The sequence below is a fragment of the Ammospiza caudacuta genome, chromosome 14, assembly GCF_027887145.1.
Source record: "Ammospiza caudacuta isolate bAmmCau1 chromosome 14, bAmmCau1.pri, whole genome shotgun sequence".
In the NCBI taxonomy this organism is placed as follows: domain Eukaryota; kingdom Metazoa; phylum Chordata; class Aves; order Passeriformes; family Passerellidae; genus Ammospiza; species Ammospiza caudacuta.
In genome coordinates this window covers 14,730,656-15,008,409 of record NC_080606.1, presented here as the reverse complement: position 1 = coordinate 15,008,409, position 277,754 = coordinate 14,730,656, and the positions used below count along the sequence as shown (strand labels likewise).

Below are 277,754 nucleotides of genomic sequence, written 5' to 3'. Positions count from 1 at the left end.
GTGCTTTCAGCCTGCAGGACGGGGCAGAGGGAGGTGTGGGAGCAGCTCAAGGTCAGGACAGGCAGTGTTTGCTCGTGGGCTCTGCCCCATAACGAGTGAAGGAATCATAAACCAGGTGTTCCCCAGCACTGAACTTCATCCCTGGCCACCTCCAGCAGCCATAAACACCAGCAGTGTTTGTTGTGGGCTGCAGAGGGCTTTTGGTTGGGTTTTTATGGTGACTTTGTGCCAGCAGAGTTGGGGATTCAGGGCTGATGTTCAGAGGGATTTTATGGGAGCAGGTTTGTACCAGGACTCCTGGTCTGGAGTGAAGGTTCTTGAGGGGTTCTGGGTCCTGCTTGGAGAAAGAAGCACAGACAGCAAAATGTGGTGTCCGCCTGCATTGCCATCCCCTGCCAGGCTTCCCTGCCTTCCATGCTGGCCTGTCCATACTGATACAAACACCTGCATTTTCTTTTTCATACATCTCTTTTTTTGCTATAAGGCACCACCAGAACTCAACCAGAACTGAAAACCACTGAGAGGGCAGGGAGTTCTAAAAATACTACTGAACCCAGAAGAAAATCTCCAAACTTGGTGTAGTTTTTTCAATTAAAATGACTCCATTTTAGTGACTGGTCACCACCCTGTGCCTCTGCCAGTGTCACCTGTTTGTTTAGTGGGTGTTCAATAACCCTAAAGTGTTTCTGCTGGTGTTGATTTGCTTCTGTGGTTCAACATCAAAGAAACAGCACTTGGATGGGGCTTGGAACAGCCTGTGATAGTGGAAGGTGTCCCTGCATTGGCAGGGGGTGGAACTGGATGGGTTTTAAGGTCCCTTCCCACCCAAACCATCCCGTGATTCTGCGATTCCATGGAACTGGGATGAGGGCACCCACAGAGGAGCAGGTGTGTGACCCTTGAGGAAAACCCCTTCTCCTGATGCTCTCCAGGCCTTTCCCATTGTGCTGCCCCCCAAACCCCCAGCCCAGGTTTGCTCCCTGAGGAGCAGATCCCCCAGCTGGAGAGAACACTGGTGTGGAGGGAGCGGTGCCAGCGCACACGGCCGCAGGATCCGCTGCAGCCCCGCTGTTTGCTCCTGCACATCCCAGCACAGCTCCCTGCAAGGTGCTGCTCCAGGGGAGTTTGTTTGCCAGGCTGTGCTCCCCGCTCCCTCCTGGAGTGCAGGCAGCAGGGTTTGTGTGGAGCCAGGGAAAGCCAAGGGAATGGTTCCAATTCCGAGCCTGCAGCTCCCAGCGAAGGCAGGAGAGGGGAGGCTTTGCTGGACACGAGTTCAAACAACCAGAGTCGTTATTATTGCAGTCCAAGGATGGAAAAACAAACATTTTTATTATGGGCTGGAGCTGAAACTCCAGGATGGCTGCTAATCCCCCTGATAAGTGGGGTGTTGGCGTGGAGGGGGGTGTGCATCCAGGTTTTTGTTATTCAAGCTCCCCAACCCGCCTTCAGACTGGGATATGCTGTAACTGCAATATTCCTCTTATCTTTCTTTTCCCCCCTCTCTGTCAAAGGCTTTTCTTTCTCATTTCTTTAATATTTTTCTTTTCCCCTGCCCCTTTATTTTTATTAACTCACCTAGGGCAGTTGAATCAGCAGATTAAAAAAATGAAATTGCAATTCCAAATTTTCTAGTGGAAGAATGAGCATGCTTTTGGCACTGCCTCATGCCATTGTTTTGTTAAGACAGACTCTCCTCAATTCCCCTCTTTTCCATGTTTTTTTTCCATTTCAGAGCCTGCCCTTCCTTTATAAGCTCAGATTTCTTCCCATTTCTCCTCTCTTTCCTCCCTCCTGACTCATTTCCACTTCCCATTTCTTTTCTCTTTCCCTCTCCTTTTGCCAAGTGTTCTTTGATGTTATATTCTGCTATTTTTAAGTGCTCTTTCCCAGGCCTGGATCCACCCCTAACCCAGTGCCCTCTGCCTCTCCAGACTGAAAGGACAATCTGGGCAAAAATGTCCTCAAAATCCAACTTTTCCCCATCCAGCTCTGTGTGTGGAACCCGCTGTCCTCACACGGTCCTTGTGGCTCTCCAGGAATTTCAAACTAGAGTCAAAGCTGCCCTCAGCCTTGTTCCACGTAATTCCTGACCCATTGGATCAGACCTTCCTCCCGGGCAGTTTGGTCACCGCGCTCCTCACGCCAAATATTCCTCCCGTGCGGCTTTTCCGTCTGGAACATCCCGCCTCTCCCTTCCCAGCCCAGCTGTAAAAAAAACAGCTTTTCCCTCGCTGTCATGCTGGGTGTAGGCAGCAAACATTGGGTCATTTCTTTTCCATGGAGTGGGAAAAGCTGTGGCACTTGGAGTTTGAAAGGAGCCTGGAGCCTGTGGGCAGTTTTGGGATTTTTCATCCCAAGTCTCGCTGGGAACAAGTTGTGACCCCAGAATTTTCTCCACCACTTTGTTGGAATGAGATTGTTAGGATATAAGATCCATTTTAAATGGATATTTAAGGAGAAAATATTGATTTAAGGGAAAAGGATTTTTCTGCACTGCATTATTACCTACAAAGGAATTCTTGTCCTTATCAAAGCTGGGGGGTAGTCCAGGAGCTTTCAGAGCAAAGAATGCTCAGCATTCCCTCCCAAGGACCTCCTTTATTCTGGATATCAGGCACAGGACATCACCACGGGGGATCACAGCCACCTCTAGTCACAACTTGTGAGGTTTAGCTGGCAGTGCATAAATACCGAGCCTGGGAAGTCAAAACAGTCCTTGAGCCTCTGCTTTCAGCAGCAAAGTTCATTCGGTGCAGAGTGCTTCAGATCTCCAAATCCCATCTGGTGGGTCACTCTCAGGAGATCTCCCAAAAATTAAGCCCAAATATTTCACTTCAGAGTGAAATCCCCAGGGCACTGCAGATTAGGTAGAGCCTGTGGAGTTCTGAGATTCCTGAGATGGAGTGCTGAGGATTCCAGGAATTCTCTCAAAGGTGAAAATATTAACCAACTTTTTGTTCCCAAAGCAGGGCTGCACTCACTGAATCCTGTGCTGGTCTGGTCTTCCACCCTTCCCAAGGTGTTCCCAGACTTGAATGGGAGCTGGAATTAAAGAATTCCATTTGGGGCCATCAGTGAAATTCAGTTTAATATCAGGACAAAAGCATGGTGAGACTCAAAACAAAGGAGCAGAATATTTTTCCCCTAAATCTTTGTCTGAAGGTTTCAATCTAGTTTAAAGGCAAATTTATAGTTTCTTATCAACCATAATAAAACATGAGATGTGCTGATCCAGACTATTCCACAGGGATGAGAATTAGGCCAGGAGTCACACGTGTGCAGGAAAACTTGTGGAAGGGGTAGAAAGGAGAGGGATTTCAGTGCAGAGATTTGTACCAATTCTCTTGTTAAGAGGAAAAGGTTTCTCCTGCCTTTTCCACCTGGAATTTGCCATGGGTTCAGCTCTAAAATTTTGCTTTTCAGATGCAACAGATTTTATGCTCTTTTAACATTTGCTCCCAATTAGAAGGGAATATATTCATCATTTTATGGGCCTATATGAGTAAAATTAATGGTAAAGTTACTCTGAGAGTTGTTTTGACCTTTATTTAGCAAGGTAACCTATTAATTGCTTAAAAATTCAGCAGCCACCACCTCTTCTGGGCTTTGTAACCAGGACCCAATTGTTTAAAAAGATGGATGGGAATTTATTTTAGTCCTGTCCAGCACAGGGTGTTCGTTCTGGCAGATCAGCCCCTTCCAGAGAGAAATTCTCTGACATTAAGGAACAATTTCTTCTATTCATCATAACATTTTTTATATTCATTATGAACACATCTAAGATCAATCTGGGGGTAAACACAAGCCCATTAATTTTAAAAGGTTAGTCTTTCTATGTCCATTATATAGATTATATATACACATTTATTATATTGCATATAAATGTCAAGTGTGACCTTTTTCTGCTGTGATCCAGAGTTTAGTGGGGCTTGTATGAAAGCACAGCTGTCACATTTATTTTACATCCACATGGAGCTGAATTCCACACAGAATATCTCTGAAATCGCTGCTTCAAGCAAGTTTGAGGCACATTTTTTAAAACACATTAATGGAAATATATTAGTGTAAACTGCCTGGTGGAAATAAGGTGTAGAGTATAAGATTAATTGGTACATGATTTGCCATGAAAATAAATGGAAGTGCCAGAGGGGCTCTGCAGCCCAGGAGGGATTTTTTGATCCCCTTTGCAGCAGAGCTTGGGATGCTCCAAGGCTGAACATGGGAATGGAGCTGCCTGTCAGGAGACACAGGATCATGGAATAACAGGAATATTCAGCTTGAAAGGACCTTCATGGAGTCCAACCATTCCCCAGCACTGCCAAAGCCACCACTAACCCATGTCCCCAAGTGTCACATCCACAGGGATCTAAATCCCTGCAGGGATGGGGTCTCTGTGCAGGATGGGTGTCCTGGACAGGCCGTGCCAGTGCTGGACAATGATTCCCATGAGGAAATTGTCCTTAATATCCAACTAAACCTCCCCTGGGACAGCCCGTGATGGAACCTGTCCTTCCTCCTCTCTTTGCCCGCTCAGTCAGGATTGTCCCCTCACTTTCATGCTGTCACCCTTAAAGGTTTTGGTGTTGTGACAGTTTTAGGGTTCAGTTCCCAGTTTTAGGGTCAGGGACACGCTGTGACCCCCCAAATTGTGGGGTGCAATGTGCAAAGTGGGAAACCTCCCGCTCATCCGGGAGATGGAGACTGGAGATCCCTGAGGGGGACGGGACAGGTTCGGTGACACAGGGGGAGCACAGGGGTGACAAACAGTGCCTGGGGGTGACAATGGCCAAGGGGGACAGACAGTGACATGGGGACAGTGCCCAGAGGTGCCGAGCAGTGCCCGGGGGTGGCGGCGGTGTCCGGCAGAGACAGACAGTGCCCAGACATGTCACCCACCCCAGGTGCCACCAGCCCGGCCCGCCGGGGCCGCCCCCCCGCGCAGCTTTCGGCGGGCACGGTGTCCGGCAGCCGCGGAGCCGCGCGGGCTGTGCTTGGCGCGCCCGCCCGCCCCCGGCCGGCGGCGGCGCAGGCGCGGTGCGCGCATTCCATGATGGCGGCGCGGGCGGGCGGCGGGCGCTGAAGCGGCGGAGCCCGCGGGGCACACGGTCAGTGCCGGGGGCAGTGCACGGGCACCGCCGCCGCCCGCTCCCCGGGGCTCCTTCCCCGGGCTCCGCTGCTCCCCGGGGCGGCGCAGAGCGGCGGTGCCCAGCCGGGGCGCGGTGGGCAGTGCCGGGAGCGGAGCCCCGCGGAGCGGAGGGCGGGAGGCGGCGCGGAGCCGGGCGGGGGCGGCCGGAGGGACAGGCGGGACCCTGGGGACGGGGTTCTGAGGCGGGGGACAGCCCGGCCTGTGGGACACGTTCGGGGTGGACGTGGCGCAAGGGGCAGGTGGGGGCAGGATCCGGGAGATCCGGTGTCCCGGGACGTGGGGTGGGATGGGGTGAGCGGGATGGGATGGGGTGCCTGCGATGGAATGGAGTGGGATGGAATAGAATGGAATGGGATGGGGTGCCTGGTATATGATGGGGTGCCCGGGGTGCGGAACAGGCAGGGTTCAGGGTGTTCGGGATCTGTCCGGGTGCGCTGCCCTCCGGAGCGCGGGCATCCCCCCAGGGGACCCGGCGGGTTCGGGGACAGCGGTTCTGGGGAGCCGCTCCTAAAGGGACTCCCGGTGCTCGGGGGCCGGACCGTGCCGGGCCGAGCGGGGGCTCCCGGCTGAGCCCGTCCGGATGGGGTTAATGCCAGCCCGTACCGCGGGTCGCGCTTCCCCCAGCCCGCTCCCGCTCCGCTCCCCACGCTCGGATTCTCCGTCTCCTTCTTTCCCTTTCCCCTCCTTGTGCTGCTGCTCCGCGGGGCCGGAGGGGCTGCGATGTGCCGTCGTCCCCCCCAGGTCCCCCCTGGCCGCCCCCCCGTGCTCCCTCCCCGGCAGCCGCTGCCTGCGAATGCCACGTAGCCTTGTAGTTGTTCCCCTTGGCTGCTCCGCAGCTCCGGTCCCAGACACCTCCCCCGCGTCCTCCTGGGCTGGGGCAGGGGGAGGTCACTGCTGTCAGCCCCTGCCTGCCTGCTGACCATCTTCTGCCCTCCCCTTCCCGCTGTGTCCCCCTGTCCGCCCTGGGGCAGCGGCAGTGCGGACCCCGCTGGGGTCACGCTGCTGTTTGTGTGTCTCACTAAGGGCTGGGGACTCCAGCAGCGGGTGCTTCCCTTCGGGGACAGTCCCCAGGGATTCTGTGCCCCCAAACTCAGCAGCCCCTCTACCACCTCAAATCTGAAGTGTTTTGTGTGATAATCTCTGAAAACAGGGCAATAATGCATTGCTGGCAGGTGTATTTGCTCCCTTCAGCAGCTTGCCCAGCTGGTTCCTGAGTTTCATTTCTGTTTAAAACTTGGTTGGAATGATGGAAATTTTCTGTAATTAATAATTGAGGTGTCAGTTTCTGTCCATTCTGCTGCTACTTTGTCTTCTCTCTGTCCCGTGCTAGTTAATTTTTTTCACATTGGCAGCCCTTCCTTGGCTTTCCCTGCTGCCTGATTGGGAATATTGACACACAGATAAGTTCCCCGGCAGCCCGCTGCACGTATGTGATTCCTGATGTTTTCCTAATGTATTTATCTTTACAGCACTGCCTTCAATAGGGAAATACTGTCTCAGTCACAGATGGAAAGACTGAGGCACCGAAATATTTATGGCCCAAGGTCGCACAGGATGTGGTGAGGCAGGGAATTGAATCTAGATTTCCTGAGCCTCAGATTAGCATTTGAACCAGGGAAGCATCCTCTCTGTGTTTTAAGCCAATAAATTGACCTTGGAGTTAAGATGCAGTGTAGAAGAAAGTACTTTGTGTTTGGTTCAGTATCTGTGTAAGTAAGCACAGCCCGAGTTGCTTCCCACACTCACATTCCTTCCCTTGGTTTATTTAATTTGTGAAAGAGGATAAGGTGGTAAAATAGGAAAGATGTTGACTTTCTCAGGGCTCAGTGTGTGATCATGGGTGTTGAAAAGCAGCCAGCTATTACACTCTCCTCTCTCTTCGGGCTTTTTACCTTCCTGTTTCCAAATCTTGGAAAGTTTTGGAGCACTGTTGTTGTCTGGGAATCTTTTGTTCTCAGCTGGGATCAAATAAATCTCATTTTCTAGAGAGCTGAACTGATTCACTGGATCCCAGATCTCAGTTTGGGATCCTTCACGGGGCTGTGGATAAACAGGGCTGGGACTGATGGCTCACACAGCTCCTGGAGCAAGCTCTTACAAGTTACTCACTCAGCTGTAGCTCAGGATTGTTGCAGCAAGTTTTTGGAAAACTTGGCTTCATCTGGAATGGAGCAGCACTTTGACAATGCAGTGGAATAATTTCAGCTCCTTGTGCACAAATCCCACCTTGCCCTGCTCTTCTCTTGGGACAGCTGATTTTTGGTGGTAATTTGGTTTGGTTGTTCATTTTCTTCAGTGGTTTTGAGGAATTGGATGTTAGAATGGTTTAAAACAATAACTCCTGGTGGATTCACCTTGAGAGGGAATAAAGATAACTTTGTCTACACAAATCCATTTCCTGCCACAAGCCTTGATCACAAAATGCATCTCTCTTTGATGTTGCACTGACACCAAATCTGGATATAAATGTTCTGTATAACTCTTTTCATGACCTTTTGATTGTCATTTTTGGAGGCTGGCATTGGCATCCTGTTAACTGTGGGGCTTGTCCCACCCCTGCCAACAATTGTCATCTTTTATGGTTATTTTTAGGAAAGGTTTGGTGAGTCCTTAAAAAAACAAATATTTCATATGGACTGTGCAGACAGGAAAAATTCCAGTGTTCTGCTCCCGTTCTGCCTGGCCTTGGGTGAATTTCATGCAAGTTAAAATTTATCTTTTAAGCTTGAAAGAGCAGCATTTTTATTTGGTGACTTGCTATTTCCACAATTGGGAAACTTGTCAGATTTAGAAGGAAATACGTGCCTGGGAAGACATTCTTATAATATTGTTCATCAAAGTCAGGGGCTGCTATGAAATGTTGTAAGAATTCTTTCCCTGCTTCCATATTTTCTTAATTTCCTGTCATGATTTCATTGAATCAGAGAAGAATTTTAAAATTATCTCTGAAAGCAGATGAGAAAACCTCATTATTAGTAATCCTACAAGAGGCTTGAGGGAAAAAAATAACATTTCTCACTTCTAATTTTGTTCTGTCTGAAAGCATCAGGGCTGAACTCTCAGTATTTAAACCTGGGCTTGCTCAAGGCTCTGGTCTCAAGGCTGGGGGATGTGGAAGCAGGAACCTGTGCATTTTTTCACCTGTTTTTAGCACATTGTCATGAAGCTTCCCAAGGTCAAGATGGTTGGTTTTCAGCTGTTATCTTTGCTGCAAGCCAGACCTTCACTGAAAAGTTTTGGATTCCTGAGTGAGGAGCACACACTGAACTCTTTATTGCATTCTTGAAGAGCTTATTGTAAAAGCAGCGATAATTTATTCTTTCAGTGGTGCTAACACAATCCTGTCTGTGTATTGACCAGCACAGACAGACCACTGGCTCCCAGCCCTTGGGCCCTTTCAATCCTAATGTAAATCTCCCCTTGTTCCCAGGATCTTGATTGATGTGGAAAATGCCTCCCTTTGCCCAAGATTCACTCTGGGCCCTGATGCTTTATATTCAATATTTTTCCAGTGTATCACTTAAAGTAGCTCAGGAGGAACATTTGTTAGGTTGTGACTTCAGAAGCGTCTTCAGGTGATGTCATCAGTGTGACCTGAAGACAGTGTCACCTTTTTGGTGACAATGACAATGGATTGCTGTGTGGGAGCTCCAGTAAAACTGCAGAACACTCTGCACCTGCCTGGGCCTTATCTTTAGAGATTCAGCAGGAATTTCTCCATGGAAAGGGTGGCCAGGCATTGGAAGGGAATGCCAGGGAGGGTTGGAGTCCCCATCCCTGGAGGTGTCCAGGGCAGGACAAGGTGGCACTCAGAGCTCTGGGCTGTGACAAAGTGGGGTCTGGCACAGGTTGGAATTGATGATCTCGGAGACCTTTTCCAACCTAAATAGTTCTGTGAAGAACAACACTGGGGATTGACTGATCCCTGCAAAACCTTCCTGTGTCTGGAGGACCGAAAGAGGGCTCAGTGTGCAGATATTTTAGGAAGTGTTTTAGTGCTGGCTGCACCTTGAGAAAGGTGATGATTTTTACATTATTAAATACAACATCTGAGGTGGTTTAACGACTCCTGGAGCTTTTAGTTTCCTTCTGCTGGAGCATCTTTAGTGGAGCAGTTTTTAGATTAAAGCTGTGCTGCCCTGTAACAGCAACTGGGATTGTATTTCCAGCTTTGTGTACATTTTATGTCTTTTTATGTCCTGTAACAGAAGGGAAATGTGTGCATGACAATTTAAATTTGGGGATGTTTGGAATTTTTCTGTCTCTATTGCCATGCAGAGGAGTAGAACAGGTATATTGTAGGTAACCAAATAAATCCAGTTACATCCAAAGAACTCCTCAGTGGAGTCACCACTGCTTGCCCCTCCTGGATCCTGCTCTTTCCATGGATCTCTGGTGTTCCCTGCAGCTTGTTTTTCTTTGCATTTCATGTTTGCCAAGGCACTAACATGAAAATGTGGGTTTTTTTGCCTGCAGAAAGAAGCCTGAGGACAGCACACATTGCTCACTCTGCAGCAGGCACTGGAACACTCACCAGGAGGAATTCCAAGTCAGGAGAGTGACAACGGTAATTACACAGAATTTAGGATTCTCCCAGGTTTTATGAAGTGTTTATTTTCTCATTAAGTCTCTAAGTAACACTTTAAGTTGAAATGAATGTATTTGACAGACCTCTAAACTTAGGACTCTTTTTTTTTCTGGAAGAAAGTTCTGGACAAGTTCTTATCAAGTGGAAAAAATGAATTAGGGAAGGAAGAACTGATTGAGTTCTTGAGGTAAGAAAGGTTTCAGGTTCCACAGAAACATTATTGATTTTGTAAGGTGGCAGCCTTATCTCTATTTTCACATTTCTTACTATTTCTTCTCCCTTCACCCACTTAGCTGGAAGTTTTCTCTTGGAGAGAATTGCATAATTAGCTTTGGATAAAGAAAGTAAATTCTGTTTTTAGCCAAGTGCATTTCCTGTGTAGAGAACAGCTGGAGTGGGTGATAGCATTCTGGTAGTGCCTTGCTCAGATCCTTTGGTTTTAATTGGAGATCATGGAACTGAGTTCCTTCTCATGGAACTGCTCAGGTCAGGGAACTGATCTGCTGGAAAAGCAGAAGGGAATCTGTCAAAACCTTGGGGATGAGTGCTGGAAAGCAAAACACAATCAGCAGATGGATTTCATATAAGAGATAAAGAAAGAAGTGATAATCCTGCTGCATTCCCTGGATCTGTACAGGTGTTTTGGGAGGGAAAGCATTTAACCAGGTTAAATCGGGTTTATAAATTCAGATGAAGTTTTCTCATCTGCTCTTCCATGCCCTTTATTAAATAACTTCAGCATTAATATCTCTTCCTTGGGAATAATTTGCTTTCAGTTCTGCTGAGTGAGGTATTAAAGTGCCCGTTGGTGTCACTTGGGTTTGTCATCTCCAGTCAGGAGTGAAGGCAGTTTAATGTTTGCACGGGAGGAGTTTTATGCTCCTGAAGGACTTGTAAGATGTTCATGTCAGTTTTAAGCAGATTCTGCTTAAAAAAAAGTTTTTATCATGTCAACCAGGTGTGTATTTTTGTCCATTTCAGTGTGAGGGGTGAGAATTATTTAGAGGAACTATTCAGATTTGGAAGATATTATGAAAACAGATTTTTGGTGTATTATAAATTGTCATTTTCCTTTTTAATGCCAGCATTTCTTAAAATATAAACTTGATAAAAACTCACATAAACTAATATCCCTAGGTTCTTCAAAATTGATAATTTCTACTTAGGCAGTTCCATAAAAATGTGATTCAATCTCCAAACTTCCAGCAGGTTCATTGGTTTGCAAATCAATATTCAAAGCTCAGGTACAGAAAGGAATGATTTCAGCGTGCTCCCTGCCATCAGCTGAGCTGTGGCAGTGATTCTGTGCTGGTCCTGGCACTCACCCAGGCTGGGGGAAATGTTCCTGCTCCAGCCTCATGGGGATGATCTCACACTTGCATTTTTCCCTTGCATTTTCCATGAACTAAAGAAATGCACATGGTCTGATGCCACGAGACTGCTCAGCTGTGGTAATTGCAGCCATTTGTTGGTGTGTTTTAGCCCTGGGTTTAAGCATAACCTGTTCTAACCAGCCTAATTTGACCCAGTGCTGAGCTAAAGTGTTACAGCCCCAACCTCTGGTGTTGTGCAAGGAAAAGTCTGCGGCTGCTGTATCAAAATAATTCCTCCTTGCTCAGAGTTTGCTCAATCTGCTCCAGTTTGAAGAAATCCTTTGCTTTTGCTGGGGTTTTCTGCTTGGTTTTGAAGTCCTGGTTTAAGAGAGTTGTTAAATGAGAGAGGCCTGTTTGTGCTGCATCCAGCACTGGTGATTTGCAGAGCAGAGCTGCAGAAACCTGGGAGCAAATCCTGTTTGTTCCACCTGTGAAATGCTGATTTTCCTCCTGTTTTGTTGGATTAGGCAGCAGGTGACTGCTCTGAGCTGTCTCATGGTAGGAGCCTCTCCTGGAAACGTTTCCATAATCTGCATCATTGCCCTCCCTGAGCTGAGTTTAAAGTAAATAAATCAGTGGAGATGGGGAATTCAAGCATTTGGGAAAGAGCTTTTGGATCACCTCTGTCTCATACCAGCAGTGTGTGTCTGCCATCCCATAATGCTCCCAAATTCATGGAGGTATCACCCAGCTCTGGCACTAAAATGGGCTCAGTTTTGGTGCTTTCCTGGAGGTTTCATCCAGGTTTGGACACACATGGCACAGGACAAAGCAGAGCAGCCAAGCTCTGGGTGCTCCTAAATCCCTCACTTTTCCTGGTTCTGAATGGAAGATTCTAAAAAAAGCTTTTAAAATACTTTAATATTTCTTCCTTGCCATGAGCTGGGTGTTGCTGGCCGGAGGGAGGGACTGGCATGAACAAGGTGCTGTGGAATGATGTGTTCCTGTTGGAGGGAACGTGTCTGCACACACAGCAGCCATTCCTCTGGGTTGCTTCCAGACTTTTCCACAACTTTTCCCCTGGAGTCTGGTAAATGGGCAGAACTTTTTTTATTTTCAAGGAAAAAAATGATCATAAAATGCCTTCAATTTTACCTTCCACTACAAAACAAATGTGTCCCATGGACAGCAGCTGTGCTCAGTTATGCAGATCCTTCTCCTGGTTTCAGAGCCTTGGGAGAGGGTGCAGCTCCCTGTAGGAACTTGCAGTTCCCAGCTGGCAAACCTTGGCACACTTGGAAACTCTTTGTTTCATCTGCCCAGCTCTGTGGTACTTCCAGGTGGGAATTCCAGCTGCCTTTTTGCTGACCAGTTCAGGCCCCAGAGAGAATTCCAGGCACACACAAGGGCTTGTTCTCTGTCTTGTGCCTCTGGGCAGAAGTTTTTTGGATTTCTTTTCCATGGACTGTGGTGTCTGTTGCTTCCACAGCTTCCAAGTGATTTAGAGAACCATTTGGATATAGAATTTCCATAGTATATGGTTAATGTGTAAATAAACTGGTTTGCTTCAAGGCCTAAAAAAACCAGAATAATATTTTAAATTCACAGTTTTACACTTGGAAAATCATATTTTATACAAGCCTATTGTTAAATTGCATTTAATAAAGGCTTTTTTATCTAAGCTTGAAAGTTTTTGTTTCATGTAGCATTAAGATGTTAAAATTAGCACCTTAGTTTATTCTAGTAAATGTCACCTTCCTAACAGGTGGAAAAAAAGATATTTTATGTTTAATTATTTTTATTATTTTCTCTCTTTTTTTTTATTTTTGTAGCAACATTTTTGCAGCTAGAAAATTCACAATCCCTTTATTTTTTAAGCTGAAATAAGAATGAAGCACCTTAATGGCTCAGTCCTTTGAGGTGCACCATTCTCTGAATATTTGTAGAAGCAGGATTGGGATTAGGACAGGAATGGGACCTTTCAGGAACTCCTGGATTTTGGTTTATGGGACTGCTCACTTAGGAAGCACACACAAGTGCTCAGGATTCAACTCTGCTTTTCTGGCAATAACAGAAAAGCCATAAAAGAACTAAAACAACAAAGGAAAATATTTATCTAAAAGTCATGTCATGTTTGCATTCTAGAAACTGTTCTTGCCAATTTTACAGGCCTCCTAAATGAATGATTCTGAGGGCAAGCATAGCCTTAACGTGAGCATAATATTAGATAACAGCTGAAATCAAATTAATGCACTCTGGGCACCGACAGAGCTTTTCTGCCCAGTTTCCTTTGGGAAGAGCAGCAGGGAGCCTGGAAAAACGTGGGTGTAAGGCTGGAGGGTGGGCACAGGAATGCTGAGGGATGGAGTTTCAAGCTGGAAAACAATCCTGGAGTGCAGGGGACAATTGTGTGTGATGGTTTTCCTGGCACACTCCCCAGGAACCCGATCCACGGCCAGGGTGAGCCGGGGTGAAAGTCGATCACATCCCTGGGGCAGAGCTCCTGTGGCCTGCCTGGGTTGGAGCTGCTGGTCCTGGGTGTTTTAGGGGTTTTGGTGTCTGGGAAATGAGGGATTCCATCCCAGTCTTAGCCCTCCTCCAGGGAGAGTTTTAGAAGAGTTGACATCTCTGGCCTGAGAGATGAGTGTTAATAGTAAATTAAAAATCCTCCTGTAATCCAAACAAAGGCTTGGAGCAGAGTGTGGGAGCCTTGTCCTAGTGTCTGGAATTTTGGTGAGGTCCAATATGGGATCTGTGACCCCATATTAAAATGTTTTCCTATTATATTAAAAATATCTCTCCAGAAAGATTTCACACTGACTTTAAATGGGAAGAACACTGCACATAGGCATGGATCAGCTTTATTCCACTCTCCAGAGAAGAAACCAAACAGATTTCATAAACAATTGAAAAACAAGTTTATAACCTCAGAGAGAAGCTGTCCCAAAGGCTGGATTTTCATTACAGTAAGTGCTGGATTTAAGATGAGAAAGTTCCTATTCCAAGAAGCTTTTCTGCGGTCACAGACCTCACCTGGGTCAAAGCCACCCCTGGATCAGGCTCTGAATAGACAAAATATTTGATCCCATTTCTTGGATAAGTCATTGAAGGACATTTCAGGTGAGCTCCCACTATTCAGAATATTTGAGCCCATTTCTTGAGTAACTCATAATGGACATTTTCAGACAGGCATTCAATATTCAGAATATTTGAACCCAGTTCTTGGGTAAATCATGAGGAATATTTTCAGGCAGGCTCTGTCAATATTTAGAATATTTGAGCCCGTTTCTTGAGTAACTCATAATGGACATTTTCAGACAGGCATTCAATATTCAGAATATTTGAGCCCAGTTCTTGGGTAAATCATGAGGAATATTTTCAGGCAGGCTCTGTCAATATTCAGAATATTTGAGCCCGTTTCTTGAGTAACTCATAATGGACATTTTCAGGCTCAAGGCTGTGTTGCCCTCCTGGCTGGAAGCCAAACTTCCCACAAGATGCTGTGGCCCAATTCCCTTGGGGGCCGTTAGAAATGATTTCCAGGATTTTAATCAAAACATGGATTTAGTGGGGAACAGATGACTTATGGAGCAGGGGTGGTCCCTGCAGAGCTCAGGTTGTAACTGAGCTTCTGTTAAATCTCTCCTTGCCTTAATCTTGCCCAAAGTAAAGCCAGTCCATCCTGCAGGTCTCACGTGTGGTCCTGGGGCACAAACTATTTTAGGAGTGGGATGGTACCTTCAACACCTTGTTAATTCTGTTTATTGGAAAAGTTTGGGTGGGAGAGGGCTGCTTGGGTCTTATTTCCCCAGGTTTTTCTGCTGTAGAATTGCATGGGGCGTATCTGGGTTTTTTAGGAATCATAATTAAGGTTGGATTTTTTTGACAAGGTTATTCCTTAGCCTGAGGTTGGGGATGGCTTTGGGATGGCTCTGTGGTTGTTCTTTTTAACAGCCTTTGGAGATGAGTGATGGAAAATTGAGCTGACAGTGGAGTGTAAAATACTCAGAACTTCAGTTTGTAGGAGATCTGGATTTTAAGGCATGACAGTAATAAATAATATTCTTTATCAGAGAACATGGGGTTTTCCCCCTGCTCAGAGAAAATATAGTTGCTATACTTTTATGTGTTATATAATATTTATAATACTAATTAGTGATTCTGTCAGTATAAAAAGGTGTAAGTCAAGCTTTAGCTCTTTATACAATTCTGCTTTTAGTAAAGAGCAATGTTAGTGTAGTTTACTTCCTGCAATAAGTGAAAATTTAGGATCAGGCTGGCAGGTTGCATAAGGCACTGAACCTGGAAATCAGGAAGTCTCTGCTGAATTTCAGGCTCTTCTTCCTGGACACATTGTTCTTTCTAACTCAGGCATGCTGTATTTAAAAAAGAAAAAAAAATAAAGTCTCTATTTAAGTAATAAGCTCCTTAGAATAGGAACTTTCTCATCTTAAATCCAGCACTTACTGTAATGAGAATCCAGCCTTTGGGACAGCTTCTGTCTGGGTTTATAAACTTATTTTTCACTGTTTATATGAAATCTGTTTGGTTTCTTCTCTGGACAGTGGAATAAAGCTGATCCATGCCTGTGTGCAGTGTTCCCCCCATTTAAAGTCAGAGATCTTTCTGGAGAGAGATTTTTAATACAATAGGAAAATACTTTAATGTGAGACAACAGGAACTCTGAAACTCACTAAATCTGTAATACTGCTACACATTTGCACAAGAGATAATCTCACAGCAGATAACATGACTAAAGGATACAATTCCAGTGATTTTTTTTTTTCAGTTTATTAAATTTTTCTTATATCTTTTATATCACCATTAAGAAATACACAACCTTTTTGTTCTTCCATGTCTGCAGTAAATACTGGCAAATTCATTGTCAGTGCCTAAAGAGAAACATGTCTGTAAATTGGAGATTGTAAATGAGTGCTGACTGCTCCAAAAACTCTTGATAAAACAGGAGTGATGTGTTTGTCCAGGAAGATTCTTCTGGCCAGAACCTTTCTCCAGATATTGCTGTGACAGTTTTGAAGTTGCCTCTCCTGTGTCATTGAAGTGGAAGTGACAGAGCTGATGGTGCCTCCTCCTGAGCTGCCTGTTGGAAATGGCTAAAGAGGCTCAGGGATGCTGGGAGCTCTTCCCAGGGGTTTACAAAACATTTATGGAGTCATAATGGCTGGAAAAGACCTCTGAGATCCCCAACTGCAATAATTTATCTGTAACTGCCCCCATGCCCTGGAATTACTCATTATTCCACCTGGGACCCAACTATCAGAGGCAGTTGGGTTGGAGACAAGGGCATGGGGTGGACTCAGTGATCTTTAAGGTCTCTCCCAACCTGGTCATTGTGGGAATTCTGTGAATTTTAACATTTCCAGCTGTCTGCTGTGAACCCCTGATGTTTTCCAGACTTAAGGTTGGATGATCCCATATCAGCCAGCCCTCGGGAGCAACCAGGGAGCTGCAGAGGCTTTTCCATGGAATCTGAGCTGGAATCAGTGAGCACTGAGTGTTCCTTGGGGGCTGGCCAGGCTCCAGGGGCTGTTCTGGGCTGGAACTGGGGGGAGGTTGATGCTGGAGCCTTGCAGAGCTCAGCTGGAGTTTGGGCTGGACCCAAGGGAGGTGATGCTGGAGCCTTGCAGAGCTCAGCTGGAATTTAGGCTGGACCCAAAGGAGGTGATGCTGGAGCTTTGCAAAGCTCAGCTGGAGTTTGGGCTGGACCCAAGGGAGGTGATGCTGGAGCCTTGCAGAGCTCAGCTGGAATTTAGGCTGGACCCAAAGGAGGTGATGCTGGAGCCTTGCAGAGCTCAGCTGGAATTTTTGCTGCAGCAGGAAGTGAGGTCAGGCCCAGCTCTGGGGACAGGAATTGTTTGCTGCAAGGGCAGTCCTGGAGATTTTCTGTTTTTCTTAGAAGCTTTTGGAGGAGTGTCCCTGGAAAATGTTGCCTTCTTTTGAATATGGGAACAGGACTATGTTACATGAGATTGTTGAATTAGTCCAGAACACATCTCAGGGGCTGTTCTTACAATATGTATTTGATGTATTTATTTTAAAATATGTTAAATATGTTTTATGGTGAATAATTACTGTGTTTCTGCTTTTTAGATAATCTTTGAAAACAAAATAATAAGTGAATAATCTCTGAAAACAAAAGCTATTTAACTTAACTAACTCAAGCTATTTAACTTAGAAATGTGTTACCCACTGTCACTTCTTCCAGCTCCAGGTTTGTTGCTGAGATGATTAATGCAATTTTTTTTTTTTTTTTTTTTTTTTTTTTTTTTTTTTTTTTTTTTTTTTTTTTTTTTTTGTGGCTCTGTGGGCTGAATTCATCTCTCAGCTCAGCCCAGGTTTGGGAGTGACCTTTAGCTGATGTGTAATAGAAACCACTGCAAAAAAAGTGAATCAGGCCAGAAGTGCCCTTGCAGAATGTAACCTTTCTAAAATGTAATCTGTTGAATTCCATACTGACTCAGAAATCTTCAGGACAGGGTGACAAAGCTGTAGAGACACCTCTACAAGTTCTGCTATTGATTCATATTTAATGAGTCACTAAACTTCAGTTTTTTCCTATAAATTACAAAATTTGCCTGGTCTTTAATGCTTCCAGATGGGATTTTTCTTGCTTATTTTTAGTCTAGAATGTAAGATTTAGTGTGTTAGCTCATCTTTAATGGCAGTGCAGCCTGTGAATTCCCAGGACTGTACTTTTTTCCTTTTTCTTTTTTTTTTTCCTTGACCACTTGAATAGTTCCTGGGGATGATGAATCCCTCACTGCCAAGAGCAGACCACAGCAAAAGCACTTTGAGCTGCTCTTCCTGAGATTTGCTGGAATAAAGTGGCTTTGGGGACCCAGCAGCTCTTTGATGCAGATCTCCCTGTGGGTGAACAACCCCCCCCAGCACCATTTGCCTCTCCAACCTGACTTGGTTTGGGGTAAATCCAAGGGTTCAGAGGAGGCCTGGAACCACTGACAGACTTTTGGGGATGATGTGAAACTTGGGAATGTCGGTGGAGGAGAGGCTGGAACTGCCCTGGCCCCCAGAACCCCCTGATTCCAGAGCTGTTCCCAGCATGGCAGGAGGAACTGGGGAATTCTGCCCTGCTCAGGTGAGACCCCACCTGCAGAGCTGCCCCCAGCACAGGAAGGAGCTGGAGCTGCTGCAGAGAGTCCTGAGGAGGCCACAGAGCTGCTCCAAGGGTGGAGCCCCTCTGGAGCCAGGCTGGGAGAGCTGGGGGTGCTCACCTGGAGAGGAGAAGGCTCCAAAGTGACCCCAGAGCCCCTTCCAGAGCCTAAAGGGGCTCCAGGAGAGCTGGAGAGGGACTGGCAACAAGGGATGGAGGGACAGGACACAGGGAATGGCTCCCATTGCCAGAGGGCAGGGATGGATGGGATATTGGGAGGGAATTCCTGGCTGTGAGGGTGGGCAGGCCCTGGCACAGGGTGCCCAGAGCAGCTGTGGCTGCCCCTGGATCCCTGGGAGTGTCCAAGGCCAGGCTGGACAGGGCTGGGAGCAGCCTGGGACAGGGGAAGGTGTCAGTGGACAGTGGAAGGGACGCCTTCCCCCATCCCAGGGTGCTCCAAGCCCTGTCCAGCCTGGCCTTGGACACTCCCAGGGATCCAGGGGTGACATTGGATGGGCTTTAAGGTCCCTTTTAACCCAAACCATGCTGGATTCTGTGATGCCTCAGTGTGTATAGAGGTGGGTTCAGGACCCTGCAGTCTCCTCTCTGCCCCTGTGCTGGTTGTCTCCACCTTTCCCTGGGAGCAGCCTTGCCCTGCAGGGAGGGCAGGACTGGATTCCCTGCTCCAGGCCAGCCCTGGGAGGGTGTTGGGAAATGGCTTTTCAAGATAGAGCTCTGTCTTTGTTTTGTTGTGCAGGAAATTGTGCTGAGTATGTAATAACTTTTTAGGAATTCTCTATTTACCCAAATACCACCTACTTCCTTGAGTGGAATGGAGACTTTGGATTTATTTCCCTGGAAAAATTTTACCTGTTGAAGTGGGGGGGGGTTGAGTCCCACATTCATTGACTGTGTTCCCTTGGAGGGCAGGGTGGTTTTGCTGCTCTTATCAGTGTTTTCAGGGAATTAAGCAGTGCTCAAAACCCAAAATAACTTGGTGTTTTTCAATTTGTCAGGATGTCCCTCTTTGTCCTCAGATTTCTGCTCCTTGCAGCCACCCCAGCCCAGCTGCACAGGGAAATATCAACGTTTTAAGCCAGGTGAAACTGCCCCAAAACCTCTTCAGATGGGTTTGTTCCTGTCAATACTTCTGTTTTCTCTGCCCATATGGCCATTGCTACAAAGACACAAAATTGGCTGGTTTGGAGTTTATCATTAAGAGTTTAAAACCAATTCTTTCCTGATACTCCAAATATTAAATTCTTCCTCAGAGAAATGAAGTTCCAGCACTAAGCAAGCAGAAAGTGTTTGGAGGTGTCCATGTAAATTAAATCCTCCCTGTGTCATTAGGTAGGAGAAGAAGCCTTCTAAAAACCACAGGGATGTTGGGGCTCTGCTCTCTAATTTGTCCTAAAGAAAGAATTAAATTCAGCCCAGGCAGGGGAAGAGCACAGAAACTCTGAACCTTTATTTGAAGTTGTAGAGAATGAGCACAGAAACTCTGAACCTTTATTTGAAGTTGCAGAGAATGAACACAGAAACTCTGAACTTTTATTTAAAGTTGCAGAGGATGAACACAAAAAACTCAGAACCTTTATTTAAAGTTGCAGAGAATGAACACAGAAACTCTGAACTTTTATTTAAAGTTGCAGGTGCCTTTGGGACCTGTTTCAGAACATGTTTTTCTGCAGCTGTTTGTTTGGGGTAGTTGAATTTGAGTGCAGAAGGAGTTGCCCTTTGGTAAAGGGTTTCCCCCTTTATTTCAACTACTAATTTCTGTTTTCTTTGAGATTCAAGAAATTTTTATGCATATATAAAATAAAGAATTTTCATTTTACCTGTGTACAGTGAATTCCTGTTATGGCTCTTAAGGCTTAAATCCGACCTCAAAAAATGGGAGAGGTGTAGAGGAAGAAATCTTTGCCTGAATTTTATTGTTCCAGGCAGGGGGTTTTAAGTGGAATAGTTAAAATTTGCATCCTTGGCAGAGGCAATTCCAAACCTGACAAAAAGGAGATTATTTTATTCAGGAAATAAATCCCCTGCTCAGGCAGTTCAGTGTATTTATTAAGTGTATTTAGGCCAAAGCTGATGCAGATTTGATCTTTGAGGTCCTGTCCAGCCCTTGCACCTTGCAGTGGTGTTTGGCTCCCTAAAGCTGTTACTGGAGCAGCCCTGGAAAAGAATTTCCTTGTGAAAGGAGCTGGGTTCTGGGAAGTCTTGAGGAGTTTGTTGTGCTGCATTTTGTGGCTGTGTGATTGCATTTCTGATTTGGAGCTGCTTTTGCTAAGGAGGAGTGGGGTTTTATCAGTGGATTCCACCAGCTCCTTTGCCTTGTCTTGGTAACACAGGAAAAACCTTTGTAATCTCAGCTTTCTTACAGATTTTTCTGTGCAAAATCAGTTAAAACCAGAAGAAGTTATGTTAATTATGTCATATTTCTCCTACTGTTGCTAATCTGCTGGAAATACAGTCCCACAGGTACAGAATTATTCAGTTTTTGTCCTTTTTCTTCCCCAAAAATTGCCCTTTCCTTGCTGCTTGTGGAGAACTGAAGAAAGATTTGACACTTTGAAGCAACCTGACTTGTTTCATGCACAGATTTAAGGAGGTGTTTTGTGGTTTGCTTTTTATTTTTAAGCAATTGGACCCTCCTAACCACATTTTGCCTTCTGGTTTATGGGAGGTAATGGGAAAGGAGCAGGAAGTGTCAGCATTTCCTGTATCCTGTTATCTTGTGCTTTTTATGGATGCTGCTATACTCTGAAAACTCCCTGCCATTGGGGGCTTGCAGCTTGATTTGCTCTAATTACTATAATTAATTTGTATCGTGTGTATTTTGACTTGCTCTAATTACAGATTATTCCTGGAAGCTCCCAACTCTGCAGGCACTTTCCCATTCACATTCCCCGTGGTTGTCAGTCAAAAATTTGGGGACAAAGCAGGATTTTGTGTTGTCTCAAGCTTTGTTTTCACCCTGGCAGATTTTGTATTGGAGAAATTGCATGGTTTAGGGTTTTTTTGATCACCACTAAAATGTAAATGGGGTGTGTGCATTATGTAGCCTAAAGCTTGGGGTCTGGAGTGGAAGCAGTTTAGGAATTTGAAGTGCAAATTTAAGAATAAATTGCAGTATAAATGTAAATTCCTTTACTGTGTAATTGCTGCACTGAGGTACCAATTCCAGCACTCATGGCTGACTATTCCTGATAATTAAAGGGGAGAATTTTGGGGAAAGGACATTTATTGCTTACATGAAAGAAGATAAAAGTGCTAACACTGAAGTGTTTGGGTGCACTTGCATTTGGCAGAGCTGAGTTTGTCAAACAAACAGGGAATGATTTAAGGAAGGGAGAGCTGGATCTGACCCCATCCCTGTTTTTCCTTGGAGCAGGTGGCTGAGGTGAGCAGGTGTCCATGAGTGATCCCAAGAAATGATGGCTGAGCAGCCGCCCCCCCTGGAAGCCACCCCTCTGCTGAATGAAGTGCCACTTCTACCTCACATGGTCAACGGGGACAGCATCCAGCAGGCAAGTCAGCCCTCAACTGGGAGCACTGGGAGCAACTGGGATGGTGGCTCCACAAAAACCAGCTCTGAGAGCTGGGCAAGGATCAGCCAGTGAGCACTGACATCAGGAGTTAAGCAGAAATGGAGAGAGGAAAAAAAAATCATTCAGCTCCCTGGCAGTGGACAGGTGTGGAAAAAAAAGGCTTTAAAATGGAGCTGCAAACTCCAAAAATCAAAGGAAAAATTAGGGGGTTAATAAAGGTTTTGAAACTCCTGTGAAGTGATGAATAAAGATTAGCAAGGGATTGCAGAGGAAATCTATGACAGGAAAATGAAAAAAGACCTTGGCTTCCTGGGTTTGAGTGTCTTCATTAATAATTACAGTGCAGTGGTGAAACCTGAATGTATTTAGTTGAAACTTTAGAGCTTTATAGGGCACAACCCTTCAGAAGTCCCTGGTAGGATTAGAAATACAGGTAAAAAGTGGCAGCAGAACAATTCTGAAGCCCAAGTCTGTGTAAATTGTCAGTAGATGTGAATTTAGTGTTCAGCAGAAAGAGCTGAGTGCTTTGTACTACAAAAACTGGGAGCTCTTCCCATCCTTTGAGGTCTGGCAGGCCATAAATGCTGAAAGTTTGCATGAGATCTCTAATTTGTCATTGCTGTGGATAAGATGGAGAAATCTGCCTTGTTTCAGTTGTATACTTGGAAAAATTGTCTTTTTTAAATAAAAAGTCCTTTTCCCTTTTTGCCTCAGACCCTGGAGGTGGAAGTACAATGAGTATGTCTGGAAATGAGCAAAGTCTCTGAGATATTTCCGAAGTTCTGGCAGTAGAAGGTGAAATTTCAGCCCTGCCCAGCTGGGAGGTGGCTCAGGTGGTTCAGGTTTCATGAGGAAGGGAGATCAGGTAGATTTAGTTGGCTCCTGTCCCCAGAGCTCTGTGTGTGGGACATGGAGGTGACAGTCACTGATATTTTTAGGACCTAGAGGAGACTTTGCAATCAGATGAGATTAAAAAAAAATTAGGATTGTATTGTGGAGATGCATTTGAAGAGTAGATTTGAAGTTTGAATAGAATCTTTTTATTAAAGAGAGTATTGACTTATAATCTTTATTAATGCAGAGAATTTTTAAATTATTTCTCTGCCAGTGCTGTGGAGGACACTGCTAATACTTAATTATTGTAGAGAGATTTGTTTCCAGAAACCAAATCTGTGTGTTTGGCCAGTGAATCCATTAGCTCCATTTCACTTGAAGAAGCAAAAGTTGGGAGTTTTCTGGAAGGGTTTCTGGATCAGAAAATGTGTGAATGGGCTGAAAGCAGAGCTGTGGGCAGAGCAGATGCCACCAGCCCTGCAGAGGAGCTCAGGACCCCTGGAGGCTTTGGCAGCTCCTGGGCTCAGCTCTCCCCTGTCTCTCCTGGCTCAGATCCACCTCTCAGCCCTGCTTCAGCTTCCTGGACATGTTCCTTGTTGGAAGGTGCCTGGGACTGCATTTTCTTCATGAATCCCAGTGAGTCAGTGCTCTGAGGCAGGGCCTGAGCATTCCTGGCATTCCAGGCTCCGCTGCTGGGATTGCAGCACTGCTGGGATCCCTCCCTCTGCTCTGAGAGCTGCAGCTCGTGGATCTGTGCTGAGGATGTGCCACCTCAGAGGCTCTGAATCTCTCAAACATTCCCTTTCTTGCTTCTGAGTTTTGCCCTCAAAGATGAGCCTTTTCCTGAGGTCACTCCCTGCCTGTGCAATCCTGGATCCACAGCAAATCTTTTTCCTGTTTCTTGTGCTCTGGCAAATCCCCAGCCCATTATTGTCAGTTTTCTTTAAACAATTGACACCACTTCTCTCCCTTTACCCCAAGAAATGTATTAGCATTGAAGTCATGCATTTACTTGCATTCTGAAGTGACAAATCTGCATAAATTTAATTATTAATGCAAATTATGCCACGTTTAAAGGCATTCTTTGCCATCTCTCACTCTCCTGGAACCATAATAAATATTGCTGAGTGTCTAAATGGCCTTTTCAGGGATTTTGGTGGCTTCCTTACATCCAGAAATAAATCACCCACCCAAAGTAAAATTCTCCTGTACAAGGAGCATCAATTCTCCCCTACAAGGGAGGTTATGAAAAATAAAATCAAAGATTTATACACCAATATGCAGAAGCTGCAAAACCAGTGTTATAATAGCATTTATCATTTATCCCTGGAGTCTGTAGTGATGAGAACAGTGAAACTGGTCCCTGGGGAGTTCAGGGAGCTCCAGCACAGAAAAATTCATTCATTATTGTCATGTGTAGCTCATTTTACCAGGGATTAAATGGCCAGGTGATTTCTTCAGGTTCCATCTACCTGCTACAAATGTCACTCCATGAATAGTGCAAAAATACTTTATAAAAATTGAATGGAAGAAAATTACACTGATTTTCACAGCTGCTTTGACAAACACATTTTATTTCAATTTTTACATCAGTGCCAGCTGTCACCAGGGTGGAATTTGAATTGTGTGCCTGCAGTTCTTACCTGGCCAAACCCCTTTTATTAAAGGATTAACTGTGGAGTATTATAGGTGTTACAATAAAGTGCAGCTGCCAAAATTCCCCCAAGGCTGGGGCAGGATGAGGGGAAGGTTTGGGATCCCAGCAGTGCCTGAGAGTGATCCTGGCCCAGCTCCAGGTGGATCTGTGTGCCAGGGGACCAGAGGGACCTGCAGGATGTCACTGGGTTCCTCCCACAGGGAAAACTCACCTGGGCTCACAGGAGCTGCAGGCAGAGCTGGTGGGAAAAGCCTGGGATGCAATGTGAATCTCAGGTCATCATTGCCTCAGAAAAAGCAGAAAAATCAGTGTGAAATGTGAAATTAAAAGCTTATTTCATGTATATCAAGTGAGGCACTTCTGGGAGTAACCAGAGGAAAAATACAAGGATTTTATGTCAAAGTAGGAGGAAATATTTTCATTCTACCCATCATTTTCCTATGTTACTCCAAGGTTGCCAAAGCTCTGATGTTGTTTGTCTCTAAAGAAAAGGGGTTTTCCCCCAGAGAATGTCTAAAATTCAAAAAGCCCCCAACCCCTCTTTTGTGTTTTGTTTCCTGCAGGTCATTCTTGTGCAGGTAAACCCAGGTGAAACATTTACAATTACAACTGAAGATGGACACATTCAGTGCATTCAAGGTAAAGGGAGCCTCAAGTGCTGAATCCAAATATTTTGGTTCTAAGGTTATTCCACTGGGTTTTTTTCTGTGATGTCAGATGTGTTTTCTGCACTGGAATAAATCAGATTTTTCAGTTTGTGTCCAAGCACAAATGAGGCAGCACTGGGAAGCTGCCAGGATTCCCTGAATCCTGCAAATTTTCAGTCCCAAAAGATGGATTTGCAGTGATCCTTGACTGTCTTCCCAGGATCCTAACACATGATTTCTGTGGTATTTATTACAATAAGTTAAAGAACTTTAAGGGGCACTGGGACCTCCCTGTGCTGTGAGGTGGGGGAGTCATTGCTCCACTCTGTGCCTGTAAATTCCTTTTTACCTTCTTGGTGAGTGACAGAAAACCCCAGTCAGGGCAAAATATCTCCTGTAAGTCAAGTTGAATTTAGCAATATTTCCATTTTTGGAGTATTTGTCACAATTTTACATGATATTACATAAAATGTGTCCGTTGTGCTTTCATCAAATCCCCTACAGAAATACGTCCCTTGAGCTTAATACAAAAAATAATGTATTTAAAATTAATTTTTAAATTCCTACATCAACTTTACCCCAATACTTGCATTTCCCTTCAGTACTACAGACTTTTACCTGTCACAAATTAAGAGCTGAAAATATTTATACAGATTAAAATCATTTATACAGATTTTTGTGCAATTACAAAGACACTGCTGGCCAAAGCGTGGTGGCTGGAATAAAGCCAATAATCAAACAGAGAATGGGATGCAATCCCTGATGTTTCAGGCTCCGGGGTGGGCTCCCATCTTTGGCAAAAGGTGTCTCCAGATGGGAAAAGCCTTGTTTGTTAAGAAGTGTCCCCTTGTCCTTGCCAGGTCCAGCACATGTCCCTATGATGTCACCAAACGGTTCCATGCCGCCGATTTTTGTGCCTCCCGGTTACGTATCTCAGGTACCTTCATTTCTCCTTCTCTTATGGGTGTTTTTTTTGGGAAATTTAAATAATATTTTTATTATTTATTGGTGGTTTTAGCTGTGAAAAAAGCCATTTTTTTTTCCATTGAACTTACCAACTGTTTCACTTTATTGTGGGCTCTGTCCTTTCTGTTACTGAGTAATGTCTGATCCAGGTTCCAGGAATTTTTAATCCTGCTCCCAGCAGTTAAAAACACTTTTAGCAACAAGGAGAGCTCTGAATTGACTGTCTGAGCTCCATGAACAGGATCCACATGTTTATATTTCATCAGTCCTGTTTGCAGGGTGAAGCTGGGTCATGTGAACAGTCCCAACTGGCTGCAGGTTTTCTATTTAATATAAAAAATTATCCAAATTTTCAGTGCTCCTTTCTTGTCCAGCCCTGATCTCCTGAAATTCCAGCAAAGCAGCACTGCTGGAGCAGAGTGTGGTGGTGATGCAAACACTGATTCTAGTGATGTGTCTGGGAAATGAGCAGGGCTCTGGGCTCTCCCAGCTTTGCTTTTCCACTCCCTGGTGTTGTTCAGGTCAGACCTGCATGTTGTTACCAGAGATACTCCCAGTTTGATTTATTTCTAAATTAATGTGTTTTAAAAGGAAATAATCAAAACCAAATGTGGAAACAGACCTTGTGTTGTAGTAATGTTGAAAATCAGGAGTGTTGTGAGTAGGTTTGAAAGCTGTAACTGTGAGTTCTTGGGTTCTCCAGGCAGTTTCTTTTTGCACACAATGGAATTTTGGGCTTCTGCTGTTCTTCAGCGCTGCAGACTTTGAGCAAAGCATCCCCCAGACAATTTCTGATCCCTGTGAAATGGATCCCTCAGTGCAAACAGTGGGCAAAGCCCTGGCAGCACTGAGCTGTTAGCCTGAAAACCACATTTATTTTTTCTGTGTTTGCTGTCACCTGAAACCAGCAGGGTTGGGTTGTTTTCCCTTGGTTGTTGTGACAGGGGTTGACAAGTTGGAAAGCAGCTTTAAATCAGAGCTTGAGTTACCTGGGCTGCTCTTGTCAGATGAGGTGATAACTTTGTGTTCCCAGTGTCTGGAGGAGCCCAGGGCTGGTTCTCTTGGATTCTGCCAAAGTGGAGTGAAATAATTCAGGAGTGAGCAGGTTGTGGACTCCCAGCCCTGGAAGTGTTCCAGGACAGGCTGGATGGGGCTTGGAGCAGCCTGTTCTGTGCAAGGGTCCCTGGGGTGGGATGAGGTGAAGTTTGAGGTCTTTTCCTACCTGAACCACCCTGGGATTCTGTGACTGTTCAGACTGACTGCCTCAAACTCCACTTCATCCCAGCAGTACCTGCCTGGTTTCCACTGGAATCCATTCTGGTGTGCAAACCCTGCCTGTCAGGCTCTGGAAATGAACCAGAGCAGGGCAGTCAATCCCCTGTTGGCTGTACAATATTTGATGGGATTCTCTCTGACCTCGCACTTGCTTTCTCCCGTTTCCCCGCAGGTGGTGGAAGAAAACGGAGTTCGGCGAGTGGTGGTGGTGCCCCACTCGGGGGAATTCCATCCTTCCATGCATCCCCCCCCTCCTCCCCCTCCCCCCCACGTGCCCCATTACATGCACCACCCCCATGCCCTGCTGCCACCCCCCCCTCACCCCGTGTTCCCCACGGTGCCCGGCACAGGAGAGCTCCCGCCTCAGTTCATGCACCAGCCCCCGCCACCACACGTGTTCCAGGAGCAAGGTGAGAGCCCCGAGTGTCCCCAGGCCCTGGGGACAGCTGGCCCTGCCTCCCCACACATCCCCAGGGGTTGTGTTATTAACTTAGAGCACCCCTGTGGGTCAGGGACTCACCCGAGTCCAAAGAGCGAGTCCCTGAGTGTGCAAAGTGTGGTTGCGAATCCTCTGATTCTTCTGTTTGCATCCTCTGTTTTCAAGGAATTGTGCAAATTTGTACCTGAGAAATGTTGTATTTTCCAATCATGCATCCCTGCTTTTGCCACTGCAAATACCACAGCAGTGACTCCTAAAACTCCCTTCCCTAAAACTCTGTCCTCTGAGTTTTGTCACAGCCTTGGTGTGAAGTTTATTGAAAGTGAACTTCATTTGATACATGAATGATGAATGTATTTGTTTTAGTCCAAATATGGCTGAAAAGTGAACAAAAACAACCCAAAAAAGGTTGTTATCCATAGTGGAGGGTGAAGTGCAGACCCACTCTAAAAACTGAGTGAAGCACTAAATCAGTAAAGGATTAGGGTTATGTTGAATTAATCCAAGCTCTAATCCTTATTTTATTATCAAGACTTAAAAGAGAAATTAGACTTAGTAAGACTATTCATTGTCTCTCAAGTTTAAATTGAGTAATCAGATATTTTGACTCACTCTAGGCTAAAACATTCAGGATGTGTTGGAAAAACTCAGTTTGAGTCCTGAATTTGCTTAATTTTTTGTAAATGTGTCTGTAGCAGGGAAGAGAGGCAACTGTAAAGCAGGATCTGCAGCAGCTGACAGGAGAAAGGCCCAAACAATTCAATTTAAAAAGACCCCAAACTCCAAAATCCCTGCACTTCCAGACTGACAAAGCACAGGGAAGTTCCAGGGGTGGATTTTAGTGATTTTCCAGCTTGTAGATTCAGATGTCAAATGAATAATTCAGAATAATGAAGTCATTTCTCCCTTGTTTGCAGAACCTCGTTCCCATGGGAGGACAAACTTCATCCAGAGGGACGAGAGGAGTCTCAAAATGCAGGAGCACCTCAAGAAGAGGCTAAAGGACAGACAAGCCAGTGGGCACACCAACAATAAACTGAACAGCCCTCCCTCGTCACCACATAAAGTCCTTAATTCTTCCAATGCCACAATTCCCAATGGGAATGGGAAGGGCCAGCAAGGGGCAGTTGGAGCACTAAAGCAGAAGCAGATAGGAAAAACAAAGGGCAGTCCAGAGGCAGAGATGGGAGGTAGGTGCCATGGACAGGGGAAATCTCAGTTATTTTCTGTAAACTCATTGCAAAACAGGTTCTGAAAAAGCTGAATTTATGAATTTGTTTGGCTGTTCAGGATTAGAGGAAGCCTGAAATCCATTATGGAATCCATTAGATTTTTTTTTTTTTTTCTCTAGGAATCATTGGAATATCAATTTTTTTCATTTGGTATTTAGCAAATAAGGTCTTCAAAAATATTTAATCTTAAACCTTTTTACTTCCCTGCCATTTCTGAGCCAGTGATCAATATTCCCAGTGAGGGTGACCTGTAGGTACTTCCAGAGCTCCTGGTGTCACTGTTTGTGGTACTTTTTGATTAACCAGGAGCCATTTAACCTTCAAGAAATATGAAAATATGAGCAGTTGTAGAATTGCTGTTTAATTAGTTCTAATTTCAGTTTTTTAATACCTTTTGGCTACTAAAAACCTTGTGCAGTGTCTTTGAGACAGTGTCAGGCTTCTTCCAAACTGGGAATGTTTTGCCGTAGAAATTCCAGGAAAACAAATCAGGCAGAGATAAGATCTTATTATCATTTTTTTTAACACCTCTCATTTTTGGAGGAATGTTTTTGTGTTGTCAAAGAAAACCTATTTCTGCTCCATTAGGAAAAGATCCCCTTTGTACAGGATGTACTAAAAGGGTTTTTGTACCACTGTTGGTTTTGGATAGTTGGTGTTTCTGCCCCTCACACAGCCAAAACAAACAGGGGAAATGAACTTTGCACAATAAGAACCATTGTTCAAGTCCTAATGAGGCCAACTCCATCTCGTGGTGGCCTTTTGGTAACAGCCTGGGTTGCTCTCAGGCTTTGGGATAATCTGGTTTGTGTTTAAATTGCAGAATCTGACACAGAATCCAGGAAATGTGATACTCACTTGAGCATTGGCAAGCCAGTTGTAAGTATTAGCCTTAAAATCCCATTATTTTCTGGGCCTGTGCTTCCTAGAAAATAACTTGTGTTTTATCAATCCCTTTTCCTTTGTTCCTAATGGTTTGATTTTTTTAATAGAGAAGATAAATACAGTTTAGTTGTCAGAGTTTATAGGTGGGAAAGGGCAGCCATGCTGGAAATTCACTATTTCTCAGTTTGTCAGCCTGTAATCCCAGAATATTCCACTGTTGCAGTTTTCCAGTGATTGTGAGGGCTTTACCTTGCAAACCAGGGGCCTGCTAAACTCTTGGAAGTTTTTCCACTCTTGGAACCATCCTTTGCTCAGCAGAGAGGATTTAGGAGTGTTAAGGATAAAATTACACAAATAGATCCTCTTTTGATGTTATATTGAGAAACTGGAGCAAATATTTGAGTATTTAGGGACTTATTTAGAAAGGTGGAGTCTGGTGAGGGTAATTAAAATGTCTGTGTTTGATATTGAGCAAGTTTAATGAGCTCTTCTCTGCTTTATCCACACAGCAAACAGGGGTTGTGTTCCTTTGCACCAGCTTTTGAGGGTTTTTTTGGTCCTTTTTCCCTGCTGCTTCTGACATCTGTACTTTGAGCTACCCCAGGGCTGTGTTGCCTTGGGCAGAGAGAATTTGGAGTGTGGGAATGAAGCAGCAAAAACAAAAAATCAGACAAGAAATGTTGAGTTTTGCAAACAGAGCCTGTGCTGTCCTTAGGATCAGTGGCTGAATATCGTGTGAGGGAATGTCAGAAATGACAATAAGGTGTCTGTGCCTAAATCTGCTCTGGGGTCCTGCCCAAGACTCCCCAGCTGCACATTTGCTCCAAGTGAATGATGGAAACCTTGATGCAGGAATTTTCTCTTCCTGCCCCACTGTGGTGTGGGTTTGGTGTTGGAAGGGAAAGCCTTTAGAAATGAAAAGAGGAAATCATTGCAATCCAAAGAATGCCTCTATATTCCCACTCCAAAGGGAAAGAATTCCTCCAGTGAGGAGCTTCCTAGGCCAATTAGCGACGCCATGTTATTGACTAATTAACCTTTTCTTGCAGAAAGCAAACTTACTTGCATTATTTATGCTTTTAATAGGTTTCTGATATACAAGCAAGATCAGCCGTTCTGTCCTGGAATCTCCCAGTTAGTTCACAGAATGGAGAGAGCCATAGTCATAGTCCAGCAGCATTTACATTTGAAGTAGCAATATCCAACAGTGGTAAAAATGGAAAATTTAAATCTGTCTATGTGTAAGTTTAGTTTCTTCCTTTAAGCACAATGTTTAAACCATTAACCAATCAGCAATCTCTCTATCAGGAGCTGTTTGTTGACTTGCAGACCTTCCTACTACACATGAAATAAATTTTAAGTAATGTCACTAAAGAGTTATACATGGACAGTGGGAAACTTAAATGTGCACTACGTGGTTTTGCTTTTCAATGAGCTTTGAGCCCTGAGGTTTAAGGAAGAGCTGTAACTCTGCTTTCTGTTTGTTTTTGCCTTTTCACAGTGGGGAAGAATTAACAATTACACTTCCTGATCTCAGACCAGCCACTGATTATCATGCCAGGTATGCTGCTGGGAAGGAAATAAAGCTTTGGGGGATATATGGGCATTGCAGGGTTATTAAAGGGGTGGTACAAACAGTTCAGGAATACTCTGAAATAATACCATGCTGTGGACACTGGGTTTGCTATCTAAGTTCCCATTTGTCTTCTAACTTAATTAAAATACCACCTCATTTCCTTCCCTACCACCTTCTCTGTCTCCTCAGATTTCTCAGTTACAAACTTTAAGTTATTCTCTGCTGATATTTTTTTAGAACAACACTCTGTAGATTGTTGTGGGCTGAAGTCAGTGGGAAATGAAATAATTTAGCCTTGAAATTGGATCTGAAATCTGGCTTGTCAGTTTGATTTCAGAAATGCTTGTCTGACCTGCAGCAGTGCAAGCAGAGAAGTGGGAATGGGCTCAGTGGGAAGTGGGGTGGGATGATCAGGAGTAAATAAATGATCCTGACTGGAGGTGCTGGGCTGGCCAGGGAGGGAGCAGCTGCTGAACAAACCAGGGGAACCAGAGTCACACTCAGTGCTGGGGCACTGGAGCAGATGAGATTAAAAATTCCCTGCAGCAAAGTCCTGCTCTGAAACTGGAACAGTTCTGGGTGTGGGAAGTGCTGGGCGCAGCTCCACCTGCACAGTGCTGTGCTTTACACAGAAAGAGGCAGGACTGCTGAAAACATGAAACAATTCCTATGAAAATTATGATTTTATGATTTGGCCTGTTTAGTCCCCATACTCCTGCACAAGTGCTGGCTGTATTTGAATTTAAGGTGTTTTTAGCAAAAGCCTCATTTCCAGTTAGGTATCCTGTTGCCATTTTGGAACACCTGGCATAGTTTTCATCCCCTACCCCACAGGTTTTTCAGCACTAAAATATCTCCACTGTGACAGAGAGTAATGGTAGAGTAAATGAAGGGTGAGAAATGGGGGTCTGGGGTCAGCAGGTGAACTGGGTGCCCCCCACCCTGCAGCCTCTGCTTGGGATTAAACCCCTGAAGCTGCCAGCTCTGCCCTTACATTTGCAGGTGCCAGTGCAGCAGCCACATCATTAATTACCCTTTGTTTAGAGTTTCAGCAACCAGCAGTTCCATCAAAGAAACCATTTCAGAGCTGGTGAGCTTCACCACAGAGAGCTGTGAGCCAGACTGTCCAGCTGCCCCAAAACTGATTAACAGAACCAAAAACAGCCTGAGCTTGCAGTGGAAGGTAAGAGCCACACCTGGGGCTGAGGGAAGGGCAGCAGAGCTCTCTGCTGGATTCCTGGGCAGAGGATTGAAATCAGCTTTGACAGGAATTCAGTGTGTGCTGTAGGTGGTGCCTTTTAAGTTGCTCAGTGAAGATTGATAATGAAATAATAATTACCTTTCTTTTTTTTTTTCAATGTTTGCTGAGTTTCTTGCCTGCAGCTTCAGTGTGACAGAGTTGGTAGCAGGGCTCTTCCATTCTGAACTGGCAGAGAGGAAAAATGGATTTTAATTTATTTTTATCTTTTCTTGAGGTCCTGGATGATAAATAGATATGACTTAATGTTCTTTTAGTTACTCTGACTCATTCAGACTAAATTTCTTTGGATGGTTCTATAGATTCTCATTTTTGATCTGACTTTTGAATATAACCACTATCTGTCAAGGCTTGTTGGTAGCTGTGTTTACTTGGGTTTTGATGTTTTTCTTATGAGCATGCTGAAAAATGGTTCCAGCTAAATTACTTTAGTGAAATTATTTGTAGTATCTGTGCTTAGAAAATGGAGAAGTTCCAATTTCATGTGTCAGATGTTGCTTGTGTGACCGGCACAGGCAGGTGGTGAGCACACAGTGCAAGGCACCAGGAAAAGAGCTCCAAGAATGTAATTTGCTTCATTTATAAAATCAAACAGTTTATAAATTTATATTCTAAACTATCAGAATTAAAAGAAGTAGCACAGCAGCCTTGTATTAAAAGGCAGTTGGAGTTTATTCAATGTGTAAAAATATTTATAAAACACATTTACAACCACTTGATTTTAACTCTTTTTCCCATCGTTTCTTTATTTTCAGTCCTCAAATGACAATGGTTCCAAAATAACTAATTTTCTTTTAGAATGGGATGAGGTAAGAACTTTTCTAGTACCAAAAAAATCATAATGACATCTGTAGAGCAATTACACTTAAAAATACCCTTTGCTTAGGTACAGCAGCTATTTTGGTGCAACTGTCTTGACAGTTTTAAAGAGACAAATGATCAGTGGGAGGGGACAGTGTAAAAGTGCCTCATTTGTCATCCAGAGCATCAGTCATTCCTGTGTTCTCTTTAGATGCAGGAGCATTTGGCATCTTTAGGTTGTGTCACAAATCTCCCTCAGCTCTTGAGCATCTTGCTGAGATGTAATGCAAAGGGATAAAAAACTTCCAGAATGTGTTTTGTTTTCAGCTCAATGGTTTATCACCATTTTGTCAAATCCCCAGTACCAAAAGTAATGAGATATCTCAGTCCTAATGTGGTTTATTATCAGGACTGCTCAGGGTGAACATCTGCAGACTCAGGATTACCATGATGCATTAAATTTTGCATTCTTGAGGCTCAGTAATTTCTTTTTTAATTACTGTTAAATGACTGAAATGACATTTCTCATGGAAGGTCTCCCTGCCCTTAGAAAGAGATGAGCTTTAAGGTTTCTCCTGACCCAAACCAGTCTGAGATTTTGGGATTTAGGAAGATGTAGAGTGAGGAGGGTGACCTTGGCAGGGATCAGGGATGACTCTGGATCTCCCTGTTTTCCAGGGGAAGAATGGCCCCTTCAAGGAATGTTACTATGGACACCTGAAGCAGTACAAGCTCACCAAACTTGCTCCCTCCACAAGATACTCCCTGAGGCTGGCTGCTAAAAACGACATTGGAATGAGGTAACCAGGAGCCCAGGGGTACCAAATGCTGCATTTCCCCCTGCATTCCATCAGCTGCTGCTCACCCTTGTTCAAATTCTCCTCCCCAGTGGGTTCAGTGAGACGGTGACGTTCGGCACGGCCGGGGTGGTGCCACCGGCCCCAGCACCACCCACGCTGCTGGAAGCAGGAGTGACCTGGATGGCCCTGGGATGGAGCCCTCCTGCAGGAGGGGCCTTGGATGATGCCCTCACCTACAGCCTGGACATGGAGGAGGAAGGTTCTGTAAGTGCTGGGCTTTGTGTGGAAATTTCCTTCATAGTTCTGAAATAAAAATGAACTTTTTTTGATCTTCCGATAAATGGTCAGCAAGTATTGCATGGAATTCATGGCAGAGAGAGACAGCATTGCATGGAATTCATGGCAGAGATAAAGCATTGCATGGAATTGATGGCAGAGAGAAAGCATTGCATGGAATTGATGGCAGAGAGAAAGCATTGCATGGAATTGATGGCAGAGAGAGAAAGCATTGCATGGAATTCATGGCAGAGAGAAAAAGCATTGCATGGAATTCATGGCAGAGAGAGAAAGCATTGCATGGAATCCATGGCAGAGATAAAGCATTGTGTGCAGTTCATGGCACAAAGTATTGTGTCCAATCCATGGCACAGAAATGAAGTTCAGGATTTAAAAAATGTGATTTACCCGCTCTGGGTTTTGTTTCACCCTAAAAATCAGTGACTGTGTTCATCCTTCTTTTCCCTCCTTGCCAGGGCTATGGATTCCAGCCCCAGTACAATGGAGATGAGCTCTCATGCACTTTAAGAAACCTGAGGAGGAGTACATCCTATAAGTTCAGGGTTTGTACCATAGTTTGTTCCTAATTTCATGTGCTTTCGTGGGCTTTGTTATTTTCCAGCAAGTTTTTCAACTTTGTATGGAGACAGCAGGAATTCGCCTGTTGTCCCCACAATTACCTTTTGTTAGAGCAGATTTTGGTGAAGTAATAATATAAACCATTTTTTTTTTTGCACCAGATAATTTTGCTATAAATGGTTGTCTTTATTTTGGTTGTGTTTTTAATAGATTTTTTTAATCACCAGCATGTTTATCCTCATGTATTATCAACATATATTACTGTCATTAAATAAACCATTTATTCTCTATCCTGTTCCCTCCTCCAACAGCTCTTTGCCTACAACAGTGAAGGAAAAAGCAGCCCCAGTGAGGTGGTGGAACACAGCACCAAACCTGACAGACCTGGAGCTCCCAGCAAACCTGCTGTAAAGGGCAAGATCCATCCCCACAGTGTGAGAGTCACGTGGGGTAGGTGCCTTGGGGTGTCCCAGTGCTGCTGGGGTGTGGGCAGCCTCCCTCTGATTAAATGAGAGGGAACTCAGGCTGGTTATTTATCTGCAGGTATTGTTATTGCAGGAGAAATACTCAACCTTACCCCAGAATGATTTATTTTGGGGCTGTGGGACCACACTGGTGTTCAGTCATTTCTGAGAAGCACTCACTGCTGTCCTAAACCCCCCTGAGGGTTTACTGTGATGTTTAAATAATTCCTATGTTCACTTAAAAACTAAGAGCTGATACCTGAAATTGGGAGTGTTTTCCCAGTTATTCTTCCTGGCATAATCATGATTAATAATAGGAGGAAAATTGCTCAGAAAAATGTATTGTGAATAATTAAATACACTGATTTCTCTTGCTGGTTGACTTTTCTGTTTGAATGAATATGAATGTGTTCACTGGAAAAGCTGATAACAAAATGCTGCCTTGATATTAAATCTTCTGTAACTTAAGGTGTTGATTTCTTTCAGAACCCCCCAAGGATAATGGAGGATCAGACATCTCTAAATACTTTCTGGAAATCTCTGAGGCATCAGTTGGTAAGGAATCACCTCTGGGTACTGATACAGTACTCAGTCTCCATCCCTAGAGATACTTAATTCACATTTAGATGTGGGACATGGTTTAGACTTGGATTTTGGAGATGTTTTCCAACTGAAATGATGCTTTACTCCAGCAGTCACTTCTGATTTCGCATATGTGTGTGTTGTACATGTTCTCTGTATAATTAATCATTTCAAATTGATTCTCTGGCTTGACCACCTTAATAATTGCATGAGAGAATTTCCAGGTGTGATTTTAGCAAGGTTTGGAAGGGTAAAGTGCTTTTCCTTCCCCAGGAGGGAGGTGGGAGCCCATTTACAGCGGAGCCCAGCGGGAGCACGTCTGCGACCACCTCAGGCCTGGCACCTCCTACAGGCTGCGGGTGTCCTGTGCCAGCAAAGGTGGGGAGAGCCAGGTGAGCAGCACGAGGGGAAAGGTGCTTCTGGAAACTATTTCTGTTCATCTTTTAGCAAACTTTCTGTCTGTGCTCTGCAATGTCTGTGTCCCTGGCAGGTCTCTGATGTCACGACTGTCACCACAGCAGCCGTTCCCCCTGGGCCCTGTCCTGCCCCAGCCCTGGTGGGCAAAGCCAAGCCTAAGGAAATCACTTTGCAGTGGGGTAAGCACCAGAGTTGGAGTAAAACACTGCTCTGATTTCAGTCTTCCAAATCAAAAATCTATAAAACTGTTCAGGTAAAAAAAAAATGTAAAAATAAAAATATAGAGATGCTGTCCGTGGCCTTAGAGGTTTTTTTGGGTTTGATGTGGGGTTTTTGGTTTGTTTTGTGGGATTTTTATAAAAAGACCAAAGATTCTGTCCACCTCTGGTACGATGATACAGTGAGACTTAAGCAGACATAAATATTTTCCAGTGAGAAAGTTTCCTGTCTGCCCTGGCAGACAATTGACACCTGCTTGGCAATTTAAAAATCAGCTCTTGTTTTCTTACTGTTATCTCAGTAAAGGAGATAAGCAAAAATTAATGAAGATAAACACTGTTTAGTGAAGAAAACAGGGAAAATACATGAAAAAAAAATGATGAAGGCCATCTTAAACTAATTATCAGTACCTGGGGAGGGAAGCAAGCTTCATGAAGTATTTCTGCTCAGACACATATCGAGAGTCTGCCCTACCTTAGGGAATTTAGAAACTAATAGGAGAATGCAATCTGTTTTTGTTTGGCAGGCCCCCCAGCTGTGGATGGAGGCTCTGAGGTCACAGAGTACCTCCTGGAGATGGCCAGCTCAGAGCAGGACGAGCGCAGGGTGCTCTACCAGGGCCCAGCAGCCGAGTTTGCAGTGACCAACCTGCTCCCAGGGAGGAGCTACAGCTTCTGGCTGAGGGCAGGGAACAGAGTCGGGGTGAGCACTGCCCTCACCACATCCCTGCCACCACCCAGGGGACACAGGGATGCTGCTGAGGGCTCCTGCAGCCTGAGTGGTGGGAACCTCTGGGTGTTTGTGCCTTTGGAGCTGTTGGATGTGTTACCCCAAGCTCTGCAGATGTGGTGGGAGCAGCATTGTGTGGAGGGGGGTGGGTGCCAGCCAGGCCAGGCTGGGAGAAGTGTGGGATGAATGTTGATGGCATAAAAGTGTTTGTGAAACTGTGCCCAGCTGCTGCTGGAAGGCAGATCCTGCCTGGGGCAGGGAGGAGTTACAAAACCCTGGCTGTGGGAATGGGGCCAGCTTCAAGTACCTGCAAGGAATCTGAAACTGAGCCCTGAGCTCTGCTGTTTACTTCCCTCTAAAGTTAAAAATAGTTTGTTTGCTTCACTTGCACATCAGTTCTTGCCCTGGTGCTGTTGCTGTGTTCATGCAGTGTTGTTTTCCTGCAGTTTGGCCCCCACTCTGAGAAGGCAGAGCTTTGCACTGCTCCAGGACCCCCTGAGCAGTGCTGCAAACCCCTGATAACCTGCAAAAGTGCAACTTGTGCTGTGGTTTCGTGGGAGGTAGGTGTTGATGGCTTCCAGCACCACCCAAATTAGTGTTTGGCTTTTAGAATTGTAGTGACACATTTATGATACACAAAAATTAGAGAAATAGCATGTGTAGAGGAGGAATATTTTAAGCCCATTTCTTTATAGATGTCTGTGTTGGGTTTGTAAACTTTGGGAGTTATTAATTACAGTCTTAACTGGACAAATTAATCCTCCTCATGGTGTGGTAATTAATATATAGTGAATTAATTCTTTTAAGTGGTAAGAGATTGTGGAACATTCAAAATTCTGGTGTGAACTGTGGCGGTGTTACAGCCACATTTCACATTTTAACTTAAAATCCCTTGGAACAGACCTCAAGTTTCAACCCCAGTGTTTCCAAAGGTTGGGTTTGATGATCTTGGAGGTGTTTTCCAACCTGTTCTGTGACTCTCACGCAGTGTCTCAGTGTGACAGAGCTCCCCCCAGGTGCTGGGGGTGTGTAAGTGCCAGGGCTGAGCAGAATTTCTCCCTCACCCACAGAGCCCAGTGTGCAACGGAGCAGAAATCACCGAGTACAGGCTGGACTGGGGCCAGGTGGAGGGCTCCATGCACATCATCTACACTGGCCCCTGCCAGAGCTATGAGGTCAAGGGGCTCACACCTGCAACCACCTATTACTGCAGAGTCCAGGTAGGAAAAGCCTTTTGGTGCCACTGGGCACTTGCAGTCTGGGGCCAAACTCCAGCTAGAGAGGAGTAAAGTCATGTGCTGTCACCTGCTCATGCAGTAGAGAAGGTAATTGGGAAAAACACTTCCCTTGTCCCCCAGTCCCTCCTCATTCCCTGAATCTGGAAGAGTTTAGATCCAGTGTGCTGTGAAATACCAGCTTTACAGATGCTTTGCCCTGTTGCCAAATTATTCAGGAGATTTTCCACTCTCTTTTACGTTGCTGTTAAGGACACACAGAAGGCTGTGAGAGCTGTGCCTGCCTGCTTGGAAAACAGGGATGTGGTAACTCGTGTGTGGTGTCTTTCAGGCTGTGAACGTGGCTGGGGCGGGGCTCTTTGGGGACACGGGCGTGGTCACCACGCCCCCCTCGGTGCCCGCAGCCGTGGCCGTGCTCCACTTACTTGAAGAGGATCAGGTGGAAATTTCCCCTCCTTTCTCCACGTGCCTTGCAATCCAGTGGGAAGAGCCCTGCTGCCACGGGGCAGAGATCACAGGCTACAACATCGAGTATGGGGAGAAGCAGCTGGTCACTGTGGGCAGAAACACAACCCATGTCCTTGAGAATCTGCTGCCTGACACCCTGTACAGGTAAGAGTTATTCTGAAATCACATTTGTAGGATTAAAAGTCCTTTGAGAGGGTAGTGTTTTAAATTTTTAGAGCAATATTTCCTGCAGCTTACAGACTATTTGCCTATTTCATCCTGCAGCTCCAAAAAAACTAAAATTGTCATATCCGGAGTCCAACCATGACTGGCAGGAGTGAGGTTGTGGTTGGTGTTAAGGTTCACATTCTGTCTCAAAGCCAAGACTTTAAGGTTTTTGGGTTTAGAATTTTTCATTGGGATGCTTGGGTGTGTGGTGAGGAGAAGATGGATGGAGAGGTAAGAGCAGAGCAGAGGATCCTGTGACCTCAGTCTTGGTTGAAGCTGAGTTCAGATCTAATTTCTAAGTGCATCTTAATCGCTTTACTGTTTGGTGTTACCCTCTGTACACCTTTTAACTCTTGCTTTGTTACCCAGCACTTTTTGTGACCATGTGGCTGCTCTCTCCCATCCCAGGATCAGGGTACAGGCCATCAACAGCTTGGGAGTTGGTCCTTTCAGTCATTCCATGAAAGCCAAAACCAAACCACTACCTCCTGACCCTCCCCACCTGGAATGTGTTGTCTTCAGCTACCAGAGCCTTAAACTGAAATGGGGAGAAGGGCCCAGCAGAGCTTTAATTCCCAACCCTACTCAGTTCAACCTGCAGATGGAGGACAGGTTTGGCAGGTGAGACCATTAAGGATCTTGTGGTTTTACCACTTCATGTCAAGTTTTTAAGGTATTTTATGTTATTCTCTCTTCTGTTTGCACCACTGAGTCATTTGGGCATTCCAGAATTTGCCCTTTTGCAGTTTTGCATCCCATCTTTCAACCAGAAATTATGTCAACAACTTGCACTTCTGCTGCCTGTAAACAGTAAATACTATCTAAAGAATAAATACCTTACCACCATCCTGTGCTGGCAGGGTTATTTTTGGACATTGAAGAACAAAGTTGGGCTTGCATATAAGAAACAGGAGTTGACCAGCTGTTCTTTAACTGGAAATTTCAATTTATTTAGGATATTCAAGGGTTGTTCTCTTGATTCAGAGGAGTTGGGCTCTGCAGCCTCAGTGGGAAGAAAGCTGGGACACCCGGAATGCAGCATCACTTCTTTGTCCTTAAATCTGAGTGTTTCTGGTCTGATACTGCTCTAAATATTCATGATTGCTGGGTAACTGTGTGTGTTGTGTGTCCCCCAGGTTTGTGACAGTCTACAATGGTCCCTGTCACACCTACAAGGTGCAGAGGCTCAGTGAATCCACCACGTACCATTTCCGCATCCAGGCCTACAACGACGCTGGGGAAGGAGCCTTCTCGGAGGTCTGTGCTTTCACCACCACCAAGTCTCCACCTGCACCTCTCAAAGGTGAGCTGGCACTGCCCTGGCAACTGCTGCAAGCCACTGGTGGGCAGGGTTGGATCCTACAAGCTGGCCCTCAGCCAGCCTTTGCAGGGACAGAGACACAAACTCACTCTGAGGGGCTTTGGGTGTGAAAAGGGCTCTTCTGTTGTCATCACCTTCCACCCCTGAACTGAGCATTCCTACCTTTGCTCAGCTGGAAAGGCATTTTGCAGGGTTATCCATCAAAGTTACAGCAGTGTGTAGGCACATGAGGGCACAGTTAATTCCTCTGATCTGCACTTTTTAACATGGACATTAAAGGTCATCATTAAAGTCAACTGTGAAGGTCAGAGTGCTGAGTGCCTGAAGCAAAATTGATTGGCCCATGGTTAGAACATAATTTCAGCTTTGCACATGGACAGAAATGCTGAGTTCTGTAGTGACTTGAAAGTTTCTCTTTATAAACATGGGCTCACCCTGGCAGCTCAAAAAGACCAACAAGTATAACCTGCACATAGTGATGATCATTTTTGAGCTCGTGTCATCAAATAGAAGAAAAAGAAAGAATCAAACAAATCTTAATCACTTTAAGTTATTGCAGTGAGTTGCCTGTAAGCATGACAGCTGTAAATTTGTAGAGACCATTGTTCTTCTTCTAAAACACCAACAAATCACTCTATTTTCCAGCACCCAAAGTGATTCAGCTGGAAGAAAACACTTTTGAAATCACATGGGAGCCTCTACCGCCGATGAAAGGAGATTCCATTGTTTACATCCTTCAGCTTGCTGCTGGCAGAGAGTTTGATCAGGTACCTTTTATACAGCTTCAGGAATGTGAGGGGTTTTTCCTGGGAAAAATCATTACCAAAGAAAAGCGTGCAAATTTCTTGTGGAAGGTATCCCTGCCTATGGCAGAGGGTGGAATGAGATGGTCTTTAAGGTCTGTTCCAACCGAAACCATGCTGTGATTCCATGATTTGAAGGTTGAAATTCTGTCAGGGGACATGACAGGGAGACTTTTCAGTAAGTGTGAAGTGGGTGAGCACTGGTTTATCCTGTTCTCCCAACAGTTCCTTTGGCTCTTGATTATTAATCCTGATGGTCTGTTGTACCACTACCTCTCTTAATCAGAGAGTCCACTTTGCTGGAGGAGCTTTAGGGAAGAAAATGCAGGATGATTTTTCTTCTCCTTTCTGAGCCTCCCAGCCCAGGTGAGGCCTCAGTGTGGGGGTGTGGCAGGAAACTTCAGTGAATTGTGAATTGTCAGGAGAGGATTTTACAAAGCTGGGGAGAGGAGAACAACTCCAGGCTGTGCCCAGCAGCACCCACACCCCTGGAGCAGCACAGGCAGTTCCAGGTGCTGGTGCTGAGTGCTCTGCTCCCCACTGAAGCAGCTCTGTCTCCTGCCAGGTGTACAAGGGCCCCGAGCCGTGCTTCCGGCTGCCGGCCGCGCAGACGAACTGTGAGTACCGCGCGCGCGTCTGCGCCGGCCGCCAGTGCCACGACGTGCCGGGCTGCCCGGAGCTCTGCGGGCCCTACAGCCCCAGCACCGTGTTCAGCTGCCAGCGCCGGGAGCCGGGCCCTGCTGCCGCCCCCGCGGGCACGGAGCTGGCGCAGAGCGGGAAGCGGCTGCGCGAGGAGCGCGCCATCGCCATCGCGCTGCTCTGCGGCTTCGCCGTGGTCGCCATCCTCTTCGCCGTGGTCATCCAGTACTTTGTGATCAAGTAGGGCAGAGCTGGCCCCGCTCAGCTGTCTGTACAGAGCTCTCTGGGGTATTTATGGGTAGTTCAGTGAGATCCTAGCCGGGAACCCCTCGCTCCGTGCGTTCCCGCTCCTGCTGCTGGCTGGAGGCTGGCTCGGCAGATCCTTTCCAAATGCTGGACACAGATTTCCTGTAGAAAGGGTGATCCCGGGGCCTCTGCAATCAGGGTGAGCTGTTGGAGAACAGCAATCAGCTGCCTTACGGTGCACACTGGAGGGGTGTGTGCACGCTCCTCCTCTCTCCCCATCCCAGCCAGTTGGAGAGGAAAGGCATTGCTAGGACAGTCCTCTGCCAGCAGCACCAGAGCAGCGGGAGGCGATGGCTGTTCCATCGAGTTTCGCTGTAGTTTGATATCCATGAAATCCAGCAGCACAAGTGCTTTGAGCTTAGAGCAGAACTGCAGAGCCTACTAGAGCATACCACATTTACTAGACTGTAGAAGGAAAGCAGAATATTGACTTAGTGATATTACTACTTTACAGTTATTTTAATACTTGGGATTCAGTAATAATCATTTCAAGTGTTGGAGTAGAGAGTGCCAGGGTTTTTTAGGGTTTTAATCCAAACCAATGCCAGCAGGACGTGGCGCTTGGCCAGGATGCCCAGGAAAGGCTCTGCCCGGAATGTTCCTGCTGTCCTGAGCAGCTTTGGCCCAATCCACATTTCACTCTCAGTGCCTGAGAGAAAAGTAATTCCCTGTGCAGCGTGCTCAGAACAGCACAGGAGTTGTCTTTAAGGAGAAAGAGTGCATTTATGATAAATGTTACACTATTTGGCTCAAACTGAGCAAATGTTTTTGTACTATTATTAACCTAAAAAATAAAAAGTTCAGCCTGCTTTGGGTGCCCTTCTAACTTAACCCCAATGAGCAAATTGTACGTGAGAGAACTCTTTTTAGATAACGTTTATACAATGTTTTAAACTTGCTATCCCAGTGGTAGCAGCTTCACATTCCATGGTTTTCCTGTTGGGAATGTTCAGCCTGCTATGAACTTGTCTGAAACTCGTCCTGGTTGGCTGGGGGATATTTTTGTGGACACTGTGCACTACATTTGACTGTTGTGTTCCATCTGCTTGTGAATCCCTGAGGAGGAGCCTGGCAGCCCCTGGCTCCGTTAGATCAAAGCTTTTGAAAGCTGGAACTCACAAATTTCCAATGTTTCAGGATGGGTCTTGCCAACAGCATTTGGAACATGCCACAGAATGGTAGATTTTAGGGTATTTTGCAAAGTCTGTGGCTCCACTTGAGCCATCAGAACGATGCACTTGTGGGTGGGAGGGTGGATGTGACAGAGCTACAGGCGATGTGTTTCCAGTAATTAATTATCACTTTTAAGGGTCTTTCTCCTACAGCAGTTGAGGAATAACGTTGTGTTAGAGTTTGAGGCATTGTGTTGTATTTCAGATGTGGAAAACCTAAATTATGACCTAGTATCACTTAATCCTCTTCACAGTAGATCGATGGTGCAATCTGAAATTAATCTTTTCAAAACGTACTATTCATTTTTGTACTCTATTTATTTTGATTAAAAGTCCTGGAAAGAAAAAAAAATGTATGTTTGAATGTATTGTTCTACTTGTAGCAGAACTTTAAGTTAATCATTTATTATATCATAGAAATCTCTCCCTCCAGTGTCAGAGTTTTATACAGATATTAGTCTCTAGTTTGCAGAAGAGTTTACAATCTGTCTGTTTTCCTCATAGTCTCCCTTTAGCAGATAAACTGCCTGCAGCAAATCTCCGTTGCCAAAGGGTTCTTTTTTAACTCCTTAGAACCAACTTGTAGAGGTTTATTTGGCAATAATATTCCTGAAATTAGGATTGCAGAGTAAATACTAACAAGTCACCACTGCTAAAAAATGAAATCGAATCCTTTTGTGATTGCCACAAAATGCTCGTGTTTCCAGAAAATATCTGGGATTTCTACTGCAATAGGGATTTTCCATCAGCTGTTGTCCATTCCAGAAGGATGTACCCTCGTGGCATTAATGTATTTTAGGTATCTTTGGTTTTCTTGTATTGTCATTTTTGAGGTATCTCAAACGTATGTTAAAGCTGCCATGCATTGTATTACTAAATTGTAACTATCAAATAGATAATATATTTAATACAGCCAATAAATAATACAAATGTATTCAAATTTGACTCCGAGCTCCTGTGGTTTTATGGGATTTAGTGTCACTTGTGTCATGTGTAATTTAAGGGAAGGGAACATGCTCAGTGTCATTAAGAGCTGAATTAACTTTGGACCCTTGGACTTCCATTCCTCCTCGCACTGCAGGAAGGACCTGCAGTTCCCAGGTGAGGTAGAACAGTTCTGTGATACTGGAAATTGAATTGTTTAGGGCTGATTGCCAATTTTCCATCATTTTGTGTTGACTCAGGGCTTTTCCCCCTTGAGCTCTTCTCCAGCATTTGCTGCTGATTGTGGAATTTTGTCTGACAGTGCCTTAATGATCCAATGAAGATAAGACGGGAAAGGCTTTATTTGAGCATCATTCCCAAAGAGACAGCTGGACACTCAGCCTGGGTAAACTTTCCACTTGAGGAACTATAAGGGGTGAGGAGCTGGAAAATGTGGAGGAGGCAAGGGGAGTGGGGGCCAGCGTGAGGGAATCCCAGGAAAAGGCTCTGGGGAACTGGAAGCACAGGGCCAGAGGGAGCAGGGACACCCAGCAGCAGGATGTGTCCTCACAGTCTTCAGAATTCCTCCAGAACCCAGGAATGGGGCTCTATCAGAAATGAGAGAGGCATCAGCTACAAAACAAACCTCTTCCTCCTTGGAGCTTGGCTCTTTGCAGCTTTTCTGCTCCCAAGCACTGCTCAAATGCCAGTTTTGTGGAGCCAAATAGTGTGGGATTAGTGCTGGAAAGGTCAGAGCTGAGCACAGGCACTGCATTGTCCAGCAAATCCCAGATCTGACGTTAGGGAGATTCCTGCTGCCCTTTCCAAGAGGCAGAAGCTCTGGCTGGGGTTGTTCTTGCAGATTTGGACACCTCCCAACAAGAAAAGCTGTCCTTGTGCCTGGGCCCTGTATGGCTGCACACTGAACACCTCAACAAATCCTGTCTGGGAAGAAATTCCCAGTGAAATTCCATAGAGTGATGGAGTGGGATGGGTTGGGAGGGACCTTAAAGTTCATCTTGTTCCCCTCCAAGCCAGACAGGGACACCTTCCCCTATCCCAGGTTGCTCCAAGCCCTATCCACCCTGGCCTTGAACACTTCCAGGGATTTCACATGTATGGGATGTAACTCCTGCCCCCTGAGCAGAGCCAGGTGCCCAGGCTGTGCTCTGGTTTCTCAGCAGATGATCCCAGCTGGCTGCAGCTGCCCAGGATGAATGACCCGTGGCAGAAGAGGCGTCGGCGCCGGGCCAGGACACACCGTGACCCCATTTCCTGTTTTCCAGCCCTGAAAACAGCCCCAGAGCCTGAGCAGAGGGGAAGGGTGGCTGCTCTTCATTGGGCCAGCGTGTGGTGCCCATGGAATGTGTCATTGTGTGTTTATCCTGCAGAAAAGGAGGCTCAGGAGGGACCTTGTGGCTCGGCACAGCTCCCTGACAGGAGGAGACAGCCATGAGAGGAAATGGCCTCAAGCTGTGCCAGGGGAGGGTCAGGTTGGACAGCAGCAGGAATTTCTTCATGGAAAAGGTTGTTAAACATCAGAACTGCCCCAGGAGGTGGTGGAGTCCCCATCCCTGGAGGTGGCACTCAGTGCTCTGGGCTGGTGACAAGGTGAGGACCAGGCACACCTTGGACTTGATGGTCATGGAGGGCTTTTCCAGCCCCATGATTCCCAGCATGGCTGTGCCCCACAGGGGTGTCCATGGGGAGAAGCACCCATGGCCAGAAAGGTGTTTGTGGCCTGGGGACAGGTGGCTGCCCTGGGGGAACTGCCTCTCCCTGCCTTCTCCTGCTGCTTTCCTCGCAGAAATCCTGCAAGGAGCTCCTGGTTGTGCTTCCCAGTGTGGAAAGTCACCTGTGGTGAGGGGAGGAGGTGGCACAGAGGGAGCAGAAGAGTCCTGCGCTGGGTTTAAAGATAAATCCCAAGCCCCACAGAAGTGCAAACCATCATTTTCTTTCCTGCCTCAGGAATGTGTGGCAGCCCAGCTCTATGTGCTGAGCTCCAGCCTGATCCCAGCCTGTGGAAGAGCTGCTCTCCCCCCCTCTTTCCTAAAATGAGGAAAGAAAATTGGATTTAGTTTGTTGTCGAAGGTCAGTGTCTGGAATTCCTCCTCCCTCCCCCCTCCCAGGATGTTTTTGTGTAACACACTCTGACTCATGGAAGTCAAATGACTTGGCCTGGGAGCTGCCTCAGCACAGGATTCTGGCACAGGCATCCCGTGCTTGCCCCTCGTGCTGGGTGAGAGTTTTCCAGCTCCTCCAGGGCTGCTGGAGCTGTGGGGCTGCTCCTGCTCCCCCAGGCTGGTCCCAAACCCCGGGCAGGGCTGGGATGTGTCTCTGATCCAGGTGCTGAAAGCCTGCCTGGGTGTGCATGGGGAGCACCAGAGCACAGGGCAGATCAGAGGGAGCAGCTCCTGGTTTGTCCTCTTGGTTTGTCCCTGTCTCTGAGGAGCTGGGATGGGAGTCCCCAGCCCATCCTCTTCCTCCAGACCTGGCTGCAGTCCAACCATCCCGGCTTACAACACATTGCAACTGCTTCTGTAACACTGGTGATTGCCTGCCCAACAAAATCACAACAAAACTTTATTTTTGGTTCTGTTTTGCCTCAGAAAGTGAGAAACTTTGACAAAGCTCATATGGAATGTGCTCTAAGTGGTTTCCAAGTCCAGTCAGCTGCTAAGAAAACCAGCTTTAAAAAGCTTTTAAATTTGCTTCCAAAGTGGAACCTGTTATTTTCCGAACAGCAGGAACACACTGTCATTTTTAGTTAATCCTGGGATTGCTGGCATTTTAAAAAGTGACTTCAGAGCTATTAATGAAATAACAAAACACCCCCTCCTGCATCACCACAGGGCAAATGGGAGGCACTGGTCTGTCTGCAGCAGGGGAAGTGGGAAAACAGTCACTTGAATCCAGCAGATTTGGTCTGTGCATGTTTGTCCTCATGAATATTTATAGAAAAGTGAATTTCTGACCTGCAAGGCCGCATTTCCACGGCAACCCCGCTAGGCCGCGTCTCCATAGCAACCCCGCTAGGCCGCGTCTCCATAGCAACCTCGCTAGGCCGCGTCTCCATAGCAACGCCGCCCTCTGGATTGCCGTGGCCGCGCCCTTTGTGTCACATGACCGGAAACGATGGAGGCGGCCAAGATGGCGTCTCCCAAGAGCGCCCCTAAAGACGCGCAGGTACCGCGGGGCGCGGGGGGATCCCGACGGGACCAGGGGGCACCGCGGGCTCGGGGGGCTGAGCGGTGCCTGTGTCCGCCCCGCAGGTGATGGCGCAGATCCTCAAGGACATGGGCATCACCGAGTACGAGCCGCGCGTCATCAACCAGATGCTGGAGTTCGCCTACAGTAAGCGGGGCCGGGCGGGAAGTGCGCGGGGAAGCCGCGGGTAGGGCAGGGAAGCGGTGTGTGGGGCAGGGAAGCGGTGTGTGGGGCAGGGAAGCGGTGTGTGGGGCAGGGAAGCGCTGTGTGGGGCAGGGAAGTGTTTTGTGGGGCAAGGAAGGGTTGTCTGGAGCAGGGAAGCGCTGTGTGGGGCAGGGAGTGCTCTGTGAGTCCGTGTTTCCGCGGGGGCTCCCCTGTCAGACCCGGAGATCTTTTCCAGCTGTAATTCTGTGACTCTTTAATCACAGAATCACAAACCCAGCATGGTTTGGGCAGGGGCACTCTCCTCTATCCCAGGGTGCTCCAAGCCGTGTCCAGCCTAGCCTTCGACACTTCCAGGGATGCCGGGGCAGTCACAGCTGCTCTGGGCCCCTGTGCCAGGGCCTGGCAGAGAAGAATTCCTTCCCTTTATCCCGTTATCCCGTCAGTGCTGCCCCGGGCGCTCTGAGCAGTACCCGCAGAGGTTCCAGTGCCAGCCAGGACAGAGCAGGGTGGGGCTGGGGAGTGTTTCATGAATCTCAGAGCCCGTTTCCCCCAGGATACGTCACCACCATCCTGGAGGACGCCAAGATCTACTCGAGCCACGCCAAGAAGTCGAGCGTGGACGCAGACGACGTGCGGCTGGCGATCCAGTGCCGCACCGACCAGTCCTTCACATCGCCCCCGCCCCGCGACGTGAGCGGCTGCCATGGGCGGGGACACACGGGTGGCACAGGGACATGGGGATGACACAGGGCTGGGGGTGGCAGCAGGACATGGGGCTGGCGCAGGACACGAGGATGTGGCCGGGACACAGGGATGTCATTGGGATACGCGGATGTCAGCGGGACACGGGTGTCACTGGGACACGAGGCTGGCACAGGACACAGGGATGAGGCCGGTACATAGGGAAGTCACTGGGATACAGGGATGTGTCCAGGACACAGGGATGTGGCTGGGACACGGAGATGAGGCCAGGACATGGGGATGTGGCTAGGAAACAGGGATGAGGCCAAGACATAGAGGTGTCACTGGGACATAGGGATATAACCAGACACAGGGATGAGGCCAGGGATGTGGCTGGGACACTGGGATATCACTGGGACACTGGACTGTGTCCAGGACACGGGGATGTGGCCTGGACATGGGGATATCACCAGGACACAGGGATGAGGCAGGGACACAGGGATCTCACGAGACAGAGGGATGTAACTGAGACACAAGGATATCGCTGGGACACAGGGATGTCAGGGGGACACTGGAATGTCATTGGGACATAGGGATGTCACCAGGACATGGGGATGTGACTGGACACAGGGATGTGACTGGGACACTGGGATATCACTGGGACATGGGGATGAGGAAGGGACACGGGGTTGTCACCAGGATACTGGGATGTGCCCAGACACAGGGGTGTCAGTGGGACACAGGGGTGTCACCAGGACACAGGGGTGTGCCCAGACCCGGGGCTGTGGCCGTGTCTCTGCAGTTCCTGCTGGACATTGCCCGCCAGAAGAACCAGACGCCGCTGCCGCTGATCAAGCCGTACTCGGGCCCGCGGCTGCCGCCCGACAGGTACTGCCTGACTGCCCCCAACTACCGCCTGAAATCCCTGCAGAAGAAGGTGAGGATGGCTCAGGGACTGGGGATGCACCCCTGGGGGGGTGGGAGTGGTGTTAAATTGCAGTTTTCCACAGCTGTGAAAGGTGGGGGTGAATATTGGCCTGTGCACGCCAGCTTGGAGGTCTCCAGGCTGGGTTTGCAATTTGTTGTTGGTTGATTTTAAATGGAAGTTTTGAAATGTGGGAAATTTTAAAATGTGGGAAAATTTAAAGTTTGGGAGTATGGTAGTGTTAAAGAAATACTGCAAAATCCCAGAATCACTGAGGCTGGAAAGGCTCTCCAGGATCATCAAATCCAACCTGTGCCCAGTCCCCACCAGAGCACTGAGTGCCACATCCAGTCATTCCCTGGGCACCTACAGGGATGGGGACTCCCAACACCTCCCTGGGCAGCCCCTTCCAGTGCCTGCCCACCCTTTCCCTGAAGAAATTCCTCCTCATGTCCAGGATAAACTGTCAGGTTTAATGTCAGGTTGTCAGAGGCACAAGTCAGGCTTTGGTGTAGATATTAAAGAGTATTTTTGACATCCACCTCAGTTGTTTCTGCTTTAGAGGGAAAATATTTCCTTTGCTGGGAAGCCCTGAATGCCTCACTCTGGGGGGACTTTCCTGTTTATTCCAGGCCATTCCCTGATTCCCTGGCTCTCTCCCTACAGGTCTCCTCCACAGCAGGCAGGATCACAGTCCCTCGCCTGAGCGTGGGCGCCGTGAGCAGCAGGCCCAGCACTCCCACTCTGGGTAGGGAACAGCTCCACAGGGGATTCCCACCTTCCTTTTAGTTAGGAAAAATAAAGAGGAATAATTTAAAACACTTTCCAGCCTCTGAGGGAATGTCAGGGATTGCCTGACCTTATATTGTTTGACAGCATCAGAAAGTTAATTTCATAAATTGATCTTTATTATTACAATAATATTTAAGTGTAAATGCATTACAGGTGTTCTGTATTTGTGATAAAGTCTTTATTTAACAGATTATTCAAGAACTTCACTAAAATTTAGGCTTAGTTTCCTCAGTGTCAGTATGATGCTGAATTAAATAGCAGTGGGGAAATATCCATTTTTAAAAGGATCTTAAAATTTACAGCCATGCCCTAAAAGTTAGTGTGTTTATAGTCTGGAATTCTGTAGGGCTGGGATAAATGCAGGAAAATGAACAAATGTGCAGCTCTGATGGAAATGGAAATCTGTTCCTTAAATCTGGTGTGTTTGTGTTCCTGTGCATTCCCACTGTGTCTAATAATTATTAATATTGTTAATAATAATATCATTAACATAATAATTAATACAATAATAACAATTAATAATATGTTAGCAATGTAATAATAACAACATTAATAATAATATGATGGTAATAATAAATAATAATATAGTTACTATTAATAATATTAATAATTATTCCATTTGGGAGGGAGTTGTAGGAGTGTTTCTGGATTTATTTTGATTTATTTTGGTGGTTTGTGTGAAACCCAGGCACCCCCTCAGCCCAGACCGTGTCGGTGTCAGCCAAGGTGGGCGCGCCGGTGTCGCTGGCGGGGCAGCGCTTCACGGTCCAGATCCCGTCCTCACAGCCTGCTGGGAAATCAGGTACTGCTGGGGTTCCTGGGGCTGGAACAGGGGTAACCACACAGCCACAGCCTGCTTGGGCTGCCAGGGAGAAGCTCATCCATCCCACCCCCTGCCGTGTTCAGAGAGAGCTTCCATGCTGGCCTGGAACACTTCCAGGGATGGGGCAGCCATGGCTGCTCTGGCCAAGTTGATGTGGGAATTTCTCCCCCTGTCCCTCATTGCAGGAACTTCCAGTGTTAATTCCCATTCCCAGCACAGCAGTGGCAGCCAGAACATCCCCATCCTGGGCAGCTCCTCCCTCCCTGGCTCCTGTTTCCCTCTCCCCCTCGTGTCCTCACCCCTCCCTCCAACATTTCCCCATCCTCCCTCTTGGGATGAGCCTGGAATAACTCAGGGATTGCTCCAAGCTTTCAGTGACCCCTTTCCATGATTCCCACAGCCACTCCCACCACACCCACAGTGCAGAACGTCCTGATCAACCCCTCCCTGATTGGCCCCAAGAACATCCTGATCACCACCAACATGGTCCCGCCCGGCGCCGCCGACCCCAACCCGCTCAAGAGGAAACACGAGGAGGACGACGACTACGACGCCTTGTGAGGGCCCTCAGCCCTTCCCTGGGATTCAGGGAGCCTTTCCTGTGGGATTCATGGAGCCTTTCCTGTGGGATTCATGGAGCTTTTCCTGGGGGATTCAGGGAGCCCTTCCATGGGATTTACACAGACTCCAGGGGGTGGGAATGGGCAGGAAGGCCCCGTTTGGGCCTTGGGAGTGTGGAAATAAAGTACAGAGTGTTTGTAACCTGGTCTTGGTGTCTTGTGCACACCTAGGGGAGGGAGCAGGGGCTTTTATATATATATTTATATATATTTTCCATATTTTTAATGTACTTTTATATTACTTTCTATATACACACATATATATATTGTTTATATATATATATATGTGTGTTTCGTGTATATATGTTATATATTTATCATATACACACACATGTAATTGCCTTGTACACTCAAAAGTCTCCCAGACACTTTTTAATATATGTACATTTGTCTATCCACATACATATTTATATATTAATGTATATATGTATGTGTGCACACATACATAAAATATATATAGTGTGTAGAGAGAATACAGAGTAGTTAATTATGCATACAAACACTTCATATATAAATTGTATTTCATGAATTAAGTACACATTCTAAAATAAATGACAAAATCCTGTGCTATATAATGTGAAACATATATATTTTATATAATAATATATAATATTGTTATACAAAATATATATATAATATTATTACATAATATTATTGGGACAATCTTCTGTTAGGGCCTAAGCCCTCAGAACTTCCAAGTTCATTTAAATCACTGGGAAATACTTTACAGCTCTCAAGGCCTTCAGACTTGGAAAGCAGAGTGAGGGGGATTTTGGGAAGGAATTCTTCCCTGTGAGAGTAGTAAAGCCCTAGCAGAGGATGTCCAGAGAAGCTGTGTTTGTCCCATTCCTGGAAGTGTCCAAGGCCAGTTTGGACAGGGCTTGGAGCAGCCTGGGATGGTGGAAGTGGATGATCCTTAAGGCCCCTTCCAACCCAAACCATCCTGGGATTCCCTAAATTGGCAAAGCCCTCATCCAACAGGTAAATAAAGAGAATTCTCAAGTCAGGGAAACTGCTGCCCAAATCCCACATCCCTGTACATGTCTCAGGGAGGGGCTGGGTCACACCCATTGGCAAGAGGGAAAAAATAAATTTAACAAATTTCCATTTATCAACTTCTCTTCCTGCTGACATTCATAACTTAGGGCTGAGGGCAAGGAAAAGCAGCAGGAACTTGTTTGGGGTGTCTGGACAGAAAGACCTGAGCAGGTCCCAGTGACAGCAACTACTGGACTGGTTTTAAGACAAAAGTTAAGCACAGAGAGCCCAGGGGAGGCTTGGGGGGTGTTGCGCACAATAATTCCAACTCCAAGTCAGGTTTATTTAGTAACTCCTTTATTGAAATCACAAACCAGAGTTAAAATTCCTACATTATTCACATAGGTCAGGTTTCTAAGTTCATTGAATAAACACAGTCCAGCAGCTAAAGGGGCCAGAAAAACCAGCAGCTCTGAACTGCTCAGGCTAAGACTTCAGTCAGGGCCTTCTCACTCCATGGCTCCCCCAGGGCAGCTGGACAAGTTCCTTCAGGCTCATGGGAAGAGGCAGGAGCAGAGCTCCAGTGCAGAGACAAAGCTCTCCAGATTTCAGGTGAAACCGTACCCAGCGTTCACAGCTCAGCAGGAGGGAGGGAGCTGGGAACACCCACCTGGAAAATCACCTCCATTCACTCCAGGAATTTCAGAGGAAAAATTCTTAACCCCCACCTGGCCCCAACACACAAATATTTACAGAGACATAACAAAGAAAGAAGTTTGGCTCCCTTGCTGAGGGCAGGAGCTGCTGCTCCAGCAGGAGAATCCAACTCCCTCAAAAATCACCAGGAATGTGGCCTAAAGGGATGGGAAAAGCTCCAGGACAGGTAAACTACTCCTTGATGGGGGTGCAGCCTGAGAAGAAGCTGATGTTGCTGCTCAGCATCCTCTTCTTCCTCCTCCCAAAGGGGTTCTGGTTCTCCTGGGACTCCTCATCCCTCCCAAGCAGGGAGGCAGCAGTGCTGGGAATCTTCAGGAGCACCTCCTGTTCTGTGAGGTCCTGCAGGACCTGGGGGAAAGCAAGGGACAATCTTTGGAGTTAGTCACAGCTGGGGTGACCCACCAGAGGCAGCAGGACACCAAGTGCCAGGCCAACTTCAAGAGTTGCTTTTTTTACTCAAGTCAGGAAAAAGACAAAATTTTTCACAAAATATCAAGATGCAGGAGGCAGAGATAGCAGTTGGAATAGTGGGCTCCCATGGAATAAGAGAACTTGTTTAGCTGAGGTGAAATGAGATGTGCCAGGTCAGAGAGGTCACTGTGAATGTGGACAGACAGGATTTTATCCTGCAAGCTCCTCACTTCCCCTCTCTCCTTGCTGAAGGTGCTGCAGGGAAACGTGGCAAGCTCATGGCATCATTTCAGTGTGGGAACTGAGGAATTCAGCACACTCTCAGCTTCCACACGAGCTGCCTGGAGCTGTGCAGAGTTTTCCAGCAGCAGCTTCTCCTCTGGGGTGATTTCCCTCCAAGACCCTGACTCAGCAGCTCTGCTCTCCCCTGGGAGTACCTTGTTGGTTGGAGTGACACACACAGGCTGGAAGAAGGTCTCTTCTGCTTTCACCTCCGTGGGGTCTTCCAGCTTCAAGGACCCCTCTGAGTCCCTTTTGTGCTCCTCACATGTTGTGGTCTCCTGAGGGGCAGCAGAGGGTGAAGCTCTTACAGAACATCCTTCCCTTCCCACCACAGCCCCCTGCTCTCCAGCTGGGAAGTTTTCCACAGCACAGGATGCTGCAGCTCAGACTAGGCACTAATATTTAGAGCACTATGGGATGTCCCTGCTCCACATCTCAAAATTCCCACTAGGAACATCAGTTTCTCATGGACCTTCCTGCTGCTACAACCCCCTCCCCCAAACCATCCCTTCCATTCTTAAAAAGAAATCTGGGAATGAGTCAGGGTTTGGTGTTGTCTGAAGCCAAAGACAAAACTTTAATTTATTTAGTCAAAAAGGAAAAAGGAAACTTTTTATCCTTAGATTTGAGGAAGAGAAGTGGGAACACGAAAATCTTTGCTGTGAATCTCCAAAATTCTGTCCTGATAGGCAGAGTCTGGTCCTGCAGTGGAAAATTTTCCTCAGTTACCAGAGAGGCACTAATTAGTGACATTGACAGAGTTTCAGCAAAGTGCACTTGCTCTGCCTGGACAAACTATGCTTGTGTGGGAATTATCCCTTCCTCCAGCTTTGCCCCTGCCCACATGCAGCCCCTGTGCCCCTCAGAGGCAGCAGCACTCACCAGGCCCCGCTCCCTGTTCCTGCACGTGGCCGCGGCGCAGCTGCAGCCGTCGGTGCATCCCAACTTCTGCCTCCTGCAGCCACACTGCCTGTTCCCACAGCGGCCCTTGCACGAGCACTGTCAGGGAGGGAGGGGGGATCCAATGGCCAGGATGCTCCTGGAATGCTCCAGGTCCTGCCAGCTGTGGCATCTCAAGGACAGCGACAGCCCCAAGCTGCCCCTTGTGCCATTTCACTGCATTTTGCTACATCCCAGAATAATTTTCCTCCTAATATCCAGAACAAAATCCTTCTACCTACAGATCCATCTTCAGGATCTACAGGAGAAGTACCTTCAGTTACCCAGTGCCTGACTTGAGGTTATGCCAAAGGATCCCAGTCTCTGGGCCACACTTCCACAAGAAGAGGGAGTCCCCACCCCAAAAGCCTCAGGAATTTTTTGAGTCACAGGCTGAAGCTCCAGACTGACACAGACAGATGGAAGCTGAGGCTCTGTCAGGACTGCAAGCTGCAGGTTCCCAAAGGAAGCAAGGATCCACAGCAGGCCATCCATTTTTTTGTTTGTTTTCCCCCCTAAAATTGGCTCCCTGGATGGATGTGGCTGCTGTTGGGGCTGTTCCTAAAGCAGAGGCCAGCTCAGACACAGGCAGCAGGACAGAACATGGGAGAAAGTGACTTGGACAGGGAAAACCTGTCCAGGAAAGTCTTGCTGACTGCAGACAACCTTTGCTGTGTCTGTGGCAATGTCCCAAGTATCCCCAGGCACCCAAAAAACCCATTCCTGCCACTTAGAGAGCAGTGGGGACACCACACCTCACAGCTCCATTCCAACCCCTGCACACAGCAAGTGATTCCCTAACAGACACTGGATCAAGGGCAGCTGGATCTTACCCCCATGAGGTTTTTCCTGGTTCCTCTGCCTGCTTTCCCAGGAAGCCAGTCAGAATCCTCCAGCTCCCCAGGGTCAGAGAGCAGATCCTCCACATCCACCTCAGGGCTGGGCGCTCGGGGCTTGGCTGTCGTCTGCCGGCGGCACTTGGGCTGCAACACAGGAGCACCAGGGGTTAGGCCACCAAAAACCAGCTCTGTTTCATTAATAATATTAATAATGATTACATTTTAATAGGGTTTTATTAGGGTTTTCAGAGTCCCTCACAGCCAAGAAGGTTGTGGGGTGAAGGAAGGAAAAAAAAGATCCAGTTATCCAGATTGAAATTTAAACTACTGATGACAAATCCTTGGAAGTCTGAGTTGTTGACACATCACATGACAAAAAACAAATGTCACACTCCTGTCCAAAGAGTTTTTAATAATTTCTTCCTCCCAGCACTAAGATTTGGCTCCATGCAAAGCAGCAAAGTTGGCTGTGAAACACGTGCCTTGCTCCATAATTTAAAGACTGGGCATGTTACGGAAAAACAATCTAGATTGTGAAGGAGGATACAGAGTCAGAACTACAATGAGGTTTGGGGGTTTGTTTGCCTTTTTTTTTTTTTCTTTTAATAAAAAAAACTAATGCAAGGTATTTGAGTCTGCTGGAAAGGACTGAATTAAATGAGCAGAATTTCAATTAGAGAACAAGTGCTTGGTAAAAGCAGCTTAGGAGAATGAAAACCACATTATCAACAGCCAAGATGAACTCTGGCAAAGAATTCAGGTGCAAAACAATCTGTGCAGCCTCTTACTTTGGGTGGAACATAATCAAAAGAAGAGTCTGGAGACTCAGGTGGCCTTTGCTGGATGTGCTGGATCTTCTGGCCACTGGCAACTTGGAGGAGCAGCAGTTTCTGTCAAAAGGGACAAGAATTAGCTCTGCAAAATCATCAAACCCAGCTGCCATGAGGCTCTGGTGTCTGTACAAGGCTCTACCTGTTTCAGAGTGTCATTTTCCCGGAGGAGTTCCTGGTTCTTCTCACAGATCTCTCTCATTTTTTTCAGCTCTTCCTCCTGTTTGCAGGACAAGAGGAAATTTGTTTCATTGCAGATAAAGAAGAGAAAATCCCCAGGGTTATTCCAGCCTGCACAGCAACCACCTCATGCAGGCTTCTGCAAAGGGAACACAGAATCCTTCTCCTAATTCCACACAATCCTTCTCCTAATCCCAAAGGATCCCAGCCTCCCCCAGCCCCTGCACCTGGAACCGCAGTCGCTCCTGCAGTTGTTTCTCCTGCTCATTCAGGGAATCTTCCAACCTCTTCTCTGCTGCTTCTTTCTGCTGGAATTGGCTGAGCAGGTACAGAACCTAAAGATAAACAGGGAATAAACAGGGGTGAATTCCTGAAAGGAGCACTTGGCATCAAAGTCCAGGCTCAGGGAAATTTCCTGCCACTTCCAGCACAATTCCACCCTGATCTATTTGAAAAGTGATTTTGTGCTCAGGTGTAACCTCCTCATTTAAAGCAGGAGGAAAGTTACTGAATAAACCAATTTACTCAGGATAAATACAGAGATTTTGTTGGCTTTGATTGAACCATCTGCAAAAATCCAACAGAATTTGAGCTGATATTCAGCACCAGCTTCATTTCAGCATATCCTCCTTTGCCCTTCCCTCTGAGCAGACCTGGAGATCAGACTCCAAATTTCCATGAGCTGTGATTCACCTTTTCCTGGTGTTGCTGTTCCTGCACCAAAATCTGATTTTGGAGCTCTGCCTCCACCTCTGCCATGTGGTTTCTCTCTTCCATGAGCATCTTCTGCACATCAGAGCAGCTGGCCTGGCTCTGCTGCAGGCCACTCTGCAGTTTGCTCTCCCGCACTTTGGAGGAGACCAGCTGGAAAACAAGAGCAAGGCATGGCTTGGGACAGGGATAAACCAGGGAGCTGAGGGTCTTGTTCACTGTTCTGAATTCACCTCCCTTCCTGCAGCACTTGGAATATTTTCCTTTTCACCCTTCTCCTTTGATTTCCAAGCACCAGGGAACAAGAGGTAATTTTGTCCTTCAGTTGCTCTTTCCCAGATCCCACAATACTCCAATTTTTCTTTTTTCCATCTCAATACCAATTCCACTGCTTCCCTGCTTGTTCAGAAAGTATTTTAGATACTTTTTCTTCTCTTCCACTTTCGAAATTTGCCTTTTCCCTTTCCTATGCAAGCATCCAGACCCTCATCTATTCCATCCCCCTCTTCCCTGCTTTTCAGATTTCACTCCCCCATGCAGGTTACTTTAATCCAAACTTGAGAAGGGAACAAACCTCATCCATTACAAGAAGGCTCCACTCAAATTCCTTTGGTCACTTCCTGTTATTTGTGGCTAAGCAGACTTACAGCCTTTGTTTTCAGGGATAAAAGAGAAGAGCCCAGGGTTTACCTCTGCCAGGAGATACTTCAGAGCACATTTGGCCTCCAGGAGGGTGGCAATGCTGTCCCAGTGCTGCTTGGCCCGATCTCCATTGTCTGCATCCAGGAGTTTCTGCTGCAAATCTGCTATCTGGGCACTCCTGGGGAAGAATCCATGGATTTGGGGTTATAACACAGGAAAAAACCAGGGCTGGTTTCTGGGCTTATGTGACTGTTCCCAGAATATTAAATAAAACAGTATAAATTGAGATTTTTGCTGCTCAGTGGAGCACCTGGAGCCTGCATTGCTTCCCTGGGGAGTTCTGCCTCCACTCCACATTCCCAAGTTAAAAGTGGAGGTTTTTCCCCCGGAGGTGCTAACTAACAGCTCAAAACACTCAGTCCAAGTGCCTGAGCATTTTCCCCACATTCTGGAAAAATTCCAGACAGGAAAACCCACTGAAAGGGGTTTGGGCGTTTCACCCCCTAAAAAGCCATTTTCAACTTATTTGGCCTCTTTGCCAGTAGATACTTGGCCAAAAACCATTCCTCCATGTCTTCCACCATTTGTTATAAATCCCTCTGATGGATGGGGTGTTGGGACCAAATTTCCTTCCTGAAACATCCTATGAACCCCAAGAATAGGAAATTCTTGGTTCTGTAAAAATGGATTTTTGCATCAAATTTGGCATTTTGGGCTTGAACAAAACAAAGACAAAACTTCAGATGTCACTCCCTATCACCCTGTGTATAAAGATGTGGATTTTTGGTGTAATTATATCTCAGTTCTGTTTTCAGTTACAATTTACCATGGGGGATGTTTTTCATCTGTGGAGACACATCTTGGCCACCCATTCCACCAAACACCAAAGGTGCTCCAGGTAGCATTGGAAGGCTTTCCTTGCTGACACCCAGTGTAAATATGATTAAAGACCACAGATGCAGAGCAAAAAGGGTTGTCCATCAGTATTAATCAGACTGTAAAGATGATCTTGAAACTTGGAGTTTTGGAAAAAGATTTTCAGCACCTGTATTTTCACCCCAATTTGATTGGCAGTGGCTCTAAAACAATTAGATGGGTTAGGGTGCTGGTTAAGCAAGCACAGCAATGCAACTTCTCTTGTACTGGGTGAAAAGGCTTTCCCTCATCATTGCAGTGTCAGCCTGTGTGGATGAGCACTGGGGCAGTGCCTTACCTGAGCTCCATCTCTGTTTGCAGGCTCTCAATCTGCTTGGAGACAGAGACATCCGTGTCCAGAGCCTGCAGCTCAGCCAGGCAGTACGTGCGCCTCTGCAAGCACAGCACACAGGGATGCAGGGCAGCAACAGGGGAGGAAATCACACTTTTACAGATATTCCAGCCAGGAAAGCCTCCAGGCATCTCCCCACAGCTTCAGTTCCATTGTTCCTCCCCAAAAGCCTGTGCTAAGGGGAGTGAGCCACTCACATCCCTCAGAATCCTTGAGGTTGGAAAAGCTCTCCCAGAGCGTTGAGTCCAACCATTCACCCAACACTGACGGGTCACCCATGTCCCCAGGTGCCACATCCAGATGGTTTTTGGACACTTCCAGGGATGGTGATTCCACCACTTTCCCTGGACAGCCTGTTCCAAAGCCTGACTGCCTTTTCAGGGAAAAAAATTTCCCAAATTCCTTGAAGTAACAAGTTCCTTCAGCACCTCTTGTTCCTGACATTCAGAGGATGAAAACATTAACCCTTTCTCCCAGAAAGGGTGGGATCCATCCCCACCTTCTGAGGGAACAGGCCAAGTAGGAGAGAGAAGAATGAATCCAGTATTGCAGAACAGCCAGAGGAGTGGGGTGGGAGAAGAGGAATTTCCCTCTTACCCGCAGCTTTGGAGGGGGGTTTTCTCCAGCATCTTTCTTCTCTTTCAGCTGAAGGAGCTCTTTTGCAAGGATTTTCCTGTCCTCCAGCAGGTCTGCCAGGTGTCTTCGAGCTTCCTCAGTGCTGACAAGAACCTCGACTTCGTTTGCAAGCCAGCTCTGGAAAAACAACCCCCAAAACCCAGTGGCTGAGCTCAGCTCCAGGACTGAACCCTTCTGAAAAATCCCACTGCAATTCCCACCAAGGCCAGCAGCACCCACCCCAAATCCCAGTTTGCCCAGTGTAGGGATGCAAAACCACTGTTACCCACCTTAATTCGTGTAGCAATTCCTTCCATGCCCCGATTTTGGGTCTCCTTCCGTTTATCTGCCACCTCCTTCTGCCTCTGCAGAGCATCCTTGAGGCGTTTGTTGGCAGCTGCTGCCTGGAAAAGATTCCACAAGGAGCTGAACAGGGACTGCAAATCATCTGCTACAGCTGGAAACACCAGGGATTCCCAGCCCAGGGCAAACACTGGGACAGTGACAGCACAAGGTTAATAAATCTCAAGTTATCCTGGTTTAACTCAAGGATTCCTGCTCTTAATTTATTTCCTTTGCTGCCATTCCTTCTTTAAAAGAAAAGCTCCTCCTGTGCCTGAAGATAGAAGAAAACACCCAAAATAAGAGGTTGAAGATGAATTTCTTTTACAAAGCCATCCTGAAAGGATTCTGAACTGCAACCTTGTAGATCCACCACCCAAACTCATTCCCCACTTCCAACCTTGGGCATGGATTTGCCACCTGGCCACCCAGAGCCACTTGGTTTTTAAGGAGCAAATTTAACTGGGATCCCTCCAAAGCAGAAATGGGGATTTCTCTGCAGTGAGAATATTTTTTTCCCAGCCTCTAAACTTCCTTTCACAGGTTTCTGTGTATCCTGATCCTTCCTCCAGCCCCACTTGGCAGACTTTAGGGATTGGTTGGGATGTCCAGGAGATGTTGGCTCCTCACCTCCTCTGTTTTGCGCCGAAGGACATTGGCCTGCTTCTGGAAATCCCTCTCCAGCTTGAGGAGCTCATATTGTCTCTTACGGTCCTGCAAGGAGAAACAGCTGCTAAAGTCACATTTTCCACGACAAAGGAAAGGTTGCAGCCGCAAAATTCCAGCCTGAGCACCCCAGGGCAGCAATTGCTGTGACACTCCAGGTGTTTTCTGGCCATTGCACTCAGCAGCTGGATTTTATTGACCTGCATTATCCATCCATATGTCTTTGGAAGTTTAAAAACCTCCCATGCTGAGGCCAAACCCTACAATTGTAAATCCTTCAAATATTGACTAATTTTACTGTCTGCTTTAGAGCAGAGTCACAGCTGTGGCAAGAGCTTGAAGATCTCCAGCCACAAACAAGTCCAGTGGTGAAAAGTGGCAGCCACACAAGCCAAGCTTCTCTTCAGAGCATTCCTAGTCCTTCCAAGATACTTCCCAGTTAAAGAAACCTTCAGGCATCCCTTTGGAGGGTGGAATAAACTGAGGGGCTTGTTTGCTCACCTTTTCCTTCAGCTGGATCACCTCCTTGTCCTTCTGCTGCTTCCACTGCCTGAATTTCTCAGTGTCCTCTTTCATCTGACGCATCAGCTGTACCCTTTGCTGCTTCATTTCCTGAAAGACACCAGGGGCTTGAAGAAATTTCCATGATTTACATCCTAAAGAGCTTCAACCTCCATTCCCCCTGTGCCTGCCAGGTGTGGGGAGTGGCAGGTGGGAAATCTTGCTGTGCCCCCACTCAGGACACTCTCAAAATGCTAAAATACAGGGGTTTTTGTGGCAAAAGTAGAGGTGGCCTTTGAGTCATAAGTAAAATACATGATATTGTACTTAAATATTTGTATAATTGTTAATCCTAAGCAGAATATGTAAAAATGTCTATTTGAACATGTTTCTTTAATTAAAAGGGGGAAATATAGGTGGCCTTTGAGTCATAAGTAAAAGATATGTATTGTATAGGTGGCCTTGCCCTGATAAGTCCCAGTTGTTCTAACTGGGCTGCAGCTGTGACTAATGAAGATAACTGGGATAAAAGGGGTGGGTTGGCCAGCCAGGGAAAGCCTTCTGGATGAAGACCTTTGAGGAGGGAGAGGAATCTGCAGAAGAAGAAAGTGCTGTGAAGAGGCTGCCCACAAGAAATCACTGAGAAGGTATGGGACTTTTGAAATATGATGGCAACACATAGGAGAAAAACCAACACAGACACAATTTAGGGAAATCAAAGAGAAATCAAATTATTTGACTGAGGCAATAAATTAGAAATGTCAGAAGATACTTTGGACTTATTTTCCTTCCAAATCTCAGTAGCCACCTGCCTACTGTAGTCATGTAGCCACAGGAATCTTGCCAAAAACTGCTATTTTCAGTCTGACTAAACAGAAAGGGGATTCCTGTCAGGGTTTTCTGGGATTCCTGTCTGGGATCTGCTTTGCCCACACTGGCTCAAGTCAGAGGTGCCTGTTGGTTACCCTGATCTCCTGGTTCAGTTTGGACACTGTGTGCTCTGTGGATTCCTTCAGCTTCAAGAGCTTGGATTGCTCATTCAGCTTCTTCTTGAGCTCAGTAATTTGTGCTTCCAGCTCCTGGAGCCTTTTTCGGCGCCGCTCGCTCAGCCTGGAGAGGAACAACAACAAACCCAAATGTCACCCCTGTCACCTCTGCTGCTGCTGAAAGCCCACAGGAGGCTTCTCTGCAGCTCCTGGCACATTAAAGGGACATTTTTACACCAAAAAAGAGCTTTTTACAGATCATAGAAGTGCAAGACATTGGATTTTCAGACACATTGACAGCCCCCAGAGCTGCAGGCAGAGCTGTCTTACTTGGCCTGGTTGATGTCTTTCTTTGCCATTTGCAGAGCAAGGATCAGTTCCTCCTTTTCCTTCTGCAAGTTGCTGACCTCCAATTCCAGATCCCTGATATTGGTCTAGAAAGGACAAGAAGAATAAATCTCCAAATAAAAACCTTGGAAAGAGACCCTGAGACAAAGCTTTAAGATTGAGAAACCTTGAAAAACCCAATTCCTTCACAGCAGGCTGCTAAACCACCAAATCCCAGAGCAGTGTGAGGGTCACAGGGGCTGGCCCAGCACACTCTGGAGCTTTGGTGGGCACAGAGTCACTGGGGCCATGTCCTGACTGAATTATTTCAGAGATGGGAGATCCCAGCACAGCAGGTAAAACTGTCCAAGGGAGCAGGGACCCAGCTCATGGAATAAGCTCAGATCAGAACAGGCACCTGAGGACAGATCTCCCTTCCCTCCCCAGCAGGAATTGGGGAAAACAAACTGACCAAGGAGGATTTCAGCCTTACCTCATACTGAGACTGAATGGGCCCCAGCTGAGTATCATTTTGAGACATCTTTTTGGCTAGGGCCTCTTTCAGAGTCAGGGCTTTGTTGAGCTCCAGCAGCTCCCTGGAGAGCTGTGCCTGGCGCAGGGCGTGTTGGGTGCTGAAGTCAGAGGCTCTCTTGGATTCCTGGGCCACTTCTGCTCCCTGCAGGAGACACAGCCATGAGGAGAGGCCAATCCAAAGCTCCTGAATTATTTCCACAGAGCACTTTAGATTCATTTTTATGTAAAAAAATTAGATATTCAGAAATGAGAACAGGTTCTTGACTGTGAACACATTGAGTTTGAAAGAGCACAGACAAGGGTGATGATTTATCAAGCATCTGGGTTAGAAAATGAGCAGGAGGGAGCTATAGGTGGCCTTGCCCTGATAAGTCCCAGTTGTTCTAATTACCAAAGAAGAAGAAGAACAGCCTTGCCTTTAATGGGCTGCAGCTGTGACTAATAAAAATAACTGGGATAAAAGGGCTGGGTTGGCCAGTCAGGGAAAGCCTTGAGGAGGCAGAGGAGCCCTGAGAAAGAAGGAACAATCTGCAGAAGGAGTCAGTGCTGTGGAGAGCTGCCCACAAGAAATCACTGGGAAGGTAAGGGACTTTTAAAATATGATGACAACAGGGAGCAGATAAAAGTGATGAGGAGATAAAACCATGCCCCAGTGAGGTGTGCACTGCTGAGCCCCTCACTTACACCTGGAGAATCCTGTTCAGAGTTTGGCAGCTCTGCAGCAGCTTCTGTGGCAGCAGCACTTTCACTCTGGTGGACAGAGAAAGAGAAAGTTTGGGTGAAAAGAGAAATATGAAATCAAATTAGGGAAATAAGAGTCTGTTGGCACACTATGGCAAAGCACAATGTGATCCTCTTCTGGCCAGAACCTCTCTGGAAAGAGGAGACCATCATCCTCCCCCTCAAGGAATATGGGGAAACTCCTCCATGTCTAGTTGGAAAAAACATTCCTTGAAATCTTCCCTGAACTCCAGCACTGAGATAACAGTAAGAGGAGGAGGTGAGAACAGAGGAATGTCCCATGAGGGAGAACTGAAATTCCTCCATTAGACAAAAGCATGGAAGTGTCTATTTAACAATCTCAGACCTCTGCAATTTGCATTGTCCATAAAAATCACCAAGTTTGGAACACTCCATCTAATTTAGGGACTGTAAATCCATGCCAAGCTCCTGTGTCAGGTTTTTCCATGTAAACTCCTCCTTCCCTTCACCCTAGGAGCAGCACAAGTGGCCTTTCTGCAGCATTACAGCACAACAGGACATTCTGAAGTGGATCTCAAGAGTCATTTCACATTTAAATTGCTGGGCTCCTTGAGGGAAGCTGTTGGAGTGGAATCCCAGATTTCCTGGGATTGTTGTCACAGCTCCCTGGGTTCAGCCTTACCTGCAGCTCAGCCAGCACCTGCTGCAGGTTCCTGATCACCTCCACATTTTCCTTGAACTCTTCATCTTCCACGGTCTCCACCATCTTCTGCAGATCCAACTTGCACCTGGAAACAGGGGAACAAGTCCATGCTGAGTTTGTGCCAGGGAAGAACAACTTTCCCCACTCAACCTCTGGATTAATTCTGGATGAACAAACTCCAGCTGGTTGGATCCAGTTTATCCCACTGAAAACACTGAATTCCCAAGGACATTATCCCAGGAGAAGGGTGTGGGGACACTTACACAGCATGGTGCTGGAGCTGCTCTAGTTTTGCATACATCTTCTCATTTTCTTGCTCTGTCTAGAGAAATCAGAATTGTAGAAGGTAAGAAGCCAGAAATCAGCTGATAATTTTCAGTAAAAGATTGGCAGTGTGAAAATCAATGCACTGAAAGATCTTTCATGGTCAGGGCCACCAGTCTGGATTTCACAGCATTTTTTCAGGGATAGACACTGCAGGCAATAGGAAAAAAGCAGAGTGGGGAAGGGAGAGCACAAGTGTGCAAGTGCTATTTAAAATATTAAAACAAAATATTTAAAGTCTTAAAAATGCTGAAAGATTCAGGTCTCCTTTTTCCAAAAGGAAACTAAAGGCCAACAGACTCAGGCACGTTTTTGGTTCTGACTGGTTTGGAATCAACATGAAAGGACCATTTAAGAGAGATTCTCAATATGTCATAAATACTGGAGCTGCTGTTGATTCACTCCCAGCAATTTAGAACTCTCCTGGGATAACTGAACTTACCAGGATGATCCTCTCCAGCATCTGTGCTGTTTGCCCAGCAGCCTCACTCAGCCCCTGGCTCAGCTTCTGGATCTCCTCTTGCAGGGATTGGTTCTTCTCCATCAGGGATTGGAGGCTCTCTGAGGGGGCCAAACCACTGCAACAACAAGGAGCAGTGGCTGTGAGTTTGGGCTTTGATACAGCATTGAAGTTACCTCCAAAATTATTATTATAATTCCTTAAATAATTTAAAATAAATACTCCAGAATGGCTTGGGAGGGAAGGATCTTAAAGCTGATGCAGCCCCACCCCTGCCATGGGCAGAACACTTCCCACAGACCAGGCTGCTCCAGGGTCTGTCCAAGCCTTGGACACTTCCAGTATGCAGGAAAAACCTCCAAACAGAGGTTGTGAACTCCATGTCCTTGGGTTTGGAACATGCCCAGAACACAGCACCTGCACAGCCCAACTCTGTCCCAGATCTTGTGTTTTAAGGGTAATGGAGGTGGAACTGCCCCCCATTTAGGGGTAGAGGGGTGAGGAGAGCAGAGATGGATGGGTGTCAGAGACAGGAATTAATTCAGGAGGTGTTTCCTGCTTCCTCTTTTACTTCCTGCAACAGATTTTTGCAATCATGAGGTGTTTGCTACAAAACTAAATATCCCATGGAATTCCAGTAAGGATGCCAAAAAGAGGAGGGAAAAAGCAACCAATTTATTCCCCCCTCACTCCACAGCACTGCCCAGAGCTAAGAGATCCAGAGACTTCTCTGGAGTGTGATAAATACACATCCAGAGGACATTAAATAATAAATCTTACTTGAGAGCCACAGGCAGGGTCCCTCCATGGGCCTGGAGCAGCAACACCTGGAGCTGCTGGACCTGCAAAGACAAATAATCATTGTTTGTGAATGTAACAGCTCCATGGATCCTTGGTATTCCTGACTTCCCTGCTCCATAATTCCCCTTTTACCACTGCCTGTGCAATGTGGTGTTGTTACAGTACTCCAAGTTATTTATTCCTCAAAAGGTTCTTCACTTCCCTCTGGGATCACCCCAGGGAAAACCCTTCCCCTCCCCTCGTGCTGGGCACAGGCAGGAGATGTCAGGAAGGCACCAAACCATCTCTGTATTTCTGACTGTGCCTGTAGCTCACCAGGCAATGGTTTATTGGGTGTTCACCACTTTTCTCTGGCTGCAGAAAAACTCCAAGAAATATCCTCACATCCCCTTCCCACAGAGACAGAGCAATGCACATGAGGGATGTTTTGCATTTTTTGTGAGGCTGTGCCTTCCTCTGGGGTTTGCTGAGGGGTTCCCCCAGTACCTGCTGCTTCAGCTGGTGCAGCTCAGCTGCCTGGGGGTCCACGTTGACAATGGGTTTGTTTTTGATCTTCCTGGCCCTGTCAGCATAACGCAGAGTGTTCAGGGTCTCCTCCAGGTTGGAATCTGCTGGGCTCACACAGGCAATCATCAGAGTGTGGCTGTTCCCACCCAAGGAGTCTGGGAAGGAGAAGAAACAATGTCAAAGCTGTCAGAGCAACAAGGACAGTGAAATGCCATGAGTGCATCCCCAAAATGCAGATTAAACAGCTGGATTTTGGTGCCACTTTACTTTCTCCTCTGCACACTCAGGACTGTTTTAAAGTGGGTTTTTAAAAGCCAAAGTCAGGGTTTGAAATCAAAGGTTTCACCCCAGAAGCCCCAGTTGTTGCCCTGATAAATAATTTCTTTATACCATTTCAGGCTTGGTTCTTTCAGGTTTGCCGCTCCCTAATAACAAGACCTCCATGAATATCCAGAATTTTCTCCAATTTAAGGAATTATTGGCAAAGAACAGATCACAAAGCTGCATGGAACTTCATCCTTTGGTTTTATACAAATGGGCTCTTAAAGCTACTGATCATTAAAAAAAAGGGGCCCCACATCCAGCCTAATCCAGGTTTTAATTAGGTACTTTCAGACATGGAAAATACTGAAGAGCTTTTGCAGCAAATTATGTAATTACCATCAAAATCCCAGTAATTTCATTACTAAAGCTGTGCCCAAATTAAAGGGTAACTTAAATAAAATGCATTGAAAGACAAATCCCAGCTACTGAAAAATAAAGACCGGATCTTCAGACTAAGAAAACAAATCCCAGGGAAGGCACAGACAGCTGGAGCTTCATTCTGGCTGTGACATCACCCAGGGAGTTGCTATAATTAGGGTACAATAATAGATCTCTGCTCCCAGACTTCTCCTCCTCCTTCTCCCCTGTGGGAACACAGTTGCAAAAGAAGAGATTTTGGTGCAAACAGAAGGGGGAGATGTGGGAACTCAGACCATCCCTCTGGATGTCCAGAGTTGCCCAGAACCCTCTTGGGGGCTTGATTTTGATCCTTCTAAGGAAGTGCCACCTGTGTATGAGGACATGAGAGCCACACAAGTTAGAATGGTGTGAGAATGAAGTGTTCACAGGGTGAAAATGTAGATTTTAGGATTTTTGGCATAGGGGTTATAAAGACAAGATGAAGGAATGAGAGTCTATCTCATCCTTCTTTCTTCTTCATGTTCTCCATTTTCTGCTGTGATGTTGGCACTTTGGGATTGGTTCAGAGTAGAAGTGCACTGTCTAACATAGGTGATAGGCATTGGGAATTAAAAGTAAATATGTTATATGTAGTTTGTAGTATAAAAGATGACACCTCCTCGGGGCAGGCAGAGTGCCTCAGACTGTCTTGCTAAGCTGACCTTGGCAGGGCAGGAGAAAATTTTTTACAGATAAGATAAAATAAACAATCTTGAGACTGAGAAATGAAGAGCCCTGACTCCTTCTTCAAGTGCCAGGCTGGGAAAAGAGACTTTCCAACTCTTCTCAGGGTCACTCTGACAAGCTAATGATCCCAACACTCCCCACCAAAAAATAAGCCCTGATTTTGTCTTGTTTCCTCCTGTCACACAAAGTGCGGGAGAGCAGGACTTGTTTTGAGCTCATCTCACTGCATTTGCAACCTAAAATAAGAGTCCAGGAAAGGCCTGGCTTCAGTGAGAAATTAAACAAACAAATCTCTTTGCAGCAGCAGCTCTGAGCTGGGGGTTTTCTCCTGCTTTATTTCAAAAGCACCTGTAAGTTTAGGCTTTGTCATCATCTTCTCTCACCTTGCAGCAGCCTGGTCAGCTTGGAGTCTCTGTAGGGGACAAAGCCTCCCTTTTTATTCTCCTCTCCCAGAGCACTGATGACATTCCCCAGGCACAGGAGGCCTCTGTTGATGTTGATTCCTGCAGAAAAAGCTCACAGTGAGCACAGCCACCTCAACAGCTCCAAACTCATTTCCTTCCCTTATTAAAAATTTAACAAGGTTAAAAAAAGCAGATTAAAGGATTAAAGAAGTGCTTTGCTCTTTTATTAACTCCCAAGTGAAAAGAAACCCAAACTCCACCAATCCCAGCCCAGAGACCTTCTTTGAGTCTGTCTCCCTCAGCCTTGGTCTTCTTCTGTCTCTCAGAGCCAGCAAGGTCTACCAGGTGTAACTTGCAGTGAAAACTGCAATTCCTAGGGCAGAAAGAAACTGTTTTACTCTCCCAGGTGGAAAAGGAGCAGCCCAGGAGCTGAAAATTCAGGGAGCCAAAACCTGAACTGCCTTGAGAAGCACAGCTCAGGACCAGGATGAGGAAAATTTGGGAAAGTAACTCTCATCAGCTGCACAGTGACACTCACTTGTCATTTTTCTTCTTTTGGTCAATGAAGATGGTGAAGATGGCATGGGATCTGGAGGACTGGGAATTCATGGCTGTGGATCCCACAGTTCTGCAGTTGTTCCCCTGCTCCAGGCAGGACACAGTCTCTTGGGCACAGGTGACATTTCTTTCTGTCAACCCCACAATCTGTAGCCAGGAAGGAAACATTGTTTATCCTCTGCTTCCTCTTCATCCCACCTGGGATCAGAAAAATCTCCCTGCACCTCAGGCAGTGCCAGCCCATTCCCAGGGGCCTGGAATGAAAACTCCCAGGAAAAACTGATTGTGAATATTTCATTTCAGGAACATGGAATCACGTCCTGATGCTGTTCCTAAACACTCCCCAGGTTTCCTCTGCCTGCTCCAGATCCAGCTGGGCTCTGGGATAGAGCCAGAGCTCCTCAGGGCTCCAGGGACAAATCCATGGATATCCCAGGCCAAGTTGGGGGCTGAGAGCTGTGCCAGCCACAGGAAGGGGCTGATGGGGAGGGGATTTGTGTGAATAAAATATTGCAGAGGCAGCTCCCAGGGGATGAGCAGGAGAGACTGGATGTGCTCCTTGGCAAGCTGTGCTTTCCCTGAGCATCCAACCCCCTGGATCTCTGTGTGCTGCTCCCACCACATGGATGATCCCCATCCCACTGTTTTGGGGATGACAGAAACTCCCACATGGGCCCCTCCTTCAGCCCCCAGCCCTGCAGACCTTGATGCCTTCCTTGGGGTCCTCCCGGATGCTGATGGGGGAGCGCTCTCGGGAGGGGCACAGCAGGTCCAGGATGTCCTCGTTGTAAATCTGGAGGCAGCAGAGGAGCAGATCAGAGTTACCAGCCAGGCTGAAATTAGGGCTAATTTAGCATCACATTTTATTAATTTCACCTTCAGGGAAAGACAGAAAGAACAAACAAAACCTCCTGGAGTTTTAGGGGTTGATTTAATCAATATCTGTTACCTGAAGGAGGTGACCTCAAAGCTCCCTTTATTCCTGACTTGATAAAAACCAAACTTTTACCTCCAAATAAGAAACTTTGAGGACGAAGTCCCAATCGTGCCTTTGCTGTTTCTCCTCAAAGAGCAGCTTGATGACCCTGGGGATGACCCCCACGCTGGGCTCATGCTCCTGGTTGGCAGTGTAGGTGCCTCCCATGGAATAGGTTTTCCCTGACCCCGTCTGTCCGTAGGCCAAGACAGTGGCATTGTATCCTGAGGGGACAAAGGACAGCCGGGTGAGTCACATGGAGACTGAAAGCTGCATTTCTGAAAACCACCCTTGCAGAAAATCATCAGCTTACACCAGCTTTAAGCATACATCACAGTCAGGAACATTGAAGGAAAAAAAAAAGGGCAATGAAAACTTCATAAAGCACAGAGAAAATTATTATTTCAGCTCTTTTTTAAGACTGGATGTTTTATTAGAGCTAAACAGCAACACAGCACAAATTCTCTGCCATCCCAGCTCCATTGCAGCATCCTGGAACAGGATGTTTATCAATTCATTGTGTTATTCTTAAGGAGGGAGAGGGACTTTTTATAATGGCTCGGAGTCACAGGACAAGGGGAATGGCTTCCCATTGCCAGAGGAATATTGGGAAGGAATTGTTCCCTGTGAGGGGAGGAGGCCCAGAGAAGCTGTGGCTGCCCCTGGATCGCTGGAAGCATCCAAGGCCAGGCTGGACAGGGGAAGATGTCCCTGCACATGGCAGGGGTAGCACTGGATGGGTTTAAGCTCCTTTCCGACCCAAACCCCTCTGGCATTCCATGAAAACTGCCTCAGAGCACATCCCCACCTCGTTCTGCAGAGAGGAACGGGCTCCAAACGGGCAAAACCCGGGACAAACCTTTGAAGATGCCACGGACCAGAGGCGACACCGCGGTGTTGAAAACCTCCTCCTGCTCCACGGACGGGTCGAACACGTAGTCGTAGGTGAAGGCTTTGTCATTGCCCACCACGACCTGCGGGCGAGAGGGACGGGGCAGCGCTGGTAGCGGCTCCCGGTAACTGCGGGACCCCCGGGATGGCCCCGCGGCTCACCTGAGGCTCGCCGGGCACGAAGGACAGGCACGTCTGGCAGCCCTCGCTGGTCTCCTTGGGCACCAGCGGCCGGCAGCGCAGCGCCACGCGCACCGGGATGCCCTTCTCGTCCTCTCGCATCATCACCAGCCTGCGGGACACGAGCGCCGTGAGCGGGCCGGGGCACGGAGCGGGGCTGGCCGCGGCCCTGCCCGGCCGGAGGGTGGAGCGGGCGGGAAGCGGCCTCAGCGGGGCTCTGGGGAGGAGGGGGCGGGGGGTGCAGCGGGCCTGCCAGGGCTCTGGGATGGAGCGGAGGCCCCGGGCCGGGAGCGGGGCTGGAGCGGGGGCGGAGCGGGCCCGGCCTGGCCCTGCCCGGTGTCGCGGGGCGGCCGCGGGACTGACCTGGAACCGCCGCTGCCGTTCCAATGGCGGCACCGCAACGGCCGCCGTTCAAACCGGGCCGCGCGCCGCCATGGCCAATCACAGACAGGTACCGCAAGCGGGGCGGCTCCGTAGCCAATCGCGGGGCTGTGCGTCAACGAGGGGCGGGACTCCAGCCAATCGCAGAGCGGTGCGTCACTCAGGGGCGGAGCCAACCGAGGGTGGGGATGGGACCGCGCGAGGGGCGGGGCGGAGCCAATCGCGTGCGGGTGCGTCAGGCAGGGGGCGGAGCCAGGAGCGGGTCTCGGCCAATCGCAGCGCCGTGCGTCGCTCTCGGGGCGCGTCCCGGGCGCGGCGGAGCGGCAGCATGGAGGGCCGGGTGCCCTACGACGACTTCCCGGTGGTTTTCTTGCCGCCCTACGAGAGCCCGCCCGCCTGGGTGCCGCCGCACGAGGTCAGCCCGGGGCGGGGGGAGCGGGGACACGGCCCGGGAGGGGCAGCTGCGGCCGCGGGGCCCCGCCGGGCAGGGGAGCCCGGCCCGGCCCCGGCTGAGCCGCCGCGCGTCCCCCGCAGCGCGTTTATCACCCCGACTACAACAACGAGCTCACGCAGTTCCTGCCCCGCACCATCGTCCTCAAGAAGCCGCCCGGGGCGCAGGTGAGGCGGGCGACGCCGGCCCGGCGTTCCTGGGCGAGGTGTCGCGTTCCCGGAGCGTTTCCCGACAATAAAAGACGCTGAGATCGCGATATTCCCGACCGGCAGCGTCCTGGTACAGGGAACTGCTGTGACAGGCGTGGGGCGGGCAGGGTGGCAGATGCCAGGCTGGTGGCCAGGGGGAGAGGTTGTTCCTGATGTGGTATCTTGGGACGTGGAGCTCTGGAGGATGGGAGCGGGGTCCCCTGAGGTGTTCCCGGTGGCAGGAATGAGGAGAGAGGACCTGGCTGAGCACCGCAGCACCCACGCCTTGGATCCCTCCGGGAGGCAGGGCAGAGAGAGCAGTCCTGGGGAACTGGAAGGGCCTTGGACAGGGAGAAGAGTCCTGGGGAATGGAAAGAGAACTGGGCCAAGGAAAGGGTCCTGGTGACTGCATTTCCCTGCTGGCTTTTCCCACAGCTGGGCTTCAACATCCGGGGAGGAAAAGCCTCGCAGTTGGGAATCTTCATCTCCAAGGTGTGTCCGTCCTTGTGCCCTTCCTTCCCAGATCCTGCCTGTGCTGGTGGGAGCAGCTGAGCCCCAGGGAGGCTCTGGCTGTCTCAGAACATCCTGCACCTCTCCCTGCTCTCCTCCCAGCCCCTGGAATTGCTCCCAGGGCAGTGTGGGAGGGGAGCTGTGGGACATCCCCTGCTGCCATCCCTGCCCTCCCTTCCCAGGTGATTCCCGACTCGGATGCTCACAGGGCCGGGCTGCAGGAGGGGGACCAGGTGCTCTCAGTGAACGATGTGGATTTCCAGGACATTGAGCACAGCAAGGTGAGTGCTGGGATGGGGAATCCACCTTCCTGCAGCCTCTGAGCCCAGCACAGAACCCATGCAATGCTCTGTGCTCGTTTTCCAGGCCGTGGAGATCCTGAAGACGGCGCGGGAGATCACGATGCGCGTGCGGTACTTCCCCTACAGTACGTGCCCAGTCCTGGGAGGCTCCTTGGGAAGCAAATGCCATCAATGCCTGCCCATTCCAGCCCAGTTTAGCAGCCCAAGGTCACCAATTGTTGATTTAGGATCAGGCACCACATCAGGATAATGAGGCTTGGCTTTCCATGTAGGAAACTCGGAGAGCAGGAAGGTGGGACGGCTGGGAATGGAAAAGTTAATTTAAAGCTCAGCACTTCCAGCTGATTATCCTTGAATAACAGGGGAACGAGGTCTGGCACAAGTGCAAATGGTGGATTTCCCTTGGATTCCCTAAGGATGTTTGAATTGTGAGTGAAGGGAAGGACTGGGTTAACTCCCAGTTTCTGCACCTATAAAGTTCCAAGATTTAAGGGATAAAAAAGGGAAAAGTCAAACCAAACAAGGATTCTTCATAGAATGGAAAGTGGCCATTAAGAAGAAAAAGAAAAAGGAGTAGGGGAAGAAGGGGTTTTAAATTTCATAAAAAGCATTTTGTTCTGAATGCCCTAAAATCACTGGCGGAGGTGCACTTTTAAAGCCAGAAGGTTTCCAACACTGCCTCCACTTGGGAATGTGTGTTTTCCTGAACATTTTGGGTGATTCCCCCTGGCCATGCTCTCCTTGTCCCTTCCTCCCAGATTACCAGCGGCAGAAGGAACGGACAGTTCACTAACAGGGAGCTCCATCCTGCCAGAACCTCTCCACTCCTTCTTCCCAACGTCTGAGATGACTCCTCACGGTTCAGCTTTCACTGGAGGCACCCCTGGCCTGCACAGGATCAGCTCTTTCCCACGTGGGGAGATGCCAAGGGGCTCATTTGGCTGGAAGGTGGCTGGGGATTGAGGCTGTGCTCCTGGGAATGGGTGTTGGGAAAAGCTGGTGGGAAGTGAGGCCTGGGGGGCAGCTGCTCCAGCAGGATCCAGGTTTTAGCAAGACTTAAATTAGGTGAGTTCTGGGCTGGTTGTGGATCCCTTGATCCTGGATCCCTGGTTGTTGAGCATTCCTGAGCAGAGCACAGGCATTGTCCTCCAGGAAATTCACTTGTTTCACTCTCTTGTGCCATGGAATTCTTTCCTTCTCCTCTCTCCCACTTCTGCTCTGCATTGCTGGGTTTGCTGGCAACTCCAGGAGTAAAATCCAGCCCCAGTCCATGCACAGCTCTGGCTGTTTGTGCCTCTTTGCTGATAACACCCCCACAATATAGGACTGGGATGTTTGGAAATGTAAATTACCAAGGAAATTATCAGCAAATGCCTGGTGGGATCACATTGTAATGGCTTCGGGACAGCCCTGGCTCTGACTTCTCTTCTATGTGGTGTTTTCCACTTTTTCCGTAAAAACAATCAATAAATCAAGTACAGCAGCCTGACTTCAGCTTCTTCCCACTCAGAAAGTCTGTGTGGAGGTTGGGATGTACCCACCATGAGCACCATTCCAAGGAAATGCTGGGACAAGGCTCAGCCCCAGTCACCCTTGCAGCCTGCAGGAGAACATTGGGATCTGCAGCTGTTTCAGGGGCTTTTTCCACTGACTCTGCTGGAAATCAGCCCCTAATGAGCTTGGAGTGTTCCAGCACTGCTGTGAAGGAGCAGGGCAGGACTGTGGCTGTGGTGGCACCAGCACAGCTCCAGGAGCTGGGCAGGGAACAAGGAAAATACACGGGAAAAGAGATTTTCACTAAGAATTAAAAATCAGCTTTTCCACCAGGGGAACGAACATCCTGGAAGCCCCTGCAACAAGGGAAGGAGACCTCTTCTATCCCCTCTCTGATTTCCCACAATCTGTATGTTCCATATGGAAGGAGGAGCTGCAGATCCAATTCCAAGGTTGGATTTGTCCCTCCTGCTTCGGAGCATTCCCTGGCAGGAGCCCCAGAAGGTCTCCCCTGCCCCAGGCAGCTCCTCCCAGGGAATGACTCAGGTGTTTTCCTGCTGACCTGGCTGACAGGAAAGAGTGGATTCTTTCTGAAGGCACATTCATGTTTTGGGTATGTTAATTAGCAAAGCTTCAAGGCCACCAGAGTCCATTTCATCCTCCAGAAATTGAGCAGTTGCTGATTCCTGGTGGGAAAACAACAGCTCCAGCAACACTGGAATTTTTTTTAGTGACATAAAACCGGGCTGAGAGGCACAAATTTATAAAATCATGGACTGGTTTGGGTGGGAAGGATCATCCAGTGCCTGGATAGGGAGGGCAGGGACTATCCCAGGTTGCTCCAAGCCCTGTCCAGCCTGGCCTTGGACACTTGCAGGGATGAAGGGAGCACTGCCAGGGGTTCAGGCTGTAGGGAAGCAGCACTGGCAGAGTCCTGCAGGTCTTGCTGGAGCAGCAGGATCAGTCCCAGGTGTTTTGCAGGGCAGGACTCACCTGAGGGCTCCATTCAGAGTCACGTTTGCATGCACAGGGTCCTGTTGTTATCCCAAAATTGAGAGAGATCCTTCTTCCCAAGCTTTGGTAACCTCCCCCAGGGCTGAGATCATTCAAGCATGTCCAGCCCTAACCCTCAATGAGGCAATTCCACCCACAACAGCTTCCAACACCTGGACATCACTTCCAGCTCATTACCTGCTCAATTTCTTGGATTAAATCTCAATTTTTGCTGATCAGGCTTGAAAGTAATAAAGATCAAAGAACAGACCTCCTGAGAACATTGTTACATATTCCACATTTTGCAACAACATCAGAAAAGTCCTTTCTCCTTCCCTCCTCTGTCATTCCTTCTCCATTCCTCCACCTCTGTCCCTTCTCCTCCTATCCTTCATCCTCATTCATCCTTCCTCCTCGATCCCTCCTCCTTCTCCTTCATGCTGCCCGCTCCATCCTTCCTCCTCCTCTTCCTCCATTTCTCCTCATCTTTCTCCTTCTCCTCCATCCTTCCTCCTCCATCCAGCTCAGGACAGCAATGTCACAGCTCAGAGCAAACCCCTCTTTTCCCCCAGCCTGCCGTGGCAGCAGGAGAGCTGGGTGTTGGTGAAATAACTTTATTTATTTAGTGATACACTGTGGCTGTGTCACACAGTCCTTACTCAGAGTTACAGTCACACTTACTCGCTACAGCTACAAGACAGCGGGGCCGGACACACGGCAGGAACACATCCAGAAAAACAGTGGGAAGGGAACTATGGGATTCACTAATTACCCCCCGCCCCTAATTGGGGTCTCCCCCCTCCCGCCCCGGTCCGTGACTCGAACAACACGAAGGGACAGCAGAGCTGCCAGGGAGGGACAGGGACAGCAGAGCTGCCTGGGCAGGGACAGCAACACCTGTTCTACAGACACGGACACTGACACCAGCAACTCCCACAGGGGCTATGTACAGGGAATGGGATCAGCTTCCCGAGGGGTGGGACAGGACTCACATCCCAGCTTCCTCCTGCGGCCAGCTGCCCCAGGGGAGGGGACTCTGGGGACCTCAGTGAGCTGCTGCCAGGCCAGGGCTGCCACATCCCAGCACAGGGCTGTCCCTTCCCCTCCTCGGGTGTCAGGGATTGAGGGACACCCTGCCAAGGGAGGGCAGGGAGTGCCACTGACCCCCCCACCGTGGTCACACTGTGCTCACTGTCCTACCACAGCTTGCTCCGTGTCACACAGGCCAGGTGGGGAAAGGACAGCGGAATTCTCCTCTCTGCCAACTTTTTGTGGACCCAAAACCCCAGGAAATCTCTGAAAAGTTCTATGAATTAATTCACAACTAGGGGCTGAGGGAAAGGAGGCAGCTCCCAACCTCCAAGGTTGGGGAGTGACACCAGAACTCCCTTCAGCAGCATCACATCCTCCAATTCTCCACCCACTGTGACAGGAATTCCCTGCCACTGCTCCCCTTAGCTTTGGCAAAGGTTAAAACTCCCCCAGGAGTGAATTGGCTGCTGGTCCCACCCCAGAGCTCTGCTCCAAGGGCAGAGGCAATGGGAATGATTCCATCAAGCAGCAACTGGGAATGAGACTGGAATGTTGCCCTTCCCTCTGCTGTGGCTCTCCTGCTCCGCATGAAGCAGCTCCCATGACAGAGAACAGGAGACTGGAGATCAGGGAAGGAGCCCAAGGAGCATCCATGACTCCCAGGGCAGGTACTGCCCCTGCAGTGATGGATTCCAGGTCACTGTTTGCTTCCAGAATCCCTGAGGATCTCTCCCCACCCAGCCTCGGGCTGCAAAGCCTGTGGCCCCTCGTGCAGCCAACACTCACCAACATCGTCTGGATGGGAAGAGATTCCAGCAGGCTCTGGGATGTCCCTGCCACACAAATGGGAGCAACAAGGCCAAAGCTCTCAGAGTCTGGGGCTTTCCAGGGCCTGTGTGACTCGAGGGGCAAAACTGGGAAGTGGTGAGCAAGAGTTAGCTAGGGTCATCCACAGAAAGGAGAAACCAGAGAGCTCATGGGCTGTGTGCCCTGCGGGAAGCAAAGCCTGGGAACCTGCAGAGTCCAAAAAGGCAAGTCCAAGTGACTGGTTTAAGTTTAAGGAGCAGCCTTTCACCAGAGGAAGTGGGGATGCAGGACAGGGGGCTGGAGAAGGCAGGGGGAGGATGCAAGGCAGGAGGGAAGGCAGAGAACCCACCCCCCAAAGCTTCATTTTTGTCTTCCCTAACTCGGCAGCTTTTCCATGGCATTCACAAGATACATCTGAGCAGGGAGGCTCCAGGTGGGAAAAGGGGGAGAAAGGGAGGGAGGAAGAGAGAGAGAGAAAGAGAGAGAGAGAGAAAGTGTGAAGGGCACCGTGGTGCCAAAGTGCAACAACATAAAAAAATAAACTCAAAAGACAGGACACTCATTCTGCACTCAGGGCTCAAACCATGCAGTGAGAGGGGAGCTGGGGCTGCTCCCCACCAGTACCCAGGGGTTCATTGCTCGCTTGGGGATGGTTTGGCAGCCCCGGGGGCGATGAGCGCGATGTTCTCCAGCCCGGCCGCCGGGGCTGCCGCTGCCGCAGGGCCGTTAGCAGGAGCAGCCGCTCTCCGTCACTGGCTGCTCGGGGGGCTTCTCTAGTTTGATGTCAATCACTGCAGGCACAGTCAAGGAATCACCCAGGACAGGATTTGGAAGGGTTGTTTGGGGTCTCTGCACAGGCAAAGCCAGGAACGTGGTGAGACGTCTCAGAGGATGGGCAAAATGAGTAACGAAGTCTGGTGTTCTAAAGGTGTGGAAATTCCAGCCCCAGTTCCAGTGGAGAAGCAGAACTCATGCTGGCTATTAGTTGTGTACATTTATATCCGGCCCACAAACAGGGTCATAGAATGCCAAGGAGGTTTGGGTTGGAGGAGACCCTAAAGATCACTCAGTGCCACCCCCTGCCATGGGCAGCGACACCTTCCACTAGCCCAGCTTGCTCCAAGCCTCATCCAACCTGGCCCTGGACACTTCCACGGATCCAGGGCAGCGACAGCTTCTCTGGGTAACCTGGTCCTCCCCACCCTCACAGGGAAGGATTCCTTCCCAATATCCCATCTAACCCTGCCCTGTGGCAGTGGGAAGCCATTCCCCCTTGTCCTGTCATCCCAAGCCATTGTAAATATCCCCTTTCCATTTTTCTTTTTGGCTTCTTAAGGTTCTGATGGCCCAAATTAGGTCACCCCAAAGCTTCTCTTCTCCAGCTTGAACAATCCCAATTGTCCCAACCTTTCCTCATGGCAGAGCTGCTCCATCCCTCTGCTCACAGTCCAACAGCTCCGTGTCCTGCAAACCCCAGCAAGGCCCATCCCCACAATGTGCCCAAAGAAAGTCAGTAAGCCAAATTTAACACCAGATAATTGCCTAATTCCAAGGAAAACAAGGATACTGTCTTCTTTGCTCTTCTCTGGTGTGCTGTCCATCCCAGGTAAGGCAGCAGCCACACGGCGGAAAAGCTGGAAAGCAGCAAGGGAGAAGCTCAAGGTTTGTCAGAAACAAGTTCCTGTTAAAAACCTTGTTTTACAGCAGGACTCTGAGCTGTACAAACTCTTTAAGTGGGTACTTTAACAGGCAGAGCAGTAATCAAAAATGCCATGAGAATTTTATGCAGGATATTTAACAGGTTTTAAAGAACTTATATTAAAGAACTTATTCAATGCCTACAAAAAAACCCAGTTTTATTTTACCTGTTCCTGCTTGAAGAGAACGTGGAATTAATTAGTAACATTCTTCCAGGGATTCATGGAACTCCCTCCTGCACTTACTAAACATCATTTAACATGTTCAGCCTCTGCTTGTGCACAAAGGGTGCAGATTTGGGGATTTCTGATCACTCAGCTGGCACTGAATATTCCTCTGTGGAACAACAGAGCTTTCAGAGCCCAGCCCTTCAGATCAGCCCTGCTGCCAAAGAGCCGTTCCTCAGCAGAACTGCTGGTTCCAGGGAGCTGCACTTACACTGGGAAGGGCTCTGCTACCCCCAGAAAACCTGGAAAATGGGTTTGCAGCATTCCTCAGTCAATGTTTGGAGCACAGACACTGCCAGGCTGCTGAACTCTCTGCATCAAACCCAGAGCAATCCCTGCTGCTCTGATTTCCCTCTCAGCCATCCCTCAAAGGGTTCCTTGCAGAACCAAGGTCCCAGTGAGGTGCTGGGGTTTGCAGCTTCACATCCCAGCTCTCCTCACAAACACCCACTGGGCAAAGAAAGCAACAGGAGTCAAAATCCACCACTAAAGTGGGTTCAACCCAGAACAGCCACAAAAACTGAGCCCAAAGCCTCCCAGTCCCACTGTGGGGCTGTACCAAGCTGCTGGTGTGCAGCAAACCCCTGAGGATGTTTCCCAATCTCCTCCAGAGCCCACAGCTCCTTATTCCAAGCTCTGGGATATCCAGAACAATCCCTGAACCAGTGGAGAGGGGAATCACAAGCAAGAATCAAAGGGCACAAGCAGAAATCTGAGAAATTCTGCTTAAAATGAAAACGTAGAGGTTGTTTTGCTGTTTGGTTGATCAAACACTGGCACTGGACAGTTTCTATCCTTTGAGATACTCCAAACAGCTGGAGTCAGCTCTGGGCAGCCTGCTCTGAGCAGGAGGGCTGGAAGGGGTGATTTCCAGAGATCCCTTCCAATCTCAATTCCCCTAAAATATTTCAAGATTCTCTGGCTGGCAAACAGAAGGTGGAACTTCTACTCCAGTGCATCAGCAGAAACAATTCTCCCACTGATGTCAGCAGTGATTTCAGCAAGCAGTGCATTGACTGTGAACCAAACCAAACAAAGTTCCAGCTGACTGGCTGCACAAAACAATGATTTTCCCCCTTTCCCATCCCTCAGCACATTCTGGAGTGAGTCCTCCTTTGTTTCAAGGTTTAGCTTTGACAGGGAATCATTAACTCAACAGGAAAGGAGCTTGCACTACACAAACCAAGAAACATCTCAGGGGCTGGCATTAAACACAAGGAAATTCCTGCAGGATCCCAAATCCACCCTGGAGCAGACCCAGAGCAGTGAATTCCTGACTGAGAACACAGCCTGCATGTTTTACCTGTTTCACATTGTAGCCAGTCTTTGCACTGGTCTCAATGAACATCACATTCAGCTCTTTGGCTCTCTGTTCCCCTTCCTCTGTGGTGATTTGCCTGCACAAAGGTGGAAAGGAGACAAAAGGAACAGAAGGAAAAGTCAGAGATGGCTGGCAGTGAGCTGCTGCTCCCTTTCCAAGAGGGTTCAGCCCACCTCAGGACCCTGGAGGCTTCTCCAGCCCCAAGTCTTCCAGCTGGGAGTGAAAACACCTCAGGGAAACTCCCCAGGAATCCCTGGAGTTGTGGCAGATGAGCAGCACAGGATGAAGCCTGTGCACAACATCTGATCCTCATCCACAGCACTCCAGGCCAGGAAAAATCCCCACACTGAGACAGGGATTTTCCAAATCTGACAGAGGGAATGCTGTGAGGTGACACAAAGGCTCCAGCAGCAGGGACATTGCAGCAGCTTGGGGACAAGCACCTGGAACTGCCCCTCTGTGTCCCTTTAAGTCCTGCTTTAGCACTGCTCTCAACACACAGCACATTCAGCTCCTGGGCTTTTCTCTCTCCCTCCTCTACAGAAACCTGTCTCCAGTAATGAGAACAAATCACAGAGCACAAAAACCAAACCAAAGCAAAAGAGTCCAAAAATGAGAGGGAAAAAAAAAACTGCAGGGAGAAAGAAAAAATCAACAAAGAAAAAAAAACAGCCACCAACTGAAGCAACATTGAGTGGAATGAAAAACTTACCAGGCTGCACTGAACAAGAACAGGGCTATTTTTAGTGCTGCTTTTTGGCCTCAGAATCTGCCTCATCCCTGGTTTTTATCAGAGGATGAATGGCTTCCCTGTATTCTGCCTCAAAAAACAATATGTCACCTCTGTGACACCAAAGGTGGCTTTGTCCAGCCTTTACAGGCCCAGAATTTCAGCCTCACAAAACCCCAAGGTCCTTTGAAAAGAAAGGCAAGGCAGCTCCTGTTACTGACACCTGGATATTTCCTTCCCCATCATTCCAAATTCCAGCCCACACCAGGACTCCTGTCACATTCAGCTGCCAAAATGAGAATTTCCAGTGCTGCAGGAACTTCAGCTGTAGCAGCTTCAAACAATTTTTGTGGTATTTTTAATTCTTCCAGCAGTGCTGGGCCAGCTGTTGTGCACCATCAGGAAATACTCCAAGGCTGAAATGATCCCACTGGCCTTTCCAGCTTCATATGAAACTGGATTTTGGGAGGAATTAGAAATGCCAGGTTATTCAGTCAGGCAGCTGCAGTCATTCCCAGCTGCCAGGAGGGCTTGGGAGAAGCTCAGTGGTCAAAATCTAGAGCTGGCTCAGACACAACATCTTGGATTTTGTTTTTGTGAATGATTTCAGGGACAGATCATGAGTTCATCACACATGGAATCTTATGCAAAATGAATTGTACATGTTTTTATTGTATTCCTGTATTGTAAGCAGCAAGTTTTAGGAATATTTTCAAAGTGCAAGGCATGGGACAGCTCAAAATGCTTCCCAGTGAAGTGGGAAAAGCCAAATGGAATTATCCCTGCTTTTCCTGCTGGGCATGAAAACTAAAAACCTGCAGGGCAAAGAGCCTGGGATATTGGGACATAAAACCACCAGAATGACATGAGAAAATCCACATCACAACACACCCTGAAGGAATGTGTAACTGCAGGAGTGAGCAAAGCAGTGGTTAGAATTAAAAATGTGGGAATGCCCCACAATGGAACACTCAGATCACTCTGCCCATCATCCCAAGAAACAGAGTAAACTGATCTTCAAATAAAAGCCAACATTTTGTTGAGAAAACATTAATTTCATCCATAAATTGTTCTCCTTTGATCAGGACAATTTTGTTAACAGCCAAAGGACAAGAACTTGATATTTTAAGGCTTTATTTCGCCATGAGATCCAGGTGTTTCTCAGTTCTACCTTCCTGAGGTGATTTTCTGTGCATCAGATCAAAATCCCCCTGTGGCTTCAAGCCCTCACACATCCCCTGACAGCCAAAGCCCACATTTCTGGGATGTTGAGGATGTTTCATTTGGAAGGGTTGGAACTGCCTGGTTCACTCCACCTTCCCTTTGCCAACTGCCTCTGGCACCATCCATTAAAATAAAAACCTTCCCTTATCTACACTGATACCTTCTCCTGATACTTTCCTAAGGAACAAAAATCTCTGGAAATATTCAACAAAATAATTGTTAAATCAACAATCCAGAGAAGGATTTGAAATAGGAACACAAAGTAAAGCCTGTGCTCTTCTAAGACCCCACTACATTGGTTATTTTGGTTGATGTGCTGTAGAATTAAGAGTTTTAAAGTAAAATGCTTTATGGCACCTCCCAAAACATTAATCTGTGTCATTTTAGGAGTCTAATCAAATTCTTGGGTCTGTCTTTTGGGGAAGTTTGGGATTTGCTGATTTGATTTCCTCTCACACATCCACAAGCTCAGTGTGTGTTATGTATGACATGAAATTTATACTCAGAGAAATTCATACTTTTAGATCAATCCTACAAAACTTTGTGCTGCTTCTTAATGAGGAGAAATTGTGCCATGAACTTCCAGCTGCATGTGCAGAGAGAGTGGGGATAATTAGTGGAAAACAGTGAAAATCAGCTGATTTCCTTGCTTTTACAGGCAGCTTTTAGCCTTTACCTCAGTGTGAGAAGGAAAATCAGACAAAATACCCCACTGAGATAATGGTGCAGAACCACTTCAGCAATTTTTTTCGGTGAGTTTGTTTTAAACTACTTGTTGGACAGCAAAGGGAATAACTTTTGCTGAAAGCAGAAATGAGAATTTCCTGACAAGCAAACAATGTTGTGTTTAAAACTAAGCCTTGTTTATAGCCCAGCCTGGCCCCAGTAGTCCCTGGTGGCTCTGGGCAGGACAGCAGGGCCCAGGGTGCCCCGTTACCTCTTGTCTGCCAGGTCGGTTTTGTTCCCCACCAACATGATGATGACGTCACTGCCTCGCTCTGTCCTGACGTCATCGATCCACTTGGAGGTTTGCTGGAAAGAATTCAAGTCTGCAGGGAAGAATGAAATAGCAAAGCTGAGAATAAAACTCCTTTATGACAGGGAAAATGCTTCACTTGTACTCAGGTGTGTTATAGTGGTTTTTTTTGAGTTAGGTCTAATAAGCTTTTGGATGTCTATAACACACTTAAGATAGCTCAGCTACTTTTGGAGGCAGGATGGCTTCTGTTGCAGTGTTGGAAACAAAAAGGTTTATTAAAAGGCAAAATAACAAACAGAGAAAAACTGAGCTAGGTGCAGGAGATCTTTGCTTTTGGCAAAACACTTCACAAAAGTGATTAGTTTCTTTGTTCACTTCTTTTTCTACTAAATTGCTTAGGTGGGACTTTTTGATAGATTAGATAATCCAATCTAATTAGCTATCATTAAGGTTGAGGTGAAGTCCTTTAGACTTATGAGGTGGCTTTTTCACCTAATCGAGGAGAGAAACTTCTTTCCTTTTTGAGGGGACAAAGGAGAATTTTGTCACTCTATCAACACGGGGCACATTCCTACAGAGGTGCTTCTCCAAACCTCCCCACCCCACAGCAATTATTTCCCACCCAGACAGAAAACCAAGGAAGGCGTGAAAACATCTCTGATTTTAATGATGTTTTTGCAGAACTCGTGGCTGTAACTTCTCAGTTCTGCTGGTGTGGGGTGTTTCTAAAGGACCCAGCAGAGCTGCCAGCACTCACTTGTGATGTCATAGACCACGACGGCGATGGTGGAGTCGCGGATGTAGCTGGGGATGAGGCTGCGGAACCGCTCCTGCCCCGCCGTGTCCCAGAGCTGCAGCCGCACCTGCTGGGGCCAGCCCGGCCCACCAAGGAGGAGAGAGAGCAGGAAAACCCTTTAGGGAAAAGGACACTTCCATCCCCAACCTCAGCAGCTGAGCTGAGCTTGCCATCTCGCCCCAAATCCAACCCCAGCAGAGCTGTTTCCAGGATCTGTTTGTGAAGTGCTTTAATTCCCTCCTCTGCCTGCCCAGAGATTCTGCTATTCCCAAACATCTCCAGGATTTGGATCCCACCTCATTACTGGGGGTAGCCAACAGTCCAGCACTGATCTCCCAGGATTATGGATGGGATCTCCAGGACTCATAGCCTGGAGCATCTCTGATCAAAGCTTTTGGGGCAATTCCCCCAGGACAGACACCAGGCAGGGGAACAACATCCAACCTCCAGCATGGAGCATCCATGTGGTGGCAGTGGGGATTTTCATGGGTTATTGATGCAATGATAACAAAATCCAGCAGAAATGAAAGTGAGTGTTACACACTGCAGGGTTCAGGTGGTGCAAAGGGCACTGGGTTCTCCCTCTCAGAGCAGTGCAAGAGTCACAAAAATGCTGGAAGAGTTTGACTCCAAACACAAACTGTTGTTATTATATATATTATTATATATGACAGCTCCAAGGTCTGGGACCTGCCTGGCTGAACCAGCACTGCTCAAAAACTCCCCAAACACCCCAAACAAAAAGCTTTCCACATGGAAGTCCTTTTCCTTCACCCCACAGTGCCTGAAAACAGGATTGCTCCTCCTCCCCAACAGCTTTCTGGAGGCACCCACTGGTTCCCAGTTTACAGCCACAAATAATCCCAGCTGGGAGGCAGAGCACTGGTTAATGAAGCAGCTCATCAAGGAAAAAGCAGCTTCTCCAGGACCAATCACTGCTTGTTTAGGAGAGGAAGAGAAGCTGATAGAGCACAGGCCTGCAGTCAGATTCAAAACAACATCTTATCTCCATCAGGGAATGTCGAGCTGATGCCCTGGGGCTTAAGGAAGATTAGGGTTTATAGTTAAAGCTATTAGCTCTTGCTTCATTTTGACGGCAGACTTGATTACAGGAGCAGAAGTCAGGGCTCTTCCCTATGCCAGGAAACTCAGGGTGACAAAGTGGGAACACCTGGGCAGTGTCACAGCAGAGCTGGAAGATCAGGCTGATCCCTTCCACACCCTTCCTGGACACTGCTGCTACATTGGAATATTCCCCATGAACATTCACCCAGGTGGTGACTGAACCACCCCAAACCTTCAGACTCACAGCCAAAGGCAACTGGAGAAAGCATCACAGAGCTGGCCCAGGTAATTAAATTTGTTAAATATATTTAATTTTATAAATTTGTTTAATTTGTGATTTGTGCAGGGTAAAGTTATTTGAGGGAAGGTCTCCAGTGACCAGGTACCACACAGACACTCCCCTGAAGTGACCCAGGTTTGCTGCATTTCTACAAGTCCAGGTTTGTGTGCACCCATTTTAGAAGGGAAAACACAAATAACCTCTGTGGGACACCAGGAATGAGCCCAGCCTTCCTTAGGAACAACCTTCAGGAGGGGCCTGAGCTGAGTATGGACTCCCCTAATGGATGTCTCCACCTGCATTTTGGGATGTCCAGCACAGCAACAATAGCTAAACAATTTCATTGTGCCCCCACAAGTACCTGGGCATGTCCCTTCTGCAACACAAGAAAACTTTAAACCTCTCAGTCACTAAGAACTGTGAAAAAATGAAATTATCTGCAAAGATCAGTCTGTTACTGAAGAATTATGAGATCAGCTGTCACCTAATTTCTTCAGACATGGCTGGGAGCTGTTAAGAACATCCTGGACTGGCAAAATGTTTCCAGCTGCTTGGACAAACAGCATCCTGTACCTGCACAGTGGGAAAAATGATGGCAAGCTGTGCATCCTGCCCCCCTGCCTCAGCACAGGCCACCACTTGTACATCTCTGTGCTCTCCAAACAGGCCAGTCTGACACCATTTGCACCAAATCAGGAATTCCCCCAGAATTCTCTCCAGGACTGGAGAAATATCAAGAAATTATTTGCCCTGAACACTGAGGGTAAATCACAGCCTATTACTTGTTAAGCACTTCAGCCTAGCAGAGCAAAACAAACACCTCACTCTAAACTTGTTTGTAACAGAATAAAGCTGGGCCAGAGCTTTTATTTTTTCCACCTGTGCTGTCTTCTTTACTGAAATTCATGTAAATCCTGATATTGTAGATTAACAAACCCCCCCACCAGATCAAGTGGAATCAGTAACAAGGAGTTACAATGAAATAATTCTCTTCATAACTCCCTATCTTGTATTAAAACAGTCATGTCAAGAGTTACAGAGAATTTCCCTCTAAGCTTGTTTGTTCTTTAGAAATTGTGGTTGTTGCATCTCTCCTCTTTCAAAAGCTCTCTTGTGAGTCTCCAGGTCTCTTTTCCAACAAAATGGGAATCTTGAATCTTCCTAAGTCACTCCACAGCTTCTGTTTAAAAGGGTTCTGTTTTGTTTTACCTACTCTAACAACGTTCCTTTGCTTGGCACCTGAAGCTGTTACTTGTATAATCTCTCTCCTTACCCAGAAATGAAAAAGAAAAATAATTTGGAAGTTAGAAAAATAAAATAAAAATAAAATAAAAATAAAAAAAAAAAACACAGAAAAACAGCAAAGCTTTGCAAAGGCTACCAACAACCAGCACAGACAAGGAACTCCCAATCCCTGCAACACCCACAGGAGGCTGATGGGCTATTTTAGCTCTTTTTGGGTACCACCACCACTTCAGGAGTAAGAAATGAGTTAAAAGCAAGGTCCCTGCAGAGCCTGGGCTCCATACCTACTTGTGATGTCAAAGACAATGAGAGCCACAGCAGAGTCACGGATGGAGCTGGGAATGAGGAACCTCTCCTGGCCGGCTGTGTCCCACAGCTGCAGCCTGATCTGGGAAATGGAAAAGTGCAGGGCAAGGGGAAGGGGAACAGCAGGAAAATGGAGAACAAAACCAAAACTCAAGTGAAATCAAAATAAATAAAGAAAAATAAGTTGCAAAGCGAAACTAAGGCAACAAAAGGAAAGTTCAAATGGAACAGAAATGTGAAAAGAGGCAGTGGCACTTCCCAAGGTCTGGGAACATCCCTCCCTCCACACACCCAGGAATATCTCACACATTCCAACACCAGAAACTGGGAGAGTCCTAAATCCTCCTCATGGCACCAGCTAACAAGGGAAATGCACAGCCAGGCCTCAGGGACCCTGCCAGAACAGCCCCACAAGCAGCTGGCCAGATGTGGGACTCCTGCCCCTAAGGACCCCCTCAGCCCAGCCTGGATGATCCCACTGGAAAAGCAGAGGTGGTGGAAGCCCCAAGAGCAACCACCCTGCAGGCTGGCTTCTCCTGCACTGCACTCCCACAAGGCTGGGAGGATATGGACACACAGAGGAGGAGGAACTGCTCAGTGTGTCGGAATGAGGAGAACTGCACATGGAGGTGGCTCCTGACAGCCAGGACTGAGGATGGGGCTTCAGGTGGCTCCAGCTCACTGAATGCCTCACATCCCAATGCTGGCAATGGCACACAGCTGCCCTTCCTGGGAGATGGTTTTGGAGAACCAAATTCCACATGAGTTTCATGAAATGCCAGAATGGTTTGGGTTGGATGGGATTTTAAAGCTCATCTCAATCCACCCCTGCCACGGGCAGGGACACTTCCACTGTCCCAGCTTGGTTCAAACTCTGTCCAACCCAGCCTTGGACCCTTCCAGGGATGAGGATTCCTTCTGCTGGCTTTTGCTGCAAGGCTACATCAAATCCACCAAAGCACACATCCCAGCTGGAGGCTCAGCATTCCTCATTTCCAGCCCAGAAATCAAAGCCTGTTGCAAAATCCAGCGTTAACCACATCTGAGAAACTATTCCAGTGCCTGAATTTTCTCGGCTTGTTTGCTTGTATCTGTCCCTCCTCTTATCTACACTCCACACCTCTGTCATCTGAACAGGCTTTGCGGGCTCTGTGAACGACTTACATAACCAAGAAAGCTCACAGCATTCCAACACTGGGAGGAAAATGGGATTTTCTGGATAGCAGAGCAGCAGGTGAATGACATCCTGACTTACACAACCATGAGAAACCCACACCACTATAACAGCACACAGACATCCACAGGTGTCCAGCAGCATTCCCAGGATCTTTGCCTTAAACCAATATTAAAAAAGGGCTTTTCTAAGAGAGAATCATTGCTAAAATGGCAGAGAAATTCTCAGGAAATTCAGCACACACAATAGGAAGAGACTTCTTTGGAAGCAGCAGGCCCAAAGCTTCACACAGGAGTGTTCCCTGCTCCCCACAGCTCTGTCACACTCCTCACACAGCAGGAAAACGGGAAAAAGGCAAACACTGGCAAATCATGAGCAAACCCACAAATACTGAGAGGAAATCCAGAAGAAGGGAGTGAGAGGTCTCTGTGCAAACAGGAATCTCACGCAGGCTAAATCCCTTGCTTTATTGCAGGTGCTCAGAGCTGTGTTACCACAAGAACTTCCTAGGAGGAGGAATGAGGTCTAATCATGAAGGACATCAAGACTTGGAACACCAACTCCTTCCTTGGCTTTTTATTGGCTTCGGGAGCTGCATGAGCCACGTGGGTCCTTTCCAGCTCAGCATATTCTGTGCTACCTGAGGTCTGCTCAGCCCTTTTCATCCTGACAATCCCAGAGGCAGAGCTGCAAATTCAGGGAGCAAACTGCACCCAAAGCAGGTGCACACAGGAGGCAGCACATTCCCTGGGATGTGGCCATTATCCAGCCCAAATTTTCCATGGAAGATTTGGACTTCCTGATAGAGGTATCAGATCTTGTACCAGTGATGGGATTCAGCCCAGGCTGGTTCTCTGGAGGCTGCTGGAGGATTCCAGCAGCTGCTGGAGGAAGGGCCAGGGGAAAGAGCCCTCCCAGCCACCCCAGCCCTGCCCCACTCACCGTGCGGTCCTCCAGGTACATTGTTTTGGACAGGAAATCAATTCCAATGGTTGCCTGGAAAGAGGAGAAGCATTAGGAGCTGTGACTTGCCTTCCAGCATCCCCTTGCTGCAAAAACTCTCACAAATGTTCACAAACTTGTTATGAAGCTGGTGAAGAGATTTGCCTTCAATTGCCTTCAACTGAGGTGATGAAAACAAAGCAATCTGGGGATCTGCACCAGCTGCTTTTCACAGCATTCCTCAACACTTCTCAGCTCCACAAGAACCTCTGAGTCTGGATTTTAACCTCAGACATTCCTGCATCTCCACACAGATTGTATCTGAGCTGGCAGCTCCTTCTGGCCTGCCCCAATTCAGTCTGGTAAGAATTATCTTGGTAGAAATACCCAAAAGGTAGAACAAACGGGATCTATAAAATATGGGCAGCTGAAAGCTAAAAAGCCATTTTTATCCAGGCCTTTCCACTTCAGAATGTGCTTCCCTTCCAGTGACATTCAGCAGCTTCATTTCCCAGGCAGGTCTGCATCCACTCCCATTCCCACTGCTACAGCAATTCCAGCACAAAGGCATTTAAAACAAAGCACTAAGTTAGGTGCACTCCCAGGCACTTCAATCAAGGAGCTGTCCCAGCTCATCAGAACCCCAGGAAAGAGGAGAGAGCTCCTGATGTACCAGATTTGAGAGTTTTAGGCAGATTATCCCCATTCTTAACACTCACAGCTGAATGTGTACCATTGAATAATTGTAAAGAGCAACACAGTCAGTTTTGGGAGGGAGAATTTATTTCTGGGAGGTCAATTTTCCAACCAGGCCATGGTTTATAACAACTACAACAAGTAATAAATAAATCTATGAGAGCATCTTACAAGAGTCAGGAAAAGAAAGGGAGCACAGGAAAGAAAAAACACAGGAAGCACAAGAGGATTCAGTTCCAGTGAGTGACTTGTCTTTGACTTCCAATCATCCCAATCTAACCCAGTAACTCTTCCAGGCTGAATTAAAAGATAAAGCCCTAATCTCATCTGCTTTACAGGTATTTGATATTCCCATGAAATATTTCTGAGTGCCTTTGATGCAATTAATTCTTCCCCAAACCTTCAGGCCTCTTACACATCTTCTGCTTTTCATCTGCAGCCTCTTCATCCCCACCCCCCTCTTTGCCTGCCAAGACTTCCCTGGCTTTTCCTATCTTTAGTCCTTTAGTCAAAAAATAGTAATAAAAAAATTGAGAGACAAAATATACCAAGCTGACTTCTGGCAGATCCATCTACACACTCCAGACTCAACTCTTCTGAAATGGAAGCTCTAAAGATAACAGAGACTAAGAATGTCAGAAGATGTTGGGTTTTTATTCATTCTCCATTTCCTGAGGCTCCCATATCCAGCACCAGAAATCCTGACCATAAAACAACATTCTCCCCATTTTCCTCAAGGCTTCTCACAGGATCTATCCCACATCCAAAGGGGATCTAAACCTTGCTCCCTTTCTGGACACTGCACTTCCTGACATCACACTGGATGCTTTGATTTATCATTTCACAGCACATTTTAACCCATTATGTGATCTTGAACTGACATCTCATGGAGGAATGGGCTCCCAGGCATCAATTTGAACAGCAGGGCATGGATTAATTAATATAAATATATTAAAAAATCAAATAAATACTATCACATACCTGGTAAGTATTGTCAAAACTGTCATACATAAACCTGGTGATCAGGGAGGTCTTCCCAACTACAAGAGAAGAGAAAAATTACTTTCAAGCAGCAGTGGGGGAAAAAAACCAGCACTGCTTTGGGAGTGGCACTGATGTGAGAGCAGCTGCCAATCTCAGGCCATTCCAGCTACACCTCCCTGGGAAACAGCCAGCTGGAAATTTCAGCCCCAAAATGACAGAGGCAGATCAATCTCTGCAGGTCCAAACTTAATCGTGGAGATAACCTGGCCCTCAAATCAGGTGTGTTGATAACAAAGAACCCGTTGTTGGCTTTGGGCAAGCAATAAATCTGCTTTGTTACCCTGTTCTGCTCCTTATGTAATCCCCAAGTCTGGGACATAAACATCAAAACAAAGCAGGTGATATCCCAGATGCTGTTCTGCTGCCGCTGGCTGCGTGGAAAAGCAATATTCCACACTCCCATCTCTCCTTTGTAACAACATTTTAGATACAGAGCAGACTGGTGGTTTGTTTCAAAACTTTAAATTTACATCTCCCAATATCATCACAAGATAACGTGCAGAACTGATAAGAAGTGAAAAACAAAGATAAAGCTCCAATTCTGGTTCAGGAAGCTGGAGGAAGCCAAGAAAAAATCAAAGAACATGGATAGAAGAGGAAAGAGGAGTAAATTGCCTAAAAAGGTTGTGAAATTAGGAACACCGGAGAGGGTTAAAACCAGATTAGACAAACGTCTATCAGCAGCAATGTCAATCCTACATTGGAAAGGCTGAGAAATCAGAAAACTTCTGGAAATCCCTCCAAGACCTCCAGTTCCAGGCTCGAGGAGAAGGTGAGGAGCAATAACCCCACGATGATTTGGGTTGGAAGGGACCTCAAAGCTCACCCAGTCCCACCCGTGCCGTGGGCAGGGCCACCTTCCACAGCCCTGTCCAACGGGCCTTGGACACTCCCAGCGAGAACCCACCACGATCCCAGGGAAAACACACAACTCATCCACCCTCTCCCGGGGAAGGGGCACAAAAGGGAGGCCCTTCGAGGCAAAACAAAACCCCGGACCGCGAGGGAAGGAGGGAGAGAAGGAGGCCGCGGCCAGGGGGGCAGCGCAGCCGCCGGGAGCCCCCGCAGCTCTGGAGCCGCCTCCCCGCCCGGGCTGCGGGCGCACTGCGGGCCCGGGAGGGCGGAACGAAGCCCCGGGCGAAGGGAAGGGCCGGGAACGCAGCCCCGGCTGATGGGAAGGGCCGGGAACGGAGCCCCGGGTGATGGGAAGGGCCGGGAACGCAGCCCCGGGTGATGGGAAGGGCCGGGAACGGAGCCCCGGGTGATGGGAAGGGCCGGGAACGGAGCCCCGGGTGATGGGAAGGGCCGGGAACGGAGCCCCGGGCTCCGCCCGCCGAGGCCTCAGGCCGGGCCGCCCCTCCCCGGAGCGCGTCCCCCACCCCGGGCACGGCGCGGCCTCGGCCCCGGGCGCTGCCCCCGCCCCGCACGGCCCCTCCCGGTTCCGCCCGGGCCCGGCCCGGCGCTCACCGCTCTGCTCGCCCAGGAAGACGAGCTTGAACTTCCTGAGCGGGTTCCCGAAGTCGCCGCCGCTGCCGGGCGCGGACATGGCGGCGCGGGGGGGCCGTGCGGGAGCCGTGATGGGGACAAGGAGACAGCGCCGAGCGCCCCGGTACCACCGCCCCGCGCGTCACCTCCGCCGCGTCACCGCCGGCCCGCCCCGGGGAGGCGCCTCGGGAGCCACGGCCGCCGGAGGAGGGACGCGGCCATGGCAACGGCGAGGGCGGGGGCCGGGCTGCCGGGGAGGGCGGTTGCCATGGCGACCGGAGGGGGTTGCCATGGTGATGGGGAGGGCGGTTGCCATGGCGACCGGGCGGTCTCCGGGGTGAGGATGCTGCGGCGTGGAGCGGGATGCGCCCGGGCGGGGGTGTTTCAGCAGAGCCGGGTGTAGCGGCACGGATCCGGCTGGAGCTGGGCTGGAGCGCTCTGGCTGTAGCAGAATGGGGCTGCCTGTACCGGCGGGGTTGTAGATCCTGCGGCTGTAGCAGGACGCATCCAGCCCTACCTTGGATGGCTCGGCTGTACCTGGGATGGGCCCGGCCGGGAGTGGCCGCACCAGATCCTGCAGCACCTCGTCCTCCCCTCCCCTGCATGAAGGCAGCGTCTGCTCCCCCCCCAGCACAACACGGAGCCTGCACCGGGCCACCGGGTGGGTTTATTGGTATCAATGTCACAGAGCTGTGCACAACATGTCACGGGCAGGTGACAGCCACGCTGGTGAGGCGCTCGGCCGGGGCCATTGCACTCTGTCCCTGTCCCTGTGCTGGCACCCGTGGGAACAGGGAGCACCGTGGGGCTTTGCAGCGTGGCAGGCCCGGGAGGAGCTGCAGCAGCTCTCACCACCACTACCAGGGCTTGGAGTGGGTGAGGAGGGGGCACCTATGGGGACTGTGGGGGCTGTGCCAGGTGTGGCACAGTGGGGACACTACAGGTGGCTGTGTCCCAAACTGGGGCGTAGGGGGCCGGCAGCTTAGCTCTCCTCTTTCTCAGCTTCCTCCTTCTCATCTTCATCATCCTTCTCCCCCTTGAGCTTCTGGCGAGCAAATTCCTCGATGACAATGTCCTCCTCGCTGGAAGGGAGAGCAGAGCACAGTGAGCCCACAGGAGGAGGGGAAATCCCTGCTGAGCCCAAACCCTGCTCCTGATGGGGACAGCACAGTGGTCACCCCGGCCCTGTCACCCCACAAAGAACACTCAGGTCACTGTGAGGCACAGTCTGGCCCCAGCACACAAACCCAGGCCCCATCACTGCATGACCCAAGAAGTTGAACCTGCAGCTTCTGATGCTTTTTCACACAATATTTTGCATTTCCAAGGGAAAACAAAGAAAGGAAAACAAAGAGCTGAGTTACCTCCTTGAGAAAGGTGAGCAGCGAGTGACAGCAAGGGAGAGCGCAAAGTGAAAAGTGGAGGAGAAAACAGAAAAAAAAAAAAGAGTCAGCAAAAGAAATTCCAAAAGCTTGGGAATGTGAAATGATTTGGCAAAACCTACATGGAGCCGTGGTGGATACAGACCAAGAGATTTCCTCTTTGGAAGTTTAAATGTTCTCACTGAGCCGGGAAAGGGATAAGTGTGAAAGTCTGGAGTTACATCCTGGTTTCCCAGGCCCCACATCCCAGTGTTCACATCCTGCTGCAGGGTGTAACCAGACACAAAACCTTTGGTGGGGCCATGGTGCCAGGAATGGATTTGGCACTGCAGCTTCCCAGAGGGAAGAAGTCCCAGCTGTAGCTTCAGCTGGAAGAAGCTGATTTGGGAGGAGAAGCCTCTTGTGCTGGGTAATGTGCAGAGGCACAGAGATGTGACTTCCAGCAGCCCAGGGAAATCTGTGTGGGGACCAAAATCATGGAGACATCTTCTCCAGTGATGGCACTTGTGGCTGGAAGACACTGCCAGCTGCTTCTGAGGGACAGGGCAAGGCCTGGCCTTGCAGCTGCTGTGGCTGCAGCAAAGAGAATTGTCAAATAAGCCCTGGGAGTTTGCAGAACACATCCCAATCTCGGGATCTGGGAGAGTGGCTGCTGTGGCACAGGCTCAGGGCTTTGAGACCTGGGTGGTTTAATCCAAAGTTCAATGGATGTGACCTCAAGCTGGGATGTCACATCCATCTGTTGTGGATCTGTGTGGTTTGTGTGTTAGAAGGAACACCTATTTACCTTGGCTTAGCTGTATTCCAGTGATAAGCACAGGGAGAAAGGGACGGGGAAGAGAAAAGATGTGCAGGTTAATACAGAAAGGACATTTCAACTGACAGCTCTCCTCAATGCTTGGGTGCTTTCCTGGAGAGAGGGACAGTGGGAAGGGTGCTATGGGGAGGACATCTCCCACCCTGCTCCAGGACATCTGGACAGCTGTGCCCATCCCACAGAGGGCACAGCAGGGCCCTTGGCACTGGGGCAGCTGCACTGAGTTGTTTTCACCAGCTCCCCCTGAAGCAGAAGTGCCTCTTTCCCTCTGATTTTTTGGCAGCATCCCACACAGGACTCACAGTCATCAGGCTTTGGGTGCATGAGGATGACGGGCATCTCCACCCCAACATCACTGGAAGGAAAAGCATCTCTGTCAAGGATCCTGCCCAGCACAGCCCCACTCCCAGCCCCACAGGCAGCTCCCCTTACCTGGCAGTGAGATCCCCCAGGATGCTGTAGCAGCAGGAGAGAAGGGACAGAAATGAGCCAAGGCAGAGAAGGGGAGGTGTTAGGCTGTGCTTTATACTGAGGTGGAAGATGGTTGATAATAGGGGTGGTGGGGTGGAGGGTCAGAGAGCAGCCCAGGGGAGCAGGGCAGGGATGAGGGGGCCCATGGTGAGTGCCCTCTCATTTCCCCAGGGTACAAACCCCCCCAGCACAGCCTGAGCTGATGGCCCCAGACTCCCCTGCCCACAGAGCCTCACCCTCCTCGGGACACCACCAGGTTGACCTTCACTTTGTAGGACACCAGGATGCCCAGCACCTCCTTGTCCATGCCAGGTCTCAGGCTAGGAAAAAGGCAGAGGGGGACAGTGAGAGGGCAGTGCTGCCTGCAGGCCCCATCCACCCCCACCATGGCAGTGCCAGGGTTTGTCTGTGTCCTGCAACATGTGGGTTTAGCGGGGGAGGAAAGCAGGAGAAGAGAGGGGAGGACACTTGGGGGAAGCCACAGAGAAGCTTCTGGAAGCCCCTTTGAGCTCTGGAGAGGGATTCAGGAGCTTTGAACAGCATTGGAACTGGGAAGGTGTATCTCTCCTACAGGATGGAGAGGACACAATGTCACAAAATCTCTATATTTTCCAGCTGGATGGGGAGGGCTCAGGGGCTCTTGGTGGGAGCCCAGAGCAGAGGGAAGTGGGGGAAGGCATGGTGGGGAGCAGGGGGAGCCCATGCAGTCCTCACATGGTGGTGGAGGCCAGGTTGGTGTCCTCGTGCTTGAGTTTGCCATCGAGAGCGAGGCCTCGCTTCTGGCGGTTCGAGGAGAGCAGGGGGGTCACCGAGTACGTTTTGGAGAAGGTGGAATTGGCAGCCACAGTCTCACTGGAAGGGTGAGAGAGAAGAGCTCAGAGCCAGCCCCAGCCTGGGGGTGCTCAGCATCACTGCAGGCACCTGTGCAGGGCCAGCCCTGCCCTCCCCATGCAGCTGCTGAGCCATTTCCTCCTTTCATTCCCTCCTCGCTTTCCCCTCTACAACCACTTCTTTTTTCTCTGCACCACCTTTGCTCCCTCCCTCCTCGTTCTCAGGGTGGCAGAGGCTGTGTCTGGCCTCAAAAATGCAAAGTGAGGAGATTAAGAAGCCTGGGAGCAGCTGTGCACCTTCCCCAGGGACCTTCCCAGCCACCACCAGCCTGTGCTGGTGGGATGTGGTCCACGGCCTTCCCTGTTCTCTGCTTCCTCTGCACCTGCTCATCTAACCCAGACATTTTTGCTGCTTGGTGTAAAACTGTCACATCCTCTGTCCCATCCTCCTCCTCTTCCTCATTTCTCTTCCTCCCTCCCAGAAATGCCACTTCACCTCCAGCCCCCATCCCTTACTTTATCTCCTCGGAGCACACAGTCTTCGTGTATTTATCCAGGGAATACAGGACCACGTCTGTGATCTGATCCACTGGGGACAGACAAGGGGGAGCCATGTTGGTGACATGGCAGGGGCTCACAGTCCCCATCTCTTTCAGTGATGGGTGCTGGGACATGTCCCTTCTGCCCCTCTCTCACCTGAGATCTTTATCTTTTTCACAACCTTGTTAGTGGTGTTGTTGATGTTGACGGTCACGTTGATGGGGTCTCCGTGGTAATAGATCTGCAAGGGGAAGAGGCTCAGTGATGTGACCAGAAATCCTGGTGCCCATCCCTGGCAGAGGGGACAGTGTCCTTACTGACCTCCCTGTCCAGGGAAGCTTCGAGGTGCAGAGGTTTGTCTGACATCATGAACTGCCGGGTGGTCTCGGCTCGCGGGGCCGGCCCCGTCTGCGCCGGGGCGAACTGCACCTTGCGGATGATGAGGCGCACCGAGTTCCTGTGGGGACACAGGTGGCACCCCCAGTGTCCCCCACAGCATCACAGGGACTCTCTGGGGACTTCACAGTGTCTCCAGCCAAAGGGTGAATGTTTCACCTGGCTCTGACACAGGGATCACTGCCCCAGTTTCTGGCAGAGTTCCCCATCCAAGCATGGCACAGGCTGACAGAGGAGCTTCAGCCTGACCCCTAAGCTGGTCACCCCAAAAAGATCCTGTGGTTTAGTTTTAGGGCTAAAAAGGGGAAAAGGGATCCCCTGAAAATACCTCTTGTGGATTTTCTCCTCCAGATTTTCAGCACAAAATCCTTTGACCTCGAAGTCCACGCCACAGGCCTGGGGAAAGGTATGTGGTCACTGAGCAGGGGGGGCTCAGAGCTGCCTTGTTCCTTGTGTTCCTTCCTTCCTCCTCTGCATTCCCAGAGATCCTGGCTCTGACTCCAGCCATCCTCCCTTCCCACCCCTCACCTCATGGCCCGTGAGAATCAATTCTCATTTTTAGCACCCACAACTCAACCCCTTCCCAGGGAGGATGTCTAGGGGACACAGGCTGGGGACAGCAGCTCACCTTTCCCACATCATCTGGCCCGGGCTGGAGGGTGATGGAGCAGGGCAGGTTGGTGGCAATCTGGGCAGAGCAGGGAAAGAGAGAAAAAAGAGAATAAAGGGTGTGTTCAGAGCTGAGCCCTGGTGACACCACGGAGCCACATGGCCGGGAGCAGCCCTTACCTCAAAGGTGAAGGGGTAGGCGTTCTCCCCGAGCTTCTTCATCAGCTTCTCCTGCAGAGGAGTGAGGGTTTTGGGGGCCTGGTCTGGCACGGGGGGGTACAGCTGGGTGGTCAGCACATAGATGTCCTTCCTGAAGGTCAGGCCGATCACGTCGAGGTCATCGCGGCCGTAGCGGAAGGCGCAGGTCAGCGTCACATACACTGAGCCAGGCAGGGCAGGGACAAAGGGAGAGAAGGGAAGGCACAGGGGGTGAATGAAGAGGCAAGAAAAACTGTTCATAAACTCTTCAGCAGAAATGAGACTTCCTCAGACACTAAATATGAACAGGATCCTTCATGTCCTTTGCTGCTGCAGCCCCGATGGACAGCGAGCTGTGGGTGACAGAGAGCAGCCTCAACCTGAGCACAGCCACAGCTTTGGGCTGGTTCCATCTCATCCCCTCATGCTGCATTTCAATACCTTTCCTGTCCTTCAGGTACTCCGGGTCAATCAGGCAGACACCATCTGCAAAGAAGCAAAAGGAGAAGGACCGGTGAGCTCAGCTGCATGGGGAGATCTTTGCTAAAACACAGTTTTTTAAACCCAAATAATCCACTTTACAGCTGGAAGGTGACAAGAAGAGCTGCTACCAAGGAGGATGCTGATGTCTCCTCCAGCAGCGTGGCTGGGTTGTTTTGCAAAGGGACTTGGTCCCCTTCCCCACAATTTTTCCTAAGGATATTAGCAGGAAAACATGGCATTTGCTCCTCCAGAGCTGCTCCTCCTGCTCTACCAGCAGCCCACAACACTGGGGCTGGCTTGCCCAGCCTCTCTTGCCTGTCTTTCCCCCTCAGTGCTGGGCACTGCCCCACTCACCTACAGATTCTACTGAATCCACGTTATCCACATAATCTCTCTTCCCTAGGTACAGAGAGAGCTGGAAGCAGCACATGGGAAAAGGGAGGGAGAAAACAAGTTAAGATTTGCCAGGGAATTCACCCAAATTTCAAAGCCCTGAGTTGTGTCATGGGGTTTGTCACCAGGCTGGACCAGAATCACCTTGAAGGGGTCATATCAGGGTATTTTTTAAATTTCTGTTTTGAAAAGCCAGTCCTGCAGTGACACCATGGCAGGTCCAGGAATCAATCAGATTTTGAAGGGAAGGCAGACCCAGCCTGGATCCTGTGGGCAGATCCAGCCCAGGGGGATCCCAGCACAGCCCAAACCTTGGGCTGGCCACACGAGGGGACAGGGCACAGAGACTCACCTTGCTGTTGGGGCTGGTCTTCTTGAAAACCCTGTGGAGAAAACAGAGATGGATGTTTGGGAATGCCTTGGACAAGGCTGGATGTGGCACAGGGAGATGATGGGCTGCCCTACAAATGTGCTGCATCACCAAGGGTGTTCAGTCCCTGGGGAATTCCATGTCCTGCAAATTCAGGGCCAAACCCACCCCGTGTGGCTGCCCCAGGTGTGCTCCTGAGCTCATGGTGACCATGGAGGATTCTATGGAGGACCATGGGGGGATTCTGTGTCTTAAGGGCAAGTAGAAAAGAAAGGCTAACACAGAACTCCATGGCAGCTCCATGGGAGCTCACATTCCAGCCCCTGGGAGCAGCAGCTGGGTTGAGCTGGGATCTCATTTTCCCCCTCTGCTCCTGCCCTGCTCCATCCCAATTCCAGATAAATAAATCAATAAAGATACTTACTTTGATCCGTCTCCCATTTTAGCTCAGTGCAGGAACGTCCACAAGGAAATCTGTGGGGAGAAACAGGGAAAGCACTGCATGAGGTGCTGGGGAAGAGGCAACTCCAGCCACGGCCACCATCCAACACCCTGCACATCCCAACAAACTGCAGAGCCCTCGGGACAGGGCACTGCCACCTTTGCAGAGCCTGGGAGCTCCAGTTTTGGCTTTGGGGTGGCACATGGGAGCTGAGCCAGCTCCTTGTTCCCAGCCAGAAAGGTGAGGAAGTGAGAAAGAGTTGGTCCAGAAAAGAGGAAACACAGGGGTGATTCCTAATGGAGCAGGTTCAAGACCGGGAAAAGCAAGAAAATGAACGAAAGGCCTTATAGAGTCTCAATGTTAATAGTTTTTCCTGGAAATTGCTGTCATGGCTCAGTGGTAGGAATGGGTTTGTTTTGTGCTGTCACTCACAGGAAGATGAGGAAAACCCAGGGAGAAAGTCAAGGGAAGCTCAACTGCCCATGGAAAGAGGGGTCTCAGGGCACAGGATCCCTCCTGATCCCCAACCCTCTGTGCTGGGAGTGGGGCTGGAGCTGCCCAGCCCTGCCCAAGCTCTGCTGGCTCCAGCCGGTGGCCAGGAGGAACCTGCAAAAATCCCACTGATCACCAGCTGATTCTGGGATATTAAATGGGATGAGCTCAGCCTCTTAGGGATAGGCAGCTCTGACATGAGCACAGCTTAAGCCCAGGCAGGATTTTAAGCCCCAGGGGCACGTGGACAGTGCTGCCTCTGAACACAGCCTCAGGGAAGCTGGTGAGAGAGAAGAAATGGCCATGGGAGCGAGGGGATTATTCTCTTCCCCACAGGAAGACAAGAGATTAGTCCCAAGCTCAGGATGTTTGAGGTCCTTTGGTGCTGTGGGATGTGAAGTTTGGGAATTCTCACAGGGTGAGGAGTTGCAAAGGGAGTGGGAGCAGAATTTGGCTCCCTCCAGACCCCAGGAATTGGGGATGAGGCAATGAAAGGTGGAGGGGAGAAGAGCTGAACTCCTGCTCTGCATCTCCCAAGCCCCAAAGAGGGAACTCAGACCCCCCTGGCTTGGCTCAGCTGTCCCACACCAGTACCCAACCCCTCCACCACGTCCTTTGGCCACACTGGAATCTTTTTTGTCCACATTTTCCCCATTTTTCAGCTGTAAACCACCCTCCTTCCAGCCACAACACAGCACCAGCGTCCTTGCCCTGTTTTCCAAACCCTCTGAACCCCGGAGCTGCGGCAGGGCCCAGGCAGCAGAGCAGGCAGCACTCACCTGGCAGCTGGATGGACAGACAGACACTCTCCTCTTGCTCTCCCAGCAGCTCCCAGTGCCACCCAGTCACTACAGGCTGCTCCCAGTGCTGCAGGTTCTTATATCCCCCCTGGCTGTCCCTCCCCTGGCATCTGATCTCGCCCACTCAGCCTTGGCTGGGCTGGGGGGGCTGTGTGTCTGTGAGGGCTCCAGGAGAGGGACTTGAGGGAAGAATCCTATTAGTTGATTAATTGGGGAGACGCTGCATGAGTAAGAGTGGGCTATAAATACAATCCCTTGCTGGAGCCCTGGGAAAGCAGCTTAGAGGGATTGGCAAAGAGGGCTTAGGAGCAAGGTGATGGTAATTGAGGTGGAAGCTCTGCTCCCGGTGGGAAGGAGCATGGATTCCCACAGGGGCTCTCTGCAGCTGCTCCCATGGCAAGGGGAGGTGGGATGGGTCTGGGCATGGGCTTGGATGGAGGTGGCAGAGGAGGGACCAGCCTGGAGCTCTCCCTCCCCTTCCTGGCTGGATAACAGGAGGATGGAGGCACAAGCAGCTCCCTGCATGGCCAAGGTGCCCATGAGGTTGCTCACCTAGAGGTGACCTGCCATAGCCCAGGGCACAGAGGCCACCCTTCCCATGGGGACACTGCTGTGCAGGAGGATGGGGTGAAGGCAGGATTCACCCTCCCTGAACCAAGAGGGAAGGACCAGCCAGCCCTGGTGGGTGGGACACAGAGCTGCCACTGTCCCCAGCACAGCCTGCCCAGCCCAGCACCATTTCATAACTCCAGGCTGGCCTTGACTGATCCAATTAGTGCATCATTAACTCCAGGTTTACTGCAGCAAAGAGGAGACTGTCCAAGAGAAAGCCCAAAGTGGCTCTGCTTTATGGCTGCCAGGCAAGCAGGATTCCCACTGCAATCCTGCCACAGCCATTGTGTGGGATAACCCCCCTGGGAATGGCTCTAGGGATGGGACACAAGGACAGCCCAGGGCAGCTACAAACTGCTCCAGGAATGCCCCATTCACCCTCCTCACCTCCAGCACCACTCAAGCCCTTCCTTTGGGGCTGCTTTTGGTTCTGTCTCAACCCCCAGAGGTGAGCACTGGGATCAGGATATCCCTGTAGGAGCTGTGCCTCCTCCCAGGCGCCTGCATCAGCTCAACACCATCTATCACCTGGGTACCAGCTCCTCCCAAACACAGCTCACAGCTCACCTGTTCCCCCATGGCCACCAGGAGCCACCATGCCATGCCATGCCATGCCATGCCATGCCATGCCATGCCATGCCATGCCATGCCATGCCATGCCATGCCATGCCCAGCAGCCCCACTGCCAGGGCTTTAGCTGCCAGCACACGTTCCCTGGGGCCGAGACTTGTGATCTCTTTAATTGCACACAGGAGAGCTGCTTAGGGTCCAGATTAACGGGCGCTATTTCTGCCACAGTCAGGGGGACACGTGAACTGTGACCTTCACACTGGCAGGTGAAAGAGGAGGAGGAGGAGGAGGAGGCAGCCCCACTTGGACACCTTCAGCCTCACCAGGGCCCCCAGCACTGTGCCTGGGGCACCTAATCCTGTGCTTTGTTTGTGGCTCTTCATTACTCTCTTAATGAAAATCCCGTGACCAGGGCCGCTCACTGGCTCTGCAGGGGCTGCACAGTGTGGTGAGGTGGACAGTGGGGCTCACCTTGGGTCCCTCCAGCTCAGCTTAATCCCAGCTGGGTGGATTCAGCCTTGCCCAATCTGGGGAGCAGATAATTCCCCTCCCCAAAACAGCGGGGAGATGGACAGAGCCCACATCCCTTCCCACACTTTCCTTGTGCTCCAAACCAAGCACTGGGGAAGGAAGCAGAGTTCAAAACAGGGAAATGAAAGAGACTTCTTCCTGTGCAATGAATGGCCAGAGGTTCCTCTCATCTCCTCATCCCACCATCCCTCCAGGTACATGCACTGTGTGAAGCACAGCTCAACCACTTACAGAGGGCAGGACACCAGTGGGCGTGGGGCTGGTGGAGTGTGGTGGCTTCATCCCTCTGTCCCAATGGAGTGTCCTGCCTTCCCAGGGAAGGGCCACGGTGCCTCCTGCACCCACAGCCTCTGGAGGGAGCCTTGGTGCAGCCAGAGCCCCCTGGTGAGCCCACATTGCCTTCCCAACCTCACCTGTGCCCAGGTGCCTCTGGCTGGGTGCCAGCTCCGCCTCTGGCACTGCACACCACGGCCACCTTACATAAACACTCACAGCAGGCACTGCTGATTTCCCAAAGCCCTTCAGAGCTCCTGGGCTTTCTCCCCTGATCCGGATTAAGCGGCGTGGATGGCATTAATCAGGAGACAGGCACCTCCACGCCTGCCAGGAATTACTGCCCTGCTGTTAAGTAACGGGATGGAGCAGCGCTGCTGGGGCTCCAGCAGGATGGGTGTGTCCAGCCCCACACAAACCTGCCACCTCTGTGTGTCCCCACTGCAGGGGCTGGGCAGAGTGACACCCACTGCTGTGTGACCAGAACACCATCCCAAAATAAACCCAGGGGCCCAACTTCTCACTGGCCTGGCCACAGGTTCCTCTCGAGGCCGAGGAGCCAGCAGGAAGCCTCACAGGGGGTTTTGGCACATCTGTGCTGGAGGGCTGGGGCAGGAGGTGGGGGAACAGTCCCTGAGCACTGCAGGGATGGGCAGTGGTGCCAAGGGTGAGGAACAGTCAGGAGCGGGGCTTGGCACAGTGCTCCATCCTCATCCTCCTCCAGCAGGAGTCTGCTTCTCCATCTATCTCCTGAGCAGCTCTGGAGCTGCCAGGCACTTGGACAGCAGACGGTGCTCATCTGTAATTAATTGCTGTTAATCACCCTGGCAGCTCGAGCCACCAGAGGCCTGTGGGCCCTGCTCACTCCCGGCCACAAGGAGTAAAACCTCAGGGGCTGCACCCAGGACCTGCGGTGCTGTCCAAACCCTGTCCTGCCAGGAAAAGTCTCCCTCCTTCCCGACCCCTTCCCGAGAGCCCCTGCACGCAAATTCCCTCCTCCCTGCAGGCAGGGCACACCCAGGTGTGGTGACACGAGTGCCACTGTGGGTGCCTGGCGCCCGCAGCTCCGTCTCTCTCGGCCCCAAGGCGGGCAGCAGGTCCCCAGGAGCGGGCAGCTCAATCCCTGCCCGCCACCCCAAACATATTTCAGGGGCTTTGTGCCATCCTGCACCGCTGGCAGTGCCTTATCCCAGCGTTCCGCCATCCCTCATCCCGGGAGGATGTGCAGGGAGCAGCTGGAGGGAGGCAGGGCGCGCCCGGGGCTGTCCCCGCCGTGCCGAGCCCCCGCGGCCGCCGCCTGGCCCCGGTAGCGGGGCTGGAGGAGGAGCGAGGAGGCCGCTCCGGGGCCGGGGAGCGCGGGGCGCTCCGGAGGAGGAAGAGCGCGGCCGCCGCGGTGCCGAGCGGGGGGAGCGGCCCGTGGGACGGGCACCGAGGGCATCGCGGGGGGCACTGCGGGACCCCGGGGCCGGTGTGACCGCCGGGGGACCCCAGCAGCATCACAGCCCCGCTCCCGCTCGGCTGGACCCCAAAAGCTCAGCTCGCTGCCCGCAGCACCCCGCAGGAGCCACGGGAGCCCCGCACGGCGTGTGAGAGGGACGGTGAGTGCATCGGGTGGGGTCGGAGCCCTGAGTGCCACCAGCACGGCCTGTCCTCACCGCGCTCAGCGGCAGGATGGTGGCCCAGGGCCGCTTTTCCTGTGACCCGCCACCAGCAGAGATGTCCTCGCTGATCTGCCCCCGTGCTCCCTGCAGGCTGGAGCCCCCGTGATGAGGATCACCCGGACCCCCAGCCTCCCCCAGCTGCCCCCCGGCTGCTCCTGCCACGCTGCCCGGCCGCAGGGCACCCTGTCCCCATGAGCATCACCTCGGTGGCTCCCTGTCACCGGCCGGGACCTGCAGCCAGCACCACGCTCGGGTTCCGGGGACACGGTGTCCCCACGCCGCCCCCTCCTTCGCCCGCCCCAGCAGCCCCCGTGAGTGCCAGCAGCCCCTGCTGAGCTGGATGTGGCGCTGGGACGGGGACACGGCTCGGCAGGATGGCGGCAGCGCGCTGGTACCACCGCGACATCAGCCAGGTGGTGGCCGAGGAGCTGCTGGCCAAGGCTGGGCGGGACGGCTCCTTCCTGGTGCGGGACAGCGAGTCGGTGAAGGGCGCATATGCCCTGTGCCTCCTGTGAGTCCCTGCCCCTCCTCTGCCTGTGCCTTCTGTGCCTCTGTCCCCTGCCTGCCTCCCTCCCTCTGTGCCTCTCCCTGCTCCAGGCACCGCCAAAACCTCATGGAAGAGCTGCAGGGATGTGGGTGGGGTGGCAGCTCCCTGGCACCGGGGTTTTGGGTGATCCCCGGGTTGGGAGCAGGATGAGGGTTGGGCCCATAGCTGTGCCCAGCACCATGGCTGCTGAATGGGTAACCCCTAATCCGGGGCACACTGAGCTGTTCTGGAGTGCCTGCTGGCCTGTGAGCATCTCCCGTGCTGGGGATTTGGGGCTACAGCCCCCAAGATGGGGCCTCTTTCCGCCTCCACACCTGGAACCAGGTGTGCAGCCCCTGAGAGCGCTGCTGCCTGCACCCTTCCTGCTCTGCACCCTTCCTTCCTGCTGTCACACGTCTGTGCGGGCAGGTTTGGCAGGATGCGCCCCCTTTCCTTCACTGCCCTGGCTCTTTGTGTGGGACAAACTGCAAATTTGGGCTCCGGGGGTGCGGGGCATGAGCCAGAGATGGTGGCATGGGCAGGGATGGGCACTGGCCCCACAGGCAGCACGGCAAAGGCTCTGTGTGTAGCCCAGTGAGTGCTGGGGGAGTCACAGCAGTCCCGAGCTGTTTGGGAGCAGGGGAACACTGCACATCCTCCCGCAGACTCCGAGCTGGGGGTGATGATTTATTTCTAGAAGTGCTGGCTCAGCCCCTCTCCCTGCAGAGGGGACGGGGTGTTTGTCTCAGGGCTGGGCCCCAGCGCTGCCGAGGGCAGCAGAACGGGGCCCTCACCTGCTCTCTCCAGGTTCCAGAGGCACGTCTACACCTACCGCATCCTCCCCGATGAGGAGGGGCTGCTCTCCGTGCAGGTGGGTGCATCCCCCGGCCCGGGCGGTGCCTGGGAGCTGGATGTGGGCAGGATGCAGCTGTGCAGGGCCCCCGGTGCTCGTCCCCCTCCCCGGCGAGGTGGCATCAGCCTGTGGTTTGTGTTCTGCACAAGCTGCAGGATGCGGGCGCTTTGCAGCCTTACCAGCTCGGGAGGAGCTGCCTCTGCACAGCATCCCGGCACTGTCCCCTCCTGCCACACGCCCTGTCACAGCCTGGCCACACAGAGCCAGCCCCACGGTGCCAGCCCCACGGAGGGTCTGTCCTGCCCTCGCTTCCATGTCCCCTCGGGGTTTCTCCTGGTGCCCAGCTTTCTCCAGCTGCCCTTTCTGCCCCCTAAAAGGAGCATCCTGGGTGCCTGCGGGGGAGTATCCCTGCCTGCTGGGCCCGGTGTCCAGCTGGCCCTTCCCACTCACCACGGGCACATTTTGAGGGACAGACGCACCGAACCCTGCAGGCTGGGGCTGCCTTGGCAGAGGAGGGGATGTGATGGCGCTTCCCCCGCTCTGCCTCCCCAGACCATCCAGGGCATACAAGCCAAATGTTTCCGCACCCTCCCCGAGCTGATCGGTGCCTACCAGCACCCCAACAACGGGCTGGTGACCCCGCTGCTGCACGCCGTGCCCCGGCCGCGGCCCGAGGAGGACTCGGGTGAGCCGGGAGGGGCCGGGGGCCGTGCCGGGCTGGCGGCGGGAGGGGAGGGTCCTGCTGAGCTGCTGACTCTGCCCGCAGACGGGGAGGATGCCCGGGGCTGGGGGCACACGGTGCCGTGTCCCGGCGCTGCCCCCTCCAGCCGCACCCACATCCCGCAGCAGCTGCACCAGAGGCTGCAGGAGCAGCTCCACAGCAGGTAACGCAGCCCTGCCCGCCCCGGGAGATGGGATGGTGGTGCCCAGTGGGGATCTTGATGTCCACCCCTGTCCCAGCCCGGCCAGTGACTTCATGGGCTTCATGGCCGAGTACCTGACCCACCACGTGCAGGACCTGGAGGCTCTGTGCCACGGGCACCCGCAGCTGCGGCACCTCAGCACCGCCTTCGCCACGGCCTGCCGGGCACTGCACAGGTCAGCGCGGCCTGGGGACGGCGGGGCTGGAGCGGAGCCACCCCCTGGTCCCTGTCCCCTTTTGGTGCGTCAAGGCCTGGAAAACGCCCACAGCGCCCCTTCTCTCCTCCCCTGTAGCGAGATCGACTTCACGCTGGCGGGTCTGGAGACCCTGGCCAGGGTGTTTGACCCCCCCGTGTCCCCTCGCAGCCCGGCCAGGGAGCAGGTGAGCGTCCCCACAGGCCCCAGGGACCTCCACATCCCAGACCCACAGCGAGGAATCCACCCCTCCAGTGCCACCGTGCTGCTCCAAAATTATCCATCTTCCCCTTCAGGGCTTCCTGAGCAGCGACCCAGACCTGGAGCTGCTCCTCAACAAGATCTCCACTGTCAACCACCTCCTGTCTTCGCTGGAGAAGAAGGTGCCTGACCCCAGTCATGGTGCAGGAGGAGGCACAGCTCCCCCTCCCCTAAATTAACCCCTCTGCCACCCCAAACTCTGGTGGCAGCACAGGGCTCCCAGCTGTCCCAGTGCCCCCATCATGCTGCCTGTCCCTCTGGCAGGTGCTGAAGTCGCTGCAGGAGACGGTGACAAGGCACAACCTGGCCCTGCCCAGCGTGGCCGTGGCCCCCCTGCCAGCTGCCAGGCCCCTGGCCGTGCAGAACTTCGAGGTGAGCCTGGCGACACAGAGGGACCCCGGTGTCACTGCTGGGCAGGGCGGGTGTGGGGACAGCTCCAGAGGCACATCCCCATGTGCAGGTGAAGGTGGGCAAGTCGCAGCGTGCAGGCCTGGTGGTGGACGTGGAGTCGGGGACAGTGACCGTCACCAAGCGGGGCAGTGGATCCCCGGAGGAGGTGATCCCACAGGATAAAAGTAAGGACTGCTGCACTCCTGCTGACTGCAACTGGCATGGTTTGGGGCTGTTCCCTGCCATAGGCCTGATGCCACAGGGATGGGCCACACGCTCTGTCACATCCCCTGTGGTGGGCAGTGGGGGCCACCATGCCCCCCTGACTCCCATCATTCAGTCCTGCAGCTGATCAAGTACCAGAGTGTGCAGAGCAAGGTGAGGCTGGTGTGTGCCCGTGAGAACCAGAAGAGCCTGAGCAGGGATTTCATCTTCCCCAACGCCCGGGTGAGCAGCACCAGCCGTGCCCATGGCATGTCCCTGGGGGAATATGGGGCCCTTGGGAATGGGGGAAGCAGCAAATCAGTGGTCTCAGGACTGTGACACCTCTGCAAGCTGGCTCCTACACCTGGGGATGATGCCCACCTCGTCCTGGGGTGCTGTGCCCCCCATGTCTCTAAGACACCCTCACCATCCTGCAGAAACGAGAGGCTTTTTGCCAGCTGCTGCAGCTGATGAGGATCCAGCACTCCAACCTGGATGAGCCTGAGATCATCTCAGTGTATGTTGGGACGTGGAACATGGGTAAGGAACCAGGAGGTGGCCTTGTCCTGGGAGGTTTTGTGGCTCTTTGTGAGGTTTTGGGAGGTGTCTCAGGTCCAAGCTGGTGGTCAGTTTGAGGAGGAGGCTGGATAAGAACCAATCTGGCTGCCGCGTGCTTTGTCTGTCCTGTGGCCATCCGCTCACTAGGAGGGTGCTGGGGAGACAGAGGAACAGGGATATCACGAGGGTTTTGGGCTGTAAATCCCAGCAGCAGCCTGGGATGCACACGGCTGATCCAGGATGGCAGGCAGCTCCTGGAGATGGGCAGGGCTGTGCTGGAGAGGAGCTCGGGGTGCTGGCACGTCCCCTCTGTGTGACAAATGTCCCTGCCCGCAGGCAGCATGCCCCCACCCCGCTCCCTGGCCTCGTGGCTGACCTCGAGGGGCTTGGGGCGCACACAGGACGAGACCACAGCCTGCATCCCCCACGACCTGTACGTGATCGGCACTCAGGAGAACTCCCTGGGCGACCGCGAGTGGGTCGAGTTCCTCTGCGCCTCCCTCAAGAGCCTCATGGCCATCGACTACCGAGTGGTAACGGCAGGCACAGCCAGCCCTGGGGGGCTGGGTACCAGCAGCCATCATCCCACAGCTCCCACCCTAACCCCCAGGTCCTCCCCCCCCACCCCAAATCAGCCCAGGGAACACCCAGTGCCCCACAGTCCCCATGAGTGCTGTCCCCAGGAGTTAGGGTCACACTGACCTACCTGTGTGTCCAGCCCCATCCTCCTGGCCGTGGGCAGGATGGGGGGCAGGCAGGCTGACCCCCTGCCCCCCACAGGTGGCCCTGCAGTGCCTGTGGAGCATCAAGATCGTGGTGCTGGTGAAGCCGGAGCACCAGCGGTGCATCAGCCACGTCCACACCTCCAGCGTGAAAACCGGGATTGCCAACACTCTGGGTAGGGAGAGGATGGGGCTGGGACGTGACCCCGATGGAGGGGACAGCCCAAGGGGCAGCACAGGACCCCTGGGCTGCCCCAGAGCTCAGCGGTGGCACATCCCTGCAGGCAACAAGGGAGCTGTGGGCGTCTCCTTCCTTTTCAATGGGACCTCATTTGGCTTCGTCAACTGCCACCTGGCCTCCGGCAGCGAGAAGACCCACAGGTGATGCAGGGATGGGGAGGGTGGGGCTACCACGGGGCAGGTGGGTGTCTCAGGGGGCTGGAGGAGCCCTGAGGGGCTGTGGGGCTGCCCTTGTCCGCACCTGGCAGAAATACAATGAGAGGTGTCCCCGGGGAGGCTCACGCGGTGCTGCTGTCCCCCTGCAGGCGTAACCAGAACTACAGTGACATCCTGCACTCCCTGGCCCTGGGGGACAAACGTCTGGGGGGCTTCGACCTCACCCTGCGCTTCACCCACCTCTTCTGGTTCGGGGACCTCAACTACCGCCTGGACATGGACGTGCAGGTGGGACCTGCGGTGCCAGGCTGGGGACAGCGCGGGGAGAGGAGCCCGGGGGTCACTGTCCCTTCCCTGGCACAGGACATCCTCAGCCACATCGTCAAGAAGGAGTTTCAAGCCCTCCTGGCTGTTGACCAGCTCAACCTGGAGCGGGAGAAGAACAAAGTGTTCCTGCGGTTCAGTGAGTGTGCGGACAAGGGTGCTGCTCCTCTTGCTGGGACAGTGCCACCAGGGTCCCCACAGCCCTCCCCGTGTCACCCCCAGCTCTCAAGGTCTCCTCTCCAGGCACAGCCCTGCACAAGGTGCTGAGAGCCTGGAAGACCTTGGCGTGCACTGTGGCAGGGGTGTGAGCCTGCTGTGGGGACAATGACACCCCATGGGGACAGGCAGGACCCCATGCCACCTGCATGTCCTGATTGCAGGTGAGGGTGACATCTCCTTCCCTCCCACGTACCGGTACGAGCGGGGCACCCGGGACACCTACGTGTGGCAGAAGTCCAAGCCCACAGGGGTGAGTCCAGAGGCGTCCCTCCAAGCAGGACAGCTCTGGGGACAGGGACAGCAGGGTGCTGAGGGGACTGTGTCGTGATGCTGTCCCCACAGCTCCATCAGCCTGTTCCCTACCAAAACAGGGTCTGGGCAGGAGGGAACTCACTTTTTGGGGTGCTGGGATGCCCTTCTGGGCAGGGGGACCCAGAACTGAGGGGTTGCTGGACCAGCTGCTTTCTCTGTTTGTAGATGAGGATCAATGTCCCCTCGTGGTGTGACCGCATCCTGTGGAAGTCACACCCGGAGACCCACGTGGTCTGTAACTCCTATGGTGAGTGAGACTCTGTGTGACAGCAGCCAGGGGTGGCCAGTGCTGCCCAGGACCCCAGGGCTCTGGGACCCTCCCCAAGCTGTCCCTCCTGCCATCCAGGCTGCACTGATGACATTGTGACCAGCGACCACTCGCCTGTCTTTGCCACCTTTGAGGTGGGAGTGACGTCGCAGTTTGTGCCCAAGGAGGGTAAGGGCTGGGGTCTGTCACCCCTCAGGCCGGGTTTGGGGTGAGCCCTGGCACACCCTGACCTGCCAGGACCTGCCTGCAGCTCCTGGCTCCGGCCCCGAGGCGCTGGCCTGCATCGAGTGGGAGAGCATCGAGGTGATCCTGAAAACCACGAGCCGCAGCAAGTGCTACATCGAGTTCCACTCCTACTGCCTGGAGGGTGAGGGGGTGCTGGGGTGCTGGGCATGGCTGTGGGGGTGACCTGGCCTGGCTGGAGCTGTGTGTCCCTCTGTCCCCCCCAGAGGTGCAGCGGAGCGGGGAGAACACCTTCCAGAACTGTGACATCCCCGGGTTCCTCAAGCTGGGCTGGTCCTCCAAGCATCTGCCTGTGGTGCGTGGCCCTGGAGCATCCTCACCCCCATCCCTGCCTCTGGCTCTCTGCCCTGAACCCCAATGCGAGCTGCACCTGTCACCACCCCCAGGACAGAGCCTCCCTGTGCCCCCCACCCCTTGGCAGCCCCCTAAGCCTCCCCTCTCTGTGCACAGCTGAACCCCATCCTGCCCGACCTGGAGTACCTGGGGGACCAGCACCTGCTCCTCAGCATCAAGGGCGTGGACAGCTGCGAGTCCTTCGGTACGTGGGGATGGTGACACTGGGGCCACCATGGTGGCAGGGGGTGCCAAGCACAGCCCTCAGGTTACAGCCAGCTGGAGGTAGTGGGACCCTGGCACCCACCCTGCTCTGGGTGCTGCTGCTCACGGGGGTCTCCCGTGTCCCCCGAGTCCCGGGGGCTGACGCTGTGCCCGCAGGAGAGTGCTGCCTGGCCCTGCGGTCAGCCATCGGCAGCACGGCCCAGCAGTTCGAGACGTTCCTGTTCCACCGCGGCGAGGAGACGGGTTCTGTGCGCGGCTGGATGCGGGTCCGGGTGCCCCGGGGCCGGAGCGGCACCCGCGAGCGGCTCTACGGTAACGGCGGCCGCACGCAGCCCCCTCCCGGTGCTCGGGGACATCCTGGGCCACGTTTCCCTCTGGCCCCGGCCGTGAGGTGAGGCCTGACCTCGCTGCCTTTGCAGAGTGGATCAGCTTTGAGGAGGAGGATGCTGAGCCGGCGGCAGAGCCCCCGGCGTGCCCCAAGCCAGCCCCGCAGCGCCTCAGGTACCCCGGGCGGGCTCGGCCGTGCCGCAGCCCCGGAGCGGGGGGATGCTGAGCCCCTTCCCTCTGTGTGCTTCGCAGGAGCCGCCCTCGCAGCCTCCCGGAGCCGGCCACCGCCTACACCAACCCTGCCTACTTCATCTTCGAGGGGGTGCCCAACGCGTGGCTCCCGGCCCCCGGAGAAGCCCCCAGGCAGCAGGGAGAGGGCCCGGCCGGGGGGCAGCGCTGCCGGAGCCCCGCCGGAGCGCGGGTCCCGCTGTCCTCACAGGAGGAGCCGTGGTGTGGCCGGCCCCGCTGTGCCCCACTGAGCCCGTCCCCAGGGCACCCCCTGAGCCCCCCCAGAGCGGGACACCACAAGAGACCCAAATCAGCCGTCCTGACACGGGACGCGCTGGGGCTGGGCGACTGCTCGCTGTATGCGGCCACTCACCTGAGCCAGGTGTCCCCGCAGGGCAGGGGGGACAGACAGGAGCTGCCACCGCGCCAGACCCAGCACGGCCTGGAGCCGCCGCCGCGGCCCCACCGGGAGGCGCCGAGGCCGCTGGGGAAGCGGGGAGCGCTCGGTGCCTTGGACCTGGAGGCTCAGCCCGCTCCTCCCGCCGACCTGCAGCCGGCCAGGATGTAGCGACAGCTGTGCCCGTGCACCCCGGTGCCCTCGGAGCTGCTCCCTCCTCCTTCAATGCTCCCGGAGGAATTTCCCTCCAGCACAGCTCTCCAGGCCGCTGCGCTGCTTCCCTTTGCTCTCACTCTCCAGAATAAAGCGTCAGGGACTGGGTGTGTGTTTGCTCACCTGCTTCTGCGGAAGGGCAAGCAGAAAAAACGCCGAGCCAGGTGGAGAAAACACCAAAGCACTGCCCTACAGCTCTCTGCATCCCATGGGAACCCTGCACATCCCATGGGAACCCTGCACATCCCAGCCCTCGAGGCTGCCCCTGCCTATGGCAAAGCTGACGGGTGTCACAGCCCTTGACCCTCTCGCTCTGCTTTGCCCTGCACAGGGAGAGGGGCACCCCCTCAAACACACGCGCGGTGGCCCCGGTTTGGGGACACGATGCCCGTGCTGGCCTCAAGGTGGCAGTGGCCGCCTTTGTCCCCAGGATCGCCCCGCAGGGCCGGGGGCCAGCGAACAGCGCCGCGGGCACTGCGGGAGCCCGGGGGCAGCGGGGCTGTCCTGGGGGGGGACGAGGGGCCCCAGTGATGGGGCTGCGACCTTCGTGGCTGGGGGACTGCGGTCTTCATGAGAGAGGGGCCGTGGTGGCCGTGGGCAGAGGGACACAGCCCATGGGAGAGGGACTATGGACCTTGTGGTTGAGTGACCACGGTCCCCATGGGCAGAGGGATGTGGCCACCACGGGCGGGGGGACACGGTGCCCATGGATGAGGGGCTGTGCCCTCATGGCTAAGGAGCCTTTCCCTTTCCTGGGAAAAGGGCTGTGACAGCACGGGAGAGGCCACCATGCCCCGTGTCCGGGGGCTGCAGGTGGCCCAAAGCCTGCGAGGGCAACAGAGGGATGGGAGCACATTGGGGCTGAGCCCTGCGGCAGCTCCTGCCTCCGCCTCTGCCCGCCTCCAGCCCTGCCTTCCCTGGGCACTTTGCTCCCGGCCGTGGGAAGCGGAGAGAGCACACTCGGCACGGCACGGCACGGCACGGCACTGTCAGAGCCACCCACAGCCCCCGGCATGGTCCCGTCCCGCGTGGGGAACAGGCTGTCCCCGTGGGGGCCCCACTCCTGAGAGCCGCCCAGGTTTGCAGGTGAGCCGGGACAGCCCCTGTTCGGTGACAGCCGGGAGGGACAGCCCTGCCTGTCACGAGGTCCCAGCTGGGCTCTGGGCTGAGGGACAGAGATGGGACCTGCAGGGCTGGGTGGGTGCAGGGTGGGGGTCAGCCACTGCTCACCAGCCCCCCAAATCCCTCTGTACCCCCTCCTCTCTAACATGCCACCTTTTTCCTCTGTCACTGAGAGCCTTCATCCATTCCAGTGTGTCCCCTTCCTCTCCTTCATCCTCCTCTCCATCCCCCAAATCTGTCTCATCATGGGTTGGAGCTGCCCTAGTGCTGCCATGGCTCAGCCCGACACCGTGGCTGGGGACAGGACCAGCCCAGCAAGGCTGGAGGGGAACCCTCACCCTCACCCCCACCCTGCCAGGGTCACCTCGGGCCAGGAGATGGGGTGGACAGCGAGGGAAACGCCCGACCCTGCTGGTGTCCCTGGGGATGTGTCCCGGCAGAGCGTGCCTTGGCTGCTCTTGCAGGCAAGGGGAAGGATTGGAATTGGGTCACATCCCCTTGTGCTGGGGCTTTGGCTGCACCAACCACGTGGCGATTAGGGACAAGGGTCCTTCTGCAGGATGTTTTGCATAATTTCTCCTTGTTTTGCAATTTCCAAGGGCTTAGGCGAGGAGAAAAGCCCTGCTTTTCCCATGCTCCAGTAGCAGCCGGTCCAGGCTCACCCATCCCTTGACAGTTGCTCCAAAATCCGCTCTCACCTCCCCTCTCCAAGCTCCTGCTGCTGCTCCATGGTCCCCAGCATCACCATTCCCATCCTGTCCCACCAGCAGGACTTTGGCTCCAGGGCAGGTTCTGCTCTGGTGTTGTCCCACTCCTCCATTTTTCTGGAGCCTTTCCAACACCTCCCTGAATCCCCAGGGCTGGGGGAGCCCTCAGATCCCACCAGGACTGGTGCTGCCAGCGAGGCCAAAGAACAGTTTTGGCTGGGAACATCTGCAGCACCAGGATTCAGGGAAAAGCTGCCAATCCTGAGGCCAAGGACATCGTGTGCCCTCAATGTGTGTCACACAGCTGGCCCTGCCCCTTCCCACTGGCCCATGGCCATTGCTGCCTTTTCCAGGACCCCCCTTGCTGCTTCCTGGGGAAAACCACTCCAAAGACACCATCCCTGGGGGATGTGCCTGCCATGGACAAGGGGTTCCGCAGCATTCCTTGTAAACAAAATGGGCAGAACAAGAGCATCACCTCTTCCTGCAGGACCTTCCATCTCCCTGCTCCAATTCCTTTTCCTGCAGCAACTTCCATCTCCCTGCTCCAAGTCCTCTTCCTGCAGCATCTTCCATCTCCCAGCTCCACATCCTTCCCCTGCAGTGCCTTCCATCTCCTGCTCCAACAATCAGTCCCAACTCTTGGCTCACACCTCAATCTCACCTCAAAAGCTCACAGCCAAGGATAGTTCTGCTAGGAATGTCAGCAAGAAATAGGAATGGGGCTGGTGGTGATGTGTCCTCAGACTAGACCAATCTGATTCATTAAGTTCAATCACTGATTTTGGTTGTGACTAAGATAAGGAAGCAAGAAACTTGTGAAGATATAACTTGCCAAATGTCATCTTCTTCTGCATTTCTATATTTCGGTGGTTATCCTCAAAGGAATGTGCTTGGGAATGGTTAGATCCCACTGCTGACTGTGCTTCAGGCTGTGTCAGCTGCCAGAATCCGGGTGCCTGTGCTCTCCTCTGTGCAGTCCAGCAGTCCACAGCTGCTCAGGAGTTTTCCTCATGCATTTTTCACACTTGATTATTAACTTTTATGTACTGTCTTCTCCATATCTGAATTGGCTGGTGACCTGTGTCACAAACACTGATCCTGCAGCAGCTCTGCTCTGGTCAGCCTCAAAGCTTTGTGTTCCCTTGCACCCAGAGTTTGGAAGAGGAAACAAAATCTCCCGGTCCCTCAAGTCCTCAGCAGCTTGGGGACATGTGGCTGCCAGGCCAGGACCACCACTGGCACCTGCTGGCAAGCTCAGCTTTTCTACCACCCGTTTTCCTGAGAAAACAAACCAAGTTCTCCCCACTGTTAATGTTTGATCAGGACCTGCCTGTTGCTCTCTGAACTCATCCCTGCAATAAAGGCGGGAGCTGTGGCGGGCCAGGAGCCGCTGGGTGTTGGATGCGGGCCCGGAGCTCAGCCCGCAACTCAAACAGAGCCCCGGGAGCAGGGCTGGAGGGGCCCTGCTGTCCCATCTGCCTGCTGAGTCATTTATGGGCATCTCTGTCAAGCCCAGGTATCTCTGCAGGCAGGGCGTGGCAGGGATGATCCCACAGAGACACCCCAAAGATATTCCTGCTGGGAGGAGCCCGCACATCCTCAGGGCAAAGGGAAACAGGAGGGGATGATGAGGGAGCCAAGGGATGAAGGAACCTCAGAGGATGTGTCTTTCCACCTTGCAGCACCAGCTCCAGCTAAAGTGCATCCCTGAGCCCTGAGTTCTCCCCTGTCCTGATGCCTGTCACCTCCTGGATGAGCTCTGGACAAAAGGAATTTTGTCAATCAAACATGGTTTTGGCTACACCCTGATCTCTGCCAGCAGCACAGCACTCCTGCTCCCAGGTTACTCATCCAAACATCCATCCTCTGTTGGAGGAGTCGTTTCACCAGGGATGGTGGAGGGTGTAAAGGGGCAGTCCCAGGCAGCCCTCACCAATCCCTTGCTGGACACCACGGAGGAGGCAGATCCTTCCTTTTCCCTCGAGAAGAGAGCTCTGAACTTTGACAGCTTATCCTCCTTCCGACTTCCCAGGCGTTCACAGATCCCAGCACAGCCAGAAGGGTCATGCCTGCCTTGCTCTGCCTTCAGCTGGGACTTGGCTCCAGCAGCTCCTCCCCACAGGGCTCAGCTCATCCTTCCCTACGGACAAACCCAGCAGCCAGCAGCTCCTCGCTGTGCAGGGACACTCTCTCCCAAAGGCTCCTTTAACAGCTCCCCCAGGATTTCTCCGGGCCACAACATTCCCCCAGACCAGCCTTTCTTCTCCTCCCGCCTTTCTTCTCCCGAGGAGCCCTCCGGGAGCAGCGGCATTGTCAGGATGGTGCCAATTAGGCTGAGGCAGCTTCCAAGAGGCTGCGCCGGCCCCGGCCGGGGGCTGCTGGTGCTCATCGGGGTCTCATTGTTCGGCGGGGCCGTGGGGCTGTGCCCGGAGGGGCTCTGTCCCCGGCGCGGGGCTTTGTCGCCTGCCCGCTCCCGGCTCCGCGCAGCGCGGCAGTCCCTGCACCAACTCAAAGGGGTAATTAATGGGTGATTAATGGCTGATTAATGAGTGTCAGCGCAGGGGCTGCGGAGGGGAGCTTTGCCGAGCCCGCTCCCCCCGCGCGAGTTGAGAAAAACCAGAGAACCATCAAAGTGGCCGGAGCTCCTGGAGGGGCAGAGAATCTGGCAGCTTTGACTCCTTTCCACGCTTTGTGCCTGACAATGGTGGGGATCAGTGACTAGCGTGCTTTGTGAACTGCTCCCTAGGTCTGGCTGGCACACCATGGCCACTCCGGTGAGGATGTTCCCGGTTTCCCTGAGGACACCGACGCCGGCTCCCTGGCCAGGGGGGAACACCACAGCAGCACCCGAGGCTAAGTGTGTCTTCAACGAGGAGTTCAAGTTCATCCTGCTGCCCGTCTCCTACAGCATCGTCTTTGTGGCGGGGCTGCCCCTCAACTCCTGGGCCCTGTGGATGTTCATCTCCAGGATGAGGCCCTGGAATGCCACCACCACCTACATGGTCAACCTGGCCCTCTCGGACACGCTCTACGTCCTGTCCCTGCCCACCCTGGTCTATTATTACGCCGACCGCAACAATTGGCCCTTTGGGACGGGGCTGTGCAAGATTGTGCGCTTCCTCTTCTACGCCAACCTCTACAGCAGCATCCTCTTCCTCACCTGCATCAGCGTGCACCGCTACATGGGCATCTGCCACCCCATCCGCTCCCTCAAGTGGGTGAAGACCAAGCACGCCCGCATCATCTGCGTGGCCGCCTGGCTTGCAGTCATCATCTGCCTCATCCCCAACCTCATCTTTGTCACCACCAGCTCCAAGGGCAACACCACCCTGTGCCACGACACCACCAAGCCCGAGGAGTTCGACCACTACGTGCACTACAGCTCCTCCATCATGGCCCTGCTCTTCGGGGTGCCCTTCCTGGTCATCGTGCTGTGCTACTGCCTGATGGCCAAGAGGCTCTGCAAGCCCAGCTTCTCCAGCCCCGGCCTCCGCATGCCCTCCTACAAGAGGCGCTCCATCAAGATGATCATCGTGGTGCTGGCCGTCTTCGCCATCTGCTTCGTGCCCTTCCACATCACCCGCACCCTCTACTACACCTCCCGCTACTTCCAGGCTGACTGCAGGACCCTCAACATCATCAACTTCAGCTACAAGATCACGCGGCCGCTGGCCAGCATCAACAGCTGCCTGGACCCCATCCTGTACTTCATGGTCGGGGACAAGTACCGGGGCCGGCTGCGCCGTGGGGCCGCCCAGCGCCTCCGGCCCGTGCCCACGCTGGACCTGGCCCTGGTGTCACCCTTTGCAGACAGCCTCACGGACGACAGCCACATGGCCGGTGTCACCCGAGGGACAGGGACAGCACGCAGTGGGGGTGGGTGCTGAGGGGGTTTGCAGCCTCAGCTCTGGGTTGCAGGAGCTGCAGCCCCTCAGGGCACTCACAAGTGCCCAGCTCTGAGCTGTCCCTGCCCAGTCTTGCCCTGTGAGACTGTGGGAGGAGGGTGCTGGTGCTGGACAGGGCAGGAGAGCCACCCAGCACTCATGGGAATGGGAAGGACACTGAGGAGGCTCTTTTGGGGCAGCAGGCTGATGTTCTATCCCTGAACTCCCGAGGACACATGGGGCTGACAAATCACTACAGAGAATTGACACTGGTGCCTCCCTGGGCAGGCACAGCTCAGGGAGGTGTGACTCAGAGGTGACATGCAGGGACCAGACTGAACCTGGGGACAGAGCCCAGGCTGGGCGGGTTCTCAGAGATGTCCCTGTCACACTGCTGGCCGTGGCGGAAGGGAGGGACATGGCCTGGGGCATTTGCTGCCCATGACCCCCAATAAAGCCCCTTCCCCTCTCTACACTCAGGCCTGTTTCTCCCTGCAGCAGAAGGAAGAGGGACAAGACAATCATCCTCCCCCCAGAGAAAATCCACTGGGGCAGGTCTGGGGGGATGAGCTGGAGCTCCTGTGGTGACAGGAAGGTTCTTGGGAATTTCCCTTTATGGGTGTTTGCTCCTCAAATGTTTACCCAGCCCTTTTGTTTGACCAAGTGCCTGCGCAGAGCAGTGCACTGAGATTGGTATCAGTGCTGTTGACTCTCCCACGCCAGCCTGGCAGGAATGGGACAGGGACAGGGCTGCCCCCACTCCAAGACCCCCAGGAATCCCTGCAAGTCCTTCCAGCATACACCTAGGAAAGGGATGCCCAGAGTGTCACTGGGGTGTCACACACAGCAACCACACCAGTCACACACAGCCACATCCCACAGGAGCTGCCCAGGGGAAGGAGATGGCCCCAGGGATGGCCCATCTCAGCCCCACATCCCTGTCCCAACCAGAGAGACCCTCACTCACCACTGAGCCAAGAGCAGAGAGAGCAGGAGACATCCCTCCTGAGCCCAGTTAAACCAGTAAGAGCTGCCCCTCACCTCCCATTATATTCAATGTGGCTCAGGTGCATCTGGGAGCTGCTTGGCTGCACCTGAGTGGTGCAAGGACCCTGCCAAACACTGCCCCAGCTGGAGGTGGGACTGCCAGGGAGGGGACACGCTGGGTGGCAAGGGCACCCAGATGGGCAGTGCAGGGGAACTGCCACTGTGCTTCCAATCCCAACCTCTGGAACACACACACAGGCATTGGGAGGTTCAAAATCTGTATTGGGTATGGAGATGGCAGGAAAGGCTCATCTGGGGCCTCATGGTCCTGGCTCAGGACACATCCACAGGTCCCCAAGTCCAGGAGTGTCCCCCTTCCATCCCAGGGTGGGCTGTGCCCCAGGCTGGTCCCACTGGTCATCAGGATGCCACCCCAAAAACCCCACGTCAGTCCCTCCTCCCATGACACCCCTCCCTCAGCTTGTGGTGACCTGGTTACCCCAGGGGGACCATGCCCACGGCTGGCCCCAGCCCCACTCCAGCCTCTTGCAGGGAGCAGCTGTGTCACCCACAGCCCCCTCAAACCCCCTGCCAGGGGGAGACTTTCCCAATCCTCCCCTCGCTTCCCCCTCTCCTCCCACCTCCCCCTCAGCCCCTCAGGCTGGAGGACCAGCAGGCCAGAGTGGAGACTGTCCCCCGCATGTCCCCCATGCCAGGCTGGCTGAAATTCCCCCTGCAAGAGCCCTCAGGAGCCAGGACGGGGCCGGTGCTGGTGGCGCTCAGAGGATGTGCAGCTCGTCTGACTCGGACAACCCGTACTTGGTCTTGTTCTCGTTGAAGAGCTTGAGCAGGGCGCGGATGTAGAGCTCGTGGTACCGATCCACCAGCTCCCGGCTCGGGTTCTCCACCTTGGGCACCGCCAGCGGCTCCCCCACTGCCGGCAGGGGATGGGGTCAGCCTGGTGGCCGCACACCCGGCTCGCTGGGGACACAGCCCAGGAGGTGGCTTCCCTGTCCCCCCAGCCCCAGTGCTCACCCACGGTGGTGATGGGTCTGGCGTAGGGCAGGAAGCCGCGGGAGCGGCAGGAGGTGAGGCCGCGGCCGTAGAACAGGCAGGGAGCGAAGCCCATCATCTTCTGGAAGCGCCGCTGGATGCTCCTCATCCAGCTGCCCTCCTCAAAGACCACCTGGCGGAAGAGGTCGTTCTCGCCAAAGGAGAAGGAGGGGACGAGGAAAGCCCTGAGGAGGGAGGGAGGGGACACGGTGGGTGGTGACGGGGCGCTGGGCACCGCCGGGACCCGCGGGGTGGCAGTGCCAGTGTCAGTGTCCCAGCCGTGACCCACCCGTGGCGCAGGGCCATGCGCACGAAGCCCTTGCGGTTCTTGAGGATGAGCGTGGTGACACCGGGCCGGCAGGACAGCGACTCGGCCGCGCCGCCGATGACGATGGCCACCGCGTTGCCCGTGCCTTGCTGGGACAGCAGGTACCCGATGGCGCGGCGGGTCACCGGGAACAGTCCTGCGGCGGGACGGGACACCGGGGCTGTGGCACTGCAGCGCCCGGACACCCGGTAGGGACCGCCGAGGGTCCCCCCGAGCGACGGCACCTGGTGGGACCAGGGTAGGGACAGTGCAAGGGCTCCCTCTGCTGCGGGCAGGGCTGGGAAAGGGGCGGGCAGGGAGCGGAGAGGGCAGCGTGGGGCAGTCAGGGCGGAGGGAACTCGCCGGGTGTGGACAAGCAGCGGGCAAGGCGGAGGAGCGGTCCCGACAGGGTGTAGCAAGGTGCGGGCAGAGTGCGAGCAGGGTGAAGGTGCAGCTCAGGCAGGGCGTGGGCAAGGTGTGGGAGAGCTGCGAAGTGAAGCCGTCGCTCAGGCACAGCGCAAGCAGAGCAGCATCCCTGCCCTGATTCTTTCCAGGAGCGCTTCCCTCCCGTGCTTCAGGAGGGATCAGGAGCCGGGCAGGGCAGGCACCGCTCACCGCCACTCATCAGGTACTCCCGGAACAAGGGCAGGCGGAAATTCCCGGCCAGCGTGGTGAGGAAGGAGCGGATGCCCGGGAACAGCTCCTCGAAGCCCGTGGAGCCCGTGATGAAGTTGCAGAAGGCGCCGACGCAGAGGATGCCGTGGGGATGCGAGCCGATGATGTAGTTGTGGCTGGGGGACAGGTCGTGTGTCTTCACCAGCTGCGGGAACAAAAGGAGTCACGGAAACGTGAAGGTGGCACCTCCTTTTGGGTGGTCCCACTTCGTCCCAGCGCCGTACCTTCACCGGGAAATAATCCCGAAAGTGCTTCCACACGGTCCATCGCCGCAGGCACGACAGCCTCCTGCCACCTGCAAAGCCGGGAGGGGCCCCTGGAGATGTCGCCCAGCCCAGCCCAGCCCGATCCAAGGGAAACCCTCCCCGCGGACCCGCTGCATCCCCCTGCCCACCGTGGTGCTGACGATGGAGGAGTGGAGGGAAGGGGAATGTGGTGCTCCCCAAATTCTGGGAGACACCTGAAAGGGGGACCCCTCTCCCGTCCTGCTGCAAAGCTGGAGGAAGCGGGGACACGGCCAGCACACCTTTCTCCGGCGTGTCCCAGTCGAAGATGATCCAGGCCAGGTAGAGCACGGGGATGAGCCAGAGGCTGGTGAACAGCAGGTAGATGAGGAGCAGGAGGCTGACGATTCCTGGGGGAGCCGGGCAGGGGGTGAGCGGCTGTGTGGCCCCCCGGGACCCCCCGCAGCCCCCTACTCACTCACCCAGCAGCAGGAAGCTGAGCACCCACTGCAGCACGGCCAGCAGCTGGAGCGCGGAGCCGATGTCGCGCTGCGAGGGCCAGGGCACGGCCAGCAGCGTCCTCAGGGCGGTCTGGATGCTGGCCCGGCTGCCTGCGGAGAGGGGGACACGGCCCCCGCCCCAAACAGCGCGGCTCGTACGCGGGCGGGGCCACCGGGCTGCCGGCGGGAGGCGGGATGGGGATGGGGAGGATGAGCAGCTGGGGAGGAGGGATGGGGTGTGGGGGGTGGAATGGAGGAGCATCCTCAGGAAGCTCTGGACCATGCCAGGAAGTAGCCCTGGGCAATCAGGGTGGGGAGCACTGGGCACCCTCAAGTCCAAAAGTTCCGTGCACCAGCAGGGCTGAGAGCAGCGGCACATCCTGCTCCATGCCCAGTTCCCAGGACCATTCCTGTGCCCTCCTTGGTGGGGAGGGGATTTGGGGATTTCTCAGCTGGCACAGCAGGGAGGCACCACCCCCAGCAAGTGCCAAGGCCAGCAGCAAGGCCAAGCCAGGGTGGCTGGAGGTGGCCATCCCAGTCTGTCCCCACAGTGGCAGCGCAGCCACTCCACTCCCCCTGCCACCCCTTCCCTCCAGCTGGTCTTGGTGAACCATTAACCTCCCTGGGCTGGGAGCCAGGATCCAAACTCCAAGCCTGGCCCCATCCCTCTCCCTAAAACGGGCCTGAGGTGCCGGCACAGTGCTCCTGGTCAAAGGTCCCCAGGACAAGACCGCTCCAAAGAGACACTCCAGCATCACAAAAGCCTTGTATTCTTGGGAAAACTACCCCAAATCTGCATTTTGGCCAGAGAGATGATCGGGGGACACAGGAGCACCCTGTCCCTGTGGCTTCCCAAGGCAGGGACCCCTGTGTCAGAGCAGAGCCACCGACCCCTGGTTCAGAAAGCTGGCAGAAGTTCAGTTCTTCCCAGCTCAATCCAAACCAGGAATGGGACAAATGAAATAAATTAAACACTGGAGCCATCTCTGGCCCATGGGGGAATTTTCCAGTTGGAAATTTTTGTCTTTTTCTCCCATACAGCACACTGGGCTCTGGGTGATCCCTTCCACCCACCACACATCCCCAAATCCCAGCCACCTGCAGAACCCAGGGTCTTTTTCCCAGGGAAGACACAGAGCTCTTCCCAGAAAACTTGTGCCCACCAAACTGTTGCTTTTTAATTTTCATAGCTCCTATTCTAAAAACCCCTGAATGTCCACACCACAGACACAGAGAACCCCGCAGGGCTCTGCTGTCAGCCCCATCCACAGCGACAGGAGCCTCTGCAAACCCAGCATTTGGAATTTCCAGGAGCATCTTGTGTGTAACACTCCCAAAGCCATCCAAAATTTCATGCCTGTAGAGCAACAGTGCATTTTTCTGTGGAGTTATTCTCTAATTGCTCCCAACACCCCTTTTCTCCTCAGCACTCCCAAGCAAGGAGACAACAGTGACAACCACCAGCTCCTGGCACTGCTGGAGAACCAGGAGCCATCCCAACCCTTTTTGGGAATCTCTTACCACTGAGGTTCTGGGAGCAGGCTGCTATGATGGTTTTCATGGTGGCAGGAGCTCCGTGGTGCCGTGGGTGGAAAGGTGAGTTTGGCAATCAGAGGGCACCGGGCTGTGTGTCCAGAGGCTTTAACCAGGTGACCCGAGGGACTCCAGCCCTGCTCAGGGGAGGGGACCTGCTCCAGCCGGGATTAGGAGCATGGAGAGCAACTGCTGGTGCCTGGAAGGGTCACACAGAGGGTGAGGCACTGGGGCTGTGCTGGGAAGTTGCTGTTCCTTGGAAAGTCCCGGCTGTTGGTGCTGGCGGGGGCTGAATTCCTCTGGGAATGCTGCATCCCCCTGGGAATGGTACCGTCCACGCTGGGGGAATGTCACAAACACTGCCATGTGACAGCCCCAGAGCCACCCAAAAATATCACGCCGGACCTCCACAGCCACCAGACCATTGCTGCTGCTCCCAGCCCCGGGATGGGCACTCTGCCTCCTGCCCAGGGCGCCTGGAGCGCTGTCCAGAGAGGTTTGGGGGGCAAAATGACAAGAAAGGGAAATAGGAGCAGCAGGGAGTCAGCACTGAGGGGTTGCTTCAGGCCAACAGCCCAAGGAACAGTGAGAACCCACAGGGAATAAATCCCTGAAGCTGTCCAGAGGTGCTCCTAGGAAGTGCTGGCTAACATCAGTGTAGGAGAGGGATAAACACACCCACAGGATCATGGTGGAAAAGTAAAAAATGTTTCCTGGGAGATCTGGAACCCACAAACCCTCCTGTGAATTGTTGGGACTCAGTACCTGGGAGAAAGGACCACAGTCCCTGCAGGCTTTCCTGGGTGTGGGTCAGTGCTGAGGACAGGGATTGCTGCATGGAAAACATCCCAACTCCAGCTGTGCCCAAATCCTGCTAACAGGAAGGAAAACCACCAGATTTCTACAGAATCCCACTGTCCCAGGGTAAGGAAGCACCGTGGAGGTGACACTGCTCCAGGTGACACAAAGTGCCAGCCATGCTTTGCTTTTCCATCCCAGTATTTTACCAGGTTTGGAACAAGTCCATCCACAGCTACCAACCTACACTGGGCATTTCCAGAACTTCCAGCTGTGATTCCTCACCTTCCTGCACACACTTGCTCTGTGCCAGCTCAGTCCTCCCTCATTCAGGAATGGTGCCAGAGGGATTCAGTTTTCCCCTTTTTAAGGACTGTAATAGTGGGTTTCAAAGCACACTGACTACTTTGTCTTGGAATATGGCATCATTTGTCCCAGTTCTGTCCCTTGTGAGCTCCACGAGGGCATCCAGGGTTCATGCCCTGGAAAAGCTCAGGATGAAGAGCAAGAGAATTTCATGGCAAGAACCAGACAGCACAAAGAGAGTTTATTTTGCTTAAAATAGAGAGGAAAAAAAGATAAATATATCCACCCACAATACAAAGAGCAGTTTCCAAATCCATGGAGCTCCCCTTGGAGGCTGCCTCCGCCTGGGAGGGCAGAGGGAGCCTGACCCTCATGGAGCTGCCCCTCAGAGCTCCAGGGCACCCCCCAACACCACCAGTGCCCCCAGTCTGACATGGAATGCACACCACAGCAAGGGGCCACGTGTCCTCCTGCCATCCTGTGCCCTGTCCATCCAGGGAATTCCCAGATGCTCCACCTATGTACACTGTATTCCCTTCTCCCTCTCCAGGTTGTTCTCCCAGGATCTCCAGGCCCTGCTGGCAGCCAGAGCATCAGCCCATGTTGTGCCTGTTGCCATAGCCCCGGGGGTGTGTGTCCTTCCAGTCGTCCCAGTCCCGAGCTTTCCGAAGAGCTTCCTCATCATCCTCCTCCTCCTCCTCCTCTGTCTCCTTCTGCTGCTTCTGCATCTCCTCATCGCTTGTACCTGCTGGAGGGGAGGGACAAAGAGGAGATCCAGGTTCTCCAAAGGCCTGCTGGGAGCCGGGCTTGTCAAGACAGCAGGAGTGAGAACCTTGGAATGGGCTGGGTTGGAAGGGAACTCAGAGCCCATCCAGTGCCACCAGGAACACCTTCCACTATCCAAGCCCCATCCAACCTGGCCTTGGACAGGCCAAGCACAGTCTAACCCAATTGTTTTCCTAATAAAGCTTGAATTCTTCCATAGTCAGGGGTGTTCCATACCCTTGTTCACCCATCCCCTCAAGAGGTTTCCCAAACCCCCTGTTCCCATCCCTGTTCCATACCTGGAACCCTCTGTGGGGTGGACACGATTCCCTGCTTATGGCGTTGCTCGTACCAGTCATCCACAGTCATGGTGGGCAGCCCAGGATAGCCAGCTCCAAACACCCTGCAGTGGGACAAAAACAGCCAAAACCAGGCAGTGAAATCCCCTGGAATGAGCAGGAACACAGGCAAGAGGCACAGGGCTATTCCATGATCTAATCTGTGCTAAGGATGTCACAAGGCAGGCTTGAGGGGTGACCCAATTGTGGCTTTCCTGTACCTGAGGGAAAGATGGAGAGGGACTGGAGTGACAGGATACAGGGAATGGCTTCCCACTGCCAGAGGGCAGGGATGGATGGGATATTGGGAAGGAATTCCTGACTGTGAAGGTGGGGAGGCCCTGGCACAGGGTGCCCAGAGAAGCTGTGGCTGCCCCTGGATCCCTGGAAGTGTCCAAAACCAGGTTGGACAGGGTTTGGAACAACCTGGGATAGGGGAAGGAGATCCCAGGACACCCCTGGGAAGTGAAGCAGATACATGGAAAGCTCAGCATGAATCATGTCCCAAGCACGACAGGAAATCTGGTTTCTCTCCCATTTCATGCTTTAGGTACTGAAATTCCTGCACAGATTTCAGGGTGCCACAAACATGAAGGCACCACCTGGATTTCTACACTTGATGGAATATTTTAGGTTTGACATGAGAGCAGTGCCCCAAAGTGTGTCTGGATCACCCCAATCCATACCTGGCCTGAGCAGCATCCCGGGTGAGGATGAAGGGTTTCACCGGAGTCCTGGCTGGCCGGGGAGAGCCACGGGAACCTGCTGGAGACTGGGGGTGCAAACAACAGTCACCAGGGAATGGAGGGGATCAAAACTCCCCCTCTGCTTCCCATCCTGAAGTTATTAAAGGTCTTGCAGAGGAGAAACACCTCAGCTGTCAAAGCAACGCCCCAGGATGGAGAATCCAGGCCTGAATTTGGTTTAAATCAGGAATTCCAACTGTGCCTGCACAGGAATCACTTCCTGTGCCTCTGTGCCACCTGCTGGGGTCAAAGCAGAACTTTCCCAGGGCTGAGCTCAGAGGAGAGCAGGAAATGTTGTTTATTGTTGCAGTGGAACATTCTGAGCCCATCATTCCATGGACACCTTGGAGGAGCTGAGTCCTGCAGTGCCAAAAAAGACCTCCCAAACCAGCCCTGCCAGGAGGCTGTGCCAGCACATCAGGAGCTGCTGCTCCCAGCAGACAGCCCAGGTCACAGAAACCCTGGACACAACGTTCTGCACAGGCATTGCAGGTCTGTGGGAATGTTCTGTCATTCCAAATGGGCTGATAACACCTGGACAGGCTGCAGACCAGGAATGGAGGCTTGACAGAAACCACAAGGGTCTTATTTTAATATCCAAACCCAACTGTTCTTCAGAATTAAGGATCTGCAGAAAAACCTTTGTACAGCCTATTTCAGCTCTGACATTCCAAGGTGCAGCATTCCACAGGCTGGATTGTGGGGGAAGTGTGGCAGCAGAGCCCAACCCAAAACTCAGAATTGAGAATGAAGGAAACCCCATCAGCTCATGCTGTGATCGACCTCAATTCCAGCTGGGAAGCCACTGAACAAAACTCAGCCGCTGAATTCCTCTGGGATTCATCCCCTCATGCCCTGGATCTCAGGAAAGCTCCCTCACCTGCCTGGCTGCATCCCTGCTCTTCAGGATCACCAGCTCCTGCTCAATGCTCTCCATCTCCTCCAGGCTGGTGCCGATCCATTTCTGGATCTGGAGGATGTAAAATTCCCGGATCTGATCCTCGTCCGCTGTCCCGCTCTCCACGGAGCTGCTCATGGAGGCCAATTTGTTCTCCAGCTCCTTCTTCTGCTTGTATCTGCCTCAAACACAGCAAAATCACACCATGGAATCATTCTTCTCCAGCACAGCCCAGCCCTGGGGTCTTTACCACCCTTTCTAAGAGGATCAACCACATTTCATGGAAGTTGAGCTGGTTCCTGTTGGAATTTCAGCCTCTCCTGTCTGTTAAAAGCAGCTGTAAAGTGATATTTAATTCAGAGGGATCTCAGTGATTTTATTCTTCTCCTAAACATTGAGGAATCCTTGGAAATTGAAGCTTTCCTGGTAACATTAAGCAAGACTGGGAACATCAAACTCCTGAGAAAGCAGGACTGAGGAAATCAATGGAATGGCTGGTTTGGGGGGATTGCATGTCACACAAACAGAATAAAATGCTTTTCCACGGTGTTTTTTAAAATATGATTTTGGCATTTTGGACTTTTTGACCTATTCAGAAATTAGTTATTAAAGGGAATTACTCCTATATAATAAACTTCCAGGGTAAATTCATTTTTACTTTTTCAGGAATTAGTTATTAAAGGGGGAACTACTAAATCCTTGTGTCTTCCTTCCCTCAATTATTGTCACCTGAAGAATGAACAATAACAGCCAAGAAACCTTGGGAGCTGAGAGGACAAAGAGCATAAAAGAGTAATTCTATTCCCCTTTAGAATATAAATCATATTTTTCTATGCTTTTCTACAATTCAAGTCCAGCCCAGTTTGGACCTTCCAGTGCTGCCACAATGAGCAACTCAGCGGCCAAAATCCCAACAAAAGCACCAAAGGGACCAACCACCTTTTTTCTAATGAACCCACTGGTAGGAAAGTTCCAGTTTGGAAGTCTTTGTGCTGCCAGCAGTGATTAAAGAACTAATTGTAAGATTAATTATGAAAGATTAAAGAGCTAATTTTAAGTTTTTGAGCAGTTTTTCCTCGGAGACCAGAAACTGGAGTCACAAATGCCCCTCTCCATTAAACAGTGAGCTGCATCTTTTAAAATAAGCATTTTATGATCAAATTATTCCAATACCCAGGGAAGCTCTTCCCTGTCCATCCCTGAGCTGTCTCAGGCTCCTGCTCCTCCCAGAGTGATTCCCAAAGCACAGAGCCCACCTTTCAATTTTGGCTGATCTGCTCTTGGCCATGGCCAACAGGGTGGACTGGCCGGGGTCCTGGGGGGCCGGGGAGCTCCTGGATTCATCCTCGCTGGATGTGCTGGAGGGCAGCTGGAAAGAGCACAGCCCGTAATTCCTGCAGAGCTTCAGGAAGTGCAGGAAATGCTCCCGGGCACTCTCCAGGTGCTCCCTTCTCTTGCTCAGGTCCACCTGCTTCAGCGTCAGGGCTCCCAGCAGCGCCGGCAGCAGCATGAACTTCAGGTCGGCTGAGGCGACCTCCTCCAGCTCCTCATTCTCACTGCCAGGGAGAGAGCAGGGAACAGGAATGGAGGTGGGAAAGGGGATGGAGTCATCCTGGGAGGGGCGGCTGAGGGAGCTGGGGGGGCTCAGCCTGGAGAAAAGGAGGCTCAGGAGGGACCTTGTGGCTCTGCACAGCTCCTGACAGGAGGGGACAGCCAGGGGAGGCTCTGCTCCCAGGGGACAGGGACAGGAGGAGAGGGAAAGGCCTCAAGCTGTGTCAGGAGAGGCTCAGGTTGGAGAACAGCAGGAATTTCTCCATGGAAAGGGCGGCCAGGCCTTGGCAGGGGCTGCCCAGGGAGGTTTGGAGGCCCCATCCCTGGAGGTGTCCAAGCAACGCCCAGACGCGGCACCCAGTGCTCTGAGCTGGGTGACAAGGTGGGGATCGTCACAGGTTGGACTCGATGGTCTCGGAGATCTTGTCCAGCCTCGGTGATTCTGGGATCCTGTTCCGCCCCACCTCTGCCCTGCCCGGGGGCTCTCCCCGTCCCCTCAGAGGCGTCCCCGGAGCTCACCTGAACAGCTCCAGCTGCGTCACCATGGCCGCCGCCCGCTTCAGCGCGTCCAGCCCCTGCCGCACCTTGTCCTGCACGGCCGGGGCTCCCGAGGAGGGCTCGGTGCTGGCCTCCAGCTCTTCCCAGAGCCGCCGCCCCAACGCCAGCAGCTCCGCCAGCCGGGGGCCGTCCGCGCCCGCCTCCGCCATCATGGGCCGGGAACGGCGCCGCCGCCACTTCCGGCGCGGTCAGGAGCGACCGTACCCGCCCCGGCCGCCATCTTGGCGAGGTCACCGCCATAGACACAACACGGGGCGACATCTTGGGGAGGTCACGGCCGGAGCCGCGGCCGGCGCCATCTTGGGGAGGGCACGGACGCAGTCGGGGCGCGGAGCCGCCATGCTGGTGAGGGCGGGCTGAGGGGCAGCGGGCCCAGTGGGCGCCGTGATGGCCCCGCCTCGCCCCGAAACTCTGGAACCCCCGGAGGCCCGGGCACCCCCGGCAGGAGCGGCTCGGAGCGGCCGGGAGCGCTCAGGGGCCTCCAGGGCCCGCGCGCTTTTCCCTGCCAGGTCCTGCCTGGTGCGCCGGCCCGCGCGGGTCCTGGCAGGGAGCGCTGGGATGGAGGCTGGGAAACTGGGAAAAATGTGGATAATTAGATAAATTGGCAGAAAACATCCGTTTTCCCGCTGTGTAAAAGGGGGACACAGTGGAGATCCTCGACAGTGCAGTCAATAAATATAAAAAATCTATTTGTGTAAACACAGCACTTTCCTATACTCTGTTTTTTCTACAGTACAAGTGAGACATGCGACCTTTTTTTTTTTTTCTTTTTTCTTCATTTATTTCACTCCTAAAATCCCCAACATTCAACCAGACATCAGGCAGGTTAGGGTTAAACCTGTGCTTTTAGGAGCAGGTTATTTCCCTTAGAAATACAGGTGATTGACCTGGCTGTGAGCTAAGCATGGATGTAGCAACTACTGCTACTACTCTTGAGTAATTCTAACTCAGCCTCTGAGCATGACTCAGTTTACGATTGACTGTTTGTTTCCTTCATGCCTGTGTCAGATTGTGCAATGAGTTGTTACTCGCAGAGCCCAGGAGTGCTGTGGGTCCTCCCAACCTGTCTGGCCCCATTTTGCTGCTGGGAGGATCTCCTGGATATTCCCGGTGGGATGGCAGCCCCAGAGGGGGGTTCACGGCCACAGCAGTATCTGCTCTGCAGAGGAGAGAGTCCCCAGGCTTCTGTCCTGCAGAGAAATTCCTCCTGGGAGAAATCAAATCCTTCCCTGTGAGGGTGGGGAGGCCCTGGAATGGATTTCCCAGAGAGGCTGTGGCTGTTCCATCCCTGGAAGTGTCCAAGTCCAGGCTGGATGGGGTTTGGAGCAACCTGGGATGAGGAAAGTGTCCCTGCCCATGGTAAAGGGTGGAACAGGATGGGCTTTAAAGTCCCTTCTACCAAACCATCCAAGAATTCCATGATTCCAAGGGTTGGAGAGCTGCTTCCCCTCCAAACCCCCCGGAGCCCCTGCCAGAACTGACCTTCCAGCTACACCCAAAATTCCTCAGGCTGCAGCTGGTTCCCCCTCAGACCTTATGGCTCTTACTCACCCCTGATTGTCCCTGTCCCTCAGCTGAAGATCCCCACACGGACAATCCCTGCTCTGGTTTGTCACCCTTAGAGCACCACGGTGCAGCTGAGCACCCCAGGAACAAAGGAGAACAGAGAGGGAAGGGTTTTTCCTTAAATACAGGCGTTTACTCATGTCTGTGCCTTGTGGTGTGATGGTGCACGGACCAACCATCCCAAAGGTCACAGCAACATCCCCCAAATATTCCCAGCAGTGCAGGCTGGAAGGGGTTTGGAGCACCCTGGGGTAGGAGAAGGCTCCCTGCTCACGCCAGGAGGTGGAACTGGGTGAGCTTTAAGGTCCCTTCAACCCAAACCATTCCAGGATTCCCTGATTCTGTGAGATGTCACAGCTGAGCCCACCCTGGGCTTTGTCCTGCTCCTGGCTCAATGTGAGCAGCACAAGGAAAAGCAAGTGCAGGTCCCCATCCACACTCCAGGGCTGTGCAGAAGAAATGGCCCAACACATCCTTGAACTTTTGGAGCCATCCTTCCTCCAAAACGCTTAATTACCAATGGTTTGTTGCTCATGTTACCCTCCTGGAATGCGTTATGCAGCATCCCTCAGTGAATAAGGAAATAAAAGGGAAAATAAATATAAATCAGCGTTTTAACAGCAAAATCAAAAGAACCCATGAAAATCACTCGTCTTCCTCCCGACTTTATTGTTTGCACAAGTCTGACCAGCAACAAATAACCACGTCCACACCAGCGCTACTCCCTTAAACCCCTGGGGACAAACACAGGGCTCATTCCCACCGCATCCATCCCCTGGCTCCTGGGGGATGCTGCCATCCCTGCAGATCTCACATCCCTGCCAATTCCAGGTGCGGGCCCGGGTTCCAGCAGCCCCACCGAGAGCTGTCACAGAGCTGTCACCCCCTGCCAGCCTGACCCTTTGCACTCCCCAGCCAATTCCGGCTCCTTCCCATCTCCCGCGGGATTCCGGCAGCACAGGGACCCCTCCAGCCTTTTCCCAGCTCTCCCCTGTCGCGTTTGGAGTCAGGGAGGGAGAGGAGGAGTGGATTCTGCATATTCAGCACTTGACCCTGCCTTTTCCCAGGCAGAAATTCCAACAGGACCTCTCTAGGAGGGACCCCGACAGCTCCCCTGGGCATTCCTTGCTATTGTGGCTGCTCTCCTCTCCCCCGGGCGATGTGTGTTTGTAGTTACAAAATGCAAATCACATTTCCCGCCCTCCTGGCTGGAGTTCTCACTCCTCAAGATCTTTCCCGGTTTTTTTTTTCCTCTCACCAGCGTTTTGCAATGCTCGGCGGAGTTCGCAGCCCCTCCCGTTGTCACCTCCCCGTGATCTGGGATGCGAGGGGAGTTGGATGGAGGGAAGGCGTAGAGGCAATCCTGATTTAGTACCTGCATCCCTCCGAACACAGAAACTGCGGCTGTTGTGCAGCCTGGCAGCTGAAACTCCTTTTTCTGGGGAATGCCGGGTATTGATCCCTAATTGCATTCTAAAAGGAAAACTCGAGATCGCTTTTGGCCTTGGGCAGCTGCGGTTTTCCAGGGGCTCTGGGAAGGGAGATGGCAGCAGGCAGAGCCTGTCAATGGCACATTTACAACTGATAAGGAGGGTTAACTCGCTCCTGGCACTTCCCAAACTCGGGCTCAGCTTCCAGCCCCTGCATCCTGAACTCCCAGCCCCTTCATCCTCAATTTCCAGCCCCTGCATCCTCTCCAGCCACCTCCGATTCCTTCCCTGCTCTCACAGAAAGCTGGAGCACATTAAGGGGAGGGGATGTTTTACAAGAAAAGCTCGTGCATTGATTCCGTGACCCAGCAGAGACCATTAAAAGTGATGGAATGGATATGGAAATGAGTAATCGTCCAGCTGGGCCCGGGCTGAGCACGGCCAACTCCGCTCAATGGGAACCAAAAATAGAGCAGAGCTGCTGGAGCCTCCAGGCAGTGCTGGGAGCTGCAGGAATCCACCCGAGGGTTCCCATCCCCTTTACCTGTGCTCCTGGTGCTGTGCAGTCCCTGCAGCACCTGTTTGGACTCATCCTTTCTCTCCAAGGGCTGCACCAGCAGGAATCTCATCCCATCCAAGTGCTTGGCCAGATTCCGTGCTAAGGGAAATGTGGGAGCCCCCATCCCTGGCTCCCAACCCCTTGCTGTTCACACACACACTTGCCTCATCCAGCCCACATTCCCAAGGATCAGAAAATAACCCTGGAGTGCCACAGATTCCAGCAGCAGCCCTGAATGCCAGGCAGACAGAGACCTGAGGAAGCAGAGGGTAAAATAGGAGCAGAGGAAGGCAGGGATCTGTAATTAAAGGCAAATCTGGGCCAGTGAGAAGCAGAAAGAGTTAAAAGTGAGCTGGTCCTCAGAAAAGGAGAGGAAAAGTATGGACATGGGGCTTTGTGGATACAAGGCTCTCCTTACAGCCTCTCTCTCCAGGACCAGCTTGGAAGGACATGCAGGAAAGATTGGCCTAGAAAACAAGACACAGAAAGTTATAACATTTATTTAAAAACACAAACTAGAATCCCACTTACAGGAAGTACAGAAAATAAAGGTTATTTCTTGCTTCCCCAAGACCCTGGAGTTGTGTCCCCTCTCCAGGCCAGAATTCCAACATAACTGGTCCTGAAGGGTGGAAGGAGTGGGCTGAAGACCTCAGTGGGGTGGAAGGAAGGGCAAGAAGGACAAGCCATGAGAATTTAATGTGTTGAGTGTGTTCCCACCTCTGATGTGGGGACAGAAGCTACAGTGATGCCATGGCTGGGCTGTTAACATGTGGTCAGGCGTGGGTTTGCCAGGCTGCCCAGTTTTGGCAGCCCCCAGCAGCTCTCCTGTCCCTGATGTCTCTGCCATCAACAAGAGCAGCACCATCTCCATGCATGCACTGGGGTGCTGCAAAGGGCCCTAGAGCAGTGTCCTCCCCTGGATGAGCCCACAGCAGAGTCCTGTTCCCAAGGGAGCTGCCCATGACCCCCTCACCCGAAGCAGCAGCGTTCCATCCCTGCAGCTTCTCCCAGTGGATAACTCTACCCCCTTCCATCTATCACTCCTGGCTTTCAGGAGCTGTCAGAATCCTCCTGCAAAGGGACAATGGCAGCCCAGGGTCCCTGTTTCCCCCAGAGAAAGGGGTTTGTGGAATGATCAATGGCTTTTCCCAGCTGGAGACAAAGGGCTGGGCACTGACCAGCTGCAGGAGGGCAGCTCTTTGTCCTGCCCCGAGGTCTGGGTTGGAAGGCACCGAAAATTCCCAAAATCTCTCAGTGTGAGGCTTTCCATGAGCGACCAGGCTTCCTGCACAGCCTCCTCCTTGCTGGGGCATCCCCTGGGACGGGCTCCTGGTGTCCAGCCGTGCCTGGTGGGTGCAGAGGGGGTTCTCTGCTCACTTGCAGACGTGTCTGTCCAGGCTGCGGCGGCAGCGCCGGCACACCACGGAGCAGCACCAGCGGTAGCGGCAGTGGCAGCGCTCCTGCACCTCCTCCGTGTAGGTGTTGTAGCCACGGCCACAGCACAGCAGGTCACAGCTGTCACTGCCCACTGAGCTCCTGTTGCACGGCCTGCAGAGAGATGTGGGACATGGGGACCTGCCCTCCCCAGCCCTGGCAGTCCCCAGAGTTGGTGTGCTCAGAGCAGGAGGCTGCAGGATCATGGAATCATGGAGATGTTGGGGTGGAAGGGACCTAAAGATCATCCAGTGCCACCCCTGCCATGGGCAGGGAACCTTCCACTGTCCCAGGCTGCTCCAAGCCCTGTCCAGCCTGGCCTTGGACACTTCCAGGGATCCAGGGGCAGCCACAGCTTCTCTGGGCACCCTGTGCCAGGGCCTGCCCACCCTCACAATCAGGAATTCCTTCCCAATATCCCAACTAACCCTGGCAGTGGGAAGCCATTCCCCCTTGTCCTATCCTCCATCCCTTGTCCCAAGTCCCTCTCCAGCTTTCCTGGAGCCCCTTTAGGCACTGGAAGGGGCTCTGAGATCTCCCTGGAGCCTTCTCCTCTCCAGGTGAGCACCTCCAGCTCTCCCAGCCTGGCTCCAGCCCTGGGAGCATCTCCCTGGGCACACACAGACTTATTGAACAAGTCCCTGCCAGTCTTGTATTGGGGTCCCAGACCTGGACACAGCAGTGCAGGAGGGGTCTCACAAGGATCTCATAGAGATCTGCTGCAGGCTCACCCCAGCCCAGCCACATCAGCTGCCCAGGACACCCAAACCCAGCAGAACAGGCGCTCCTGGAATCAGAGGCTGAGTTCCTCCTACCTGTCCTGTGTCCCCAGAGAACCCAGCTGGGGGTTTGGGGTGCAGTAGTCAGGAGAGCTGATGAGATAAACCAGATCCATCTCTGTCACTGGCCTGGCATCCCCTTCCTTGGGGATCAGTTGCTTCCTGGGCCCCACGAGCCGATGGGTCACCTTGAGGGCTGCCAGGTACCTGGATTTGAGGTCAGAGGCAATTTCACCCAGGTCTGGCAGCCCTTTCCAGCAGGTCTTCACTGAACAGGAGCCTGAAACCCCGTGGCATTTACACCTGGTATCCAGGGAGTCACTGAGCACCTGCAGGGAAACAGGTGAGTTTGCTCCCTCCTGGTGCTGCCCCAGGGATTGACTCCCAAGGGCACCCACGGGAGTTTCAAGGCATGAAAGAGCACAGAGCTGAATGTAATGGGGAATCAGGGGCTCAGCCCTGCTTCAATCCCTTCTGATTAGAACTTGGTCCTTGGGGAACTTCCAGGGGAGCCGGCAATGGGGCTGGAGGCTTCCCAAGCCTCACCTGGGGACCAGGGGTGGATGGAAGCACAAAAATGGGATGGGCTGGGGAGTGGGGCAGCATGAGCTCTGTTTCCAGTGAGAAGGGTGGAAAGAAGAGCTCTCCTGTCTCCCAGAGAGCTGTCTCCCAGAGCACTAGGAATACTGATGTGAAATACCAGCTAACTGGGACTACTGGTGTGAAGTGTCAGACGTGCTGGTTATGGAAAGGGTGTGGGATGTCTGGGGATGGGTAGCAGTGTGTGTATGGGTGTCTGCTAACACATTTTTAACCATTTTGTTGCCTCCTGACGTTCAGGACACCCCAAAAACCCGTCTGGCTTAAATCAGTGGCCTCTGCTCCTGCTGCTGAGCTCCATCTATCCCAGGGGGCTCAGACCCACTGTGTCATCCCTGGGCAGTCCGGGGGGGGCTCACACACCCCATCCCAGACCGCAGCACCCCTGGTGAGCTCCGTACCCCCCATCCCAACCCGCATCCCCGGGGGTGCCGCACCCACCGCCCGTCCCACGGCTCCGTTGTGCCGGTTCACGGCGCGGAGCCCGGGCGCGGTGCCGGCTCTGGCGGAGCCGTCGGTGAAGGCGGCGCCGAGCTGCAGCCCGTGGCTCAGGTTGTCGCCGCAGCCGCCCCAGCGGGAGGCGGGCGCGGGGGGCTCGGCGGGCGCGGGGCCGCAGGAGCAGCGCGGGAGCTCCCCGGAGGCGCAGGAGCGGGCGATGCTCTGCGCCACGGCCGCCGCTGCCAGGGCGTGCACGAAGGCGGCTTCCCGCGTTCCTGCGGAGAAATCAGGGGTATTTGGATGTTTCCTTCCTCGCTGCACAGCCAGGCTCCCCTCTCGTACATCTCTCAGCGCAAGGAGTTTCTTTATTTCGCAGGATAAACGCAAGGATTCTCAAATTTTTTGTTTTAACCTGTGGTCCCTGGGTTACACTGATCCTATCCCCACCTCTTATCCTGCTTTTTTTTGGGAGCCTCTGGCAGCTGTTTGAAATGGAATTTACTGTCTATCACCTCCCCCAGACGGAACTCGCACAGGATTAACGCCACGTAAAGGCAGCATATTTACCCCAAAACAGAAACCCACGCGCTGCCAGCCCGGGATGCTCCTGGGGCAGAGCGGGCTGGGCGGGAGGAGCATCCCTTACCTGTGAGCAGGTCGGGGCCGAAGCTGGGGGCACGCTGGATGGAGGAGCAGTTCCAGCGCATGTCGGCAAAGCTCTGCTGGCACAGCTGCTGCGTCCGGCGGGCGGCCCGGACAACGCTGGGCATCGCCTCCAGGTGCCGGCGGCACAGCTGCAGCTGCTCGGGCACCAGCAGCCGGCAGTGCTGGCTCTCGTTCCAGGCCACCCCGCTGCCCGCCAGCCCGCTGTGGGGAGAGCTGGGGGTCACCGGGGGGCCCGCAGCGCCCCCAGGGACCGCCAAGAGGGGCTCTGGAAGGAGAGATCCCCATCCCTACTCACAGCCACTGGATGGCTGCGGAGAGCCCCAGCTGGCACAGCAGCGCGGTGGCAGCGGCGGCGGGGCGGCACATGGCCGGGAATGGGGCTGGGACGGGGACCGGGAGCTGGGATGGAGCTGGGACGGGGACTGGGAGCTGGGAGTGGGATGGGGATTGGGAGCTGGAATGGAGCTGGGAGTGGGGCTGGGAGCTGGGATGGAGCTGGGAGTGAGGCTGGGATGGGGATTGGGAGCTGGGACAGGGATTGTGAGCAAGGCTGGGGCCGCTCGGCCCCACCGCCCCTTTTATAGCCGCGGGTCCTGCCCCCCGGGGAGGGGAACAAAGGCGGTTTCGGTGCCATTCACACACAGGGTTCGGGACAAGGAGGGGCTGGAGGGCCAGCTGTCACCAGCAGTAACCATCCCCAAGCAGCACCTGGAGGGGGTGAGGGATGAGCCGCTGCAGGGTGTTCCCCCAGCAGTGCCAAGGCCACCGCTGACCGTGTCCCCAAAGTGCCACATCCACGTGGATTTTAAATCACTGCAGGGCTGTGACTCCACCGCTGCCCTGGGTGCCCTTTCCATAAGGAATTTTCCCTAATATCCAACTAAACCTCCCCAGGCACAGCTGAAAGCTGTGTCCTCCTGTCCTGTCCCCTGGGAACAGAGCCCGACCCCCCTGGCTGCACCTCCTGTAGGGTCAGCACAGGCTCACAATTTCTGCTTCTTTTTCTGCCCTGGCAGGGCACCAGGGCTGGCTCGTGCCTGTCACAAGGTGCATTTCTCGGGATCTCTCTCTCCTACAAGTACAAAACCAAAAGTGCTGCCTGGAGCCCGTGAGGAACCAGGTAGGACGGGATTTTCCCACAGTGGGAGGTGACATTTGACACAAGCCCAGCTGACCCCAGGTTTTGGAAGGCATGACAGGTTGAAACCACTTTTTAGGCTTTCACTTTCTCCCTGGCTGTGCTACTTCCTCTCTTTCTGGAAGGTGTTTTTCCTTGACAGACCCAAACTGGGGGTTGCCACCCCCCTGTTATCTCTCACCTTGACAGGACGTGCCTGGATGGTTGATTGTTGTCCCCTTGTGACCTTCCTTTGGCTTGGGATCACTGCACTGAAACCAGAACACAAGGCTTGAGTCATTGTCCTTCCCAAACGATTCCCTTGGGATGCAGAGGCCACAGCCCATTGTGCTGGAGCAATGGCCCTTGAGAAGGGTCCCAGGTCACTCCCAAATCCCCCACCAAGTTACAGGGGATTGGTTAAAGGGCAGGGAGAAAAGGAGTAACACAGGGGTGACCCCTAGACACCAAACCTGACTTTGGGATTCTGTCCCTTGTGGCTTCCAGCTCAGCTCCTCCTCAGGGTGTGGATGGTGTTTTGTTTTGGGACCTGGAGGATCTCCAGGGGGTTGCCAGGACAGCACTGGGGTTGGATGGCAGCTGGGAAGGCACCTGAGTTACCAATGTGTTCCAAAACTGTGAGAATGGTCAGGAAAAGCTGCTGGAGAGCTGGAATGCAGAGAGGAACCACTCCAGGATGGAGGGAATTCCCTTCACAGGCGATGGGAGCTGTGATCAGCACCAGGACAGGGGGCTTGGTCCCACCTTTGGGATGGGAGCTCACCCTGGGAATGGGCAATGGAAGCAGTGCCAGCACAGGGAACCGTCACAGGCTGCCACCTCCCACCAGAGGTATTTTTACCAATCCCTTTTCACAGGAAAGTTTTGCAATGACGGAGTAGTAGGAAAAACACAAACCCTTCCTTTTAAAGCAAAGCCAGCCCTCCTTTGAACGTCAATTCCTCTTTTTAGCTCAATCCTTGGAACAAGAGCAGGGTGAATGCTAAAAATACCCCTTCCTTCCCCTTCCAAACTGGGCTGGGGGGTGGCAGGAGGGGATTCCCAGCCTAGGAGAGGCTTCCCTTCCCCAGCTGGGGCTTCACCGCTGGGGGGAGACCAAAGGAGCCGGGAAAACTTTGGGAAAGGTCCTGTCCCATCCCATCCCTCTGCCTGGTGCTGGCCACCCTGGGGACACAGGAAGGGGACAGCTCCAGGAGGGGCTAAAGGGGCAGAGCTGGTGCTGGGGTGAGGCTTTAGTGCAGGAACAGCAGAGTTGTCCTGGAGGGCCAAAGGTTGCTGTCCCTCCCTCCAGGGAGGCAGGGCCCAAAGCAAACACCCATGAGTGGATTGTGACCCCTGTGAGCACGCAGGGTGCCCATGCGCTGTCCCAGCTCCCAGTGTCCCTGATCCCAGGCACAGCAGGGGCAGATCCAGAGACCTACCAGGGGTTTCCCTGCCACCAAAGTGTCCCCCCAGGCACCGGTGACCTGCCCACCCCAGCCTCACCTCCGGGCCGAGCCTGTGAGGAGCCACATCCTGCGCCAGAGCGGTGACAGTGACGCAGGGGGAGGTGGCACATGGTCACGGGGCACTGACGCTCCAGCTCCTGCCGTGGCTCGGGATGGGGATGAGATTCCTGCTGCTGGTGGGCACTGGCAGCACCCTGTCCCCTGTGGGATGGTCACCCTGGGTGGCAGGAGCCCCTCCTGACATGGAGCTCAGCTCTCCTACAGGGAAACCATCCCCTTCCTCCTTCCAGAGAGCACGAGGACAGGCTGGGGACAGTGGCAGGGACCTGATCCTGAAGAGCCACCTCCCAGTGCCACCTGTCCCTCCCTACAGCATCCCAAACCCGGCAGCAGGGACAGCGGCTCTGCATGAGGACACACACAGGGGGTGACACTTCCCTGTGTGCCCACAGCAGTGTCCCCATGCAGGCAGCCCAGCACAGCTGGCAGGGAGGATCCAGCTGCAGAACATGTGGCACATCTGTCCCCAAACACCCAGCAGAAGCAGGAGGGACTCGGGGGGACACGTTCCACATCTGCCACACCCCGGGGCACCTCGGGATGGAGGGCCCAGCCCGGCCAGAGCCCCTGGAGAGGAGGAAAAGTGTCATGAACGACACGCCCGGCCTCCCCCGGGCTGGGCAGGGCTGCCAGGGGAGCTGTGCCAGTCACGGAGCCGCTGCACCAGGCTGGGATAATGGGAAGCAGCCCTACGGATGGGAGGGACACAGGGCAGTGTCCTGGAGGTGCCACCAGCCTCTTGTGCCATCCCAAAGCCACAGAGAAAGCGCCACATTCACCAGGAGAACGTCCCAGGTAGCACCAGGATGGGCTGGATGAGATAAAACACGTTTGGGAATGGGATCTGCAGCAATATCAGGGAAAATTAAATAAACTGTACCTCCAGCAGCCCTCTGGAAAGGGAGGTACATTCAGCTGGGTGAAAGGACTCCTTATCTTCCTTATCTTATCAGGACTGGGGAGATTTAGGTTAATTTGGGCTCTGTCTGAACACAGAACAAGAGAAATTCTCCCCTCCTCTCCTCACTCTGCCCAGCTGGGATGGCCTGAGGAGGAAGATCTGCCAGGCACTTCTGAGGATATCCTTCAGCTCCTGCAGCAGATGAAGCCATGGATCATGAAAAAAAAAAAAAAACCAAAAAAAAAGAGGGAAAGAAAAGGGAAAAATAAAAAAAAAAAAAACAAGCAAAAAGGGAAAAGCAAAGCTGCTGCAATTGAAGGGAGTTGAGGGAAGGTAATTTCCGCCTGGGTTAGTGAAACAGCTCGGTGGAAATTCTTGATAAAAATCTATTCTTCTTTGAAAATGCAGATCCAGGGAAACGTGAAGGCTTTCCACTGGAAAGAATGAGTTTTGCTGGATTTCTCAACCAGTTCTCTAGAAAATTTGTCAATGGTCACATTTTAATCACTGCTGCTTTTTTTGTCAGACCAAAATTTACACTCCTGCCGCCTTCCAGCCTGACACGAAAATGCAACATTTTTGGCATTGCCGCTTTATTTGTTCAAAATTTAATATTCTACAGATCTTTTGCCCTCCTTCTGGATCAAGAAAATGCTGGAGATGCCAAGGCATGCCTGGGATAGGGAAACCATTTCCCCTAAAGCACGGGAAGCTCCGGATGAGCAGCAGAGCAGAGCTCAGCACAGACCCCGCATTTCTCTTGTCCTCGTGCTGGTTCTGGGGACACAAATGTGGTTTGGTGCCACCTCATTGTCCCACCCTGGGCCAGCACAGGCTCACCTCATGTCCTGCTCCTGGCCAAGCTGCTCCTGGGGCTGGAAGAGGGATTAAATTCTTGGTAAATCCATGAGAGCACAACCCAGAATCCCGTTTTTCTTTGAGGTAGGAAAGCACACAGACATCAATAATGGTGATAACCCAACAGCATTGCCCTGGCTCATTTTCCACACCTTCACAGCCTCTCCTCAGCCTGGGGAGTTCCCCCTCTTCCCCCCTTACCCTGGGCTGTACAGAACCCTTAGGGCTCAAAAAATCCTCTGAGATCAAGTCCAGTTATTTGGGAGCTTTTTTCGTGGGGTAAAACCAGCCCCAGGATTCTCCCCCTCTATTTTCAGTGCATTTTCCAGCAGATGCTTCAGTCCCCAGAGAAACTCCAGCATCAGCAGCCGCTGTCCCCAAGTGCCACTGCCCTGAAGGGGTCAACCCCCGCCAGCTGCTGCTCCGCGGGGACACAAACACGGCTGGGGACACTCAGGGTGCCCGAGGCAGCGCCTGGCACCGAGTGCCGGCAGCGCATGGTGTCCCTGAGCACCCGGTGGTACGCGGTGTCCCCGCCCGTCCCCAGCTCCGGGATTAACGCTGGTGGGAGCAGCACAAAGCCAGGACATCTCCTGTGATACAGCCTGGGAAAGGGTGAAACGAGGAGCAGAGGCCACAAAAATGCACCAGAAACACCCAGGGAAGGCACTTTGGGCACTGAAGTGTCCCTGCAATGTCACCGAGCGCTGGGGCAGGAGGATGGCAAAGGTCGGGATGGGCTGAGCTCCCCCAGCTGCTGTCCCAGCACTGGAAAAGCAAATCCTGCCCCAGGGACAGTCTGCGCTCACCTGGGGACACTGGGGGAGCAGGTCCCTGCCCCAGGGACAGTCTGCGCTCACCTGGGGACACTGGGGGAGCAGGTCCCTGCCCCTGGAGCTCAGGTGTCACCCAGGGACAGGGGACAGAGCTGGGGAGAAGCCCCAGGTGGGCACAGCAGCTCCTGGGACACCCCATGCCCAGAGAACAGCTGGCTGTGGCTGCCCATGGACATCAGGGGTGGGGACAGCACTGGGGATGGAGCCAGGGAGCATCAAAACGAGAGCAGACAAGGGTTGTGGTGGCTGTGACACAGGGACCTGTCACCTTTTGTGACTTGAAAGGGACATGGGAACAGGAGTTCAGGGGAAGGGGTGTGGGAGCAGGAGATCCAGCAAACAGCAGCCCTGGAGCAGGAGGCTGGGTTCCCTCCTGTCCCCAGGGTCCTGCAGGGTGGTGACACACAGTGACAGGCTCCCCTGCCATAGCTATTCACTGTGACAGGGCACAGAGCTCTGCATCAGAGGGAAACTGAGGCAGAGGTGGGAATGTGGGGGCTACCAAAGTCACTGGGGGGCCTGGAGCTGTGTGCCCAGCAAGGACAGGAAGCTGAAGCCCTGATATACTTTACATCAAAAATGCCCTTTCTGCTTCCCAGTAAAACCATGATAAGCTTGAAGGAAAAAAAAAAAAAAGGAAGAAAATGAAGCAATTGGGATTTTAAGTAACTTCCAAGCCCTTTTGCCCCCACAGCTCCAACCCACCAGGTGTGTGGAGGTGACTGGGCCCAGCTGGGGACTTCCAAGGTGGAACCAAATGGATGTGAAACATTAAAGTTTTCACTGCAGCCTCAGTCTGTATTTCCTGGAGCTGGACCAGACCTTCAGGTGTTCCCACTCTGCCCAGGGAAGCCAGACAGGTCACCAGCACACAGTGACAATCCCACTCAACACCTCCTCCTGCTGCCTTGCTGTGCTGGGGTCTGAGCCCCTAGATCATCCCTGGCTTTGGGGGGTGCTCAGAGGGTGCCAAATCCAGCCAGGACCACAATTTGGGCAGCACTTACCTCGGGCTGGGACCAGCTGTCTCTGCCACCATCACCTTGGGGGTCCTGCCACTGAGGGTGGGACATCTTGTGCCAGCAGGGACAGCACAGACCCCCAGTTCTCCCATTCCCACCATCCCAGTGGGGGAGGACAGGGTGGAATTCCTCCCAGCATCCACAGCAAGGAAAGGCAGCAGAGAGGTGGGCACAGAAACCCCCTCCCCACCCCAGCACTGTGAGCCACCACCAAGCACTATTCTCATTCCCACTCCTCCCGAGTTAGGGAATGCTTCAGGAGCAGCAGCAGGGTGTTAGCAGAGCTATTAAACATTTTTAAAGGGGCTGCTGGGCTAGCTGGGAAACAGCCAGGTGGCCCCAATGGAGACAATTCCCATCCAGCTGAGTGTGATGTGGAGGAAGGGGGGTGCCCTGGCAGCCAGGTCATGGTTCTTTTCCTGTGCTGAGAGATGGGAATGTGTGATGGCACCCCAAATTCCATGTTTAATTTCTGGCAGGGATCACAGAGGATGGGGAATGTCCCTTCTGGAGAAGAGGAGGTGGCTAAGAGCCCAGCACCCACCACGCTCCTGTCACTGGGTTCACAAATCATGCAGGTAACCAGCGAGACTTCAACCACAATAATATTATTAATATTAATATTATTAATAATAATAATTAGAGTTCTGACCGATGGCTGCAGCTCTGGGCTACACTTTGGTGATGCTGTCAGGTGGCCTCTCCTCGGCTGGCCCCTGTCCTCTGGGGTGGGGCTGGGACACTCCCACCCTGTTGCTCTCCAGTCCCGCACATCTCGCAGCCTTCCGCCCTTTCCTCAGGAGGCAGAACACCCAGGCACCGAGGAGGAAAAGGCCCACCAGGGCCACCAGCAGAGCCAGGGAGGCAGTGCCCTCGGGCTGGGGACAGTTCCACCGGGGAGTGCCGGTGATCCTGGCCGAGATATTCCGGCCATGCTCCTGGAAGAGGCAGCGGGCCTGGCGCAGGTCGGGCACGGCCACGCCGGCCGCACGCAGCGTGTCCAGCCAGCCCAGAGAGCAGCAGCTCCAGGGGTTCCCAGCCACAGACACGGCCCTCAGGCTGTGGGACCAGCTCCTGACCGCTCCCAAGGCCTGCAGGTTGTTATTCCGAACGTCCAGGCTCTGCAGAGGGGAGCAGGAAAGCCCCGGGGGCAGCAGGCTCAGGTGGTTGCCCAACAGGTCCAGCACTCGGAGCGTGCCCAGGCAGGGCAGCGCTGCCTCGTCCATCTGGTTGTCCCTCAGAGAGAGCTCCTGCAGGGACAGCTCCAGCCCTGCCAGTGCTCCTGGGGGCATGGACAACTCCCTGTTTCCTGACAGGTCCAGGGAGAGCAGTGGGGTCCCACTGAAAGCATGGGGCTGCAGCCTGGAGATGTTGTTCTTGGACAGGCTCAGGTGCTTCAAGTGAGGCACGTTGTAGAAGGGGGTGCAGGTGTCTCCGGGGGCTGACGTGTGAGAATCCCCTTGGAAATCCCTTCCCTGGTCACTCCCCTGGCTCTCACAAGGCTGGAGGCTGTTGGAGCCCAGATCCATGGATTCCAGGTGAGGCAGGGAATCGAAGAACCAGCGTGGCAGCACACGGAGGGCATTGCTGTGGAGGTCCAGTGAGCGCACGGACAGCTCCGTGCCATTGGTGACAGATTCCCTGGCCACGTCCTGGAGGCAGTTCCTTGCCAGGCTGAGGCTGTGCAGGGAGCCCAGGCTGTGGAAGAAGGAAAATGGGAACAGCTCCAGGCGGTTATTGCTGAGATCCAGGTCAGCCACGTGTGTCAGAGCGGCCACAGGACGCACAGTCCTGTTGAACCTCTGCATCTCCTTGTAGGGCAGGATAAACTCCCAGGGATGGGGTGAACCTGGGAGCAGGGAAGAAATGAGGTTGTTGGAGAGGTTTAAGTGTGTGAGATCATGGGCTCTGGGGAGCTCTGGGAAAGAGAGGAGTCTGTTATGGCTCAAGTCGAGCACTCGGAGCAGGTAGGGCTCCGCTCCCTCCTCCTCGGAGAAGAGCTCCAGGGCGTTGTGGCTGAGGTTTAAAACTTGCAGCTGTGTGAGGCTGAAGCCAGAGATACAGTGGAGGGAATTCAAAGCCAAGTTCAGCACCTCCAGCTCTTCCAGAGGCTCAAAAGTTCCCTCCTGGATCTCCCTGATGTAGTTGTGGCTGAGGTCGAGCTGGCGCAGCCGCGGTGAGCTCCAGAAGGTCCCTGCCTGCAGCTTGGTCATCGTGTTCCCAGAGAGATCCAGCACCCTCAGGCTGGTGAGGTTGCTGATGTACCAGCTGGCCATGTGGCTCTCCAGGTTATTCACAGACAGGTCCAGGACCTCTATATTCCTGAGCAGATGGAAAGCTTCCCCGTTAGCCAAGTAATTCCGGTCCAGGTGGTTTGAGCCCAGGAGCAGCGAGCGCAGCCGAGGCAGCTCAGCCAGGGCGGTGGCTGACACGGATTCCAGCTGGTTGAAGCACATATCCAGGTACTCCAGCTGCCCAAATCCTGGCATGTTGCTGCCTGACAGGTTTTGGATGAAGTTGTTGGAGAGTTCAAGGTACTTAATTCCTTTGCCAAGCTCCTTGGGAAATTTCTGCAGGCCGACTCCTTTGCAAGACACCTTCGTGGGGCTCTGCGGAGAGACAGGAGAGGTGTGAATGAGGAGGGGCTAAAAACCATGGCTTCAGTCAAGCCAGCTGCTGTCCAAGATGGGCATGAAAAGTGGGAATGAGCACTGCTCCCCCTTCCCAAGCCCAGCTGGTCCAGAGCATCCCTGTCTAGGCAGAGGAAGGGCACTTTGTAGGCTCCACCTTTCCTCTCACTCTGGTTTCCTCAGGAATTGGGAACCTGGATGGGAGCAGCTGATTTTTTTCTGGGGAGACAGAAACCTGCTGATCCCCATCCAGGCTCTCAGCTGCCTCACTGGAATCCCTGCACTCCATCCTCTGAGCACCTCAGGCATGGCAGGGACGTGGGAGCAGCTGGATGCCAGGGACCACCTCACAGGAAACCAGCTCCAAGGCAGGAAAACAGAGGAAAAGCTGGGAAAGTTAAAGAGATGGGGGCTGGAGGGAGGTGAGAGCCACAGGGAGGAGACCCAGGGCGATGCTGGCAGCCCCAGCCACGCTGCTGGAGCCATCCCAGCCCAGGTGCTCCTTGGAAAACAGCCTTACCTGCTGGCACAGGGGGAAGCTGGGCCTGGTCTCGGGGCTAGCCCGGGCTCTGAGGATGGACGGGAGCAGGCAGAGCAGGAAACATCCCCGTGCAGCCCAGAGCATGTTGGGCTGCGGGCGCTGCCAGCCCCGTCCCGCTCCTGCGGCGTCGCTGGCAGGCTGGGCAGGAGCCAGGCTCTGTATAAATAGGCTTCAGGATGGGATGGGGGAAGGAGATAAGGCATGTGGGTGTTCGTAGCTACGGAAGTGGGAAAAGAAAGACATCAGCTCGCAGAGGGGGAAAAACGGCACAAAGCCACAGGGAAGGGAAAGAGAAACGGCAGGATGGGGAGGAGGGAGCTCAGGTGACCGGCTGGACCCGCTGTGACATCAAATGCCAGGGGGCAGAGGTGGCACTGGAAAGCTGAGAGGGTCTGGGGGAGTTTCCCTGTGCTAGGGAGAGGATGTGCCAGCTCCCGGGACAGCAGGGGCAGCTGGCGAGGGCTCTGCAGCCATCCTGAGCCAGGGACAGCTCCTGGCTGTGGGATCACCCGACTGTCACACCCAGGCAGTGACAGTCCCTCCCCATCCCAGCACAGCCCAGCCCAGGGGGACTCTGCCTCTCTCGGGAAACAACAGCTTCCCAGGGCTCTTCCCCTGGGATGTGCAGAGGGGGAATCCCCCTCCTCCTCCTCCTCCTCCTGCTGTCACACCCCGTGTCCCCACCTGGGCTGCCGGGTCACCTCCTCGCCCAGGGCAGGAACAGAAGGGAACTGTCCCTGCGGCAGCTCCAGGTGGGATCTGTGCGCCCGGAGCTGTGCCCCACCCACAGGGACACTTTTTCGGTGATGGTATCTCCGTGTCCTTGTGCCACCTAGTGCTGACACACTCCTTGGGGACACGCCCCTCATGCTTCACGGGGCACTCTTCAAAATGCACAGTTTGGGTTTGTTTTTTTTTTTTTTTTTTGCTCAATGTGGCTAATTGCATGTGAAAGAGCAACTCAGGCTACTGAAAGGATGTGAAGTTTCAGCCACAGAGCTCATGCTCTAATCCTGGAGGTGTCTGGCAGGAAAAAAATAGTATATAGACATAAAATACATAAATAAATAAAGATTATTTATATATATATATATATATATATATATACACACACAGAGAGTTACACAACTGAGTTACCCCTCTGATAGTCAGCATGGTGGGGGACACTTTGTCACCTCAGGATGTGACTCAGCCTTGAGCTGGCCGTGTGTCCCCAGCATCCAGGCCAGGCAGAACAGTGGGGACAGGCCAGGGTTGGCATTTTGGGCAGCTGCCCCGTGGTGTACACGGCACATCTGTGCAGATGTGAGCTCCTGCCAGGGAAACACCGACCTCCGGGTGACCCCCGAAGCAGAACCAGCACATCCAGCCCTGCCATGCCCCGGGAAGCCCGGCCTGTCCCCCTGCACACCCCGACTGCTGGACGTGGCTCTGCACGGTGACACAGCCCCTGTCAGCAGCTGAAAAGTCCCTGATGTGGAGCAGGGACTTCTGCAGAGAATCCCTGGGCATTTGCATCCCAGGGCTGTGAACTCCCTTGGTGGGAGCGCCGGGTGTGGATCAGAGCCGGCAAACACCGAGAGGCTGCTCTTGGATTGTGATAAAGGCAGAGTGAACCACATGGCCTGAGCAGGGAGAAACCAGCTCCCTTGTGCTTCTTGGCCTTCCTGCCCTCCACGCTGGCTCCAGGGCTCCAGCAGGATCTGTTGGAGAAGTTCCCTGCTCCCACTGAGGCTTTTGTGGGAGAAATCTCCAAAGGATGTGAGGAACGAGCAGCAGGACTGAGGTGTGGAGGAAGCAGGGACAGAACCACCTGTCCCTGCTGTGAGTGATGGGCTCCAGCCTGGCTGTTTGGGAGCAGGATACCTGGTTATCCAAGTCCACAGGATCTGCCCTTCCTTCCCTGGATTCCCAGGGCATTGGGCTCCTGAGCAGCTCTGATCGCAGTGAGGGGACCATGGCTCTCCCACCCCTGAAGGATGGAGCTGTCTCCTCACAAAGCACAGCCAACCCTCTGCTGTGGCCATACAGACCTTCCTTGGGAGCTCCTGGTGTGGCTGGGGAGGGACATCCCACCAGGAACACCAAGACAAGGAAAGAGCTGTGTTTGCCAAGGCCACCTGAAGCCAGACCCAAGTCCATGTCTTCAACTCACACTTTGGTTAGTGTGAGCACCAGAAAAAGCCTTTTAACACATTCCATGAAGGAGTTGCTCCCTCCTGCACCCCAAGCATGCACCAGGAAGAACTTCCATGCAGGAACTGCTGTCTCCTGCTCTCCTCCAACATCCCAAGCACACACCACAGGAACAGCAACACTCGGGCCTTTTACAGAGCAAAGGGATTCTCCCTCTGCCTCCCCCTGCCCACAGCCATGGAGCACATCCCAGATCCTGCCAGTGGGGGACAAGGAATGCAAACTCCATCCCTGGCTCTCCCAACCCCCTGTTATTTATGGCTGCCCCCAGCCTTGCTGCTCAGGCCTGTTCTAAAGCAATCCTGTTAACGATTTGCTTCATGTTCTCACTGTACACAGTTGTCCCGCTTCATTCTTGTCACAGGAACATGTCCCTCTTAATCCATTTGAAAGGAAAGAAAACCACAAAGCCCAGTGAAGAGCCCCCAAGGCTCTTGCCCGTCCCACATGTCGAGGCTGAAGGGAGGAGAAGCCACTAAAAAGGCAGAGCAGCCCATTTGTCACGCAGTTGTTTCCCGAAGTGCACAGCTCCTGTGAATAGCGAGGCCGCGGCCAACGCCGCTGCCCCGAGGAATTTTTGTCTCCCAATAACTGCAACACTTGGCAAGGGACATCACTCACTAGGGCTGGAGCCAGGAATGCTCCAGGCAGGGCGGACCCTCTGTGGCCACAGCACAGAGCTGGGACACGTCCCTCCCACACCCTGCAGGTGACCACGAGCCACCTCTGAATGGAGCCAGCACCCAGAGATGGAATCACAGGATTGGGCTGGGAGGGATCTTATGGATCAAACAGTTCCACACCCTGCCATGGGCAGGGGCAGCTGTCACCAGCCCAGGGTGCTCCAAGCCCCATCCAACTTGCTTTGGACACTTCCATGGATCCAGGGGCATCTTGCCAGGATGGTGCCAGGACCTTAGCACCATCACAGGGAAGGATTCCTTCCCAATGTGTCATCTATTCCTACCCTCTAGCAGTGGGGAGCCATTCCCCCTTGTCCTGTCACTCCAGGCCCTTGTGCAAAGTCCCTCTCCAGCTCTCCTGGAGCCCCTTGAGACACTGAGTCCCCAAAACCTTCCCTGCTCCAGGCTGAAGATGCCACTTTGGGATTTGTCCCATTTCTACACAAGCTGCAACTTCACTCCCCTCTTGAAAGCACAAACAGGCTCTGGAAAGAAACACAGGGAAACAAAACCCCAACCAAGCTGAGCAAGTGTGAGCCAAGGGCTGAAACAACAGAGCAATTTGTGCCTCTTATGGCTCAGAGCATCTTATGGCTTTAGGTCTCCCCAGCTGAGGGGAGGTAACGGGACAGAGTTGCTCAAGAAGCCAAAAGAAACAATAGTGTCCCAGCTCCTCTATTAGTCACCAGAAATCAAGTTATGACTAGACTCAGCAGGGCTCAGAGAAAAGAAAAAGTGGTGACTTCATGCTGGACCAGATTTTAAAATCCCATTTTTTTTCCTTTGCTAAAGTCTCCATCACCACTTATTTTAGGTAGAAGGGTGCCAAAAGGAAAGGGGTGGGGGGAGGAAGGCTAAAAACCACATCTAAAAGCAGGACAGTTGCTATTAAAACAGAAAAAAAAATCTCCTGTTTGAATATTTTATTCTTAAACATAACAAACTTCCTCCGAGTGTTGTCACAAGTACTTGTGGCTGCTCTACGTGGCTCGGTGAAGCCTGTAGAAATGTGTTCTGGTTTGCAAAATATTAATTAAAAAGAACAAAACAAAACTCCCCCCCCCAAACAAAACAAAACAAAACAAAAAAACCAAAACAAAACCAAAATACCCCCAACCCAACTCAACTTGCTGTAACAGCAGCAGTACTTGAAGGCAGCCCCTGCTGGGGCAAGGTTACCTCTGGGGTAAGGGCAGGAGCTGAAAGGAGCAGAGGCCTGGACCCGGGAATCGGCGTTTTCTTTGGGATTTGGTGGTTTCTGGAATGTGGAGGCAGTTTCCTATCTGCTAAGCCCGCTCTAGTTACTCCTCTTCCTCTCGCACTTCCTGCTTTTGCTTCCAAGCTCTAGGTCGAGGCACTTTTCCTCCTCCTCCTCCTGAGGATGAATGTAAACACCACTGACCCTATCTCACGCACCTCCCCTCGCCCCCCAGCCCTTCCAGCTCCCCCTGGGAAGGCAGGGAGCCAGAACCCCCTTCCTGGCTGTGGTTAGCGTGCACATGCAGGAGCCTGGCTGGGATTTGGGGACAGGAGTCCGTGTCCTCCCGCTCCCTTCTGCCTGGGATGCTCCTGCCAGCGCCAACATCCGAGCAGAACCCCCAGCTCTCCCAGCAAGCCTCGTGTGAAGGTCACAGAGCAGAGTATCAGTGCAGTAATACTTGAAATACTGAGAGAAGGCACACCCAACAGCCTTTCCTCCTCACAACGCTCTCCCCACCAGCTTTTTGGTTTGATCCGAGTCTCCCCGCGAGTCACAGAGGACAATTGTGCTTCCTGCATTCACATATAGGAATAAATAGCTCTGGATCAGTTTCCTTTATGGCCGGATTACAGAACCCCTGAAATACTGATAGGCTTTATGAACAGCAGCACTGGGCAGTTCTGTGGGCGTCCCTGGCCATGCCAAGTTCCTCTCTAGGACGCGGGTGCATCTCCCAGGCGGATGGCCCCAAAGAAAGTCGTGTGCTTGCTCATGTTGATGGAGATGTCAGCGTGGACCATCTTCACAGCAATCTTCTGCCTGGCCTTGAGCAGGCACACGCCGGCCGTGTAGCAGGTGTTGAAGTTGGTCTTGCCGGTCTCGATGCTGCGAGTGCATTGCAGAAAGGGCTTCTCGTCCACCACCACCTCGTAGCTGGCAAAATCGGTGAAGTTGATGTAGTAGACCTGATGTGAAGCAGGGGGGAGAAAGGTGTCAGGGAGGGGGTTTGGGTGCGGGGAGCAAGTGCAGCGTCCTGGGGGTGTGTGCAGCTCCTGCTGGCCCCAACACCTGCACTCACAGGTGACTTGTCCCAAACCAACCAGGAGCCTCTTTTATTCCACTTCAGACTGACCTAAGCATGCAAAACCCCCTGAATCCGTGTGCCTAAGGCTGAGCTACTATCCTGCTTATTCCACACACCTGCACAGAGCCATGCAGGACCCCCTGCGTGCTACAGCAGCTTCTCACCCCACACACAGACACACACATTCCACTGAAGGCCTCTTGCACTTACCTGGCCAGTCCTGCTTCCTGGTGCCAGGAGCCTCCTTTAGTGGTGACATCAGAACTGCCCTAAGGTGGCCTGGGAGCTGCCTCCTGGGTAACTGGACTCGGTGCTTGCACAGGCACGAGCTATTACAGGGAAAAGGCTCTCCCAACCTCCACAGCTTGGAAGGAAATCACCTCACAGTGCCGCTACTGATTGAACACCCTGACTTCTTCCAAGGCTCTGTGACTCTACTTGCCCTCACTTAACCCTCTCCCACACCCTGATTCCAAACAGCTGCAGGAGGAAGACCTGTCCAAGGAGAAGTCAGTCTCAGGGAGCTGCTTCTTCCTGAGAAAGGAAATCCAGCCCTTTTGGAGGCAGGAGCTGCCTGAACACTGAATCCCTTTTTGCTCCTTGATGGACCACAAATGATGAGGCTTCACTGGTCCAACACTGTGGCCAGCAATCAACATCTTGTGAAACAATTATACTTTGGCCCATGTGGAGTTGTATTTTCTGTCCCCATCCAAACTGGACACGTGTCACCTATTCCATGGAAGAGCACCTGACATCCATGGTCCACTTCATCCCAGAGCTGGCTCTGGGGAGGAGCTACACAGATCTGGGGAGGCAAACGGAGTCACCTGGGCTGGAATCTGGCCAAACCACCTGGACTGGGAGTCCTGTGCTTCCAGAGTGACACAGCTCCAAAATAACCACAAACGACCAGAGTTTGGGTCTTTTAAAGCACTGAGCTCAGCGTCCTGCCTGCAGGGAGGTTTGGAAGGGCCGGGATATAGATAAGCAGAGGGATAACCCCGAGATTGGCTGGTGTGGGGTGTGCTTTCAGTGACTAATCCCTCGCGGGCGGTGTCCTGGCCGCGACAGGGGTGTGACACTCCTCCCCACACCCCTCCTGAGCCGAACACAAGCTGCTGGCATTTGTCTGTTGTCTGGAGCCCTCTCGTGGTTCATGCAAGGCTTCCACCGGAACACAAGAATAGGAGGAGTTAGCCTAGGACCGTACTCACTTCTACCTGACTATAGATGAAGTATGTGCCGTCCACCAGTACCTCCAGCTCCCCACTGCGGGCATGCAGCTTAAACACCTTGGGGTTCAGAGTGATGCGAGACCAGTCATTGAGGACTCCACCTGAAAGATCTCAGTATGAGAAAACGGCGGTCACTCAGTACCCGTCAGGAGGAAAAGCGCAGGAGCAACACAAACACAGTCACAGCACCACGGGGAGCAGGGAACTCAGAGGGGGATCCCAGGATTACACACCAGGGAGTGGGAGCAGGGACTCCTCTCTAGCTCTGCGCACACACCATGGCTTGTGAGATCACCTGTCCTCCCAGCCCTCTGTGTTCTCCACCTCAAAATCCAGTGTAGGGCCTGTTGTGCTCTGCTTATCCCAGGGCTGGACACGGACCTGCCTCCTCCTGACCCTGCAGCTGAGCTTGTTTGATCCCTATTCCCTACTGTGTGCATGGGAATGGTCACCAGAGAACCATCATGGAATGGTTTGGATGGGAAGGGATCTTAAAACTCATCCCATTCCATCCCCTTCCATAGGCAGAGACGCCTTACACTCTCCCAGGTTGCTCCAAGCCCTGTCCAACCTGGCCTTGGACACTTCCAGGGATGGAGCAGCCACAGCTTCTCTGAGCATCCTGTGCCAGGGCCTCTCCACCCTCACAGGGAAGGATTTCTTCCCAATCTCCTAACTAAATCTACCTTCCTTCAGCATTCTTTCTTGTCCTGTCAGCCCAGGCCCTTGTCCAAAATCCTTCTCCAGCTCTCCTGGAGTCCCTTTAGGCACTGGAAGGGGTTCCCTGGAGCTTTTTCTTCTCCAGGCAAATGGAGGCCAGCTTTGGGTCACACAATTGATATTAATTCTGGGGTTCCTTGACTTCACCATTCTCAACTTTGTAATTGGGATAATTATAACAAAACCTTTGCATTTACAACTCCTAAGGTTTCAAAAAGCCAGAATAACAAGGAAGTAGGAAATTGCATCATATCTCACAACACAATAATCCCTCAATATACGGATTTATGGATCCACCACCCAGTCCTCTGGGATTACTGGGATAACCTAGGGACAGACTTGGCTATGAGCCCCAAACTGAGCCAATCTCTGTAGGTGCCTCAGTTTGTCAAATCCCACTCTTTTCCTCTCAGTCTCCATCTGTCTCTCCTCTCCCTGCTGGATGGGCCTTTTACTTAAGAGTTGGACTCGATGATCCTTGTGAGTCCCTTCCAACTCAGATTATTCTGTGCATCAGCTGGAGCTCTCCAGGCTGGCAGCTGGACAGCATTCCTGGCTCCCAGCTCTGGATTGTTCTTGAGCAGCAGGGAAGGACACTCACAGGGCATTCCCACTCTTAGAGAGCAGCGTTATCCCTCTGGAAACCCTCAGCATTCCCAGTCATGAAGGGAAAATTGCTTTCTGAACGTAAGCAAACAGCAGCTTTTCCCTCACATTGTTCCTGGGAACGGGCAGTTTCCTTTTCATTCTGGGGAGCTGCAAGCACAAATCCCTGTCCATGAGAAATTCCAGCTGCCACTGCTCACAGGGAAAGCTGCCTTCCCACAGGAGCAGTGGCCAGCCCTCCCCATCCCATGTGTGAGGCAGGAATTCATGGACAGGGATCCTGCAGCTCCTTCCTGCAGCCTCCACCCTCAGGAGTCCCTCCCAGCCTGGGATTGGGGTGAGGATGGATGGATGGATGGATGGATGGATGGATGGATGGATGGATGGATGGATGGATGGATGGATGTGGTCCCTGGGGAGCTGCACGTGGGGACTCAGGGAAGGGACAAGCCAGCTCCTGTCCAGCACAGCCAGAGCAGGGAGGCAGGAGGTGAGGAATGAGCCCCAGCTGTTGGCAGGGAGAGCAGCAACTTGAGGAGAATTTGGATGGGGATGTGGGAAGGAGGAGGAAAGCAAGGAGCTGCCTGTGGATGGGAAATGGCTTGGCAGGATCTGGGATTAAAGGCTGTTGGTGGGGACAGAGGTGCTCAGGGGACCTCAGGAAGAGCTGGACAACACCTCTGTGTCCTCTCACCACTGGGTCTTCCCTGCCTTAAATTCCTGGGAAACTGGAGGAAAATGGGCAAATGAGGAAGAGATAGGACGAGGATCCACCGAGGGCTTAAAATAGAATGGGGGGAAAAAAGGCCTGGTCATGGAGGGGCTGGGGAGGCATGAGATGTACCTGGAGGTCAGCGAGAGGGAGGTTCAGGGGGACAGAATTACTGGGGTGGGCAGGGCAGGGATAATCTGGGAGATACACAGGAGCTATGGGGAAATGGAGGTGGAGACTCCACACAAGACTCTTCTGGGGCAGTCTGGGCAGGGGTATTGGAGAACAGGGATGGGCAGGGATCATCTTGGAGCTCTGTCATGGGATGGACTGGGATCCAGGAGGGGCTCTTCCCACAATTATCAAGAGATCCTTACCATTCTTCACTTGGATTGCTGAGCCTTGGCCTTGGAGATGGACCACAGCTGGCTGCAAGGGAGAGCACAGGGATTGAGGATTAATGGGAAGCACCGTGCCAGTCCACAAAATGCCCCCCAAAGCTGGGTTTTTCCATGGAAAGATCAACCCACCTGGATGTCTCTGGAGCTGGCCTTGTCTGTGGCACCTGCAAAAGGCAATTCCACATTATTGAGGAGGGTTGAATGAAAAATCCCATAAATAAAACTTATTTTATCCCAAAAGAACCCTTAAACCCCCTCATAAATAACCTTTTTTTTTTACCCCAAAATAACCCTGAAGCCCCACATAAATTACTTTTCTTACTCCATAATAACCACTAAAACTCCATTTTAACAGAAGGAGAGATATGGGGTGCAGGTAATATTAAAATATATAAAACATACATATTCAATATTTAAAAATATTAAAAAACATACAAGGAAGAAAAAGAGCCATCCTACATTTCCCTAGTTTATTCCTGGCATTTCTGTCCAGCTATCAAAATTCTTTATTATTCAATGGGCTTCCACTAGAAGGAAAAATTGCACAACCCACTCCCTGATCCACAGCAGGAATAAAAGCTCTTGGCTGCCAAGCTGCCAAGTTTCCCTCTGCAGGTCATCCACTCCATCTCCCTTCCCTGGGAGCCAAATCCTAATTAGGGAGGGGATGCCTGTGGCAGCACAGCATGGAGCTGAGGGGCTCCTGCTGCTCCTAGCCATTCAGAGCCACAGAATCCCAGAAATCCAGCATGGTTTGGGTTGGAAGGAACCTTAAAGCCCATCCTGCTGCCATGGCAGGGACTCCTTCCACAGGCTGCTCCCAGGACATGGCTCAGCACACCCCAGTGCTGCTCCAGGCCTTTGTGTCATGGCATTGGGACACTCTGGTGACATCTCCAGCATTCCCACTGCCCAGCCTGGAGCAGAGAGCTTGGATGGATCCTTACCTGAGGGGCCCTGCAGGCCGGGGGGTCCCTGAGGGCCCGGGGGGCCAGGGGGGCCGGGCGGGCCCATGACGGTGGTGCCTGGAATGCCGGGGATGCCGGGAATGCCGGGGGGACCCTGCGGCCCGGGAGGCCCCGGTGGCCCTTGGGGACCGTTGGGCCCTGGAGGACCAGCCTTTTTACCTGGAAAACACAAGGACAGGCCTCACTGGGGCTGCAGGGAATGGGAGCCTGGGGATGGATCACTCCTGGCTCAGCACAGCCGGGGTTGGGGTCCTACGGCTCCACGCCATGAAGACAACGCTGCCAGCAGGGCAGGAGCAGGTGCCCACCCTGCAGGCTCCTTCCTGGTGGGAATTACACTGAAACGAGGCATGGGGGCTCTCTGGGGCCTCCTAAAGGATGGAGGCTCAGGGGGGCTCTGGTTCACTCTGCCCTCAGCACGGGGTCACTCCTCAAGTCCCATGCCCTAGGGCTGGTCACATCCCTACAGACCTGGGATCATCTCGATGCAGTCAGGACGCTCCCACAGCATGTTCTAATGCACCCAGCCATGCCTGGGCTATTCTGGACCACACAAACCACTCTGCAGTTGCTGTATTTGCTGGGTTTTGATGGAAAACAGGGATAATTTTTCCTGCCTGTTGCACAGGATTAGGACTGGGAGATGATCCCCATGGCTTGGTCTCCTCCAGAGGGCAGGTCAGAGCTGAGCTCCAGCTCTTCCCCAGTGTTGCTGGAGGAGCCCCTGTGCTGCTTGTGCCTCAAAATAATTCAATATTTTGGATTTGGGAAGGACTAACCCCATCCAGGGGATGGAAACATGGTTACATTCACAGATGCCAGACTGGTTTGGGTTGGAAAGGACCTTAAAGCCCATCCAGTCCCACCTTCCACTAGCCCAGGCTGCTCCAAGCCCTGTCCAACCTGGCCTTGGACACTTCCAGGGATCCAGGGGCAGCCACAGTTTCCTTGGATAACCTGTCCCAGTATTTTACCAGCCTAGTGGTAAAAATCTTCTTCCCTACCATGATCCTCAAACACCCCACAGGTCCCAAGGAAGAGAAATTACACAACCACATCAGGAATGACTCCTACATACAGAGAGTGGGATGAAAGAAACTCTGCAGGGAAAGCCTGGTCCCCACTCTCCTGATTTTCCTGACAAATTGATGTTCTTTTGATGTAGTTTTTAAAATGTGACTTTGGTACAGCTTTTCTGCCAAGGAACATAAATAGAGTAAAATCTCTTCAATTGCTGCCACAAGGTCCCCAGTAGGACAGAATTAAACTCATATTTAGATGACAGCAGCAGTTGGGATATGAAATTATAGTTGTTGGAATAGTTTCTGAGCACATTTATGTACTTGTTTCTCTACTAATATCCATCCTTGTAATGGGCAGAAGTGTGAGGACAAATCCATCTATTTTAGCACAGGACTGGGAATCTCTAGGTGGCCACTAGCCAGGAGCAAGGACATCAGGGTGGGACAACTGTGGACATAATTTAGATGTGCAGAAAATGAAGTTAAAGTAAGCAGGGGTGAATAAAGCCACACTGGTATCCTAGAAAAAGTGGGAAAAGGCTTCAGGAACAAATCTCCACAGCAGTATTTCTCCCCAAATCAGCAGCCATGACTTCCTACCTGAGCTGGCCACAATCCAGACCTCCTCTAATCCAGTACTTCTCTTCAGGATGATGCCCTGCTTTGGAAATGATCACCTTGAACCATTTTCCCAACACTAAACTCCTCTCACTGGCATCTCTACAATCCAGGCCATCCCAAGGGAGAACTGCAGACAGGGAGTTGAGAATGCTGCTGCTGTCACTCCAGGCTTCCCTTCCCAAGAGGGAGGTACATCACAGCTGGTTTAACTCATCTGCCTCCAAAATCTGCTCTGCTACTCAGGGAGCTGCTGCTTGAGCAGTGACACAATTGCTCATCCCAGCCACACATTTCTGTGCCTTTCCCTCCTTCGAGGCACTTCAACCATTTCTCTGCATTAACAAACCTCACAAGACATAAGATATTCTGTTTATTATCTGATAGCTCCCTTATCAGGTCTCCAAGGAGGGTCCAGCACCTAAATCCCCGCCTGCCAAATCTCCCATGTCCATACCCACAGGCTTTGAAACTCAGAGCAGGCAAAAGCAGGGAGTTCTCCATAATCCTTACTCATCAAACAATGAATTGGAACTCTAAAGGAATTAAATATGACAATAGCATAAAATTAAGCTATTTTATACAGCTGTATGCAATCCAGCTCCACAAGATCCCCTTGGCCCTCTGGAATTGCTCCGGAGGCTGCAGCCATCCGTTGTTATTTGTGGGGCTGATTGAACACGGGCTGAGCTTTGTTAGGACAAACTTCTCCAACATAAAATTTTACGCTGCTTCTCAGGGTAAATACAAACAAAGTTGCTAAGTGTGGCCTGTTCCCACCTCACAGCTGTGGCTCTGGAGTTTGCATCCAAAGATTAAAGCCATTTGATGTGCTACTGCAGTGTGCCGACATGGAAAATGCAACTGCTTGGATCCTTGCACTTGCTCAAACTCCTGGAAGTAAATGTGAGACCCTATGTGTGGGACCCTAAGTGTGGGATTTTAAGTGTTCCCAGCAGTCCTACAGAAACAAGGATGGCATCAGGTACCCCCCAAAACAGGGCTGCCTGAATAACCCAAATCCCAACAATCCACTGCAAACTGCCTGAGGAACATCACGAAATCCACAAAACCTTGAGGGCTGAGCAACACTCAGAAGGGGCTCATAAAATGATAATTTGGAGGTTAAAACAAGGAAAAGCAGAATGCAAAATGTGTTCATGCTGAGTTTGGTGGGTCTGAAGGAGAATCCAAGCTGCAAGTTGGCAGGACTGGGATGAAAGCCAAGGCTGGAAAACAGCAACAGCTCCTGGTATTTGGTACTGACTCAACTCAACTTTTCAATCGGAGAATCTTCAGGATTACTTCTGTACAATGTAATTAACTTCTTTCAGTGTTTAAGGAAGTTTTAAGGGGTGCTTGTGGGTGTTATTCCAGCCTTTCCTGGAGAGGGAAGTTGCCATTGGTTTCTCCTTTGTGTTGGCCCACAAGAACTAACAAAGGAAAATTCAGTTAAAACTCAAACTTACCCTTTTTCTTGTTTTTCACTGAACTTGGACCTACAAAGAGGAAAAGAAGAAAGAAAATTAGTGAAATTCAGTGATCATTTCATCAGAGAAAATCCCCATTGCCATTTTATTTTCCAAGTGGACAATGGATGTATTTGTGGCCCATGCAGCAGCACAGGAATGGTCTCAGCTGAGAGCAGTAACCCAAATTTCAGAGCATCACAGAGTGGTTGGGGTTTGAAGGGACCTTTAAAGATCATCTGGTCCAACCCCCTGCTGACTCCTTGTGAGCCAAGTTGTTTAAAAATAAGAATAAAACACTAAAAAACCACAAAAGTAAAGAATTATTCTGAACTGGCTGTTTGAAACAATGGGAACCCAAATCTCCCGAGCACAGAGAGAAAATATTTACAGTGGATCTGAGAAATGACAGGACTTTGTGAGCTGAGGCTGAAGTGTGAAACATGTTCCACTGCTTCCCCAAGAATTCATCATGTATGGGAATTAACTTCAAAAATCCCCAAATACTCCCTTGCTATTCATCAGGGAAATCCCACTAAAACCTGGGGTTTAGCACAGCAATGACTGAAATCACCTTTAACTGAAATAAAATTATAACCAATTGAAAGTAATGAGGTTGCTTTGAGTCTGAGGGGGTGGGGAAAGGTAAATTCCCAACAGAAAAGCCATTTCCCCATAGATAGGTAAAGACAGGAAAAGAACCAGAGAAATTACCCATCAACTTTACTGATGCTTTTCCAACAGAAATATTGATTTTCCCACATTGTGCTGTTGGGTCATGGGAAAATGATGGTATTATCTATAAAAGGCATTATCTGTAAAAGACATTACCTATAAATGAGAGATTATATAATTTATATAATTTAAGGGAGTAATTCCTCCCTGTGAGGGTCTGGCACAGGTTGCTCAGAGAAGCTGCAGCTGCCCCATCCTTGGAAGTGTCCAAGGCCAGGCTGGACAGAGCTTGGAGCAACCTGGAATAGTGGAAGATGTCTCTGCCCATGGGGATGAATGAGCTTTAAGATCCTTCCATCTAAATGATAATTTCTGCTAATTCACTATTTTAAATAATATTTTTATACTATTTTTTTATAATACTCAAAGGTTGGACAACACATGGATTCCTAACAATGCCATCCCAGTATACCACTAGGGAGTCACACCAAATTGCAAAACCTTTTAGGCCGGACAACCAGGCTCCTGATTCTGCACTTCTGAGCCCCACCAGTCTTCATTGTAGCCACCAGCCACTGAATAACATTAGAAGAGTGGAAAAAAAATCCCATTTAAAGATCCCAGCCCATCCCAGCCCAGCGAGACGCGAGCGGCTGTGCCTCGGCAGCCCTCGGAGTCACGAGAGTTTATTTCATGTTCCATAGATCCCACCATTAGCACCAGAACCAGAGTGAAAGTACAAATAGCTGTGGCCAGCCAGACACATTTGGGCTGGCTGGATCCAATTAGCTTCAAAGATGACTGGGAGGAATGAGAACCACATGGGATGTCAATGTTCACAGTCTATATTACAACACACGCATCTGTTCCAGGCACGACAGAGAGAGATGTTATGGATCTGCAAGTGGAGCTTTCGACAGACACAAAAGTATTCCTGACACGAGGGGGGAAAAAAACTCAGGATTATTAAGCTTGGGAGCTTCTGAGTCTCTCTGGGGTTTGCATCTGTTCGCCTCCCAAGAGCAGGGGGGGATCGTTTAATTGGAGCGCAGAGCTGAAGCTTCTGATACAGCAGAATTTCCCTTGGTTCTGCTCAAAATGGGAAGTTCATGAGCTACTGCTCCATTTAGGCTAAAATGGTAATAAATTACTGGGTCTAAGCTGAGGGCCACCAAAATTTCAGATCAGTATTCCTCTCAGGTGCTGAGGTGTTGAGGCATAAGGCTTGAAAACTTGCCTAGATGTGCAGAGGAGAAAAATGGTAATTAAAAAATCCTTTCTGCCAGGGTTTTCAGAAGCCACAACCCAGTGTTTAAACATCAAACTTGTTATAATATTTTAAAATACTTTTCAAAATATTTAAGCTTGTTAAATGCAATGGTTGAACACACAGATAATATAATTATAATATAATGGATACCCCATTCCCTGGAAGTGTCCAAGGCCAGGCTGGATGGGTCTTGGAGCAACCTGGGATAGGGGAAGGTGTTCCTGCTCATGGCAGGGCAATGAGGTGAGTGTTAAGGTCCTTCCCACCCAAACCAATCTGGGATTCCATTATATATCTGACCCACTGGTTACCTCTTAATTGATGGTTAAATAAATGGTTTGCATAACTTGTAATTTGATTTACTGTGGCTTCACGCGGCCCTTGATTCCAAGGATGGCCTAAGAGAAGGCTCTGATTTTTTCCACTCCAAGATGTGGATCACAAGTGTATCCACTCTGTTCCTTCACTCTCCAGGAGTATAAAAACCAAATTACAGGATATCTTCTGCTGCTCCAAAGTCTACAGACCTGCCACCTTCATGGAGAAAGAAACTCAATTGACTTGAAGAATTTCTGACTGATCAACAGCTCCCACACCTGATTTCAGGGACTTTGCCATGCTGCAGTTGAGGATTTATTCCAGTCCCAATGGGTTCTGAAAGCAGCCCAACCTCTCAGCTGTTCCCTGGCACCTTTTTTCCCTTCTTTTTAAGTGTGCACCTTTCTGCTCCTGATAACCCCTTTCCATGGCCATCAGGAATGTCCCAGAGATCCAGCTGGTCCCAGCTGCCAGGAGTGAATGCGACAGCCACCCAAGCACAGTTATTCTTCCTGACCTCTATCCTTCTTCCCACTAATCCCACCTCTCCCTTTCCACATGCTGCCTGTTCTCCTTTGAGGCCAAACCAGGCCCAGACCTTGGGAAGTCCATCCCCCTTCTGCTTTTCCCATCTTTCAACTGGAATTAAATATATGTTTAAACTCTGATTCCTCCTTGAAGGAGTTGTCAGCTCTGTTCACCCCCTTGTTTAGGGGGAGGGAAGTTGGCCAGAGCTGTTAATACAGAAATGGACTGGGAAAGCAGGACAGGCTGGATGGCTTTGAAGGATAATAAGCATGGAATGAGATTCATTCATACAAAATATACAGTCCTATAAAAAAAAATATAAATATATGGGAAATAATAAAGTGTTCTGGTGGATGCTGGAGGACACCTGCACGTGTTCAGCTGCTGCTGTTCAGCCAGGCAAGGCAGAAACACAATCTTAAAATGGGAATAACTCTGGAAAACATGGGGAAATCCTGATGCCACTTAGGGAAGGGTTGAGGTTGAGGAAATCCTGGGAACAGTGAAGTCAATCTGAATCATCTGATACAGAAAGATGAATTGAAATAAGAGGAATTCCACAGAAAAGATCCTGGAAGGAATAAGAAGTGGGTTCAGATGCAAGGACCTCACTTGAAGCTGAGGGAAACCCTTGCAAGAGATGAGCTTTTGGTGTGCAAACCCCCAGCTGTGACCCAGCCAGCAGCAGAAGACATCTCCCCAGGCTTCAGGGAGCAGGTTCCAGCCCCTGCTCCTGCAGCCATACCATCTGCTGGAGTCATTCCAAGGCCTTCAGAAAAATCCCAGATGGTGATGCAACTCAAGGATATTACATGTGACATGTTTGCTCTCAGCAAGATTAATAGAGTTGACTTTGCCCCCCCTCCAATCTCTCTTTCTGCACGCTACACACTGCTATGATTTACGCTAAATACAGAAATATCCCAAACTTCTTTAGGACATCTGCTGATATAAATAGGATATTAAAAAACCCTGCATTCCCTTATTAGCTGTGTGTGTGGATTAACAAGAAATAGTTTAAATTCCTGCCAAACAGTTCCAACTGGTTTTATGGATGGGAACAGATCTTTGTAATTATGCTGATTTTATATCAAACCTATAAAAGGCTGACCATTATAGGAATCAGCCAAACAAAGGATACACCTAAAGAGGTGCTGAACATGCTGGAATTCCCAGTTGCCAAGAGCAGAAAAAAGCCATGGAATGCCACAAACATGTTTTAGCAGCATCATTTCATTCAGGACACAACACCAAGTGATGTCTTTAAGTTCATCCAGTTTGGGCAAGGTACATGGCAGCAGCCACCAGTTTTGAGTATCCATCCATCCATCCATCCATCCATCCATCCATCCATCCATCCATCCATCCATCCATCCATCCGAGACTGTACCAACCCGTTTTCAGCATTCATTTAGAATTATTGATCCTTCTCCTATTCCCTAGCCCTGAGTTACTATGGAACATCCTCAACCTTCTTCCCTAAGTGTGACACTGGTCTGGGGACATGTAAGACCAGGTAATTCAACTGAGGCACCTCAGTGTTTCCATCTCCCCTCCACCTGGGAGAGGAGAGGATGGAGGTACTGAGGAATTATCCTCATCCCAGGTTACAGACTAGAGACAAAATCGTGGTGATTAATGAGATGTTGGTGCAATCCAGAAACACCACATCACTTCTCACTCCTTCATAAAATAAACATTAAATCACTAAGTCACAGAATCATGGAATGGTTTGGGTTGGAAGGACCTTAATGCTCATCCAGTCCCACCCCTGCCATGGGCAGGGACACCTCCCCATCCAAGCCCTGTCCCACCTGGCCTTGGACACTTCCCAGGATGGGGCAGCCACAGCTTCACTGAAATCAATTCCAGCCCCTCACCAACCACACAGGGAAGAATTTCTTCCACACGTCCAAAAACTGCCCCTCTTTCAGTTTGCACCCATTTCTCACTGTCCTCTCACGACCATTCCTGATGAGGAGTCCCTCTCTGGCCTCCTTGTACATCCTTTCAAACACTGGAGGTGTCCAAGGAAGGTCTGGATGTGGCACTCAGTGCCCTCGGCTGGTGACAAGGTCGGGATCAGTCACAGCTTGGACTGGATGATCCTGGAGAGCTTTTCCAACCTCAAGGACTCTGGGTGAAGTCCTACCCATCAACCAACCCCTCTATCCCTATTTTACCAATACCAAAGGTGGGAAGAGCAGCTTGGGTGTTTCCTGGAGATTCCAGGTGATGATGAACCTCCTGCTATCCGGGATGTCAGCTTTCCCAATGAACAAGAAACCTCCAGAACTCAGCACTTGCCTTTCCAGCGCTGGTGCAGTGACATTCATTTCATTCTCATGGGCAGAAGAAATGTAAAGCTTTTCAAATATTTTTAAGTGTGGGGTTATTAATGCCAGATTCCAGTGGATTGGGGAAAGCTCCCAACACATGCCTAATCTAGAACATGTGGTTTCGGGGGAGGTTTGGAACCAATATGTTTTCAACATTTTCAGGAAATTTGGTCTATCCAGATGAAAGCTTCTTGGACCCTACTGAACTATCAGTCAGTGATACAAACACTGAAACAAGAGGAATATTTTCCCTTTTCCCTGAAAAAGAAAGTGCTTCGTTACCAACTTGAGAGAAAGCAATGGGTCTGCTGAAAAGCAGATTTGGGATTATTGCTGCAGAATATTTAGAGAATATGATAAATCTAGGAAAACATCCCAGAAGTAAATCACATCCCATGCTATGAATTCTGGCACATCTTCCCAGGGTGGCTTTTTGAGAAGGAAGGGAGATCCTCGGCTGAGAGTGGAGGAAAAGTGCTGCCCACACTTTGAGGAACCCAAGCCAGGGTGTGAACTAGAACTAACTTCAACAAATCTGAACACAGAGAATATGTTTGGTAAGGGAATGGGGAGGGAATCCAGACACAAAGTAGGGGAAGGATGAAACAGCGCTGTGGGATTTGTGAGTCCATAGCACGGAGCCCAGGGCATTCCAGCTTTCCTCAGCCCCACTTTTCCTTCTCTCCCTGCTTTTGTTTCAACCTTGTTTTAAAACTTCTGAAAATTCACCTGTGAACACAGCCACCCTTAATGGCCTTTGCCTGGTTACACCTTAAATTCTTAAATTGAGATGCTCCACAACAGCCCCCACAAGCAAGAGCTCCCTCCCTGCCCTTCATCCAGTGGGATCTCGGTCCCATGCCATTCCCAGAGGCACCAGAGGGCCATCCCAGCCTGCTCCACCAGCACAACACTGAATTCAGGAGTCTTTGCTTTGTGTTGCCCTGTCCCACTGTGGAGTGAGAGGCTGCAGAGTCCCCAGAAATGGCTTGGGGACAGAGACACTCGTGACCCCCCAGCCCTGTGCTGGACTGCCCCAGCCCAAAGCCAGTCTCCACCAGCCTGGGAGATCAAGGACAGTTTGCAGCTCATTTTGGACTCTTCTGAGGCACTCCCTTGGCTCCGTGCAATTTTTGAGGCAATTCTTCATCTCTTTGATGGACTTTCCATGTGCCTCCGGGGGAAGTGTCCTGCACTGAGGTCACTCCTGGGGCTGCTTGGCCACAGGGTGTGAGAGGAGCTCCTGCCTCAGCACCAAAGGCTGGGAATCATCTCTCATGTGGTGGCTTAGGGATGAGAGTGGCCTTTGCTGCCTCCCTGCTCCTCTCCTCACATTCCACCAAAGGACAAACCTCCATGCATGTGTCATCCAGATGAGCAGATGCTGCTCCAGGAGCTCCATGGATCAGTAGCCTGCTCCCTCCCCATTCCTCTGATCCCAAACACCAGCCCCCAGCTCAAGCTCATCGGGCTGAAAACAAACGCAGGGAAGTCACAGCTCATCCCTGGAATCCCTGGAGAGACACGAGATGCCAGAGAGCCACAATCTCTCTTCTCAAACAGCTTCAGACCACGTAAGATCTCATCAGGAACAGGGGTTTTTTTGCTGTTGAGAAAGTTTTTTTTCTCCTGCCAGTACTCAGAGATTTTTGCTTGGCTTGACAAAACCCAGGACTCCTTGGGGAATCATTTGGTGAAGCTCCTAAGAGCAGCTAAACTCAAATTTACAGATAATGCCAATAGTGGCAGGAGGCTGTGATGTAGTTTACTCTGGTCTTTAATCACATTCAAGGGAGAAAAATCTGATTATTGCAGATGATCAGAATCAAAGGGTGAACAGGAGACAGACCTAAGGGACAACCACTCATCAACTTGATTTTAGCTCCAGGTAAAGGTCAAAAGGAAAGGACAAAAGGAGCAGGATTAACTAGTTGTGCTCATGCATTCCACAGGTTTTTCCATTTTCAGGAGGATGATGGGACTCAAAGGGCACCAGGTGCTGTTTCAAGGGAGGTGCTGGAGCAGGTAGAGCCCCACCAGCCCTGTGTATCTCCTTCCTAAGGGCTTTTTGGCATGAGGAAAAATACAGGTGCAGGATTGTAGGAGAACCAGGATGGAACAGCTCCTATCCTTTAGAGGTCTGTCACCTCTGCTGTTGTCACCTCTGTCACAGCGCTGTTCCCATTCAGGAGAGGCTGGATCCATCACCTCCTGGGGTTCTCTCCACCCTACAACCTCAACTCTGCTCTCCAAGAGCCAGAGCTCTGCTGAAAATGCCTCCTCACTTCCTTGAGCAAGGCAGATGTGCTCACTGAAACGGGAATTTCCAAGGCTTTACAGGACACAAGCAACAACTAAGGTGATTTACCCCCTCCATCCCCTCCAGATCCACTGTAGGATCAATGGCAAGGCACCAGGACAGGCTGCTGGTGCCAGAAGGCTCTAAAAAAACAGCTCCAGCCTCTGAGTAGGTGCAAGAACACCACAGCACAAATGTGGTCACGAGCAAAGACAAAATCCTGCTCCCAATTAACTCCAGAGCCACTGTTGCTGGCAAAATCCTCCTGCACTGCCTCCTCAGAAACACAAAAAGCCAACCAAACAGAAATCTCCACCCTCCTCAGCTCTGTTCCCACATCACCAACCCCAGCCAAGTTCCTGGGGTTCACACCAGAACCTGTGGCCATCATATTTCATTTTCCACCCTCTGGCTGGCTCTGGAAGGAGGATGTGATGTGCCTTTTGTTTCCCTTCAGGCATTTCGGTTGGATTCCAAGTGCAGAGCTGACAAAGAACATTCCCAGTTCTAATTCGAGGATCCCAAGGCTTTTTTTGGCTGCTGGCTGCAGTCACCAGGCTGATTTTCTATCCACCACTGCACCCTCTTGCTGCCTTTATCAATCCCACATATTTAAATCCAACAATTTGAAGTGTAGCGTTACAGCTGTGTTTTTATTTTGTTTGTTTTATTCGGTTGTTGCCTAACACGAAACACTCTGACATTTTCAGTCACATCCCACTAAGATAAACAATGAACATATGTCATGAATTCCAGCAGAAATGATTCCCAAGTGGGGCAGCAGCAAGGTTTGAAGTGGGAGTACGAGAGGCTCTCCCAAATTGTTTGCTGGATGTTTGAAATGAGCTTTTCCCATGGTTATCCATAAGGAACCGAGGGCAGGTGGGAGGAAACCTCTCTGACAGCCTCACCCCTGCAGAACTTGATGTGTTTTTCCACCTCCCATCCATAATCCTGCCTAATTGGATGGAAAACCTCCATGGCATTGAGCAGCTGCCTGAGAACTGATGGAATAAAGACACGGAAAAATGCAGAATCTATATCCAAGGACCTGCCCGTATGCATCCACACGTACTTAGAGCTGGATGAACCTAAAAACAGGGAAAAAGGAGGGAAAAAAAAGGGGGAAGAAGGGGGAAAAAGAAGGAAACCCAAGAGAGACCCCATCACTCTTGTAAGGATTGGATGAATTTGATAAGAGGGAAAAAGAAGGGAAAAAAATGGGAGGAAAGGAATCCCAGGAGAGACTCTGCCACTCTTGGGAAGCTCAATGAAGTCCCTGCAGCAGCTGGGACACAGGGAATGCTGCCTGGCTCAGCCAACCCTTGCATTTATCCATTGAAAGCAATTAAGGCACTTCCCCAAATCCTGCTGGAATTAGTGGGATCAGATATGACTCTAACAATGTCTCCATACATCACGGCCAACAAAGCCCTCATGAAAACATTCAACCCCAGCCTCATTCACAGCTTTTTCCGCAAGGAATTCCTCACTGGAGAGCTCTGCAGCTCTGGGCTGGTGCAGCTGCTCTGTGACAGCCAAGAGGGTTCCAGTGAGTGCCCAGAGAGGGCACAGGGAGGACAATCACAACTGCCATCACCAGAGCAGCAGCTCCAGGTTTGGCTGCTCACAGAATCCCAGAATAGCTGGAAGGAACCTCTGGAGATTATCCAGTCACCCTTTTGAGCAGGTGACATAGGAACATGTCCATGTGGGTTTGGGATGTGTCCAGAGATGGAGACTCCACACCCTCCCTAGGAAGCTGTTCCAGGGCTGTGCCCCCTCCATGGAAAGAAGTTCTTCCTCGTGTTGAGGTGGGACTCCTTGTGTTGTAGTTTATGGGCATTGCCCCTTGTCCTGGAGCCTGGCACTACCCTCTGACACCCTTTGGAGATATTTGTATGGATTATGAGATCCCCAGACAGAAAACCAAGCTTATTCATCCCAAAATCTGCAGGAGGAGGATCCTTGTGGTGGCAAGGGCAGGACCTGACGGGGGGCTCAGGTGGATCTGATCCAGTTCCACAACAATTCCTCCACTTGGAGCGACCAGATGGGCCTGGAGCACGTGCTGAGTCTGCAGAACCTCCCTGGCTGAGGGTTTACCCACTGAAATCAAAGCTGAGCTGCAAATCCGCCAGCAGGGAGACAATGGAGCCTCTCATGCTGCGAGGAGGGAGCAGCAGCTTCCAGAGGAGCCCGGCATTTCCAGCGCTCGCTCGGTGCAGCTCAGCTGCACTCACGGCTCAGCTGCAGCCACATTCCTGCCCCTCTGGAACATCTGTTCTCCTCTCATTAGTGCTGGCCCTGTTTCATAACACAAGTAACTCTGTGAGATTCCTGAAGCTCAGTGTGTGACCTGGGGCATTCCGAAAAGCCCCGGCTCTCAGGAGTGGAATTCAGATGGAATCACCAGCCACTTCCAATAACGGCCCTGGCGGCTCAAAGTGCAGCTGGAAAAGGAGCTGAGCTCTGGTCAAGTTTGAGCACAGCCCCTGGGAGCTCAGAACCCACCCACAAGTGCAGTCAGGGCAAGTGTCTGGAAGTGCCACCAAGGTGACAATGACCAGAGAATTCCTTCTCATCCTCAGCAACTCCAGATCTCCCAGTGGCCACCCCATGGCCTCGTCCCAACCAGGGAAGGACAAACACCCCCCGAGCAGCTCCAGGGATGGACCAGATCAGCAGCACCTCATCACAGCTTTGTAAACTTCCAAATAATGAAGCAGAGTTCCTGCTGGAACAATCCAGATCCCAACTGGAAGGGCTGCTGAAGAAGCCAGGGGGCAAAGGGAGGTTGTAGATGGGTCAGGACACACCAACCATTATTCCACTGTGATCCCTGAGAGCCAGGGTAATTCCTCACCCTGGATATCACACAACTGGGCTTGGGCCTCTCCCAGCTTTTCCTATTTAACAACCAACAGGGAGAGCAACACAGCAGAGCTCAGGGAGCAATTCTGGACTTCAGCACAATCACAGAATCATGAAAAAGTTTTGGTTAGAAGAGATCTTAAAGGTCTTCCCATTCTACCCCCTGCCATGGGCAGGGCCAGCTTCCACTATCTCAGGTTGTACCAAGCTCTGTCCATCCTGGCCCTGGACACTTCCAGGAGCACCCACAGCTTCTCTGCACAAACCTGTGCCAGGGCTGGAACAGAGCTGGAACCAGCACCTAGACACCACTCTGGGTTTTTAGGGACAAGACCAAAACAAATCCCTGTTATCATAAGCCTGGGAATAACACAGAGATAAGGATATGTAAATAAGCTGCAGCCTTAATTTTATCACAGTAGTAACAAACACTGACAGCAACATCCCAGGAAAGGGATGAGTTTTCCCCCAAATATTAAAACATCACATTATTCCAAATTTCTCCCATTTAGATGGAAATCACAGAGAAATTCTGAGGGAAATCAGTAAGAACAAACACTTTGTGGTGAGCCTTTCCTTCTGGGACAGTCTCCTGTGCTCCAGGATCCAGGAAATGTCCAGTATTTACTGCGTGCTCATCACCATGGTTTCGGAGCACAATAAGGCTCTATCGCCCAGCATCCATCTGTGTTTCTGGGAATGCCGGGGCTTTGGGAATTGCAGGGGCCAACACAAAGGCACCCATTGTTCTGGAGGCAGAGGGACGAACCTGCCCTTTCCACAGGAGAGGAAGCCAGCAGGAAAAGTTGCTATTGTGAGCTGGATATTAAAAAAAACGTGGAAAAAAAGTCCAATTGCATCATCAGTGCTGCCGGGTTGGGAAAGGGGCAAGGCTGGCATCAGCTACCTGCTAAACCATCCCAAAAACATCCAAAATCCATCCTAAATGCACCCTAAAAGCCAGGCTGGCATCAGATGCCTACTAAACCACCCAGAAACCATCCTAAATCCATCCTAAAAGCCAGGCTGGTATCAGCTACTTGCTAAACCATCCAGAAAGCATCCAAATTCTACCCTAAACCCACCCTAAAATCACTCTAAAAGCCAGGCTCTGGCATGAGCTACCTGCTAAACCATCCAAAACCCACCCTAAAACCACTGTAAGACAATTCCAAACCTATTCAAAACCAACTTTAAAACCATCTTAAAACCACAGTGAAATCACCCTAAAACCACCAAGCAAATCTTAAGAGGGTGAAACTGGACCCAGATAGCTGGAGCATCACTTCCAAAGCTCCAGGTAGGAGGAGGGATGGGGAAGAGCTTTAAATCCCCCAGAATTTAATTTTCCTTTCAACCCAAAGCCATTTGCAGTGCTGGAATTCTCCTCCAGGACTTTCCTCGGCAGGAAGAACTGCCAAAGTAGTAGAAACCAAATTGTTGTCAGCTTAAGGCCAGCCATCTGCTCAGCCTCTTCCCAGATGCCATGCTCCCAATCAAAGCCTGGAGAACAATCCCTGATGTTTCTCACCAAGCTCAATATGAAAAAAATCTAGGAAGGAAAAAAACCCCCAAAAAAACAACAAACCAACAACCCTAAACCCAAAATGCAAAAAAACCCAGAAACCAGGAAAGCAGCCCGGCAGGAATCTAACTGGGAACAGAGATGAAAGTAGGAGAAAAAGAAACTATTTTATTTGTTTAAAACAATGTTTTTTAAAGAGTCCTATTGACATCTGCTTTGTAAATGCTCTGTCATTATTTATAACCTCCAGAGCATGGAATTGTCTCTGGAGTTACAACCATGCTACTCCCAGATTTTGGCTTTGTTAGCAAAGAGCCAGCAGCATTTTTACTGGCACTCTGGGAATAGAGATCTAACATTTCATACCCAGTTTATTTAAAAGTGGACTAATTTAACATCCTTGATGGTTCCTTTTAGCACAACTGTTGCTAATTAGCAGCTCCAGAATGATTTGTTCATCTGGGAGCAGCAGCAGTTCCACAGCAGCATAAATACACCAGGGCAAAAGGGAAGGAGGGGGGAAAGGAGAAAATAGGGAAGAGGCATTGGAGAAGGGCAGGTTTTGGAGAATTAAAGGAAAAGAAGCAACAGGTGGAGATGGGAACAGTGAGGAGAAAAGAGCCAAAAAAAATAGAGTGCAAAGGCATAATCCTGGGCCTTGAGAAGCTGGGAAAATTGGTGGCCGTTTTCAAAGCTGTGCAAAAGTTGGTTCTGGTGGCATGGACTGGAAAGTTGCTTCAGGATGACGATCCCAGGACTGGTTCAGGCACCAGCCCCCAGAGTTCCCAGGGGATGCCCCAGGGCTGAAGGGATTCAGGAACAAGGAGAGGGACCTTGGCCAGGACACGACCTCAGCTGCTTTAAGTGGCCCCAGGGCACTGTGGGTGCAGGGCCACAACCCAAAATTAAGCAAACCCAACCATAAAACATGTCAGGGGTCAGAAGACTGAAACCAGAGTCTTTCAAGGAGGAGCCCCTGAAATTCCAGAGTCCTGTTGGAGAGTGACAGGATCCCACTGATGGCTTTGCACACAATTTTCGTTGGATTTTTGAACAAAGAGGCACCAAAGCAGCTTTGTTGCTCCCATGTCCCATCCCTGTGGCTTCATGCCCTGGGCACAGCCAGGACCATCACCCTCCCCTGGCTGCACAGAACCAGCTCTGCCCTGTCCCAAAATCACCTCTTTCACAGCAAAAGGCTTGAAAGGAAATCCTCCAAAAAGAAAAAGCTTTTGGGAAAGGAACCACGTTCTCCCTGATGTTTAGAAATCATCAAAGCCAGCCTGTTGCTGGTACCAGGATGAGCAGGACTGGAGGAGCTGGGAAGGGTCGGAGCAGCCTCCCTCCAGCCCCAGCCTCCATGCTCAGATCACTTTGGTCTTTCCCTGCATGTGTAAAAGCACTTGAAAGTTCATAAAATTAATTCCAGACAAATATTAGCGAGGCATCAAGTGGAAAGCACATCTCCTGCCTTCTGGGAATTTATAGTTCAGCCACTTTTATCTTCGGGAGGCTCTTTGGAGATCAAAGTATTGATCAACTTTCCTTTTGCAAAACTCAAGAAGAAAAAGGTGTTATCAGGACCATGACATGATTTTATTTATTAGTTTAATGATTCATTGCCCTGCTCTGACAGCAAGATTCCTTCACAAAGGTCTAAAACAAACAGCCTGAGCTCCCCAAGGCTGTGGCTCTGTTTATTTCTCGATTTTATGGTTGTTACAAGGTCAAGCCCTGCCCTGACAGCTCCCACTTGTTAAGTGCAGCTCTAAAACCACCACAGCCAAACATGGGGCAACCACTTGCCAAAGCCAGAGGGACACAACCTGTCACTCTGGCAGTTTTTCCCATCTCCACCACATGTAGGGTCAAAATCCCTAATTTTCAAAAAGAGACAGGTAAGAACCACAGGATCAGTGGGGCTGGAAAAGCTTTTTGAGACCACCGAGTCCAACCTGTGACTGACACTAGCCCAGAGTGCCATGTCTGGGTGTTTTTTGGACACCTCCAGGGATGGGCACTCCAGCACCTCCCTGGGCAGCCCCTTCCAGTGCCTGACCACTCTTTCCAGGAAGAAATTCCTCCTGATGTCCAACCTGACCCTCCCCTGCCACAGCTTGGAGCCATTCCCTCTTGTCCTGTCCCTGACAGGAGCCCCACATGTCCCAGCTGCTCCCTCCTGTCAGGGAGCTCTGCAGAGCCAGAAGGTCCACCCTGAGCCTCCTTTTCTCCAGGCTGAGCCCCCACCAGCTGTTCTAGACCCTTCCCCAGCCCCACTCCCCTCCCAGGACTGGATAAGGGTGGAAGTGCTCTGCATTTCTGGAGTGACTCAACTCTGAGCATCCAGGGAACGTCAGGGAAATCAGGGAAAGGAATGCCAGTCATTAAAGGACAACACTGGGCACAAGGGTGATGGGCAAAACCCTCCTTAGACACCAACCCTATCTCTCCTCAGCAGCTCTCTGCACATCTGGCAAGGCAGAGGCAGCCTGAGGGATGAAGTTAATCTCTCCCAACATCTGCCAGCAGCGCTCCATCAACTCCGCTCGCCTCCAGTGGGAACTTGCTACTACACAAGCAACTGGTGAAGACACTGGGATAGATTTCAAGGAGACTGGGAAAAGGACTGGGATGCTGCCTGAGCCATCTGAGCACCAGAGCGACACCAGCTCCAAAACTGAGGGCCCACACGGGGCTGGAATCACTCAGAAAGTCTGCATCAAATGCATCAGACTTGTCAGCGTTCTGGGCAAGAGGAATCCAGGGAGTTTCACCAAGCTCCTTCTTGGAGCAGAGCCACAGGGAAATGCTTCTCCACTGTGAAACTACAAAGGTTTCAGAGGAGCTGGGAAACTCACAGGGCTGGACTGGAAAACTGATGGTGATAACGGAGTAAGGACTTGGGCACAGAACCTTTCCAGAATCCAGTCCTTTCTCTGCTCCTACAAAAGGGAATCTGTTCTTTCCTGCAATATGAAAGCATGAGAGCTCTTCCAGGAGCTCATGCTCCTGTCTTTGTGTCATGACAATCATGGAAAGCCAGGACTGGAAATCAAATGCCTCACAAAGAAATCAGGAACCTTTGCGCTCTTTAATCCAAGCTTTTTACAGCTTTGCTGTCCCTTCACACGAGCTTTGGCCCCACCTGAGACTCCACAGCAACTCAAAACCCCCTTAAAGCAGTCACCAGTTTGGGATGCAGATGTTCCCAGCTGTTTGTTGGATTGTGAAAAGCTCCTTGATAATTTTAAGCAGAGTTGGGTGTGCAAGACAACAAATAAGGACAAAAAATTACAAATTAAAGCCTTAAACAAGCACAGTTCTAGGAGTCAAGGATGGAATTCCTAAGCAGCATTAATTCACACAAGACCTACAGCTGCAGAAATCAGAACTCCTGGAATTCCTCATCTGGGAAGGGACCAAAATCAGTGGGAAACTGAGCAGGACTCACCGTCGGGCCCTTCGCTGCCTTTACTCCTTTTATTCCGACGGACGCGCCTCCCTTCTTCTCCAACGTGCAGCTTCTCCTCGGGGTGGAAGAAGTTCAGCAAGGCCAGCTGTAAGGAGAGGGACAAGTTTAAGCATCTGTGCATCTCAGCCAAGCTGAAAGATTGGAGCCTAAATGCCAAATCCTTTCCAGCAGGGATGAGCAGGAGAGACGAGGAGGACGCGAGACGGCTGCTCACAGGTCTCAGCTTATCCAAGTGCCCTTGGAAGCAGTCTAGGACTTGGGAAAACTCCACCTGAGGGGTTTCAGCATGGAGAATCCTTCCCCCAGAGATGGGAGACAGCAGGCTGCAGGGAGACCTATGGCTGGAAATAATCAAACAACTCAAAGGCCGATGCGATAATTAATAATTTTTCTCTGCAAAACTTGCTCAATCCTGGATCTCCTTCTGCAACATTACTCACTGCCAGTAAGTTTTGCCTCTCTCAACCTCTTCTCTGCAAGCCTCATTAGCTACTAAGATTCAAAGGTCTTCAGGGACCTTTAAATCCAACCCAATATACCACATAAATTAACACTTTAAACCTGCAGCAACATTTGTAACACGAGATTTGCCAGGAGGCAAAAATTTTATGTAGCGACCTCTTACTCAGAAAAAAATTACTGCTGCCTTAAAAGTCTTTAAAGATGAACATCCCGACCCAGAAATCAGAATTTGGGGTTAGAAATCAGAATACCAGCTACCCCCGGGTGTGGCAGCACATCCCCAGCGGCATTTTCCTGTTATTTCCACTTCATAAAAAAGGGAAGTCAAAGATCAATTAGGGACCAAACACCTTCTGTGTGTTACTGTATCCAACAGCCAGGGCTGCTCCGACCAGGAGGGGGTTTTCTTGCTCAAGAAACCCGATCTGCTTATTTCAGCTGTAAATACACAGCAAAACAAAAACACAGCCCAAGACGAGAACCAGGGGGCTTCAAAAAGCAGCCCCAGAGGTTATCGAACCCATCATTGTTCTGAGAACAAAACCTGGGGCATCAAAAGCATCTTTGAAAGAGCAGAGAAGAACAAACACCTCCCCTGAATTGCCGGGCTCGTTAAGCTCCAGCCCATAAAAGTCCCTATCGAGAGCAATAATCGCAAAAGGCCCTTGGCTTTTCACAAGCCCCAGGGCTCTCACCTCCCCTCTCCCTCCCATTCCCGAGGTATTTCCCAAGCACAGCTCCCCTCCCAGCCTCAGCATCCCAGTCCTTCACTCAGATTTTACATCTGCATTTTGCTTCACTCCAACAAGCTCGTCTGCAGTCTCACAAATTGAAATGTTTGGAAACATTTTCGTTTCCAAAGGACAACCCCCAAAGCGTTTCTCAAATTCCCAAACCGTTGCTATTTCCTTCTGTCCCTGGGCAGGCAGGTTTGCACAATTCCTGGGTGTTTGTCACTGCAAGGATGTCGTGGCTGAAAGGACCCAGAAACGCTGTGGGATGATGTGGGATCAGCTTCCCAAAGTCTCACTACTGGGCTTTTAAACATCCCTAAAAGGCAATGATGAGTAAAGCTTACCTGCCTGAGGAAGGCTTACAGGGTTGGATGGACAACTGAAGGCTGTCATTTACAACAAGGAATAAAGGGCGAGAACAATTCCCAAAGCACCACGTTCCCAAAGCTCCCACATCCCACTGCACTGCCCCAGGTGTGGAACACCGGAGCAGGATTCTCCTGCAGGCACCACCGGCACCTGTCCTGACACACCATAGCACAGCCAGGGATGAGAAAAAGTGATTTTCTCTTTAAACCCCTCATTTAACTCACGTTGAGACACTGCAGAACTAATTGAAGGAACAAACTGCATTATAATTTGGGTTAAAGTGTCAATGAAATCCTCAGTATGGCTTTGGAATGCTGTTATTGCCTGGACCATTACTGGATTTACAGAACAAGGTAATAGAGGCTCTAATAGAAATAGAGGCTGCTCCTCCAGGCTGAACCACCCCAGCTCCACTGCTCTGTTCCAGGTTTTACCCTGATGTCACTTGTAACTGACCACTCAGAAAAACACTAAATTTTGGCTAAAAGTAATCTGTCCATTAAACTCTGTATTTCTAGTCAGGAAGAGGAATGACAGTGAGGATGAATGACTGAATCACACCTTTTACTTAAAAAACAAACCCACAAAACCATGTTTTCCAAGAGCAGTGACACACCCCACCTGGGAATGGTCACCACCCCTGTGAGCAGAGAGGGGCTCATCCCCAGGGTGGACCTTCCACAGAGCTGTGAGTTATGCAAACACCAGCACTGACCCTCCTGTGACTGGCACGGAGGGCTCGGGGGTCCTGCTTGGGATGGAGGGAATGCTCAGATCCCCGGGAAGGTCAGGGGCAGGGAAAGGGTGACCAAGGCTCTTGCAGCCACCCAAGCTGCCAAAGGCCAAGTGGCTCTCAGGGGACTCAAGGGCCCCGTTGTTCCAGGGCTGCAGCTGCCTGAGCTCGGGGATGCTCGGCCATGAAGGGCCCGTCTGTGTCCAGCTGAGAGTTGCTTTTTCCATTCAGCACCCCCGAGACAGCAGTGATAAATTGGGGAGAAATTCCTCCCTGTCAGGCCCTGGCACAGGTTGCCCAGAGAAGCTGTGGTGCCCCTGGGACTCTGGAAGTGTCCAAGGCCAGGTTGGATGGGGCTTGGAACATCCTGGGATAGTGGAAGGTGTCCCTGCCCATGGAAAAGGGGTGGAATGAGATGAGATTTGAGGTGCCTTCCAGGCCAAACCATCCTGGGATTTCATCATTCTATGATAAAGTTTTAAAAGCATTTTTCCTTGCTCCATAACAAACCCAAGACTTCCTGTCCGAGTGCATTTTTTCTCTTTTCAGGACAAGGGCTTTAAAATCCTCTTTTCTCAATCTGAATGTTAAATTTGGCCTTTGATGGGGATTAATTTTTATGGTGTTTAAGGTTTCTTCCTTCCTCTGCATCAACCCTGGGCTCATGGGGCACCCTGGCTGTGCCACCTTCTGGGGAATTCTAAAAGGAATTCTTACCTAGTCCATGAAACTCCTCTGAAACTCCTCGTCCTCAAAGTCATGGAGAGCTGATTCTCTCAGTTCACTTTCTGAGCCAGAGAATTTTTCAGGAGTCAAGCACACACAGCTTTTTTGGAAGCAGGTATTTTCACTGCACAGTCTAAACAATTCCCATTTCCCTCCTCCTCCAAGCTAAAGCCCTCAAATCACCCTTAATTTTAGAAACACCGTGGGTTTAATCAAGAGAATCACTATAGGATGCAAAAAGGTCAAAAAGCCAACACAGGAAAAATCCCAGGGGAAGGCATTCCTCAAAATAACCTGGGAAACAATAGCACAGGCACTGCTCGCCGGAGGGAATCGGATCTGCCTCGGTTTCTCTGGGCAAAATAAAGCAAAACAAAGGCACACAGAGCTGGTTTTCCCTGCAGAACCTGCCTGGGAACATTGGACAAAGCTGCTGGAGGATGGATGTCAAGAGAGCACAGGGGGAGCTGCCAAAATAACAGGGCCTCTCAAACTCGTTTGTAGGTCGGACATTTCACACTCCATACAAGTAAAGGATAAAGAAAGGTATTATCATTTTTCATAAAATAAAATATTTGCCTTGTCATTCCAGGCCCTTGTCAAAAGTCTCTTGAAGAGCCACTGGACACTCAGGGAATGTATTTCCAATGGTGAAACAGCCTCAAAGGAAGAAAAGTGAAAAATATAAACCCACCCCATGCAATAATACACAAAGCATGGACTTTTCCTTAGCCTAAGTTGGTAGGAAGAACAAGTGTATTCTTCCTGCAGAAGGGAAAAACACCCAAACCTTCAGGTGTACAAGGCCTTGTGGGTGAAAAGTGAAAAAAACCCAAAGATTTTCTGCCTCTAACAGCTCTCAATTCCTCCTGACAAAACAAGTCCAGCCAAAGATCTCATCCAGAAACCACAGCTCAATGTCTCAAAGCATCTCAGAAAATAAGCATGAACTCACCCTCTTGCACGAGTGTTTAACAGGATTGTTAAAGTCAAATTCCCTCTTCCTCTGCAGTTTGGGAGGTCAGCAGTGTGAGGAGCATAAGAACCAGCCCAGGCTCTGCAGCAGCATTCTCTGCAAGCAATATTGTTGTTTTTCTAGTGCTCTCTAGTTCAGCCTGTGGTTCAGAGGAGCAGCTACTTGAATATCAGCCCCATTGTCCTCCACAGCTTTGCCTCTGGTCACACGTGGTGCACAAAATAAAAAGATCAAGCAGATAATTTATATTCCACCAGCTTGGAAAGAAGCTCGAGGAGTAGCTTTGCTTTATTGAAAAGAAACCCCATCCCACATATTTCAAGAATTGTTTTTGTCATCGTTTCTTGCTCCTCATAAAAATGCAAGGAGCAAACGAGGGAACAATTCCCATTTCAACGTGACAGAACTTCGACACCGTGTCTTGTCTGCAGGACAAGCCACAGCCCTGCCTGCCAAACTCGTGGAATGTCACCAATACCATGAGGGGAGGACCAGAGATGGAGAGAGCAGAGATGGTACAACCTCCACTGCCCACCTTCCTCCCCAGACCTGGTACTCCCAGTGGGAACCCTTGCCAGGGCTCTGGAGCAGGTTCCACACCACAACAAACCCCTGCCCTCAGCTTTTCCTGTGTAAAGCTCCAGTTTGGTTCTCACCTTCAAGATGCCCAGAACTCCTCTGGTCCCTGTTGCTTCATCTATTCCCTCCAAACTCCAGCCACATTCCTGCTCTTTCCAGCTATTCCTGAAGCCCAAGATCCCAGAGGCACAATCCTTCACCCTGGAGTTTGACACAAAATCCCAACTCTCCCTCATTCCAATCTGCACTCAGGGTCCTCACTGGTTTTCAGACACAACAGGGATCTTCAAAAGCATTTTCCACCCAAAGCTGTTCTATAATCCCAAAACACCAGCGATGCAGGGAATGGGTTGGACTCAATGATCTTGAAGGTCTCTTGCTACCTTGTGATTCTGTGCTAAGGAGTTTATCCAGACAGAATAAGCTGGGAGGAGGGATTGAGCTCTGGCCGGGCAGGAGCTGTAACAGAAGAGCCAACACTCGTGAGGAGCTTCACAAAAATGACAGCCAAGGAGTCAAGGGAGTATTTGACCACAAGAACACAGAAATGACCTTGGACTTGGAGATGGACCATGGAATGCCATGGCCTGGGGGCACAGCACCTGCCAGCAGGCAGGAACTCCCATCCCAGCACATCTACACCCTGAATATGCCGCCAGTGCTTTTGGAACAGGATTTGAGATGCTGCCAACATGCTGAGCACTGGGTCAAAATCCTCTCCCAAGGACTGTGCAGTCCCAGTTTGGAGAAGGCCAGGGAATGACACTCTGGGTCTTCCAAGCACTCCAGTAACAGATACCAACTGGAGACCAATGGAGAGGAGGGAGCAGGTTTTCCCAGGACTTACTGGTATTTTACATTCAGTACCCAGGAAAGCCAAGGTGTTTTGCAGGACAGAACCCTAAATCCAACTGCCAGTTCTCAACCTGAGCCAAAGTGATGGACAGGGAATTCGTTCCTATCAGAACAATTAAAACACCTTATAAACTTCCCTTCAGATCCAAAACTTTCCCTCTCTCTTCCTCCTTTCCATGTGGAACTGGGCTTTAAGCAGACCTATGACAGCAGAATCACACCCTGCAACTCCAAGTCCAAACAGGAATTTCCTCCTTTCCTCTAATCCAAACCTTCCTCAGCTCAAACTCAGCTTAGCTCAGTAAGCAACATCCCAAATACTTACATTTCGACCACTGACCCAGTTGAACACACCACTTGAGTTTTAGTTTCAATCAGCTCAGGGAACCTGGAGCAAATGCAGCCAAACCTGGCAGGTAAGGACACGGCAGAGGGGCAGGCAGGTGGATTTGCTCCTGGTGGGAGGAGTGAAGTGCAACTTTGGAAAAGGAAGGTTCCAGCATTCCTTCAGACACAGAGGATAACCTATGGAGCCCTCAGAAATACTTTCTGCCCAAAATCTTCACAGAAAATTGGTTTCAGCACAAAATGGAACCAGGTCCACAGTCCGAATCCCTGGATTCCACACATCCCACAACTTTCCCTGACTGTAGGAGCAGCTCAATCACTAAATTTGACCCCAAACCAGCACCACCTCCAGCCTAGAAGGCCATGATTTGTTAAACAAGGCTGTTTATCCATGCACTTGTCTAAGACACCCTTCCCTGGAGCTGCCCTGTGCTGGAGGGGACCTGGTGGCTCCCACAAGGACTCTGATGGGGGGACAATGCCGTGGAGGTGGACACAGCTCCAGCTGAGCAACAGCTCAAGCTTCCCATTCCTTACACCTGCTGGCACTGAAGGGAAAGCTCAAACACAACCCAGATGTGAGCAGAACAAGGTCAAAGCTGAGTTTAACACTGCACATGAAGACACCTGCAGTGAATTTTTTACTGGTAGCAGGAATAAGAGATTCCTGCTGCAGGCTCCGGGTCCGGCACAGCAGAGCCAGGGGAAGTTCCTCGCTGGGAACAGGCTGGTTAAATGCTGAGAGGGATCAATGTCAGTAAGGTAGGGAACTTAAATCAGTTCCTTTTGCCTCCCAAGGAAATCAAATTTAGCTGTGAAGCAGCGCCAGGCAGGGATCTGCTGTCTATTAGCAGGAATTCTCAGTTTTTCACATTTTAATTAGCTTTTGTAGCCCTTTGCAGGCCAATTTTCAGCCAGCTGGGCTACGCCCCCCTCCAGATGGAGGTCATGGCTTCTTCTCCTTCATTCCAGCAGCAATTCCTTCCTTATTTGAGCAGTTATATTCCCAAAATATTAATACATTTTATAAAACACAGCACACACTTGCTCTGGGGGAATGCAACCCTCAGCACTTCCATACCAGCCATAGTTCCTCTTCCATCCTCCAGATGCACCATTGCTCTTGCTCCTCATGACCTGAAGCTTCTCCAGCATATCCAGAACAACATGAGGTCAACAGCACAATCTTCCTCAGGCCAGAATCCCTCTTAAAAATATTCCCCAAACCAGGAGCTGCTCCAACAAAGAGCTTCATGCCCCTGCTGCTTCCCTTGCAGCACCTCTGTTCCCTGCAAAATGAAGAACTGGGCTCTTTCCAGCCTGAAATCACCCCTGGGGCTCCTCCTTAAGAGAAAAATTCCTTTTGCCAGGTCTGAAAACACTTTCAGGAATATCTGGAAGGTCCTGCTTGTCATGGCAGGAACAATGACCTCAGCTGCTTCCACAACCAACATAACAAGACCATAACATGCACAGGGACCATTCCCAGAGGACGCTCTGGATCACCTCCACTGAAGGTGTTTTTTGCCACTCAACTCCTTCAACTCCCACCAATTCCAGACATTTCTCAAGAGACAGGAGCATTGACATCCCAACATCAGGGAAGAGCAGCTGATTCAATGAACAGTCCCCTTTTTGAACCCATCTCCAAAGCAGATAAACACTCCAGGTGGCCAAGCCACCTCTTCCTGCAGCAGGTGACCAACCAGATCTTGCTCTGGAGTTTTCCACTGGGAATGTGGCTGAAGGATCCAAATGTATGGCATTTTCCAGTTCTTTGGTATTTGGCCTTTTATCTCCATTCTACATAACCCCATTGCCTGGAGTGGGACCAGCTGCAGCAAAGAATTGGTATGGATTCACTCATGGATATGGATCCATATGAGAGAAAGTTACAGGAGAACATCTGTCAGACACTGGAGCTGATGCACTTCATTCTGCCCTTGCTCTCAGACAAACCCTCCTATTGGGTTTTGAGGGGGGAAATATTAAAAAATCTTCATAAATTTAAATATCTCTGCTGTTCAGATAATTGAGCTGTTTAAGGAAGTATCCAAGGCCAGGTTGGATGGGGCTTGGAACATCCTGGGATAGTGGAAGGTGTCCCTGCCCATGGAAAAGGGGTGGAATAAGATGAGCATTGAGGTCCCTTCCAGGCCAAACCATCCTGGGATTTCATCATTCTATGATAAAATTTTAAAACCATTTTCCCTTGCTCCATAACAAACCCAAGACTTCCTATCCAAGTGCAATTTTTCCCTTTTCAGCAGAAGGACTTTAAAATTCTCTTTCCTCAATCTGAATGTTAAATTTGGCCTTCGGTGGGGATTAATTTTTATGACGTTTTATTGGAAGAAGAAGAACGGAAGGGAAAGAAACAGGAGGAGGGAATCAAGTAGTCCAAATTGAATTGAATTAAAATGAAAACAAGTCTGCTGAAAATGTAACACCCACAAAATAATGCATCCATGAAACAGCGTGGATAAACAGCCCACTGCAGCAACTGGGAAATAATCCAGGCATTACCCAGCCATCCACATCAAGGGTGAAGGTTTTAATGGCAATTCCCACACCTGCAGGGATGCCTGGAATTGTGGTGGGAGACAGTGACTGCCTGGTTAATTCTATACAATAATCTGCTCAAATAAATTACGCTCTGTTGCCTAATTAATCAGATCCCCTGCAATTAACATCAAGGAGCCAATGACCTCATGCAGACAGGATTAAAAGCTCTGCAAGGCTCCGTTCCGGGCACAGCCATGGGAACAAGTCCCTGCAAGGCAGGGCTGGGTGCAGTGCCAGAGATGCTCCTTCATGCAGGAATTGCAAAACTCCACATCCTACAGGGGCTCCCTAGAAGCCAACTGGACATGGCATGGGAATGGGGGAATAGGGAATGTCCCCTCGCGCTCTGGGTCCAGGGAGAACCAAGGGGCTTCTCAGCACGTGGCACTGCCTCCAGATAAACGTCCTGCTTCCCAAAAATTGGATTATAGAAACGTGGAATGGTTGGGCTTGAAGGGACCTTCAAGAACATTTGGCCCACTCCTCTGCCTTGGACAGGGACACCTTCCACTAGTCTAGGTTGCTCCAAGCCTCATCCAACCAAGCCTTGAATATTTGTAGGATTGAGGTATCCACCTCCACTCCAGGCACCCTGTGCCAGTGGTGGTAAAAACCACTCTTATTGTAAAAAACCTCAAATTCTACTGCTGTTTAGTCCCCTCCTTGCCTGGCTTCCCCTGCCTGTGTGAGCTCAGCAGCAGGAATTGTCTCCTCTGGAAGTGAGGACACGTGGAGCAGCTCCCACAGCCATGGCACCCGCCAAAACCACCAGCATGAGGGGAAAAGAACACCCCAGCACCTCTGGGATGGATCCTTCCAGAAGCAAACCTGTGGCACCCTGGCCCATCTGCCAGCTGGGCCATCTCCTCATCCTTGGAATGTGCTCTGAGACATGTGAGCAGCTGAGGGAGTCAGAGGAGGTGGCTCCATGGAGCGCCTGGAGCGGTGCCATGGGATTGACCAGGCTGGCCCTACCCCACCATGGCCTGTGCACTGGGACAGCACAGCCCTGAGCTACGAGGGATGAGCTGAATCAGAAATGCCACGATGTGCTGTGGAAACTCTGGGAAAAGGAGCTGGGAGGAGCTCAGGAATGTGAGCTTTGCAAGCCGCTATCTCACAGCCGTTCCCAGCACCGTGCGCACCCCCGGCCGCCTCCAGGCCCAGCTCTGGGGCCACCAAACCCAGCTCCACTTGCTGCTGCGAGCACCAGACAGTTCTTAATCACAACAACATTCCCCACTCGCTCTTCACATGGCAACAGCTCCGTTTTCCATCCAAACAACCCATCCCAAGCCCCACGGCCTGGCCAGCGAGCGCGAGCAGCTGGCACGGCACAAGCAAGCAGATTGCGAAGCCGCGCGCAGGAATTCCATCACCTTCCCAGCAAACGAACCTCAACCACGGCATTCCCGGCGCTCTGGCTGCGGGTGGGAGCCACGGCAGCCCCAGAGTAGAGGCAGAGGTGTGAGTTTGTGCAAGCCAAGCCTTTCTGAGCCTGGCTTTGAAGTGCAGAGACCAACGCACGTCTTCAAACAGCGCCCAAGGCTGCACAGCAGCATCGGCTCAGCGGCTCCCGCCATGCGCCGCAGCCCATCCAGATGTTTCCAGCCAGGCAGCCAGGCCAGCTGCTGCACAGCTGCCTCGTGTCGGGCTGGGGCAGCTCCTGGGAGGGAGCAGAGCTAGCTCAACATCCCCTATGACATGTTCTGACTCCGTGAGGCTGAAAGAAAAAGGTTTTGTGCTGGCTGAGTTGTTTGTCGAAAGGAGTTTAAGTAAGGAAAGTAGTAAAGGATTTAATATTTCAGCTCCTGGATGGTGGTCATGCCTCTGCAGCAGATGGTTCTCTATCCTATGGTAAAACTGATGCACTGGGAGGTTAAAAGAACCCAGAAGGTTAAAAAAAATGGAAGGTTAAAATAAAAAGGGGCCAGAAAAATAATTTCATTGAAAGTTCTGTCTATACCCAGTGGCTAAAATGAGGCTTACTGACTTGGACTATTTGGAGTTGGCCAGCAGCTTCTGACCCTGGAAAAGAGACAATACCTGCAGCAAAGGGTGGGGAATTCAAGACCATAGGATCTGACATTGGTTTGGGTTGGAGGGACCTTAAAGCCCATCATGTTCTACCCCTTGCCATGGGGACACCAGACCAGGCTGCTCCAAGCCCTGTCCAAGCTGGCCTTGGACACTCCCAGGGCTGGGGTGGCCACAGATTCTTTGGGTAACCTGTGCCAGGGCCCCACCACCCTCACAGCCAGGAATTCCTTCCCAATATCCCATCTATCCCTGCGCTCTGGCAGTGGGAAGCCATTCCTTGTCCTGGCACTCCAAAGTCACTCTCCAGTCTCCCACAAAACTCCAACACACAACTTGGGGTGACATATGAGCTGGGGGGCTGGAGGGGGGTCTCATCCAGGCACTCCTCACACTCACCAGTAACAGGAAATGCTGCTGTGGTGAAGGAAAATTAAGAAAACAAACCCCTCCTGCAGCCAGGGACTGTTTTCCTACTCCTCTGTGCAAGACAAGCAGTGACATCGCTTGGGGCTCAGCATAAGAAAAAAAAAAAATACTGTTTACAGAGAGAATTTTGCAACCTCTCCTAATGTCATCCTGGGTCATATTTTGCCCATGATGGGGACACAAAACCTGAGGGAAACTCCAAAGGCTGTGAAGCCCCAGGGTGCTCCCTGCAGCTCCTGCCTGGACATGGAGAGGCATCACCACGTGCTGGAGAAGGACCCACAAACCTTCTAAAGGCTTGAAACTAAAGAAGGATGGAAAATGTTTAACTTTTGCCAGGAAAAAGTATCAAATATATCCTCCTAGGATTTTTTAGACAGCTTGGTTTGGGTTTGTTTGTTGTATTATTTTGTTTTTTTTTTTTTTCCTAAAGTTGAAACTGGTTTCCTAAATCATCCTGGACAGACAAACAACAAGGGACATCACACAATTCAAAACCCAAACAAAGATGAGTCCACTGGTCAACTTTTGCTACAAATTGAGTGGATTAAACCCTTTATTTTTCAATAATGACCAGCCATGCTGCCTGCAGAGCACCAAAAGGTCAAGGGCAGGATCTGGCTAAAATCCCATTCCCAAGGAGCAACAATACCAGGGACCAGCTGGAACCACCACTGTGGGATTCCCCGGGGGTGATCAGGTTCAGGATTTTTATTCCCCTGACCCCTGGGATCAGCCAAGCTGGGAAAAGCTCCCACAAAACAGCTCCAAACGAGAGGGATATTTTACCATAACTTTAAATAAACAAGAGCAGAGGAGAGAGAGGAGATGCTGCTGGGAACTACAAAGGGGAACTGTAAACACAACAGCAGATAAAGCAGATGGATGTTTGAAACAACCATTTGCACTGAGGAAAACACATGGGATCCGTCCCCAAGCCCGCAGGGAATGAATTTACTGCAGCCAGAAACCACGTGCTGCAGTCAAATTTCCATTTATAACCATTACCTGCTAAGCCTGAAAAACCCACAAATAAAATCCAGGGCAGCAGAAATTTGTAACGTTGCAACAGGAAAAACCAAAGGACTGAGGATCCCATGTGGAGAGAAGGATACTGGGAATGCTGCTGCTGGGAGCTCAGGGTGCCCAAGGGCAGAAATGCATCTGGTGGGTTTAATTCCCAGAGAACTCGGACATCCAGCACCCAAAGGAGAGGGAAATGTTTGGTCTGGATCACATCAGCCTCAGTTCTGACTCTCTTTTTCTTTCTCCAGCAGAGCAAACAAATTGATTTTTATTATTAGCCTGGAGAGGTGCAGGGTGGAGGTGGGAAGTGAGTGAGCAGAGCAGGAACCAGCCTCTGGTGAGAGATCTTCTGGAAGAAAGCACACAAACTACCAATAAAACAGCCTTATAAAGTGAATTATTTGAGAATGACACCACCTTTTAACAATGGTATTTTGGTAGCAGCTCCCACTCCTCTGGCAGCACCTTCACCTATAGCTTGTGGCTGAATTTTAAAGTTTAATTAATTAAACCATGGCCAGGGAGGCAGGAGGAGAATGTATTGCTTTGGACCACAGTCAAATAACAGATGCAGACACTGGACTAACTGAGACACACTTGGCACTACTGGAATATGCCAGACTCCCAAAAAAGCCCATTCCCCACTTCTCTTTGCTCTGCCTACACATGGCAGCTCCTCACACAGGGCTGGGATTAAAGGGGGAACATTTCACCAGTGCTGGGAAGGGATCCTGAGGTACATGTGTGATCCTAAAGAAATTCAGAGAATTAATGAGCAGCCTCCCCTCCTTCCCAGATGCTCCCATATATCACTGGGCACAGACAGCACAGAGTCAGACAACTTTATGCAGCAAGGTCACCTTTCAAAAGGAGAAGCCACCCAAGGCCTCTTTCAACTTTTAGAGTGGAAGAAAAAAAAGAGAAAAGGAGAAAGAACATCTGAAAGGGATGAAACCCCCCAAAATTCACCTCACTGCTAACAAACAACTCCCCGCGGCCTGAGCGTGCAGAGCCGCCCTGAACCCGCTTCCTTGTGGGATGCCAAAAGCACTGTCAGTCTTGCATTCCCAGAGGAGAGGAGGGATTCCTGAACCAGCTGTCTGTGTGCAGACAGCTCCAGCAGCAAGTCCCAACACCTTCCCCTGCGGCCCTGCTTTCTGGCCTCACCCACAGCCGTCAGGGGCTCTTTGAGTGTTGACAAATCCTGTTCTGCACAGCTCCCCACCACGGGAAGCAACAAAAGGCTGGGCTGTGCTGCTGTGGATTAGCTGCTCTCATCCCTCTAGCCAGGAGCTGTGCCTGTTCCCTGCATTCATCAGGAGGATTCTTTAGCCAAGCATGAGGCAGAAAACTCAGGGAAAGACAACAAACAGGGATGCTCGTCCCACCCCACGCTCCACCAGAGGCACCAGGACAACTAAAGTGGTCTTCACTTCAAGCACAGCCTCAAGCTGTGCCAGAGGAGGCTCAGGTTGGACAGCAGGAGGAATTTCTGCATGGAAAGAGTGGCCAGGCATTGAAGGGGCTGCCCAGGGAGGTTTGGAGTGCCCATCCATCCCTGGAGGTGTCCAAGAACACCTGGATGTGGCACTCGGTGACAATGTGGTCCCAGGTTGGACTGGCTGATCTTGGAGGGCTTTTCGAAGCTCCGTGGTTCTGTGTGATAAGTGAAAAAGCAGCACTTACTGCAAGCAGAACATTCCAGGCAGGGAATGTGTGAGCTTCTCTCAAGCTGCTCCTCCACCTTTTTCCTTGTTCAGCACCTCCAGCACCTTTCCTGACCCCTTAGCTCTGCTGCAGCTGAAGCTCCATCCCTGTTCCAGCATCTTCTCTTGACACCAATGCCAGCTCATGTCTTTTAGCAGCAGTTATTCAATGACAAGCAGATTTTGAGACACGTCTCACGTGGCACTGGAGTCTTTCCACCAGCAGTCAGGGCAGCCAGCTCTTCCTGTCACAGCCAGACCAGGAAAACTGATCCAGGGAAAAGGGAAATGCACTGGCACAACCTGGCCACAAACACTCAAAGCCCAGAGCACAAGATCATGTCCCCAGGAGGACTATGTAGAAACCCAGACTGGTTTGGGTTGGGAGGGAAATTAAGGTTCATCCAGTTCCATCCCCTGCCATGGGCAGAGTCACCTCCCACTGTCCCAGGTTGCTCCAAATCTCATCCAACCTGGCCTTGGACACTTCCAGGGATGGGACAGCCACAGCCTCTGTGGCTCTGTGTCCACAGAAATGCCCATGGGCTAAGGATGGACAGTGCCCCTGCCCCAAAAACCCAATGTATGTACACAATATATAAATATAAATGTAAATAGAAACAGCAGCCTCTTTACCAACACTGGTACAAAACCAATATAAAACCAGAACAAGGCTCCACTTTCCCATCAGCAATACACACAACCCCCCAACACAAACACAAGCAGATCTGAGGCATCATTCAAGCCTGGCTGATGAATAATGTTGAGAATAATCCCTTTAACACAGCTCTGCTCCCCACTTCCCTCCTGGCCCTGCCCAGACATGCTCCCAGGCTGAGCTGCTCACCCAGGCTCTGATGTGGAGACACAGAATCCCACACTCACAGGATGGTTTGGGGTGAAAGGGACCCATTTGGGGTCGCCTTTGTCATAGGGCACATCACTGACCAGGCACAGCAAGCCAAAATGTCAGTGTCCATTGCCTGAACCAGAAATCCTCACTCCAACCCCCCCCCCCCCCCAAATTCCAACAACATCACTCACAGTGTGTCATTTCCAAAGAAAAAGAGAGGCTAGAGGAACTGACAATAAAGACAATGAGAATCTGTTCTTAAAAAACACTGCTAGAAAAAACAAATTTCAAATTCAAGTTCTGTGCCTCCAACACACAAAAGCAGCTTATCATGTTATGAAAACCCTCTAATTTGAAGTGAAAAAACCCTAAACCACACAATTATCAAACTGCAGGCACTAAATCCTGTGTCTTCCCTAATTTCACAATTTTTCTTTTGTTAATCACTGATTAACACTGCAAACCCCAGCAGAGGGCCCTACCTGGCCCTTTACACTACAAAGCAACTGAGAAAAGAGGAAAAAAGCTTTTTCCTTTCTTCAGAATCTCTAGTTTGGGTATAATAAATCCCTCCTAAACCAGCAAAGTGTGCTCTTAGCAGGTGCTGCCACAGCAAGATGCTCCTCCTTCCCAGTTTACCCCAAAGTCAAACAACTCATGCTAAATTAATTCTTATTTTCTATACAGCCAATGCTCAGAACCTATAGCACCCAGGGCTGGATTTCTCCTGGCAAGCCAATCCAAATAATCATATAGAGAATAAAAACAGACATAAACAAGACACAAACCTCATGGTTTCTCAAACTTTTAGAAGTTTAGTTGGGCAAGAGTGAGAAGCAACCAGTGGAGCAATAGGAGCCAGAGGTAAAAATAAAAATGCGGAAAAAGGGAGCATAAACCAACATGGAAAACTCCCTGCTGCAGCAACAGAAATTAATTAATTACTCTTAGTTTGTGCATGACCTGGCCATGAAAATGTGATTTCCAGCACTGCTCCTTGAGGTGTTGATGCACGCCAACTTTATTTCTTTTAAAAAGAAAATGATAAGTGATGACTTTTATTTCAGTTATCTCAGTGTTTCTGTGTCCTCTACAGACACAGGTCCTTGGTGGTGGTTTTCACCCTGATCCAGGAGGGATCTCAGGAGGAAATCAAGGAGGGAAAGCCACTTTAAGTTTATCAAACTGCCCAAGAGCTGGCAAAGACCTGAAGCTTTCAACCTGCTCCATCACAACTCCAATTTCCAGGCTACAAACCTTTGGGACAGACCTTTTTAAGCTTCAAAACCCAACCTGCTGGGGAACATCCTCTACAGTACCATCTCACTGAAGGAATTTCAACAAATCCTTTGGGATGCAGAACATGAATCTGAGGATGATCCTGAAACCCCAACCTGGCACCTCAAAGATGCAGGGAGAGGCACAGATGTGCAGAACTCTCCCTGTTTGTTTTCTGACCATCAGAATTCCTGCTGGATCAGCTCCCAGGGACCCACAGGCTGTAAATCCTGGCAGCCCTGATCCCTGGGAACACATGCTGCCCCCCACTAATGCCTCCAGCAGCTCGGCCCCAGCTCCTGCACCACGCCAAGCCTCGGCCCCAGACGCTACAAATTAGTTCTGACTATAGAAATCCCAGCCATAAGGCTAAACCCAGAATTCCAAACAATAGAAGGGAATCTAAACCTCACCCAGAGACCATTTGCTCACAATATAGTTTTTTTATAATGTTTGCCGCATAAATCACAGCAGAAGTGGCCTGGGTTTGATGATTTCATTTGAGGGTGGACATGCAGACGCCTCTTTTAGGGCCATAAAAGAATTTTCCAGAGCCACCTTGAATGCTCTGCAGCAGGAGGGGATGTACTGCCACAGGAGCCTCTGGAAAATACCTCCAGCCCCTCAGGAATGTCTGGGGCACAGCACAATTCCCAGCCCCTTCACCCACGGATCAGCCTCAGGTTGAATTTCCAAACTATCACAGAATAATCCTGGAATGGGTTGGGTTGGAAGGGACCTTAAAGCTCATCTCATTCCACTCCTTTCCCACCTTCCACTATCCCAAAAACCTTTTCCAACCCATCCTTGGACAATTCCAGGGAACACTCCCACCAATCTGCCTCCACCCCAACCCCTCAGTGCCTCCAAGACAGTTGCCAGAGCATGAAAAAATGGAACAGATGGACAGCAAAGGCACCATCCTGCCTGCACATGTGCTGCCAGCAGTGCAGGATTTTGCTGCCTTCTGATGCAGGATTTTGGGACACCTCTCCCATCCAAAGCAGTTGAGTTTCCCTTCAGCAGCCTTGCCCCAGTGAAATCCCAGCTTTCCCCCGAGCTGCTCTGGCAGATTGGGATGCCTTTTTTTCATTAAATCCCTCCTTCCAAGTTGAGAGCTTTTCCTAAATTTAATTTGAGTGAATCACTTTCTTGCCAAAGGAAAAAAACAAATCAAAGGTTTATTCTGATGCTATTGAATTCAATGCCTGTAAATTTAATTTCTATCTGTAGTTTTGTTTAAACATTTTATGGTGTTAATTACAACAAACCATGCAAATTAGGCTGCCAGTGGAATAAAAGGCCTGTTCTAACAGATAATAAATAGCTCTCAACCATAAGCTCATTAAGATGCTGTTCAAGTGCGTGCTCCGACTCCCAGGTTGAGATCAAAATCTGCATCCTAAAAACAAGAGGATCTTTGGGGCAGCACAAGCTGCTGGCACGGAATATTGCATTCTTTCCAAAGGAAGATCCTGGAGCAAGAGGATGGTCTGAAATCCAAACCCTCAGTGTCTGGTTTGGGGCTCCACCAGAGCTATTTTAAACAGGTACCACGAATCCTACACATTATTCCTGCTTATCCATGAGCATTTAAATGTCAAATAAATGTGCAAATAAATTACTTCTTTGGTTGAATCATTGATACTCTCCAAGCCCTGCTGCCCTGAACCCCTTTCTTAAATCCACAGGGAAAACCAGCTGTAGTGTTAGACACATTCCCTGCAGTCCCCGCAGGAGAAGCTCAGCACTTTTCTGGTTTTCCACAAGGTTCCATTTTCACCACCCCAAAGGAGGCTGGAGACCAACACAGACCAAGGAGAGGCAGGTGGGATGGAGAGATCTGAAATGGCTCTGTCTTTACAAAACCTGGGAGAGATTCCATGGACACAGAGTGAAGTTCTCCCTGCCAGCTGCAGGTCAGCCTCAGGACAGCATTTTGAGGACATCCGGTTAATCCTCCCCTTGTGATCCAAGAGCCTGGGAGAGAGGAAGGTTTCCTGCCTGTCTTGTGGACCTGATACACTGCTGACACTGAGACAGAGAGGAATTACCATTCCAGCTGGGAGCAGGTGATCCATTGACAGGAATTCCAGCAACCAATATCCCAGGGAAAAGGAGTGCGCCCATGTGTGGCACATGGACACCTGCACATCCCACAGGGATTTGGGAATGTCCTCCCACCCCAGGGGCAGCCCTGAGCCTCATCCTGCAGGGGGAGGGCTGCAGCCACAACCAGGGAGGGATGGGGAGATCTGGAAAGGAATGCAAGTTGGACAGGGAGCCAAGGAAAGCTTTTCCTCACAGGGAATGTGAACAACATGGTCTGTGCTCTGGACCTCGCCATCCTTAACTGGGATCTGTCACCAAACTGGCCAAGCACCAAGATCCTGCCAGTGCTCCTTCCCTCCTGCCTTTTGGAAGGACACCAGCCCCAGTGCCAGATGCAATTGTCCCCCTGATCCTCGTGGGATGCAGCCTCAGCCAGAGGAATGTCCCTTTCCTCTGGGCTCATCCGGAGACAAGGATGTGGAACATCTCCACACTGACAGCTCCCAACATCACAGTCCCCATCCCACTTTCTGCTGGAGACAGGCTGTGCCTGGAGCCCAGCTCAGCAAGCACAAACAGCTTTGATGCTCAGATTGCTCCTACAGGGAATCATCCCTCCTCACCAACTGGGAATTGAAGTAGTTAAAAACACCAACCATGAATCCAACGAGTTTATCCTCAGCACCACCCCTGGCTGTTCTAGGGATTTGAGCCATGTCCTGCCCAAGGAAAAAGATGGATTTACCACAGAGAGGAGACCACCAGCCACAGCCCCTTCAGGCACCACCTCCCTGCTTTCCTCAGCACAGCAACCCTGGGCAGAGCACCTCCAGCCAGCCACAGATGTTCCAACCACACATCTGGCACATCAATGGCTTTCCTCCATTCCCTCTGCATGGACAGCGACTCCTTGATCTCCTGATTTAATATGGATTTCAAAACAAAGCACAGGCAGGTGTTTCCCTCCACAGTTGGGCTTTTGGCTCTCTTTGAAAGGCCAGAAGAGCTCAGAGAGCTTTAGGCAGAGCTCTGGCTGGAGGTGGTGGCTCAGGGGATCCAAATGGAAAATGTTGGCTCAGCCAACTCTGCCTGGCACAGAGGCTCCTCAGCACCAACATCTCCCCGTTTATGAATGGGCTGAAACTCCCCAACCCAACCATCTCCTCCTGCTCTTCAGGGCCTTTCCTGTGTCGAGAGGAGGGAACAGAGCTGGGAGAGAATCTGGAGCACCAGGAGCAGCTGAGGGAGCTCAGCCGGGAGAAAAGGAGGCTCAGGGGGGATCATTTGGCTCTGCACAACTCCTGAAAGGAGGGGAGAGCCAGGGGGGTCAGGCTGTGCTCCCAGGAACAGGGACAGGAGGAGACAGAACAGCCTCAGGCTGGGCCAAGGCAGGTTTAGCTGGATATTAGGGAAAATTTCTTACAGAAAGGGTTGTCCAGCCCTGGCACAGGGCTGAGTCTCTATCCCTGCAGGGGTTTAAAAGCCATGTGGATGTGGCACTTGGGGATGTGGGCCAGTGGTGGCCTTGGCAGTGCTGGGGAAAGGTTGGACTCAATGATTCCAGAGGGCTTCTCCAACCTGAATGATCCTGGGATTGTCTGGAACAGAAAATGAGGCCACAGCCAAGGAAAAAGGAGAGTTTTGAAGGTGGGTGCACAGAGCAGCACTGGGACCTTTTAGGAGCACTCAGAGGTCTGGAGAAGGTTGGGTCAGATCAAGCCAAGGGTGCCTGGAAGGGTGAGATGCCTCCAGCTCCCATTCTGGAAACATAAGCCTCATTTATCCTTCCTGGAAAAGAATGGGTAGCCCGAGAGAGGTCTGGTAGGTTGGAGCTATAAAAGAGAATAGCAAAACATAGCCAAGAAGGAATTTTCCATTCAGCATTAATTAGTTTCCATTAACACCCAATTCCACGGCTCACTTTTAGAAGAAAAGCTCTTTTGTTCCAACTCCAGGGGCCGAAAAGGGCAATGAAGGGCTGAAAATGCTCTTCCCAGCGAAAGAAGAAGCATCAGGGTTTGTATTCCTGATATTCCTGGGGTTTGAAGATGTAGTGAAGTCACTTAAATGCAGAGCTGGGTCTCCTCCTGCCAAGTAACTTTGTCATCAGTGTAGGAAATTCCAGAGAAAAGCAGCAGCTGCATGAGCATCTTCAATACTAAACTCTTTCCATACTTTAGGATAATTATTTGGAAAGAAACCTGGAATGGTTTGGGTTGGAAGGGACCTTAAAGCCCATCCAGTTCCACCTCTTATCATGGGCAGGGACACCTTCCACCAGACCAGGCTGCTCCAAGCCCTGTCCAACCTGGCCTTGGACACTTCCATGGATGTAAAAGGAACATTCCATGCTTGGAACAGGGAAGGAAATCCAGTAGGATCAGATTAATAAGGAAATAAACAGAAAAGTGACTCTGCCCATCTTTCCTAAAGACCAACACTCCAAAAAATTAAATGAAACAAATGCTGAGCATTTCCTCCCCTCATTTCAAACCCTTCCATGCTGGATTTGAGAGTTTTTCAGGGATTTCCAGCTACGTGCAGCACAGGGGATGGGAATCTCCATTTCCAGGTGGCAGCAGCCAGGACTGGGCAGGAATAGAGAAGAGCAGGGAATGCTCAACCCCAATTCCCAGGCAGCTCACATGGAACAGTGCAGCAGCACAGAGCTCAGAGCCCCTCGTGTGCCCTCCAAGAGCTTGCAGACAATGTGGGGCTGCAAGAGGCAAATCCTCAGCCCCTGGGTGCCCCATCCCTCCTTGGGAAGGCAGCTCAGGAAGGGCTGGGACACATCAGGAAAGTTTCCACATCTGCTCCCACAGCCCAGGCACATCCAGCAGCTCCCACTCCCTCCAACCCTGCCATGGGGGGCACCCCAATCCCTGGGCACCCCTGGAAAGCCACCAGGCACCACATTCCCTGCTCTGCTCCCTCCAGCTCGGCAGGTCCCACATATCCATGCTCCACTACACAGCCCAAAATCTGCTTTGCTAGGGGTTTTAGGTTGGGTTTTTTTTGGTTTGGTTCTTTTTTTTTTTTAATTTTAATACTATGTTTAAAGTTGTATATTGTTCCAAAGTTTCCTTGTTTCATGTCATTGTTTGTTACTGTGCTTGAAAGTTGGCACATATTTGTTCAATTAAAGATTTATTTGCACTATTTGTTGAATAAAGATTATTCTTGCTAAAAGCTAAATAAAGTTTCATAAAAACTCACACGTCCCATAAACAAAATACAATGTCCTTTCCAAAAAAGCGTTGCACAAAACATTTCAAAATCACTCAATTCATTAGACAATAAATCCACACACAAAATAACCAGGCCTTGCCAGAATACATCATAAAATCTCATTACAACACTTTCAGGCCGGGGCTTCAAAGCAGGAACACAAAGGCTCCACCAACCCCTCAGCCTTGAAAAATCGCTGCTGGCGTGGCCAGAGCGAGTCCCTGGCACCCTCCAAAAGCCCTGGCACCTCCAGCAGCACCCATGGGTGCCAATTCCCTGCCCCCAGGCCACTCGGGTGGCTCCAGGCCAGCGGGGCCATTGTGGTCAGAGTGGGGATCCCGGGCATCACATCCCAGCTCTCCCAAAGCACGGGAGCAGATGGAGAGCAAGGCTTCCCAAATCAGCACCACACGAGCCCCTCTGGGCACTGCAGCTACAGGAGGAGCTTCCAAAGCCACGGATCCATCCAGATGCCAGCACAGTATCCAGGCTGGGGATGGGACAGTTGTGATGTGAGGAATAAGTCCTTGAAGGCTGAGCTGAGGTTTGGGGCAGAAAGTGATGTTACAATGCACTTAGGGAATCCCAGCTGTGGAAAAGCATCCCCAGACTCAGAAAAGCTTCCAAAGGAAAATGGCAGCCCCAGTGGTTTAGTTGGACCTGGCCAAATGTCAGCCCTGACCATGGCAAAGGCACCATCAGCACCAGCCTTTGTCACCCTGAGGGCATCTCAGCCTGGCACACAAAGGGACTGTGGCACTGCCACTGCCACTATCACCAAAATTACCATCATGGAATATCCTGAGCTGGAAGGGACCCCCATGGATCATCAGTCCAGTTCCTGGCCCTGCACAGACACCCCAACAATCCCACCCTGTGCATCCCTGGGAGTGTTGTGCAAATCCTCCTGGAGCTCTGGCAGCCTTGGGGCTGTGACCATTCCCTGGGGAGCCTGTTCAGTGCCACAACACCCTCTGGGGAAAGAACTTTTTCCTAAAATCCAGCCTAAAGGAGTTTCGGGTAAACCTCTGCCCCCCAAACAAAGCTGTGCCATCACACATGATCCCTGACCATGAGCAATCCCAGCCTGTGAAAAGATGTGAAAAACTGACATTTTCATTTACAATTGCACAACACCTTGACTCTTCCATCAACCAGAATCTGTAAGTTGGAGAGGTTTTGGGGTTTGTTTCCCTGGCTTTAAGTGCTGAGGGCTCTCAGAGAGCAATGGCAGTGCACTGGCTGTGCTCCCTCCAGCACAAATCCCAAACTTTATGGATGTACTTACCCACTCCCCTCTGAGCAACAGCTGTCCATGTGGATTTGGTTAGCTGGGAGCAGCTACTCCACAGCAGCACTGGAAGAAGCCCCTTGTGCCCAGGAGCCCTCAGCAAATCCCAAAAGAAAGGGATGATGGAGCATGGAGGGGATGGCAGTGCCCCAGCTGGGTGTGACAGAGCACGCAGGCTCTGCTGAGCAAGGGAAACTCTGGAATAACGTTAGGAGAACCTGCTGAGAGAGGGATGAGGCTGTGGAATTGCTTTCCAAGAAAAATGGATGCAGAGCTAGCTCTGCTGCCTGAGCAACACAGGGAATTAAGGAAAGGAGCAGAAAAGGTTGTGGAATGAGATGATCATCAAGGTCCCTTTTGACCCAAACCATTCTGTGGCTCCACAATAACAGAGAACACAGCACAGATGCCCCATCGCCTGAAAAGCCAGGACACATTTTCCACCTGGAAAAGCTCTCTGACTTCATTAGAATCAACTGCTAAAGCTCAGGACACAGGAGGAAGGATGGGGACAAAGGCGCCCGAAGGACAAAGACCCCTGAAATGGGTCTTGGTGAGGAGATCTGAGGTACACAAAGGTTCACAGGGTTAAAACTCTGCTTTTTCCTGCCTCTTCAAGCACATAATCACTTGCTTTAGTTGCTAGAGACGCCTCCCTCCCAGTTCTTGGGGATTATATTGTCTCAGCAGGCAGAGGGGGATGAACTCATCGTGGTTTCCCAATCCTGACCAGGGGCTCTGCGAGCTACTGGCAATACATATAATAAGTTATTATGCAAATAAAAACTGGACCCGGCCAAGGGAAATATGCTGGCTCTTCAAGTCCCATCTGCATCCCAGCAAGGATCTCAATGAACTTTAAAATCCTTATTGTGACCACAATGGGCAATATTATATTCTAGTCTGGATCTGTTCCTTCGGAGCATTAGCTCTCATTTGGAGATATTTTTAGATTTTCCTATCCCACTCCTCATTATGAAACACTGAGCTGCAGATTGATTTATTTCTTAAAAGCAAGTTGCTGTTTTCCCAATAACAGATTTAACAAATTTGTTCCACCTGTTCAGCTATGCTTCCAATGTCTTTTTTGTGGTTTCATTGAAGTTTTTTTTAATCCAAACCTCAAAGCCTCTAAACTCAGCATTAAAAGACAAGCTCAGCATCATCACTACCACTCACAATTCAAATGCTGCTCCAAATTACTGCAAGCTTTCATTTGTAAGTCGATACAGACACCAAGATTATGGAGCTTAATGGCTGTGGGCACAAACACACACTCTTCCAAGGGCATTCTCCTACTGGAAATCCTGCCTTGCTGGAGCAGGGACTCACTGCCTCATCCTCTCCATCCTCCTCCCTCACCCCAGCTGACCCCAGCCCCCAATGGCAAACAGAGCTACTGAAACAGAAATTAAATCATCCTCTATATTAAATAATTCTATATTCACCAGAGCCCCTTCAGCCTAGTGTTTTCCATCATTTTATGGAAGAGGCTGTGGTTGCCTCATCTCTGGAAAGGTCCAAGACCAGGCTGGAGTAACCTGGGATAATGGAAAGTGTTCCTACCCATAGGAAGGGGGGTGGTCCCATCTTGACCCACTCCACTGCTTCTAAGAACAGTTCATTTGCTTGAACAACCTCTTTCTGTGCAGCCTTAATTCATAACTGACCATGTGATAAGTCTCAAAAGAATAATTTTTAGCTTTCCCAAACCATCTCTCAGCAAATATTTTAGGAGCAGCATTTCAGGGCAGCAATTTCCTGGTGGGTGATGGGAGTGCACAGGTGTGCACAAGAGCTGGCCAAAAATTCTGCTTCATTTATGTGCAAATGGTTCTGTTGTGGAGATTGCAGAGGGAAAGGAGAAAACAAGGATTCTGTATGAAATAACCCAAGTTCTTCCAATCCGAGCATGTCAGCACTGAGCAATGACAGTGGAAGTCTGAGAAAAATCATGGAATCATTGAGGTTGGAAAAGCCCTCTGAGATCAGAGCCCAACCACTCCCCCAGCACTGCCAAAGCCACCACTGACCATGTCCCCAAGTGCCACATGCAGCTATAGGGATGGTGACTCCACCACTGCTGTGCCAGGGCTGGAAAACCCTTTCCATGCAAGGTGTCCCTTAACACCTCTTGGCCAACAAAGCCCAATCCTGCTGATCTTTTGCAGATGCAGCAATCAGCTCCTCCTGAGCAGCCTGACAGGCTCCTCTTCCCCATAGACACCAACCCTGGGAGAACTTGGTGGAAAACTCCACGAGGAGCCCAAACTCAGCCCAGCCCAACGAGAAATTCCCGATCTCCGAAACGAGCGGCACAATGCACTGGATGTAAAGATAAATTGAGTGACTGCTCATCCTCCTGCAGCTCCAGCTGCCACACACATCTCCACTGGCTCTCCAACCGAGCTCCCTAAATCACTCACCCTGTGGGGTGAAGCCCTGGCTACACCAAGCCCTGCTGAACCAACCAACCAACCTAAAAGCCACCACAACAGAAGCTGCCGGGGACACAGGACCAACAGGGCATCACAGAGAACATGGCCAATCTCTTCCATCTCTAAACCGCCATAAATCTTCCCCACAGAAGTTCAAGATCTTCAAACCCAGAGAAGTGGCCTTAAAAAAACCCCAAACATCCAAGCAATGGCCCTGGGTTTTGTTCCATCTCAGGCGCCCGTCAGGCTGACACGTCCTGACACAAGAGCCCCAGGGCCAAAAGGGACACGGGGACATCCAGCTCAGCCACGGCTCCTCCTGCTCTCAGACCTCTCCCTGGAGCACAATTCCCTCCACAACCAACCTCTTTATCAGCAGGAACATTTCAGTCGGGGTAAGAGCAGAAGTAAAATCCAGGGAAGGCGGATTTCTGGAGCAGCAGTAACTGCAGCTCTGTTCTGGGGATGTCAGGCATATTTCATGGGAAGATGTCAGCTCCTCACATTTAATGCTGACACTGTCATTTGCCCTTCAGCGAGAAGAAAGGCATGTAAGCAACACAAACCAAACTGAAATTTCCCCATTGCAAAGCATTCCTGCCAGGAATCACAATCCCAGTGTCATGTTTCTTATGCCCTTCCTTCCACAATAGCCCTCGAAGGCCGCACTTCCAAAGTTTTATTGCTCAGAATTCCTCATGCCGGAGTTCACAGAGCATCCTGGACACCCTCTGGACCAGCTTCAGGCCAGTGCCTTTCTATATCAGAGTGAAATCAAAGGGAGAAGCTGGATCAGGACCAACTTTACAGCTTTATTCCAAATTTTTCGTGTCAAAGTCCCTCTGTTTCTCACAAATGCAGTTTTGCTTCATTCTGCAAACACACACAACCAGGACAGAGGGATTGGTGGATTAACATGTGACACAACATCCTCACAGAAACATTTATTCCCATTTAATAACAGTTCAGAACTATTGAATAGAATCCAGCCCCAGCACATGGGGAGCCCAGCTGGGCTGAGGGTTGAGATGACTTTTGGGGTCTCAGGAAGGGCTGCCCTTTCCAAAGTAATTTTTTACTGCCCAATCCAAACATTTTCCTTTAGTTTTTTCTAACCCCCCTCTTTCACCTGCCTCTAAGAGCCTCACAGAAGTTAGAAGTTAAAACCCTTCCAATCCCAGTGTTTTTAAAACTCTGATTCAGGCACTATCTCACCACATTTGGCCTCGCTCCAATTAACTCCTAAATGCCAAGGAGTCAAACAAAAAGAAAAAATCATTTATCTCTAAGCTGACAAACCCTGCAGTGGGTTTTTTGTTGCTATTGTTCTCCAGGTTTGGGCTTTTTGAGCACTTCATGATAAGAAAATTGTTCGGTAAATATGTCAGGAGCCCTTCCCTGTCAGCCGTCATCGCCTCCGGGTGTGACTGCTGCTCACAGACATCAAAATTTTTGCTATTTGCCAGATTTCAGAAAGCAAACTTGGATCCCCTGGGAGATACCTGGCTCTGCTCGTGTGCACCAGCAGCAGGAATTTTTAACTCCTTCAGTACCTGATCCAGCTTGAAGCCACACAGGATCTTCAGAGGGATCTGACTGAAGGGTACCTGCCCCAAACACCCCATGAACCCTTGTTAGCAGAATTATCATTTATAAATTGGGGTTTCTGCATCTTCAGAGATGGGCAAAAAAGAATTTTGAGTCAAAACAACACAACAGAGAAGCCCATGGTCAGAGAGTGGGGGGTACACCAGCCCAGGGGTCTCTGGGGTTCTTCTCCTGAACCCATCTGCACAAAACCGGGCTCAGAAAGCCTCTTTTAGGAACAAGTTCTTTAATACTCCAGCAAAAATCCCCCTGGGTCCAACATTTTAGGTACCAGAGGAGAAACACTTGAGTTAATCTCAGTTTAATGTGACCCTCAGCAATGGGATTGCAGAGGGACCCCACAGCCATCGTGTGAGGTGCTGCTGCCTGGAGTGGGGTGAGGATGGAGGGAAACTCCCTATCACTTCCCAACAGCCCAGTTATTGCAGAGAGCAGGAGAAAAGCTGCCTGGGATCATAGGGAGGAAAGAGTTGACAGCTCTTTGCTGCATCCAGCGTCATTTTCCTTGGCAAATCCAGGCTGTTGTTGGAACCGTGCGCCAGACGGGATTGGAGCTGAGCCGGCAGGAGCAGCGCTTGGGATTTAACACTTGAAGGCCTCAAGAGCTTCCCAGAGCTCCTCCTGCAGCTCCATCCCAGCCAGGACAGGGACATAGCTCATCTGGAATTGTCCAAGCCCTGCAGCCAGGCAGGGAGTGTGAATGACCTGCCCAGCACCTGTGCCTGAAGTGAAATTCTGCCTTTATTGGGAATGTGCTGGCTCCCAACATCCCTGGCAGTGGCACAGAGATCCTCCTGCCCCTCTGCTGCTCAGCCTGAAATAAGGAGCAGCCCCTGAGGACATGGGGGAGATGCCCTGGACTGAGCCCAGAGTGCTGGATTCCATCCAGGGGATGCAGGGATTACACCAGGCAGAATTCCTGCAGGTGCTGAGCACGGAGGCTCTCCCACCTCCTAAGCAAAATCCACCCTGCCAGCAAAAGGTTGAGTTTTTATCTCGGTTTCAGCATCTCACCAGACACAGAGGCCAAGCTCAGGATTAGTGCTGAGCTCCCAAAGCTCAGCTGATGCCTTCAGTTCAAGGACTTTACTGCACACATTCCCTTTCCAGTGAATGAAAACAATGGTTTGGGTGGGAAGGGGCCTTAAAGCCCATCCAGTGCCACCCTGCCATGGACAGGGACATCTTCCACTGTCCCAGATTGCTCCAAGCCCCATCCAACCTGGCCTTGGACACTTCCAGGGATAGAACAGCCAACAGAATCTGTGCCAGGGTCTCACCACCCTCACAGGGAAGAATTCCTTCCCAATATCCAAGCTAAATCAATCCTCTTAGTTTAAACCCATCACCCCTTGTCCTTTCACCATCAAGTCCTGCACAGTCCAGGAATCTCTGCAGGAATCATGCTCTGAGCCAAAACAACTCCTGTCAACAACAGGAGAAAACCCCAAGTTGGCAATAAAGATATTGTTCAGAAGAAGATTCAATATTCCTTTAAAAAGGACAATCACCAGCTTTAAATTTTGCCTTCCCGCCCCACTAGGAAAAAAAATAATCCCCTTTTGACCTCAGAAATCTGCCAGAATTTACTCAGAGGGCACGTGGAGGTGATTCCTGATGGGCTTCCCTCCCCTTTGGATGGGATCTACCCCCTTCCCAGCAAGAGTTAACACCCCAGACAGACAGAGCAAGCACCAACAAGCCCATCCACAGCCCCAAGGCAGCCAGCTACTCATTGAGTTCATTATCACTCAAAAGATACAAACAGCTGCAGTAGAAAACCCAGCTCCTCTCTTCACCCTGCTCTCCAAATGCACCTCATCAGCTGCACACCCAGCGGTTCCCTGTCTGATCCCATTTTTCTCTCAGAGGTTATGTTTTATGGGAAAACGTGAGAATTCAAGTTTCCCAAGCAGAGCCTTCCTGCAGCCCCAGGAACAGCAGCAACTGCAGTAAAAAATTAAAATAACCCCCTGATTTTTCAGTCTAAGCTGTTCCATCCCCTTGGGTTGGCAACAGTTCCAGCTGCCAGCTTTAAATGCCTTATCCTATTTTCCTATCCCATGGGAAAATTAGAATAAAGCGCTGGTTAAGGGAACCAGTAGCTCAGCAACTTGTTTGCAAAGTTGAAGGAAATAATTGCTCTGAAATTATTTCCTGGATGAATTTCACTGAGCCTGGCACGTGGGGAAGACTGGAAAGATCACAAAGGTCTGTTTAGGCCATTTAGTACCTACCCCATATCCCTGGTCCCACACTTGCCTGGGAAACCCAGGGAAAGCTGCTGCTGCCTCATGGATCAGAAAACATAAGGAAGAATTCAAAGATTTAGTCATTATTAGAAAATATAAATATTATTACCAAATAAGAATGAGATTCAAAGATCTGATTTTTTTTTTTTTTTTCTGGACAGGGCACTCTGATCTTCTCAACTTTCTGGGAAGAAATGCCAGAATTACCCAGTTAAAACAAGAACTGGAAAAGGAAGAAGAGACAACTGGGAAGATGCCCTGAGAAGTTGCCCCATCCCTGGAAGTGTCCAAGACCAGGCTGGAGCAGTTTGGGGCAGTGGAAGGAGTCCCTGCCCATAGAAGGGGATGAGCTTTAAGGTCCCTTCCCACCCAAACCATGCTGGGATTGTGGGATTAAGGAGCACAATGGGGTCTGTCTGACACAGCAGATCCCCAAGCCTCTCACCTGCAGATAATTTACAACCAGAGCCTGTATCTGCTCCCAGGTGGGTTTGACTTCCAGCCCAGCTCAGGGAACACCTTCCCTGTCTCCCCCCTCCCTTTGTGCCTCAGGAGAGGCTCAAAACCCAGAGGTGACAGGAATTGCAAAGAGGGATTAAAGGACAAAGGCAGCACTCAGGGACAGCACCCCGCTGGCCTGGCACACGGGATTTAACCCTGCTGTCACACAGCCACTGGATTTAACCCCTGGGGCACAGGCACTGCCCGGGAGGGGAGCCAGGAGGGCTCTGAGCTCCCAAGGGCCGTGCAAGAGGCAGCTCTGGCAGGAGGCAACTCTTCCCTGGTCCTCTCTTCCTCCATCCTGGGAGCATCCAGCAGCTTCCAGCCATTGTGGTCACTGTACTGCCACACCACACAGTGACCACAGCCCCACACAGCACAAACAGCCCCTGCCCTGTCCACCATGGCAAAGCCAAGTCACACAACAGCCACTGCCACAAAGCCACCGAGCCACCATGGCAAAGCCACGGAACGTGGACCCTACACATGGACATAAACCTGCAAGACATGGACATGGGCCTGCACACCATGGACATGGGCCCTCACACTATGGAACACAGGCCATCCCCATGGACATGGGCCCTCACACCATGGAACACAGGCCATCCCCATGGACATGGGCCTGCACACCATGGAACACAGGCCATCCCCATGGACATGGGCCCTCACACCATGGAACACAGGCCATCCCCATGGACATGGGCCCTCACACTATGGAACACAGGCCATCCCCATGGACATGGGCCCTCACACCATGGAACCTAGATACTCCCCACACCACACAAACCCTCCCCATGGACACAGACCCTCACCACAAGATGCCACCTCGTGTCATGCACTGTCCACAGCTGCAAAGCCACAAACTCAACCCCACACCACGCAGTGAACCCCAATCCTCACGGGATCCTCCCAGTTCAGCAGACTCTGGGATTCCACTGCAAGAGCCACCCCCAAGGAGTGCATCTCAGCTCCATGCCCAGAGCTGAGGTGCAGCCAGGCAGGAGGATGCTGACAATCCCATTTGGAAGGTGTTATAGGCCTGGCACCCCATCAATATAGGGTCCTGCATCATTACGACTTTGCACTTATCGTTTCACTGGGGCTTAGGGAAGGAGCTCGTTTCCATCCACACCCATCTGGGAGTGATTATTCCTGCTGTAGTAGCATCCAGGCCCGACTGGCATCGGCACCATTAGCACACAAACCCAGAGTTTAACGAGAGAGCACTTACCACTGAAACCGCCCCATAAAGGCACTTAGCCACGTTCAAATTGCAGCCAAATCTCCCACTTAACCACGGTAAAACTGCAGCCAAATCTTCCACTACACCACGGTAAAAATCACATCAAACCTCCCTGGGATTCCCTGCTTGTGCACAATGGATCCTGACAGATTACTCCTCTTCAGGGACATGCTTCCCACTTACTGCACGGAGTTTACTCAGGGCTTCACATCCCCCAAGCCCCTCACAGACCCGTACCTTCTGCAGCCAGACACCTCTAAAAATAACATCCTCCCCAAGTGTTGAAAGATATTAAAATATAAAGCCATTAACATATAATAAGAGTGGAATGAGAGCTCCGCATGCTCTGAAGCTCTCAGGGTTTGGCTTCCAGTCAAGAAAAATATATTGGATTAGTCTAAGAGCAAAATTAGGCTGGTGTGCAGTTTAATTAGCATTACAAGACACTACATGTGTATGGGAGAGCAGGGAAGATTTATGTTATTATGTGGTAAGAAAAATAATGTTAAAAGGTTAAAATAATATGGGGTTGATATGGCACTATTTACTCTGGGGTTAAGGGGAAGATAACTTTGGAATGCCACTGAATGTTGTTAAAACCCCAAGTTCAAGGATTTTCCAGGGAACTCATCAAAAAATTTGTGGAAAAACCCTGCAATTTGGTCACGGGTCAGTCAAACACTTACTCTGGAAACAATATTCTCCATCAAGGAACTCAGTTAATGCTGATAAAACATCCTGGTCCTCACACAAAGCCACAGATTTTCTCCTTCATGGAATGAACAGAAAATAGAAAATGAAACCCCAGATCAGCAGTGGAGGAGGCTGGGGGGGGCAGAAGAAAAGCACCATAAATCTGGGAATAAGGACTTTGGGAAGGTCCTGATGGAGTTGAAGGGGTCCCTGCCTGTGACAGAGAGATTGGACTCGATGGCCTTGAGAGGTCCCTTCCACCCCAAACCCTTCTGTGATTCCACAATTCCCAAGGACCAGCCAGGCTGTTCCCACCCAGCCAAAGGTTTCTCCTCACACAGGAATTCACCCCACAGCACCTGCAGAGATGCACCTTCAGCCCTTGAGGAAAGCTCACACTGTATTTAATTTCCCAAAGGATGCAACACATCCCACAGGCACTGCCAGGCTCCTGCCACTCTGCAGCATCTCAACAGGAGCAGTTCTGGATTGAGGCCAGATTGTGCATGGAATATTCACAGGCACAGCAGCAGGGATAGAGAATTTGAGTTGTGAATGAAGGTAACCAGAGCCTGACATTTGCCACAGAGCTCCACAGGCTCCCTTTATTGCCCTCTGAGAGCTTCTACCAGCTGCAAGCAGCACCACAAAGTGGGATTTGAGGGAAAACCCACTGTGAGAGCACATCCCTAATCAGCATCTTCCCTCTGCACACACCCAGCCTTCCCCTAACCCGGGAGCAGAGCCATGAAATCCCAACACACAGACCCTGAAAGGTCAGAGCCCACAGGAGCCATGCTGAGGCTGCTGCCAGAGGAGGCTGGAGAAGCATTTCCAACAGGAGCTCTGCTCAAAGCTTTCAGCACGTTGGGCAGGTTTCAGCTGGGATGCAGGAGGCAGACACGGGGATGAAGATGCATGGATGAGCCACAGGTATGCTCAGGGAGGGAGAAGCCTCTGGAGCAGCTTCCACACCTTTAGAGCCTTTGTGCCAAGAGCTGCCTCTTACTCCAGAGCCAGAATTAACAAAAAAGGGAAAAATAACTGCAATTTCACACTAGTGAGGGAAAAGAAAGGAAGAAATTCTTCCCTGTGAGGGTGGTGAGGCCCTGTGAGAAGCTGTGGCTGCCCCTGGATCTCTGGAAGTGTCCAAGGCCAGGCTGGACAGGGCTTGGAGCAACCTGGGCTAGTGGAAGGTGTCCCTGCCCATGGCAGGGGTGGCACTAAATAAGCATTAAGGTCCCTTCCAGCCCAACTACTCCATGAAATCAAGGATCAGGAACACCGATGTGGGCACTGCTCCAAAGTGGGAACATCCTTGTTAAAAAGGTGAGAAGTGGAGACTGAGATCAGACACCTTGGCACCGGGAAGGTGAAATGCCAGTCAGCAAATTGCTGCTCAGCACATTTTTTTGGATGACTCAGCACCTCCCCTCCCTCCCCCCACCAGCGCCTCCACAATTAGTTTGACAAAACCGATGGCTTTTGATCCCATTCCCAGGCTTTGGAAGTTTTTATCCCCGTCTTGGGACACTCTCAGGGCACACATTTCACCCAGCATTGGCCAAAGAAAAAGTTTTGGCAGAAATGTGGCAGGAGGGGATTTGGTTGGAGAAAAAGCACGAGAATGATGCTCTGCACAACTCAAATATTTCAAGGACGATTTTTTTAACAGCAAAATATGATTTAATTTAGGCACAAAATCCTCCAAAGGAACACAGTGCCCTGATGCGGATCTCCACGAGCAGAGCCTGCCTGACAGAATCCCTCTCCCATCCCACAGCACACCCATCCAGAGGGATTATTTGCATTTTATTGGTGGAACCAAGGCTCCACCACTCCCCAAACCCTCTCTTACACCTCCGAGCCACTGAAGAGTCAATGAATTAAAGCAGCTCTAACAAACTCCTCATCTCGCAGCCAGCGCGGTGATGCAACACCCGGCGAGTTCTGGGACAAAGATGTGGAACTACAATGCCTCAACCTCTGCCATGAAAATCTGCCCTTCCATCCCAAATGAGTTACATATTTGGATACCCTGTGAGATAGGGAAGCGGGGCGTTATCGAGCTGCCAAATCTCACTCCTGTCATGAGGTCATTTCTGGCACGGGGCCAGGTGAGGTTTGGGCCAAAATCTCGGCGCTGACCATCGCTCCCCGTCCTTCCCCCCACGCTCCTCTTCCTCCTGCCTCAGGTCAGGAAGGGGAGGGGGAATAAAATAATTTAAAAATAAAGAAAAAAGGGTCAGGTAGGGGAATATCTTTTGGGTTTAAATGAGATTGTACAATCACAACACACACAGCAGTCGGCCTCTTCACTGAGAGACCTCAGCAGCTGAAGGACATTTGAGGGCTCACAGCACTGTGCTCATTGGTTCCCCCACAATGAACTCTGACCATGGTCCTCAGGAGAGAAATGTCATTGATCACATTGCTTGAATTAATTATTAAGTAATTTCAGTAATTTATGCAAGCATCACGTATATGGGATCACACTTTGGGTTTATCAGCAGCACAGCTCGGAAGGGCTGCTGGGAACCCCTCACGTACCCCAAAGCTGGACAATAACTTTCTAAATGAAGCTGTTTGCAAACCCCTCATTTCACTGCTTTAATCACGGAAGGGATGCACTCACAGCACCCCAGGACACCCAAAGTGCTTGTTGTTAGCTGCAAGGCAGAAAAATCAGCAAGAAACGGGTGAGCAGCACCACTACAAATCCCATTAATCACACGATGTCACAGGAGCCGTTCCCAACCGGAGCAGCTCGGGACACTCAGCCTTCCTTCCCCATGTCCCTACTACCAGCAACCCTTCTCTCCAACCCAACTACTTCAATGTGCCCCAAAGAGTATTTCATCTCAAGCCTGACAGGCCAGATGTAGAATAAAGAAATAAATAATTAGCGTTACCTTATCTGGAGTCCGTCAGCTGCAGCGAGCAACGCTCGGAGCTCCGTCCGCATCCAGAGACAAATTATCTAACGCTGTAATTTATGAATGCCTCAAGTATTTGCCCTGGTATTTCATTATATGCTCGCTGGAAAGAAGAGCTCGAAAGACTAAACAGATCCAGCACGATAACACGAAAGGCACTCCTGCCGCGCGCTATTCCAAGGCAACCCAGGAATCCCAGCACGACATCAAACCGCTCGGGCTCGCTCTGTGTTGACACTGCTGGAGAGGCAGCGAGGGCAGAGCGATGACCCGGGAGCTCGGCTTCCCTCCGCTTCAACGCTGGGCTCGGATTTATTATGGGAAGCTGCGGGACCCGGGCAGCGAAGGAAGCGCAAGCCCGGCTCTCCCGGGGGCAGCCGAGGCCGGCGCGGCGGAACGGCTCCCGCTGCCAAGTGGGAGGAAGAGTTCCAAACTCGCCGCTTTATCAAAGCTATTTTTGTCCTTCCCCCCACGCACTGATAAGCAGCAAGGCGAGGACCGCCGGGGTGCCGAGGCAGGGCTTGGCATCTCCCCCGAAACCCCGCTGCGACTCCGCGGCAAAGCCACCCGGCACCTTGGGGGAGCGGGCCATCCGCTCCGGAGGCTCGGAGGGGAGGAAACTCCTTCCTCCAGCTTATCCTGCTCGCAGCGAGGTTTCGTGCCTGGAAAAAATGAGCTAAGTTTGCGAGCGGAGGCCCCAGCTCCGCTCCGGCTCTCCCAGAAGCTCCCGGGACAGGCGACCCCCCCCAAGGGCTGGGGACAGCGGCGGGGACAACCGGGAGGCTGCTGCCCACCTGTCCTGCACAGGCTGAGCAGCTGCTGCGGGGGGCATCACCCAAAGGATGATGTACCTGGGCTGGGAGAGGAGCGCAACCAGGAACACAGCGCAGGAGGAAGGAGGGGAGCGAGCGGAGGCCGTGCGGGACCGGGACCCAGCGCGCACTGTGTGCGGGGCCGAACCGTGCGGGGCTCCCCGGCAGCAGCACCCCACAACTGGGGGCACCCCGCAAAGGCCAGGGCACGGCCGCTGCCCCCGGCCAAGTCTGCGCTGTCGGGACACACGGCGGGTCTGTCGCGACAGAGAAACTGCGAGCAGCAGGTGGAACACAGGCGGCCCCGCAGCCCGTCACCCCCAGCCCAGACGAGCTCCCCCCGTACTTCAGCCCCGCACCGCGACTTGGGGCTTTCCCCTCTTTCCCCACCAAACTCCCCCGAGGGGCCGCTCCGAAGCGCCCCGGGGCGCGGCCCCCGAGCGCGGAGATGGAGCCGGGGGATGGCCCCGAGCAGCGCGGAGCCCCCGCGGTCCCCCCGCCCCCCGGCCGGACCCACCTGCTGGCGCCGCTCCGCGCCCTCGGCCGCGCGCTGCGGGCGGCCCCCGGCCGGGGCTCCGGGCGCTGCCGCCGTCCCGTCCCGGCGCGGCGGGGCCGCGGGCTGGGGGCCGCGGTCGCGGCGGAGCTCGGAGCGCAGCTCCAGGTAACAGCCCAGGGTCAGGACGTGCAGCGCCAGCGACAGCGCGAAGAAGCCGAGGAAGAGCCGCCAGCTGCCGCCGCCGCCGCAGGCGCAGCCGCGGGGAGCCGGCGCCGCCGCCCTGCGCTCCGCGCCCATGGTGCGCTCGGGCGGAGCGGCGCGGAGCGGCCCCAGCGCTGCTGCTCCCGGGGCGCGCCGGGCACCGCGGGCTGCGCGGCCGGGCCGCCAGCGCCCCGCCAGGGGGCGGGGCCACCCCGGGGGGCGGGGCCGGGCCGCCGACGGGGCGGGGAGGGGCGGGGCTCGGCCGCGGCAGCGCCGCCTCAGCGTCCGGCCGGGGGGCGGGGCCTAAGCAGGGGCCGTGACACCGAGGGGCGGGGTTATGCAAATTAGAGGGCGAGTCAGATCGGGCTGGAGCCGCGCCCCGCTGCCATCACGATCCGTTATCCCTGATTTCTATCCCAATCGCTTATTCCTAATTTCTATCCCGTATCACTAATTTCTATCCCTTATCCCTAATTTCTATCCCTTATCCCTATCTCTGTCCCGGAACGGACAGGCGCGGTGAAGGGTGGGCCCATGCCCAGTACGGTTCAGTCGCGCTTCCCATCCCAGTCCCAATCCCGGTCCCGATCCCAGTCCCAGTCCGGGCCGACATCCCCATCCCTGTCCCAATCCCGGTACGGATGGAGCCGATCCCGGCCCGGTGCCCGCAGTCCCGCCAGTCGCTGTCCCCGCAGCCGGCGGAGCATTCCTGGGAGCAGGCACCAAACGCCACCGATCGCCGGGCAGGGACGGCGTTGTCACCGCTCTGCCGGGGGACACGGCCGAGCACGCGGTGTCCAGGGCCATGTGAATGTTCTCCAGCTTCTCCAGCTTTTTAAAGGTTGATTGGCACTGCTGGAAAGTAATGGAAGCTGGAAAACAGCCTGGGAAAGAGTGAACTGGGGAGATGAGTGGATTTGGAGAGGGAAGCATGGTATCAAATCACACCTGGTTCCGTTTGGAAGGACCTTAAAGCTCACCAAAAGGAGTTGGCAAAGCCTGTGCTGGCTCTATTTCCAATCAGGGGGTTTAATTGATAACGAGAGGGATAATGACATGATTAAGGTGCTGTGTGATGCTCACAGGCTGCCAGGAAATTTGAATTGAGAAATTAGAGATGTTCCAAACAAACTCGAGAGGTGGCCTGAAGAGAATAGGATGTGATCTGGAAAAGTAAAAGGAAACAAGGGATTAAATAGGAGGTGGTACTGGCTGCAGAGGAGGTGGCACTGCAGAGGAGGGTTCCAGATGGTTTTGGAGGATCACATGAAGCAGAGTCGGTCAGCAGCACTGGGACTGAGCCATCAGTCAGAGCCATCCCCAGGAAGGGCCAGCACCAGGGATTGTCACTGCTGGGAGATGTCAGAGCCGTCCCCAGATCCCCAGGAAGGGCCAGCACTGGGGATTGTCACTGCTGGGAGATGTCAGGGCCATCCCCAGGAAGGGCCAGCACTGGGGACTGTCACCAGCACATCCCTGTGCCGGGTCCTGGTGACCCCCCTGGGTGGGCTCCCAGAGCTGGGTGGTCCCTGCCAGGTCTGTGCTCCCAGACCTGGGGGCAGGGTGAGTTTCCCACCAGGCTGTCCCTTCCATGCGAAACCCTTCCAAGCCCTGGGACACAACGTCTGACAGTTTGTGGGGTCTTCATGCCACAGATCCCAGCCAGAAAGAATTCCATGGTGGCCTTGTCCTGCCTTTGGGGAGGAGGACGACCTTTTCCAGCCCTTCCTGGCCTTGTTTTCCTGCAGTAGGGTTTTTTTTTTTTTTTTTTCCTACAAGTCCTGTGTCATAGACATGAAATTCCATGAGAGCCTCTGTTTTCATTTAAGAAAGAAATGTTTCCCTAATATTTGGGAAGAGCAAAACTGGAAGCATCAAGCGCTGCCAACCTCAACAACTGAGGAGCAAAAAGCAAATAAACACAAATGAACACTCTGTTCAAAGCCCTGTAATTATTTCAGGAACATTTATAATTATTTGAGTGCTTGGTGTTGTTACTGGTTTTCATAGAATGACAGAATACCCTGAGCTGGAAGGGACCCTCAAGGATCATCAAGACCACCTCCTGCACCACCAAAATCCTGTTTTCCAAGATGAAAATCCCAACCCCAATCCTACATCGACCTACCCACACTTGCAGCAGCCTCATCCCCTTTTCCAGAGTCACTTAGGTCACTTTGAAGGTGAATTTTAGAGGTCAGGTCAGCCTGGGGCTGGGTCAGGGGGAAGATGTGAGCTCTCCATTTCTGCCTTGATCTCACCAGGGATTTTGGCCAAATCCTCCCCTGAGGGATTTCTGCCTCCTAGAGCTGACCAGCACCCCGCTAATTAAAAAGGAATCCCATGTGATGATGGAATTAAAACATAATTAATAAGTGGGATCCTCACACCCAGACCAGTCGAGCCCCACAGCCCATGGTTCCAGTTTCTGCAGAATTTTGTTTTAATTCCTCTTGTTCTGAGCATTCCCTCCTCTTCCTCTGCTATCCCTGAAAAACTTCATTGCATGGATGAAGAACCTCACAGGTTTAAGTTGTTTTTTGTCTCCTGCCTGTGCTCCAAGAGTCCTGGCCCAGGAGAAGCAGGAGCCAGAGGGTGGGGAGGCTGCAGAAGGGACAGGGATCCCTGATGCTCTGGATGGGAAGTTAAAGAGCAGCGGAGAGGGTCCTGGGGAGGGTGGGCAGAGGCTGAGAGGAGGAGAACACACAGGGGATGTGTCTGGAATGACTTTTTCTCTTGATTCCCAAACTTGCTGGGGTTTTTCCAGCATTGCCTTCCCATCCCAGCAGGATTTAACCACAGGTGGGAGGAAGCTGCTGCAGCTTAGGAGCTCTCCCTTCCTTCCCTTTGGAAGGGGTACAGCTCTGCACAGCACAGGTGGCAGGTCTGAGTGCCCCTCTCCATGTGAATTCCACAGATCAGGGAATCTCTGAGTGATGTAAAGCAGCTTTGAGCCCATTTCCCATTTACATTTTGGCAGCAGCTGCAATTCCTGCAGCAGGCTGCAGAGTGAGTTTAACATGTGTGACCTAAAAGCTTTGGAATTCCTGACTTTCTTTTGAGGGAAGCCATCCCTTGCTCTCTCAGTGATGTTCTCAACAGCAAGAGTACAATAAAGTCTCCTAAAACCTGAAATCCTGGCACTCCAAATGCACATCCATCGGTGTTTACAAGCCCTTAGGAAGGAGAATCTTGATTTTATGGAGCCTCCATCCAGCATTGCAGTCCCAATTCCTTTTCCTCAGTGAGATCTAAGATGTTCCATCAAATCTGCTTTGCTTAAGAATGTTTTTTTCAGTAACTGTGAGCTCTGTCCATGCAGGAAAGATAATTGTGTCCAACTGCTTCCATAGGGGCAGGGATTGAGCAATCTGTTCATCTTAGAAGAGCAAGATGTACTAAGAAATCACATTCATACCTTTTTTCCTAGCTCTGCCAAGGACTCTTCCAAAATTTCCCCTCTCAGGGCATTGCAGTGTCTCTGATCATCATTGATGTCTCCTTTTCATCTTCCTCCATGAATTCTCACAATGAACACTGAGTTGCCCAGAGCAGCTGTGGCTGGCTGCCCCATCCCTGGAAGTGCCCAAGGCCAGGATGGAGGGAGCTTGGAACAACCTGGGATAGAGGAAGGTGTCCCTGCCCATGGCAGGGGATGGGATGGGCTTTTACAACAAGAGAAAAAACAAAACAGCTATATTGACTCTTGCTGGGTTTATTTTCACATTTCCCCCTGCACTGCTGACTTTTGAGGAGCAGCAGCACATTGACACCTCATTTTCCTGCCTGGATCAGGCTTTGCTGTGTTTTGAAGGAAGATGAAGCCTGGCAGGCCCATGACTCCATCCCAGAGCACACAGGAGGAGGTTTGGCCAAGGAGGCCGACTTCAGCCTAAACACAACTCCTTGCAGAGGGGGCGAGGAAGATGCCGCTCTTGGTTCTGTTGTATGTTTATTTATATGTTATTTGGTGATAATGAGAACCAAATGTCCGGGATCTATTCAGTTCTTAAACTTTTATAGACTCATTGTCTCGATTTTCAACTGTGCAGCCGTCGCCGAGCCCCTGCCTCCCCCAGAATGGTGGCAGTGCCGTCGGTGACCAGGCTCAGCTGTGCTCTTACTCATCCTGGCTGGAACAATGATATTCCACACCACGTTATTCAACCTCCCCGGTGCCTCCTGGCCCCCTCACCCCCATCCCCACAGCCCGGGTCAGCGCCGGAGCCGGCCAAGGCATTGTCCTGGGGGTGCCACTCTGGGGCTGTGCTGGTGTCAGGGAAAGAGGATACGATCTGTGCCTGGAGGAGCAGACGTGATCCATGGGAGATGCTCTGCCAGGGAGCCCAGAGCCTGCTCTGCCCCTCACCAAAAGGCAGGGAAAGGAGGAGAAGGGAAAGGAGGGAGCTGTGCCCGTAACACTGAGCCTGACCACAGCGAGGGGGATGGGATGCTTTCTCTGCCCCTTGGCAAGGGTTTCTCCAGCCTTCCTGGTGCCATGGTCTTGCTGGAAGTTGGACTAGGTTGGACTCTGTGATCTCTGAGGTCTTCTCCAACTTCTTGGATTCTGTGCTTTTCCAGGCCTGTTTGCCCAGGAGAACAGCTCTGGATTTGGGGCTCCTTGGGGAAAAGGTTCCACACCACAGAGCCCTGTCCAGGCAGGAAATCCCTGAAACTGAGCCCTCCCCACCCCAACCATGACTGCTTTCACAGCACAAGGGTTTGCAGCAGCTTTGCCACACCCTGAGAGCCCCTTCCAGTGCTTAAAGGGGCTCCAGGAGAGCTGGAAAGGGACTTTGGACAGGGAATGGAGGGACAAGACACAGGGAACAGCTTCCCACTGCCAGAATACCATGTTGAGGATTTCCTATACCCACAGTGCCACCACTGGTGTCCTCTCCAGGCAGGGGGAATTCTGACAGGAGAGCTCCTGGAAATTCCCTGCCACAGGTTTGTGGCCCACGTGCCCATTTCAGCTTCTTTGGCTTTTGCTTCTCTCTCTTTAGAGATTTAAATTCCATGGATAATGATTTGAGCCTAAAGATGCAATTTCTGCATTAAGAGAGACAAATATAAAATGACTAAAATCCCTTGCAGATGGAGCAGGGCCACAGTTCCAGCCCCAGTATAGAATCCCAGGATGGTTTGGGAGGGAAGGGACCTCAAAACTCATTCCATCCCACCCCCTGTCACGGGCAGGGACAACTTCCACCAGCCCAGGGTGCTCCAAGCCCCATCCACCCTGGCCTTGGGCACTTCCAGGGATCCAGGGGCAGCCACAGCTTTTCTGGGCACCCTGTGCCAGGGGACAATTTCTTCCCAAAACCATATCTAACTCTGCCCTCTCTCAGGTTGAAGCCATTCCCCCTTTTCCTGCCACTCCAGACCCTTTTCCAAAGTTCATTTCTGGCCTGAACTCAAACTTTCAAGCACTTTGGGTAAAGCAAGGCGAGTCCAGCATTAAGAACTGAAGCCCTGGTTTTAAAAAGGGTAAATCCAAGGAATTCATATCAAAGCAGGAACAGTCATAAGGAGAACATATGGAAGTGTCTTTTTCTGCTCACAGTGATTGGAAACTGCATGGCCAGGCCCTGATCCAGCTACAGGACCCCACATCCGGGGCTTAGTTTCCAGGTGACCTGGGATTTCAGCGATTTCCAGCCTTGGGATTGTTAATGTGAGATGACAGTAATAACCAGGGAAGGAAAACTCCACGTGTTTGTTCTTCCCAGCATGCCAGCACTTGTGGATTTAAGTGAGGAGAAAGATCACAAGGCTCAGACAGAATATCCTCCAGAACACAGCCCTAAAGCAGCAATTTCCTCTGCAGAGCCCGCGTGAGATCAAGGCAGGATAAAGCACTCCATGTGAGCCTGGCTGAGGGGATTTGGGAAGGGGCAGGAGCCATTTGTTGGGGATGGAATAGTAAAGATTAAATTGGGTGTTACAGAGGGACCTTTCCAGAGGTAACAGCTCCAGCTCCATTTGCCTTCACCTCTCCTCCATGAGAAGACTCCTGGCTTTGGGAACGCAGCATTCCTAAGCTAAACCTGCTGATAGGAACATGTGCATTTCATCTCAGAATGAATAAAAAAATGACTGAAAAATAGCAAACCCCGTAATTTTGGTGAGGAATAATTCCCGAGCGATCGGAGGCAACGCGCTCTGGGATGGAAGGGCCCATTCCTCTGGATCAATGGGATGGAAACATCTGCTTTATCTCAAAGAGATCTGAAGAGGTAAGAGCTGACAGCTCTTTGTGGGAATCTTTGCTATCTCATTGTATATCTAAATTACATTAATTGATGTCCAACGTTGATGTTTTGGGTAATTCTCGTGGATCTCACAACCTTCTGTTTCAAATTCACAGTCTTCCACCACTCAAACTATTATTATTTTTACCAGTCCCAAGGGTGTGCTGGAGTCTCTTTGGTACAAATTAGAAAGGCTTTTATGAAAAACTCACAGTTTATGGAACAGAGGTTCCCGTTGGCTTCCTGACCCCGAGGTAGTGACAGCTCCCACCGGAGCCTCACCCACAGCAGGGGTTTTAGCACCGATCCCAACGCGGCCTGGGAGCTGACACGGGCTGAGGAACAGCAGTAATTTCCCCCAAGAGGGACAAAAAAAGCCAAATGCTGACAAGTTTATGAGTGCAAACATGCCAGGGGATCTCCTGGCAGCGAGGCTTTGCTCCAAGCCTGTGCTTGAAGGGTTTACCTGGGGCTGGTTGTTCACCTGGGCTGGGCTCTGAGCCTAGGGAAGGGATTTAGGGGAGACAGAACCCATTCTGCAAGGAACAAGAGTGGGGTAGAAATGGCCCAAAGATCCCAACCTAAATAATTATATTTAAAAAACCCCCTAAACTCAACGAGTTTTGGAGAAAAGATCAAGCAACACAGCTGAGGGAGAGAAGAGGGTGGTAGGAAGATGCTGAGACTGGAGGAAGAAGAGTCACAGAATCCCAGGATTTCCTGAGCTGGAAGGGACCCACAGGATCATCCAGGCCAAGCCCTGGCCCTGCACAGACACCCCAACAATCCCAGCCTGTGCCTGGGAGAGTTGTCCAAACTCAGCTCTGGCAGCCTTGGGGCTGTGTCCATTCCCTGGGGAGCCCTTCCAGTGTCTGACACCCTCTGGGGGAAGAACCTTCCCTAAAACCCAACCTGAACCTGCCCTGACAGCTCCAGCCATTCCCTGGGTGCTGTCCCTGGTCACAGAGAGCAGAGATCAGAGCTGTGAGCCCTTGGAAAGGTGACACAGAGTGAAGGGTGAACATGAAACCAGGGGGAGGTGGAGGCAGCAAACCCAATCCTCCCCAGCAGGCAGCAAACCCTTCCTCTTGCCCATCAAGGGCTTCTCATCACTGCAATTAAAGCTGAATTAATAACAACATGGATTTTTCAGTGGGGAAAACACAACAGCGAAACCTTGATCTTCCTCAGGTACCAAAATAGATCCAAGGCCATGATCCAAAGGAGAAACCAGGGAAAGCAGAACAAGAGAAAGAGAAATTACCAGTGAAACCCATCTGGCTCACAGCATCCATGGAAATCCATACAAACCCACCTACAACAGCCCCTCCAGGCTCTGCTGGGGCAAAGGGGGCTGGAATGAAAAATTAATTGTAAGCTGTTACTTAACACAGATTTTGAGACAAAAAGAAGAGAACAAAGGAGTCCTTCAGGCAAAAAAATGTGGAAAATGACAATCATTAATAACGTCAACTCCTCGCTCCAGGATTTTCATCAGTTGGCTGAGGTGGCATCACATTGTCAAATCACAAAAGCCATAAACACACCCAAAAAAACCTGATTGATGCCAGAAAAATAAATGCAGAACTCACTAACAACAGGAGTTCCAGTTGGAATGTATCCAGAGTGTCCAGACTTGGAAAGGCCTGAAACCATCCTGGAGTTTCCTGGTAGGTGGAAAACATCCTGAAAATGCATTCCTGAGAGGAGGAATCTTCTCTTCAGAGTTCTTAATCTCCCATGGTCAAGTGTTGGTTTGGAAAACAAGGATCTCAAGCACATTTTTAGAACCCTGTTTCTGGATTTCCATGAAGCCCAAGTTCTCCTCTCAGAACTCAGGGAGGATGGAGAAGATGCAGGAGGTCTGAAATTGTTCAGAAACACACATTTGAAAATGGTCTTTTTCCCTTTTTGATAACCCAGAAAGCAGGAGCTGGTGTGCCATCTATTAAACTATAAATAAAGACATAAAAGAAGAATTCCTAATCCACATCCAAGAAGGGCTGGAGGTTCAAAACCCAGACCCCACCCAGGACTTCAGCATCTGGAGTGTCCCATCTCACACCTCAAAACATTCTCAGGCCTGGACTTTGATTTGGGTCTGCAGCCCTTTGTGTTGTTTTCTCGGGGGTGCAGCATTTTCCAGGCCCTTTCCAGCAGAATTCTTTCCATGCTGCCCATCACAATTTTTATGGAGTCACGAGGCAAATTTACAGCTGAGAAACTTCTCCCTGGCCCCACGCTGCCTCCCAGCTTTGATGTGCACAGCCCTATAGCCATGAAAATTCACATCCACTTAACTCAAATCCCTGCTAATCAAATCCTTGGGAGTCAGCACGTTCCTGGGTGGATTTGCAGCTGCTGCAGCAGTTTGGGCACCACATGGCCACCAAAACCCTTCCCTGGGAGCTCAGGAGTGGCATCACTGCTCCCCAAGTACCCAGGAAAATGAGAGAGAGCAGCAGGATTGCCAGGACACATCTTGCAAGCAGCACTCCCAAGGGAAACCACCCCAAACACCCTCCTGAAAAGTCTGATGCTACATCCCAACAATGTTCACCAGCCCAAGCCCTTGCAGGACCCTTTTATGCAGTTCCTAAAGCCCAGCTGGGGCCCAGAGCTCTCAGATTGGGGCAGTTTAGGGCACACCCAGGAGGAATCACTCTGGAACTGGGAATCACCTGAGTCTTTCTGGGGACAGCCTCCAGTGGGTGCTTTCCTGTCTGGTGGGACAAACACCTCTTCCATCCTCTCTGGGCTCCCTGTGCCAGGGCCACACAACCCTCACAGCCAGGAATTCCTTCCCAAAATCCCATCTATCCCTGCCCTCTGGCAGTGGGAAGCCATTCCCTGTGTCCTGTCTCTCCATCCCTTGTCCCCATTCCCTCTCCACCTCTCCTGGAGCTCCTTTAGGCTCTGGGGTTGCCCTGGAGCCTTCTCCTCTCCAGGTGAGCACCCCTAGCTCTCCCAGCCTGGAGTCCCAGAGGGGCTCCAGCTCTTGTGATCTCCTCTGGATTCACTCCAGCAGCTCCATGTCCTTCTGATTTTGGGGTTCCAGCATTTGAGGCTCTGAGTTTGGGGTTCCGGAGTGCGGTCTCAACAGGGCAGAGAGACAGAACCCCCCTTCCTGCTGCCCACACTGGGGAAGTGCAGGCCCCTCATTGTTACCCCCAGCCCCTCTCACTGTGGCCCACCAGCCCCCTAAATTCCCCCTCCTGCACCCCCAACTCTGTGCCCTGGTTCTCCAGCACAGCTGGTGCCTCCCCACTTTGCCTCCTGCACCAATCTGGTTTTTTTAAACCCTTTATTTCCATCCCCATCCAATTTCTTCCCCTTTCCTGGTTTTCTTTCCAAGGGTTTCCAGCTCGGGATGGGGATGGCCACAGTGTAACTCCAGAGCTTTGTCCCGTGGCCTTTCCCAGCCTGGCACGCAGCGCTCAATTTGGAGCGCGGTGTCCTCGCTCTGTTCCATGCCAAGCTCTGTTGTCCAGAGGAATTAATTCCAGATTATTTGTGGGTGTGGACTTCAGCTGGGCAAAATTTGGATACCCTGGTTGAGTCATTATTGTCTGATGAATCTCTTGGTGACAGCCTTCGCCCCTATTGTTCTGAGGTGAGCCCCGTGGCAAGAAATGTGAAAGCAAGAAACAAAAGAATATAAAGAAAGGTTACGAAATCAAATTCAGTTAAGGCAGGGTTATTGTCCCTCCATCCCGCCTCTCTGGCCTCCAGTTGGGATTGGATTTGGCAGGAAAACAACCCCCATGGGACAGGGGCTGGGGTTTAGAGCAGGTTCCGGGGGGAGCCCGTCCCCGTGGGACCCTGGTGGCCCCAGTGACACAGCAGAGACAGGGAGGAGGAGTTATCATCAATTCTTAACATTTTATTTCTTTACTGGGTTAAACAAGGAGCAGAGAAAACCTCGGCCCCAAAATACAACAGAACTGAAAGCATTACAGGTACAGAGACTATTGAACACAGAGAGTAGTAGGATAATATTTTAATACAACTGAATTATAGCATGGGATTGTGTTTTTGTTGGGTTTTTTTGTTTGTTTTTTGTCAAACCAGTTTGGAAAATAAATGTAATAGGAACTAGTGCAAAAAAGTTCTAAACATGAAGCACAGTGTATAAAATGGCATAAGAAAACGGTCCCCTCGAGGACACAGTCACTTTCTTATGACAGAAGGGAGAAAGAGAAACAGAAGGGGGGTGGGAACAAAGGGAGGGTCCAGGAGGTGGAGGAGGAAAAGCTGGAAAGAAAGAGAAACCGGGCCGGGGGATTAGAAAGGATACTTTGACTTCAGCAATGTTGGTTTGTGTTTCACCACCACGCACTGTAAAGGACCTCGTTGGGGCCGGGCCGAGCTCTGTCACCACCCACATGGCACAAGCACTTGAGAAGGGTTCGGGCAGCAGCAGCCTGGGCACTGCAGGGGTCGGGGCCCACAGGTGCCCCCAAGGTCCCCAGAGATGCCCCCAAGGCCCTGGGACACCCACGCAAGGCAGAGAGCCCCAACTCAGACACGATCCAGAGGGAGAAGGGCACGAGGGGCTGGGCTCTCCTCCTGCTCTCCCTTCCCACATCCCTCAAGGACCAGCACTTGGAATTTGTTCCCAATTTCCACCCCCGGGCTCAGATGGGAGCGTCTCCCTTTTGAAGGCATCCTGAGGCTGTGTCGCAAGGGGAGGCTCACAGGAGCTGGATTCAGTTTGGGTTGGAACAGAAAACCAAACCAAACCTCCCTCAGAGGGATGGCTGGGGATCCCCAGGAATTCCTGCCTGGCATCAGCATCCCTGATCCCCACGGGGAAGGTGTCCCTGCATTCCCAAGGTGTTATCCCGGCCTGCTCAGCCAGGATTTGCTCCAGCCTGTTCCCACCATGGAGCCACCCAGCCTCCTGCCCTGGAGAAACTGGCTGGATGCTATTTTAAGGAGAGCTGGTTGGAATTCCTTACAAATTGCTATTCTCTCCCAATCTGCTGCTGCCCGTTCCAACTCTGAGAGCAGAAAAAGTGTGATTGATTTTTTTTTTTTTTGGCCTCATTTTCTTTTTGGAAAATGAAAGGTTTTGTGGGAAAGGACTGTTCTGGATGCATTTCTCAATTTGCAAAAAAAAAAAAAGAAAAAAAAAGAAAAAATTGGTCATAATGATCAATCTGGCTTGTTTTGACAAGTTTCAAAATTAAAAAAAATCACTGTCTGGCTCTTTTTGTCTTTTTGTTTTGCAACTTAGGCATGTCCAGTTCTCAAATACATTTAAAAATGGTAAAACCAACCCCAAATTTCATAAGCCAAACCTAATTCTTGGGGTTTTCTTGTTGAGTTTCAGTTCACAACAAGCAGAGTTGTCGACCTTCTGGGCTGAAGAAAGATCATCCTGAAGTGCTAAAAAGGCTGGAGGGACTGGACTCAGGAACTCACCCATCTCCTGCCCAGGCCTTTGAGAGGGGCTGAGAGCTTTGATAAAACCCCAACAACTTTTAAAATTTATTATTCCTTTTTTTTTTTTTATGATCCTCAATTAAAAATGGTCCATCCCCCACCACTTTGCTCCCTTCCTCCTTCCTCACAGAGACATGCAGGGCTGGGAGGTCACCCAAAGAGCCACCTGGACCAAGAACACCCAAAAAGAGCTGCTAAAGTCCTTCCATTCCTGGGGTAAAATGGACTCATGGTGGGAGCTGTGCAGCTCCAGGGCTGCTGTGATGCAGGAGCTCCGAGCAGGCTCCCTTTGTGGCAAAAGGGATGATTTTGGGCTGGTGTGATGGTGGTACCTCCAGCTGGGATGCCCATGAGCTAACTTTTGGGCTGAAGGAGATCTTTAACATCCAACCTGAACACCTGACATGGCCCTTCCCAACCTTTCCAGCCTTATTTAAGATTCAATCCCCAGGGATGGAAAGCCCCAGGGAAGCATGAAAAGCTGATTCACAGAATTCCCTGCCTGTCCTGGGTTACAATGTAAGATGTACCAAAAGATAGGTGCGGCAGTGTTATTATCTTCTCGCTGAGAAGTCCCTCCAGGAAAGCGTCAGCCACTCTGTGGGAAGCCATCTCCACTAATGGGTCATCAGGGTTCCACTCACAGAATCACATCATCCCACTGTGAGATGCTCCACCCAGGGGGAGGAACCAAACATTCCTACCTGGATAGAATCTGAGGCCTGGAGCACCACGGGAGCACTACCACTGCATTCCCAGAGGACAAGAGCTCCATAACCACTAGACTGACAGAGAAGGACCAGATCTTTCTAGAGGATCATCACTTCAACAGAACCACATCCATCACTCCAACAGCCCCCATTTAATCAGACTGCTCCCACCACCCTGACCAACAGGCTGTCAGGTCGTACTCTGACTCTGTCAGTCTAAGCCAGTGCTTCTGTACTACTGCCTTTACTTGAATTTTCCTAATTAATTGTAGTTGTGACTTGGAATCTCCTGCTGGTTCGCTCTCAAGCTGGAACATTTCTGGTGCCCAGAGTGGGGCACCCCTGGAGGATGGTGGTGGTGAAGCACAGTGCTCTCTCCTTGCTGGAGGCTCACGGTGAGGACTCGGACCCGCAGTGGGATGGAGAGGCCGGCACAGAGGGGAGCGATGGGGGAAAGCCCACGGGGAGAAGGGAGGCCTGGTGTCAGCTGGGTATGGAGAAGGGGACTTCACCCACCTGAATGCCAGAAGATGATGATTTATAGATTGAAAAACCTGAGGCTGGTGACCTAAAGGAATTCCAAGAAATGGAGGAAAGAGATCCTCAGGAACTGGTTGCTTCTTTTGCAGAGAGTGTGGAACATGTCTTCAGATAAGATCAAAATCCCTCCTGAGCCTCTTGGCAGATGTTCTAACCAATTGCAGGATAAAATTAAAAAGCCGTACGAGAGGAAAATGAAAGAGGGCATGGATATGAACTACATCATCCAGAACAAAAAGGAATTTCACAACCCCAGTGTCTATGAAAAGCTGATCCAGTTTTGTTCCATTGATGAAATTGGTACAAATTACCCAAAGGACATGTTTGATCCTCATAGCTGGTCAGAGGATTCATATTATGAGGCACTAGCTAAAGCCCAGAAAACTGAGATGGACAAATTGAAGAAGGCCAAGAAAGAAGGTACAAAGATTGAATTTGTGACTGGCACTAAAAAGGGTACAGCAAGAAGCGCTGGTTCCACAACCACCACAACATCCAGCACCACTGTGGGAGATGCCCAGAAGAAGAGGAGGAGGAGCAAGTGACACATGTTGAGGAAGGGTCTCAAAGAATGACTCAGAGAATCACATCATCTCATTGTGAGCTCCCCCACCTTGAGGGGAGGAACCAAACATTCCTACCTGGATAGAATCTGAGGCCTGGAACACCACAGGAGCACTACCACTGCATTCCCAGAGGACAAGAGCTCCATAACCACCACTGGACTGACAGAGAAGGACCAGATCTTTCTACAGCATCACTGCTTTGGCAGAATCACTTCCATCACTCCAACAGTCCCCATTTAATCAGACTGCTCCCACCACCCAGACCAACAGGCTATAAGGTCGTAGTCTGACTCCATCAGTCTAAGAGAGTGCTTCTGTACTACTGCCTTTACTTTAATTTTCCTGTTAAATTGGAGTTGTGACTTGGAATCTCCTGCTGGTTTGCTTTCAAACTAGTACACTGCCCCATCACTTTCTGGCAGAATCCAGGAGTGTTTCTGTCCTGACATTGTCTCTACCAAGCCCTACAGGCATTCCTTTCCCAGACAGCAGCAGGAATGGGATGAGGATGAATCACAAGCTAAGGGTAACCTGGGCTATGGGACTTCACCCCCTTTGGCTCTGTGAAAATCATGGAATCCCAGAGTGGTTTGGGTTGGAAGGGACTTTCAAGATCATGCAAGTTCCACCCCCTGCCATAGAGGGACATTCCACTATCCCATCCAACCTGGCCTTGGACACCCCAGGGATGGGGCATCCACAGCGTTTCCAGGCAACCTCGACAAACCATCCCAAACCACCACGCTTGGTGCCACCAGAGACCAGGAGGCACCTGCAGAGCTCAGCACAGGGACACTCCATGGCCTGGCCTCTCAGTGTCCTGCCCAGGAGCAGCAGATATCTGGGATTTTGGGATTTTCCCTTTATTCCCTTCCTCCAGGCGGCAGCCGAGCGTCTCCCAGCCCCGCCCGCGGCCCTGAGTGGCAGTGAATGAACTGCCCTGACATCTCCTCTTGAAGCAAAGCAAAATGTGTTGAAGATAAACCAGTTCCAGATGGTTTCCCAGTGTTGCCAAGTTACTCAACATGTTCTGCTTTAGTTGTCAGATGCTTTCAAAGCGATTTCCCTAACTCCGAGCACGAATGGTGAGGGCTCTCCCTGGGAATCTTCTGCCTGGGGCTACCATGGATCTGTATTTTCATAAGAAAAAGACTCAGCTAATGATTAATGTTCCCCAGAGGAAGCGGGGCCTTTCTTTGGGATTTTTCTTCAGTTATTTTTAATTAATTTGTACAACTGGCAGCTACATGAAAGTGCAAAACCCGGGAATAACGCTGGACCCAAGTCCTTTTGCTCCTTCTCTCTGCCCACACCTGGAGTTTGTGGAGACATCATCATCCCTCACTTCCCTGGGGATGAGAAACCCCTTTACCAGGGAGGAATCACTGCTTCCCACTGGGAATTTTCTCTGAGCAAAGAGAAGTTTGTCTACTGAAGGAAAAGTTGAGTTTTACTTATAAAACCCAACATGGGGCATCTTCTTTAGGGAGAAGAGATAAGATCATTGGATGAAAAGGACAAAGCCTCTTGGGTTTAAGTTCCTGGTAGGATAAATCATTTAGAGCTCATGTTTTCCAAGGTGGCTTTGGGAATGTGGAAAGCATTTGGGAATTCAAAGGGCAATGGAGGACACAGGGCTTGGGGTGAAGCATCCCTGGACACACACACAGGGTAAGGAAGCCCTTCCCCTCCTTATCCAGGCACATTCCTTCTTTATCCAAGCACATTCACTCCTTTTCCAGGCCCATTCCCTCCACTTTGTAATAAAAATAATGGCAGTGGTGTTAAGTGAGACAATGTCACCATCTGCTTCCTGAGCTGTTTTTTCAGAGAGCAAAGACAGAGTACTCAGGGATGGAGGATTAGGAGGTTGTAATGTCATACCAAAAGCAGGAATTTTGTCCAATGGGCTCCTGATGATGGACTGCTCCATACACCACTTCCAGCTGCTCCTGCTCTGGGAACAGCCTCGTCTGGATCCATTTAAACAGACTGGCAAAGTGTTGAATGCAGCATATGGTGCCCTAAAACCACAGAACTTATTGACAGCAGCCCAGACTCACTAAAGAAAAGATCTTCTACAGCCTTGCTCTGGGAAGACCCAGCACTTTCCTCCGACTTGCAGCAGGTAAAGTCCATCCCACGCTCCCAGAGAGGATCCGCACCCTGTGTGCTCTCCCTGACATCTCATCCTCTTGGGAACACCCCTTGGGAGCTGTGGCCTGGAAAACACATGGATCTCCTGTCCTGGGGGCCTCCTCACTCCTGGTGGATGGGGCTCAATCCTCCACTGTAGCCACCCAAACCAGTCCAGTTCTGAATTGGCTCCACTTCCCGATTCACTGGGATGCAACACCTCCTGAGGGAAGGCGCCAGCAGGTGTTAGGGAAAGTGAAACTGTTTCTCACACCTCCCAGGTTACCCCAGCAAATCCCTGCCAGCATCCCCTGAAGATGACTTGGGTTGTTGGATCTCACTCCTGCAGCTCTATGGAAATCATGGAATCATGGAATGGTTTAGGTTGAAGGGATCTTAAAGCCCATTCTGTTTATCCTCTGCCATGAGCAGGGACACTTCCTACTGGTTGCTCCAAGCCCTGTCCAACCTGGCCTTGGACGCTTCCACAGCTCCTCTGGGAATCCCACATCACCCATCACCACCCCCAAGCCTGGCCTAACGCTCCATCACCAGCAGGACACAAGGGCTTCAGGGCAGGGAGAAGGACACACATCCCTCAGGGAGGTGCTGGATCTGGATGTGTGCAGGGACCGAGGCCACCCCGTGCCCGCCAGCGCTGCTCAGTGTCACACATGACACAATGCACAGAGCCAGTGACTCAGGGCCACTTGCTGACGCACCACACTGGGCTATTCTTCTCTCTCCCGATGAGTCGCTCCAAGATTGGACACAGTCTATCTCTGAGAGAGGCGCCTGCAATTAGCTTAACTCTTGGCAGTGCAGGAGAAATCTAATTTCCTTCGGGATCCGGCTGTCTGGAGGCAGGGACAGGGCTGTGCTCCCTCCCCTGGCCTGCCTGGGAGCTTTTGCTCCTTGTCAGAGCAGCTCCACAACCCACTGCTCACAGAAAACCCAGGGACTGGATCCTGGCTTGCAGAACTGCTCCATGTCCAGCTGTTCTCATTGGTGTTAACTATATGGATGTCATGAGGAACAATCAAATGAGAGACACCCCACTTTTTGGGTGGTAGCAGCAAGGGAATCTACTCTCCATCTTCCATGAGCACCACCTCTCCCACCCCAAAAACCATGGCACAATGGGAGCACTGGCCTCGTCTCTGCAGGACTTTGGGAACAGGCAACTGGTAGTGTGTAAACATCACCCCAAAGCTCTGAGATTCAAGTCAAAGCAGGAATCAAACATTCAGCTGCTTCTCAGAGCCTCTTTGGTCTGGAAATGGGCTGGAAATGTCAGGAAACCTGTGCTTCCCACGAGATGCCTGGTACTTCCTTCTTCCAGCCAGGCAGGAAGTAGCTTTGCTCATGGGGCTCTGCTCACAGGGCTCTGCTTGGTTTTGCTTCACCTCAACAGACCAGAAACCATAAAACTCCTACAGATCATCAACTCTGGGACTTCTTGCACCCTCACAGGGATCTGGGATCACTTTGGGATGCAGGACATTCCTCCTGCTCCATCCCTGTCTCCTGCAGTGACCCACGCTGGGCTCTGCTGTAAGTTGCTGTCAAGAGCCAGCCTGGAAACAGAGGGACCATCCCAGCCCCTCTGGGAGCAGGGAGTGGGCTCACACCCAGCTCGTGACCTCATGCTAAAACACCCTCTCTTCCTTCCCTGCCCACACCCAGGAAAAATTACAGCCCCTGGTGCCCGGCCTGGAGGCACCACCTCAGTGTCTATGCTGGGAACAGTTCTGGTGGTGGCTGGGTGGAGAATTGGGAGTTTCCTAGGAAATGACCTGGGGATCGGATCCTAGGGATCTGATGTTTGTTTGGGGCTGAATCCCTGGATAAGCTGAGCTCAGGTTAAAAATTCACCCCAAGTGAGCCAAATGAGGCTACACCAGCCAGCACCTTGCCCAGCCAAGTCCAGCTGGGCTCCCAGAAATTTCCGGATCTGGGGGCATCCATGGATTGAAACTATTCACAAAAATGCTCCTCCCTAGCTGGGCCTTATTAGTGCCTCTTTGTGTGGGAGACTCTCCCTCCAAGCCAGATTTCTCCAGCCCGTTTGCCCAGTCCTCCTGCCATCCAGTCAATGATTTGTAGCTGGGAAGCATGGAAGGATGCCTTTGGGATTCCCTGCATCCAACTGCTGCCATGTGGGATCCTTTCCCTCACAGCCTGTGTGCTGCTGGAGTCACATCTCCCAACTCCTCACTGTGACCAGTCCCACCAGCCAGGGAGGACAACAAAAAAGGTTACACCAAATCATCAGGACACTTTGCAAAGTGGGATGTGGGAATGCTGGGGACATCCCTCCTGCTCCATGCCTCCTCCCTCTCCTCCTCCTCGCATAGAGCAGCAGGAAAGGCCAGGTTGGAGGAGCAGGCTGGGATGCAGTGAGACCAACCCCGAGTGGTACCACAGTGCAGTGTCACAGCGTCCCACTCCTGTCCCCAAACGCCGCCAGCGAGGCAGCGCCGCGCTGAGGACACTGCGCCCCACCAGGGCGGCTCTGCCCCGAGCCCCAGCGGCTTTTCCCTGGGACAGGAGTGGGCCAGGCTGTGCCGGGAGGTGCTGCCCCTCCGCCTGCTCCCTCGGCATTCACACCCAGGAGAAAAGGAACCAGGGCTGGGCTGACCGTCCAACCTCGGCACGGCGCGGGCGGGGGAGGCGCGGGCACTCAAGGCACTCGCGGCAGCGGCCGGGGGACACCCGGCAGTCCCATGGGGACACCCTTCGATTCCCAGGGACCCCTCCCCTCGGTCCCCCCGCCTCCGTGCCGTTCCTGCCCTCCCGGCGCCTGCGGGGCCGGGAATGCTGGCCCTGCCCGAACCCTTCTGGCGCCGGGTCCCGCAGCCCTGTGCGCGTTAGAGACTCTTCACCACGGGGATGCCCCGCGCGAGCAGCTCTTGGGGGATGTGCGGGGGTGCGTGAGTGCCACCCCCAACCCCGTGCCTCCCATTGGAGGAATAGCATGTGCCCCCCTTATGGGAAAAGATCTGGCGTTCTCCTTGGAGGTCGGCTCTGCCCTCTGTGTCACTCGTCCCGGGCCACGCTCTCCTCCAGGGCGGGCGGGGCCTCCAGGCCGAGCCCCCCGGCGCCGCCGTGCACGCTCGAGAAGGACACCATGGTGTGGAGGAGCATCAGGACCAGCACGCACAGTCTGATCCTGCTGCTGCCGAGGCGAGACCCCGCAGAGACCGGCAGCAAGGACGGGGAGCGAGGCTGGTGGTACTGGTGGTACTGGTGGTGGTGGTGGTGGTAGAGGTGGTAGTGGTTCTGCCTCTGGTGATGGAGGTGGGGGTCGTGGCGGTGGAAATGGAGCGACTCTGACGCCGTGGATTTGGGGGATGTGTCCTTGTTGCTGTCTGAGGGGTGCTCGCAGGAGTCCCATTGCACCTCGCAGCACTTGGCCTCCTCGTCGGGCAGCTGGTTCTCCAGCAGCCCTGCAGGGAGGAAGGGAGCAGAGGAGGGGTCAGCAGGACACTGGGGAGAAAGCGAGCCCTGGTGCCCACCAGCTGTGGGATGGGCACACCTGAGAACCAGGACATCCAGACACCCCCTGGCACTGGCCCCAGCATGTGTGAGCCTGCACACACCAGCAAGGCGAGCTCGGGGCTCACCAAATCCTGCTCACAGTGGTAAAATATCCCCACCCTGCTTTAATCCATCACCTGCAGCTCCCTCTATGCTTTAGCTTTCAGAGGTAGGACTTTCACCTCCTGGGCTGAGATGTTGCTGTGCCCCCATTAACCCCTTACCCCCTTACCCTTGGCATGGCCACATTTTGGCATCAGGCAGTTTCCACACTGCCCCTCCTCCCACTCCACCCCTGCAATCCTTCCAAACGCGGGGAGTGGCTTGGAAATTCGCCAAGGCTCACCATCACCCCCCTGTGCCCGGTGTGAGCCCGGCCCTCCTTACCCGTACAGATGAAGCCAGGCAAACCTCCATAGATCAGCTCATCATTGTCCGGTAACACGAAGGGGCACCTGGTCTGCACCTCCAGGCAGTATTGCTTGCATGGGATCCGCTGCCGGCACTGCTGCTGGGTCACGTTGAAGTACTCGGAGCACAGCCACGCCTTGTAGACAGCCTGGGGGACATCGTGGACAGGGACACGTCACTTCCCAAGCACCGGGACAGCTGGAGCACCGCAGGGTGGAAGGGGATGGGAGAGCTCCTAGCTCTTGTGGGAAATGTGTGTTGGGGTCATTTGTTGGATCTAAACAATCCACTGGAGTGTAACAATGGTGGAATTCGTCTATCCAGCTAAATCCACCACGAAAATAAAGCTAATTACCACATGGAATAATGTCCCCTACAGACAGGCATCGTGACAGATTCTGCCAACATCAGCGACCCAAGAGCTCAGTTTGTCACACAAAAATACAAACACTGCTTATCACCCGGCCCAGAGTGTCCTCCTCATCCCCAAGACATCCCACTGCTCTCCTGGGGAAGATTCTCACCTCCTCTAAAGTGCTTTGGCCCCCATGAGCTCTGGACACGGGACAGCAGAACACATCATGGGCTGGTCTTTACTGGAAATTTCCTGCTGGAAAAGCTGCTGGACAGAAGCAGCTGGGATGCAGCACATGCAGCCACTGCTCCTCAGGCTTGTCCCTCTCTGCCACCAAATAACACCTTCCTCACCTTCCCCACCAAGTCCTGGGAGAGGTTCCCGATTCCCTGACATTTGGAACTTCTGCTGTGCCATTTCTTTTGGCTAAAGGGGGAAACTTGTTCATTTTCCATGGATGTTCTGGCACTGGGATGTACCAGTAGTGCAGGTGTCCGCACGTGCTCTGTTCACCTTTCTGATACTTCAAGCTGTACTTGGCAACATTTCCAGAAGGAAGAGCACCCTGGGGGTTCAGCTGTGAAGGCAAGGCTGTGCCACATTCCCTGCCTGTCCAGCCTGTCCAGTACTGGGTTTCCCTCTTCCCTTCCAGCCTCTGTGAGCTTGTGCCCACAGTAGACAGCAGGGCATAGCCCAGTTGGCTCAGTTTCAACCATATTCCCAAATTTCCCTCATTTCCCCAGCATCAGGCATGGGGGAAGTTGTTTGTCTCCACTGGCTACAGCAGACAGGGAGGGAGATCTCCCATTTCTCCAGGTGTGCATGATTCCTCAGGCTGCAAGAGACCCAGGGCACTTCCAGCTCATCCATGAACTCATGAGGGCACGAGTGACAGCACCATGGTCATTCCATGGCTACATCCAACTTCCTTTGAAACCAGCTAGAAAGGGGTCCCCGTGATTCAAAGGGAGAGTTTCCCTCCTCTGCATGCTCAGAGAAACCCCCTGCTCTGCCTTCCAGCTGCATTTTCATTTTCTGGAGGCTTTAAACCCATCACTTCTTTGTTTCCCCATGTTTTTCATAGATCCTTATCATTGTTTCTTTGGCCCACGGTGGTGTCAGGATTAAAGGTGGTTGGGAAATTCTTGGCAAGTTATTTTAGTTTGGTTTTTTTTTTTTTTTTTTTTCCCTGTAAAATACCAAATCATGAAAGGCAGAATTTTCACAGAATTGTGTTAGCTTTGGTGAAACTTTCATCCCAAAAAGTTTAATGGGCACCAGGACACAATTTATGGAGTGAACATTTTGGAGCAGTCCCCAGCACTGTGGGCAGGGCTGGCCCCTGGGATGTGAGAATGCAGGTGCTTTTTCTCCTTATCCTGTTGGATGTTAATTACTGGGACACAGTGGAGTGGCTCCAGAGGAGGGAATGACTGCAGAGTGTGAGGACACAAGCAGGAGAGTTTCCAGGTCTGGATCTGCATCCCTGAACATGGAAGTGTCCAGGGCCAGGCTGGATGGGGTTTGGAGCACCCTGGGATAGTGGAAGGTGTCCCTGCCTGTGGCAGGAGGTGGGACAGGATGGGTTTAAGGTCCCTTCCAACCCAAACCATTCTATGGCTGCATGATCTGCCTGAGCTGATTCCCTAGAAGCGAGGAGGAGGAGGCCATGCTCCAAAGGGGCCACAACCCCCACTGCAGCAGTGCCCAGAGGGTGTACAGTGGGCTCCAAAGCACAAACTGACTGCCCAGCATGTATTCAGACAGGCCATATCCTTATTCCAATCCCTGCCTGGACATGATGCTGTTATTCCCACATGCTCCAGACACACTCCAGTGTAATGTGGAGCAAAACAGACAGAGGACTTATTAATTACCTTAATTATTTGGGGTGCCTTTAGAGCAACAAGGAGAGGGTGTCCTGAGAACACCCTGACCCTCAGAGCATCCGGCAGCAAGTAGCTGGATGAGCTTCTCCTTCCCCTGATGACCATCCAGGATTTTGGACAGCTGGTGTTGATGACCTACTTGAATTTGAACTGGCTGATGTCAGGTGGGTGAATTCCCCCCAAAGCCATGAAGTTTTCAGGATTAAACTGCAGCCACAACCAGCCTGCAGTTTAAAGGGGAATTATGAACACACAAGAAGCTGGATGGATATCACTGTTGCACCCAGCCCCATCTGGGATGGACACCCTAAATCCATCCCTCCAGCTCAGCCTCTTTTCCAGCCCTCATCTGCCTTAGGATAAGCATCTCCATCAGTGGGACTTCCTCGTGTTTCCCAAGGAGGTTGTTTTACTGCACTTATCTCGCTGCCTACAAGTTTTCCTTCATACTTGACCTACATTTTTCCATCCAAAAGTTCACTCCCTTCAATCATTCCCTCCACCATTCCCTCTCCCTGCTCCGTGTTTACACATCTCTAATATTTGCAGATGTCTCACGCTCCCCCTTTAGTCACAACTCAGGCGAGCTGGGCTGATTTACTCACTCCCATTTCCTGCCAGTCTCCTTCCCAGCTCCGACTCTCCCACGCTGCTTCCCAGATCCAGTCACATCCCAGCTCCCACCTGGGCTCACATGCAGCCAGGCATGGAGGCTACACTGAGTGATCCAGCAGAGGATTGTGGGCGTCACCTGAGCTGTCCCAGCTCCAGATTTGGGTGGAAAAGGCAGCTGGAGGAGATTTCCCAAACTACTTTGGGTTCATCCTGCTCTCATGTGGAAACAGCACAAGCAGGCTCTGCATGGATCCACAAATATCCCTCCTAAAATGTTTGTGATGATTCTCATCAGGGAAGACCCCCTCAGGGTCACCCACACATCCATGAATTTAATGAAAATATGGAAGGAGGCACTGCAAGGAGCTGATGATACCACCAGGGAGGGCAGAGCTGGAGCACTCATGCAGAACCTGAACCAGGATTCCCTGGCTGCCTTCCATTCTTCCTTCCCTTTGCCCTTGAGGGAAGCACTGACCCCAGGCAGCCCTTGCCATTCCCTTGTGGCAGATCCTCCAGGTGCTGCAGCAGGAATTCCTGCAGCTCTGCAGGATGGAAACTGCCTGTGTGTACTCACAAACAGACACATCCAAGACCTGCTGGTCCAACAGGGCTCTCCCACTCCACTGGGATCAGGATGAGACACAGGTCAGATCCCAGTGTCCTCCTATCACTCACCCACAGAGATCCATGTCACAGACAAGGAGCAAATTCCCTGGGATGCTCAAGGTTTTGGTATCCCCAAGCTTACCCCACACAGCCTCCTTAATTCTGCTGTTAAAAAGGACATGTGAGAATTTAGGACAGGAAGAAATTTATTCCCTGCTTAGATCAAGTAGGAAAGCTCCCTGGTTTCCATCCTCTCCCTCTCTGGATTCTTCAGGAAGCGGGTTGGGTTGCAATCAGTGTTCCTGCCGTTCTGGTTTGGCTTTTGGCAGATCTCCAGCCTGGCCAAGTAAATTAAAGTGACCTCAGCTCCAAAATAGCTCCAATTTGGTGCCCTCTTCCTGCATTTTTAGCTCTGGAGGACTGGCTGCATGACTCTGAGGAAGCACACAGAATTTGGCTGCCTAGGAAAGGAGCCAACTTCACAGACCCGATTTATACAGAAGGAAGAGGACAGGCTATCTGTCCACATTGGAATTTTGGAGGTGGGATGAAAACCTCGTCCTAAAAGACATTAAAAAAACCCAAAATGAATTGGATTTCTAATAGTGAATTAGGCTGTCTGCTCATGCAGCAGCAGTCAGAGGGATGGAGCTTTCACGGGGAATTCTGTGCCAAATGGGAATTCTTCCCTGCCTGCACTATTCCCTCTGTCTCCTAGCAGCACCAGGACAGCATTCCCCACCAAGCAGCTTTTCCAAAGTCTTTCTGGGTCCTTAGGATTTCTGCACAAATGTGGGCACTTCAAGGCCAGTCCAGTTGCTGCCAGTATGTTGGAAACACTGGCACTGCTGTGGAATCATCCCAGCTACATTTTGGGAGAACCAAGGAGCAGGAATGGAGCAGCATTCTCAGGACACACCAGCACTGCAGAGGATGCAGTGTTTGGGATAGCTTGGATGCCCATTGGGAATGCCAGCTGTAATTAACAAAACAAACTGTTGTTTTCCCATCTGAACAGTAATCAATGCTTGGGAAGTTCCCCCAAGGAAAATCCTGCTAATGGCACAAACATAATTAACCCTTCTCATTAATTAGTGGCAGGGATTGGGGCAGCATCCCCAGCCCAAAATCCACTTCTCTGGAAGGGGGAGATGCAGCCTGGAAGGCAGAGAGGGAAATAGGGAGATTTTCCCTACAAAATAACCTCAGAAGGAGTCCTGGGATGTGCTTGGACCAGAGGTGAGGATCACTCTGGAAGCTGGGCTTTGCCATCATGACTCTCCTCCTTTCTCTCTTCTCACTGGGTGCACCCAGCTCCCAGCAGGGATGGGATGAAAGATCCCTGCCAGACCCCAGCCTGCAGCAGCCCCCTCCCCTCCCCTCCCAGAGCAGTTCCTGGGACTCACATTTCCATCCTGGTCTGAGAGGAGCATCTGGAGTGGCTGTGCCTCATTAATCTTGGACACAGGGAAATGAGCACTGCTAATGAGCCGCTCGGGCAGCTCTCCAAGCTCTGGCACATGAGGATGCAGCACGGGAAGCAGGACAGGCTGGGGGGGAGAGAAGAGCCCCCCTGGATGGCAGAGGATTAAGGGAATACTGAGGTCCAGGGCCAGCCAGGAGGAGTCACAAACACATCTGCAATGTCCAATTACCACTGTATTCAATTAACTCAGACAGTAACAATGTGGAGCTTTAAACCAGCTTCTTTTAGGCTTTTTTAAAATTCTCCTTGCTATGGGCTGTTCCAACATCATCTCTGGAACAGCTGATTTTTGGTTTCTTTGATAGTTCTGGAGTTGTTATCCCTGCCTTGACACATTCACATGCTCTGGGTTAGGAGAGAGGGGACAAAAAACACTAACCCAACCCTAAACCTCAACAACTGGACAGGATTGTGGGATTTGTATTGTTTTTCCTTCATTTTTAATATAAAGTTGCCTTTTGCCTGGCGATGACAGCCCTGGAGCCGCAGCTCCTCCGTTTCCCAACCAGGGGAGCCTCTGCCCATTGTGCCCAGCTCCAGAGGGCACGGAGCAGCAGGCACAGGGATGGAGCTGCCAGCAGGAATGCCTGGGACATGGATGGGATGGGGGAATGGGGATGGATGCACATTGTACCCAGCTCCAGAGGGCACAGGGATAGGGCTGGCAGCAGGAATGCCTGGGACACGGATGGGATGGGGGAATGGGGATGGATGCACACAGGCTGCAGGGAATGGCACTGGTGGGAATCCCAACTGGAGTGAGTGTTCCTCAAACATCACTGGAAACTCCACACAGAGCTGCTGGGCTGGCTGGCACGTGCCCATTCCAGGCTCTGCATTACCCTACAGTCTACTCCTGTCCAGGGTTGGTTTGCCCAGAAATTCTCCCCCAGCCATCCCACCCATGACACCAGTTTGCATCCTGATGTTGTGTGTTGTTCTGGGCACAGATGGGTCCAGGTCTGGCACTGACCAGGCTGATCCTCCAGAAAGGTCCTGGGCAATGGAATGTCATCTCCTGTGCTCCCAAACTGTGCCTTCCCACCTACATCCCACCATATCCTTTCACCTGAGTGATGAAGTCACTTCCAAATTACTTGGAAGTAAATTGTCAGAGCTACCCACTCACCATTCAACCACCTGATGAAGCAGCTGATAGTTTTAAAGTTTAAAAAAAAATACTTCCAGTTTTCATTTTAAAAAGAAAGCATTTTAGCTTTAATTCCCAGTTCTTGGATTAAAGAGACTGTGTGAATGCTCCTTCTTTCAGAGGGAAAAGCCCAAATTTCCCCCTCTAAGCCACTCAAACCCAGTCTGAGACACACAATGCCCCAGGTGCTCATTGGTCAGAATTAAGAGAAAATAGTTTTAAGTGTGACCCCCACACACCTGACACACTCAAGGCTCAGGCAGCAACTGTTACACTATGTCACAATATCAGGCAGCTCAACAAATGCCTTGGGAAGGACTGGAGTGGGGAAGGAAAGGAGAACCAGCACCCCAACCTGTCTCTGCAACCACACACACCCCCAGCACCCACAGGTGATGGGCTGGGGGTGGCAGTGCCAGCTCCCAGCCCTGGGAATGCTCTCAGGGGACAGACACCACAGGCACAGCCTCCTGGCTTTGCTCATCTGCTCATGGCACCAAGGGCTGCTGTGTGCAGAGCCCAGGGAAAGCCTGGTCTGATCCCAGCAGATGCCACACTGCCCTTGGAACAAGCCCAGGAGGAAGAGCTTGTGCTCGTGGTTGCACCAAAGCAGGAAGCATTCCCTGGAAGAGCAGAGCTTGTGGACTTGCTTTGGACACCTCTGACAGCTCCTGTGCTGAGGGGACAGAGAACATGGCAACCCAACATGGCCATGTGCCTGTGCCTGTTGATTAATCACAGTAATTAATGGCACAGCTGGATGGACAGGAAGGCAGTGACCACTGCCAGGCCCTCCTGCCTCCCACAGCCAGTGCCTGTCTCCATGCATGTCACAGTTGCTCCATGTCCCTGCCCAGCAGCGTCTGCAGCCCTTTCCCTCCCACCACAGCTCCCACTGTTCCCAGTGCAGGCTGGGATCTGCCTGGAGGTTATTCCTGTCCAGCCACCCAGCCCTGACCCCTCCTACAGCCCCCAGCCCATTGCAAGAGGCTCTTGATCCCAGACCACTGCTGCAAACATCCCAATTCCCACAGAATATTTCCATTTCATTATCAAACTCCACCTCGGGGTAGATGCATCCTCTCCCCAAGGGGGGTGAGCAGGGGGTGACAGTGCTCTGCTCACAGATTGGAGCTCTCATCCCAGCATTCCTGATGCTGTTCAGTCCCCCCTCCTCACATCCTGGGTGTGAGCCCTGGCATTGTGAATTCCCTGGCAGTGTCTGGGACAGGGTGGCCCAGCTATGGTGGGCTGCCCATGGGCACTGCTGCCAGACCCCAGGCACAGCCAGTCCCTGTCCCAGGATGCCAGCCCAGGATCACAGTGAGGCCAGGGGGACCTGCATTCCCAGGCTGCAGTTAATCCAGGCTGCTGCTCTGTGCTCCCCTTTCAAAAAGGGTCTTGGCTGGGCTTGAGAAGAGAAGAGCAGCTTGTCAGGAAGGTGAGGCCACCTGGAGTGTGGAGGTTTGTGTGGGAAGGGGGTGGACACCAGGAGACAGGGACAAACAGCTGGTGGCCAGGGAGAGAGCAGCTCTCCCTGGCATCTGGAGGGCTCTGTCCTTGTGACACCACATGGCCATGCCCCAAGGTGGAAGAGGGGAGGCCAGGCCTCCAGTTCCAGGGTGTCACCACACTCTGAGGAAAGCTCTTCCCAATATCCCATCTAACCCTGCCCTCTGGCAGTGGGAAGCCACTCCCTGTGTCCTGTCTCTCCATCCCTTGTCCCAGGTTCTTCTCCACCTCCCCTGGAGCTCCTTTAGGCACTGGAAGGGGCTCTAAGGTCTCTCTGGAGTCTCCTCTTCTCCAGGTGAGCACCCCCAGCTCTCCCAGCCTGGCTCCAGAGGGGCTCCAGCCCTTGGAGCAGCTCTGTGGCCTCCTCAGGACTTGCTCCAGCAGCTCCATCCTATACAATCCTCACCTGCCAGCCCCCAGTGGGTCAGATACCAGCCCATCCTACCAGCCCAAGGACTTAAAAAGTAATTAAAGACCTCTGCAAAACTGAAGCTGAACACGATGGAGTTGGGGACAGAGGGAAAGTGAGGTCCCTGCAATCCATTAGGATGGCTTGAGGAATTCACTCCCATTAGGTCCTGCTGCAGCCAGGGGCTTAACAGGATTCAAAAGTGGATTAAACATTTATACAGCTAATGAGAACATCCTGTTACATTAGATAGGATATAAAAAAATAAAGGCGAGACACTTCAGTGCCACGAGCCATAAATTACCCACCAGTGATGGGGGCAAGGGAGAAGTTTCTTTGCTCATCCCCCTTCCAAGGAAATGGTGAGGCTGGAGAATTGTTCTCAGGATGGTGTGAGTGTCCAGCCCAGCAAGGGCTTGTAACAGCAGGCATCCAATGCCTATGGAACAGCCCAATCCTGTACTTTGCCAGGAGCCCCCTGCACAGCATCCTGTGAGGTGCCACTTGGCTTCAGTGGGAATGGGACAGGGTATAAGGCAGCAGGAGGAACCTGGTCCCTCATGTCATCCTTCTGCACCCCACAGAGATGGGCAAGCAGCAGGATCAGGCCCATCTCCACTCCCTCATGGAGCAAACAGCAAGGAGACAGGAGCATCCCAGCTCCTGGGCACCCTCCACGGTCACAGGGAAGTTCAGTTTTCCATGCTCATGCTGGGTCTTGTATCCACCTCAACTTGTGCCCACAGGTCCCTTAAATGCAAGCAAAGATGATTTTGAGATGCTTATCAGCACTCCTGGCAGCTCCTACTGCTGGAGACACACAACAGGCCACCGCTCATATCAGCCCTGAGAGCTACAACCTCTGCTTTTCTCTCCCTGGCTGAACAGCACTTGCAGAAATCTCCTGCTCCCTTGCAGGGAGGAAAGCCCCAGGATAGCTCTCAGTCTCTGTGGTAAGCAGCAGGCAGGAGCTCCTGGCTGGCATCGCTGCTCAGCCAGAGAATCCCAAGGGAAGCACTGCTGCAGGGAAACCCATCCCTGCTGCTCTGCCCTGGAGGGAGCCAGGCCAGGCTGGGGCTGTCCCTATCCCTGTCCCTGTCCCTGATGCTCCACAGAGTGGAAGTGCTTCCCCTGCATTCCCAAGAGCAAGGAGTGTCTGGAGAGCGGTCCCAGGACCACACTCTGAGCCAGGCTGCCACCCCAGAGCTCCTGGTGCCTCCTGGCAGTCTCATTTGAACAGGAGAAAAAGGAATGATGACAAGCAACACAGCATGGCAGGAAAACACAGCTCCCAGCACACACAGGCAGAGACCCCTGTGGATTCCTCCTCTCCACAACCAGCTCCAAGGAACATGACACTTAAGACCAAGAGCAGGTCAGGGAGATGCCCAGGTCTGAAGGGGCTTGAACTCATTACATTAAAGACACAAACACAGCTCCTGTTCTGCCAGCACTGGTCAGTCCTTCCCAAACTGCGGCCATTCAGAAAATTCCAAGAAAATTCCACTTGCCTCCTCTCCCTCTGTAGCCACCAGCAGTGGGGAATGCTTGGGACTGGTACCTGTGGGCTCAGGGTGTTCCAGGCTCCCTGATCTGTGCAAACCCAGGAGCTGGCACACCTCTCATCAGGAAAACCCCCAATCCAGCCACTTCCAGCCCCCCTCTCCAGCTCTACCTTCTCTCCTGTCCATCCACAGCCTCCACCCACCAGCAATGCTGCAGAGCTGCCATGCAGGGACGAGATTCCAGCCAAACACGTGTATCTGTTACTCCCAAGAGGATGAGCAGGGCAGGTGGCATTTCCTTCTCCAGCCAGGACCAGGAACAGCAGGATGCTGGCACAGGCAGGGCTCTGGAAGAGCAAATCCTTGCCAGGTGAGGCCATTTCATGCTGCTTTTTGAACAGAGTGACCACGTTGGCAGCATCTGGGGGTGCCAACGCTGCCAGCACTGCTCTTCCTGTGACACCCCAGGAGCATGGCTGGGAGAGAGGCCCCAAGGAAAAGCCAGGAGCTGGGAAGAGAAGCGAGGCTGAAGCAGGCAAGCCATTCCAGGCAGGCAGCTGCTGGCTCTGCCCACGGGAATGGGGCTGGAGCAGCGTGGACAGATGGCTACTTCTTGCCCAGGCAGTCTCTGTGTCTCATTCACAGATTTGCTGTCCCTGAGTCATTGCCCTTCAAAGGACAGCAGAGCTGAGCTCCTGCGTGGAGCCAGGCATGAGTCGCATCCTAATGGCATCCCAGTGACAGCGGGAATGGCCCCCGGCAGCCAAGCACACCCTGCCTCTGCCACCTGCCTGCCTCCCACCCTGCAGGGCAGCTCTGGAGCCCACAGCAGAGGAAAAGCCTGTGGGGCATCCCTAGGACAGGCCTGGGGCTGTGGGATGTTTTGACAAACCCTCTCTGTGTGGGATCCGTGGCACTGCCCAGTGCCGGGGTCAGGCCAGGCCATGTGTGATCCCTGCTGGGCAGAACAGCTCCTTCCCTGCTGGAAAAGAATCCTGTCCTCAGGTAGGGATCAGGTGAAGCCCCTTGTGAGGGCAGGTCCAGCTGGGCTCAAGCAGACACCCAGTGCATCCTGTCCCACCTCTCAGTGCTGGTGTAGGAGGTGCAGCCTGCTCTCCCTGGGATGTGTGTGGGGCTGGAAGCCAGCATGGCACCAGCAGATCCCTCTGTCTATGGGGAGCAGGGATCACTGCCTGGTAGGAAAAGCAGCATAGCAAGACAGCCTGATCTGGATGGCCACAGGCAGCCTGTGCCAGGGGATGTGCACAGCAAGGGGACTGTGGGCTGTTTTGTTTTCCCAGATCTCACACTTTGCTGGTATCACTGTATGCACTACTGAGCTCCTGGCCCCCAAAGCCTTCCTGTACCACACAGAGCAGCTGGATGCTTTCCATCTCCAGCTGCTGAGGTGGCATCTCTGAGGAGCTCATCCCAGCCTGCTGGTGAAGCCCCTGCGCCCACTGTGCTCCCAGGGATGGGCACACATGGAGAAGAACATAGGTCTGCATCTGGCACTGATGGCAGCAGGCACAGCTGGGAGCACACAGAGCAGGAACTGGAGCCTGTGGCACTTGGAGCTACTGGTGACAGTTTGATGGAGAGAGATGTCACCCTCCCTCTCTGTCCCCGCACCATTTGCCAACCCGCCTGTTGCTCCATGGAGCTGCTGCTGCCTTGGGAAACTTGTGGGCTGTCCCTGCAGCACCACTGACAGACACAGGCGAGGACAGGCAGACAACAAGGACTGACAGACAACCAGAGCAAAGGAGGCAGCCAAAAACCACCCAATATCCCCCATAAATCACTCCCATTCATACCCTGACCCCATCCCAGGCTGATTTACCCCACAGCACTGGTGTAGGTTCAGCCTCCAGCCCACCACACACTCCCAGGCAGCTTGAGATGTCTCCACCCCAAGCAAAACTCAGGGCTGTCCAAGCACCATCTAAGCACCCCCACTCCCACCTGGCTTGCAGGCCTCCCAGGTCCCAGGTCCCACTGGCACATTCCTGACACCTCTACATCTTTTATTCCAGGGGGCAAACTCCTTCCATCAGTTCAGCTTTTGTTTCTCCTGCTTTCCAAGCCTTGATCTCAGTTTTCAAGCATCAAGGAGGTACCTGACACAAGGCACTGGAATGGGGTGTGCCAGAGGCTGCAGCCACAGCACCTGCAGACCAAACCCACCATGGTCCTCTGGCCCAAATTATTTATACAACTAAACCACATCTTTGTGCAAGGCTGCAAAAAATTCCCTTTGTTCCCATGGAATGGGTGGGGAACAAGGAGCTGCACACTTGGCTAAGCTTGTGCATGTGCTCCTGCTCAAGCTGCCAAATGACTGCACTGACCTGCTGGAATTACTTTCAAATTCACTCTGGAACCTTTTTTCACCTCATGAAACACCTCACTGGCCAGGCTGGTTGTGGAGAAGATCTGGAGCTGCCACAGGTGCGTGGGAGCAGCCTCTCCCCTCCTGCTGCTCCTGGTGTACCAAATGCTCCACAGGAGACCAGTCCAGGGTGCAACTTTGCAGTCACCCATCCATAGATTCTCTGGAAGCCTCACTTCTAAAGTAACTTAGCAACCTTAAAAAACCTAAAGTAACTTAGTAACCTTAAAAAACCACACGGTTTTGGTGAAACCACTTTTGCTGCGGTTCTCAAGGGACCTTCCCTCTGTGCAAGTAGCCATCCAGGCTCAGAGCAGGAGTGCAGCAGGTATAGCAACATTTTGGATAAGCCCAGCCCAAAAAAGCTCAACCTGAGCTACTTTTGTGAAGGTGAAATGCTGCTTTGGATCCCCCAAGAGGTGTCCCTGGCACTGGGATAACCCCAAGACAAGGTGTTCCCAAAGCTCCTGGCACCAGCAGGCTTAGGTTTGCAGAAGATGTTCCACAGGGAGGGATGCTCTGTAGGGATGCTGATTGCTGATGCTATTCCTGGTTAAACAAGAGCCAGAAAACAGGACCCCAGAGGGTGCTGAGCCTGGGCACTGAGGATTTGCTCCCTGCTCCATGTGAGATGTGCCAGGGGATGATGCCAGAGCAGGAGCAGCCTCCATTTCTCACCACATCACTGCACACCAGCGGCACAGAAACACCAGCAAAGCCTCAGGAGTGAAATCCTACCCTGCCAGGGGTACTGGAGAAACCAGAGGTGCAGAACCAGATCCCACAACCACGGGCTTGTGTGTAGTGAAACCTGATAATCTAATCACATCTGAGATGCTACAGGTCCTGTCCAGCCCAGCTCTGCTGCCAGCCCCCTCCTGCCTGTCAGCCCTTCTCTCTCCACAGCTTTATTTCTTGCAGCCTAATGACTCCTTAATGGGCTTTGTCCCATAGATCTTGATTTGCCCCAGCACGGGTGGGAAGGGGCACTTTGGAGCTGTTGGGGTGGGAGCCAGCATGCAGAGCTTGCCTTGGCATGAGCAAAGCTCTCATCTGGTGTCTGAGCTGGAGCAACACTGCTCTTTTCCTGTTTGGAAAGATGGGAAAAGGCACAAAAGAGCCCTAAGCATCCCTCAGGGCACTGCTTTGGAGGGACAGTGATTTCCCCCTGCACTGAGCCCTGCAAAGCCTGGGCTTACAGTTTGAGTGCTGCTGCTGCCCCACATTTCCTGATGGATATTCCAGTCCAATATTCACATCCCCAGGCCATGACCTCCTCAAGCCCTTTTGGAGGATGCTCCAAAGTGTCCCCACAACTGCTCAGTGCACTGAGTTCACTGTGTCCTGCAGTGACAAAGGGTACAAGTTACACAGCAACAGGCGAGATGGAGGCGGCCAGCAGCTGCTCCTGACTCAATTAATGACTTTTCCCTCTCATGTTCAAGAAAACACAGGCATGTGCCACCTTTTATACACATCATCCCTACCTAGCACCATCAGCCAGCAGCTAGCAGGCAGATCCTTGCAGCATGAGGTGAAATGTGTTTGAGAAGATGGATGGACCTTGTGAATCCACTTCCATCTCTTCCTCCTGTCACAGGATGCCAGTGCCCCTGTCCATGAGTGTCCCTGTGGGAGTCAGACCTCCCAAATCCCACCAAATGGGAAATGCAAACAATAAACCCCAGAAGTGCATCTTCATGGTTTAATGTCTCTCAGCCACAGGGATTTCTGGTGTTAGTTGGAAAAGTAACAAATAAAACATGTCCAGGGGTGATTTGGAAGTTGACGGTGCTGCACAGGAACAACAACACATGGAAAAAGTGGGATCTGCCCAGGAATGACCCCCAAGCAGAAAATAAAAAGGGACAGTATGACACTCAGCACTGAGTAATCTCAGCAGCTGAATTACACACAAACCCCACCATTTCATGGGATTCCTATCTCCAGGGGAACTTTGGTCCAGTCTTCCCCAACCTCTGGGCACAGACTGCTGTTGCAGACAGGTAGAGAAATTATAAAAGAAAGGCCTCATAAAATCAGGCCTGCTCTGTTAAATCAATAGCTAGCCTGTCATTTCTTCTAAGTGCAGCTAGTACTTTGCAAGTTCCCATGTGAAAACAATCTGGGTATGAACAGTTTGTTAATGTAACAACCTTTTTTGGGTGGAAAATAAGTGCACCTGCACTTATTAGACCTGTTCCATGAGAATCCACAAAAGAAAAATGCAAAAAACTTGAACCTTAACACATACAAATCACCTTTTGACCAACAAATGAAGTAGTAAGAAAACTACCAGGTAATAGATGTTGTACAGAAGGTCTGTGAAAACTATAAAATAAGTTTTGTGAATAAAAATTTGGCTTTTCCTGCATGAAGAAAATGGAGCTCAAGTGATTTATTCCAATAGACAGATCTGGGGTTGGGATGTCCAGGATGCTGTTTCACCTCCTGGCAGGACTTGGTTTTTCTTCCCAAACCTGAGGGCAGCTCTCAAGATTATTATAATAATTGTAATGCTCTCAGGGAGTTATGTGTCTCCTGAAACCAATATACAACACTTACACACTTCCAAATTTTTAGCTTGGGGTGAAACCTGCTGCCACAGGAAGGAACTGGCAGCTCCAGTTGGGATTTGGTGTTGCTGTTGTTTGAAATAAGGTGGAAAAAAGAGCCCAAATCACCAGAGTGGTGTGGCTGCCATAGAGCTCCCTATGAGCTCTCAGCTGAGCCACACTTCTTAGGCACCAAATTCCAGAGGGATCCATGCCTCAGCAGAGGGAGGCTGTGTGCAGGTGAGCTGAGCTGCTGTGCCTCCTCATCTTCAATTTCCCAGCTGCTGTTACAGAATGGCAGGGATGTGAATGGGATGCAGCACAAACCCTCCACACTCAGCCCTGCTCCCACAGTCCCATGTCTCAGAATTATCATTTAAATCCTGTTTCTCCAGCTCCAGAGCTCCTGAAGCCAGAATCCTGATGTGAGGGCTCTGCAGGAGCTCTCACACTGGCCAAGCTGCACATTCCACTGTTTTCCTCCACTCCTCTGCTGTTTTCCTGTTATTTGCTCTCAGATGTTATCACCATCAAGCAATACCCTTGCCATCCCTCACAAACAGGTATTATCCAGCATCTGGATGGGAATCACAAATTCAAACTGCTTCAAAAATCCTGTCAGCCACATTTTTCCAAGGCAATGAGTAACTGTAGTCCCTGCTCAAGTCCAGAGGACTCGAAATCAGGCCAAAACTCGATTGTCACCACAGTGCTGGAGGGGTCTGGTACAAGCTTCAATTCACAGATGGGAACAGCCCCTGAGAGGGAAAAGCTGAGCCTCATGGATGTGAAAGGCTGGAGTAAGACACATAAATATGGAGTGAATGGCCTTAAACAAAGCAGCCTGATTTTTCAGGATAGGAGCTGTGAGGGCTCCAGTGGGAGTGTGCAGGCTCGGGCACTCCCATGGGAATTTCCCAGTGGGTGGCTCAGGGGAGTGTGCACAGGTTGTCCCTGCTGCTCCTGCCTCCTGTTGCTTCCCAAGTGCTGCCTGAGGAATGCAAGGCTGGAGCTCACAGATGCTCTAAGGATGCACTGACGTGACAAAGAACCAGCTCAGAGGAACGAGTCCTGCCACTACCTCCAGCTCTGCATCTCCCCAGCACATTTCCTGCTCTCCCATCGAGGATGTTAAACCCAGGGACAATTTATGGAGACTCATCGAAGCACAGCTCTGTTTCTACACAGTTTGGAGTCCCAACATAATTATTTTCTCACCTCTTTTGCTTCTCTCTCTGGGACTCCCAGCAGAGATGGAAGCTAAGCCTGAAGTTGGAACATTTATGCTCCACCAGACATGGCACAGAGAGATCCTGATCCTGCTGGGCCCCTGCAAGCAGGAGCAGCACAATGGACAGCACCCTGCAGAAGTGGAGCAGCAGGACCAAACTACTCAGAGCAGGCTGAATACTGCATCCCTTGGAAACCACAGGGGGAATCTGGGAAGCAGACTGTAATTACCTGCCTTGGCCCATGCCAGAACACAGGCACAAGCTCCTGCTCAAACCCAGCTCCCCACAAAAGCGACCCTTGGAGTGGTGGCCAGGATCTCACCAATGGCCCTTTGCTGAAAAACACCACCTCAGTGTCCCAGTCCTGCTCCTGGTGCTGCTCCTGCACTTTCCCAGGGCATGAACATCACTTCAAGAGCTGCTCTGCAAATCCAAGTGTCCCTCAAAACTCCTGTCCCAGAAGAGGAGCAGCCAACCCTGTCACACTGCCAGGGAGGGAGCTCAGCCACCATCCCTGTGGGACAATGCTGTCGCACACCCCAAGACACAGCTCTGAGAAAGGGAAGCACATTTAATTACGGAGACCATTGCACTTCCCAGATGTGATGTCTGGAAGGAGCACAGGTGAGCCAGGCAGCTTGGAGCTGGTGGAAGCTGGAGGCACCACGGGTTTGTAAGAATGAGCACCCAGCAGAGCCACACTGGGGGTTTGATGGAGATCCAACCTCAACTCTCATCTGGGAGAGGAGATGGCTCCATACCAGCCTTGATCCCACTGATGCTGGGAGACACAACCAACCCATCAGCTTTCAGAGCAGGGACTGTGTCCCGGGGCTGGGGACGAGTCAGTGACACGGGGGGAACACCAAGGTGGGAGGCACAGTCCAGCAACCCTGGGCAGAAAGAGTGTAAGAGCTGGAAAACAGCTGCTGCATACAGGGAAGGGGCACTGGCACCATGGTTCATCTCAGGTCACCGCTGGTCTAATGACAGCCAGGAAGAACTCTGGGCTGTCCCAGGAGCAGCAGCAGGTCTGAGGCAAAGGTGAGGGGCCTCACACATGTCCCATCTCAGCCCTTGTGTGCACAGGGGTGCACAGTGAAAGAGGTGTGGGTAAGGCTAGCAGGGATAGGGGTGTCAGGAGTGAAGTACTTGGATTGAGGTGCCATGTAGGGATTGGGGTGTCAGGAGAGGTGTCAGGATTGGGGTGCTGGCAGTGGAGTGTCGTGAGCTGGGTGCTCAGACTGTGTTGGGAGCAGGGTGTTGGGAATGGCAGTGGGATGACAGTAGCTGCCTGTGTGTGCACAGGTGTGAAGGGATGTGTGAGCACTCATTCAGGCCAAGTCCTGCTTTGCCTTTTCTGTCCCATCACCCTGTCCCAGCTTTCCCAAGGGCTCCAGACCTGTCCCATCACCACTGCCAGGAGAGGTTTGGGGAGCAGAGGGAGATCCCAGCCTGCAGGCAGGTGTGAGAGCAGGGGAACCACCGTACCCCCACACCACCAAGCCCGCTGTGGCCCGGCTCACTCGGGACGCCCCCTCGTACCTTGCAGTCCGTCAGGCAGGATCTGACCGAGTACTCTTCCGATTGCAAGTACTTCTCCAGCAAGAGGTCGAACTCCTCGTATTTTTCCTGAGCGTGTTGGTCCAGCCGCTGGTACGCCTGGACGCAGCTGCTACAGGCCTCCCCGTCCAGCGCCCCGGCCGCCGCCACCACCAGGTCCACCATCAGGTTGTCCAGACTGCAGTCCAGGCCGTCGGGGCCGGCCATCTCCCGCAGCAGGTCCCAGATCGTGTAAGTATCACAAAAGGAGAGGTTGAAGTTCCTGAAGTAAGCCTGCAGGAAGGTCCTTTTGGAGGAGGGCGAGGCGAAGAAGGGCGCGGCGGCGGCGGCGGCGGCGGCGGGGGGCGAGCGCAGGGGCGCGCCGGGGGCCCGCGGGCGCTGCGGGGCGAGCAGCCGGGCGCACGCCGAGTCCAGGTCCCCGCGGGCGGCGGGGCAGGGCCCGCCGGGGCCGCGGCTCAGGTTGCCCAGCAGGGCCTCGCAGCTGCCGCCGCCGCCGCCGCCCGCCGGCTCGGCCGCCAGCAGCGCCCGCGGCCCGCGGCCCCGCGGCCGTTCCCGCGCCCGCAGCTTGGCCCCGGCGCAGAGCCACAGATGGTCGGAGAGGAGCACGGTGAAAAAGAGGAGCGAGGCGAGCGACAGGCGCCATTTCTGCGCCCGCTCGGGGTCGGCCACCGGCTTGTCGCTGCGGCGCGGCGCGCAGCACACGGCCCCGCCGGCGGCGCCCCCGCGGGGGGACATCCAGGCGCCGCGGATCATGCCGGGGGCGCGCGGGCGGCGGGCGGGCAGCGCCGCGCTGCCGCCGCTGTCACCTGCCCCGCACCGCCGCCATGCCCGCGCCGCCCCCGCCGCGCCCCGCCGCCGCCGCCGCCCGCCCCGGCCCCGGCCCCGGTCCCGGCCCCGGGCATGCCCCGGCCGCCCTCACTCGGCTTTCCGCTTGCCCCGGCGCGGTGCCGGGACCGCGCCGCGCCCGCCGCCGCCGCCGCCCGGCCCCATCGCCCTCAGTCTGTCGCCATCTTCGGCCGCGCCGCCAACACCTTGAGGAGCCGCGAGCGCTGCGCCTGCGCGCTGCCTCCGCTCCGCCGGCACCGGCACGGCCGCGGCCCGGCCCGGCCGGCGCTGCCGAGGTGCTGAAGGACAGCTCCGCTCCGATCCGCTCCGCTCGGCCCGGCCCGGCCCGCCAGGGACACCCCCGCGCCCGCACACCCGCCACACCCCGCGGCAGCTCCGCGCTCAGCCCCGTCCTCACCCCCACCCTGACCGTCACCTCATCCGCACCTCATCTGCACCCTCAGCCTCAGCCTCCTCCTCATCCCTTCCCTCATCCTCGCCGTCACTACACCCCCACCGTCATCCTCACCTCACCTTTGCCATCATCATCACACGCATACTCTTCCTCATCCTAACCCTCACTTGAATCCTCATCCTCATCCTCACTCACCCTCACGGACTGGTTCCGTCCCCATCCCCGGTGTCAACAGGTCCCAGTGCAGAGCGGCCCTGAGGGATCCAGCAGCAGCCACACACAGGGTGCTGTCCCCCAAGAGCAGAGCCTGGTGTCCCCTCACTGCCCACACACCCTCGGCCCCACGAAGAGCCCCCAGTGATTCCATTTCTGGAGGACTGGGAGACAGATATCGCCAGACACCAAAAGCAGCTTCCAGGGACATCCCTTATTCGTGTCCCTAAATCCCTGTTAGAGGGTTCTTGGCATGGCTAAACCCTGAGAGACAATCAGCTCCCTGGGAGTGGAAAATAAAGAGCAGCTGAGGGAGCTGGGGGGCTCAGCCTGGAGAAAAAGAGGCTCAGGGGGAATCTTGTGGCTCTGCACAATTCCTGACAGGAGGGGACAGCCAGGGGAGTCGGGCTCTGCTCCCGGGGAACAGGAACAGGACAAGAGGAAATAGCTACAAGCTGCACCAGTGGAGGTTTAGGTGGGATATCAGGGAAAATTTCTTCACTGAAAACGTGGTCAGGCATGGAAACAGACACCAAGGGAAGCAGTGAAGTCACTGGAAGTGGTCAAAATCATGGGCATGTGGCACTTGGGAATATGGATTCATGATGGACTTGGTAGTGCTGGGGGTGATGGTTGGACTCAACAGTCTCCGAGAGCCACTCTGACTTAAATGATTCCATAATTTTATGGACATGAAACCCCCGGGTACGCAGAACAGAGGGCAGAGCCTGCTTGGAGGCTCCTTCTCCATTCACAAAACCATCCTCAGCCTTGGGCACTACCCTGGCTGTGGGAATTGGTTTCTGGGGTTTTCCTCAAGCTCTGTCCCAAAGTGAACCAGCTCCGTCAAGGCCATGGGGTGCTGGAGCTGGTTACCCAAGCTCCCTCAGGAAAGTGGGATCCTGCAGGCATAGGGCTTTATCCTCCTGTTCATCATCCTAACCTGTGAGGAGAGCAAGCCCCAGGGAAAGGGGCTTGCTCATGAAGGGGCTGTCACCTCAGCTGGTGCCATTAGTCACAAAGGCCACGGTGTGTGAGCTGCTCACGCTCCAGCAGCTCAGCCCTGGCTGAGGCACTGAGGGAGGGAAATACCTGGTGCGGAGCCAGGAGAGGTTTTACAGCCGGAACGAACAAATGTTGAACATCACCGGGAGTGATGTAAGGATCTGGAAGCCAGGCTGGAGGCTCAGCTCCTCTGAGCCGTGGCACAGACACCTGTGACTCCCTCAGGGGCTGTTCCCTCTGGCTCTTCCACCCCATCCCTTCCTGTTCCTCCAGCGTGTCCATGGCCCTGCTGGGAGGAGATGTTGGAATAGCTGAGAGTGCTGTTCCTGCAGGTCTGAGGTTCCTGGGGTGAGTTTCTTTCCCAGCACTCTCTGTGCCTGCTCTGTGCACACAGGGTCAGACTGGCGTTTGAGGAATCACTGGATGGTTTGGGTTGAAGGGACTGTTAAACACCACCTTGCCCATTCCCCTGCCATGGACAGGGACACCTTCCACTAGCCCAGATTGCTCCACTCCCCAGGTTGCTCCAAGGCCCATCCAACCTGGCCTTGGACACTTCCAGTGATCCAGGGGCAGCCCCAGCTTCTCTGAGCAACCTGTGCCAGGGCCTCCCCACCTCACCACCCTCACAGGGTATAATTTCTTCCCAATTTGCCATCTAAACTTCCCTTCTCTTTAGTTTAAAGCCATTCCCCCTTGTCCCATCACTCCATGTCTCAGGGGGAGTGGTGCAGGCAGGAGACCAGCACTGCCCTGTTCTGTTTACATCCAGGAAGAGCTGAGACAGCAACAGAGCCCCTCCAAGCCTTGTGCACACCGTTAGTTATGGAACACTAAGCCCTGCTGTCCTTTCTTTCTTATTTCCTGTCTGTCTCCATTTGTTCCCACCCTTTTTCAGCTTTCTCCCAACCTGAGGACTCAGCTTTCTTCCTGCCCCACCACACTTCTGGTGTGAATAAAACCAGGAGGGAGGCCATGGAGAGGGTGTCCCAGGGAGCCCCAATGCAGGAGCACTCTGCCTGTCCCTGATCTCAGCTCTCCTGTGCTCCCACAGGGCTGTGACAGGAGCCCATCACTCCTATTCCCATCAGGAGAGGTCCATCCAGCTTGGAGCCCGTGCCCAGCTCAGCATGACCTGCTGAGAGGAGGCTGCACCAACCCTGTTTGCTGACAGCTCCGTTTCCAGGGCACAGCGCTATTTCCACCCAGGAGTTTCCTCTGCCTGGGAAAGCATTATCTGCTCCTCCCACTCGCTGCCAAACTAGCGGCTCACTAATGACCCTTCAGGAGAGAACAGCTTTGCTCAGCCCTCCTCTGGCTTCTCTCCCTCTACTGCTGCTGCTGCTGTGCTGAGGGCAATGTTGTATGGATGTTTTACTGCCAGTATTCCAAGGGAAATGTGATTTATGGATGTTTTTCTTACTCCAAGCAGATATGGACAGGCTGGCGCTGGAGTCCTGGTTCCTCAGGTGGGAGAAGCAGCTCTGCCAGCCTCTGCCTCGGTGCTTGGGGAGATTCCCTGGGGAATTTGGAGTTTCTGTGATTACCTGTGAGGCAGATCCTTGGTGGGGATAACTAGGAAGGAAATCACCATCAGCACAAGGTGTTTTCTCACTTCCCACTGCTCCAGCCAAGGCTTGGCCTGGCCTTGGCAAAGGGCTTCAATGATGTGTTTTTATGTTTTATCACACCCCTTGTTTTTCATGGGGTGACATTCCTGGCAAGCCCTGCTGCCCCCCAGCTCCCAGGCAGGAGTTGAGAGGGGGTTTTGAGGGTTTTGGGTTTTACCCCCAGCTGAGGAGGGCACTGGGGTTTTGGGGACTCTCCCAAGGGATGTCCCCAGGGTGGGATATTTTGCTGCAGCCAGAATGCAGCTGAGGTTACTTTGTACAGAGGGAGAGGCCCTGAGAGCTCCCCAGGGAGTGAGTAAATCAAGGATAATCAGATCTAATGGCCAAAATATGGAGAAGGAGTGGACATACTGGACATTCCTGGAATGAGGCTGGGAAAGGCGGGGAAGCGCTTGGTGCCGTGTCAGACATCTGTGCTGCCCAAGGGACTCCCTTGTCCCCTCCTGTCACCAGGCTGTGAGGGCACAGCCGCCTTCAGGTGGGGGCTCAGGGACCCCCTCTCCCCATGGTTGTGTCCCATCAGCACTGCCCGTCCCGCTCCCATTCACAAATCCCAATCCCGGCTGGCTCCGTACCCTCCCTGCCGACCTCGGTGGCCTCGTGTGGCGCCGCTCGGCGTCCAGAGGCATCCGCGGAATGATGACAGCCGCGTCCAGCCCTGCTGCTATACGGCCCTCCCGGGACAGCCCGCCCGGCCCGCCAGGCTCCTCGGCAAAGGGCTCCGATTGCTTCAGCTCCCGAACAATGGGTGCTGGCGGGGGCTCTCAGCCAGCCTCCAGGGCATGGGCTGGTTTTCACAGAATCATGGGTTCATTGAGGTTGGAAAAGACTTCCAAGGTCATCAAGCCCAACCTTTGACCGATCTCCCTCTGGTCAACAAGCCCAGAGGACTGAGGGCCACATCCAGTCCTTCCTTAGACACTTCCAGGGATGAGGAATCCACCACCTCCCTGGGCAGCTCCTTCCAATGCCTGACCACCCTTTCCATGAAGAAATTCCTGCTGATGTCCAACCTGAACCTCCCCTGGCACAGCTTGAAGCTGTTTCCTGTCATCCTGTCCCTGTTCACTGGAAGCAGAGCCTGAGCCCCCCAGCTGCTCCCTTCTGTCAGAGAGTTGTGGAGAAAGTCCCCTCTGAACTTCCTTTTCTCCAGGCTGAGCACTTCCAGCCACTCCAGGTTCTCCAGACCCTTCCCTCTGTTTGGTGCCTGACCACCCTTTAGGGGAAGAACCTTTTCCCAATACCCAACCTAACCCTCCCTGACACAGCTCCAGCCATTCCCTGGTTACTGAGAGAACAGCTCACTCCTTGTCCCTCACACTCAGCTGCCATCAGGGCTCTGGAGAGTGGTGGCAGAGGTGGCACAGTGGCAGAGGAGGCACAGCAAGCTATGACAGCTGTGGGCCAGGGGCACAACTCCCCTGGCTGGGCTGGCTGCAGCCCCATGCTGCTCCCAGCTGTGAGCGCTTGGAGCAAGGGAGGGGAGCAGCGAGAGGGTTTTACAGCCCACAAGAGCAGATGTTGCTAATTGAGCCTTTGAGTTCCATGCCAAGCCATGGCATGGAGGCTCTGCCCGGCTTTCAGAACCACTGCCAGGTCCCTGGCTTTGAAGACGGTGGGGGTGGGAGAGGGGGCTGGTGAGGGGGGTCATGCTTGGATATTGGAATGGGCACAGAGCCCGAGGCCAGGCTGATAGGCCCAATTCTGCACCAGCAGCAACTGCTGGGAAGCTCATCCTGCTGGGGCAAAGGAGCCCTGGAGTGATGATCCTCAAACCTGCTCCTCAGCCAGGGCTGGGACAGATTAATGACTCAGAGTGGAGGGAGAGGTAGCACCCACAGACACAGGTGGCTCCTCAGTTCCCTGTGATTTGGTGGTTGAAGATGAAGAAGCCCTTGTGAGCAATGCCAGGTCCTGGAGCTGCCTGAGTAGGAGAGAGGAGCCGACACCCGGCTCCATCAGAGCATCCCGGGAGAGCTGGCCTGGAGGGTGCCTGGAGAGAGTGCGGCTGCCCCTGGATGCCTGGAAGTGTCCAAGGCCCGGTTGGACATTGGCGCTGGGAACAAGCTGCTCTGGCCGCAGTGTCGCTGCCCAGGGAAGGGTGGGTCGGGCGATGTTTCGGGTCCCCGTCCCCGGTAACTCCGCGGCTCTGCCCCGCCGAGGGTCCCAGTCCCGGTGCCGCTCCCGGTCCCGCTCCCGCCGCCCGTGCCTGGCGCTCTGCTGCCCTCGCGTGGCCACCGCCGGCACCGCAGCGCCGGGACAGCGGGGCGACAACGGGGACAGCGCTGGGACAGAGCCGGGACAGTGACGGGACAGCGGAGAGACAGCACGGGGACAGCGCGGGGATACAGCCAGGACGGCGGGGACAGCGTGGAGAAACCACGGAGACAGCGCGGGGACAGCGCCGGAACAGCGCAACCCATGTCCCCAAAGGACCTCAAAAGAGCCCCAAAACACCCAGCCCACGGAGGGAACAGGGAGGATCGAGGGCAAGTAGAGACCAGGAAAAACTGGGGGCTGAAAAAGAGGGAGAGGCTAAAGAGAGGTGAGTGGACAATAAAAATGTATTGGGAAACAGAGTCTGGGAGGTTGATGAAAAGCGGAGGCTGCTGAAAAATGGGAGATTGAGAAGGAGTCTAAGGAATAACTGGACATCATTAAATGAAGTGGAGACTTAATATAAAAATGTGGCCAAAAAAGGGTTGGAAGGCCAAGGGGGATTGGGATGTAGAAAAAAAAATGAAGGGACGAAAGGATGCTGAATAAATAGCCGAGCCCTTAAAAATGCGGAGGTTGGAAGGGAGTGGGAGGTGGGGCTTGGTGGCGCTCCCTGCCTGCCCCGCCTGCTTTTCTCTGCCTTTCCCAGCCCCACGGCTCCGTGTCATGGAGCCGGCCGTGCACTAGAGGACAGCCGAGCTCCACGCGAGCGACCCGGGAGGAGCCCCCGCAGCCCCGGCACCTCCAGCCTGTCCATGGTCACCCCCAGAGCCGAGCATCCACATCCCGGAGCATCCCCACAGCCCGGAGCACAACCCGGAGCATCCCCACAGCCCGGAGCATCCCTGCGGGTCCTCAGCCCCCTGCCAATCCCGAATATCCCTGCCAGCCTCCAGCACTCCTCCAGCCCCGGGCACACCTGCAGTCCAGAGAGCCTCTGGCAGCCCTTAGAGTCCCTGGCAGCATCCCTGCAGTCCCCAACACCTCTGGCAGAATCCTTGGAAACATCCCTGCAGCCCCGGGCATCCCTGACAGCATTGCTGCAAACTGCCTGGATCAACCCCCAGCCTGGAGCACAACCCAGCCTCTCTCAGGACTCTCATTCTTCCTGGACCTGGAGACTGAGAGGCTTTGGGCTGCCAAGGGTGAAGCTGGGGGGTATTTGGTACTTCTGCTTGTCCATGGGATTTATGGATTCTTGTACTTTATTTAAATCCAGAGCAGGGAGCAGCTGCCTGTGCAGGAGCTGTTGTGGTTCACAGTAAATATGGCAAATGTTCCCTTTTTCCCCAGGTTCATGGGGTGGGGGCTCTGCACATTGGGGGGCTGCAGCAGGCATTAAAATCCAGGAGGAAATGAGGGGATACAGGACATCCCAGCCATGTGACAGACACACGGCCCTCACTGGGGGTCCCCTCCTGTCCCCACACAGGGGGCTCCCAGCTGGGAGCTGGCTCTGCCTCCCAGACCCCATCTAGAGCCAGAAACTGTTTCCTGATAACTGTGTAACCTCTGCTTCACCCCGTGCTGCACATGGACAGGGCAGCGGTGGCCTCACAGCCTGTCCTGTCCCCACACAGCTGTGGTGTCCCCACAGTGTCCCCGCTCCTCTGCTGCTCCAGCTGGGTGGGGATGGTCCCTTGCCTCACTCCCACCCCCTCAGAGGGTTCTCCTTCCAGGGAATCAGCTCATCCACCCCACCAGCAGGACGGGCACCACCTCAGAATGGCTCCTTGGGGTGGGCAATTCCTTTTCTCATGGCCTGCTCAGGGCTGGCAGTGCCACCTCAGCTCCCACACCCCTCATGCAGCATCAGAGCCACACTGTCACCCCCTGAGTGTCCAGGATTGCTGTGGGATCAATCCCAGGGGCATTTGGCTGCCTGGGCAGTGTGTCCTGGGCTGGGGTGTGCAGAGGAGCAGCTGTGTTTATTTTCCATCTGATGCAGGGAACAACAGGGGGAATTTTATTTTTTTTTTATTAGTTTTATTTTTTTGAGGCTTTGTGTGTTCTTCACCAGCCAGAATCCATCATGTAAACATCCTGCTGTGTCTTTAGGAGGGGGAGGTGTCCGGCCTCCCACTCTGCAGGGCTGTCCCTCTTGCCCACCCCCCGCCACTATAGGGGACACAGGAGAGTGCCACCATCCCTCCAGCTCAGCATGGCTCCTGTGACCTGGCTGGTCACCCCAAGGATCCCCAGGAATCCCCAGGAATGCAGGAGACATCCTGGCTGCAGAGTGCTGCCAGTGCCATCCCCGAGTACAGCACAGAATCCAACAGGCAAATATCTGCCAAAAATGGCTCAAATGCTGTCCCTTCAGAGGGGGACGAGGTGGTGCCTGCTGGGGGGAGGAGAGAAGGGCATGTCCTGGGTTGGGATACTCCAGGAAAGTTCCCAGCCTGCATCCATGGGCAGTGGAATCTCAGCCAGGGAGCGCACAGGAGGCAGACAGGGCGGGAGGCTGAAAGGAGGAGACAGGAGCAACACCAGGATTTGGGACCACAATGAACCTTAGGGCTTCCTCTGAGCATCCCATTGGGCTTTCCTGTCCCCTTCTCAGCACAGCCATCTCCTGCTGGGGTGTGTGGCTGGATGAACCAGCAGAGTGTCCAGGCAGGGTCAGAGTGCTGTGCCTGGAATCCCAACGAGCAGGGACTCCCTGACCCCTTCATCCCCTCTGCAGCCACAGCCCCACCTCCCCTGCCTGCCCAGCTCCTGGAGTCACCCCTGGGGACACGGGTGACACAGGGACATGGAGCAGGAGGCACCGTGCTGGTGGCAGAGGGCCCTGGAAGAATGTGGCCAATCACCCCGTTGAGATTCCCGGTCCCCGGGGCTGTGTGGGAGCAGGAGGGAGGGGCAGCCCTGCCAAGGCTTCATCAGCAGGTTTGTTCCGAGTCGTGGCCAGCCTGATTAATCCAGGCTGCCTCTGCTGGGCTGCTGATTCCTGAGCCTGCCAGAGAGCACATTTGGGACTATTATGCACAGAAAATTGTGCAGGTTCTGGCTGAATTACCGGTGTCCAGGGAAACGGAGCATTCCCTCGGTGCCACGGATGCTAATGGGGCTGCTGCAGGGCCGGCGCCTCTCTGTGGGTGTCAGACACAGGCAGGGGACAAACTCCGAGGCTCCAGGGGACACCAGTCCTGCTCTGAACAGAGGGAAGACCAACTGCTGGCTCAGAGCATCATCATCTTCGGTGGGGGGAGAGGAAGAATCTGAATTTGAAGGGATCAGCACCCTCAGGCTGAGGGGCAGCTCTGTGGCTGGGGGCTGGGGTGAGGGCTGTGGGACATCCAGCCTCCAATAGGGCCATCCAGCCTCCAATGGGGCCATCCAGCCTCCATTGGGACCAGAAACACAGCCCCAGCACCCAGGAGAGTTTGGGACTGCAGCTTGGCTTTGTTTACCCTGCAACTTTCTGTGGCTGTGGCTGGAGTTTGTTAAGGGGTCAGGGGGTTTGGGTTGTTTTCCTGTACTTTACAATTTCCTATGTGGGACTTTATGAGACGAGAGGGCGCCTCCAGCCACAGAGACACTTTGGTTTGGGTTAGAAATGGAAGGAAGGGAAGGAATAAATGCACCCAGGCATCACCTCCCCCTCCCTGCCGCCTCTCTCTCCCTCACTATCTCTCCTCAGTCCCTCACCAGCTTCCTCTGGCTTGGGGGAACCTTGTTTAAAGCAAACACAATATATTTTTAATGAGGCCTGTTAATTAGCCCTGGCCCCAGCCCGCTGCACATGGCTTCCTTGGGGCTGGGCCGGGGCTCTCCAGAGCTGCCACCGGCTCTTGCAGAGAATCACGGAATTGCTGAGGCTGGAAAAGCCCTCTGAATCAGTGAGTGCCACTGTCCCCAGCACTGCCAAGGCCATGACTGACCATGTCCCCAGGTACTACATCCACATGGCTTTTAAACCCCTCCAGGAATGGGGATTCCATTGGACAGCCTTTCCATGAAGAAATGATCCCTGATATCCAGCCTAAAGCTCTCCTGGGGCATCATGAGGCTGTTTCCTCTTGGCCTGTCCCTTGTTCCTTGGGAGCAGAGCCAGACTTTCACCACCTCATCTGTGGTGTTACCTCTGCTGCCCCATGTGCAGGTCCCCATTGTGCCAAGGTGACATTCCCCCTTGTCACAGCAGGTTCCTGCTGGCATCCTGCTCCAGGCACGGGCAGCTGCTGCCCCAGGACCTGCCCCCTGGCACTTGTTTTTGCACAAACACTGGGGCTGCTGCATTGATAAGGTGCCAGCAGTGCCTTTCCCTGCTCTTCCAGGCCCTGAGGGCAAACATTCCTGGCATATTTGTCATGTTCAGCTCAATACAGCATCCTTCAGAAAAGGAAAAAAAAAATCAAATAAAAGAAAATCCGGTTCTTCCACTGCTCCCTTCAGTGTTCTTTCACACTTCAGCCTTTTCGTTTTCCAGCCCTGAAGAACAGTCTGGATGGGGAGGTCTGGAGAGCTGCAGCCCTCACCTGGCTGGGGCAGGGCTGGGGGGGCTCAGCTGGGTGTGGGGACACTGGAGGAGCCCCCACTGTGTCCCTGATCCCCACGGGGACCTGGGAGCTGGAGGTGCAGTGGGGCAGGTGCCCATGAGGCTTGGGGGTGGCAGGGACATGGGGAGGGTGGCAGAGGGTGGCCTCAAATGAGACCTCAAGAGCAGGGAAAGGGTTTCTCATTGTGCATTTTTATTAAGTTAAACAGAGCTCAAGGATTCCCTGCCACCCTGGAGTCCAGGGGCTCTGTCCACTGTCACCCACGGCTGACCCAGCACCACCACCTCAGCTCATCCCATTCCTCTCCCTCCTCAGCAACCACCCTCCTTTTGTGCCCTTTGTTCTTCCATCAGAGCTCTCAACCCACCCTCCCGCAGGTTCACAAACGCTTGGTTTGAGGCTGGCAGGTCACTTCCATCCCCAAACTCCATCGGGAACGGCCCTTCCCGGGAATGCCACTTCCAGCACCGCCCGTGCCCCGGGGCTGCTCCCGTTCAAAGCCCACCTGGCTCCGGGGGCGAGAGCTTCGGAGAGCTTGCCCAGCTTGGGGAAAAGCCCCCAGGCTCTGCTTTCCCAGCTGTTTTTGCCTCCTGAGCCCGGTGGATGAGGCTGTGCTGCTGGCACGCTGCTCCCCCGCCACGATCCTGCCACCTCTGCCAGGAACTCAGCCCCAGGGATGGGATGGGGTGGGGTGGGATGGGATAAGGGGCCATGGCTGCCCTCAAGGTATGGGTTTGGGGGAGTCCAAGCAGCTGGGGGAATGGGGAAGCAGCGGGAAGGGGTTTGTGCAGATCCCTGCTCCTGTGGGCAGCTGCCCATCCCGCCCTGCCAGGACCCAGCAATGCTCACGGCTTTCCCACTGCCATCCCCAAATCCACCCCCAGGAAAGTGATGTTTTTGGAGGAGAATGAAAGGAAAACCAGGGAACTCTTGCTGTGCTAATTCTGTCAGTTAGCCAAGGAATATGAAGCACCCCTTTGTTTTTTGGAGCAATTATCCTCCACGATTTGGCTTTTGGTATCTCCATGTGTGTGAAATGAGGAATTATATCCCCCTTATCCATGGAGGGATCACTGCATCCTCTCCTCACTCCCCCATTCCTGGGCTGTGCCACACTGGGCACCCAGTCCATCTCCCCCTGCCCTGCTCAATGAGCCTGAAAGATGCAGATCGTCCCTAAAAACACAGAATCTCAGAATCACTGAGGCTGGAAAAGCCCTCCAAGACTGAGTCCCACCTGTGACTGATCCCAGCCCAGAGCACTGAGTGCCGTGTCCAGCTGTTCCTTGCTGGACACCTCCAGGGATGGGCACTCCAAACATTCCTGGGCAGCCCCTTCCAAGGCCTGACCCTTTCTGTGAATAAAATGGTCCTGATAATGAATCCTGGCATGGATGTTTGCTACAACAGAGCATTCTGGCTGTTTCCCCAAACCATGACCTGCAGCACCCCAACATCTCCCTGGGATGGATCCTCCTCACCCCAATTCCCACCCAAGCAGGCCCATGGCTCCTGGATCCAACTGTGAAGCAGCTGCTGTACCACTCCAGGGAGTCTCTGATGTTCTGGAACTCCCGGATCCTGCGTGGCCACAGCCCCACCCTGAGCTGTGTGATGGGGAGGCAGGAGCTGTGTGCTCCCTGTGCTGGCCTAGATCCCACCACGCACATTTCCAAGCTCCAGGGATGGGATTGGGGCAGGCAAATGCTCTGCAGTGGCCCCAGAGCCTCCCCCTGCTCTGGCTGCCCCCACACTTGGCTCTCCATCACAGCAGCTCCTTCCAGATCCCACTCTGAGCCAAAGGCTCCCTGAGACCCCCCTTATCTCTCCTCAGGGCTGCCAGGTTTTACAAGGGGCTTTACTTTAAAGCACAGAGCAAATCTGAGGAGTGTAAAAGCAGAGCCTGGAATGCTGCAGGGCCAGTGGATGCTGCAGGGCCAGCCCTGCCTGAGGACACAGCTCTGGGGTCCCCTCGTGATGCTGCCAGCCTCAAATGTGACACTGGAAACACCTGCCAGAGAAAACATTCCTGGGTTGGCTGGATGAAGGATTTGAGCAAAGTTCCTGCCTTTCCCCTCCTCTAAAGGGAGCTGATGGAAAAGATGGAGAGTGGTTTTTTACATGGACAGTCAGTGACAGGAAAAGGGGAAATAGTTTTAAATTAAAAGATGGGAGATTTACATTGGCTATTAGGGGAAATTCTTCCCTGTGAGGGTGGTGAGGCCCTGGCCCAGAGAAGCTGTGGCTGCCCCTAGAACCCTGGAAGAGTCCCAGGCCAGGCTGGACAGGGCTTGGAGCAACCTGGGACAGTGGAAGGTGTTCCTGCCATGGCAGGGGTGGCACTGGATGAGCTTTAAGGTGTCTTCCAACCCAAACCATTCCATGATTCTAAGATTTAGCAGCCCTCCCATCTGTCCTTCTCCCATGGAAGGGACCAGAGACCTCACATGCACAGAGGCTGTGGCAGGAGAAAGCTGGAATGCTCTGTGTGTCCCTGTAGGAACACACGTATGTACCCTGTAGGGAAACCACAGCAGGATAAACAAGGCTGAGCTCCTTGCGCTGTTCCAATCCAGCTCTGGGGAGCAACTCAGACCCCCCTCTCCCATCCCTCCTGCAGCTGCAGCTGCCTCCAGTTTGCAGAGGGTCTGGGGGGCTGGGAAACCTGGAATCAGCCTGGGCTGGACAGGACGTGAGCAGGAGCATCTGTCCAGCAGTGCTGGGCATGGACACGGTGCTCCTGGGGCCAGGGGAGAGGGCTGGGGGCCAGCTGTGCTGGGGGATTGCACCAGGAGCATCCTGATCCTGCAATTCCCAGTGCCCCCTGCACAGTGTGACAGGCTGGGAGAGCTGGGGGGGCTCATCTGGAGAAGACAAGGCTCCAGGCAGAGCTTAGAGCCCTTCCAGTGCCTAAAGGGGCTCCAGGAGAGCTGCAGAGGGACTTGGGACAAGGAATGGAGAGACAGGACACAGGGAATGGCTTCCACTGCCATGGGGCAGGTTTAGATGGATATTGAGAAGGAATTCTTCCCTGTGAGGGTGGGCAGGCCCTGGCACAGGGTGCCCAGAGAAGCTGTGGCTGCCCCTGGATCCCTGACAGTGCCCAAGGCCAGGTTGGACAGGGCTTGGAGCAACCAGGGGTAGGGGAAGGTGCCCCTGCCCATGGCACGGGTGGAAGGACACTCTGGTCTGTACAGCCCTTTCCAACCCAGAGCAGTCTGTGATTCCATGGTTCCCTGGGCAGAGGCTCCGTGCTCACTCCCCATGCAGCTGGGGTGCTTTGCCTCCCTTCCCTCAAGGTTCCAAAGGAAGGTTTGGAAGCAGCAGCTGCAAAAGTGAGGGTGAAAACCAAGAACCTGTGACTTAAATTTGGAGGATTTTATCTGTGTGAAGGTTCTTTGTGCAGTCTTGGAGCTGGTGATCCTGATGGGAGCTGCTGTGATTCCAGGAGGATTCAATGGCAGTTCTGCAGGAGGTTTAGTCCCAACAAAAGAGAGGAAGAACAAAACCACCTGGAGGAAGCAGTGGAACCCATTTCCTATTGGAATGGCTGGGAAGAGCAGGAATCTCTGCCCAAAGCAACTCTGGGCTCATGCAACGTCTGGCCAAAAATTATCCTGATTGCTGAATGAGCTTCCCACAGGATGAAGATCTGAGCAGAGGAATTCCAGCCCATGGAAGGGGACACAGCAGCCCTGGTGGGTGCAGGGGATCCGGGTGCTCCCCAACACCCACATCCCCACCAAGCAATGGATTTCCTTATCAGAAGCACCTGGCAGAGACCCAGCTGCTCCAACTCCAATGAAGGAGCTGTCAGCTCCATGGGATGGGGGTCTCCTGGCACAGGGAGGCGAGGGACGAGCCAGCCCCTCTGCTCCTGGCCGTTCCTGAGGAACATCTCTGCCTGGAGGCTTTAATGACAAAGCCAAATGTGTGTGAGGAGGTGTAAGCCAAGGAGCCCGTGCCAGGTCCTGCTACCTACTTAATACCTGGGGTCTGTGCCGTGCTGACGATTCCCACCTGGATAATGAATATTTTTAGCACTCTGCTAGAGTGCTTTGAGTGCCCAGAGAGGCCCTTCCTGGCTGGCTCCAAAGGCGGTGCTGGGGCTGCTGATGTTATTCCAAGGATGTCTTCCCCTATACAGATCCCAAAGGACTTGCAGAATATCCTGATCTCTTTCTCTTTTATGATGGTTTTTTTTATTTCAACTTTCTCTGATGTAAGCGGAAATAAATCCTCTGCTTTGGAAACAGGGAAAGCTGCCGGGCCCTTCCCAGCTCCAGCACCGGGCACAGAGCAGGGACAAAGGGCAGAACTGTCCCTGTCACCCCCTCCAGAGCCTGGGGATGAAGGAAAGGTCCGTGCTGGGAGCAGAGAGGGGAGGTTGGCCCCTACCCTTTGGTGGGAGCGAGGGGCTCCATCTGGAAGCACTAAGGATGGGGGGAAAGCCGAGTTTCCAGTATTGTGTTTGGCTGGGATCTTGTTGTAGCGACTGCTGTTAATGCAAATCCCGGGGTGATTCGCTCCAGCTCACTTAGCGTGAGGCACAGAGGCAGGATTTCTCCAGCTGGAGCCAGCAGCCCGGGCAGAGGAGGAGGAGGAGGTGGAGGGGAAAGAGAAGGAGGAGGAGGAAGAGGGCACTGGGATGCCCAGCTCCATGAGCTGCCCTGGGCACTGCAGGGAGGAGCCCACTGGGGTCTCCTCATGATGCCTGGACATCCCTCTGGGGTGTTTTCTGGGCTTTTGGGATTATATTCCTGAAATTTTTGGTAGTTGCTGTGATTGTTGTTTATATCCATGACACCAGGGGATGCATACTCACTCTGATTCCCTGGACAGAACCCTCACTGCTTGAAATCTGGGGGGCTTCGTGTCCCACCCAGGGGCACCCACTGCCTGCACTCCTCTGCTCTGTTCATCCCTCTCAGAAGAGGAATTTCCTTGCAGGTTTAAGTAGGAATATGGGATGGCTGGTGATTCCTGAAGGGAAGTGGTGGGGGTTGGCATGGGCAGCTCATCACAAGCACCCACAGCCACTGGAGGCAGGATCTGCTTTCCCAAAAAGATTAATTCCTCAGCCCTGGAGCACTGCCTCCCCTCTCAGGTTACTCTGCTAATCCCAGCAGGAGAGGCATTGCTGATAACTGGGAGATGCTCCGGGTGGGAGGTGTGGGGATCCTCCATCCAGTGCTGGAGGACACACGTGGCAGCCCCAGGGTCACTTCCCACCTTGGGCAGAGCTCTGGAGAGCTTCATCCAGAAATGAGAAAATTCCCTGTGACATGGGGAGCGAGCCCTGACACCTCTCCGTGGCTGTGGATTGCTGGAGAGGGTGTTCCTGCCCTCCCAGGGATCCCTGCCCTGGCCCTTCCCACACCCAGGGCACGGGCAGGGCAGCAGGTGACAATCTGAGCAAAAACTGATCCCATTCCAGGTTCCTGAAGTCACTGTGCCTTTGCAATGTGCTAATTCCTGGGCCCGCACAATAATTGATTCCAGATCCCGGAGCAGTTTCGCAGGAGGGCGATGGATCTTGGCAGCCCTTCCCACCTCCAGCACGGGAACCTGCAGCTGCAGAGGCACCGGGGCACAGCCCCTGCTGTGGGAGGGATGCTGGGAAGGGCATCGGCTCCCCGGGATGCTGCAGGGCTCAGATCCAAGCTGGAACAGCCGTGGGTGGCCATTGCATGCATCCCACCTCCTGATCCAGCTCATCCTCCCCGGCTGCTGCACGTGTCCCCCACCGCAGGGACATCTGCTCCCGCTCTTCCCTCCCCCCTGCAATCCGGGCCGGAGGTGCAGCTTCAATCTTTCCAAGGGTTCAGGAAGGTCAAAGACTTTTTCCGATGGTTCTCACCGGGCTGTGCCTTCCCCAGATTGCATCAGGGCAGGAGAGTGCTGCTGTGTTATCCCCCACATCCGACCCCACGGTGAGCTCATTCCTTGGCCGGGCTGCTCCCGTCCCAGATGGATTTATTCACCCCTCCGCCTGTCCCACAGCACCTGGGTCCCAGAGGGTTTTTCCTATGGGTCTGCCCTCCAGGACAGCTCTTTCTAGAACATCCACAGTGTGTGGGTGAGGGGTGAAGCCTCCCCGACCCCCTGCTCATGCACCAGAGCAGGAGGGTTCCAACAATTCCCAAATCCAGGCTCTTCCCGGCCATCCAGGGCAACTTGGAGCACAAACGGAGCCACTGTGGCTGGGTAAGGTTGTGCTGGGGCAGAAGAAGCTCTAGCTTGTTTTTCCCTCTAATAAAAAACTAATAAAGGAGAAAATGAAAAAATAATTTTCTGGAATTTGGCTGTGTCTGCCTGATTTCCTCTGTCCCATCTGCAGGGATGCGGATGTGCTGGCATGTGAGATGAGGGACACTGTGGCATGGATGCCTCAGGGAAGGGATCTGCTTCCCTTTCTCCCTTTTCCCTTTTTCCTTTCTTCCCTTTTTTCCTTTCTCCTTTCCCCTTTCCCATTTTTCTTTTCCCCTTTTCCTTTTCCCTTTCCTTTTCCTTTTCCTTTTCCTTTTCGCTACCCATTTGTCTTCCCCTACTCTTTTCCCTTTCCCTTTAACTTTTCCCCTTTTACCTTTTTCCTACTCCTTCCTCTTACTCTTCTCCTTCCTCTTCCCCTTCCACATTTACATTTCCCTCCCCCTATTCCCTCCCCCTTCTCCTCTCTCTTTTCCTCTTTTCCTTTTCTCTTTCCCTATTTTCCTCCCCTTTCCCTTCCCTCCTGCATCACACCACGCCTGTTCCATCCCTCCTGCATCCCATCTTTTCCCTGCTTCCCACTCAGAGCCTCCTGCCCTTTCCACCCTCTCCACAGCCACAGTCACCCCTTGGCAGGGCCCAGCCCCCTGATCCCCCCTCGTTGTTGTGTTGGGCTCGGAGCATTCCGGGGTGTAAATCCCTGCTCAGGGCCCATCCCGCGTTATTTATGCTCCCGCCGGGACCCCGCGCTCTTTTATCCTCCTCTTTAATCCGAACCAGAGAGGGGTTTGGCTTAACCCAGTCTGCAGCATTCCCACTCTGGCCCCTGCCAGCCCTGCTCCTTGGAAATTCAGATAAGGGGAAGATTTATTCCGGCGAGGGGGGGGTTAAGGGAGAGTCACTTTTGGGGGTTCTTTGAAGATAAATTTAACTTGTTCTTATCTGCTGCACTTAACCAAAAGTTAACGCTGGGGGGGCTGTTGGAGAGGGTGGTTTTAATCTTTGGCCTCTTCCATTTTGGGTTCATTCCAGGGACATCCATCTCTCTGGCCAGGTAAAGAATTTTGGTCCCTGCCAGCACTGGGAGAGATGGAGAACTGTGGGATTCAGCCCCCCCTGCAGCACTGATTCATCACCTCTTTGGGATGGGGGTGGCAAGGGGGGATCCTGGCCCTGTGGGGCTCTAATTCCCCCAAATCTATTGACAGCCCCAGCCCTATGCCTGAGCTAATGAGCACAGGGCTAATTAGTGCCCCACGTGCTCACGACCCAGCTCTTGGCACCAGGGGTTATTGAGGTGCTGCCAGCCGGGGTGACAGGGAGGGTCTCCATGCTGGGAAGGGGGTTCACAGACCCTATCCAGGAGCTGTGCCCTTGTCTTGTCCCAATCCATGAGGATTCCTATGCCAGATGTGTCTCTGCCTGGATCTGGGGGCAGAAGTGCCCCAATCCCTTCAGGCAAGCAGCATTTTTGGGGTGACCTGAGCAGCTGCAGGTGACATCCCTGGGGTAGCTGTGCTTGTGTCTGGGCAGAGCACATAAATACTTTTTTATTGGAAGTGGTTTTTTTGTTTGTTTGGGATTTTTGTTTTTGTTTTTATTTTTTTGTTTTTTCCCCCACAGTTTTATGTGGTAGGAAATTTTGGCCAGAATGTTAAAAGTTTTCCTTGTGTGAGCAAGGAGAGGATGAGGAATAGAAAGTGTGGAGGAAATCTTTGCCTCCTGCCTGCTCTCTGTGCAAAGCCAGCCATGGGTTTGCTGTTCCCTGCTCCCACATCCCCTTGCTGGAGCCTGCCTGGCACCCAGGGCCCCCATCCCAGGAACGGTGACCATGCCTGGAGCAGCCACGTGTCACTGCAAAGGCCACTTCCCATGGCTCACTGGGATGGCTGTCCCTGACCTGTGACCTCAAGGTCAGCAGGTATTAACAACCCCCCCATTCCTGGAGGAGAGGAGCCCCCAGCCAGCCCAGGAATTCTGGCTTTGGGGAGTCAGAGCATCCTGGGATGAGCACTGCAGTTCTGCATCCCTCAGCTCCAGGCCCCTCCGGGCCAAGGGCTAGCTCCTATCACTGATTCCCATCACTAATTTATGTCCCAGGGCTGGGGCTGCCTTAATTCACCCGAGGAGGGAGGGCACGTCCTGGCAGCAGCCGTATTTCTGCCAGAGGTTATCTGGGAATTCCGCCTGGCTCTGCCGGGGGTTATCTGGGAATCCTGCCTGGCTGTCGTGACCCTGCATGGGCTGAGCTGTGCCCTCCCCTGCCAGGGTCCCACTCATCACCCCAGAGCACTCCAGCACTGTCACCTTCCCCCCCAGGGTCACTGGATGTTGACCTGGCACAGATTGTGGGGCAGCTTTGGGGCAGGAGAATGTGGGAAAGCAGGGAGGGGAAGAGTTCTGGATGGGGATCCCGGTGATTCTGCTTCCCAACAGGGATTTCCTACAGATTCTCCCCTGGCACAGGGGCTATTTAAGATGCTCCAGCAGGAAATAGTTAAAAGCAGCCACAAGTGTCCAAAATTTAAATAGAAAGGACAAATGGTAGAGAGAAGAGCTGAGGAAGGGATGAAATCCATGACTTTCCTCAGGCTGCACCAGCAGCTTCAGAGGGCGAATCCATTCCTATCCAAGGAGCAATGATGTTTTCCATGTGCTTTGTGCTCTCTCCATGCACTGGGCTGGGTGGGAAGTGCACAGGAACCATTTCCTCTCCCTCCCACCCCCCTGGAAGGTGGATGCTGGTGGGGCAGCAGCGATCCATCAGGCTGAGGACATTATTTGGGTTTCAATCAACTGGAAACGAGGGAGTACCTGCGGAACAGGAGCGGGAGGGGCTGCATGTGGCTGTTGAAAGGTCGGGGGCCCCGGGGATCTCTTGCCTTCTCCTGATAAATTGAGGCTGTGTGTTCCAACCCCATCCAGTGTCAGCTCCTCTCCACCAGGGAATGGGATGGGGGCACCTTCCTGGATCTCACTGGGGCATCCTCCTGGTCTGGTTAAAGGTAAATAAAGGTGTCCCCCTGCTCTGGCTCCTTGTGCCCCCCTCATTAGGCACACTGAGTCCTTAGGGATTGAATTCCCAGCAGGCAGGAAAAGCTCCATGTCCCCACATCAGCAGTGACAGCATTTTCCAAATCCTTTGCTGGAGGAGCTGCCCTTCCTGAGCCCCTGGAAATGGGATGTGGGTCCTGTCCCCACAGTGCTGAAGGACAGGATCCCCTTGGGAGCCCTTTTCCACTCGCCAGCATCCTGCAGGCATGGCCTGGATGAGCTGGGAGCATCCCAGTGAGCAGGAATGACCCAGGCAGGACCTCAGCAGTGGCTTTTGGTGGTGGCAGTGCCAGGGCAGGGAACAGGCAGGGAACAGGCAGGGAACAGGCAGGAATCAGGCAGGGAACAGGCAGGGAACAGGCAGGGATCAGGCAGGGAACAGGCAGGGATCAGGCAGGAATCAGGCAGGGATCAGGCAGGAATCAGGCAGGGAACGGGCAGGGAACAGGCAGGGATGCCATGAGCCACAACATTTTGGGAAATCCAGAGTCTTTCCTTTGGGAGGGACATGGGAAGCCCCAGCCCTGCCAGAAAGCAGCAAGGACAGCCCTGGAACTTTTCCAGCAGAGAAGGGACCCTGGAAAGGCGAGGCCGAGGGCAGGAGCCTTTGGAATGGATGCTACAAAGGTTCTTTCAGCCCTGAGGAGCAGAACTTGCCTGGAGGCAGGAGAAAGGACAGGAAATGGAGTAGGCTGAGGCAAGGGTAGGGAACAAAGTCCTCCAGCACTTCAGAGGGAGAAGCTCTGCCAGGGAATTTGTGCCTCCACGAGAAAGCCACAGGCAAGGAAAGGGAAGTGAAGGTGGGAAGGACACTGCAGAGGAGAGGGAGGATTTTCTGTGACAGATTCCTTCGGAGCCAGTGTCCCTGTGAAGGAAATGCCAGGAGTGAGGGGGTGTCACTGCCACGGAGAATCCCAAAATCACCAGCCCCAAGGCCCACCAGCCTCTCCAAGAGCGCAGGAGGATGGAGCAGCTCTGATGCCAGAGCAAAGGGATCGGGCTGGGAAGTGGCCAGGGAAAAACACAATTGTTAAAAATGCCGATTCATCAACTTTGTCAGGAGCAGATCAGCACTATTTGCCTTTTTCACTACAAAAAAAGAGAGAGAAAACCTCCCCAAATTATTGAGCATGTTTTTCTGTTTCGAAAACCCTGAAATTAAACTTAATGACAGGAAAACATATTAAAAATAAATGACCATCGTGACTGAAACAAAAGCTTAGGAAAATCCGGGGGGAGCACGTTTGGGTTGTCCTGAGCTCCTCTTTGCAGATATTTTCCCTTCCCCCACATCATCTTTTAGCTGTATTTTTGAGATGTCACATCCGCAGTGCCCAGTGTGGCAGCTGGGGATGGATTTGGATGGAGAGGAGCCCATCCAAGAGGATGATGAGGACAAGATGGAGTGGCAGGAATCCACAAAGGATCCTGGATGGAGTTGGGAGCTGGGAATTTAACCTGCACCTCTTGCCTCACTTCAAGCCAACATTGAACCCATTTTGTATCCTGCTCCCAGGCTTCCCCGAGAGGGATTGCAAAGTCCTTGAGGCACAATGAGGTGCTAAAGTTATAATAAATAAGGTTTTAATTAAGCTTGTGGTCCCCAAAAAAGACCTTGGTGAAAGATGGGAGCAAATCCCACCGAGGGAATCTCAGCCCTACAAAGAGTGAGGCTGTGTGAGACCTGTAATGGCTCTACCAGAAGGACTCTCCCTTGGACAGAAAGTGAGAAAAGATGCCTTAATTGCTAATCCAGAGGAATTCAGAGCCATAGGCACAATGTCCCCTTCCCAGTGCAGGGAGGATCAGCAGGGAATTCCTGGAATGATTAATCATGGGACAAACTCATTACAAACACAGAGAGGTGAACCCAAAGACCGGAGGCTCCTCTGGAAAAGGGATTTTAGCAGGGGAGAGGAAAGGGCTGGAGCAGCTCCCAGCAGTGAGTGCTCTGGGTGACCACGGTGGCCACAAGGAAAGGCAGGGTGGCATTTCCTGGCTGCTGTGGGGATGTGATGCTCCTGAGGGAAGATCCCAACTGGAACTCACCATTCCAGGGGCTGGAGCAGTGAGCTCAGGATCTGGGGAGCTGCTGGATGCTCCATTGGCTGTGCAGGGTGACCACAGGGCTGTGGGACATCCCTGACAGCGGGACATGGGTCCCTCATCCTTCTGTCCTGTGCAAGGGAGGGCACATCCCTGCAGGACCTCAGGGAAGGGATGTGCTGGGAGAATGAGGGCAGGGAGAGGGGCAGGAAACTCCACAGGGAAATCCTGGAATTGTTTAGGTTGGAAAGGATCTCCAGGACCATAGAGTACAACCCTTAATCCAGCACTGCCAAATCAGCCTCCCTGGGGTGCTGAGGATGTCTGGAGAGCTGAGAGGCAGAATGGGGACCCCTAAATGTCATGAACCTGCAGCTGGGAAGTGGCCAGGGCTGGAAGGGATGGCAGGAATGGCAGGAATGGCAGGGCAAGTAGGGCTGGTAGAGCTGGCAAGGCTGAAAGCACAGGTAGGGCAGGCAGGACAGGTAGATCTGGCAAGGCTGGCAGGGCTGGTAGAACAATGGGCAGCATCCTGCCCCCCAACCTTCTTACTCAGCAGCATCAGTGCTGCCCCAGGTCATGTTTTCATGTTTTCCCATCTCCACAGCACAGCCGGGGGCCGGGGAATCTCCCAAAGCCCCGGGCCGTGTCTGGAAGCACTTGCTCAGCCTGAGCCCGAGGATGGGGAGGGACCTGCGATGAGTGGAGCCATTTGTGTGCCGGGGCCGCTCTTCCTGACAGGACCCACCCCGTGCAGGGCTCCCGTGGCTCTGGGGTTGTTCTGGTGCAGAGCTGGGGGATGCTCCTGTGGCTGGATTTTCTCCTGAGCTGCTGGGAGCAACTGGTGAAGCTGTGGCCGCTCCTGTCCGGCTGCTCCAGTGTCCTGGAAAAGCCGTGGGGTGTCCCAGGAGAGGGGACCTGAGGGAAGGAGGGGTGGGATGCCTTGCATTTACTGAAAGGTGGAATGTCCCCACATGGGGGGGTGGGATGTCCCCACATCGAGATGGTTTTGGGATGGGACGTCCCGACATTGAGGTGGCTTTGGAGGTGCGATGTCCCAACGTTGAGATGGTTTGGGGGGTGGGATGGCCCCACATCGAGGTGGCTTTGGGAGGCTGGGATGTCCCTGCATTGATATGGGTTTGGAGGTGCCATGTCCCGACATTGAGATGTTTTGGGGGGTGGGATGTCCCGACATTGACATGGTTTTGGGGTGGGATGTCTCCACATTGAGATGTTTTGGAGTGGGATGTCCCGACACCGAGGTGGCTTTGGGAGGCTGGGAGTCATTGAGGTGACTTTGGGGGTGGGATGTCCCGACATTGAGATGGTTTTGGGAGTGGGTTGTCCCCACACCGAGGTGCCTTTGGGAGCTGGGATTTCCCCACATTTCCCCGGATCAGGACAGTCGTGCCCCCGTGCGCTGACCCGGGGAGGCTCCGAGCGGGGCTGGAGGGGCAGCAAAGGTCCCGATCAAAGCCGGGTCCCTCCCGCCGAGCCCCCAGCGCTGCCCCGGCCCCGGCCCTGCCCGGTAATGGCTTTCAGGTGTCCCCCCGGGAACCGGGCGGGTTCAAAGGGAGAGGTTCAAAGGGAGAGCGGGGGCTCCTGAGCGAGCCCAGGGTGCGGCGGGGCCGGGGGCTGCGGGGGGACAGGGACAAGGGGGTGTGACACCAGTCTGCCCTCCCTCCTTGCGGCAGCCAGAGGTGGATGTTGAAACCTCCTTTTTGCCGTGGAAGAGCTTGGGTAGGGAAAAATTCAAATACGAACATTTTGGAATTTTTATTTTCCCCTATTTCACTCCAAAAACAATGTCCTATTCCCTGCCCTCCCGATTTCAATGAAAAACTCTGCAAACACGATTTCCCACATCTCTTTTATGTGTAGGGGAAGTGTTGGCCATTTTCTGACCAGTCTCACTCCCTGTTTTCCCTCCTCCCGTTTTTCATTATCACGGCTGGGCCTGCTCCCCACGTGCCAGGGCTGTGACATTGGCCCGAGGTGGCAGAACCCACACCAGGTGTGAGAAAAAGAGGACATGAAAGTGGTTTTATCTCCTGGCATGGACGTTAACACCCTCCACACCACCTAATGATGATATAGAGAGGGGAAACACAAGGGAAGAGCCCAGGAAAGGGGGATCCAGAGCTGCCGGGGGGAGGATGGGGATAACCAGGATGGATTTGGGCGCTGCTGGATGGCGCTGGTCCCCTTGCTGGCGGAGACTTTGGCATCCAGGGGCGATGGAGCCGCTTTGGCAGCGAACACCTGCGGGGCTGGGCCAGGGAAAACAAAGGTGAGGTGCGGGATGGAGAGCGGGGGGTTGGCGGGGTCGGCCGGCTCCTTATCTCCCGCTCTGTTTGCTCCAAGATTAACCCGAGCCTGCGAGATGCGAAAGTCCAAGGAAAAGCGAGGCCGGGCTGGGATGATCGGGGGCCTCTCCCCCTTCCTTCCCCCGGCGGGATGGCCGCGCTCCCCAGGAGGGCTGGGGTTTAAAGTCCAGGCCATTGCAGGGTGATTTACGACTCATTATTCTCTGGTGCAAGAGCTGGTTAATGAGCAATCAGGGGTTGGGCAGGCGCGGGGGAAGGGGGGATTGAGGGGCATTCCCCTGGGGAAGGGGCTTCGCTCCCAGGGCTTCTCTCTCAGGGCTTCTCTCCCAGCTCATCCAGGGACAGGAGCAGGGAACAGCGCTGGCAAGACCGGGGAAAATCATTCCCAGCCCCCTCCTCTCAAGGACAGGGCAAAGAATTCCTGGATCTTTTCCATGTTTTACACACCCCCTGCCACCGCGTTTAGCTGTTTCCCCATTACTTTCCAATCATGCCAGTTATCAGGAGCCCATTTATCTGATAATCTGGGACTTGGAATTATTCCATGTTTTTGTAGTAGGTGATAACACTTCCCCCATCATGCTGACTCCATCAATTTGCCTGGAATGGTGTGGATGGGAGCAGGAAGCATTCCTGGAGGAAAGTCTCCCAAACCGGGCCAGAACCAGCTGGATTATGGTAAAACCTGGAAGAGACGGAGGCAGCTCTGCTTCCCTCCTTGCTCACAGCCAGCCGGCGAGGGGATCTCGCTCCCAGGGAGGCCTTGGGAGAGTTAGGCTGGAACAAGAGCATTCCCTGCACCCCGTGTGCCCTCGGGGCTCTGCCTTCCCTTCCCTTCCCTACAGAGTGCGGCACAAACAGCAGCAGATAAAAAATCCCATAAACGAACCCCAGGGCAGAGAGGGACGGGAATGGGAAGCTGAGCCAGACCGGCAGTGCCTTGGGAAGGAGCCGCAGGGAATGGCTGTGCCTGGAGCATCCCAAACCCTGCCAGAGCATCCCAAACACCTGGAGCTTCCCAAACACCTGGAGCATCCCAAACCCCTGGAGCATCCCGAACACCTGGAGCATCCTGAACCCCTGGAGCATCCCAAACACCTGGACCATCCCAGACCCCTGGAGCATCCCAAATCCCTGCCAGAGCATCCCAAACACCTGGAGCTTCCCGAACACCTGGAGCATCCCGAACCCCTGGAGCATCCCAAACACCTGGACCATCCCAGACCCCTGGAGCATCCCAAATCCCTGCCAGAGCATCCCAAATCCCTGCCAGAGCATCCCAAACCCATGGAGCATCCCAGATCCCTGCCAGAGCCAGGGCAGGAGAGGGGCAGGGCAGCCCCTGGCTGACCCCAGCCTCCTGCAGGATGGTGCATCCCGCCTCACTGGGAGGTTCTGGAGCTCCCATGAGCATTCCCAAAGCTTTGATTCCCGTCTGGAGCGGTCCCACGGGCCAGCCTGTTCCGGCAGGGCAGGGACAGCCGGTCTGTGGCTCTGGGGACAGGGACATCAATCACAGCCCCGAGAAGGCTCAGACGATGTGCTGCCCACGGGTCACCGCCCGCGGCCAAAGGGCACTGCCCGAGGCTCTGGCTTTGCTCTGGGAAGGGGCTCTGGAATAACAACAGCCCCTGCCGGCTCATCCCACTGCAGGGAGCCTGTCCGTGGGGCTGGGACAGCCCCGGGTGATCCAGGCTGGAACGGGGCTCAGATCAGTGCCAGGAGGGATTCCCAGAGGGATTCCCAGAGCTCAGAGCCACGGGGCAGCCAGGGGGATTCCCTGCCTGGGGTGCCTGCAGGGGATGCTCTGCTGGAGGTGTGGGATGCTCTCCTGTCAGGAATGCTCCCCTGTTCATGTGGGATGCTCTCCCATAAGGAGTTTCCCCCGTCCATGTGGGATGCTCTTCCATCACAAGTTTCCCCCTGTTCATGTGGGATGCTCTCCCATCAGTTTTCCCCTGTTCTTGTGGAATGCTCTCCCACCAGGAGTTTTCCCCTGTTCATGTGGGACGCTCTCCAGCCTGTCAGACACAGCTGGTGGAGCACATATTTTGGAGATGCTGACCAAGTTCTCCCGTATTTCCTTGCATCCCTGACTCCATTAAAGCACTTTTCAGCTCCAAGATCTGCACAAACCCTCAGCTCTACTCTGTGTCTCAGCTGCAGCATCCCCAGCCTTGCAGGGGCCAAAGGATCTGTCCCAGCCCCTGGGGTGACAATGGGGACACCAGAGCTGCTGCCACCACATCAGCAACAGGCTGCTCCGGGCAGAGGCAGGAAAAGCAGAGCCCAAATCCCAGATCCAGGAGTGCTGGGGGAGTCCCAGCTCCTCCCTCTGATCCCTCCTGTTCTGTCTGGGCTGCAGCTGTGGGGAGCCAGCAGAAAGTGGCAGAGCAGGGACAGAGGGCCCAAATCTGATTTAAGTCGGTGCATTAGGGCAGGGATTATCTGGCTCAGGGGCTGCTGGCTGTGAGCAGGATCCCAGGGACAAGCTCGGTTTGGGATGTCGGGAAGAGCTGCCACTCCCCAGGCCTGGGTCGGATACTCTGTAATTAATATCAGCCAGGAATTAGGAGGGATTTGGAGGCAGAATGGCCTGAGATTAAGCCAAACAGCAACGTGATCTCAGCTTTGTTAGAAATCCCCTTCCTAAAGGCCCAGTGCTTCCTCACAGCCGCAGGGCTGGGAGGCTGCCAGGAGCTGTCCCCCCTGTCCCTGTCACCCAGGGACCCTGCACGGCCCTGGGATCCCCCTGATCCTGCACCCACAGCCCCAGGGCATCACCCACAGTGTCAGGAAGGGCTCAGAGCCCTCACATGCTGCTTCAGAAGCTTTTCTTAGTGGCCTCTCTTAAGTCCCCTCTGAGGAGGGCAGGAGAATCCTCTTCCTCCCCAGGGATCAGATATCAGGGAGTTAAGCAAGAAACAGGATCCAAATCCTCCAGTTCCTCTCTAAGCTGCCTCTTACACAATTGGTGACCCCAGGAGGGTCCCTCTGCCTGACCCTGTCCCTCTGTCACCCCTCACCTGTGTCCCTGTGTCCTGTGACAGCTGGAGCATGGCAGGGTGGTGGCTCTGCTGTGGGATCACAGAGCTGGGGCTACTTTTGGGAACTTTTGGGCTATTTTGCATCCAGGACACTGCAGAGAGCTCAGGCTGCAGGTCCAGAGGCAGGAGGAGAGAAGGAGGAAGAGGAGGAGGAGGAAGGTGGGCACTGGAGCTGCTTCACCCAGAGAAATCCCCATGTTTGATCCACCCACACTTTTGGGATCTCTGTGGAATTACACCAGAGCAGGAGAGGCCTTTCCTTCACCCCCAGCCCTTGGCCCTGCTGGTGCTCCAGGGGCATCACACCCCAAATTCCTGCAAGATGGAGCTGCAGGACCAAGTTCCAGGACTGATCTCCACATCCTGCTCCCTGCACGTGCCCAGGTGCTCTCCCCAGAGCCCAGCAGCCCCAGCTCTCCCTGCCCTGCATTCTCCCAGTCCTTCCTCTCCACACACCCGGCCCAGGCTCTCCTTCCCTGTGCCAAAATCAACACGGCCACGGCCACAGCCCAGTGGGGACAGTCCCCAGCAGCCCATGGACAGGTAGGAAATAAATAATGTCAGGAGATAAACAGAGCAAACACGGCCTGGGCTGCTGCGTTTCAGGCAATGTTTGCACACCAGGTGTGTCCACCCCACCCTCCTGAGTCACCCTGAGCAGGGTGTGGCGGGGGGTGGTGCCCTGGGGGCTCCCCAAAGCTCTGATGGGGCTGCAGCCCCTGCTTTGCCCAGGTCCTCTCCTCTGTGCCCTTAGAGGGGCACCCAGAGCACCCCAGGGCTGTTCAGGGGAGTGTGGCCCCCTCAGCAGAGCCCTCTGGTGCTTCCTATGGATCACCCTCACCAGGGTGGATGTCAGGAGAATTGGGGGCCCCACAGCACCCTGAGGATTCCCTGGGAGATCATGGAATCACAGAATGGTTGGAAGGAGCCCTAAAGATGATCTTGTTCCAAACCCCTGCCATGGGCAGGGACAGCTTCCACCAGCTCAGGTTGCTCTAAGCCCTGTCCAGCCCGGCCTTGGACACTTCTGATGCTCCTTCTGGAGCTCCCAGTGCAAGGTGATGCTTGATTCAAAGGAACTTTGAGTTCTTTGAACCAGGAACTGAGTTTCCAGAGCATCCAAGAGGTTGAGGAGCATTGAGGGACCTCAGCTGACCCTGGTGAGCCCAGAGCCAGCAGCAGCAGCAGCAGGAGCTGCTGGTGTGTCCAGGAGTTATCCCAGAGCAGTCTGGGTTTGTCCTGCCTTGCTCCCAGCTTTGCCTTTTCCTTCTCTCCTCCCATCTGGCCAGATGTGGCTGTGCCACTGCCACACCCTGAGCCTGCAGACCGTGTGCTCCCTGCTGGATGAGGGAAGGGCCTGAAGTGTGGCTCACATCCCAAATCCAGCTCTTGATGGGGCAGTGACAGATCCCTGCATCCAACAGGGATCTTGGAACAGGCTGGTCACTCTGGCACAGCCTCCAGGGATGTGCAGAGAGATCCCAGGAGATCCCAGGCTGCCCCGTGGTCCTGCTGGGCCGGTGAGGGATGGCTCCTCTCTTCCAGGAGAGGTTTGGATGTGGCAGAGATGCTTCTCCTGCTCCTTCCCAGCTTTGCCACAATTCCCATAGAGCTAGTGGGGCTGTCCTGACATCCATGGAGTGACTCTGCTCCACCACAGCCACATCCTGGGATGCTGCACCTCCACTCTCCATTGTGGTGGCTCCAGGGTGTGGTACAGCAAAGGGACATTTCCCTTCCTCCATCCTGTTTTGGGCTGCCTGGAGAAGTCAGTATTTCATGGATGCACTGTAAAAGTCAGAGCACTTGGGAAACCTCACAAAACAGGGCTGAATTCCTAAAAAAAATTAAATTAAAATAAAAAAATCATTTGGGAAATTCCTTGAAGCATCATGAAGTGCAAAGGAAAAAAGTCCTGCAAAGCACAATGAAAATTCTTTTAAATCACTAGGAAAATGTCTAGAATTCCTCATTTGAGGAATTTCTAGAAAAAGGCGGAAGAATCTGAGAAATGTCCTTGCCCGAGGTTTCCTGGATGGAGAAGTTTCTCAAAAGTATTTGGAGAATTTCATACCGATATCCTAGACTGAAGAATTTCTTGAGAGCCCTTGTGGGAGTCTTGGAATTCATTGGGATGCTCCTAGACTGGTTGCAGATAAGGAAATGCCAGAAAACTTCCGGGAGAGAGAAAACTCACAAGAAAAATTGAAGATTCTGGGGATGTTTCTAGGTGGAGAAAAGTCAGGGAAGCTCTAGGACTTTCCTTGAAATATTTCAGATTGGAGAAGGCTTATGAAGCCCTTGAACATTCCTGGAGATGTTCTAGATACAAGTAATGGGAAATTCCTAGGAAGCCTTGGGTTGCAAGAAAGGAACGTGCCCTCTCCAAATTCACAGGACAAAACCCTGTAGGAGCTGTTGTGCCGTGCATTCCAAGAAAGCTCCAGGAATTTCCCAGGAGGTTCTGGGTGAAGGACTCAAGCATTGTGCCCACCCTGGTTCTCCTGACTTTCCATCCCGGGTCTGGCAGGATTTGTTTGGAGCTGATCCTGTTTTTCTCACGGATGCAGAGCTGACCCTGCAGATCTGATCTCAGGGTGGTGAGAAGTCTCCACTGGTGACAATTCCCACAGCTCCATGAAGCCACTTGGAAAACCATCAAATCCATTATCCAAGGATCCTGTTGTCAATTTTCCCCTTCCAAACCTCTATACCTTTAAGTTATTTGTCTCTTAACCCCCCTTTTTTGTGGCTCATTTTAACTCTCTCCACACAGGTGTTATCCCAAACCCTGGATCAATGTGATGCTTTCCCCCAACATAGATCAGTCAGAGAGGCAACAGATGAAGGAAAAAAAGAACATTTCCCCTTTTGTTCTCTTTCCTCGCTCCAAGAATTCTTAATATTCCACTTGCCTTTTTTGACTCTTGCTAATCATGGCAAGGAGGCCTTCAAAGGGGCTCGGCAGCGTCTCGGAGATCTCGTTAAATCCCAATAATTGCTGATATGGAGCCGCTGCGCGTGGCCGGGTGGGGGAAAAGCTTTTCATGTTCGTTACTCTGCAATTATGAGCAGGGAAGTTCATCTGCCATTTTACTGCTCTGCTCCATACGATCATTCCATTCCCCTGCAACTCCTCGGTGCCAGGAGTAATTTGGAGCTGCTCCAAAGTGCTTGGCTC

At 52.1% G+C, this 277,754-nt stretch overlaps 13 protein-coding genes and 2 pseudogenes across 18 annotated transcripts; 6 read left to right on the top strand and 9 right to left on the bottom strand.

Moving 5' to 3' along the window:
* Positions 1-5,073: 5,073 nt before the first annotated feature.
* On the top strand, positions 5,074-44,462 carry LOC131563734 (fibronectin type-III domain-containing protein 3a-like). The gene is made up of 27 exons (XM_058813839.1): positions 5,074-5,105; positions 9,623-9,713; positions 21,574-21,709; positions 24,785-24,860; positions 25,729-25,805; positions 27,282-27,519; positions 28,466-28,738; positions 29,604-29,659; positions 30,752-30,906; positions 31,167-31,226; positions 32,286-32,424; positions 33,255-33,308; positions 33,979-34,100; positions 34,190-34,364; positions 34,853-34,939; positions 35,267-35,405; positions 35,906-35,974; positions 36,275-36,393; positions 36,492-36,597; positions 37,164-37,339; positions 37,813-37,926; positions 38,437-38,586; positions 38,933-39,213; positions 39,685-39,897; positions 40,413-40,579; positions 41,243-41,364; positions 41,966-44,462. Exons 3-27 carry the CDS (start codon positions 21,614-21,616, stop codon positions 42,281-42,283), a joined length of 3,582 nt encoding a protein of 1,193 aa, XP_058669822.1. The 5' UTR covers positions 5,074-5,105; positions 9,623-9,713; positions 21,574-21,613; the 3' UTR covers positions 42,284-44,462.
* A 3,096-nt stretch (positions 44,463-47,558) lies between these two features.
* On the top strand, positions 47,559-57,071 carry TAF9B (TATA-box binding protein associated factor 9b). 3 transcript variants are annotated; one of them, XM_058813985.1, is made up of 8 exons: positions 47,559-47,627; positions 47,714-47,795; positions 48,367-48,503; positions 49,297-49,431; positions 50,086-50,167; positions 50,900-51,013; positions 51,435-51,591; positions 56,862-57,071. In XM_058813985.1, the coding sequence occupies exons 1-8, from the start codon at positions 47,577-47,579 to the stop codon at positions 56,998-57,000; spliced, it is 897 nt and encodes a 298-aa protein (XP_058669968.1). In that variant the 5' UTR covers positions 47,559-47,576; the 3' UTR covers positions 57,001-57,071. The 3 variants fall into 3 exon arrangements, with proteins under 3 accessions (XP_058669968.1, XP_058669970.1, XP_058669969.1); XM_058813987.1 differs by lacking the exon at positions 56,862-57,071 and having other exon boundaries at positions 51,435-51,779; XM_058813986.1 differs by lacking the exons at positions 47,559-47,627; positions 47,714-47,795; positions 48,367-48,503; positions 50,086-50,167 and having other exon boundaries at positions 48,602-49,431.
* KIF4A (kinesin family member 4A) lies at positions 53,044-71,442 on the bottom strand. The gene is made up of 30 exons (XM_058813983.1): positions 71,320-71,442; positions 71,126-71,240; positions 70,300-70,490; positions 69,994-70,083; positions 69,271-69,437; positions 69,011-69,105; positions 68,712-68,831; positions 66,898-67,073; positions 66,391-66,452; positions 65,593-65,728; positions 65,090-65,148; positions 64,806-64,911; positions 64,106-64,171; positions 63,381-63,563; positions 62,891-62,994; positions 62,540-62,684; positions 61,575-61,685; positions 61,038-61,121; positions 60,356-60,469; positions 60,048-60,203; positions 59,397-59,491; positions 58,232-58,361; positions 57,524-57,694; positions 57,058-57,165; positions 56,793-56,870; positions 56,609-56,710; positions 55,815-55,964; positions 54,925-55,041; positions 54,198-54,320; positions 53,044-53,697 (listed from the first exon to the last, which is right to left on the bottom strand). The coding sequence occupies exons 1-30, from the start codon at positions 71,440-71,442 to the stop codon at positions 53,521-53,523; spliced, it is 3,654 nt and encodes a 1,217-aa protein (XP_058669966.1). The 3' UTR covers positions 53,044-53,520.
* A 585-nt stretch (positions 71,443-72,027) lies between these two features.
* On the top strand, positions 72,028-74,658 carry PDZD11 (PDZ domain containing 11). The gene is made up of 6 exons (XM_058814200.1): positions 72,028-72,133; positions 72,253-72,336; positions 72,793-72,849; positions 73,050-73,148; positions 73,234-73,294; positions 73,928-74,658. The coding sequence occupies exons 1-6, from the start codon at positions 72,047-72,049 to the stop codon at positions 73,960-73,962; spliced, it is 423 nt and encodes a 140-aa protein (XP_058670183.1). The 5' UTR covers positions 72,028-72,046; the 3' UTR covers positions 73,963-74,658.
* A 1,817-nt stretch (positions 74,659-76,475) lies between these two features.
* Positions 76,476-92,868, bottom strand: LOC131563796 (ras-related protein Rab-6A-like). The gene is made up of 8 exons (XM_058813947.1): positions 92,690-92,868; positions 91,160-91,218; positions 89,483-89,536; positions 84,432-84,537; positions 83,633-83,744; positions 80,724-80,817; positions 79,063-79,129; positions 76,476-78,286 (listed from the first exon to the last, which is right to left on the bottom strand). Exons 1-8 carry the CDS (start codon positions 92,766-92,768, stop codon positions 78,222-78,224), a joined length of 636 nt encoding a protein of 211 aa, XP_058669930.1. The 5' UTR covers positions 92,769-92,868; the 3' UTR covers positions 76,476-78,221.
* Positions 92,869-93,689: 821 nt separating this feature from the next.
* ARR3 (arrestin 3) lies at positions 93,690-99,637 on the bottom strand. The gene is made up of 16 exons (XM_058814146.1): positions 99,621-99,637; positions 99,179-99,209; positions 98,788-98,848; positions 98,392-98,436; positions 97,933-98,132; positions 97,772-97,831; positions 97,472-97,539; positions 97,069-97,204; positions 96,904-96,988; positions 96,724-96,796; positions 96,092-96,229; positions 95,614-95,697; positions 95,339-95,362; positions 95,209-95,261; positions 94,877-94,886; positions 93,690-93,789 (listed from the first exon to the last, which is right to left on the bottom strand). The coding sequence occupies exons 1-16, from the start codon at positions 99,635-99,637 to the stop codon at positions 93,690-93,692; spliced, it is 1,185 nt and encodes a 394-aa protein (XP_058670129.1).
* A 5,314-nt stretch (positions 99,638-104,951) lies between these two features.
* Positions 104,952-112,650, top strand: LOC131564015 (phosphatidylinositol 3,4,5-trisphosphate 5-phosphatase 2-like; annotated as a pseudogene).
* Positions 112,651-113,640: 990 nt separating this feature from the next.
* On the top strand, positions 113,641-118,411 carry P2RY4 (pyrimidinergic receptor P2Y4). Its single transcript, XM_058814069.1, has 2 exons — positions 113,641-113,778; positions 117,271-118,411. Exon 2 carries the CDS (start codon positions 117,287-117,289, stop codon positions 118,409-118,411), a length of 1,125 nt encoding a protein of 374 aa, XP_058670052.1. The 5' UTR covers positions 113,641-113,778; positions 117,271-117,286.
* Positions 118,412-120,059: 1,648 nt separating this feature from the next.
* On the bottom strand, positions 120,060-123,754 carry LOC131563877 (diacylglycerol O-acyltransferase 2-like). Of its 2 annotated transcripts, none has more exons than XM_058814067.1 (8): positions 123,676-123,754; positions 122,137-122,331; positions 121,957-122,064; positions 121,655-121,725; positions 121,371-121,575; positions 120,738-120,912; positions 120,431-120,633; positions 120,060-120,329 (listed from the first exon to the last, which is right to left on the bottom strand). In XM_058814067.1, the coding sequence occupies exons 1-8, from the start codon at positions 123,713-123,715 to the stop codon at positions 120,175-120,177; spliced, it is 1,152 nt and encodes a 383-aa protein (XP_058670050.1). In that variant the 5' UTR covers positions 123,716-123,754; the 3' UTR covers positions 120,060-120,174. The 2 variants fall into 2 exon arrangements, with proteins under 2 accessions (XP_058670050.1, XP_058670051.1); XM_058814068.1 differs by having other exon boundaries at positions 122,137-122,265; positions 123,676-123,752.
* Positions 123,755-125,013: 1,259 nt separating this feature from the next.
* Positions 125,014-129,852, bottom strand: IGBP1 (immunoglobulin binding protein 1). 2 transcript variants are annotated; one of them, XM_058814143.1, is made up of 6 exons: positions 129,609-129,852; positions 128,795-129,094; positions 127,521-127,716; positions 126,581-126,666; positions 125,856-125,959; positions 125,014-125,539 (listed from the first exon to the last, which is right to left on the bottom strand). In XM_058814143.1, the coding sequence occupies exons 1-6, from the start codon at positions 129,797-129,799 to the stop codon at positions 125,385-125,387; spliced, it is 1,032 nt and encodes a 343-aa protein (XP_058670126.1). In that variant the 5' UTR covers positions 129,800-129,852; the 3' UTR covers positions 125,014-125,384. The 2 variants fall into 2 exon arrangements, with proteins under 2 accessions (XP_058670126.1, XP_058670127.1); XM_058814144.1 differs by having other exon boundaries at positions 125,014-125,536.
* Positions 129,853-134,578: 4,726 nt separating this feature from the next.
* LOC131563898 (protein Wnt-11b-like) lies at positions 134,579-137,488 on the bottom strand. The gene is made up of 5 exons (XM_058814107.1): positions 137,418-137,488; positions 137,103-137,323; positions 136,460-136,731; positions 135,455-135,747; positions 134,579-134,753 (listed from the first exon to the last, which is right to left on the bottom strand). Exons 1-5 carry the CDS (start codon positions 137,486-137,488, stop codon positions 134,579-134,581), a joined length of 1,032 nt encoding a protein of 343 aa, XP_058670090.1.
* A 6,568-nt stretch (positions 137,489-144,056) lies between these two features.
* LOC131563827 (transforming growth factor beta activator LRRC32-like) lies at positions 144,057-151,020 on the bottom strand. The gene is made up of 3 exons (XM_058813991.1): positions 151,009-151,020; positions 150,615-150,779; positions 144,057-145,994 (listed from the first exon to the last, which is right to left on the bottom strand). The coding sequence occupies exons 1-3, from the start codon at positions 151,018-151,020 to the stop codon at positions 144,057-144,059; spliced, it is 2,115 nt and encodes a 704-aa protein (XP_058669974.1).
* On the bottom strand, positions 150,344-210,297 carry EDA (ectodysplasin A). Of its 2 annotated transcripts, none has more exons than XM_058814105.1 (8): positions 210,022-210,297; positions 174,754-174,859; positions 159,475-159,504; positions 156,345-156,524; positions 155,527-155,561; positions 155,374-155,425; positions 152,938-153,068; positions 150,344-151,601 (listed from the first exon to the last, which is right to left on the bottom strand). In XM_058814105.1, exons 1-8 carry the CDS (start codon positions 210,295-210,297, stop codon positions 151,350-151,352), a joined length of 1,062 nt encoding a protein of 353 aa, XP_058670088.1. In that variant the 3' UTR covers positions 150,344-151,349. The 2 variants fall into 2 exon arrangements, with proteins under 2 accessions (XP_058670088.1, XP_058670089.1); XM_058814106.1 differs by having other exon boundaries at positions 152,944-153,068.
* A 12,665-nt stretch (positions 210,298-222,962) lies between these two features.
* On the top strand, positions 222,963-223,698 carry LOC131563826 (SAP30-binding protein-like; annotated as a pseudogene).
* Positions 223,699-228,894: 5,196 nt separating this feature from the next.
* NALF2 (NALCN channel auxiliary factor 2) lies at positions 228,895-247,831 on the bottom strand. The gene is made up of 3 exons (XM_058814319.1): positions 247,061-247,831; positions 229,783-229,954; positions 228,895-229,304 (listed from the first exon to the last, which is right to left on the bottom strand). The coding sequence occupies exons 1-3, from the start codon at positions 247,829-247,831 to the stop codon at positions 228,895-228,897; spliced, it is 1,353 nt and encodes a 450-aa protein (XP_058670302.1).
* Between the last annotated feature and the right edge of the window lie 29,923 nt (positions 247,832-277,754).

Excerpts from the sequence above, each read along its gene's own strand:
- LOC131563827 (XM_058813991.1), bottom strand. Across the intron at positions 145,995-150,614 it reads CTCCTGCCCTTACCCCAGAG|AGCCCCACGAAGGTGTCTTG; the intron begins GTAACCTTGCCC and ends GTCTCTCCGCAG.
- EDA (XM_058814105.1), bottom strand. The coding sequence starts at position 210,297 with ATGGGCGCGGAGCGCAGGGCGGCGGCGCCGGCTCCCCGCGGCTGCGCC. Across the intron at positions 174,860-210,021 it reads GCGCGGAGCGGCGCCAGCAG|CTGGCCTTGCTGAACTTCTT; the intron begins GTGGGTCCGGCC and ends CTCTCCTTACAG. Across the intron at positions 155,562-156,344 it reads CGGCCTGCAGGGCCCCTCAG|GTGCCACAGACAAGGCCAGC; the intron begins GTAAGGATCCAT and ends TGCCTTTTGCAG.
- TAF9B (XM_058813985.1), top strand. The coding sequence starts at position 47,577 with ATGGAGGCGGCCAAGATGGCGTCTCCCAAGAGCGCCCCTAAAGACGCG. Across the intron at positions 47,628-47,713 it reads GCGCCCCTAAAGACGCGCAG|GTGATGGCGCAGATCCTCAA; the intron begins GTACCGCGGGGC and ends TCCGCCCCGCAG. Across the intron at positions 48,504-49,296 it reads CATCGCCCCCGCCCCGCGAC|TTCCTGCTGGACATTGCCCG; the intron begins GTGAGCGGCTGC and ends GTGTCTCTGCAG.
- LOC131563734 (XM_058813839.1), top strand. The coding sequence starts at position 21,614 with ATGATGGCTGAGCAGCCGCCCCCCCTGGAAGCCACCCCTCTGCTGAAT. Across the intron at positions 34,101-34,189 it reads AAAAACGACATTGGAATGAG|TGGGTTCAGTGAGACGGTGA; the intron begins GTAACCAGGAGC and ends TCTCCTCCCCAG. Across the intron at positions 34,365-34,852 it reads ACATGGAGGAGGAAGGTTCT|GGCTATGGATTCCAGCCCCA; the intron begins GTAAGTGCTGGG and ends CCTCCTTGCCAG.
- IGBP1 (XM_058814143.1), bottom strand. The coding sequence starts at position 129,799 with ATGATGGCGGAGGCGGGCGCGGACGGCCCCCGGCTGGCGGAGCTGCTG. Across the intron at positions 126,667-127,520 it reads GCAGGGATGCAGCCAGGCAG|TCTCCAGCAGGTTCCCGTGG; the intron begins GTGAGGGAGCTT and ends TTGCACCCCCAG. Across the intron at positions 125,540-125,855 it reads CACCCCACAGAGGGTTCCAG|CAGGTACAAGCGATGAGGAG; the intron begins GTATGGAACAGG and ends CCTCCCCTCCAG.
- PDZD11 (XM_058814200.1), top strand. The coding sequence starts at position 72,047 with ATGGAGGGCCGGGTGCCCTACGACGACTTCCCGGTGGTTTTCTTGCCG. Across the intron at positions 72,134-72,252 it reads CCTGGGTGCCGCCGCACGAG|CGCGTTTATCACCCCGACTA; the intron begins GTCAGCCCGGGG and ends CGTCCCCCGCAG. Across the intron at positions 72,337-72,792 it reads AGAAGCCGCCCGGGGCGCAG|CTGGGCTTCAACATCCGGGG; the intron begins GTGAGGCGGGCG and ends CTTTTCCCACAG.
- KIF4A (XM_058813983.1), bottom strand. The coding sequence starts at position 71,442 with ATGATGCGAGAGGACGAGAAGGGCATCCCGGTGCGCGTGGCGCTGCGC. Across the intron at positions 62,685-62,890 it reads AAAGACATCAACCAGGCCAA|GCTGAGCGAGCGGCGCCGAA; the intron begins GTAAGACAGCTC and ends GTTCCTCTCCAG. Across the intron at positions 56,711-56,792 it reads AAAATGACACTCTGAAACAG|AAACTGCTGCTCCTCCAAGT; the intron begins GTAGAGCCTTGT and ends CCCTTTTGACAG.
- ARR3 (XM_058814146.1), bottom strand. Across the intron at positions 98,133-98,391 it reads GTACCTGAAGGACAGGAAAG|TGTATGTGACGCTGACCTGC; the intron begins GTATTGAAATGC and ends TGCCTGGCTCAG. Across the intron at positions 96,797-96,903 it reads GAAAAAGATAAAGATCTCAG|TGGATCAGATCACAGACGTG; the intron begins GTGAGAGAGGGG and ends GTCTGTCCCCAG.
- LOC131563877 (XM_058814067.1), bottom strand. The coding sequence starts at position 123,715 with ATGAAAACCATCATAGCAGCCTGCTCCCAGAACCTCAGTG. Across the intron at positions 122,065-122,136 it reads GCTCAGCTTCCTGCTGCTGG|GAATCGTCAGCCTCCTGCTC; the intron begins GTGAGTGAGTAG and ends CGGCTCCCCCAG. Across the intron at positions 120,330-120,430 it reads CAGACCCATCACCACCGTGG|TGGGGGAGCCGCTGGCGGTG; the intron begins GTGAGCACTGGG and ends CCCTGCCGGCAG.
- NALF2 (XM_058814319.1), bottom strand. The coding sequence starts at position 247,831 with ATGATCCGCGGCGCCTGGATGTCCCCCCGCGGGGGCGCCGCCGGCGGG. Across the intron at positions 229,955-247,060 it reads CCTGCCTGACGGACTGCAAG|GCTGTCTACAAGGCGTGGCT; the intron begins GTACGAGGGGGC and ends GATGTCCCCCAG. Across the intron at positions 229,305-229,782 it reads GCCTGGCTTCATCTGTACGG|GGCTGCTGGAGAACCAGCTG; the intron begins GTAAGGAGGGCC and ends TCCTCCCTGCAG.
- LOC131563898 (XM_058814107.1), bottom strand. The coding sequence starts at position 137,488 with ATGTGCCGCCCCGCCGCCGCTGCCACCGCGCTGCTGTGCCAGCTGGGG. Across the intron at positions 136,732-137,102 it reads CGGCCCCGACCTGCTCACAG|GAACGCGGGAAGCCGCCTTC; the intron begins GTAAGGGATGCT and ends ATTTCTCCGCAG. Across the intron at positions 135,748-136,459 it reads ACGGAGCCGTGGGACGGGCG|GTGCTCAGTGACTCCCTGGA; the intron begins GTGGGTGCGGCA and ends GTTTCCCTGCAG.
- P2RY4 (XM_058814069.1), top strand. The coding sequence starts at position 117,287 with ATGGCCACTCCGGTGAGGATGTTCCCGGTTTCCCTGAGGACACCGACG.
- LOC131563796 (XM_058813947.1), bottom strand. The coding sequence starts at position 92,768 with ATGTCCGCGCCCGGCAGCGGCGGCGACTTCGGGAACCCGCTCAGGAAG. Across the intron at positions 83,745-84,431 it reads CGTGGTCTATGACATCACAA|ACTTGAATTCTTTCCAGCAA; the intron begins GTGAGTGCTGGC and ends TCTTCCCTGCAG. Across the intron at positions 80,818-83,632 it reads ACCGACCTGGCAGACAAGAG|GCAAATCACCACAGAGGAAG; the intron begins GTAACGGGGCAC and ends ACCTTTGTGCAG.